This window comes from Trichosurus vulpecula, chromosome 2, assembly GCF_011100635.1.
Source record: "Trichosurus vulpecula isolate mTriVul1 chromosome 2, mTriVul1.pri, whole genome shotgun sequence".
NCBI classification, from domain to species: domain Eukaryota; kingdom Metazoa; phylum Chordata; class Mammalia; order Diprotodontia; family Phalangeridae; genus Trichosurus; species Trichosurus vulpecula.
The window spans coordinates 124150698-124439055 of record NC_050574.1 but is presented as its reverse complement, the minus strand read 5'-3'; the positions used below and the strand labels follow the sequence as shown (position 1 = coordinate 124439055).

The 288358-nt window shown below is 42.2% G+C and overlaps 2 protein-coding genes and 1 pseudogene across 5 annotated transcripts; 1 reads left to right on the top strand and 2 right to left on the bottom strand.

Moving 5' to 3' along the window:
• Window positions 1–5253: 5253 nt before the first annotated feature.
• LOC118836740 lies at window positions 5254–14805 on the bottom strand (annotated as a pseudogene).
• A 13308-nt stretch (window positions 14806–28113) lies between these two features.
• Window positions 28114–51040, top strand: RELT (RELT TNF receptor). The gene is made up of 11 exons (XM_036742965.1): window positions 28114–28184; window positions 30889–31002; window positions 31545–31723; window positions 33036–33115; window positions 36963–37223; window positions 39861–39941; window positions 42310–42391; window positions 43216–43473; window positions 47585–47792; window positions 48365–48414; window positions 48761–51040. The coding sequence occupies exons 1-10, from the start codon at window positions 28137–28139 to the stop codon at window positions 48410–48412; spliced, it is 1359 nt and encodes a 452-aa protein (XP_036598860.1). The 5' UTR covers window positions 28114–28136; the 3' UTR covers window positions 48413–48414; window positions 48761–51040.
• Window positions 51041–65648: 14608 nt separating this feature from the next.
• FAM168A (family with sequence similarity 168 member A) lies at window positions 65649–267006 on the bottom strand. Of its 4 annotated transcripts, none has more exons than XM_036746209.1 (9): window positions 266769–267006; window positions 184945–185032; window positions 115383–115463; window positions 112493–112519; window positions 96377–96502; window positions 72539–72681; window positions 71291–71465; window positions 69271–69402; window positions 65649–67171 (listed from the first exon to the last, which is right to left on the bottom strand). In XM_036746209.1, the coding sequence occupies exons 2-8, from the start codon at window positions 185012–185014 to the stop codon at window positions 69290–69292; spliced, it is 735 nt and encodes a 244-aa protein (XP_036602104.1). In that variant the 5' UTR covers window positions 185015–185032; window positions 266769–267006; the 3' UTR covers window positions 65649–67171; window positions 69271–69289. The 4 variants fall into 4 exon arrangements, with proteins under 4 accessions (XP_036602104.1, XP_036602103.1, XP_036602106.1 ...); XM_036746208.1 differs by lacking the exon at window positions 266769–267006 and adding an exon at window positions 237312–237375; XM_036746211.1 differs by lacking the exon at window positions 112493–112519 and having other exon boundaries at window positions 266769–266999.
• Between the last annotated feature and the right edge of the window lie 21352 nt (window positions 267007–288358).

The window sequence follows — 288358 nt, the reverse complement described above, 5'->3', positions numbered from 1 at the left end:
GCCTGAAGTCATGCCAGGCCTGGGTTCAACTCCCACCTCAGACACTTACCGTCAGTGTGACCTTGAGCAAGTCAGTTGCTTTCTGGGCCCCAGTTTCCTCAAGTATAAAATAGAGGGTTGAACTTGACAGCCTCTAAGGTCACTTTCTGCTCCAAATGTACTGGTCAAAAATCATTTATTCAGCTTCTATACTGTGATCCCGTGATCCTGACTCTTCCATTTATTACCTATATGGCTTTGGACAAGTCACTTCTCCTCCCTTGGTTTTTCCTGTAAATCAAGAAAGGCTGGAGGAGATGACCCCTTCCAGGTCTAAAGTGAATTTCCATCTGTTAAGTGCCACCTCCTCCAGGAAGCCCTCCCTGACCATTCCCACTCATGCTGATCTCTCCAGTTTCTCTTCTCCTTGGAGTGTCCCAGTCTTTGGGTATATAGGTGCCCCTCATAGCCTGGCAATGTAGGTTTATGGACCTGAGATACCCACAGGTTCATAAAACATAGAATTTCCTAGAAGGGATGTTAGAGACCACTGAGTCTAACTAATCCACAGGCATTTATTGAGCATTTACTATGGCCCTGCACTATATACTAAGTGCAAAGGATGATACCAAGAAAATGTTACAAAAGCAATTCCTGCCCTCAAGAAGCTTAAGTCTCCCAAGGAAGGAAACAAAGAAATGCATCGAAGATAGATACAGAGCAGGAGGTAGGTAACCTTAGAGGGCCAAGGAAGGCTTGAGTGGCCGGGGGGAACCAGTAAAGGCTGGCATTTGAGCTGAGAGTAGAAGAAAGTGAAATATCAGGAGGCAGAGAGGGGGAGGGAGAGCATTCCAGGCATGGGGGACAGCCAGTGGAAAAGCACTTCAAGGTGGGAGATAAACGGTCCGGTGTGAGGAGCGGAAAGCAGACTGGTGTGGCTGAAGCATAGAGCGCATGGAGAAAAGTGTGAGAAGATTGGTGGAAGGGACCAGGTCACGAAGAGCCTTAAAGACCAGCCAGAGAACTTTTACATTTGATCCTGAAGGTAATAGAGAGCCATTGTAGTTTATTGACTAGGGGAGGTGACGTGGTCATACCTTCAATTTAGGAAAAAGGCAGCTGTGCTAAAGTAGTAGATGGGCCAGAGTAGGGAGAGACTGGAGGTGGAGAGATCAGTTAGAAGGCTATTAGATTGAGCGATGAGGGTCGGAACTAGGCTGTGGTAGCAGATAGGAGGTTTAGCAAAGTAAGTGAAAGGAGGGGATGTATGTGAGAAGTGTAACAGTAGACATTAGATTTAGGTAAACACAGATTGGGAAACTAAGATCCAGAAGCCCTGAGATAAAGGGCCAAATTAATCTCTTGCCTTTCTCAGAGTCATTTTGCTGTACTGTTGAAATGGAAAGCAAACAGCTCAGCTAATACGAGCCTCACATGCAAGGATGGATGGGTCATATGTGGGGTGTTTTGTGTATATGTGTGTATGGGAGACAGGAGAGGCAGTGAAGAGAGGAAGGATAGGGAGAAGGTAGAAAAGGGGAAAGGAAAGGGGATGAGGAGGGAGAGCATCACGATAGAGCCTAGCCTAGCTCTGGCAGGGGTTGGGGCTGGGGGGCAGTGGCCCGGTTGAAGTTCTGGGGGTCTACACAAGGGGTCAATGGATGATAGATTCCAGGGGACTGTGACCTTGGATAGGGAAAAAAATTACACCTTTGTTTCATGATAGTTTTTTTTAGAATCATATGTATTTTCTTTTATGCATCTAAAAACATGATTTTGAAAAAAGGGTCCATAGGCTTTATCAGGCTGCCAAAGGAATCTCGGTCTCAGGCTTGGAGCTGCTCCTTCCTTCCAAAGACTATAATAGTGTTTCACCTGAATCCATCAAGCGACTGTAGCTAAGGTCATCCTGCCACTGTGTGTATGTGTCTCTGGGGGACCTTGGCTCTGTGTCCCTGATTGGTTCTAGAGTATGTGTGTCTGGGGACCCATCCCCAAGGCCTCCTTTGACACCCTCCCAACTCTGCATTGCAGTGTCTCTGGCTTCTCCCCCTCAACCCCCACTTCCTCCACAGGAGCGATAGGAGGGTGACTGGCTTTTGCCTGAGACCTCTTTCTTCACTGTCTCCTGTCTGTTTGTCTGCCTGTCTGTCTTCCCACCTGTCTCTGTTCCCTTCCTGTGTCTGTTTGTCCCAGGAAAATGGATATGACCAGACAGGACGAGGCTGGGTATGGCTGATCTGGGCACAATGCCTTGGTTTCTGAAGGAAGGGGGACTGGTTCATGTCCCCACAAAAGGGAATCAGGCAGAGGGAGGAATGTGAGGAAGTTTTCAGGCTTCCCTTCCCAGACTATAACTAACTCCATCATTTACCCTGGAGCCAAGAAACCTAGTGGTATATGGACAATCAACCTTGGAAACTAGGTGCTGGGACTCCTGATTCCATCCACAGCTTAGCCTCTGGGACATAGATATCTTCCCTTCTCCCTTAATGGAATTTCAGAATTGGAACCAGAAAATCTGGGTTTGAATCCTGTCTGATTCTTAATACCTCATTGACCTTGAGGAAATTACTTCTTCCCTTTAGGCCTACCTCAGTTTCCCGCCTGTAAAATTAAAGCATTGGGTTAGATCAGGAGTTCTTAACCCTTATTTGTATCAGGGTTGCTTTTAGCAGTCTGGTGGAGATTTGGACCCTCTCTCCGACTCACGTTTAAGTATTTGAAGGAAATGCTAATTTCACCTAGAGGTAAGTGAAAAAACATATGTATATTTTTTCCCATCCAAGTTTAGAGACCCCCTGAAATCTCCCCATGGACCCTTTGGAAGGCCAGGTACCAAGGTTAAGAATCCTTTGGCTAGATGGTCTTACAGTCCCTTCCAGCTCAAAATCCTAGGATTGTCTAAATTCTCAGCTTCCAAGGGGATTGGCTTGTCCAACCAGCTTCAGCCTTCTAAGTAGGACTCTGATCTTTACCTCTCTGTGCCTCAGTTTACTCATCTCCAAAGTAGGATGAACTAGCTGAAATTATTCAAAACACCCCTTCCAGTTCTAATATCCTGTATTCTGAGGTTTCTTTCAGTTATGAGACTTAAAACAAACAAGCAAAACCAGTAACCTTTTCCAGGAAGCCTTCCCAGATTAGCCCTACTCAGCCCCTTGCCCACTCACTCACTACTTCTCTGTAGCTCAGAGACATGGTTGGCTTTCTAAATGGTTGGTTCTTCATGCCTGGAAGGTTCAGACCTTGGTTGAGAAGTTTCACTGGGAGGATATCAGGGAAGGTAGTTCACTCTGTGCATTCTTGTGTTAATATAGATTCTGGTCTTTTACAGAATGAGGGAGCTAAGTAAGGCCCAGAGAGGGGAGAACTTGCCCCAAGGTCACATTGTGGGTCATGCAGAGCTGAGGGGACTTGGAGCCCTGGCTTCCTGACTCCCTGTGCAAGACTCTTTCCATCCCAGCAGCCTGTTTAGCACCTGCCTGGATGTGGCTGGGAACACCATGGCCCAGGAGGGACCATCTGGCCAGCTCCAGGAGTACCGGGTGCCAAGGTTCCCCAGGCTATGGGAGCTGAATACACAAAACCTGCTCCTTAGCAGCTCTGTCCATGAAGGCAAACAGGGCTCACCTTCCTAGCACTGTCCCCTTGGGTGGGGAGAACCAGAGGCCCCAACCGGGCTTACCCAAGGTCACACAGCAGGGAATCACAGACCAGAAGCCAGCCGCTCTGTTTTTTCCTCCTTCTAGCCCACCACCCCAGGCTTTCCTGGGACCTCTATGCCACCTTGTTCCATGTCCTCCCAATGGACAGATTCGCCATGGTCCTCCGCTTCAGAGACTTACCAGTGCTCCAATGCTCCAATTACACACACACACACACACACACACACACACACAGAGCTAAACTTAGAAATAAGGTCAATATTGACTGAGATCCCAGCCCATGGTGCATCTGCCCCTCCTAAGTGTCTGTAAGAAGTTCTGTACTTCATCCCTGAGGCTGGGGAGAAGGGAAAAGGGGGTGTGGAGGATGTGCATTTGCAGATAAGAGCAGATGAAGGGGGACAAAAGTGAGGAAGTCAGCCCCCCCCCATTCATTCATCCTTTGATTTTTCTGTCTACCCATTCGACAAATATTTATTAAAGCCCATACAGGGGCACAGCTCTGTGCTGGGTGTAGACCTGAGCACCTTCCAAGAGAGTCTAGGAGTAGAAAAAAGCCTCCCCTGTCCTTTGCCTTAGGTAAATAACTGCCATGTAAGGCATTCTCTCTCTCTCTCAGTACCTTTCCTTATACCAGGTTCAATTCAGGTCATCAAAACAATAGTAATTATAGCTCCCATTTGCAGAGCCCTTTAAGGTTGCTAAAGCTCCTTTCCTCACAACCATTCAAGAAGCCTTTATTAAATGACTGCCATATGCCAGTGGTGGGCTAGGCATTGGTGATATTAAGATAAAGATATAATAGATCCTGGCCTCCAGGGGTTTATAATCTACTGAGGAGCCTAAAGTGTGGTATGTTCCAATAGAAAGAGCTTTGGAATCAAAGGACCCAGGTTCAAATTTTGCCTTATACTGGCTTTGGTTCTGTGATTCTACCAATCCTGTGAAGTAGGTGCTACAAGTGTTATTATCCCCACTTTAAAGATGAGAAAACTGAGGTTCAGAAAAGTAAAGTGGTTTCTAAAATCCAAGGTCACTCACATAACTAGTTTGTGTCAGTGTTGGGATTTGAACCCATGTGTCCCCACTCCAGGTTTGGTGTTCTTTCTACCACCTCGTGGTTCTAACAGCTCAGCTTTCCATGGCACTTTAAACAGCTCTTCTTTCATAAACACCCACCCTCTGAGGCAGAGAAGTATATCATGTATCACTTGCTTCATTTTACAGATAAGGAGGTTAAGTCCCAGGGTAGGAAGTAGGGCGGGGGGGAGGGAAGTGATTTGCATAATATCAAACAGTGAGTTTTTAAACATACATTTGTATTGTTTTTTGTTTTTTTACATCATTCGAATTTCTCCTAGTATCCCTCCTCTTGTCTGAGAGAGCCTTCCCATGTAACAAAGGATATTTTTTGTATTTTACTTATTTATTTGCACTGAATATGGTAACTTTATGGTATACAACACAGAACCCTGCTTTTCCCCACTACCAAAGGGGAGGCAAGGACTATAGGAGGCATGAGATTTTCAGTATAGGGAAATAGGTGAGGGTCCCCAATGGTGGAACTCCTCTTTTGACTGGGGATAAAGATCCATGACTTACCATTTTATTCCTTGGAGGTTGTGCAGATCATGAGGTCTACTACATGGTTCCTATAACCACACTCCTTGTTGTACCAAGAAATGAGCTTGACAAAAAGGTCATTGAGGGCAATCCAAGTGCCTGCATCGAAGGCGGAAGAGTTAGGCCTCGCTGTGAAAGTGACAGGATACAACCTGATCTTCTGTGTAGCCCAAGTTGTTCCAAGGGGCCCCAAATAAATGTTTGCTTCATCACCCTCTTGATATCCTATTTGGCAGGTTTCTCCGGGTGTCGTATCAGATCCTCGACAGATCACTGAGCCTAGGAACGTTGAAGGTCATGCCTTTGAGCTTCTCATTCGGCTCGGGGATGACCTAACCCATAATCTTAGCAACACCAGTGGAAACAAGGGTGATGCTTTGGGCAGCACCATACCCATCATGCCACAACTTGCCAGACGGGCCATCTACTGTCTCCTGGGTATCAGTAACGGCATGGACCTCCACCATGAGTACTTCCACAATGCTCAAGTTGTCATGGGTGACCTTGGCTAGGGTGGGGCCTAGCAGTACAGGAAGCATTACTGATAATCTTAAGGGAATTATTTCCAACAGTTCACTCCCAACATGAACATATGGGCATCAGCCAAAGGGGCAGAGATAATGACACACACTTGGCTCCACCCTTCAGGTGAGGCCCAGCCTTTTCCATAGTGGCAGAGACACCAGTGGATTCACTACTACATACTCAGCTCTAGCATGACTCCCCATTTAATATTGATGGGGTCATGTTCTTGAAAGATAATAATGGCTTTTCCATTGATCCCCACCTTTCCATTCTCAGCCTTGACAGTGCCTTTGAATATGCCATGGGTGGAATTATAATGAAACATAAAATCCATGTAGTTGAGGTCAAGGAAGGGGTGGTTGGTGGCCGCAACAGCCACTCCACCTGAGGTGAATGCAGCCCTGGTCACCAAGCACCCAATATGGCCATTTCCATTGACTGACCTTTACCACCTTGTCTCAGAGATGCTGATGCAGCATCACTGAGCTTGGGGAAAGAGCTGAGAATTCGAAGTATATTTTTTCAAGAAAAAAAGAGGCAAAGTATCAGCAAAACTAACCAATACCTCAGAAAAAAGTCTGAAAACGTATGCAATGTTTCAAACCCCTGGACCTGCCACCTCTGCAAAGGAGTTGGGGGAGGTGTCATCATATCTCTTCTTTGGAGCCAAGTTTGTTTTGTTTTTGTTTTTTTAATTTTGCAACATTCATTTTTGTTTTTTTTTTCTTCTCATTTTCATTGTTGTAGTCATCATGTATGTGGTTTCTTTGGCTCTGCTTACTTGACTCTGCATCAGTTCATGAAAGTCTTTCCATACTTCTTAGTATCCACCATATTTATCATCTCTTCTAGCAGAGAAATAGTCCATTACATTCAGGGCCCACAGTTTGTTTAGCCATCCCCCAATTGATCGGTATCCCTTTCACACAGAGAAAGTTATTAACAGAAACAAGTCTTCAAACATTCAGACCTAGGGCTGTTTCTCCCACAGTGTTTCCTCTGTACCCAGGCCTAGATGTTATAGGAATGGGAGAGGGAAGGGATACCCCTGCCCTGATCCTTGTCCCCTTCCTAGGTCAGCTGGATGGAGAAGATGAACTGGGGAGGGGAGGGAGCAGCAATAAAAGGTGGTAAAATCGTTTAGTTCATACTTACCATGCTATGGGAGGTCAGAAAAGGCAAAGATGGGATGGATGCAGTAGTTTGTATGGGAAGACTATCTGGAGAATAGTCTCCATTTTGCATCTGCTGGCCTGCCTGGCTTCAACTCCACAGAACAAGATGCCCCTCCCAGGATAAGCTCATCACTTCTAAACTCACCACCATGCTGCTAACTCCCCTGATTAGTGTCACCTCCCTCACCTCCCCTCCAAACTCCTCCCCATGCTCTCCTTTCTAGAGAGCAGAAACCGGACTCAGCTCACTTCATTTGGTATCTACTGCAACTCCATGGAACAAGATGTACCCCCTGGTGTCCCATCTGTAATAATAATTAAGGCGGGACTTTTTGCTTTTCTTCTCTTAAGTGCCTTTAATGATTTTGGCCTTTGTTTGAATGGAGCAGATAAAGCAGGATCTTTTTGTCTTGGAGTATTTCTCAGCACTGAGACAATTGGGAGTCATTGATTTTTATATGATGTGATCCTGGGGATGGAGAACTTTCCCAGACCCAGCCTGGGTGAGGTCAGAGCCCTCAGGGCTCCAAACTGGATATAATTGAGGAGAGCTTGGCATTTGATTTTGGGGGCACACTCATGGAAGGAGTGTTGAGACTCTGGGCAAACTACAAACTGCCCCCCAGCTTTACAACCCAGATGTTGGTTCTTCTCTGGTAACTATGAATTGTGATTTGAATCAGACAAAGTCTGTCTGTTGATATTTGTAATTTCTGTTTGTATTTGCTCTGAAGTTCAGGGTGCTGGCTTTTTCCCTTGAACTAAGTGAATGATGTTTGTGTATTTGATTAAACTGAGATTGTTAACCCCTTAAAGTTACTTTCCTTAGTAAAGCAGATCAAAGAACCTGTATTGGCAGCTTTCCGGGTGCTGGTTGTTGGTGGATCCTATACTCCTACAGCAGCTGCTAGCGAGATTGTTACAACACCATCCTGTCCCCACTTTCTTGCTGCCTTTTGTACATTGTCTCCCCCTTTAGATTATAAGCTCTTTGGGGACAGGGATTGTCTTTCTTTTTATTAATTGTATTCCCAGCAACTTAGCACAGTGCCTGGTGCTTGATAAATGTTCATTGGATTGGAGGAGGCCTTACATTAAAGGCTAGGCTTTGAAGGATGAGTAGCATTTACCCAAGCAGGGAAAAGGGGATCAGGAGAACAAGGAAAATGGAGAGAGCCAGGAGACCTGGCCAGGTCCCAGTCCCAGCTCTGACATTTATTCACTGTTTGATCCAAGGCAAGGCTCTTCCTCTTTCTGGGCTTGTTTCCTCCTCTGTCAAAAATACAGGAATGGGACTGTGTCAGTTCCTTGTAGATTGATGAATGTGTGAAGGACTTAAAGGCATTTGAGGCATGGACCAATATGACTTATGGAGGCTGAGGTCAGGCAGCGGGGGGCTTTGAATGCCAGGCCAAGGAGTCTGGCCTGTCTCTCTGAGGAGATATGTATGGCATGAGTCAACTTCCACTTACTATGTTGTGTGAGCTTGAGTAAATAATTTGCCACTTGACCTTATCTGCCTCTTGAAAATTGAGGGGTTCAACTAGATTAGATAAGTAGAGTGTTTATTATGTACCTTTACTGTATGACAGTCAGGACACCTAGATTGCTCAGTGGATAGAAAACAGGGCCTGGAGTCAAGAAGACTCATGTTCCTAAGTTCAAATCTGGCCTGAGACACACACTAGCTGTGTGACCCTGGGCAAGTCACTTCGCCCTATTTGCCTCAGTTTCCTCATCTGGAAAATGATGTAGAGAATGAAATGGCAAAACACTCCAGTATCTCTGCCAAAAAAAAACCCAAAGGGGTCACAAAGAGTTGGACACAATTGAAAAATGACTGAAAATATGCTAGTCGCTGTACCAAGCACTAGAGATTCAAATATAAGCAAGTCAAATAGTCCATGTCTTGTAGAAATTTAAATTCTAATGATGAAAACAAAGCATAGAGAGCTGCTGGAAAGTGAAACTGGGAGGTATCTTGAGGAAACTGCTGGGAAGTGGGATGGTAGACTGACCCCTTTACAAGATAAGGGAAAATTAGCACCAAGGTCCTTTCCAGCCCTAGATCTTATGACCTTAGGATTTCTGGAAGGGGGCACCTCATGCCAGTCCCTGCCAGGAAGGCCAATATGATGTCCCTAGATCATTGGCTAAAAAATCCGGAGGCAGAAAGGAGCCTAGGAGGTATGGGGGAAGCCTGCCTACTAGCCAAAAACCTGTCGCCCTTATGTCCTTTATGTCTGTCACTTAAAGCTTTCACAGCTTGGCCCCTTCTTACCCTTCTAATGACTGTCCTCAGCCTTCTCTGCCATCCAGCCATATTGGCATATTTGCTATTCCTCACATATAATGGTCCGTCTCTCATCTTACTTCTCACTGGCTGTCATCCATGTTTGGCAGCTGATCCCACCGTGTTCTCTGCCCCCTGGATCCTTGGATTCCTTCAAGACTTCTCATGTACCATCTTCTCCAGGAGGCCTTTCCTGCTCCTTGAAGCTGCTAGTGCCTTCTACTCCAAGATCGTATTTGATCTCTGTTCATCTTGTCTAACCTGTTGTCTCCTTCTTTAGAATCGAAACTCCGAACTGTTTTCACTTTTCCCTTTGTATAGCTACTGCCTAGCACATAGTAGGTGCTTGCTAAATGTTTATTGATTGATTGACTGATTAATTGAGAGCCAGGGCCTGGGGAAGGTGGTCTGGATCAGTCAGTCAGTCCATAAACATTTCTATTAAGTGCCTACTATGTGCCGGGCACTGTGCTAAGCCAGCAGATGTTAAAATGAGGTTCAAAAGCTTCTTTATAAAGACTGATCCCATCCAGAGTCAGAGCTGGTAAAGGCCTCAGAAACAGAACTGAAAGAAGGCCTGGGTTCCAGTCCTAGTTCTGACATTTAATAGATGGATGACCTTGGCCAAATGTGTTCTGACAAAGCCTTCTCAGTTTCCATCTCAGAAAAAGGGAGAAAATAATACTTGTTCTCTCTCCCTACCTCAAAGGACAATTATGAATGGCAGCCTTTTGTAAACCTTAAAGCACTATCCTTCTTTGTAAAAAGCTAGACTGGTGTCCTTTTTACATCATTGTTGTTTAAGGACATACTTCCTATCGTGCCGTTGAGATCTCTCTTTTAACCCGTCCCGCCCCACCAAAACCCAAACCCACAAAACAGTTACGCAAAATTGAATGACATAGTAAATGTCAGACAGTGGTATGCAACATTAAATACCCATAGTTCCCTACCTCTCCTTAACACTTAATAAGGAAAAGAAAGAGCGCATTTCTTCTTCTCTGGGACCAAGGCTGGTTGTCACTATTAACATGACTTGAGGAGCTAGGTGGAGCCATAGTCTACAGAGCACCGGTCCTGGAGTCAGGAAGACTCCTCTGTGTGAGTTCAAATCCAGCCTCAAACACTAGCCGTGTGACCCTGGGCAAGTCACTTAACCCTGTTTGCCTCAGTTTCCTCATATGTAAAATGAGCTGGAAAAAGAAATGGCAAGCTACCCCACAATTTTTGCCAAGAAAACTCCACATGGGGTCATAAAGAGCTGGACATACCTAATCAGCTAAACAAGAACAGATCACATGACTTTGGGCTTCGTGGTTTCTTTTTTTCACTTACATCACTGTAGCCTTTGTATCAGTCTTTCTTCTGGTATTGCTTATTTTACTCTATCAGTTCATACAAGTCATCTCATGCTTCTCTGAATTCCTCATATTCACCATTTCTTATGGTGCAATTTTATTCCATTACTTCCCACAATTGCTTACCACAGTTTGTTCAGCCATTCCACAATCGATGGGTACCCATTTTGTTTCCAGTTATTTGTTACCCCACAAAGTGCTGTTCATGCGTATTTTGATACATTCCTTCCTTTTAAAGGTAGAGAATTTGAAGCCCGGAGAAGGGCTGAAGGTCACACAGCCATTCGGTGTCAAGAGGGTCACAGCTTCTACCCTTGACTCCTGGCTCCCAGCCCAGGGCTCCTTATCCCGTATTGAACTTCTCCTGTTGACAGCATCTTCTCGAGTAGCTGGGCTGTGGCCTGGAAGGGAAGCAGCCAGAGACTCAGGATATCCACTCAGGACTCCACTCCCCCTGCCCAAACCCTTTGCTTAGCATCCCCTAAGGCCTGCCTCCCCAAATCCTGCCAAGTCTCTATAAATAAGCAGGTTTAAGGAAGGTGCCAATTAGTAGGTAGGGTGGGATGGAGGACAGACGGGCTGGGGAGAGATGGTGTCTGACCTGACAGAGCTGGGTGGGCAGAAAATTTGAATAGGGCAAGGAGGCTGGTGCCCTCTGAACCTCTATCTATAGTCCTGGGTCAGCCTCACTGAATGATGTCATCCAAGCTTACGAGTCCTGAAAGGAGAAAAGTCAGCAGGAACAGAGCTAGTTAGTCGTAGAATGTCCGAGTCATGAGGTGCCTTAAGAGATCATTTAGTACGATCCCTTCATTTCATGAAGGGGGGAAACTGAGGCCCAGATAGAGAATGGGACTTAACCAAGGTCACATAGTCTGAAACTAGGACCCAGGCATCTTCTGTCACAGTGAGCTTTTTTTTTGGTCATGCCCCCATGGTCAATATGAAGAGGCTGCAAAAGGAATACAGACAAGGAGAAACAGGCTGCAGGTTACAGTGGTGGTTAGATAAAGATACATAATGCATTTATTAAGTGCTTATTGTGTTTCAGGCACAGTGCTAAGGGCTGGGGATACAAACACAGGCAAGACAGTCTTTGCTGTCAAGGGCAAGGAAATCCTGGGGTAAGGTAGTTCACGAGGCGGGAGTGGGGTGCTAGACAGGGGCAGGGTGGAACATGGGAGGCTACATGGGGCCTCGTTCTTGGCAAGATAAGGCAAAAGCTCATGTATCAGAGCCCCATGCCCCCTGGACTGGTCAAGGCTTCTGGAAGAGGGCCAGAAGGGAGGCCAGATGGTGTGGAGAAGACTCCTGGACTTGGAGCCCAGAAGCCTGGGGTCAAATCCTGGATCTGCAATTTCCTAGGGGTCTCTAGGAGATCACTTACCTTCTCCTAAAAATGAAGGTGAATGAGTAAAGTGGCATATGAATGTAATAGAAGATTAGTGTGTCATGAGAAACATGGAAAGACTTGTAAGGAATGATGTGGAGTGAAGAAAGTAGGACCAGAAGAGTCACATGCACACTGACTGTGCCAAAGAAGGTAAATTAAAACAATCCTCAAAGGCAGCTGAGCTCATGTTAATTGCCATGATCAGTCTCGGTCCTGGAAGCGGGAAAGACTCAGTGAGTGCAAGAAATAGTTAACCAGCCACAAAAACTGGTCTGTCATTAAGGACCAGACTACACTTTGCTGGGATTCAGACAGTCAGGGCTGCAGAAACTCTCAGAAGGGAAAGAAGACACCATCAGTTGCTGGAGTTACCAGAGGGCCTCTGAAAGAGGCAGGCCTCCACCGGGGCCTTGAAGGACAGGTAGGATTTGAAAAAGCCTAGAGGAGGGTGATGGTAACTTTTAACAAAAGACTTGTTCCTCTCCCATTGTAAGCCCACAGGGGTTTGACTTAATTCTAATTCTTAATTCTAGTGCCTACTATCTGTTAATTATTTCCTATTTATCTAGTATATGGCTCGGTTTGTTTACATTTGTTTGCATGTCTTCCTCATTAGATTGTGAGCTTCTTGAGGGCAGGGACTGTGTTTTGCCTCTTTTTGTATCCTCAGCACTTAGTGCTGTGCCTGACACATAGTAGGCACTTAATAAATATTGATTGACTGATTAAAAGGCAAGGTAATGAGGTGCATCTAAGGTGCTGGGAGCCAGGAAGGATCTGGCTTCTTCAAATCCTGCCTCTGACAGTTAGCTGTGTGACCCTGGGCAAGTCATTGTTTTATCTGCTTGGTCCTAGAAGAGCTGAGGTCTGCATTACCTGGAGTTGCCCACACAGGCAAAATTGCAGATCCTGGTTCTGTCTTTTAATAGCGGTGTGGCCCTAGGAGGGTCATTTCCTTTCTCAGCCTCAGTTTCCTCATCTGTAAAATGGAACTAGTTATCCTTATATCATCTCCCTCCAAAGGCTGGTATGAGCAAAGTACTTTGTCAGTGTTTTAATTAAGGCCCTATAGAAATGGAAGCAGTTATGATAAGCCTGGGGTCTTTTTGTTTAAATTTAGCTTATAAAGCCCTCCTGCTCCTTGAGGGCAAGCACTGTCCAAGTCTGGATAGGATTATTAGGGTTATCAGCCAGGGGTGCTCTGTCAATGGAGAGAAATCTCTCTAGTACTTTAAGGTTTATAAAGTACTTTCCCCCATAACTTTTAGGAAGCGGGCAGTATCAGTATTATTGTCACATGAAAACCAAGTCTCACAGGTGGGATTTAAGGGGCGGCTAGGTGGTGCAGTGAGTAGAGCACCAGCCCTGGAGTCAACAGGACCTGAGGTCAAATCCAGCCTCAGACACATGACACACTAGCTGTGTGACTTTGAACAAGTCACTTAACCCCAATTGCCCTGCCTTCCCCCCTCAAAAAAAAGTGAGATTTGAACTCAGGGCTTCCTAACCAAGTCCCAATCTTAGGCTCTGTGGGAGAAGCCAGAGAAGGCCCTCCCACCCCAGTGGATGGGGAAAGCTGGGCCTCAGGAGGCAATGCCCAGGCTGGGCTGGTTGGATGGAACAAAGTTTCAGTTTTTCTTGCTTTCTTGATTCTGAGCTATCCCATCCTCCTTCCCTGACATCCTGGCAGACATCCTGGAGGAAGAGGGCTGGAAGCAATAGCAGAGTCCTCAGCTATTCAGCTCAGCCACACCTTTTTGAGGAGGACTTTGTCTCGTCTTCCATGATCTGAGGCCACTGCTCTCCCTCCTCCCTCTCCCTCCACACCTCCAAGCTCATTATATGCCTTGGCTGGTAGCTTTGTATGTCCACATGTCCTGTCTCCTCTTGGGGTCCTCTCAGATGTGGGGGTGGCTTCCTGAGGACCATGAGGGCTGAGACCTAAGAGCTCCCTTGAGGAGAGGAGGGTGGGTGCCATAGACCCCGGGCACCAATTACAGGGCTCAGCCAGAGAAAGTGCTTTGGTTGGTAGAAGCGTGTGGGTGGGCTGAGATGGGGTGGAGAGGGTTCCTTTATGCATCTCCAGTCTTCTCTCTCTTTAACCTCCAAAGGGCCAATTATCACTTGGCCCTGCCTGCCTCTTTTTCCCGATCCCCACAGACCTTTTCATCTCCAAGACTACCTGAACTGCCTACCTAGGTGTGCCCAGTCTAGAATCCCAGACAGTCTGCTTCCTTAAGACAGAAATGCACCCTGCCTAGAGGCAAGCGGATGGCTGGGATCACTTCAGAAGGCCTCTTCCATCCCGGGGGAAGATGACATCCAGTGTGTCCCCTCACCAGCAGCTGAAATCTAATCCAGCATTAATTGGGTCTAATTTAATCTAATAGGATTTAATTTAATCTAGGATTCAAGTCCTTCCTCGGGAGTTTACGGATATCTGCCTGGCTGCCTTAGAGTATACTGTCTTTGAGGGCAGGAGCTATTTTGACCTTTCCTTGTCTCTCCAGAGCTTAGCACACACACAGTACCTTGCATATAGACAGTGCTCAATCTTACGTCCTCCATTCCCCAGGAGGATTCTGGAGGGGCTTAGGGCCTAGCTAGAAACACTGGGTTACCTGAGTAGGAAGCAGCAAATGGAACCCTCTATGACTCTCGATCCTGGGTCTCCCCTCTGCAGCCCCCTCTCCCACTCACTGATGTCAGTTTTCCGAGGCCACATTGCTTTCTGCTGTGGGATCTTTTTCTCACCAATCTCAAAGATCACCTGCCTTCCTAGGCACCTCATCGCTGCCCCTCTGGGGCAGAGTAAGAACATAATAGAAACAATTTCAACAGCAATAGCCAGCATTTATAATAGCACCTACTATGTGCCAGGCACTGTGCTAAGCACTTTGCAAATATTGTCTCATTTGAGTCTCACAACAATCCTCCAAGATTATTATTATCCCCATCTTACAGCTGAGGAAAATGAGGCAAACAAGTTAAGTGACTTGTCTAGACTCACATGGCTGGTAAGTGTCTGGGGCCAGCTTTGAACTCAGGTCTTTCTGACTCCAGGTCCAGCAGTGTATCCACTGCTCCATCTAGCTGCCTCCAAAAAAAGGTGGGGAGGGCTGTCAGTCCCTCCAAAGTAACCACAGGAAGGTGTCTGAAGGCTTCCCCTCCCCCACATGCCAAGAACCTCTTTTCCCTCCTCAGTTCTCTGCCAGGCTTGTAGACTAGGTGTCTTCCTTAGGAGTGTCTCTGCTTAGGGAGAACATAGAGCCCCTGGACCTCATGGATGTCCTAGAGGGAAGGGAACAGGTGGCCACAGCCTTCAGCCAGCCCTGGTCTGAAACTGGGGGAAGATGCCCATGAGAAACAGACATAAGATCAGAGCATCACAGGCAACCTATAATCAAGGGAGCAGTAATTCCTCCCTAGCTCCCAGTCTGTGTGTGTGTGTGTGTGTGTGTGTGTGTGTGTGTGTGTGTGTGTGTGTGTTTGTGTGTCTGTGTCTGTGTCTGTGTCTGTGCATAAGGCTTTACAAGGCCACAACACGACTTTGAAAAACTCTCTTATCAATGCTTTCAGAAGCAGGCCAACCAGATCTGTCACCCCCACCCCCACCTCCACCCTCCCTTTCCCCTTTAAAAAAATACTAGTCACCATTGCTGATAGGGTCATATGGGCCCCTCTGTTTGCTATAGTGTGGGCTGTGTAAACAGGAAATGGGAAGGGGGTCAGAAGAAGATAAAGGGTGGGAAGTAAGGGAGGGAACCCAGATACTAAAAACTTCTCCTTTGACACAGCAGAATGTGTGTGTGTGTGTGTGTGTGTGTGTGTGTGTGTGAACCCAGATACTAAAAACTTCTCCTTTGACACAGCAGAATGTGTGTGTGTGTGTGTATGTGTGAGACAAGAATGCTCTTGGCAAGGGAGGGGAGGGATACCTGGGTTCTGCATTTAGAGCAGGGGGTCTTAACCTTGTTTGGGTCATGGACCCCTTTGACAACAGCCTAGTGAAGCCTATGAGTTCCTTTTCAGAATAATATCGTTAGACAGCTAAAAGAAAATACACAAGATTAGCAAGGAAACTAATTATATTGAAATAGTTATCATGGTATTAACTAACAAACACACCTTCTCACTCTCTCTCTGTCCTCTTTCTCTCCCCCTCTCTTCTCTTCCATATGCTTCTCTCTCTCTCTCTCTCTCTCTCTCTCTCTCTCTATGTGACCTGGGGAAATCATTTACCTCCCTGGCTCTCAATTCCTCCATATGCTTTGTAAAATAAGGAGGTAGGACCAGAGGGTCCCCTGCTTGCTAGTGGTATAGGAGGAAGGGCACAGACTCTGGAGGGAAATCAGAGGAGTTGGTTCAAATCGTGCCTCTGATACTACCCTTGTGACCTTGGACAAGTCATTTGAAAGTCCTTGGGTCTGCTTCTTCATCTGTAAAATAGGAGGGTTGGATTTGATTGAGGTGGCCTCTTCAATCCTGGAGTCAGGGAGACTTGTCTGTGAGTTCAAATCTGGCCTCAGACACTTCCTAGCTGTGTGACTCTGGGCAAGTCACTTAACCCTGTTTGCCTCAGTTTCCTTAACTGTAAAATGCGCTGGAGAAGGAAATGACAAACCACTTCAGTTTCTTTGCCAGAAAACCCCAAATGGGGTCACAAAGAGTCAGACATGACTGAAAACAACTAAACAACAACAACGAGGTGGTCCCTTCCAGATCTTGAGCTATGATCCTCATTTGCTTTTAGTCTGTAAGCTCTCTTCCAGCTCCAACGTTCCAGTTACCCCAGCTGATGTTCTCAATTCGATGCTCTCAGGTTCTTGCCAGCTCTGACATTTTGTGGTTTGGACACTGAGGGCCTCTGCTTACTGTGCCTGTTGTGGGTTCTATGAGGCACTCTCGTTCCTGTCTCCCACCTGCTGCTCTAGTGGGTTATTCCCCGGTCTCCTCTGGAAGTCCCCCAGTTTCCCGAAGGATGTTAGCTTCCTGGCTCTGAAAACTCCCTAAGGTATTGGGAAGGGGAGGGTGTGTCCTGAAGCCCCAGTGCTCTTAGCAACAGCCCCCACTGACGGTTCTGGGGACCATCCTGTGCCTGGGAGGCTTTCAAGACTGTTTAAAGACTGCTCTGAAGCTGAAGCTGCTCCTTTGGAAACACTCTCAGGTGAAATTTTTACTTCAATGTGAGACCTTAGCAAAGTTCCTTCATTTCGTGCCTTTGTCCAACAAAGGTCTTGGATCAGAGGACCTCCTGGGGGGAGTCTATCTGGGGGGGCTTCTTGGAAGAGGTGAGGTACAAATAATGGGCATTTTATAGGCGCTGTCTCCTTTGACCCTTACCCACCATCCTTGTGAAGTACGTAGCACAGGTGTCAGCACTCTTACAGGTGAGAAAATTGAGGGTCAGAAAGCAGCAGAGGCAGCTCCCATTTCCCAAATGCTTTAAGGTTTACAAAACACAAAACACTCAACGCTCCCATGAGCTAGTTAGGTAGCATGCGGGCTGCCCCCATTCTACAGAAGGAGGAATCGAGGACCAGAGAGGAACTGACTTCCACAGAGTCACACAGCGATTATATGACAAAGCCAGGATGTAAACTTGGGTCTCCCAACTTTTTTGTTTGTTTTTGGAGAAGGGAGGGCAGAGCAATTGGGGTTAAGTGACTTGTCCAAGGTCACACACTACTGTGTCAAGTGTCTAAGGCTGGATTTGAACTTGGGTCCTGCCAACTCCAGGGCCGGTGCTCTACTCACTGCGCCCCCTAGCTGCCCCAGTCTCCCAATTTTTGACAGCAGATTTTGCCCTTCTGATGATGCTGGAGAGTCAGGCTTATTGAAAAGAGCCTGGGTTTCTTGAGACTAAATGAGGAGGCTGAGGAGAGAATTTGAAAAGTAGCCCCCATAACCATCGTGTGATGAGTCTCACTACAGCCGAGGGAGGGTGTGGAGAATGGGGGTGATTTGCCTCTTTTACGGAGGGGGAGACCAAGGCCCAGAAGATAATTCTAGTCCCTATTTGTCTAACACTATAAAGTTGTATGAGAATTACTGTCTCCACTTTAGAGATGGGAAAACAGTTCCACCGAGGTAAAGTGACATCCTAATTTACGGAGAATATGGTGTTGGCTAAGTTAGGAAGAGGCAGAGACATGTAAGAGAGTTGGGCTTAAAAGTCAGAGGTTTCCCCTAGAGGAGCTTCCTGAAGGCTGGGAATATAGAACAAATATTTCCCACCACCCCCCAGCCACCACCAACACTCCTACCACCCTTAGCCACCACCACACCCCCTTGCAGGGAGAAATCTTACATTTCAGGCTCTCACTGTCCACCAGAGAGCTTCCCACAGTAGCCAGGGCCAATTTGTTTCTTTGCCGCCACAAAATTTAGTTAGGAAATATAAACCGTATTAATATAAAAGAATTACCCTTGGGTTCAAAAACTCAGCTACCCAAGATGGCTAAGAGACGTTAGAAGGATGAAAATGGCCTGAGGGGTTTTGGCCAGCCACTGGGCCAACCTGGCTGTCTGAAAGGCTAGTGGGGTATTAGAGAGAAGCGAAGTGTCTAGAACCAGACTGAAGATACAGTCCTGCTGTCCTTTGTCTGGGTCCGGCCACCTCCAGGCTGTGGCATTAAATCTTAGAGCCACATTTTTGGTCGGGTGTTAACAAACTTGGAGAGAGTTCAGTAAAGGGGTGACTAGAATGAGGACAAAAGTGGGAAAATCCACTGAGAGAGGAGGAGAAGGCTGGAGAATAGCTGATTTAGAGAGATAATTGTCTGTGCTCAAATATTTGAGTAACTCTGGAGGAAGTGAGAGACATGACCCCTCTCAAGGGAGCTCTCAGTCTGAAGGGGAGAGCCGCAGTCCTAGCTACCCACAGGGAGCCCTTAGTCTGGGGAGGGAGACACAGAGTTCCCGCTCTCAGGGAGCCCCCAGTGTGAGAGGGGAAGCAGCTGTATGTGCAAGAAGAAACCTTGCTTCTCAAAATGTCTCAATGTGCCCATTCCACGGGGCTCTGGTCAGGAGAGCTTCCCCCCTCTCGTCACCCCCCACTGGCCTAGTTAAGCCTGAGTTGCCAGGAGACGGATTCTTTCTCTCTTTATATTAACCTGAAGTTTTCTATTGCTTGGTTGGTTCTTTCATTTTTTTCCCTCGATTTTCTGTTTGTTGTCCATGGTTCAGAGCAAGAGGTTATTTGCCAACCATCTGTGCCTCTGGCAGCAATTGGATCAGAGTGGTCACTGGGATGGATGCAGATGGGGAAACCAAGGCATGTGGCATGGAGAGACACTGTCCTCAGTTGGAGGGGTGAGGCAGGTACTTTAAGAGACCAGCCTAGCAGTCACATAAGATATCACATAAGTATAGTAGAAAGCATGGATTCTGTGTCCAAGGACCTGAGTTCAAATCCTCATTCTATCACTCACTTATTAGCTAGGTGACTTTGAGCAAATCGCAGTAGTTTCCTGCAGTTTTGTGGCCTCTTCTGCCCTAAATCCTGTGGTCCTCTGTGTTAAGTGATGACCTGAGAGCTCAGAGAGTCGATTATAGAATGACTGAACGTTGGAGCTTGGAGGCACCCTGGAACAGAACGTCAGAGTTGGTTAAGGGTCTTAGCAGCTCATCCAACTCCATCAATTTACGGGGGCAGGAATTGAGACCCAGAAAGAGGGATGGACTTGTCCCAGACCACTCAGCGAAGCTCCTTCCGTTATCATGCCAAAGTGGGAGAAGCGGTTGTGGTGAGCTGTTGTGGAGATACTTCCCCAGAGGACACTGGCCTCGAAGGCCACATTCTAGCATTCACGTAGCTACCCATTCTCTCTCTTTTTTTATCCTCACAACAGCCCTGTGAGGAAAAAGCAAGGACTTATTCTCTCCCATTTTACAGATGGGGAAATTGATAGTCTTAGAGGGGAGGAAAGGGTGCAAGCATTTATTAAGCGCCTACTATGTGCCAGGAACTGCGTAAGTGCTTTACAGATATTATCTCCCAACAAATCTGGTAGGTAGGTGCTATGATTAGCTTCATTTTACAGTTGAGGAAACTGAGACAGACAAAAATTAAGTGAATTGCCCAGGCTCACACAACAGAGCAGGATTTGAACTCAGGTCTTCCAGACTATTCATTCCACTACTTAGCTACTTCGAAAGAGAGAAGAGGGAGAGAAGCAACCTGCCTAAGGTCAACAGCAAGCCATGTCCCTTGACCTCAAAGCCAGGCCTCTTTTTATTTAAACAGAGCTAATGCTGGCACAGAAAGGAAAAATTAGCTCTCTGAGGAGGGGAGAGCCTGCCTAAATACTGGGGGAAGAGGGTTAAAGTCCAAGGGAAGAAGAGGCTGAAAAAGTTGGGGCCCCACTGAGGAGCCTTGAATGCCAGGTTGAGGGATCTAGACTCTCACCTAAGGGCCTTAGGGAGATTCTGAGCAGGTGATGGGCGTGGGGAAATGAGTGCTCCTATGAATAGGAGGGACAAGAAGCAATTTGGATTTCACATAGATTTACAGGGGAATCTCTGACTATGAAGTCAAATGCTCTTCAGTTCCCAGGCAGGGTAAAGGAAGAGGGCACCCCTCTGTCAATGACACCGGGTCAATTCAGGGTGATGGAAAATACAGGAAGTTGAGGAAAGAAGAAGTGGGGTGGAGGGGCTGAATCCTCAAACTGCTTCCTCTTTCTAGACCCGACTCCTACTTCTGGCCTCCTATGTGAACTTGGCCAAGTTCCTTCCCCTTTCCTAGCCTCACTTTCTTTCTTTGCAAAATGATGAGCCTGGACTAGATGTTCTTGCCCTGTTGTATGGAACCAATGCTACAAACCTGTGGACTCCTAGAACCTTAGAACTGGAGGAACCTCTTCTTCCATCCATCTAACTAGCTAGCTAGCTTTGTTTATGTTTATTTATTCCTTCACTCATATTTATTTATAACATTTAAATTTTTTTTGAGTTCTAAATGCCCTCACTTTGGCCCCTTCCCTACCCATTGAGAAAGCAAGCAATTTGATACCCATTATGTATATGAAATCATGCAAAACATTCCCATATTCCCACGTTGCTCCCCAACCCAAAAAAAGAAAAAGAAAGTTTAAAAAAGTATGCTTCAATCTGCCCTCAGAATTCATTAGTTCTGTTTCTGGAGGTGGATAGCATTTTTCATCATGAGACCTTTGGAATGATCTTGGATCATTGTGTTGATCAGTGTAGCCAAGTCTTTCACAGTCGATCATTGTTACAATGCTGCTGTTACTGTGTTCTGCTCACTTTCCTTTGCATCAGTTCATGTAAGTCTTCCCAGGTTTTTCTGAAAGCATCCCTGGAGGGACCTCTTGGACCAGTCATATAGCCTCATTGGGCCTCAGTTCCCCCCTCTGTAAAATGAAGGAGTTGGACTAGAATTACCTCTAGGGTCCCTTCCTGTCCTAGATCTGTGATCCTACGATTCCTCTCATTTCTTAGAGGTTGAAATGGAGGCTAAGCCTCATTTGTTGAAACATTGGAAGATGAAATGTGAGGCTCAATTCAACTCAACAAATATTTATTAATAGCCCTATTAATGGTACTTTGAGCTAGGCAGATACAAAGTTTGAATATGACCTAGTCCCTGCCCTCAAAGGGCTTCCAGTCTTGGAGGGGTTTAAGATGCCAACGCAGAAAACCGAAATCCACAATGATGCATGATAAGTGCATAGCAGAAGTGTTGAGAAAGTGCTATATGAGGTCATAGAATTACAGAACTAGGTTTAGGCCTTAGGATATAGAGCACTGAAAGTCAGAGCTGAGAAAGACCTTAGATATCTCATCCAACCCTCTTATTTAGAGATGAGGAAACTGAGGTCCAGATTCCACACAGGCATATACTAAGTGGTGATAGGAGGATTGAACCTAGGTGCTCTGAATTCAAATCCATTTGTACCACTGGAAGAGCACAGAAGGCATCCTGGAGGAGGTAGCATTCAAGCTGGATTTAAAGGAGAGGTAGGAATTCAGAAGGTCAAAAGGGGGAAAGAGGATATTCCAAGCATCAAGAACAAAATTATGGAAGCAGGAACATACAGGGCAAGCTTGGAGGACCTAGAATGATCTAGTTTAGTGGAACAATAGAATTTCTAGAGGGGAATGGTATGAGAGAAAACTGAAAAGTTAGGGAGGCACTTGATTGTAGAGAACCCTTAATGTCAGACCTCTGTCACCCTTTCTGCTCTTCAAAGGGCCCTTTTATGGGCGACATGCCATATGCCATGTGGTGTTTAGGGGAGAGGAACAGTGATCTAGATAACCCCAAACATTGGGTAATCAGCAGATGACTTCTGGCTTTCTTGCAGAACACTTGTATGTTTGGCAGCTGCTGCACAATGATTAGGGCCTCATCTCTTCCTCCATACAAGTCACTGCTGGGCTCTTCAGGCCCAATGAGGTAGTAGAACCTGGACCCCTGACTGCCTAATCCTTCCTCCCCTTTTCCCCCCTCCGAGGGCTTTCATTTCCTTCCTCCTCCTTTTCTCAGAAGTTTAAAATCCCCACCCAGTTCCTAGAGGAGAAAGCAATCTGGGTTGGGGAGGGAGGGTGCCAAGCTAACTCTGGAAACCTGTGAGCTGCCCTGAGCAGAGGTAAACCATCCCAGAATCTCAGAACTGGAAGCAACCTGAGACACCATCTGGTATCCAAGCTCTCATTTAGGAGGGGAGGAAACAGAACGAGGGACTTGACTAGGGTCACGTAGTCAGTGATAGAGTTGGGATTTAAGCCCAGGTCCTTTTCGGCAGGCCGCAGGAAAGGGGCAGTGGGAAAAGGGTTGGATTCTGAACCAGACAACCTAATTCTGAATCACAGTTCTATCAGTTACTAGTTGTATAATCTTAACTGGCCTGGAATCACCTCTGAGGTCCCTCCTATTCTAGGTCTGTGATATCTATGAGTCCTCCATTTCTTAGAGATAGAAATGAAGGCCAAGAGAGGAAGGGTCTTACCTATGGTCCCAAAGTGAGTCAGTGGCAGACCTGGGACTAAGATCCTGGCTTCCTGATGCCCCTCCACCCCCCAGGTCCAGGGCTCTCCTGCCTCACTTGTTGAAACATTGGAAGATGATAAATGTGGGACTCAATTCAATACGAATGGCCTTATTCACAGTCTAAGCCTCAGTTTCCTCATCTGTAAAATAACAGGGCTTAGACTACGGCCTCATAATTTCCTTCCAGGTCTAGATCTATGATCCTCTGATCTCTATGGAGTGTCCATTAAGCTTTCGCTTGCAGAACTCTAGCTGTGGGGAGCTCACTATCTTATGAGACAGCTCATTTTACTTTTCCACTGGTGAATCCTAGGAAGGTTTTCCATGCACTGGAAACTGCCTCTCTGCGGTTTTCCACCCCCCCACCCCCACCCCAGCCCTGCACTATGATCCTCAACATCTCCAGTTTATCCAAATAATAATCTTCATTAGGCCACGGCTTCTGTTACTTTCTCCATATTGGTCACCCTGGTAACTGGTCTTGCTTTCATTGGTCAGCGATCTTCCTAAAATGTGGATCCTGTGTTCTAGGTATGAGTCTAGGGCAATCCCTGCCCCCTCCCCCAAATGCACTTCAAACAGAAACTGATGCTTGCAGGTGGCATATTAATGTAGAAAACCACAAGTTAATATTACCTGTGTTGTATGTTCATTTACTTATTTTTGTATTTTGTTATGGTATTATATTGTATATTTTTATCTTATTTGTTTTGTTAAACATTTTATCTGGTTCTGGCCGCCCTGAGGAGTTTTGCAGACCCCCAAATTTGACACCTCTGGGGGACTTGGGTTCAAGTTCTTTGCCACTAACTTGCTGTGTGACCCTGAGCCAGCCCCATCTCCTTTGGGGGCCCCTGAATCCTCCTTTGGAAAATGTCAGGATTGACCTAAATGATTCATAAGTCCCCTTTACACTCTAATCCTGGTTTTATCTGTTTCTTTTCTACCAGGACCCCTGTCCGCTCTCACAAAATATATGGCCTTTTCTCGTAGAGAATCTCTAGTCTGAGGGAACGCCATGACCACATCAGTCAATCGATAAGCATTTATTAAGCACCTACTATGTGCCAAGTACTATATTAAGCACTGGGAATACAGAGACAAAATCGAGAAAGTGTCCTTTCCCTTAAGGAACTTCTGTTGGGAGAGGAGGTGTAGGGAAGTAATATATATAAATATGTATTTACAAAATATGTATATACAAAATATATTGTGTGTATATATACATACCCAAATATATATAATATAAAGTTTTGTATATATTTTATACAATATAAAAATATACAATATCTAAACAATATACCATGTAAAAATTTACAGGATGTATTTTTTTGAGGGGTGTAGCCCTAGCGGCTGGAGTGAATCAGGAAAGGCTTCCTGTAGGGGGAAGGGGTTGTTGGAGCAGAGTTGAAAGAAACAAGGCCTTCTCAGAGGCAGAGGTGAGACTTGAGAGGCCTGAGTAGAAGGGGCAGCTGGGGTAACAGCATTTCTCTGGGGAGGGTGGTTTGAAGGGAGGCCAGAAGGGCCTGGCTTGTTTCAAAGGAGAAGGGAGGGCTTTGTGAGGCCTACTCCCCCAAGTGTGTGATCACCAGGATTTCTTTTTTCGATCAGACAGCACCTGAGGCTTCTGAACCAGGGGTCTGTGGAGATTAAGGGCCAAACTGCAAGGAGTTTTGCAAATAGCCAAATCGGCCCTAAGAATGATTCTAGGGTCTATAGTAGCCAAGCTGGCAACCAGTTCCAGGCTCCAGGCTCTGAGAATAGTCCAAGACTCTTCTAGTATTAGCCTTGAGGTCTTGCATAGGGTCAGTAGGTCCTTGGAATAGTTCTAGGCTCTGCAAACAATTCTAGGCTTTGTGAGCCAGCCAGTGGGCTTTAAAGTGTAGGACTCTGCACCAATGGGCACAGACCACCAGGGCATCAGTGTTTGATGTGGACCAAAGCCCCATCCTGGATGGAGGAGTAGAACATGAGGCTTCATTAGACAGGAAGTGTGGGCTGGGATAGTTGGGGTCTATATTAAGTGGGGCAGACTGTGACCATAAACACGTATTTAGAGCCTAATTAAAAACTTCCAGGTGAGCAGGTCTCTGTTTATAGTCTCCGTGGCCTTTGGAGCCATCATTTCTCCCTTAGGAAGTCTTTTCTAGAGTCTAACCTCAGCCCTTCCTGTTGTGTTTGGGGACTGAAGCAGAGGCATCTCCCTCTACCTTTGCCTCCCAGCTTTGGACAGGGAGTAAAGAAGGAAGAATCTGGCTTCAGCCAGCATTAGGAAAACCCCCTTGGGGACTGGGCTGGTCTCCCTCCCCCTTCCGCCACGAGGTGTAACCTGAACTACTGGCTAGGTCCGGGGTGCTTGTGGGGCCTGGCTGGGACAATGAGGGATCAAGTTGCCTCCTGGCTCAGTTTTTCCAGCCCCTAGAGTGAGGTTCCTTCCCTTGGTTTGGGGGGTGGGGAGGTTGGAGGTCACCTGAGGCAGTAAGGAGACCATGGAGGAGCCCAAGCTTTGAAGTTGAGGGTGTGACCCCCATAAGCTCTGGGGCCTGGAAGGGACATCTGGGAGATCTAGTCCAACTCTTGTATTTGAGGCTGGGGTACGAAGGCCCGGAGCAATGAATAGACTTGTTGAAGGTGTCCTGCTGAGAAGCGGTAGGAACACACTTTGAGTCACACAGCAGAACTAGGCCTCTAGCCAAGTCTTCTGACTCCAAATCCAGGCTGCCTCGCCGTCATCATGCTGCCGTCCCCTTCTACCCCTGTCCTGGGAGCTTGAGCTCCAGCTCTGGGCCTGGCTGTCAGACAACTAGGACAGCGTGAACTAATCACAGATAAACGAGGAGACTCTTCTTCCTCATCAGTGAATAAAAGATCCAGAGATGACCAGGGCCAGAGACAGAGAACAGAGCTTGTCAAAGTTGGAAGAGACTTTGGAGCTCATCTAGTCAGGCCATAACTAGGGCAGAGCCACTGGGGCTTTGTCCTAGGGTGCCAAAATTCAGAGAGTGCTGATAGCAGCATTATACTCCTCAGCAGCTTAGGACCTAGTTAGAAAGAATAATTAGTTAAAACTAGATAGTACGTCTCCTCTCTGCTTAATTTCTCTGCTGTACCCCCGGTAAGCTTTCTAACTTGAACCGGCTCAACTCCAGTAGTGGCTTCCCCAGATGACCTCTCCTTATTCTAGCTCAACTCCACCCACTCACCCGAGGCCACCTCAGCAGTGCTCAACCTTGGCATGTCCTCCAGTCTTCTTCTCCTTGCATTTCATGTCTTCTACCGCAAATACAAAAATGTTTAGTTGTAGTTTCTGGCATACAGTAAGTGCTTAATAAATGTTCCATTGATTCTATATCATCTGTCTCTGTCTAGTTATCATAGGATCATAGATTTAGTGCTGGGTGGGATTTTAGAGATCTTTGAGCCCAACCATGTCATTTTGTAGATAAGGAAAGAGAGGTCCCCTGAGAATTAAGTCACTTGTCCAGGGTCACGTAATTATTAATCATCTGAAGTGAGATTCAAACCTAGACCTTCCTAACTCCAAGTCCAACTTCTCTCTACTATACCATGATGCCCTATGGTTCTGTATTTAGCCCCAATTTCCTTGTCTTGCAATGGGGAAGCTGAGACCCAGAGAAGGGGAGTGGTTTGCTCATGATTACATATTGACTCAGCATCGGGCCTGGATCTCAAACATGGCTTTCTTTGAGGCCCCGAGAGCTATTTGGAGGATAGCTAGGGGCTCAGCCAGGATGACGGGTCCATTGGAGTCATCAGTTTGTCTGGTTACTTCCCAGCTTCCTCTGTGTATCTTCCTCTGTATCCCTCTCCCTTCTTGTTACTAAGGTTGTTCACTTTGAAGCCAGACCCCATACCACCATCAATCCTCCCAGTCATTTCCAGGAAAGCAACTGGGTTCACACCCAAAGGAGATCTGGATGGGGAGTCACCCTTCAAAGAAAGAGAGAGAGGTTCTGGGGTGGGGGAGGAATGTGTTCCAAGTCACAGCAAGTTGGGAGGTATAGCAGTGGCACGGGACTGTTATTCAGTCATGTCCAACTCTTCATGACCCCATTTGGGGTTTTCTTGGCAAAGATACTGGACTGGTTTGCCATTTCCTTCCCTAGCTTATTTTACAAATGAGGAAACTGAGGCAGAAAGGGTTAAGTGACTCCCCCAGGGTCACGTAGCTGGCAAGTGAGGCTGGATTGGAACTCCGGTCTTCATGACTCTAGGGCAAGCATTCTATCCACTTTGCCACCTTGCTGTCCAGGATGGTAGCTTGGAGCTCATCAAACAAGATGGCAAACCTTAAAGTGCTGTATGAAGGGCTCTTAATCTAGGGTCTGTAAACTTGTGTTTTTTATAATACTATGTTTATATTTAGTATATTAATATATAATTAACTTAATTAAATATAATCAATATTTTATACATTTTAAATATAACTAATTGTATTTCAATATAATTATTTTCCTTTGTAATCCTACGTATTTTGTTTTATGAATTTAAAAACCTTCCGAGTGGTCCATAGGCTGCCCCAGGCTGCCAAATGGGTCCAGTAATACAAAGGGTTAAGAATTCCTGGGCCATATAAATACTAGTTACTATTGCTGTTATCATCTGTCAAATGAGGGGGTTGGCCCAGCCAGACAGCTTCTGAGCGCTCTTCCAGCTCCGATCCTATGATCTGTTCCAACCCCTTATTTGACAGAAGGGGAGACTAAAGCCCAGAGAGGGGAATGTTCTTGCCCCAGGTAGCACGGCCAGTGAGTGACAAGGCCTAGACTTGAACCAAGACCTCCAGGATCTCCAAGGCCCCTGCCGGCCTCCCCAGCACACCCTGCTGCCTACTCTCAACAGACTTGTTACAGATTTAGAGCTGGAGACCTAAGAAATCATCTGGTGAGAAGCAAAGAGGTCCTGAGGAAGAGACAGACTTTCTCAGGGTCACACAGGTGTTAAATAGTAAAACTTGAGTGTGAACCTTGCTGATTTGGGTGGACAGGTGGGGCTTTTTCTTCCCTGGCTGCTCCTGCCCACCCTGATATCCAGCTTCCTCCCCCCTCTCCTTAGGTCAGCCAGCCCAGCCCCAGAGTATTCTGATGATGAAGTGGCGGAGACTGTGCTGGTCCCTCACCTGCTTCCTCACTGTAAGTTGGGGTGGGTGAAGCTGGGGCCAGGAAAGGGAGTGTCTAGTGGACCTTCTGGTGGTTGAGGGCAGGGTGGGGGTGTATCCTGGGGGATTGAGAGAGATTGCAGGGGCTTTCTGCCCTGGCCTAGGTCACTTAGCCATGCTCAGATCCCGAGATCTGCACGATAGTGCATCTACTCTGAAATTTTCTACATTCCTCCTACTCCTACTGTGCCATAAATAGTAAAGACTTTGAGGGATCACAGATAGATAACATTCTCCTGGGTATGGGTGATGTGGCAACCTCCTGTTTATCCTGCCTCTGTCTGACCTAAGCCAGCTCAGGAATAGGCAGGGACGTGGACAAGATGATACAGACAGGCTTCCTAGGGCTTCCCTCCCTGTTGACTTGGGCCTCCTGTGGGCTGGGCTGGTAAGAAAGAGGAGGAGTCATGGAGTGTAGTCAGCACTGGGAGGGCAAGGAGTGGGTAAAAGGAGCCTGGCCCTGGCATGAGAAAGGTCATTGCTGAGAGTAGATGCCCATCTCTCATCCGGCACTGGGAGCACCATATAGCATTGAATTAGGAGAAGAGAGATGGGATGAGGAGAGAGGAAGGAGAAAGAAACTGAGGAAAGAAGGAAGAGGAGAGAGAAGTATGGATTAGAGCCTTAGACACTCAAGCCTTTAGAGTCTTGGAAATGGAGAGCTTTAGAACCTGTTTTAAATCTTAAAGGTATCTGCTAATTAATGAAGACCAACCTTTCTATTTTATATTAGAGGAAACTGAGGTCCAGAGAGGGGAAGGGGAAGAGGTTGGATGAGAGCTCAGGTCTTCTAACTCCCTGCCCAAGGGTCTTTTCATCATATGGAAAGGAGATGGAGGAAAGGGGAGAAAGAGTGAGGGAGAGAAAGAGAGAGAGAGAGAGAGGAGACAGAAGAGAGAGAAAAAGAGAAAAAGGAAAGAGAGGAGAGAGAAAGAGAAATAAGAGAGAAGAAAGAGAGGAGAGAGAAAGAAGAGAGAAAAAAGAGAAAGAGATGAAAGAGAAAGAAGTGAGAGAGGAGTTAGAAGAGAGAGGGAGAGAGAGAATGGGGGGGAGAGAAAGAGAAAGAGAGCAAGAGTAAGAGAGAGAGAGAGTGCAATGGGGCCCTGAGAAGTCTCTCAGAGCAGATCAGTCTTTCCCAGACTCCCATTCCCACAGTCAAGGATGGGGTTGTCTTGGAACCACAGATGGAGATGGGGTTAGGTCCTCTCCCTGGACCTGGTACCTGGACTTTTGGGTTCTCTTCTTCCCTAGCTTTGACTTCCTCTGTGAGAGTTCTTCTCTGAGATCACATGATCTGAGGAGGGTAAACGAGACTCACACCCAAGAAATAGCCACTTACAACCGAGATAGATGAACAAGTCCAAGTTAATAACAGAGTAAATAGCATCTGCACTGATTGGGGCCATGCAAGGCACAACAGGAATCAGTGAATAGGGTCCTTCTGGGAAGGCTTAGGGTATTAGGGAGAGTATATATGTGTTTATCGGGGGTGGGGTGTGTTAAGTCTGTCACCATGAGTGGAATCCAAGATGCTAAGGTCCAAATCACAATCCCTGTTCTTCTCTCACCTATCCTCGAAATATTACTTGTAAAAGACTGAGAAAGCCCTCTACAAAGGTGGCCCATAAGGCAATGGGATGGGCAGGCATTGGCCAGCCCAGTAGTGGTTCTCAGCTTGGCCTCCCTTTACTGAGGCTGAGTGTGGGCAGTGGGGAGGGAGGGGCAGACTCTGTTGGGACCCATAGTCTCCTGGAATTTCCTTGGGACTTCCTGGTTTGGAGCATCCTGTTGGGGTATAGTCTCAGGTCCCAGATAAATTGAATGGGATCTCTCTTGGGTCTTCATTCCCAGCACTTGGAAGCTCTGTATAGATGAAGAAAGTCCTAGGCTTCTGTCTGGAAGAGGTGGAAGCCTCAATGGGCCAAGGTGATAGGAAAGCAGAGCCCCAGGGTTCATCCATGTCTCTGTTAAAGAGTCATAGACTGACTGCCGGCAGGCCCCTTAGAACATACTGCTAGAACTAAGTGGGCCTTAGAACATAGAATGCCAGATTTACACCAGGTCACATGGACAGTAAATGTTGGAGGTGAGATTTGAAGCTAAGTCCTCTGACTCTGAAGGTGGGGCTCCTCCTGCCTTACTGTTGGTTTGTGTAATGGCAGTAAAACATTCCTCCAGTTTAGGAGGGGATGGTCCATCACTACTTTTCTTGAGTTGTTATTTTGCTGAATGCTTTTGCTTTAAGGTGATAAAAACCCAGAATGTGAGAGCTGGGAGGGGTCTTAGAGCATGGAACAGCAGAGGTGGGAGGGGCCTCATAAGAGAAAGACAGAGCTGGAAGAGGGACTCTTAGAGATCATCTGGTTCAGCCCTCTTGTTTTACAAATTAAGAAACTGAGACCCAGAGAGAGGGACAGACTTGCCCAACTTAAGTTAATGGGTCAGTGGCAGAGCTGAGACTAAGAGCTTGGTTCCTAGCCATCCAGCATTCTGTTTTCTGTACTACGCTCTGAGTCCTTACCCATTCCCCTTCCATCTTAGCACAGAAGGTTCTGTGGGGAGGGCTGAGAAGATTGGTGGCAGCAACGCCTGCTGGGCATAGGCTGGGAATTGGATTGGTGCCTGCTCTCATCTCAGTGTCTGCTGGTGCCAGCCTCCCTTCACCCCTTCTCTCTCAGCTACTCAGCGGGCATCAGTCGTCCTCCCTGTCCTGCCAGGACTCCGAGTACCAGACAGAGGCGGGAGATTGTGCTGTGTGCCCCGAGTGCCCACCGGGAGAGGAGCCCAATCAGGTGAGCCCATGCCTGGCTCCAAGGAACACCTGCCTGAAGGGGAAAACATGCGTGACCCCTGTCCTCAAGGACCCCTCGCTTTGAAGGGGGGAGCTGTAAAGATGGGTGGGTCTGAGAGGGGACGTTTGGCACCTGTCCTCAGAGACCCCTGGCCCTGGTAGACTGGAGAACGGCCAGGACTAATCTAAGATGGCTTCTTGGAGAAGGCGGCCTTTTAGGAGCTGTTGCATAGGGGGAAAGGGATACGGAATAGGGGAGGGGAGCTTTCTGTGGCTGTGGGGTGGCTTTGACTGTCTTTGCCCCTTCTCGGCTCAAGCTCTCTTTCCCATAAAGCTTCCCTTGATTGTCCTCAGCTGCTTAGTGGCCGCCTCCTAAAACTACCTTGTATTTATTTGTATATATGTAAATGTACATCCTGCATCCTACATTCAAATGTTGGTTCCTTGGGCAAAGAATTCTTCCTTTTTTTGGTCTCTGTATTTTTAGTACCTGGCCCACAGTAAGTGCTTAATAAATGCTTGTTGACTGATTTCTCCACATAGGAATGTGGTTCTGGACTGGGACTGGGTACCGTGTGCCGTGCCTGCAGGCCGGGCACCTTTTCGACCAGCCTGGGACGAAGCCCCTGCCTGCCCCACGCTGGCTGTGCCCGGCTGAGGAGGGTCGAGGTGCGGGTGGGGACCACAACCATCGATGCTCAGTGCGGTGGCTGCATTTCAGGGTGAGCATCTTCTCAGCTGTGGAGTTGAGAAGGGTGTTGAGCCTCAGCCCAGGGCCGCTGAGGTAGGGGAGCAAAGGTTCCTTCCCCCAATGGGAGGCGTCATTTGTTGCATTGGAAAGAAAAAAGAATCTTAAATGTGGAGTTGGGACATCTGGGTCTGTGTGACTTTGGGCGAGGCCCTTCCCCACTCCCGGCCTCAGTTTTCTTATCAGTAAAATTAGGATGTTGGACTAGAATCAGTGGTGGGGAACTTGTGTCCTTCTAGGTCCTTGGGTACAGCCTTTTGACTGAGTCCCAAGTTGTACGGAATAAATTCTTTTATTAAGGGGATTTGTTCTGTGAAGTTTGGATTCAGTCAAAGGGCTGCAATTGAGGACCTAGAGGGCCACATGTGGCCTCAAGGTCACAGGTTCCCTGCCCCTGACTAGATGATCTCTAAGGCCCTTTCTGGTTATCCTGGTATCCCGATAGTTCTAAGGTCCCTTCCAGCTCTGATATTCTTGGTTCTCTGTTCTAAGATTTCTTCATGCTTGGACATTCCGTGTTCTATGGGTCACATCTCTCAAACTCATTGGTTTCAGAAGGAAAGAGGAAATCTCAGTGACTTAGGCATTGCTCCATTCAGATCTCTGTTAGGTATTGGGAAAAGAAGAAAAGAAGATTGGGACAAGATGGAGAATTTGGGGCTGTCTTGGAGCCTCGATGACCTGAGGGCTTCTGCTTCTCCCTTAAGGGGGACTCGAGGCCCAGGGAGGATATAGAAGTCTGCCTAGGCCATCCATCCAAACTGGAAACAAGGGCCCACCATGTGCTTCTGAAGAGCGTCTATGCTCCAGGGTGGCCATGTTGGAGGAGTCACTTTTTTGTTGAAAATAATCATGGCTGCCATTTCTAAGGCTGTTTAATTGTTTACAAAGCTCTTTACCCGCATCATCACCACGCCCTCGTTCTTATCCCTGCTTCATAGATGGGGCTAGTAAGATTCAGAGATGGGAAGTGATTTTGCGGCATCCCAGACTTAGAAAGGGACCCCAAAAGGACCCCCAAAATCAACTAGTCCAACCCCTACTAGACAGAAATTCCCCTTTTTATCTTTCTTGGTCTCTAGAAACAGGGAGCTCACTCTATCTGGGCAGCTCATTCCACTTCTGGTCCTGATAAAGCACCCTGGGGTGGGGTTGAGTTCTCTGGGAAGCAAAGGGTGAGAATGGGAGGCCCTAGGGGTGGTTCACGTAAGGGCTAGGTCAGAGGGGACTGCTGGGTTTGAGGTGGGGACGTGGAGCTGACTCTATCCACCTTTGTTCTCCTGCAGGTTTTATGACCCCAGAAGGCACCCAGACACTGAGTGCAGGCCTTGTTCTCGGGCACCAATGGGCACACCTGGCTGTGGGGGTGAGTGTGGGGCTAGCATGGCGGGTATTGGGAGGAGAGTGAATGAGAGAGTAGTGGAGTTGGAACCAGAGAAGCAAAGGGATAAAGAAAAGGAGAAACAGAGGGAGAGAAATAGGGAGAGAGAAAAACTGAGAGACACAGTTTGGTGTTTTATAAATGATTGCTGGTTGACTTGAGTATGAGAGAGGTGAAGACAGAAAGGTGGAGGCAGGAAGAGAGTGAGACAAGAGTAACGAAAACCAGCAAAACCAAGAAGAGGGAAGATGACTCTGTGTGTGTGTGTGTGTGTGTGTGTCTGTCTGTCTGTCTGTCTGTCTGTGTGTGTGTCTGTGTGTGAGAGAGAGATAGACAGACTGATAGACACAGAGAGAAAAGACAGAGACAGAGGCAGACAAACAACGGTTCTGAGATGCCAAGAGAGACTCAGCTGAAGATACCAAAACTGAGTGAGAGACAGAGAAGAGAGAAAAGGAAAACAGTGAAGAAAGCAAGAGACACTTTAGAGAGGGAGGTGTAGAGGGAAAGGCAGGCATGAAGAGAGTCAGAGACACAGAGACAGACAGAGATGGGACACAGAGAGTTTGAGACCGCAAGAGAAAAATGCAGAGAGATAAGACAGAAAGAGACAGATGTGCGGAGAGATGGGGACAGGGAAAGACAGAAAGATGAAGAAAGGCTCGGGATGGACACGGAGGGAGACTGAGAGCTGGAGGTGCAGGGCAGGCAGGCGTGGAGAGGCAAACAAGGTGAGTCAGATGAAGAGAGATTGAGAGAGAATGAAGAAGATAGAGACGGCGATAGGGAAAGAGAAGCAAATCACCAAGCTGGAAGTACGGGGAGATAAAGACAGAGGCTGAAAGAGCGGAAGGAAGAAGGGAGAGCCGGATGGGGGAGAGAGACAAAAGGGAATGGAGACAGAGTGATGGAGAGACCAAGACTGCAGAAGAGATGAGTTAGAAGAGAGAGCAATAGAAAAACTGAGCCCATTGTCCTGAAGGGGCCGTCTCCTCCTCTTTTCCTTCTCCCTCTCCCAAGCTTGAAAGAGAGAGAGCCCTACCCAGGGCCAATGCTGACCCACTTTCAGCTCCTGAATGTGCTGACTCTCCCCACAATCCTTGGGGGGGCAGGAATTAGAAGCCAGCCAGGGCTGAGACAGCAGCTTTCTCTTCCACGACTGAGACATGTCCCTGGGGGAAGAAGGGCCATAAAGGAGCTGGGTACAGAGAGGCAGAATGGGGCTGTGGACGGAACCCTGCGAAGAGAAGCAGGACACTTGAGAGTCCTTGCTCTGCCACTAACTGGCCTGTGACCTTGGGCAAATTTATCCCCCCACCCACCCACCCCATGGACCTCAGTTTCCCTATCTGTAAAATGAGAGTATTTGGATTCAGGTTTCTGATGGCCCCTCCTAGCACGTTACATAGTCCTAGGATAAATTTTTGCCTCTGATGCTGCCTTATTTTGAAGTGTAGAGGGAGACAGTGCCCAAGGTCACACCAGCAGGATGGTACACTGAACTAGAACCCAGGACTTAGAAGGATCACTTCTCCCCTCCATGGGGTCAGGACCTGTCTCTGCAAGTCCCCAAAGTATCACCTCCCCCTTGCAGATAATCTCTGAGATTGTGGAGGAAAGACAGGGACAGTTACCGCCTGTTGAATGTCTGGTCTGTGACTTCCTCCAGCTATGTTGGCCGTCTTTGCTCTGTGTCCAGCTCTGTGTCCCCTGAACTTTATGAAACAAAGTGAGGTCAGGTGGCTATGCTGGTGACAGAGGCCCTACTGGCACATCCCCTCCCCAGGGCTCAGCCCTCACTGTCCTACCCACATGCAAACAGGACACACAGGTCAATGGCAGCCACAGAGCCTCTCACACATGCATACTCATACATGGACAAGCAGCAGCACCACAGATGCACCTGGGCAGCCCAAAGATGCGGGAGAGCAAGAGGGGTCAGAACACTGATCTTGGCATCGAAGGCCCTGGATTTGAATCCTGGCTCGGAGATTTACTTGCTCTGTGGCCTCGGTGAATCATTTTACTAATCTGAGCTCCAGAGAGACGTTGGTGTATATTATTCTCCGAGGTCTCTTACGCAGCTTGAAGATCTATGATCTTGTGACACACTCACTTGCTCACACTCAAACATGCAGGTCTCACACCCTGATGGGGCCATCTGTACACACACACACACACACACACACACACACACACACTCCTTTCTCTCTCCATCTTTCACCTGCTGAGTCACTCTTGGTGGCTGCCACCCTGGATCAGAGCCCAGAGCCTGACGGAGTGGGGAAAATAAGGCCATGTGGGCCCACAGCTCTGAGTGTGTGTGTGTGTGTCTCCCAGGACATGTACCCACTGTTTACAGACAACATTGAAACAGAAACTTACTGTTTCTCGTAACTGATTTGAAGACATTTCTCTGCAGCGAGGGGTGAGGTGGGGAGGGTAGATGTGTTTGTGTGAGAACATTGGGCCAGGGGTTCTAATTCCACCTCTGCTGCTGACTTACTCTGTCTCTTTCCCTTTCTGGAAAAATATATAGCATATATCAAATAAGGGGGTTGGCTAGACAAATCGCTTAGAGTCCCTTGGAGCTTCTAACATTTTGTAACGTTGCCTGTGTCTCTGCGCACAAGGCGACCTATTGAAATCAAGGTTCATTTAGATATTCCAAGGAATACCTCCTGTGCCCTTGCCATGGGACACAGGCCCCTTCTCCATGCCTGGGTGGGCCCCTCTCCTCCAACACAAGGATTACCAGGGAAGAGGCTGACAAACCAAGAGGTGGCTCAGGAAGAGGGTAGGAGGGCAGAAGAGGAGCTTCTGGGAGACACCAAGGGGTGACTGAGAGGGAATTGTGGGGGCAGGGGTGGGGTAGGAGGGTCCCTTCTCCTGGGAGAGCCTGAGGTGGGGTGGTGCCCCCCAAGCAGTCTCTGGGGCTGTTCTGGGCTAGTGTCCCTTCACCCCTTCTCACTAATTTGGGTCTCTTTGTCTTTGACTCTCTATTCCCCATACCTGATCCTCTGCCTCTGTTTCTCTTTCTGTTCTCTCTCTTCTCTTCCTCTGTCACCTCTCTTTTCTCTCTTCTTTCTCTTTCTCCTCTCTTCATTTCTTATCTCTCCTATCTCACCTCTCTTTCTCTTCTTTCTTTCTTCTCTCTCCATTTCTTTTATCTCCTCTCTCACCTCTCTTTTTCTCTCTTCTTTCTCCTCTTTTTTTCTCTCCTATCTCCATCTTTTATCTCCTCTCTCCTGTCTCACCTCTCTTTTTCTCTTTTTCCTCTCTTTTTCTCTTCTCTTCTCTCTCTCTCTCTCTCTCTCTCTCTCTCTCTCTCTCTCTCTCTCCCTCCCTCCCTCCCTTTCCCTCCCTTTCCCTCCCTGTCTCACTCTCCTGGTATGTATTTCTGCCTCTCCCCTTTTATGTCATTCTCCTATCTGGTGTCTCCTTTCAAATGGCCCTCCCTCTGTCTTTGGGTCTCTCTTTCTGCTTACTGTCTCCGTATGTCTCTCCTTTTTCTCTCTGTGTATCTTCTCTGTCTGGCTTTCTCCCTATCCCCCGACCCCCATCATTTTCTTTCTCTTTCTGTGTCTGTCTCTTTGTGCATCTCCTCTCTGTGTGCCTTTGTATGTCTCCTCTCTGTGTGTCTTTGTGTGTCTGCCTCTCTGTGTCTTTCTGTTTCTACATGTCTGTCCCTTTGTCTCGTACTATGACTCTGCCCCGGTTTCTCTCTCCCCCTCTCTTCTTCTGCCTCTGTGTGTCTCTTTCTCTTTCTCTCCTTTCCCTCTGCCCTCTCCACCTGTGTTTCTCCCTGCCATGTCTCTTTCGCTGAGGGCAGAGCCCAGCCTGGGGCGTGGGGGCCGGCAGCGCCGTAATGTGGAGGCCGGCATGGGGCCCGAGGTCCGCCCCTCAGAGAACGGCACCCAAGCAGAGGTTCCTGAGGAAGCCGCAGCCCAGTACGCTGTCATCGCCATCGTCCCCATCTTCTGCCTGATGGGTCTGCTGGGGATTCTGCTCTGCAATCTTCTCAAGAAGAAGGGCTATCACTGCACAGCCCACAAGGACGGCGGGGAAGAGGCTGGGCTTGAGGGCAAGAACGGTGAGAAGAGGGCTCCAGAATCCTGAGTGGGGGAGACACAGTCTTGGGGAGCTGCAAGTCTGAGCCTGGGGAAAAGTGCCCTGCCTTTGGTGTGTGTGGGGAGACTCCCGGTCAGAGGAGGTGGTCCAACTTCTCTCCAGGTGTGCCTGACCAGGGAAGGGGGAGCAGCTGATGGTGAGGATGAGATACTGATGGGAGGACCAGGTGGAGGTGGGCTGGAGACACCAGGATACTCTAGTCTGGAGCCCAGGAGAGGCATCAGGCTTAGACCTAGGAGTCCTCAGCAGAGATGAGCTCGCCCACAGAGAGAATTTAGAGAGAAAAGATTAGGGCCCAGGATGGAGCCACACAATTAGAGGGAAGGAGAAGAAGATGAACTTGTAAAACAGATGGAGGAGGAAAGGGTGGACAGCTAGGAGAACCGAGAGAGGGCAGGATGTCACTGCAAGAGATGGTGTCAGGCAGGAGAAAGATGAACAGCAGCGGCGGTACCAGCTGTAGCCAAGAGGAGGAGAAGGAGGAGGAGAAGGACTGAGAAAAGGCCCCTGGATTTGGCGACAAGGAGGGCCCGGGGGACCTTGGGAAGAGTGGTTTTAGTGGCATGTTTGTGCTTAGAGAGAGTAGGCAGTGAGGAAGTAGATGACTCTTCCAGAAATTAGATGGCTTAAAAAACAAAAAAGGAAATTAGATGATGAAGAGACACCTGGGGGAGAAATGGAGCAACAGCTTACAAACTTCTGAGTCCTGGGCCCTTTTAGTGCTAAGGGATTCCAAGTGCAGAAGTTCCTAGGGGGCCAAAGTTTTAGGGGACTGAAGGTTTTAAAGGCCCTAGGTTCTAAAGTTCTGAAAGTATTAGGTACCAGACTTGGGAGGCAGGAAGACCTGAGTTTGAATCCTGACTCAGATGCTTACTAGTTGTATGGCCCCAGACAAGTCACTTCTCTCTCTCAGCCTCTGTTTCCCCATATGTAAAAATGGGAATGATAATATGAAATTCAAATGAGATAGCAGAATTTTCAAAAAGAGCTTTAATGGTGCATTTTAAAATGTCTTTAAACAGCTTGGGGCGGGAGAGGTGGCAGAATTCTATGAGTCTGACAATCTGAGGCTCTAAATGGTCCCAAGTCAAAAGTTCTGCCTGGCTGACAGCAATTTCCCATGGCGGCTGAGATCAGGAATATGGGGCTCAGAGGAATGGGGACAGTTTTCCCTCTACCTGCCTGAACCCCTTCTGGGGAAGGGGCTGAGGAAGAGGAGGGAGGGTCCTAAATGGATTAGCACAGTCTCCAAGGCAGAGCAAAGGCTCCCAGGACCTGCCCCTCAGAACCACATGGCATAGGGGCCCTAAGGGAGCTGAGCGAACATCTCCTCTGACTTACCCAAAGTCACTCATCCAAGTCAGGGACAGAGCTAGAATGAAAACCCAGGCCTCATGCTTCCTGGCCAGACTCATTTTCCCCCAGCCACCTTTTGGCCTAAATTCATCTGTGGGCCCTAAGGCCCAAGCAGCATCAGCAGATGAGTTGATTGTATGTGTGCTAGCACTTTTGTTCCCAGCCGAATGGCCTGTTTATTTCACTGTAGGCTGCTGTCCTCATCAATGCACATTAACATAATGCAATACTGTTTGACCCAGGCAAAAAGAGAACCATTATATTTGTGTTCTGTTTACAGACAGAATTGGGGTGCTTCCAACCACCTGAGAACCCCTTCTTTCTCGTACTGCCTTTTGATCTGCTAAGAGCCCCTGATGTGGGCCTGAGAGCAGGAACGCCATTACTGGGGCCATCGACTCGTGGCCTCGGCCTTCCTGTACATTAGTTCATCTGTAGAGGGAGACGCAGGGTGACCCATTTAAGGCTGCCTCAGCTGAAGGCCTCTCCTGAGCCGGAAGGCCAGCTATCCTTTGGGTGGGTGGGTGGGTGATATGGAATGTCAGGATTCTCTAAGGGGAATTCTGGGGCCAAGTGTGTCCGAGATTAACTCTACAGCTGTTGAGGAAGATTCCCCAGCTGTCTCCTTCCCTGGAGAACAGCTAATAACACCGCCCCCATCCTCCCACATCTCTGCTGCCTAGGAAGGATTGGCTAGGAGACACAGAGAGGAAAGACCTTCTTTCTCTTCGGGGAGAGGGGGAGTTCATCTTGCCCTTATGGGGGAGGCATCCAGCCATCTATCCCCAAGGCCACATTACTGTGGCAGGGAGAAGTTAGTTCTCTGGGGAATGAGCCTAAGAAAGATTCTAGCCATGGCTCTGCTGCTGATTCACTTGCTGCTTTTGATGAGTCCTGGTGGTTGTTCTGGGTCTCTACGGACCCCTTTCAGGCTCTGCCATTCCGTGAATCTGTGCATCCTGATCCTATGCTCTGGGCAAAGGAACCACTGTAGCTACAGGGGTGCTGCTACCCCATCCCCACCCCAGGGATCCAGACTAATGCCCATGGAGGGAGCCTTAAGTTGGTTGTGTAGGGAAGAGACAGAGGCAGGAGAATGCCAGCTCCGAAGCCTCAGGGACCCCCACATACCGAGTGCTCACTCCAGCCTTGGCATTGAGCAGACTGGTTCCCTGCCCAGGCCTTGAACCCTGTTTCCATCACGTCCCTCCCAGTCTCCTAGACTCTTGTCTTTCTTCCCCAGGGGCCAACCCTGCGTACCGAATGGATGACCCCAACGAGGACACCATTGGGGTCTTAGTCCGGCTGATCACAGAGAAGAAAGGTGAGGCTGGGGAAGGGGCTGAGGTGTCAACTGTCCCCTCCCCCCACCCTTTAAACCTTGGGGGCTCATTAAGGTACTCCACTCTACCAGGACCAGTCACTGTGGGATAAGTGGAAGTGCCCTGGTGGGAACACAAATTAGGGAATTGGGGTCTGTCTTGTTGATTCAGCACCAGTTATTCAGTTAAGGAGAGGAAGCAGTTCCTGCTGTCTTGCTGTGCAGGTATATGAAACCTGGCCCCCTCCTGATTCTGCCAGGGGAGAGGGGGAAGGAGGGGACAAGCATTTATTAAGTTAATGTAAATTAGTTATTTCATCAAATTAATTATTAATAATAGAATTATTAATTTATTAAGCATGTATTAATATTTATTAATACATTAAAGTACTTTGTAAATACTATTGCATTTGATCCTGGAAGGCAGGTGCTATTATTATCTCTATTTTACAGATGAGGAAACTGAGGCAAACAGAGTTAAGTGACTTGCCCAGGGTCACCCAGATAGTAAGTGTCTGAGGTTGGGTTTGAACTCAATTCTTCCTGACCCCAGGCCCAGTGTTCTGTGTGTTGTGCCTAGCTCCTAGCAGTAATGGTGATGGTTAATAGTGGACATTTTGAGGTTTACCAAGGTGTTTTCCTCGCTACAGCCCTGTGAAATAGGTAGTCCTGGTGTTATCATCCCCATTTTCCAGGGCCTGAGGAGACTGAGGCATGGAGAGATTAGATGATTTGCCCAAAGCGATTTCCTAACTCCCAGGCAACGTTTGCCTCAGTTTCCTCACTGTGCCATGCATGCTGTCTGTGTCTGGCATGCCATGGCGAAACCTGGGACCAAGACAGCACCTTCTGAAGATGCTTCCTGTCTCATCAGCTCTTTGTCTGAGAAGGGGCCATTGTGCACAGACCATGTTCTAGCCCCTAGAGTTAGTGCCAAGTTTAGATATCTCCTTGTGTGCCTGGTGGGTACTAAGAGTGTGGTGCTCTGAATGGGAAATCAGGAGGCTTGGGCTCTAACCTGGGCTTGGTCACTGCCTCATTCTGTGACCTTAGCAAAGTCACCGCTCCTGTTGGGCTTCGCTTCCCTCCTCTGGAAGGTGTGGGCACTGAGCTTCTGAGTTCCTTCCAGCCCTGGGATCCTGTGAAAAAGAGCTGGAGACAGAAACACTTCAGTGTGATCAATAGCCAGGGTCTGGGGGTTCCTGATAGTCAGTGTCTGGGGTTCCCAATAACCAGGGTCTTGGTATTCCTGATAGTCAGGTTCTGGGGTTCCCAATAGCCAGGGTCTAGGGTTCCCAATAGGTAGGGTCTGGGGGTTCCTGATAGCCAGGCTCTGGGGTTCCCGATAGCCAGGGCCTAGATAGCTAGGGTCTGGGGGTTCCTGATAGTCAGGGTCTGGGGTTCCCAATAGCTAGGGTCTGGGGGTTCCTGATAGCCAGGGTCTGGGGTTCCCAATAGCCAGGGTCTGGGGTTCCCAATAGCCAGGGTCTGAGGGTTCCCGATTGCCAGGGTCTGGGGTTCCTGCTGGAGCCATACAATCTCTGCCTTCCAGTTTCTGAAATGCTGCCCTAAGGCAGCTGGGTGGCACTCTCTGCAAAGCTTGGAATCAGGAAGAACTGAGTTCAAACTCTGCTTTAGGATTTACTAGCTGGGTGACTGAGTAAGTGGGTTAATCTCTTTCAGTCCATCTCTTCATCTGTGAAATGAAAGGAGTGGGACTTGGTAGCCTCTAAGGTTCTTTTAAGCTCTCCATCTCTGACCCTTTGTCCTGTTGGCCCAAGAGGGGAGCAGGACCAGTTGAGGGTGGAGTCACAAGGGAGGGGGAACATCGTAACAGCTGGAGCTATACCATATGAGAATGGGCTTCTTCCATCAAGTGATCAGAGCCCCATTGCTGTAGGTCTCCAAAAAGGATGCTTCTTCTGTGGGATTAAGCTGGGATGGAATCTTCTCCTAACCTACCTCCCATGAGGGCAGCTAGGTGGCACAGTAGATAGTCTGCCAGCCCTGGAGTCAGGATGACCCAAGTTCAAATCTGACCTCAGACACTTACTGGCTGTGTCACCCTGGGCAAGTCACTTAACCCCATTTGCCTCAGTTTCCTCATCTGTAAAATGAGCTGGAGAAGGAAATGACAAACCACTCCAGTATCTCTGCCAAGAAAACCCCAACTAGGGTCATAAAGAAACCAACCCTGTCTCTGTGACTTTTGTGCCTCTGGGTGAGGAGGTGGGCATCAGTGGCTGGTGCCTGAACAAGGCCATAGATCTCCTGGGTGCTGAGCCAGAGAGCCTCCCGGAGAGGGGCTGGGGGAAAGGGACGCAGCTGGGAAGACCAGGCCCACCCTGACCTGTGGCCCTTTGCTTCCCAGAGAATGCGGCCGCCCTGGAGGAGCTGCTGAAAGAATACCACAGCAAACAGCTTGTGCAGACCAGCTACAAACCTTTGCCCAAGTAAGCCAGAGGCCATCAGCGATGGGGAGGCGAGCCTGCGGGGGAGACGAGAGCTCAGCTCGCCTCCTCCTTTGTTGGCCATGCGTGTTTTTAACCAGCTGCCTTGTTCCTTTGCTTCACTTGGACCTAGTTCCTTTGGCTCTCCTTCCCTCCGGCTTGTTTTTTCTCCCCTCCTGACTTCTCGCCTCTGCTGCCTGACTTGGTTTGCTGCTGGTGCCTGCTTTCTCTTTGTGGTCGTACTGTCCCTTGTGGTTCCTCCTGTCCTCTGCTGCCTGGATTCTTGTAGGCCCAGGCTCCTTGGGGGAGCTGGATGTAGATGGGGCAGAGGGTTTGCTAGTATCGTCCAGTCCTTGCTGTTTTCTGGGGATTCAGGGAAGGACAAGAGCAGTTGTTTTTCCTCAAGGGAACAGGAGTCTCCCTCCCTGTGGCATGGGTTAGAGACAGGGAATGCTTGGCCTCAGGAGTTGGGTAAGGTCATCGAGGCCAGGCTGGTGGGGAAGGGCACTGTGCTGAGGCTGTTTTCAGCTGGAGGGGCTGTTTAAAGGGCCCTCTTCCTTCCTTTTCCTTCTCTTCCTCCTCTTTTCTCCTTTTTCCTCCCCTTCTTTTCCTTCTTTTTTCTCTTCCTCTGCTTCTTCCCTCTATTCTCTCCCTCCCTTTTCTTTTCTCCCTTCCTTCTCTTTCCTCCTCTTAACTCCTCTTCTCCTCATCTTCTTTCTCTTCACTTGGGGTACAGTCATATTGTCTCCAGGTGTCTGTGGGTAGAGGCTCTAGGGGAGAAGCAGGCAAAGCCTGAGGTTACTCTAATCCCTTCGTGTTCTTCCCAGGCTGACACAGGGCCCTCCACCCATACCGCACATCTGCCAGCACCAGCACCACCTGCACACAGTGCAAGGCCTGGCCTCCCACTCCGGGTCCAGCTGCTCACGCTGCAGCCAGAGGAAGTGGCCCGAGGTCCTGCTGTCCCCCGAGGCAGCTGCAGCCTCCGCTCCCACACCCAGTGCATTGCCACCCCGAGGTGGCAGCAGCAAGCCCCCTCCTAAGGGGAGCCGCCCAGGGGAGATCACCATCCTCTCCGTGGGCAGGTAAGTCCAGGGCCCCTTGGGGAACGGAGCAGGGAGAGGAACTGGGATCACTGGTGCCAGGGGAGACTTTGGATACAGAAGAAAGAGTTTTCGCTCTGGAGGCATTCAAAACCTGCCTTTGGAGCTCACTTGTATGACTTAAGGCACTTAAACTCCCTGCGCCTCAGTGTCATCATCTGCAGGATGGGACCAGTAATAGAACCTCCCTGTGAGGGCTGCAGTGAGGCTCCAGTGAGGCTATTATAAAAAGAGGGGGCCAGACTAGCCAGCCTCTGAAGCCCCTTACATCTCAGGGCCTGTGATCCCGTATACTCAGGGTGGGGGCTATAGCTGGCCTGCGCACAGCTGAAGAACAAGGGGACGTGGGGATTGAAGGTGGAGGGCAGAGCCGAGGCTGCTGACTGACAGGTGGGAGTCCAGTGTCTGCTACGTGTATGCCCTTGGGAAAGTCATTTCCCTTGGTGAAATGAGGCGATTGGACTAGACAGTCCATGAGGCCCCTTTCAGCTCTCACAGATTCCATGACTATAGGCAGGGTCAAGATTAAAGAGGAAAGGTCAGTGAGGTGGCGCAGTGGATAGAGCACCAGCCCTGAGTTCAAATCTATCCTCAGACACTTACTAGCTGTGTGACCCTGGGTAAGTCACTTAACCCCAACTGCCTCTGGGGCGGGGGGAAGGAGGGAGAGAGGGGGAGAGAGAGAGAGACTAAAGAGGAAAGAAATCGGGGGGCAGGTCAGCTGGGAGGAGTGAAGGACCTGGGGTCAGATGGAGTGAGGCAGAGTGAGATGTAGAAGGACAGAAGCCCAGGGTCCAAGGCCACCCTTCGTACAGTTTGGATTTAGAGACAGAGCCCATGGAATTCAGCTCTGCTGTTTGGCCAGGAGCTGTCTAGTCCTTCCTCTGTGTCTCAGGCCAATCCATTTCTCTCTGCAGGGCAGACTCTTTACTGCCCTCAGCCTGGGGCTCCCTTGTGACATCTGGGAGAATCCCCCTTGCTCTGCTACTTACCACCTAGTTGTAGTCCTCAGGGAAAACTGCTCTCCCGCTTTGTACCTCAGAGCCCAGGCTCCTCCTCTATCAAAGGAGATTGGACCAGGAGGTGCTAGAGCTTCAGTTAGGCACGCTGGAGAGGGATTGTATAGGACGTACGCTGACAATCTTGTGTGCCTGCATGAGTCTCCTGTGCACCAGATGGGACACATTTGTGGCCGCATGTGTGTGCCTGATTCTCCCAGCTCTCGTACAGCGAGCTTTGATTACTCAAGCGAACAATAACAAAGCACCTCACTCTGCCCCTGCCTTCACTAGCACAGCTTTCTTTCCAAAGCCTGGCTTGGCGAATGGCAACTGCTATGGAGATTTTCTTTCCAGAGGTATCTGAGTTCTTTGGCCAGAATGTACAGTCTAATAGCAATGCTTCCTCTTGGCCTAATCCTCCTAAGTTTGCTTCAAGTCCCAAAGGCCCAGTTTCAGCTGGAGACGAGGGATGGGATGTTGAAGTTTGTCAACCAGGAGAAGGAGAATGGAGACTTTGAGTTTTGGAAGAATGCTTGAGCGCCAAACTGGGGGTGGTTGTTCTTTTTGGTGATGGGTGTTTTTTTTTAATTAGAGCATTATATTTTTTAAAAAATCTACAGAAGGGAGTTTTGTTGATAAGAGTGGGGGTTAGTGAGCTGGAACAAACACTGGACATAGAGGCCAAGAGCTAGAATTCTTTCTAAACTTGGCTCTGCTCCTTACTAGCTGTGTGTCTTTGGAGAGCCCCTTCAACTCAGGAAGCAGCTATGAAGCACCCACTATGTGCTAGGCATAAGGGATACAGAGATAAAAATGAAAGAATTAAAAAAAGTCTGTCCCTTGACGAACCTTCAAGGGAGATAAAATTTCCCCTTCTATTGGGAGGACACAGTATTTTTTTTTTTTTTTGGTTTGGAGAGGCAATCAGGGTTAAGTGACTTGTCCAGGGTCACAAAGCTAATAAGTGTCAAGTGTCTGAGGTCAGATTTGAACTCAGGTCCTCCTGACTTCAGGGCCAGTGTTCTATCCACTATGCCACCTAGCTGCCCTGGGAGATGAGTAAATTTAAGATAATTTTGGGAGGTAGCAATCAGTGAAATCAGGATGACCTCCCTGTAGAAGGTGGTGCCCACACTGAGCCTTGAAGAAAGCTAAAGATTCTAAGGGAAGGTGAGTAGGAAGTCCATTCCAGGGATGAGGAAGCAGCCAGTGTGAATATCCAGAGAGAGAGGGAATGCTGAATCTGGTCAGGATGAGGCCAATCTGGCTAGAACATAAACCACATCAAAGGTAGTAATGCAAAATAAGGCCAGAAAAGTAGGATAAAGTCAACATTGTGAAGTTGGTGAGTTTGTATTTTCTCCTAAGGGAAGCAGAGAATCAGCATAGACTCTGGAACAGAAAAGTAGCAGGTCAGATCTGTACTTCAGGAAGATTTCTTTGGCAGCTGAGTCAGAGGATGGATTGGAGGGGGAAAGACTGAAGGCAGGGACCAGGGGGCTAGCACAATGTCCCACATGAGGCGGCGAGGCCTGAGCTAGAGTGGTGTCTGTGTGAGCAGAGAAAAGGGGACCGAAACAGATGTTGGGGAAGTAGAGATGACAAGATGATAGAGGATGAGGCAGAGGGGGGGAGTGGAGGATGACCTGGGCAAGTGAGGGGCATTTGGGGGGTGGCAGTTTAGGGAAGAAAGTAAAAGTTCCATCTTGGACGTGTTGAGTTTGGGACACCCGTAGGATATCCAGGTGGAGATGTCCGTGATTTAGAACTGGAGCTCATCTGGGTCTGGCCACCTGCATTTTTGAAGAGGACCATGACATCAGAGGGATGATGCCATGACTTGTAAATGAATGAGATTTGAGTGAGGGAGGGCTGTGCAAGGTCACCAGCCTCACTTTCTCCTCCAGAGCCATCTAGATCCAGTGACCAAATATTCATTAGGATGACTGGAGATGGCCCAGGATGCAATGGGAGACTGTGTGTGTGTGTGTGTGTGTGTGTGTGTGTGTGAGAGACAGAGAGAGACAGAGAGAGAGAGAGAGAGAGGGAGAGGGAGAGAGAGAGAGATGCATTGAGATAATAGTTGAACCCAAAGGAACTGTGATTCCAGCCCCCTCATTTTATAGTGAGGAAGCTGAGGAACAGAAAGCATAAGTAACTTCTTTAGAGGGTCTCACAGCCAGAAAGTGGCTGAGGGAGGATTCAAACCTAAGTCTTCCTGGCTCCAAGTCCACTGTTAATGGTGATGCCCATTTCCAGATCCCTCACCTCTTTCTAGCTCTTCCCTCTCTCCTCTTTGCCCTGTGTCCATGCAGTTCTCCAGACTCTTGAGAGTGTATTTGCTTGGGTTTTTCCCAATGGAGGAGAAAATACAGAGATTCAGAAATAACACGCTAGGGGAAGGAAGTATCTCAGCCACATAGGCACATTAATATGTCCTGGACTATTAGGCCCCTAAACTTCTAACCTCACCCTGAACTTCAGAGGCCCGGTCCCAGTGTGCACCAGCTGGATCCTGTTTAGACCAAGGAAGCCATCAGGCTTCTCATCTTGGCCCCAGATGAGACTGGCTAATGAGATAAGGAACTGGCAGAGCAGTCAATGGGGAGTTGGCTCCACTGGCAGCAGTTTGGGATGGGGGAGCAGGGGACAGGCTGTTATCCAGTGCATTTGATTCTGTGGCCGAATCTCCAGTTTCCTGGCCTCTCTCCTCCCCCCATACTGCTTTTATAGGATCATGAATCTAAAGCTGGAAAAGTACCTGAGAGGCCATCTACTCTTAATTCTTTCGATTAAGGCTCAGAGGATAAGAGGGTTGGCCAAGGTCACACAGAAACAGATTGGTCTAGTTGAGCCTTTTTTCTTTGAGACCACAAGGTTTTTGTCTCCCCATGATTCTAACCTAGGAGTGGGGAACCTGTGGTCCTCTAGGACCTCAAGTGCAGCCCTTTGACTGACCTTCCGTGAGGTTTGGGTTCAAAGAGCCACACTTGAGGACCTAGGGGGCCACATGTGGCCTCAAGGCTGCAGGTTCCCCACCCCTGCTGTAACCCTACTACCCCTTTCATGTATCTCCCCTCTCTTTCCTCCAGGTTCCGTGTGGCCCGAATCCCTGAGCAGCGGCCAAGCCCACCACCCCCAGAGGTGAAAACCATCTCAGAAACCAGTGAGGAGGGGGAGGCGGCTGAAGCTCCTCCACCTGGGCTCCCCCCTGAGAACAGGGCCCTTCTGGGCAGTGGTGGAGGGAGACCCAAATGGCTGAAGACCCCAGCATCTGGGGCAACAGAGGGCAAATCAGAGGTGAGCTGGGTGATAAGAGGGCTGGGGCATGGGGTGTGTGTGTGTGTGTGTGAGCTGATGGTGGGGAGGGGGTGGTCCACAGGACCCGGTCCCTGAGAGCAGCCACCCCCAGGCTCAATCAGGGGCCAAGGATGTTGGAAAAGGAGCTTTGGTCCAGCCAAGGCCTCCCAGAGTTCCCAGCTCCCAGTAGCCCCACATGTTTTCTCTGCCTGTGGTGTCCTAGCTTATCCCTTGCTTCCTACTGACTCCCAGGGGAGGTGTGTTTATCTTTCTGTGAATCAGGCCCGGATTGAAGTTAGAAGGGCCATCACTTCCTGTGCTCACACAAAAAACAGTATTAAGTACTTGCTGCATGTGAACTTAGAAGAGGCAGGTTTTAACCAACTTGAGACTCAGTTTCCTCTTCTGTAAAAGGAGGGCATTGGATGACATGAATGATTCCCCTGTGCTAAGCCCCAGGCAACACAAAGTGAAATATGAAACAGCTTCTGCCCTCGAGGAGTTTGCGCAATTTGGGGGCCGGCCTACAACTGCTCCCCCATTTCTGATCTTTGTTACAACTTCTCCCCTAGGAAAATCGATACGTGGTCAGACTGAGTGAGTCCAACTTGGTCATCTGAAGGTAATGTAGCACTGGGAGTCCCTGCACTGAGGGGGAGATAGCCTGCCCTTGGGGAGTCCACCGTCTTAGGAAATAGTGTTTTTAGAAACATAGAAAGAAGCAGGAAAGGCTTCCTGGAAGTGGGGGAGGGAGAGAGAAATGGGCTGAACCTTGAGAGATCCGGGCCAGGGGAAAGCATTGCAGGTGAGAGGTAGAGGGGTGGCAGTGAGTGAGTGAGTGAGTGCTGCTGGCTTCTGAGCCTCTCCCCAGGGCAGGGGTGAGGTAGGGATTCTGTGTCCTAGGTGCTGAGAGCAGCATCACTTAAGAGTCTGTCTCTGTCTCTGTCTCTCTCTTTCTTTTTTTACAGGTGCCCTTATGATCTGCTCAGGCCCAGGGCCCTGTGAGACATTGGAGCCTGGGAGTTGGCAGCAACCAGAGGCCCCGGGGGGCTGTCCTCCAGGCCCCTACACCCTGGGCAGCCCCAGTGAGCTCTGGGAAGTGGGCAGTGGCAGGGGAGAGAGCTCACTTAAGCCTGAGCTACCACAGGCAGCTTATTTTAAAGGAAAAGAGGATCTTGTCCAGGGAAGAGAGGGAAGGAGATGGCCATACTTGATGAGGAGTGGGCTGCCCTGTCTCCTTACCCTGTTCCTGCCCCCCCACCCCCCATCCCAGCATCTTCTCCATGCTAGCAGCAAGTCCCTTCCTGGTCATCTGGTCTTTCCCTTGCTCTGGACAGGACACCCAACCCAGCTTCCTGGGTCCTCAAAGATGACATAATTCACACCCAAGTGGGGATCTCCTGCCCAATGCTTCATAGATGGGACATCTAGCCCCAAGTAAGGGTCCCTTCCCTGGTGACCCATAGATAGGATCTATCTATCCATCCATCCCCATGCAGGGGTTTCCAGGAAAAGCAAAGGGCTCAGCCACATCTTCATCTCCCCTATACTTCATCTTATCACTCCTTGGCCCAGGAAGTGGCAGTCAGGAAATATAGGGGGAAGAATAAATGGTGGGGGTCCACTGTCACAGGATGTTAGAGCTAGGATCATCAAATCCAGTCACTGGGTAAGTGAGAAGATGGGCCCAGAGAGAAGAAATCTTCCAAAGGTCACAGTGAGTTTGGCAGAGCCAGGACCAGAACTTGGGTCTCCTGACTCCCCGGCCAAAGGCCCTTTCCATTGCCCTATAGTCATGGGGAAAGAGGTCCTACCCACCATGCCTCCTCTTCCCTCCCCCATCCCCCCACTCCCCAGCACCTGGTCTTAGTCTTCAAGATGGGGCTTGTCCATGGGAAGAGATTTTGGTGGGGTTTAGATGGGAGATCTGAGGAGAAGGGACTTAGCGTTTGGGCTCACATCCCAAACTCTGATCCTTTACCTCTCTGTTCCTCAGTTTCCCCACCTGTAAAATGAGAGGTTTCTTCCAGTTCTAAGTCTCTGATCCTATGACCACTCCCGGCCATGGGGCTTGTGGTAGAAGTCTAGTTTAGTCCCTGAGGCTGCTGGGAGGGGAGGCAGCCACGGAGCAGAAGGAACTCTCAGGAGACCTGGGTTCTGGGTCCGGTTTTGCCTCCCTTAATTTGTGTGGGCCTGTTTACTCCTGTGAAATGAAGGGCTGGACTTGGTGGTTTTTAAAAAGACCCCTCCAGCTTTGACATTTTGAACCTAACCCGCTGTCTGTCCACATCATACATTTTACCTCTGAGCTCCCATTTGCCAACTCCTGCTCTGCTCACTGAGCCACAAACCCCCACCCATATCTGGAAAGGAAAAAATGTGACTTAGGGTGGCACTTGAGAGGTTTCCCCTGCATTTCCCTTGGAAGGCGACCCCTCATTGTTCCTAGTAGGACCCACAATGCCCACTCTCCCCAGTAGAGCAGGCAGAGGTTTGCTTCTCTCTGCTTGGGGGCAGGGGCAATTTGGGGTCCATACGGTATAGCTCAGCTCCCTCCCCTTCCTCTCCCTCAAGGGGGATCAATAGCTCTATTAGATTCCCCAGCTCGCTGCTCTTCCCCCTACTCCCCACCAACCCAACCCAGGGCCTTGCTTCTGCACGAGGAAGGGGGGTGCCTTAATGCATGTCAAGCAGCCCCCTCCACCCCGCCCCCCAGGGGTGAATGGCTGTTTTTAAATTTAAAAACCAAACTTGTTCTGTGTTGTCAGCTGTAGTTTGGGGGCCCCTGTCCTACCATGGCCCATTTTCTCCTCCCTTCCCCTAAAATAAGTGCTTTAGAATCCCCATGGCTCAAAGCCCTGGCCAGTGCAGTCGTAAGGGAAGATGTGGGCTCTAGGTGCTGACCACCCCAGTTATGACACCCCTGGCTACACCTTGTCAACTTTCCCTGGGCCCCTGACTTGCTTTCTCTCTGTCCAGTTTGATCTGTTGTGTTCTCTGTTTGCTCCCAGGAGAGAAGTATGGGTGATCCAGGCAGCGTCTGGCACCCATCCGTCCCGTCTATTTATGTGGGTGCTGTGCGGGTCACGGCCCCTGCTGTCACCTCCCCTCCCCTGGTGGGGGGTTGGGCCCTGAAGTTTGGTAACTCTTATTTATTGAATTTGAGTCTTTCCTGTCTCCTGTCTACCCCTCTTACGCATCCTCATCCCCAGTTTCTTTAAGTTGGATAATAAAAATATTAGAAAGTGATACTGTGTGGAGAAGTCTTTGTCATACCTGGCGGTCTCTGATAGTCCCCTACACATTCTCTCCGGGTCGAAGTTGCACACACAGGGACTCAGGCTCCTGCTCCCTCCTCCACATGATCCAATGTATGGGGGCGGGGGCCAGGGAAATACCCATGCAAAAATGTGTCCAGGAATCTCCCTTTACAGCCTCTGACAGGAAGTTTGAGAGAAGATTGGGGCCACATGATGATCGGGGGGGGGCTAGGGAAATATTCACACAAACAATGTGTCCAGGAAACCCCTTTACAAGAACAGGACAGGTCAACCAGTCCATATGGATGCTCTTCTTCACCCCATGGGCCCAGATTTGTGCTCAGCCTCATCCTGGGCCTTGGCACGGTGGATAGGGTGCTGGGCCTGAAGTCAAGAAGGTTGATTTTTGTGAGTTCAAATCTGGCCTCAGACACTTACTAGCTATGTGACCCTGAGCAAGTCACTTAACCCTATTTGCCTCAGTTTCCTCGAGAAGGAAATGGCAAACCATTCCAGTATCTTTGCCAAGAAAACCCCAAATGGGACTGCCAAGGCAGACTTGACTGAAACGACTGAACAATAAACAGCAGCTAACTACCACCATAATGAAACAAGGAGTAATCAAAAATCTAGTACACATTCAAATGTGCAACTGTACCTTCAGTATGTAAATATGACCGGGGAACGAAGGGAACCTTTCATATCAAGTTGACTAGAAGCTCAGAAGCTGCTAGAAGGATTCTGGACTTTAGAAAGGCTTCTAAGCAGCTGGTTATCATGTCAATGGTAGTGATGGTTTTGATAACTAACAGAGCAAAAGGGTAGAGCAGGGGGCAGGTAGCAAGATATCTGGGTATATGAATGCAAGGCACCAATATTAAACAAGTTACATGATTGGGAATCACGCAGTACTTTCAAAAAGAGGTATGTGTGCATTGGACCAGATACCTGCCAAGTCTCTCCCAGCTCAGAGAGTGTGAGGTTTTAGGAGAAGTAATAGGGAGGCCTCATTCAGGATATCTAACGAACCCAAGGGACTAAGAACATTTAGCTCGGAGAAAACGGAGAAGGTAACGGTGGAGAAAGGAGCAATGTGGGAAGTTATGGGAGGAGATTTTGACTTCCCTAAGTACACACTTCCCAGCAATGAAAGAGATTCCCTAATGGAGCAAGCTATCTCTAGATATGAACAAGAGGTATTCAAGCAAGAGATTAGATGAAGCCTGTTAGGGAGGATGTCTTGGCTGGAGTTGGGAGGCACTGCCCAAGAAGACCCTTCAGGATCTGAGAGTCTTCTCTTGACCTAGGAAGAAGAGAAGGCTAGGGCTAAAGACCAGGCACTGTGTGCTTGGGTGGGTACACTTCCTTTTAGCCTGAAAACAACCAAGCAGTCTGAGAAGCAGCTTCCTGAAGGTATGCCCACAGAAGAAAGGGCTTCCACAGCTGAGAACTTCCTGAAGGCCGCTAGATCAGGCTGGTGGGTCTCCTCGGTACTTCTTCCCCAGGCCTGCTGTCCCCACCAGTCAGCACCAGGCAGGAAACAAGAAGTCCAGGTGTGTGCTGAGGGGGGTAGGTGTAAGTCCCAAGCTTAAGCTATTCATTGCCAAGTTTCCTGGGGCAGTGAGGATGGGAAGGAGACTACATTTTAGGGAAGGAATGGTGCACATGAGACTAGTTAGCCCTTTTAAGGTTTGCAAAACACCTTTGTGAATGAAATAATCTCTTTTGTTCCTTAACGACAACCTTGGGAGGTAAGAGCTAGAGTTATCTCAGTTTTACAGATGTGAAGCCTGAGGATCAGAGGTGAGATGGCTTCATCGGGTATACATAGCTATTAACCGTCAGAGGCAGGAGTCAACCCCACATGGCTCCAGACTCACGAGTCCAACATTTTCCATTACACCAACCACACTGTATAAAGGCATGACTATCTGAGTCAATGAGTGCGTGTGATTGTGCAAGTAGGTATAGTATTTCAGCCAACCTAGAGGCAGTATAATAGCTGATGGAAGGGCTGTCACATAGAAGAGGGATTTAACTGGTTTCATTAGGAACTAGAAATGAGAAGGATAAGTTACAGATGGAGTGATTCCTGCAAAAACGTCTTACCTTCAAGGTGTCCTTAGAGGTCATCTTGTGCAACACCCTTATTTTACAACAGAAGTTCAGAGAGGTGAGGGTGGTCACACACTGCCTGTAGGACTTGTCCAAAGTCACAGAAGAGCAGAGATTCTAATCTGGGCAACTTAACTCTAAAGTTTTTGGTCAAGTTCCCACAGTGCATCACACCACAGCAGTCTGCCTCTTCATTATCCCCAACCTAAGGACGCTGGGTACATCTGAGTGTGTGTGTGTATGTGTGCAGAGAGAGAGGGAGAGAGAGAGAGAGAGAGAGAGAGAGAGAGAGAGAGAGAGAGAGAGAGAGGAGAAGGAGGAGGAGGGAGAGGAGAAAGAAAAGAAGAGAAAGGAAGGAGAAAGAGAAAGGAGATAGAAGAGAGAGGAGAGAGAGAAAGGAGAGGAGAAGAAAGGTGGGGAGTACAGGAGAGTCTGTTTGTAGGAGCTGCCCCAAGATGAAGCAGGCAACCTAGTGGGTGGATGGATGGAGGTAGTGATTTTCCCATCACCAGGGGTCTTCAGGTAGAAGTTTGGATGACTGCTAGTCAAGGATCCCTGCTCAGATCAGAATTGGACTAGACAGCCTCTAATATTCCTTTAAATGCAGAGATCCTGTGAACCATTTTCTGTGTGCATTACCTCTCATTGTCCAGGTTGGGGCGGGCAGGCAGGCTATTAGCCAGGAAAACCTCACGCTGTGGCCACCAGATGGAGCCTGGAATCCACAATGGGAAGCAACTCTATCAGAGTCAGGCTCAGATATAGGAGTGGGGCTTGCAGGGGGAGTGGTAGAACGAAAAGCAAAGCCGGATAGATGGCCCTACATCCCTACAACAGCCTCCTCTGGCCTCCGAAGGCTGAGCGCTGGTAGTTGGGAGGGACAGGGTTGAAATACATCAGTCAGTGTTTACCTGACACTTCCTCCACCCCGCTGCTGCCACATTCACTCCCCCTTCATACATCCACATCCTCCACAGGGACTCCTACAGTGTCTCCAACAGCCACCTTAGCCTAGGCGCCTGGACCTGAAGGGAGAGGGGCTCTCCCCAAGCTAACACTTCACAGACATGATGGCTGTCTCCAAAGACAACGTGATGTAAGGCAGAGTGATTGATTTGGAGTCAGAGACCTTGGTTCAAATTCTGCTTCTGCCTATGTGACCTTGGGGCGATCACTTAATCTCAGCCGAGTCTCATTTTCTTCTCTGCAAAATGAGCATCTTAGTGGAAGAAGGGGGAAATTTCAGTATTTACAAGGCACAAAGGAGTAGATACAGAAACAAAGTGAAGCGGTCCCTGCCTCAAGGAACTTACACTCTAAAAGGGGATGACAACACACATAGGGGAGGTGTAATTGGTTTGGAAAGTCAAAGGCATGTAAGTGAAGCCAATAGGAGAGTAGATTGGTGCAGCTTTTCCAGTAGCTATGACAATGATAATTTTGGTTTTGGTTCAAAGGTTGGAAAGGGGTTGGGGATGATAAGGGTAGCAACAAGAGTATATGACAAGATGTCCAGGATGTAAAATGAAGCATGCCTAGAACCAGTGTAGACAGGATGGGCCACACCAATCAGGACAATGTGGACCCCATATTGGGAGTTTCAGGGATAAAGATTGAGTCCTAAAGGGTTAGGTCTTTTGACCAAAGGAGTAATTGCTTGGGCTAATGGTCAGGAAAATCTGCCTTGCTCTACTAAGACTGTGGTTGTAGGTGTGCATGATCTCAAAGGTCCCTCTCAGATCTAAAACCTAGATTTGGGGATCACAGGATCCATCCTGGAGCAGAGGAAGCAACTTATTTTGTGGGATCTCAGAATGCTGGACTAGGACTATAGTGTGCATATGTGAAGGGCAGAGAGCTGGCATTAGATTTTAATTTACATACTAGGGACTTGGGAACGGAAAGGATTGTCCTGTAAGTGGAATGCATTGACTCATGAAGGGTTGAGCTCCACATCACTGAAGTGTTGGAGCAGGTGCTAGATGACCACTTGTCAGAAATACTGTCCACAGGATTCCAAAACTGGGAGGGAAGATGGATGTTTCAGAAATGACTAGCATTAGGGGAACGCTAAAAGCTAAACTAGAGACATAAATGACTCTTCTCCATCACCCAGGAGGGTTCTAACTTTGAGAGCATTTCTAGATTGCAAGTAATGGCAGTAGTAGGCGTTGGCTGAAAGAGCTCTGGGGTGGGAACTAGGATACTTGAATTCTGGTTCAAATTACAGAATTGCAGAGGAGAAAGGACCTTGGTAGCTGTCAAGTCCACAATATGATTTAAAAAAACGCAAAGTATTATCTAGTCTTTGCTCGTAGATCTTCAGTGGAGAGCCCAGCGCTTCTAGAGGCAGTCCATTCACTTCTCGCTGCTTTTTCTTGGATCAAGCCTACATTTACCTCTTTGAAGCTTTCATCCATTCAGGAGGCCAGTTTTGCCATTAACACACTGCATGATCTTGGGTAGGCCACTTCCCATGTTTAGTCTTAACTTGCTCCTCTGTGAAATAAAAAGGTCGAACTAAAATGGACTTTAAGGTTCTTTTCAGTCCCAAATTCAACAATCCCATTTTGACTGCTCCTCAAGTGAGCCAGTCTAAAGCAAGAGCAGATCCAGAGATGGACAACTTGAGGATTAGCATTTACCAGAGTCCACATGTTCTGCCCTGACCTAAAGCAAGCCAGGGGAAAAAAGTTACCTAAGGTTGAGAAGGCTTAGGATTGGTATCTGTAAAGTGGTGAAGGGGACCTGTTCACCTGAACCCAGTGCTTAGGAAGCCCTCACATGAAACCTAATGAAGCTGTTGAGGGCGAACTGTACCTTCATCCCTTTGCTCAGTTCCCATGCCTGAAATGCTATCTTTGTTGTTCAGTTGTTTCAGTCATGTCCAACTCTTTGTGATGCCATTGGGATTTTCTTGGCAAAGATAATGGAGTAGTTTACCATTTCCTTCTCCAAATCATTTTACAGATGAGGAAACTGAAACAAAGAGGGTTGAGTGACTCACCCAGGGTCATACAGTAAGTGTCTGAGGCCAAGTTTGAACTCAGGAAGAAGTCTTCCTAATTCCAGGCCTGGCACTCTATCCACTGTGCCACCTGCCTGTAGTGAAACTCATATCCTTCAAAGTTGCCTCAGATGTCACTTCTTCCTAGAAGCCTTCTCTTCTAACGGCCCTAGTCAATGGTGAACCATCTCTCACTAAACACTTATAAGGCAACATAATCTGATCTCTCATGCATTTTTCATATTCAATTTTGCATCATGTAGTTTTGGGCATATATATGCTCTCTACCCACTGACATTACCACTGTTCAGTGCCACTTTTCAACACAAGTCCTCATGTCTTGTATAATACAAGTCTTCCTCCAGTGTTTCATTGTAGAGTGGGGTGAGCCTGGATTCTTATTCTCAGCAGGACAGCAGCCTTGGCAAATTTAACTAAATTGTTAAGACTGAAAGAGTGCAGCCCCCAGGAAGAGCTGCATGGCTGTTTCCTGTTTTATTTAGTGAAATGTGGGGAGGTTCATTACTGGTCACTAAAGCATGATTTTAAAAAAAAAATTATGTGCTACAATTCATGAAATTATCTACTAAGTTAGAGATCTGCACTGGTGAAGGGAGGACCCATACTGAGGAAATCAGAGCCTTTCAGCGGAAGTAGAAATATAGGCATCATTCCTCGGCTAGTGCTGGAACTCTGTAAGGGGAGGAACAGATGCTTACAAGAGTTTTAGCCAGTGTTTGAGGAGTTGAATTACACAATTGGAACGAGTAGTAGGGTGGGAATGGGGATGCATGCATGGTACTCATCGCCCTCAAGATGTGACCCAAGCCAAATGCAGAAAGGCTGTGGGTGGCAAAGCAATCCATTGATTGGTAGAGGAGCTGGGTCCTTCCTCTGTTCCCCTTGATAGCCATTGTCTGCAGCTTCAAAGGGAGTTTAGGAGCAGGGCAGGGGAGAGAGAATAAAGGGGCCTCGTGTTATTTGGAAAGGTCAGAATGGAGTGCTTTACCTCGGGGGATAGCGAGAAGTCGAGAGGACCTGCCTTCTGTTAGAAGAGAGGCACCAAACAGTGACAATGTCGGGATTGGGCTCCAGATGTGGTTTAACTTCCAAGGCATGTGGCATAAAGGCATGAAGAGCCTGGGATGACAGTCGTGTTGGTTTAGCTTTGAGATCATGAGAATCATTTCTCCTTTGAGCCCCAGGTTCCTTCTCTGTAAAAAGGATATTGTTTATTTATGTGCTACTTACCTGACAGGGTTTTAATGAAATCATGTTAGCAGTACAGAAATGAGAGTTAGCACTACCCTTTCCCCTGCTAGTAAACTGTTCTGAAATCCACTTCTGGCTTGGTGTTTGCTGTTTAGGGAAAAGGAGGTGTGGGGGGCGGGGAGGTGACAGGGATATACTATGTAATGGATACTGGGGTTGTATGCTTCTTTCTAAATGGCATAGACTGAAGGCAGTGATAGTGTGGAGGGAAGGCCGCCTTCCCAAAGCTTTAGGGTTCCTCCCAGTGAGTGCTTTTAGGACTACAGAGTTAAGGAAAGGAGCAGTACCAGGAACGGTACCTCACTGGTACCCTGCAACCTGCAACCCACACATTTATTTATGAAACCTACCCTCCTTTATACTCAACCCCTCAAGAAAACTGCTAAACTTGGCCACCTGGGCCAATTTTTTTTGGGAAACATTTTAATAGTTATTGAATGTTCTACATCTTACAGTGAGTATCATACAGTTACAAATTGTTGGCTTAAATCTGTCTGGGAGATCACTATCTGATCTTCAAAACCAAAGAAAACTGAATAACAGAAATTGAAACCCAAAAAACCAAGTCAGATTTACATTTCATACACACAAGCTGGGGCTGCAGGGCTGTCATATTCTTAAAAACTCCAGACTGTGTTTCTAAAATACATCAAAGTCCTTGGATCAAGCTTGGAAGACATTGGTCAAAGTTTGTTTTTTTTTAAATATATTTTTCTTCTTTATGTGTGAGTCCCAATAAAATTTTAAAATTAGGATCCAACCTGTAGATTAAAATTAATTGTAAAAATACAAAATCATATACCCACCCCCAGAAGATTAAATATTATAGGAATGCATATTCCCTGGTATGAGCTACTGGATTGGATACTGATGCAGATGAGTTGGGAGATACAAAGGGTGCTATTGAGAAGCCATGGTTTTTAGATCCATCCTGCTCTCTTCTTAAGCCATGTGAACATTCTATACCAGAATAAGGGCCAGGTAAGATATAGGACTCCAGATGCCACTGGGGAAGAATCGTTGGATCACCATACTAGGTGGGGGGAAATGTTTTTTGGGCCCGACAGGTACATATGACTATGGCAATCCAACTTGGGCATCTTCACATGAACACCTAGTAGGACAGGAAGACACCATTCCTTCATCTTGTGAACACCAGGGGATAGGGAAGGGTTGCTGTCTTTGCCAGGTCACTGGTTATGGCATTCAACCTCTTCAAACACAAGCTATAGCCACTGGTGGGACCTGGAATGGGAAGAACACGAGGGCCTCACCCATGTTAGCTGAGCTCTCCGGCATGGTACTCGCTATAATCTAGAAGGCTGGTACTTCTATGTGAAATTCACTGCCTAACAGTTGTTCCATGACCTGTGCCACTTGCTTGGCCTACCTGCCCTGTCCCCAGCCCAAACACTGGACTCATCTGCCCTCTATCTTCAGTCATTGGGACCCAGTAGCACACAACAGAGAAAGCGCTTAACGAGAGAAACTGAGGGAGGACTACAAGAGCCTAGAGTGCTAGGCTGTGGACCCAAGGGGCATCAACCTACCAAAACAAAAATAATTTAGAGGCCGAGGCAGCAGGGGGCACAATGGAGAGAATCAGGAGATCCCTCCTCAAGTCCTGGCCTGCTACTTATGCAATAGTTTTGAGCAAGTCATTGACCTCTTCTGGACCTCAGTTTTCCTACTCCTTAACATGGGCTTAATAAGACTTGGCTTGACTATCTCCTAGGGATTTTGTTAGGACAACGCTTTGTCAGCTATAGCCGTAGAAATAGGAGCTGCTGATATTTCAAGAGTTTCAGGGATAGGAACTTAAGAAATGGATAAAGCGGACAAAACCACCAGGCAGCTGTGCTTACATTTGGATGTGTGGTGACAGTAAGATGGCTCCCCCCTAACCTGCCCCCCACAATGATTTTTCAATGAGATGGTGCTCGGGAGCCCTCTGCTGGCCTACTCACAGACTTCCCCCACTCCCTACCAGGGGCACTTTCCCAAGATGAGGAGGCCCAGCTTCGTGGTCCCTCCTCAGAGTCAAAATTTGGAGCTCCAAGGTGCCACAGGCCCTGGGGATGTTAGAGACCCTCGCCCGACACTTTCTGTAGAAGTCTTTGTATTAGAGAAACTTCGGAGCCTGCACAGGTTCATAAGAACATAGAATTTAGAGTCAAAAAGGACCTGATGATTCTAGTCAAACTTCTTCATTTTACAGAGGAAGAAACAAACTACTGTTTGGGAGCGAAAGGGTTTTTCCCAAGGTCATAAAGTCTGTGATCTCTGGTTCTGGCTACACCATGATTTGTAAGGTAGAATGAAAAAAAAAAGTCTCCAGACTGGAAAGTTGGAGGCTTAGGCTCCAACCCTGACTTCAACCAGACTTGCTATGGGCTGGTCCTTTCCTCTGTAAAATGGGGTGAGATGGTTGGTGTTGGATATCACAATCTCTACGGTCCCTTCCAGCTCTTAAAAAAAAACCCCTAGGAGTCTAATTTTACACAAAATGTTTAAGTAGGTCAACAAAGCTGTAAATACCAGGGTGGCCAAACACACTGAAAGTTCTAACATGGCCCCGACTACTCTCTAGGTCATTTTGTTCGGTCAACCTAAAGCCTTTGGCATTTCTAGAAACCATGATCTCTGTACCCACATGCCGCCGTAACCCTATCATAAAGAGGATCAAAGGATTGTGGAGCCAGAAAGAACCTCAGATCAGCTACTTCGATACCATGTCCTTGCAGATGACACCACTAGGCAAGGCCCGGGGAAGGGGAATGACTTCCCTAAGGTCACACAGCTAGTGCAGGAACTACAGTGCCCTTATCCTTGGAGTCTTGAACCCCCGCCGTCCTCCAACCTTTTGGAAAATGCTGGTAAGGTTAGGACTAGGCTAATGAAAAGGAAGTTTATGAGGTTGTCTGTTTGGTCATAAAATTCAAGGAAAGATCTTGACTACATGTGGCTCCCTTTCTGGGATCACTATTTGGAATATTGGTTGGAGTCACACTTCCATGGTGATATTTGGTTCAAGGTTTCATGACAGTTTGGGCTTAAGAACAAAGCGGACTTACTCTATGTCAGTGGTATCATCTAATTGAATCAAGGTCATTCTAGGGTTCCATCATCACCTCCTTTTAAGCATTACCCTTCCTTGAAGGGAAAGACCCTTCACGTCTTAGCTAAACTTAGTATCTCTTCCAGCGCCTACCCTGGAGCCCTTACAGTAAATGCTTAGTAAATGTCAGTTGTGTTTTTGTTCTGTATGACCTACTTACTACATGTCAAGGAGCAGGTTCAGGTATGAAAAGATCAGCCCTCTTCTTGATGATAACTCCCATCTCTAGTGTCTAGGTTAACAAAGTGCTTTCCTCACAACTCTGGGAGGCAGGTAGTGCAAGTATTATTATCCCAGCATTACAGACAGGGAAAAACAAAGGCCCTGGGAAGGGGCCTGACTTGCCCACGGTCACACCTGACTCCAAATCTAGTGTTCTCTCCACTACGCCAGGCAGCACGGGGCTGTACAGTTGGGTAAGTTAACAAAGGCTTGGAAAAGGTGTCTAAGATCATTTAGGCCAGCCCTCCTGTTTCACAGAGAAAGAAACAGACATGCGCAGCAGCTTGGCCCAAGTCACGTAGCTCGGATTCAAAACCAAATCTCCTAATGCCACCTGCAGCGCTCTTGCTCAACACAGGAGCTCAAACTTCAACGCAGGTTTCTTTCCACCACCTGCTGCCATCTCCTTCTTTGCATTACCAAAGGACCCCAAAGCTGAGGGTATCTCTGCACCAGGCCCTTTAATCCATTTGGTGTTTTTATGTTCAGCGTCTGAGTCCCAGAGTGGGATCGTGGCCATCGATGATTGTTCTTTGCTATCTGAAGAGAGTTTCAATGCAGTTTTAGAAATACAAAGCTAGAAGGAATTCCAAAGTTGGAATTCCCAAGTTAAAACAGATTTCCAACTTGTACCTGGATAGGAATCCCCTCAACAATACCTCCATCAAATGGTCTTCTAGCCTTTACTAGAAGAATGGACCTTCACGGTGGCCCGTTCCCCTGATTGTAAGGAAGCTTTTCCTTATGCCACACTGAAATCTGTCCCCTATAAAACTAGGTGGGGAGTAGGTGATCTTGAAGGCCCTTCTCAGTTCTGGCATTGTCCTTTTTTCTAAGGTCCCTCCCAGTTCTGACATTCGATACTTTAAATGCTAAGTATACACATTTAACCACCCGGCTTCCACTGTGGGGCCAAACCACAAGGCAATCATTTCCTTTCTGGGTAGGGGTATGTGTGTGTGGGGGGGTGCGTTGGGGTCTCATGGCCTCCTCACAGCAGAGATAACAAGCTGTACTTTGTTGTACTGCACTATGTCAAACAGTTAGCTGCCTACTAGGAGTTGCCCTCTGCCTTATCTCACACTCACTGGCATTTGAGTTGAGTATTTGTGTTTTCCCTATCAAACTGCAAACTTCATGAGGGCAGGGACTGTGTCTTATCTCAGGATCTCCAGCATCTAGCATAGGGCCTTGTCGGTCTTGGGCTATTAATAGTTTTGAATTTAGGTGCTCCCAGGGGGTACAGCCAGCTTCGGCCAGGCCTTCCTGCTCGAGACTGCTCTGGCTCCTCCTGTTACACAGGGCCAACGTGGGGCAGAGAAAGGAGTTCTGTACCAGGAATCAGAAAGCTGGTTTTTAGTTCCAGCTCAGATATCAACTCAGTGTGAACTTGGACAAGTGACTTCCCCCTCTGAGCCTCAATTTCTCCCTCTTAGAATGAGGGAGCTGACTTAGATCATCCCTGAAGTCTCTCTCCCCGGTATAAACACTCTGTTCTGCTCTAAACTGCCTTCTGTCACACTCTAGGCCTGAAGGTCCCTCCCAGCTCTGACATGCGACAGCTCTATTTAAACTCTAAAGTCCTCCACAGAGAGGTTAAAATGTCCCTGTTGTCCTTTCTCTGTCCTCTAATCAAAAGGCCTGCTTCTTGAGGGGTTGGATTATTTGGGGGGTTCTTAACCTGGGGTCCATTAATTTTTTAAAAAAATATTTTGATAACTATATTTGAATATGACTGGTTTCCTTTGTAATTCTATGTATTTTATGGATTTAAAAAAATGGCTCCAAGCAGGGGTGCATATGCTTCACCAGACTGCTCAAGGGGTTCACAACATTTGTTAGAGGGTGTGTGTGTGTGTGTGTGTGTGTGTGTGTGTGTGTGTTGGTCATAGGTTCCAGGTCTGGGAAGGCAAATTGATTTCCCCCCCTCTTGGTCTCAGTTTGCACATCTGTAAAATGGGGACCCTGATACTTACACTACCTGTCTTGTGGAATTGTGAGGATCAAATGACATATCTAAAGCACTATGTAAACACTCATATCCTATGGAAACATGACTTAGCACCACTGTTACCTCCAAGCAAGGGGGCTCCAAAGACACTGTCTTTACCAGTGCTGGTCTCTTGCCAGTGGCAGAGGTACCCTCCCATCCCAACTTCTTGTTCCTGCCAACATAGGCATCAAACTGCTCAGACACACACATTTGCACTCTCTCTCTCCCACCTTTTTCCTCCCCCCCCTCTCTCTTATGTGTTCTCTTTCCTCTCTTGCATGCTCTTTCTCTCATCTCGCTCCCTCCTTTCTCTCTCTCTCCCCATCTCTCTTTCTCTCTCTCTCTGCCCCCCCTCCCTCCCCCGACCGCCAGTGGCCAAGACCTTAATGCAGTGCTAACAAGTGGGGCAATCAGAAACCAGTCTTTTTTTCGCCAACCCTGGGCTATCTTTCCTGTGGCTGTGACATGGCCTTGCACTCCCTTAGTGACTTCTCTGTCCTCAATCAGGCCCAGGGTTTAAGGGTCCAAGGGCAAGGCTACTTCTGGCTAGAGGACAGAATAGTATTTACTAGGCTCCTTTGGTAATGGTGATGAGAAACAGCCATCTCATGACAGATAAACCACCCCGGGTATCCCACCTGAAGCATTCGCCATCATTAACACCCCACTAGACACACCCTGGGGGCCTCTAAAATAACACAGCTTTCAGAGCTACAAGTACAACTATCTTTCTTTTATCATTTATGCTGATGGAAACATGGCCTAGTCTGAACATGAAATTTCTGAAATCTTCACTTTCTCACTTCCCTACTCTGCTCACATGGAGCTCTACTGCATTTCTTTCCTTGGCCTTCAGGAGGGTAAGTTGCCGTATACCTTCAGTGTTATTTCCAAAAGATGCTTCCTCCTCTACCACGTCCTCCTCCCTCTGGCTGTATATCTTTATTGCTTTATGCCCACCTGCTGCCCAGGTTTGGGGAAACTGAGGCAACGTGGAACTCTAGAGACTACAGTATGAGTCCTGGCTCTTCCATAAACTAGCTGTATGACTTTGGACAAGTCCTTTCTCTTCTTTGGGCCTCTTCTTCCTCTGTGAAATGGGGATAATCACTCCTTTCCTGCTTCCTTCTAGATTTTTTGGGAGGGTCAAATGAAATAATGGATTGAGAAAGTACTTTGAAAATTGCATATGATGCTATAAACATGGGAGGCATATTTTTTGTTCTTGACTTCGTGGTACTTTTATAACATGTGTGTGATATCCACTGGTATCCACAAAATATTAAAAGAACAGGAGGAAGCCACTCATTGTGTTGGGTGGAACCACTATAGAAAATTTACAGAAACACACAGTCAAGAATTATATGGGATAAGAAGACATGGAAGGGCTTATCAACACTGATGAGATCATAGATCCATCCAAGAATTATTTAAGGTGAGGTCAGAGATTCATAAATCAGACTTATAAAACCAAAAATTGGGTGGATGTCTTTGCAAAGCCAGGCAGGTTAACACTGCAGAACAGTTATTTCTTAAAAAAAATTGAGGTACAGCCCAAAACACCACTGTGTGTGTGTGTGTGTGTGTGCGCGCACGCGTGTGTTACTTCTGAAGTTTCTTTTTTTCTTCGTATTTTTAAAACTACTTTTGATACATGACCTATTTCCTCCCATGTAGCAAGAGTGAGGGAACACAATGGACAGTCCAAACAAGCTCTATACCAGGACACAAGAAAGATGCAAAGGACCAAAGGAAGCTTCCAGTGTGGCAGGTGGATCCTCTATGGAGATATTAGAGGACAGAGCCAAGAATCCCGGTAGATGGAAAAGTGAAGAAGGGTTATAACCTGCATGCCATGGATATGACTGCATCACTGAAGGACCCAACAATGACTAAAAATCATGACTGTTACCTTTCTCTATCAGGCGTTGGGATGACCTCTTTCATGAGGAGGCTCTAAGAAGAAGGGGACCCAAGCACCCTTCCAGCTTTGAGTCTATTTTTGTTTTGTTCCCATCCTTGAGGAGACTGAGAACAAATCTGAGTTGCTTTAATTTTCTAAGGAAAGCCATTGTTTAAAGCATGGAATAAGATGTGCACCCCTTAAGGATAAGACCTATCTCGTTCATCTTTTCATTCTCGTTTCCCTTCACAACACTGATCGCCAAAGCCCCCCAAAACAGTAGGTACTTAATGTCTGTTGAATTATCACTGAATTCCTGAAGTCCCAGTTTTAAGCAGTAAGATCTCCTTGCAATTCCACTTCATCTAACATCCCAGGGAAACACCAAGATTTTCCCCCTCCCACCCAAAACAACCCAGGGAGGGCAGTAGATAGACTGACCTTTTCCCAAGCTTTGGCCAGCATCTGAGTGGTCCCAACCTGAGGAGCTTTTCAGGAGTTTGTCCTGGGATGGGTCTGGGGACCTCAGGTGGTCATCTCCCTTTCTCAGCATGTCCCCCTCCTCTGAGTACAACCTGCATTGTTTTCTTATCCCAGCTTGAAGGGATGTTTGGTCCCCCAGCCCCCGGAAGATGCCGAAGTCTAGGCCATGCTGAGGTGCTGCAATTCTCTGGCCCCATTGGGAACTCTTCTGCATTCCTTTCCTTGGCCTTCAGGAGGGTGAGCTGCCGTATACCTTCAGTGTTATTTCCAAAAGATGCTTCCTCCTCTACCGTGTCCTCCTCCCTCTGGCTGTATATCTTTATTGCTTTATGCCCACCTGCTGCCCAGCCCTCACACCGTCTGCCCCTTCTCCAGGGAGCTTCACTTGCTGTGTGACCTGGGGCAAGTCAGTTTCCCTCTCTGGGTCTTGGTTTCCCCAACTGTAAAAGGAAGGGGTTGGACAAAACAGCCCCTCCAGCTCCATGAGTTTATGAAATGTTTATTGCTATTGCTCCATGATCCCAATTTCACCCTATTTTCCTCACTGCCCCCACAGTCCTTTCCCTGGAAGCACCTCAAATGTTACTCAATAACTTCTTCAATGAACAAAATAGTGTTAGCAGCATCTGGGACCCGGTGCTGGGCAGCAAGGACTTGCGGTGCTCTGGTCCTAATCTGCTTTGCTGTGCCCGCCCCAACATGCCAGAGTTCGTCCCAACAACAAGTGGCGGTGGTATGGTCTCCATCACAGGATGCCACCACACCCCCCTCAAGAGCGGACCCCATGCCCCACCAGCTCTTGCTCCTCCTCCCCTAGGAAGGTCAGCTCAGGGTGATAGATCTCCTGGGCTCTCTTTGGGTGCTTGGGCCTGGCGACTTCATCTCCCACCTAGGAAATAGCTGGCCTTGGAAAGCAGACATCCTGATGCATGACTTGAGATCCCTGTGTTTCTTTTCTATCCACCTGTGCCATCGGGGGCTGTTACAAGCATCAGTTGACCTCAGAGGAACTGCCTGGTTATGACACAGTGCAATCAGAAGGTCTGACGCCCAGATGGTCCAGTACTTGGAAGGTCTGGTACCCTCAAGGTCTGGTAATCAGAAGATTCAGTACCCAGAAGGTCTGACAGTCCCTCAAGTTCTGGTCACCAAAAGAACCCAGAAGGTCTAATACCTAGAAGGTCCATCAATGAGACCTCTTACAACAAAGTTGCCAATCCTATGCCAGTTTCCAGTTGTAGCCCTCTTTTCTTTCTATCCCTTGGCCTCCAAGACCATTCCCTTCTCCCCCCCCACCACCCTCCCACCCCCATCCCTCTATTAAAAAGCAGTCCGACCTTTCATGAGGAACAAATCCAAAGCCTTCCTATGTCCTAAAACTAACGTGTCCCATTGCTAACGTTCCCACAAGTTCTGGATTACTATCGATGGGCCAGCTTTGGATGATGGATTAGGATTGGTCACGACGGCTCTCTGGAAGACACGAGTTTCATTTGTTTCATGGTATGGAAGAGTCAACAACTGATGTCACTCCCCCCACTCTTCAGAAGAACAAGAGAAGGAAGTCAAACCAGAATGAAGACCACCTGCCATACCACACACCGTTCTCGCTACAACAAACAAACAAACAAGCCCAGTCACTGGCTGAACAACTCAAAACAAAACACCAGCAGGGGCGCGCCACCCCAAAACTGAACGCTTGGGCCTAGAAATAAGAAGACTAAAGAGACTGTGACCACTGGCCAGGGTCAGAGTGAGGGTCGTCATTTGGGGGATGTGGCGGGGAGTGGGCTGGCAGAAAGGGACAAGGGGAAGAAAGAGAAGATCAGAAAATGCAGCTTTTTTCCCCAAAAAAAAGAAAAACCCCAAACACTAAAGGATGCATAAAGTGACCCTGGCACTTTTCAGTGGTTGTTGTTCTTGCAGACGGGCATGGCGCTGGTCTGGAATCATGCCAGCACCGGGTGTAAGACTTGAGTTGTTGCATACCATGTCTGACTCCCAATCTGTGAAGACAAGATAGAAACAAAGGGGAATATTAAGGAACAGGATCATTTATACACGGGGGGTACTGAAGCACATTTGGGGTAAAAAAAAAAAAGAATCCTTCTTACTGGGCACAAGAATGTTGGAAAGTGTCATTACCTGGAATCAAAGAATTTAGAAGTGGGGTGTGGGATAGGGTGGATATCAGCTGGTCAGAGAATTCCAGAATGTCCGTATAGGAAGGGAATTCAGGTCATCTAATTCAACCCTTCCCACCTAATCCGAACCCCCTCATTTTACCGAAGAAAAAACTGAGAGTAATTAGCTTGTCCAGACTCACATAAGTAGTCAGTAGCGGAAGCTACATTTGAACCCAAGTCCTTTGACTCCAAATGCAACCCTTTTGCCAAACACCCCAAAGGTGAAAAGATCTTGGAATATCCAAGTTAAAGCTCTGCTAATGCCATGTCCCATTTGATGACAGTGGGAAGTCCATTTTCCATGCACATGATTCTCTAAGTGAGAAGGGCAAATGAAGTGGGAGGCAGGTGCTGTGGCACTGAGGATGTTTCCCTGACCTGCGTGACCTTGACCTTCCTCTTTCTGGCCCTTCATTTCCTCTTACGCCTGGCTGCCAGGCTGGTGGTGTGTGTATCACCTGGCCCTCTACCTCCCGTGGGTCTCAGCCAGCCCCACGCTCCACATGGGCCTATTTCTTGCACCTGTCCCACCACTGACCATTTGCCCTTTTCCTCCCTCCCCCTCCTTCTCACTCCAGGCCCAGAACTGCAACATTATTGGCACTGCTCCTTTCAGCACCTCTGAGACTCCCCAGACCATTATCCTATATGTTTTGTCTTCCCCCAGTAAGTTCCCGGAGAGCAATGACTTTCTTATTTATCTGTATCCTTAGAGCTTGGCACAGAGTGAACACTTAATGCATGCTTTTTCATTCATTCGTTCAGGGTTTATAAACTGTAAAGCGCTCTAGAAATCTGAGCTGTGATCATAGTTTCTGATTCACACCATTAGCTACTACTAATAACCTTATTGATCAGTGCTACATGATCCTGTTCTGTGCCCTGCCCTTCTCACCCCGTGTGGAACTTTCAGGGAAATACCACACTTCCCAGTCCTGCAACGTTCACTGGACCCTTAAGGGTAAGTCTGGGAAAGTAATTCAGCTGAATGGGAGCTGGGCCACACAAGCTTAGGAGAAGCCACAGGGAGGCAGATATCAGTCCAACATAGAGAACTACTCGGTGGGTAAGAGCTGTTTTACAACAAAATCGGCTCCCTCCACCCCTCAAGGTATCCAAGCAGAGGCTAGCCCCAAGGCCACATGTGGCCCTCTAGATCCTTAAGCACAGGCCTTTGACTGAATTCAAACTTCACAGAACAAATCCCTTAATAAAAGAATTAATTCTGTGAAGTTTGGATTCAGTCAATGGTCACACCTGAGGACTTAAAGGGCCACGGGCTCCCCACCCTGAGCTAGACTATTATTTGTCAGGGAGGGCACTGTCTAGGGGATGCCCATTCAGGTAAGACTGGACTAGATGACCACTGAAGTCTCAAGGATTTGTGATGCTTTAGCTACAAAACATAGAGGAGGCTGCTTTTCCCTTCTCTTAATTCCCATTTGTCCCTGTGAAAGGCAGGAAAAGTCATGGGCTAGGAGTCAGAAAATGTGGATTCCAATTCCAGTTCTGCCATTAAAATGATTGGCCTTTGGCATGTCAGTTCCTTTCTCTGGACCTTCATTTCCTCCTTAGTAAAATAAAGGGCTTGAACTAGATTGGTCTACATTCTTTTCAAGCCCTGACATTCTATTTTCGAGGATCCCTGGCACATAGGAGGTACTTAATAAATATGTGTTGAATTGACCTACATCCTCCATAGCTTTAACACTCTTTGTTCTAACTAACACTTGAGATTCTACGATACTCTAAGAGGGCTCTGGAGGAAGTTACTTAAAGTTTAGGGCAAAGTCCCTATTGTTGCTGCTACCACTCCTACCTCCACCTCCTCATCACCTAACAGAAAAACCACCTGGACAAGGGTCAAGCAGGGAGTACTCAGGCTGCAAGATGGGATAAAGTCTGAGACTGCCACTCACGTGAATTGGCTGCTGAAGTTTACCAGTGTGGAGGTACGTAGCTGTACGTGGGGGTCCCTTGGGCCCGGTACGTTGGCACGGAGACGGGGTGGGCTCCGATTGCAGTGTGTTGTGGTGTAGTTAACAGGGTACCTAGTAAGATGAAGAAAGGAAAACAAATCTCATCACAGTGGCCCAGGTTTGGCCCTTATTAGTTGGATGACCACTTCACCTTTCTAAATCTCAGTTTACTCAACTGTAAACTGGAGATAATAATACTAGTGCTACACAGTTACCAGGAAAAAAGTACTTTGTACCACAAACATCTGCTACAAGACATTGTGCTCAACGCTGAGACCACAAAGACAATAATGAAGCCATCCCTGATCTCAGAGAGCTTACATTCAACCTGAAGGATGCAAAATGCTGACAGTTAAGTACAAGACAAGATAATCTGAAGAGGGAGAGCACGAGGGGTGAGGGGCGACAAGAAAGGAAGGTGTGATGGAGAAGAAGGCCCCTGAGCTGAGCATTAAAGGAAACGATGCTAGAAAGAAGAGGCAACGAGGGAAGGCATTCCAAATATAGAAGACAGCCTATGAAAATGTCAAGAGGTGGGAGATGGAAGGCCAAGTTTTGGCAAGAGGTAGTAGCCCAGTTTTGCTGAAATACACAGTGAGTGAAGGGAGTTGGGGCAATCTGAAGTAAGGCTGTAAAGAAAGATAGCACCGGACTGTGGAGAGCTCTGAATGGTAGGCTGAGGAGTCTGTATTTTATCCCAGAGGGGATTATTTCTGGCAACTGTGTGGAGGATTGATTGGAAAGAAGAGAGACTGGAGGCAGGAAGACCAATTAAGAGGCTATTACAATATGCCAGAAGAGAAGTGACGAAGGCTTGACCTGTGGTGATGGCTGTATAACTAGAGAGAAGGTGGCAGGTGCTAGGAGTGTTGTGGAAGTAGACTCAACAAGACTTAGTAACTAACTAGATATGGGAGAGAGGGAAGCATCAAGGGTGATGCCAAGACTGGGAGACTAGGAGGATCATAAAGTCCTCAACACAAACAGCCAAGTTTGGAGAAAAGGCAGATATAGCAGGAGTGGGAATGGGAGGAGGAAGTGAAAAATTCCATTTCTTCTTTATCATTAGGAAGTACGAAATTTTACATTATATGATTATGTTCCATTCTGGACATGCTGGTTTCGAGTTACCAATGGCACAACCATACAGAGATGTCTACCAGACAACTGGAGATATTGGCCGGGAGTCCAGGAGTTAGTTCAGGATTGTATACATAGAATATGGAAGTCATCTAAGCAGAGGTAACTGAATTCATAGAAGTGGGTCAGATAACAAGAGGAGAGAGTTTAGAGAAAGAGCAGGAGGATTAGGACCAAACCTTACCTTGGAAGTCACTAATATTTAGGAGGTGAAAGATAAATGATGAACCAATTAAGGAGGCTCTGAGGAACTGAGACAGAATAGACAACAGATAAGAGGACAATGAGGAGCAGGTAGCACCATGCAGGCCAAGGGAGGAAGATAGGTGAAGAAAGTTTGCTCAATAGTGTTGACCAAAAGCTGAAGAAAAGTCAAGAAGGATAAGGGCTGAGAAAAGGCCATTAACTTTCGAATTTAAGAAACCAGAGAATAGTTTCATTACCAGCTAATGGGTGGTGAGACAGCTGAGGCACTTCAACTCAATAAGTATGGGGATATAGAGACAAAAATCTCGGCTCTACCGTTTGCTATCTCTGTGATCTGGGGCGAGTCCTTTCTCTTCAATAGCCCCTGATTTAATTAGCTACAAAATGAGGAACTTACACTAGGTGATCTATAAGTTCCCTTCCAATTCTAAATCTTATGACTTAAATGTAACCTCTCTCTGGGGGAATCTGCATTTAAGAAGACTAAGTGGGAGCCAATACCGAATCCTTACTTGGGTTGAAGAGTAACTATTTTCAGGGTACATTTAGCATTAGAAGGAACCTTAAGCACCCCTCTCTCTCCCTAGCCTGGAACAACAAAAACAACACTCACCTGCTGACATGGCCATGGTGGTGCCAGCGACCATGCCCATTGCTACCCCATTGGTCCTGGGAGCAGCCACAGGTGCTGGGTAGATGGCGGATGGAATGCTGTTGGGCTGGACAACGGTGGTGTGGTGGATGACATGGGGCTGGGCGGCATACACAGGCTGCGTATAATAAGCTCCCTGGGGAAATATAAATCAACACGTGACAAAAGAGAGGAAGGGACAGAGGAAAGGAAGCCTGGCTAGACTTACGCCAAGACTAAAGCTGTAAAATGTGAAAGGTGGCATGGTAGATACAGCACTAGACCTAGAACCAGGAGAACCAGAGTTCAAATCCAGCCTCGGACACTAGCTATGTGACTCTGGGTAAGTCATTTATTTTGTTTGACCCAGTTTCCTCATCTATAAAATGGGGGCAGTAGTACCATCTACTTCCCAGGCTTGTGAGGATAAAATGAGACCATATTTGTAAAGCATTTCACAAACCTTAAAGTGCTATCTGATATATATAATTATTATTATGATTACTGTTCAGGAAACCTGCGCTCCAGTCCTGGCTCTGGGACTGCCTCACCTTGTGACTTTGGGCAAGTCACTTTCCTTCTCTGGCCTCCACTTCCTCTAGAAATGAAGGAGCTGAACTAAGGGCTGGGGAAGGTACCGTTCACATTCCAAGTCCTAAAGAGCCTGCAGGTTCTGACACTGGTATTCTAATGTCCCCTTCAATTCTAGTGTTCTGTTAGAAGGTCCCTTTTACTTCTGACATTCTATATTCACGTATTCTATTTGCTAAGGGCCCTTCCACCTTTTACATTTTATGTTCTAAGATCCTGAGAGTCCTTCCAGTTTGAACATTCTGTATGCTAGCTAACACTCAATGTTCCCAGGTCCCTCCCTGATCTTGGATATTCTGTTCTAAGATCTTTCTAATATCCTATTCTAGTCTCTTATTCTAAGATTCTGTGTTCTAACATTCTCTCTCTCTCTCTCTCTCTTTCATACACACTCACACACACACACTCTCTCTCTATGATCTATACGTTTACTGCTCCTTTAAGGACTTATATTTAAAAGTACAGAGTAGGGAAAGCAACCCTTACCCTAAGGGAATAACACTCTAATGCAATTTAAGGGACTCAGTAGGGGAGATATTTCTGGGAAAAACTGGGTCTCCCTGGACCACCTCATATCTCTCCTCCCACCAATATGGAGTTGTCCATGTAGGAGAGAAAGTACACGTGGATCTCCCATACCTGGGCATACAGGTTCTGCTGAGGATAGGCACTTCGAATAGGGTACATAGCCGTTTGGTAAGGGTTAGGTGATGGAGAGTAGGGAGGCGGTGCATTGTTACTCTGGGTGGGAGGGACCTTGTAGGGTGTTCCTGCTGTGTATCCTGTAAGGGCACAAAAAAAAAAAAGATTTCACGTTAGTGGACACAATAGCATTCTCTCTCCTAACAGCAGCTGAACCAAGAACATGCATGGACAAGCAGCTGAAGCCGTGCTAGAAACAGATAAGCAAGATGATATGAGGGAAAGAGTCTTGGATTAGAATGCAAGAGATCTGCTTTTGACTCCCAGTGGTGCCATGAATTTACTCTATCACCTTATGTGGTACAGTGGAAAAAGCACTAGCTTTAGAGTCAGAGGACCCGGGTTCAAATTCTGCCTCTGACAATACTTGTGTGACACCTTAGGCAAGTCACAATGTTCCTGGGACTCAGTTTCTTCATCTGTAAAATTAGGGGTGGGAGGGGATTGGATTGGATGATAGCTGAGGTCCTTTCCAGTTCCATTACCCTAAGAAGTCGTAGCCTCAAGTCTGGGACTCAGTTTTCTCATATATAAAATAGGGACAGTAAACCCAGCTAAAGGGATAGAGTTTGGTGTAGCAGTGAAAGGCTCAGGACAATCCAGGAAGGGCTTGGGGGTGGGGGGCGGCATGTAACAGGTCTGGCCCTCAGATAATGGGGTCAGAATAAACCCACATTATACAAAAAAGCATGGGAAAACATACAGCTGAGGCCAAGTGAAGTAAGCAGAGCCAGATGAACAACATAAACAATTACAACAAAGTAAATAAAAGAACGGGAATTTTTTTCAAACCTGTGAAATTATAATAACCAAGCAAGACCCCAAAGATGAGATATGCCAAGGTACCTCTCCCTACTTCTTTATAGAGGCAGGAGCCATAACCACAGAACAATGCATATAATGTCAGACTTTTTAAATATGTTGCTTAATTTTGTTGAACTGCTTCCCTTCTCTTTGAAAATTATTTTTAAAACTAAAGTACTGCCCTCTGTAAGGGGGATTAGAGAGAAATACAATGGGAAATGTAGGTGATATAAAAATAAAAGATAACAAGAAAATATATTTCTAAGAAATACTTAGGAAAACTTGAGAGTTGAAGTTCACCATGCTCCCTCCCCCACAAACATATATCGGTTGTATGACCACAGGCATGTCAATGCCTCAAGTATTCTAATACTATTAAATTGCAGAGTAGGTGCAGATTTGCATTGGTAGAGGCAGTTTCCTCATCGACTTCCCTATATTAATGGAATCACTGGTCTTGGCCAAAATACATATCAGTTTAGTCTCCCCTCATGGGGCTGGCAAATGCCTTCCTTGTACACAGTAGATGCTCAAAACATATTTGCTGAATGAATGAAGATCAGATGAGAAAATGTGACTGGAAAAGCTCTTTGAAGGAATATAATTATTATGGAGTAGTTCATCCAAACTCGACCTCTCGGTCATTAAGGGAACTAATTATAAATGGACTGCTTTGTTCTATCATAGCTCAGAAATAAAATAGGGGGTATAAAGAACGCTTGCCTCAGAGTCTGAAAATATGAGTTCAAGTCTTGGCTTTGTGACTTCCTAATTGACCTCAAGCATACTCCTGCCCCTTGTTTGACCTCAGCCTCTTTACCAACATAATGAAAAACTTGGCACTAAATTATCTCTAGGATTCCTGCCAATTCTGACAATCTCCAACATGACTTTTCTTTTGTAAACAGCACCCCCTGGCGTGGAGCATAAAACAGGTTCTTTTGAGTTCTCTTTAAAGCCCAGACAGCAAGTGTAAACTTGGCTCTGCTCATTATTGGTATAATCCTGCACAGGATATTCCAGCTTTCTGGACCTCTGTTTTCTCCTCTGTAAAATGGGAAAGTTGGACTAGATGGAACTATAAGGTCCCTTCTAGTTCTGATGATTCTCTAGAATTCTCTAAATGATCTGCAGGAAGACAAATAGGTGTTTATGGATATAGGAAACCCAGAAACGGTTCACTTTTTCTTTAATCTCTCTTGCCTCATCTTCTTTCTGCCCTTTCTCTTCCTCTGCTCTCTGTCTCTCTCCTGTCCTCCTTTCTCTCCCCCCCAACACTTTCCTCTTATTTCTCTTTTCATTCCCACCTGTCCTCCCTCGTGCCTTCTTTGTTCCTTTCATCTTCTTGATTTCTCTCTGGACTTCTTTCACTTTCTCTTCTTTTCCTCCTGTTCTCTCCTTTTGTCCCGCTAGCCAGGCTCCCCTTATAATTAAATGCTTTGCCCTTGTTATAAGAATTTTTTACTTCCTTTTATTGAATTTTATTATGCCATTCTTCCTGAAACATTTGGCTGAATGAAGCCTGTTTTCTCTAAATATTAACCTCATCTACCTAAAACCTGACATATGGAATGAGAGTGTTAAGGAACGGCTTTTAACACTTCTGAGATATGAAATCAAGAGAAGAAGAAGGGTCAGAGTTAGAATAGAATCAACAAAAATTTTTAAACCCTCCAAGTGATTTAGCTAACTCTATTTGTGGAAGAATTTCTCTGACAGTGAACTTTTAGTTACCTTTGTCACATGCAATTCTCTTCTCCTCAATTAGCCCATTGTGACTTCTTTAAAATGTAGCCTTGTAGTTTTTTAAATGTAAGATTTTGCAAAACCATTACTTAAATCTGTAACTTAGTCTGTTTGTTCGTTTGTTCTAACTTCATTTGTTCAATCTTAATTGAAGCATGAAAAAATTTAAGTCATTTAATTTCTAATCACCCACAGCCAATTCTCTGAGACTATAAATTGCCAGATACTTTTTGCGCTTCTTTGGAGAGTGTTTCCTTACATGTTTGCTTACATCCATGTGTGCTTACATGGATGAAATCATAAGTCTGTATGAAAAAAAATTCCCTTATCAAGTAACATTACACATAATAGTTATCTTTGTTGTGATTTATATTTCAACCAGATCGTAAGCCCCTTGAGGGCAAGGGCCTAATATTATCTAAACTGTGTGTAAGGGTAGGGATCTATTGAGGGGGGTCATGAGGTAAGAACTTATCTCACTGGTTTTTATTTGTGCCTGACACTGACTCCCTCTAAGAAAGACGTCCAGGGTTCTTCATACCTCTTTTTGATTGATTCATGTATCCCAACTAAGTAAGGCAAGACTACTCTTACATGTATGTCTCCCTTAGCTCCTAACAATGTTTTGTGCACAGCAGGGGCTGAATAAAACCAGCTTCCTGCCCCGGCAATGGAAGTGACTCTTCTGGTCACATGTGTTTTTAGCCTCTTGCTAAAAGGCATGCAAGACCAGAGGCTCCCTTGGGTTTGGGGCGGAGGGGGGCGCAGTGCAAAGGAGAAAAAGGGGAAAAGGGAAAGAGAAGCTTGGGCCTCCAACTATTCCAAACAAAGGCAGTGCAGAGATTTCTTTTCTTTCTCCTTCTCTCTAGCAGCAACTATTATGGCTACAAACATACAACATGAGGGCAAGTGACTACTTAGCCTGAGACTCTATCTTAAGTCCCTAACTACCTCTTCTGCTTTGTTTTACTCCCCTTGATAGCAATTTTGAGATGGATATTCATACTCTTCAAAAGTCAGGATTCACTAAGAAGTCTGGGTGCTGCCCAGTGGGAGGTGCTGCCTGCAGCTATACCCTACCTGGAAGAGAAGATGAACACAGCCAGGGCATGAGCCATGCATACCTGGATGGCCAGAAGAGATGGACTTCCAATGAATGTTTGGACAGTGAGGACTGAGGCAAAAATTCAGTCTGTTCAGTGGTCCCACAACATGTTTCATGTTCTTAAGAGAAGTGATAGATCACAAGTTGGTTGGGTTTTTTTTTTACTTGTTTGTAGATTCCTGTGAGTCCTCTGTCATGCTACCATTTCATGTTTTAAGTACTTGTTAATGTTCGCTTAGTAATATTTTGCATTTTAAGTATTTCTTTTGTGTTAGTCCATTTCTGATGACACATGTGCCATGCCTCAGTTAAAAGGACAAGTATGGAAGTGATCTGAGCATGGGACCGACCAGAAGGACTAGGATCCTGGTTCAGCTCCACCATCTATTATACTATGATGTTAAGAGTCCCTATAAGATTCCATGATTCTGTGACGTTAATATTCTAGCACTCGGTGACTCTAAGATTCTGTTATTCTATGGTTTTAAAGTTCTAACATTTTAAGTCTTAAGTTTTTATGTTTTCTTTTATGTTCTGAGAATTCCACCCAGAACGGACCTGGCCCTCCCTATAAGGAGGACTGAATTACCGTTTCTGTGCAAGGACAAATATGTTGGGGGGTAGGAAGCACAATAATAACTTGGGGGGAAAAATCAAAAGGCATCAAGTTACTGCAGATGAACTTTGTTTCCACATCTAAGAATAACCTTTTTGATTGTGTTCCTTTTTCTTCTTGTTCTGAAATGAGCAAGGCTCTGAACATATATCAAAAGTCCCACCAAAGAAAAGGATATCTGGGAATCTGAAAACCGAATCTGAATGTCAAGAGGAGAGATCTTAGAGATCACATATCCAAACATTTCATTTTATAGGAGCTCCAGAGAAGGGAAGTGAACTGTTCAAGTACATGAAGAAAACTGAATTGGGACCAGAACCTAAACCAAACATTCCTGAATCTTAATCCAAGGCTCTTAAAAGATCTCCAAGTTGGAAGGTCCCTCAGAAGCCATCTAATCTAAACCATACCTGACAACTTCTATACAACCTACCTGTGATAAATGACCTTTCTCAGTGACAAAAAGCATCAGGGTTAGATGACATTTATGTTTTGTTTTACATAGGAACATACTGTTAATGTTTGAAATCAGGAGGAAAGGAGAGAGAGAAGAAAGATGCCAGTCTCCACTACCTCCAAATCAATCCTTCCAAGTATACAAAATTGACCTTCCCAAAGTACATCCTCCTTGACCAAATTTCCCAACTCAAAATGCTCCAGTGATACTCTTCTGCCTCCAAGAACCCTGTCCCTTCTACACAAACTATCTACTCTAGACAACTGTATTTCCTCCCACAACCTTGGCTGATACCATTCCTGCCACCCACGATGCTCATTTCTCCTCTGATCCAAATCTTACTTTCCACCTCTAACCTGAATGCCATTTCCTTTATGAAGCTATTCAGGATCTCAATCTTTGCATTTCTGTTGGCCAAGTATTCAGCACTTATTTACTGTTTCTGGTTATTTATTCTTGATGTTAAGAGTCCCTATAAGATTCCATGATTCTGTGACGTTAATATTCTAGCACTTGGTGACTCTAAGATTCTGTTATTCTATGGTTTTAAAGTTCTAACATTTTAAGAGTCTTAAGTTTTTATGTTTTCTTTTATGTTCTGAGAATTTCACCCAGAATGGACCTGGCCCTCCCCATACTGTATATTGTGTTCCTTATAGTTAGGGATGTATCTTAATACTTTTATAGTTCCTTGGCCCAAATAACACTCTCCAAATGCCCATAACTGGCACCAAACAACTATTTGATTATTGTGTTGCAAAAGAGATAAGTGTGGGATTGAGTTATGGGAATGATTTCTGCCCTATGTCTCACAAAACTGGGAAAAAGGAATCACAGATTGTAGTTGAAAAAGAAGTTACCCTTAGAAGGATACCAAATCCTTGGAGGCTAGAGAAAAAAGAACAAAACAGTGGAATGCATATGATTACAAACTGAAACTGAAAGGAGTTAGATAAAATAGCTTAGTAGGATCAAACAAGAGCTGATCTCTTCAAGTAGGGGCCTGGATGAGCACTGACTTGGTATGTAGGGATTCCTTTTTTGTATGAGTTGGACTGGTGGCCACTCAGGTACTTTCCAGCTCTCAAATTCTATGATTCTGTCTTGGTCATGCAGTCTTTGCTCAGACTTCTAATGAAGAGGGAACACACTGCCTTCTGAAGCAGTCCATTCCACTTCTGGAGAACTCAAGGTGTTATAAAGTTTTTGGTCAGATTGATTCAAGATGTCCTTCTTGTGACCTTCACACCGCTGTTCTCAACTCTACCTTCTGGGACTAAGAGTAGCCAGTTAATTCCTTTTCTACCAAGCCCTTTAAATATTTGAAGGTGGATTGTCATCTGCCTCTTAATTTGTTGCTTTTCTTGACAAAGCTCCAGTTCCTTTAAATGATTCTGGTATAGCATAACTTCAAGACTTTTTATCATTCTAGTTGCTGTGAAGAGGGCTGACCAGAGAAGAGGACAGCAGGTCTTCATTTGTTTTGGACAATATCTCTCAATCAATATAGCCACTCATGTACAGTGGAAAACGCATCAGCTTGAGTAAGAGGGTCTGAGTTAAAATTTTCCCTGGACTTCCATTTCCTTAATTGTAAAATGAGAGTGTTGGACTAGCAGGCCCCTTCCAGTTTTATATTTATGATTCTAAGATCATATTAATATTTAGCTACCATGTTTTTCATACTTTTGTTTCATATAAATGAGGCTAGTAAGCCCCAATGAGCTTTTCAAAATGAAAACTATATCCTTTGGCCATAGCTCTCCCATCTCGTATTTATAAAGTTGATTTTTTGACCCATACGGGATTTTACGTTTATGACTATTAAATTTCATCTTCCTAGATTCAGTGTAATATTCTAGCCTGCCAAGATCTTTTTGGTTCTTGACTCTATTATCCAATGTGTTAACTATCCCTTCTAGCTTTGTGTCATCTGCAAATTTGATAAACATGCCATCTACTCATTATTCAAATCATCAATCAAAATATTAAGGGACATAGGGCCAAACACAGATCCCTAGAGCACTCTACCAGTGATCTTCTTCCAAGGCCACATTAAACCATTAATGATTAATCGTTGATCCTTCAATTAGCGCCTCACTCACTTAACTGTACTTATTGTGTAGTTACAATCTTTCTGTTTTGTGCACAATGGCACAACAGACTTTTTCAAGTGCTTTGAAAAATTCTAGGTAATATCTCTAGCATTTGGTAAATGGTAATTTGTATCAGTGGAAAGTGTTTCCATATTGACAGTTACCCACACTGACAAAACCATTGGTTCATATTAACCTTTCCTCCTCTTCCCACCCCCCAAAAACGTCATATATTTGTACAGAACTTCAAAATCTAAAAAGCATTTTGTATACTGTATCTCATTTGAACCTCACAACTTCAAAAGTTATACAAGAAGTACCATTAGCACATTTTATAGAAAAGGGACTTGAGGCTCAAGAAGATTAATGATTTGCAGATACTACAAAGGTTAAGAAGTCACCTACTAACACTGCCCTATCAAAAAAAAAAAAAAGAAAAAGAAATGAGATTAGTCTAGCATGACCAGTTCTTGATTAAGCCTTTCTATCCCCTTTTGATTACTTCATCCTTTTCTAGATGTTTAGTAACTATCTCTTTAATAACACATTCTAGAATATTATCAGGAATAGTAAAAACTCATTGGTATATTGATGGCAGGCTCCACCTATTTTCTTCTCTTTTTGGAAACTGGGACATTTGCCCTTCTCCAGTCACATGGTATGTTTCCATACTTTACATCTTTTTAAAGATCATTGAGAGTGGCTTAGCAATAACATCAGCCAGTTCTTTTAGCACCCAGGGATAGAGTTCACTTGGGCCTATTGAGCTGAACTCATCAAAGGCAGCTGCATATTCTCTTCCTATCTCCTTCCTTACCTTGGATTTCATTTCCCCATTAGTCATTTTTGTTTTGTCCTTGCCAATCCAAAGCCCATTCTTGGCAGAGAAAACAGAAGCAAGAAAAGAACTGGGCATCTCTACTTATTCATCATCTTGGACCGTCATCACTTCAATCAACAGTCAGTCAATAAGCATTGATGAAGCACCTACTTTGCCAAGTGCTGGGGATGCAAGTACAAAGAATGAAACAATCCCTATGATTAACTTATAGTCAAAGATGGAGACAAGAAAATATATAAATATGTACAGGATACATATGAAATGGATAAATACAACGTACACAAAGTAATTAAATAAGTCGTTTGGGAATAAGGGAGCTAGCATTGGGAGGTCAAAAAAGGATTTGTGTAGAAGATGGCACTTCAGATGAAAAGTGAGTTTTATCTTAAAGGAAAAAGAAGATTCTATGAGGCAAAGTTGAGGAAGGAATGCATTCTAAGTCCAGGGAACACCCAGAGCAAAGGCATGTAATCAGGAGACAGAACATCATAAGTAAGGAACAGAAAGAAGGCCAGTTTGACTGGACTGCAGAATACAGGAGGGGAAGTATTGTCCAATAAGGCTGGAAAGATAGGTTGAATTCAGGTTGTTAGGGGCCTTCAAAGCTAACCAGAGGACTTTATGTTTAATCCTATAGGCAAGAGGTATACAAAGGGGTTGACTGAATAAAGGAATCACATGGTTAGATCTGTACTTAAAGAAAATGACTTTGGCAGCAGTATTTAGGATGGATTGGAGTGGTGACCAATTAGGGGGCTGTTGAATAATCAAGGCAACAAATAATGAAAGCTTGGATCAGCTGAGATGTTGCTGAGGTAGAAATGGCAATTTGGCAACTTGCAGAATATGCTGGGTGAGGGAGAGTAAGGCATCAGAGATAATGCTGAGTTTGCAGATCTGGAAGGATAGTGGTGCCTTTAACGGAAACAGAGAAGTCTGGAAGATTGTGGGGTTTGGAGGGAAAGAAAATTAGTTCAGTTTTGGAAATGTTGATTTCGAGATATCTCCAGGCATCCAGCTTGAAATATCCAAGAAGCAATTGGTGATGCAGGACTGAAGCTCGAGAGGGAATAGGCTGGATGTACATCTAGGCATCTATCTAGTGATCAACTAATCAACAGGTATACCCATCTATCAGTTGATTGACGGATATGTTATCTATCTTTTAAGCTAGCACTAGCTCTCTCTCTCTCTCTCTCTCTCTCTCTCTCTCTCTCTCTCTCTCTCTCTCTGAATCATCAGCTTAGAGATGATAGTTAAACACATAAGAGCTGGATTTATTTGACAGACAGAATGGTATTGTGGTCTTGGAGTCAGAAAGACCGGGATTCAGATCCTGCCTCAGAAACCTATTAGCTTCTAGGCTGTGGGCAAGTCACTTCATTTCTCTGTTTCCCCATCGGTAAAAAAGATATAATAACAGCACTTACCTTGCAAGGTTACTGGGAGGCTCAAATGCAATAATCTTATATAAAAGTGCTTTACAATCCTTAAAGTGCTATATGCCGATTACTAAAATTTCATTCACCTCAACACCTCCTTTTTCCATAATATAGCCACCATCATCACTGGCCACGTATTCTTAGAAAACTGTGCCAAAAACTGCTACTTGTTCTTGACTACTTACTTTTGCTTCTATCTTCTGCACATCTTCTTAGAATTCAACAAATCTTTAAGTTCCCTGTACATTCACATTAGTCTCTTTAGAAAACTCCCTCTACCCTGTTCTTGTCAGAATTGTTTATGTGTCTGTAGGATTTAGTTTTGGAGAGCTTTCCACTCCATCCTGTGCTGATTTCTCTAGAATTTCTGTCTATGGTATGTTACCGATTCTGCCTCTGTAATCTGATGTTGAGAAAATTCAGAGCTCATGTAAGACTTCGCCTAGCTTCTATCTCTAGCATAAATTCCAAAATGGGATGGTAATTTCCTTCAAGCTTTTCAGCATTTTAACTTTAGCAACCAGTTGATGAGAACCTCACCTTGAGTTTGCAATAAGATTTATAGTTTGGGTAACACCTAAATTTGGTTTATTCTAACTGATTCAAGTTTGGCCTTTTTTAATGTAATAGTCACTGGTCAACCACAGAATTCAATTAAAACACTTAATAACTGAGTTTAAAAACATAACATAAGAATAAAAAGAATATTTGTGATCACTGTCAGGAACTGAAGGCCCCAATAGGCAGTAGCGCTCAGGAAAATATTTCTAACAACCTTCCCCACTCCCAGGCCAATCCTTTTATAATCCAAAGCACCAAATAGGACTGAGCCAAGGGTCTGAGGGTGGAATATGGACTGTGGTCACAACAGCTGCAATAGCCCCAGGAGCCCACCCAAGCTCCCACTAGAGTCCAGAATAGTAATTCTCTTCCAGGAGAACAGTAATTCTCTTACCTTTCTGAAAGCATGACATTTTCATTAAGACAAGCCAAGAAATTATTTGCAGCTCTGCTTTTAGCAGAAAATTCTCCAGAAAATGTCCAGATTGATTATTCCAGCATGGCTCTGGGCCATACTCCTCATTTGTTTCTTCTTTCTGTCTAGGCAGTTTGGGATACACTACAATGTCATTTCTATTTGTGCCTCCACTGATCTTCACCCAAATCCTCTCTGCCGTGTTTCTCCCTCTTTGGTTCCGGGATCCCAGCACGTTTCTCACATTAGTCCCCTTTTCTACTTAGAGCACAAAGACCCTCATTCAGGCCTACATTCTTGAGCTAACCCAATTGGCCTCCCTGGACCCTGTCTCTCCCTTTTCCAACACATCCTCCACACAGCTGCCAAACATATATTCCTAAAGCACAGGTCTGATCATGTATCTTTTTTTTTTTTGGCAGGGCAATTGGGGTTAAGTGACTTGCCCAAGGTCACACAGCTAGTACAAGTGTCAAGTATCTGAGGCCGGATTTGAACTCAGGTCCTCCTGACTCCACGGCCGGTGCTCTACTCACTGCGCCACCTAGCTGCCCCCTGTATCTTTTAAGCTAAAGAAGCTCCACGGTTCCCTTGTGACTCCAGGGATAAGACACGAGGTAATCTACGTAACATTTAAGGTCCTGGATAATCTGGCTCCAGCCTCTCTTTTCAGAATGATCATACAGTACTCCCCTCCCACTATCTACATTCCAGCCAGAATGGCATTAGGTACACATGATTCCCTATACACTATAGTACATCTCTTGCTCAATCAATTATTCAGTAAGCACAGGGCTAACCTCTGAGAATACAAAAAAAAAAGCAAAACACAATGCCTACCCTCAAAATCTAAAGGAGAAGCAACAAAAAAATATGTAAAAACAAGCTATAAAGGAGAAAAATAGAAAATAATTAAGAAAGGGAAGGCACTAAAATTAGGTGGGTTTGGGAAAGGCTTCCTGTAGAAGACAGGCTTTTAGCTGGGCCTTAAAGAAGGCCAGGGAGGCCTTTAGGCAGAGATAAGGAGGAAGAGCATTCCAGGCATGGGAACAGCCAGAGAAAATGCCCAGAACGAGGAGATGGAATATCTTGTTTCTTAAAAAGCAAGAAGGCCAGTGTCAATGGACCAGAGTATGTGGGGAGTAGGATACAAGAAGACTGGAAAGGGAGAGTTATGAAGTTATGAAGGGAGGAGAGTTATAAAGTTATGAAGCCAAACAGAGTCTTTTGTATTTGATCATGCAGGGACTACTAGGGAGCCATTGTAGTTTACTGAATGGGGGAATGACATGGTCAGATCTGTGTTTTAGGACAATCGCTTTGGTGAATGAATAGAGGATGGATTGGAATGAAGAGCGACTTGGGGCAGGCAGTCCCACCAGCAGGCTATTACAATAGATCAGGAAGGAGTTAATGAGGACCTGTACCAGACTGGTGGCAGTGTTAGAGGACAGAAGGGGCATATTTGCAAGACGTGGCAAAGATAAAATAGACAGGTCTTGGCAACGGACTGGACAAGGCAGACAGAAGTAGTAAGGAGTCCAGGATGGCAGCTAGGTTTTGAGCCTCAGAGGCTAGGAGGATGGTGTTGTCCTCTATAGTAAGAGGAAAGAAGGGTGGGGAAGAAAGGGTTTGGGGGAAATGATAATGAGTCCTGTTTTGGACATATTGAGTTTAAGATGTCTACTGGACATCCAGTTTGAAATGTCTGAAAGGCAATGGGAAATGTGAGCCTGTAGGTCACAAGAGAGGTTGGGGTAGGAAAGGTAGATTTGAGAATCATCGGCATAGAGATGGTAATTAAATCCATGGGAGCTGCTGAATACCAAGTGAAATAGTATACAGGGAGAAGAGGGCTCAGGATAGAACCCTGAGGCACACTTATGATGAGAGGGCATGATCTGGATGAGGATCCAGCAAAGGAAACTGAGAAGGAGGAGTGTGATAGGTAGGAGGAGAACCAGGAGAGAGTGATGCCTCAAAAACCTAGAGAGAAGAGAGCATTCAGGGGGAAAGGGTGATCAACAGTATCCAAGGCTGCAGGGATCTTCTATGCATTTTTTCCTATGCTACTACTTCCCTCCCTTAGTTCTAGTTTTGTCCACTCTAGCACAAGTAGGATGTTTCCTCCTTCTGCCCTAAGATAGTCCTTCATGTATTGGAAAAAAGTCACTCCTCACCCCTCTCCCTCATTCTTTTCTTCCTTAGGCTGAATATACCTCTCAATTGCAATTCGACTTTCTACACTGTAGCTTCCCTTTATGATAGCTGCATTGTAGACAATCCTCTCCCTTTCCCTTCACTTTAAAGTTCCTTGGAGATGTGCAAGATTCAGGCAGATATATTCTCATTAGCCCTGGCTAGTAGCATGTTGTGCCTGGTCTTTTCTATCTTTGGAGTCTTTTGAGTTTGTAACTTGGCATCACCCTCAACTCCTCACAATTAGTTACCAAATCTTGAATTTCTACCTTTATAACATCTCTCACATCTGACCCCTTCTCTCCACTCATGCAGCCACCATCAGGGTCCAGGGTCTCATGAACTTCCTAGATTTTTGCAATAGCTTCCTAATTGGTCTCCCTGCCTCAAATCTCTCCCTACACCAGTCCATGTATGAGGTATTTACAGAAGACTAAAACCTCTGGTACAAGGGCTTGTTGATCCACCTGTGGTGTCCACCTTCACCCAACTCTCACCTGTGGCTCCAAGAAGCTGTAGCATGTTCAGCAGCCACACCCTGGTAAAACCACCTCAGTAGAAGGGCTAAACCAGGCCGAATGTAACTGACAGGCCTCAAACCCATTAGATGGATGTCTACCCCAAGCATGTGAAGACATCTCCCAGCAGAATGAGTGGATGAGAACAGTTTGTTCCAACAGCCATGAAGGTGGCTAAAGCAGGCACTCTGGAGCGCTTAGATCTTGGTCAGACATTGAAGACGCCAAGGTCATTCACTCCATCCAGGGCCATCACCAGTCCTTCACAAGCCTTATAAATAAATAGCCTCAAACACTGAAGAAAAAATGCTGTATCTTCTTATAACACATTCACATAGCTTCAAAAAATTTGCATAACCTAAAAATTAAAAAAATAGCTTTTCAGTATCAAAGAGAAAACCTCTCTAAACCATAAATTAAATAAGAAGCCCCTTGTGAAAGTTCTGTCCCTGGCCCAACTAAATGAAGGGAAAACACACGTTTTAGAAAGTTACAATGCACACATAGTTGTTCAGGAAGCAAAAACCTAAAATATGCATATGTGTGTGTATGTGCGTGTGTGTGTATGTATGAGAAGATGCTATTAATTTCATGAAGAAAAACAATTTGATATTGTGAAAAGGGTACTATTTGAATCTCTTTACAAATTTTTCTTAAACGACAATCACCTTTTACCTTTCCTGAAAACAGTTTTCTTCCAAATCCACATACTAATTACATCTAAAAGAAACTAAGCCAGTCTGATTCACGAACCACTTTGAACAGTTTGATTTCAGTCATTATTTGATGGAGAGTTCAGAGGTGAAGTCCAAAGTATCAAGAAAGACTTTTCTACTCAGAAGCATTCTAGATAATGGAAATCACTGGTCTTGTCCATGTACAGTGAATATCAAAGTACAATGATTCAACTGTCATATAAAGCAGAAGTACTACAAATCTGTTGTTCTGAGACACTGCCCACAAGATAAAGGTTATTTGTATTTTTAGTGACCTGTATAACATTCGCTGAAATTCACATTCAGCCTTTTTCACTAACTGGAACACCACTTCCCTCAACCTCTGGGGATGGGGATGACAATACTCCAAGTTCAAAGCATCCTTGTGCTTTAAATTTTTTTAAAAATTTTTCTGACAATAGATTTTGCTTTCTAGTTGACAAGAATGGCTTCTGCCAAACCTTCAAAGCACATTCTTTTTGCAGGCCCCCTTTAGGTTTAAGAACATTCACAGCAAAGCTCATTTTTGCCTTCAAAGTTTCTTCACGTTTTTCTCCTCTCTATTACAATCTCTTTTTGATGAAACAAGGACATACTAAGGATCTTCAGTGTTAAAGCCACCTCTGCTAAAACAATCTTCTGTTTCTGGAAGAAGTCATTTGGAAAATAAATTGTTGGGTCTTATATTTAAAATACAGTTTGCCTCCAATTACCTAAACTGGGGCAGTGAAATAATCACTATGATTCTGAAAATCTTCCTGATCTCCAGGTTGCTGAGGTGAGGGATTATATGAAGAGAGGCATTTAGGCACCTCCAAGCACAGTCCAGGGCTGTGCTCAGAAAGGGGCAGACTGATGACAACCCAGACTGAAGTAGGTGCCTCCTCCCAAGGATGGAGGCACTGGGGTAGCTGCTACACGCTGGGAGGCTTTCCCTCCAGTTCTCCCACTTCTCCCTTTTGCATACTGTGGCCATTCTGCTACCATTCTCTCTGACCTGCTTCTTTTGAACATTTCTCTTGCCAATGATGTCATGACTTTCATCCCACTAAAGGAAAAACCTAGGAGGTCATATTTGGGATAAAATGGTAAATTCAGTTGATTTCGTAAGCTCTGGGCACTGGCATATAAATAACTAAAAGCAAAGACATATTGCCTTGTTATTTCCTCCTGTGAAAAACCAGACACTTCTTCCGCAGATTCTTCTCTCTGTGTAATGCTCGATGTCCTCACTATAGCGTCTGAGTGAACTGTTAGAGCCAAGCATTGTCTATTTAAGCGTTCATCAGATCAACAAGTTTCTCCCATACTTATGAAATATTCTGTTCTTAGTAAGAGCTGACATTGATGAGACAACATTAAATGTGTTTCTATAAAGTTGTAACTCTATTTTTAAATAATAAATAAATCCCTTACATAGCTCACTATTTAAAAGATTTCTATGATAAATTTAAAATCACAGATCATACATTCTCTGAGTTGGAAAGTGCCTCAGATATGATCTAGTCCAATCCATTGGCTCCTTGTATAACAACATTAAAAGAGTTCTAGAGGTTACTGACATATGAGGATATAAGAATAGAAAAGCACAGTATGAGGGGAACTTTCTAATAAACCATCCCTCCTGAATGGAATATTTGTTTTTTGAGATGAAATGAGTTCCTATCATTGGAAGTGGTTAAGTAGAAGTTGGAGGATCACTTCTCATGGATGTTGTACAGACTGGATTAGATCATCTCTGAGGTACTCTCCCCAAACCCTCATTCGTACTGGCAGGCTGGGTCCCCCAAGGAAAGCTGTTTCTCCCCCTCCAGGTTTTAGGCACTAACACTGAGTGGATAAGGAAGCAGGTGTCTCTTTAATACTTTTTGTTCACAAATCCTCACCATTGGGCATCCAACAATGATTATCGGTTGATATGAATTAACAAGTCAGACTTAATTAGCTTTTATTTATCAAAGCAGGAAGAGAAGGATTCCCCTAAAATGATTCTATCTCAGGGGCTTGGCTGGAACTGCACCCTGCAAGGCAGATCTGCTATCAGAAGGTCCAGGTTCCAAGATGGCTTGCTATTTTATACAAATGCTCTTTGAGGCATGACTAAGGCTCTTCAGCCAATCCTGATACAATTCCTATGCAAAGTCATTTCATCCAATGGCTTTCATTTCTTCCACACTGGTTACAGACTTTTCACACCTAGTTTAATACCTTCGGGTTGATTCAAAAGAGGTGTTCTCACATTTAAGTGAGGTGGGGGATTAACTCACCTCACCTTAGTATAAACACCTTATAATATAAATATGCTATGTGATATATGTGTGTGTATGTATACGTATGTATACACACATACAGGGTGTCCATAAAATCTGTGTGCAATTTAAAATAATTGTAACTTTGTAAGTATATGTGATAGAAAGAATCTGTAACAAGGATTAGAAAGCTTGATGTATCTAGTTTATTTTTGTCTTTAGAAATTTTATGTTTATTTTATTTTTATAAATTCAACTTAAAAATTACTTATTTTTCAGGATTACTGTTGACCCATGGCTTCACTAGAAGAGAAAGCAAACTGTGTTCTTTGGTTGGCTGAACTAAAATCTACCACCGCTGTCCAAAGTTTACCATTTTCTTGGCCTCCACGTTTGCCAGATTTGACTCCACTGGATTTCTTTTTATGTGGACATGTGAAAACTCATGTTTATTCAACCAAACCTCGATCTAAAGAAGACTTGCAAGCTAGGATAACTGATGTGATTGCGGGCATTACTGAAAATCAGCTTGAAAATGTTTTCCACAAACTACAGAATTGTATTACCCTTTGTATTAGTAATGATGGTGGACATGTTAAAAATTAACAAGAACAAAAAAAAATTAAGTGTTTCTTCTTTTGCTTTTAACAGATTCTTTCTGTCACATACAGTTACAAAGTTACAACTATTTTAAATTGCACACGGACTTTATGTACACACACACGTTTCAGTTGTGTCCAACTCTTTGTGACCCCATTTGGGGTTTTCTTGGTAAAGATCCTGGAGTGGTTTGCCATTTCCTTCTCTGGGTCATTTTACAGGTGAGGAAATTAAGGCAAACAGGGTTAAGTGACTTGCCCAGGGTCACATGGCTAGTAAGTGTCTGAGGTCAGATTTGAACTCAGGAAGATGAGTCTTCCTGACTTCAGACCCAGCACTCTATCCACTGAGCCACCTAGCTGTCATCTATGTGTGTTCTTGTCTGTGTATACAAACACACACACACACACACACACACACACACAAATACCTTATGATATAAACACCTTATAATAAAATAAGGATATTAGACTAGATGGTACCTAGGGGTCACCAGCTCTCCCAACCTGAGTTATATTTTTCTTCTCTGATAATCTGTATTCTAGAATCTTTTCCAGCCCTGCCATTCTATGTTCTAAAGCCCTCTCTAGTGCTGACATATTTCTGACCTGAAATATGCCTCCCACCCTACAAGCACATGTTAGGCCCTGTACTAAGTGCTTGAGACAGAACAACAATTAAAACTCCCTTGCCCTCAAAGTGCGTTACTTTTCCTCCAAGTTCCCTTCCCACAACTGGCCCTAGTTCTACTCTCTGAGTTCACACACGATGAGTCTCTTCCCTTTGCTCCAATGGACTTCTGATATCTAGAGGCAATAATTGCGTTCACAATGAGTCTTCTCTTCTTCAAGGTTAATATCCTCCATTCCTTCAAACCAACCCATGCATACGCAGCATTTGTCTGGCCGGGTAACTGGGAAGAGATGAGTATGGGAGAAAGAGAAGGATAGCGTTTGTCTTATCTTACCCAGTTGGGGGATACTTTTTTTAAAGTTGAATTTTATTTCGTTTTCAAATGAAGATGTACCTTCGCTCCCTCTTGCCTGCCCCCACTCCTCATTGAGACAGGAAGAAAAACAAAATCTTGGGGGATGTCTTCTAACTGAATTTCCTGCTCAAAGCCCAACTCTTTAAGGACAAAATCATTTTTTTGCAATAAACCTTTCTGATGGGTAGAGTTGCTTAAGGGCATGCAGCTAGTGGCAAAGTCAGCACCAGAAGTCCTTTAAAACTCCCTCAAAGGCCTGCTGTTGTTGGGAAACCTAGGTTTGAACACCAGCTCTGCTACTCAGTAGCTATATGACAACGGACAGACCATCCCCTCTCTGAGCCTTAGTTTCCTGATTTGAAAAATGGATACAATCATCTTTGTATTATATCCCTCAGAAAGCTGGAAGCGGAGTGCTTCATAAATTGTAGAGCGTTGTAAAAAGGTGAGCTCTTATTAGTACTAGTGGTAATGACAAAAGAGTTCTGGTATCTGGACTAGTCTCACTTTTTCTAAAAAGCAAATAAGCATTCCCCCCGCCCAAAAGTTACTTGTGTTACAAAGCCATATTTTCAGATACTAGGTGTGTGTATAGCAAATCTGATCACATGTTAGCGTTCTCCATGACAGAGATGCTGAAAGACAGCTTGTCAGAGAAGATACTGCTGGATTGTGACTGTAAGCCAATTAGAAATAACATCATCACTCATGTTTACAGGTTACAAAGCATTCTCCCATCCATTAACTCATTTTGTTCTTAGAACAACTTTTGTCATAGAGGCTGTGCATAGATTATCTCCATTTTTACTAATAAGAAAACCATAGCTTAGAGAGAAGAAAGGGCTTGCCAAAGTTCACAGAATGAATCACAGGCAGATCCATGACAAGATCCCAAGTCTTCTGATTCCAAGGCCAGAGCTCTGTTATGGTCTGCTGCCTTTGTCCATACCAACATTTATAAAATATGTTTGGAAAACCATTTTCTAATGCCTCATCATGGTGGGCTGATGATCCTGGTTTCTCAAAGACCACATCAGCAGGGAGAAAGCTTTGTCACATCCTACCAAACTGGGAAGGCTTTGAGGATAGGCCCAAGGATGACCTACCATCAAAGCATTAATTCTGCCAAGCTCAGAAAGGATCATCACCAGAGAGATGGTTACAAGTTAATTCTGTGTGTGTGTGTGCGTGTGCGTGTGTAGGCAACAACTCATGAAAACACTAACTGAGGTATGGAGTGGCTACTTTCTCTTTCACTCATGGGAGGGAGGATCCACTTGGGTGAGATTACAGATCTTTGAAGTACTGGCATATCTGTAAATTATATTAGCATGTAGTGAGAATAGATGACTGAAGTCATAGGGGCAGGGAGCAGTGGAAAGGGAAGGAGCCTTTCCCCCTACCCCTTCATAAGCTTGAAGAGGCAATAAGCAAAGAAGATTGAAAAGAACACCAGATTTGGGGTCAGAAATCCTGAGTTCAAGTCCTAATTCTCATTCCCTGCGTGGCCTACAGCAAATCACAGTCTCTCTGGGCCACGATTTCCTTCTCTATAAAAGCAGAGAGTTGGATTAGATCATTTCTAAGGTCCTTCCAGCTCTAATATTCTATGGTCAGATATAAAACAAATGATCTTCTCCTTAGAATTCACCAGTGGATACAGAAAAATTAGTCTGACGGAAAAGGAGAGGAGCTTCACACACAGCCCCAGGGCTCTTTTTTTCTGTAGATATTAATTTGAATACTGCTCAGCACATACAGAATACAGGACTGAGACCACGAGATGAATGGATGGTACTTTTCTCTGCATGGATGACAATGTCAAAAACAATCCTCACCACAGACCCAAGCAGGCCTCAGGCCTCTGGGAGCGAACCACTCCAGGGTTCATGTGTTTCTTGGGGAGTTGAGGTTCTGCTCTTTTGATCACTAAAAAAAAAAAAGATTTTTTTAAACATGTGGGATGAAAATCTTTCTAAAATGGATTTTACATGTCTTTCCTTGCCTCCTTAAATAGAAAAAAAAATGAGTACACTGTAACCTTTCCTAATGGCTCAGGATCACCACTCAAATGGCAAAGGTTGTCTCTTTGCTGAAATGGAGCTAAGGGAGTGAGTGGCTTAAAGGGAGCAAGGAGAAAGAACAAGGGAGCACAAGCCTAGCAAAACGAATCAGCCAGATCAGCTGAAAAGAGTAGTTTAAAAAAAATTCATCTCTTAAAGAGTCTACAGTATTATTATTAACAATAACAACAATTTGTGATGATATCTTCTCATCAATCCCTCTGATGGCCCATCATAACACGGAAGCGACTCATGGTTCCCAAAGCCTATATAACAAAGAGAAACAAAACTATGGCTGTATGGTGAGGAACAGCCTGGCTGACACATGGCACAAGCAGAATTCAAACCTAGGCCTTCAGGCACCAAATTCAGAATGTAGAGTAGAGGAAAGACTGATGGATTTGGAGTCAGAAGCTCTAGATTTAAATTTTGGCTCTACCACTTACTATCTGTGTGACCAAGAGCAAGTTGCTTAACTAAACCTCAGTTTCTTCAACTGTAAAGTGATAGGGTTGGATAAGATGATCTCTAAAATCTCTTCTACTTCTAAATCTATGATCCCATGGCCTAAAGAATGGAGGGATTGTAGTACAGCAGGGGAGGGAGTATTTATAATGATGAAATCACATCCTTAAATTATGGATAATTAATAATAATGATGTTAACAATAATAACTCATATTCATATAGCATTCTGAGGTGTAGGGGACTCTTCCCCCTACAATGTGTGGCTCCAGTCTGCTGGGTTTGGGGAGTTTTTGTATTTTTTAAAATAATTTTTCCTGTCTTCTTTCTTGTTGGGCCACCACATCCCCTGTTATCATTATACCTTCCTATAACAGTCCCTATTCTTTTCCCTTCTAATCTGCTACAGTCTGTAAGACCAAATAGCCAAGCTTATTTGCATAAAGTATAAAACAAGATCAATAAATTGACTTTGAATGAGGGCCTGAGGTACTCCCCTATGAGTGAAGAGTATTGTTTTATTGCATGGGCTTTTTTCTGGGTCAGGTTTTGAAGACCTATGGTTTGAAAAAAGTTTTTTAATTCAGAATCCACAGATTTATAAAATGTTACTGTTAGAAGGGACCTTAAGAAATCACCCAGTTCAACTCTACCATTTTGTAGATGACGAAACAAAGACCCACAGAAGCTGATTGATTTGAACAAGGTCAGGACGTTGAACCCCGGTCTCTCGACTCCTAATCTGGCGCCCTTTCCCACTGTACCACATCATCTTCCAGTTAACTAAAGTCACACAGACTCAGCTCCGTACACAATAAGATAAATGTGGTTCCTCAAATTCTATTATATTGAAACCGTTTCTTAAAAGAATCAGAGGGGGAAAACTGGAAAAATTTTAGTGAGACTGTCACATAAAACCTCCAGCTTAAGCTTTCTGTTTAGCCAGTTCTCTTTGAGGAATAGACCCAGCAGCCTCTGGAAGCCTTGGCTATCTTCTCAAGAGAACAAGGCAATAGATCTGATTTGTCAGCCATAAATAAAATGAGTCTAGTGATTTTTAAATGGTCACTCAGATGTCTGATTCTGACCCATTACAATGGCACCCACCTATCCAAGACAATTCCAAAGGACCCATGATGAAAAATGCTAGCCACTTCCAGAGAAAGAACTGGTGAACTCTGAATGCTACTTGAAGCATATTTTTTTCACTTTCTTTATTTTTCTTGGGGTTTGGGGGGAGGATCTGTTTTATTTTGCAATGTGGCCAATATGGAAATGTTTTGCATGACTTCATATGTATAACTGATATCAAATTGTTTGCCTTCACAAGGAGGGGAGAGGAGGAGGGAAGAAGAAAATCTGGAATTCAAATTTTTAAAAAATGAATGTTAATTTTTTACATGAAATTGGGAAATATTTAACGAGATAAAAATACGTTGGAAAAAGAAAAACAAACAACAGCACCCATCTGCTAAGTTTCTGACAGTAAAAGAACAGCATTATTGTATTACTGCACAGTTGGATTCTGGGGAACTTGGCCCAATTTGTGAACCCAGATCCAGCTATGCCAAAGAAACCTTCAATCACTTAGTTGTTGTCCTGTAGGGCTCATACTCTGGCTCTTGGAGATTGCTCTGAAAGAGGTTAGACATTTCTAAGCAATGACTGCGTCATGGGAATAATAATAGCAACAGCTCCCATGTATAGAGTTCTCAAGGTTTACAAGGCACTCTTCCTAAAACAACTCTGTGAGGTAGAGAGTACAAGTACTATCACCCTTTTACAAGGTCTAGGTCTCCTGAGAAATCCAGTGCTTTTCCCATTACTGGGGCAGGGGGCAGCTCTGAAGATGACATTTATCAGACAGGTAAATTACAGTCACTTCCATGTATGTCAATATACTCAAATATGTATAAGTGTACTGAGGAAGTCTGGGGCAAGAGAAAGAGGGGACTGTGCGTGTACAAAGCACGTTTTGCCACTTCAACAAGTCATCTCCAGCGTTTCCATCCCCAGTTGGCACGTGGTTTCACCTCACGATTTTCTATTTTAGTCAAATGGTCCTTAAATTAAGGTGTCTAAGAAGGACCACTGACAACTTTAAGTTTAGGAATATGGAAATGAAAGGTCAAACCACCATTTCTTGGTGGTTAGCTCTTCTCAACATAAATATTCACATCAGGTGTGACACAAAGTACCAGACTCATAAATTGTGTGACCATAGGTAAATCCCTCCACCATTTAAAGTCTTAGTTTCTGCACTTGTAAACTGGGCAGGATAATAACAACCTACATATGAATGTCATTTTAAAGGTTACAAAGTGCTTTATAAAAAGCAGGGACTATTTTTCATGTTGTGTTTATACTCTCAGAGCCTCACCCAATGCTTTGTACATAACAGATGCTTGATAAATGCTCATTAGATTGGATTTAATGGATTCTCTCAACCTGGTCTCATAACAACCCTATGACGTAGAAACTATCCATGTTCTTGTCCTCATTTTACAGATGAGGAAACTAAGTCAAGAGACGTCAAGTGACTTACACTCACAGAGGTAGAAGATGTCAGAAGCAGGATTCAAACCCAGGTTACCCTGACTCCAAGTTTAGCAGTCTACCTGTTGTGCCACACTTCTTCTAATACGTGTAGTACCCATCTCACACAGATGCTATACGGATCAACTGAGATAATGCGTGTGAAATAATTTTGTAACTGCCAAGCTCTATAAAAATAGGAGTTGTTGTTATTTCTTCATCATGGTATGGAGGTGACTCTTAGGTTTTAGAAAGCTATGCCAGCTTAGTTCAAGGCCCTACGGACCCAGCAACAGACGTCATGTCTGTCGTCTAAGGACCAGCCCGGCAAAAGCTGAAGAGACTTATCATCAAGGGATGGTCAGCAAGTATGAATTGTTTCAGCCACCGTAACACATGAATACCCAGGTTCAAAGGTAGAGAGAAGGCAGCTAGGTGGTACGGTGGATAGAGCGTCAGGCCTGAAATCAGACACTTACTAGCTGTGTGACCCTGAGCAAGTCACTTAACCTTGCTTACTTCAGTTCCTCATCTATAAAATGAGCTGGAGAAGATAGCAAACCACTCCAGAATCTTTGCCAAGAAAACCCCAAATGGGGTCACAAAGACCCAGACATGACTGAAACAACTTGACAGCAACAAAAGGTAGAGAATGGTTGGCTGGGATTTGCATTGGTGCAAAGAAACACAGACAAAAAAACCAATTCTTGAAACACTAATCTAAGTACTACAAGCCACTCTAGTTCTCCAATCCTTCCTTTGTGTAAAGCATTGATCCTGGGTTCTCAAGGCTATACCAGCAGAGCATAAGCTCAGGAAGGTCTTGCATCAAAACTGAAAAGACTTCCAATATAGGCCCAGTATGTTTATCATCTAAGCACCAGACTTGCCAAGTATGGAGAAACTCATCACCAGAGGGACAGCAGAAGATGGCTCTTAGCAACTCTTAAGTGTCATTTACTAAAGCGTGGAAGGGCTACAATCTCTACCACTACAGGAAACATCCTCACCAAGGAGATCCCTGAAGTACGAAAGTATAATTAATAACAAATAATTAGATGATGATGATAGAGATTACTTAAAAGCCAGATTGAGGGTTCTGGAATCACTGTCTTGGTCAATCTGGCTATCTGTTTGGCTAGGTGGGCCCCTTCCTCTCTCATCCTTCCCCATGCATCTCATCCAGAGCTCTCAACTTAACTGAAGACAAGAGGATGGTCTTCTCAGACAAAGAAGCCCATCTGTTAGGATCAAGTATTTGAGTATTTACAAACCAGTCCCTTCCCCATCCCCTTGAAAAGCCCGCATGGTTGGTCCTCTCCGGGGGAGGAAAAGCAAGGAGAAGGAAAGCAGTATTTACTGAAAGCCGCCGACGAAGCTTGGTAAGTTCGGTTCTCGGTCCCAGTGTCCACCGGGAGGTGGAAGGTACCTTCAGTGGCACAGGACGATGAGGTCTGGGGCCAGGCCTGTTTCATCAGCAGCGTGGCTTAAGTGGAGACACAAGAGAGGCATTAGGCAGAAGCCATCACAAATCATACAGCATCCCCAGCTGGAGAATTTAAATACCTACCCCCCTACCTCCACCCTCTGTCAAAAGCATCTTGTCAACTGAGAGTCCTATCAGAATTCCCTAGGACTAGTAGTTTCCTAATTCAACAAAGAAAAGACTGCAATACTGGGACAAAACTTACCAGAATGGGGTGGTAGTATGCATTTAGCTAAGAAGGAAGTACATGGCTCTGGAATATTTTTTAGAACGATTATCTATCACTACCTAGTACATAGAGTCCCAACTAAGCTGGGTAACTTGCTATCTAAATGTACCTTGGACCATCACCACGTCATTCGCTCTTCTCCATACCTTGAACGTCTTCCTCATTAATCCCTGCTGAAGTCCTCCCTCTCCTTGATGACTGAACTCTAATGCTCCCTCCAGGAATCCCCTTCCTTTGATCTTTGGCTCTTAGCCATCCCACCAACTAGAAATTACTTGGCCCACTTTGCCTCCCCTCTTTGTGCTCCTGTGTTCTACTCGGTATTAAAGCTGTCTGCATACACACCATTCATGATAACGATGATGGTCTCATATTTACAGAGGGCTTTAAGGTTACAAAGTATTTTCCTCACCACAACTCTCTGTGAGGCGGACAGTGCAATTACTGTTATCCCCATTCTACAGGTGAGGAAACCGAGGTTTAGAGAAAGAAATTGACTTGTCCAGGGTCATACAGCTTGTGTCTGAGTCAAGCCTCCTTCACTATTTACACTACACCTACTGATCCCAATGAGTCTCCTGAGGTCAGGGATCGTGTCTTATTTCCTGATCATAGATCCCTGTGCAGAGCAGGCACTAGATACATATTTATTGATCTAGAATGGACTGAAGGCAGCAACATGCAGCAGATCCAAGCATCTAAACATGGAAAGAGACTTAGAAAACTCATTCAGTCCAAACCTTCATTTTACAGATAGAGGACCTGAGGCTCAGAGAAGGGAACAGGACTTGCCCAGGGTCACAGCTAATGGGCTGTGATAATAATAGCTAGCATTTATATAGCGTAGAACCCTGGTCTCCTGACTCGTAGTCTGGTGCTCTTTCCACTACATGCCGAGCAATAAGAGAATCGCAGGGTTGTAAGGGGCCTTGGGTCATCTAATCTAATTCGTACTTGAACAAGAATCCCTTCTACTATAATCAATCACTCTCTGAATAAACTGGGCTCCTTCTGGGAGTGCATGGCCTTTTTCAGATTACAAGGATACTTAATAAACAATGCCTAAACCATAGCACTGAAACTAATGACTGGGAAAGTCTTCCATTTCCAGACTCTCCTCCCTTCAAAATGCTTTTAGATGACATACTAAGACCTGAAAAGTACATGAATTGCGTGACATTTGCCATCACAGAGACCTTTTTCTTTAAATTATACCCAGTGAAGAATTCTCTTATGTCACCAGATTTAGTACATTTATACAAATTAGGTCTGTGTTCAGTCATTTCAGCCCCATATACAACTTCTTTGTGACCCTGTATGGGGTTTTCTTGCCAAAGATACTAGAGAGATTGGCCATTTTCCTTCTCCAGCTCATTTTTATAGATGAGGAAGTGAGGCAAACAGGGTTACAGGACTTGCCCATGGTCACCCAGCTAGCAAGCATCTGAGGCCAAGTTTGAACTCAGGTGTTCCTGACTCCAAGGCTGGCACTCTATCTGTCACCACCTAGCTGCCTCCAAATTAGATCTAGTCCACCCATATAAAGATCCGGTCTGCTTACCTCATTACCTCTGTTCCCTACCTCTCTAAATCCAGCCCATTCATCTCCCTCAATGGACTTATCTTACAGGAACACGCCCATTTCATCATCTCCAGTCCCTTCATCTTACCAGGCCAATCTCCTCCCCTTCTAACATGGCAAAGTGGAAAAAGTGCTGGGTTTGCAATCAGATGATCAAGGTTTAATTCCGAAGCTGGCTAATTCATAGTACACAGAGAGTAAGTAGTCTGGATGATCTTGGGCAAATCACAGAAACTCTGCTTAAGGTCAGCTTCCTTATCTAGAAAATGAGGTGGTTGGATCACATGTCTCCCAAGTCTCTCCTAGTTCTAAACTTATGAATGTATTAAGTCACCTGAATATATTTATGCTGCTCACATCACCAGATCAACTCCCAACACCTTCCAGCATTTTACTCCTTGGTAGCATGGCCACCCCCCCCCAGGCTGGTTCAATCCATTTACAGTTAAATAGAGTGGGCTCACCTGGAACCCCCTAATCCCTCACCTTGCTAGGATCCATCCCCTTACCTATAGAGACCTAGTCCCTTTACTTAGGTAGATTCTATCTTCTCTTCCCCATAAACCAGTTTCCTCTACCTAAGTCCAGTCTGCTCACCTAGCAACCTTGAGTTTCCTCACCTTCATGGATAGTCCATTTTGCTATAACTAGTCCTTTCACCTAGCAAGGTCTAGTTCACTGAAATGATTTGATTTAGGTCACTCCCCCAGTTAGATTTCACCCATTTATCTAGGTGGATCTAGTCCGTTTACCTAGCTATCAGTTACCTGAATATACTATAATCCAACACTAAATTCCCTGAGATTCTAACTAGAGTTTTTGGAGGATACCGGGCAGGGCTGCGCAGGCAAAGCAAGGACCAAGGATTTGGGTAAGTCTAAAGGGATCAGGCAACTAGCTATCTGAAATCATAAATCCAAAATATCCAGCAAAGAAAAGAGCTTGCCAAGTTCAAGGTATCAGGTAAGGCTGAAGGAATTAAGCAGGTCTTGAAGGTCCTGGAAGACTAAAGCCCAGAGAACAGCAGGGCCAAGGAGATGGAACTATTGAATAGGAACAGTGAGAATGGAGGATGATGTACATTAGCCATCCCTTGATAGAGATGTTGATACAGAATGAGAAATACATTTTTGGGCATTGCATTGGGGAAATTTGTCTTGCTTGACTATATATATTTTATATATATATATATATATATATATATATATATATATATATATATACACATACATATTTATATATAAGCATGAGGTTTTTTTCTTTTTTTAATGGAGGGGGGAAGGTGGAAGGGAGAGAAAATAAATTATTGAAAAACACCCTTTAAATTTAATCTAAAAACAAAAGAGGTTGCTTAAAAATTAAAAGGTCTATGTGCATAATTATGTTAAGAATCCCAAATCTGTGGGATATATTTAGTGCCTACTTACGAGGTAGCATCCCCTTCCTGCCACTGATTATCACGGAGAAGGGGAGAGGTGAAAGACAAAGCATGGTAGCCATCTCCAAAGACCAACTGGACAAGGGTTCAAAATCCTGTCTATTGGTTGCTCTTCTACCTACCAGTTTAAGCACATTTATAGATGTAAACTGTGTACTACGGCAATATTAGGGAGACCAAGATTACATCACTAATCTTTGATGTATCAAGTGAAGCAATGACTATAATACATCCCCGAGTGATGTCAGAATGCACTGAGGTCCTTTATGGACTAATGGGACTGGTTTGTGAAGTGATTCCAAACCAGCCCTTTGTTGATCATATCACCTTTGTCATAAGGAAAGAGGATTAAGAGAGGAAATCTGAGGAGGGGGGGCAAATACATCTCAGGTAAACAAAAGCCTTCTGTACTAGTCAATGGGACTTGACTCCCATCTCCCCTAGTTCAAGTAAGTAGGAGAACCACCTACAAGGCTATAATTCAGATAGGCTCACCAGGGATGTTGGGGCTATCTGAAACCCCAGAACTAGTTCAGGGCAGGGTTAGGGAATGCACACAATCACCATAAAAAGTTGAAGATTTGAGGAGGAAGTCCGAGACAGACAAATGCTCAGCTCCACAACACTCATTATAGCCACCTAGCCTTCTAATTCAATACTGAAGCCTGAATCTCAGCTCAAAAGAAATAGAATCCCACTTCTATCTTAATCCTTTGGATATTAGCAGTCTGAAGAAAACCTGGTACTAATTCCATTGTGGCTTTTTGGTTTATGCTTAAATGGAACCCCCGCCCATTTTTCCCCAAGAGAACTATCCCTCTTCAATTCCTAGTATTCATTCTTATGCCCAGCATGTTGTCCCTTTCCATAGCAGGATATGGTGGGATCCTGAGGAGGAAGAGGTAAACCAGAGAAATTCATTTCTCCGGGAGAGCACAAATCTAGGTCATTCCCAATGTTGGGGTAATGAGATTTTTTTTTTAGGTGAACCATCCAGAATTAACAGCCTGGCTGAGGTGTTCCTTACAGGCTCTCCTTCATGTCCTTCAAAAGTTAAAACTTGGCCAGGGGGTATGTGAAGAAAACCAAAATTACAATGTTATATGCTGTCAGAGTACCATGATCTCTGGCTCAGGCTTATCTGAGGAGAAAGGAAAGACTTTATTAGATTGTAAGTTCCATGAGGACAGAGGCCATGTCTTATCCATCTGTGTATTTTTCTGCCCAGCATAGTGCTCTTCCCAACAGTAGATGCTTAATAATAGTTAATAGGGAAGGACTCAGAAGATACTGTCAATGATGCAAAATTCTATTCTGCTAATGAAGACGTCTCACCTGTTGTTCCAACACACTCACAAGTTGAGCTCTGTGACACAATGGGTCAGATTAAACACCAGTCCAGAAGCCCTGGATCTCTTTACTTTTACCTGTCTGTAGGAAGTTTTAAAAAAGGAGCAGCAGCTGCTACCTTTCTGTCCTACAGGTCAATTGCCCTGCCTCACTAATTATGTTAATACATGGGTTATGATTAGGCTTAACCCCTCCTCACTGACATTACAATGCTATGTTGAGGCTAAAGTAACTATTTTAGGGTGTTTGACTAGTGCCTGGGATTTTTACTCACTAATTTGAGAGAACATTAACATTTTGAAGCCCTCTATCATAAAGAAAGGAGTTGGGTGAGAGAGGGAGACTGTGGATGCCTTGATAAAGGAAGAATGAGGGTCAGGAGATAACTGCCACGAAGACAGAATAGGTGTGATATATCTGCATGCAGTGAACCTTAAAGGAGGAGTGGCTGCTGAGTAATGGAAGCAAAGCAGGGGTCATAGGAGTAGGAACAGGGAGCAAGGAGCATGCCTACTCCTCCTCCAGGATCAGCGTAAGGCAGCATAGAAGAAGGGGTATCCAGTATGTGATCTTACAAGGGGAGCCAGGTCTCCACAAGTGCCAGAAGATTCAAGGAGAATAACAGGAACATGACTAAGACAGCAAGAAGAGTGTTAACTCAGAGGCCACCAAGTACAGCCTCTTCATTTTACAGATGATGAATTAAGGTTCAGAAAGGTTAAAGATTTGCCAAGGGCCACAGAATTAGTAAGCATCTGAGGTAGAGTTTGAACTCAGGTCTTCCTGACTCTAAGTCCAGCACTATGTGATACCATAAGGGTCTTTCACTTAGGTGGTTGGAGACTGTGTATCACTGGAATTGGAAGAGTAAGAAATGGGAGTTGGTGCTATGGCACCAACCAGTTGGTAGGCCATCTGGAATATCTAGAACATGGGTTTCTTAACCTGGGGTTGGTTTATAGATTTTGGAGGGTTTGTAAACTCAGATGAGAAAAAACTACATCTGTATTTTCGCTAACCTTTGGTTTCCTTATCATCCTATGTATTTTATTTTATGCATTTAAAAGCATGATTCTGAAAAGGGAAAAGGAGGTACAAAAGCTAATTGAAGAGAATAAATTGTTAAAAATTAGAATTGGGCAAGTAGAAGCTAATGACTCTATGAGGCATCAAGAGTCAGTCAAACAAAATTTAAAGAATGAAAAAAATAGAAGAAAATGTAAAATATATCACTGGAAAAACAACTGACCTGGAAAATAGATCCAGAAGAGGTAACCTAAGAATTATTGGTCTACTGGAAAGCCATGATGAAAAAAAAAAAGAGCATGGACGGTAGCTTCCAGGAAATCATCAAGTAAAACTGCCCTGAGGTCCTAGAACCAGAGGGTAAAATAGTCATTGAAAGGATCCACCAATCACTTCTTGAAAGAGATCCCAAATTGAAGACTGACAAAGGGACCCATGACACAAAGAAGGTTAAGAACTCCTGATCTAGGGAGTGATGAACAAAACAGTCCATGATAGACTAGAAACTAAAAAGAGTCATGAAGCTTGAGGCTCAAGGAAAAGTGAGACCATGAAACAAGTGTCAAAGGAAAGTAGTAGCATACACATTTACAAGCAATGCTGGAGAGCCTGGCCAGAGATGTTTCTATGTAGGAGTTGAGGGGTAAATGCTAGTTTCATAGGCTGTAGAACATCCAGCAGTGGGGCTGGGCCTTGCTGATGTTGCTGGGTTTCCCAGAACACCAACTCTTCCTTGAAACTGGTTGAGGAGGCTTTTTCCTTTGGCTCCAGGGCTACCACCATTAACAATTTTAAAAACCTCATTGATCTCTAAAGGATCTACTGATCAGAGAAATGTAAATTAAAACAACTCTGAGGTACCACCTCACACCTATCACAGTGGCTAATATGACAAAAAATAAAAATGTTGGATATGGGGGGGGGGATGTGGGATAACTGGGACACTAATGCACTATTGGTGGAGTTGTGAACTGATCCAACCATTCTGGAGAACAATTTGGAACTATGCCCAAAGGGCTATCAAACTGTGTATACTCGTTGATCCAGCAATACAACTGCTAGGTCTATATCTCAAAGATATCCCCCCAAAAGGGAGAAGCAACTATTTGTACAAAAATATTGACAGCAGCTCTTTTTGTTATGGCTAAGAATTAGAAATCAAAGGGATGCCCATCAATTGGGGAATGGCTAAATAAGTTGTGGTATATGATTGCAATGGAATATTATTGTGCTATAAGAAATGACAAGCGGGATGATCTCGAAAAACCTGGAAAGACTTACATGAAGTGACCCACAGCGAAGTGAACAGAAAGGAGAATGTTGTACACAGGAACAGTGATGAAGAACTGCGAATGACTTAGCCATTCTCAGCAATACAATGATCCAAGACAATCCCAAAAGACTAATAATGAAGCATACAATCCATCTCCAGAGAAAGAACTGATATTGATTGAATACAGATTGAAGCATGCTATTTTTCACTTTCTTTTTTTCTTTTATTCAAGTCTTCTTGTACAAAATGACTAATATGGAAATGTTTTACATAATTGCACATGTATAACCTACATCTGATTGTTTGCTAGGGGAGGAAGGAAGGGTGTGAGAGAATTTGGAAAAAAAAACTTTAAATAAAAATGTTTAAAAATTGGGAAAAAAATTTCCTGACCTTCTTCAGTCCTTTGCTTGCTTGTCTCTCTGGGTTCCTAGAATTGCCATGCACAATCCCTAATCACTTGTCTGTTTTTGCCTAACACTGCTATCACAGCTATATCTACTCCCTCTTTCCCTTTTCTCTTTTGCTTCCACATACTCCAAGCCACAAGAGTGTACTTAAGATTTATTCACAAAGGAAGAGAATATATAAACATATAAATAAATATATAAAACCCCAAGGCAAGTTTGTTAGAAGGGGAGTATTTTTTAAAAAACTTCATAGTCCCAAGCCGAGTGGCACCTAAACTTCACATCTAACCTTTAACTAAAGTTCCCTCAGTCCATGGCCCTCACAGGATCACTGATGTAAAGCCAGGACAATAGAGCATCCCTCATGGTCTCATATGAGAATGACTCTTTCACATTAGAATATTCCCATGCTTCTTTTGTGATTCACCTACCTAGGTAGGTCCCCTGGATTGAACTAACTGGCCATTCTATAATTCTGGGTGCTCTCTCATCCAATTAGGAAATCCCCTTATTGCATGGTGGATTTAGGGGTAAATCTACACATGTCCTTGATCACCTGCTATCTAAGTTCCCCTTCTCCATATGGGAAAATCAAGAAAATACCAACCAATAACAGAGTGGCTGTTTCCATTACCTCAAAAATGGAATCTGGCACCACTCTGAGAGTACACAATTCAATAAAGAGAGAAACTTAGCATTGCTTTGTTTGCTTACAGAGTGGTCAGATGCTTCTTTCACGCTGAGACCTTCCTCCCACTCATGTAGGGTCTTAATAAGCTATCTAGACAAGCCTATGTGAGATGGGTCTGATTTTCTGTCTTTCAGAGAACGCAGATCCCTGGGAGGGACACATTGTTCTATGCACCTGTGGGTGGCGAGGAGTTGAGAGACCGATCTGATCAGGTCATGTTGCTGGGACAGCAGCTACTGATGAGAACTAACTATACTCATGCTGGAAAATGTGGCTCTGAGACTTTGGCTCTCTCTAATAGTGAATAAGAGCTACAAGTCCCCTCACAACTTTGTTCATGAACAGAAAGAACCCAGGAAGCACAAAAGATAACAGGCTTTACCCTCAAGGGCAAAATTCCTGGTTGCAGGGTAAGCTCCCTGGCATGGCAGCATCCTTGGAAGGTTATGCTGAGTACTGCAAGAGGTAAGTACCAATGAATTAAATATCCTGAAGGATTTGAAAATGATCTCTGGCTTGAATACATGAGACAGTTCACCCCAATGCACCTATGTACAAAAAAAGTATTAATTTCTTGCTCTAAATATCAAATCCATGCTTTGATGTAAGAAATGGAATAGAATCATAGAATCTTTGAACTGAAAAAGACTGCCTATGTTCAATGGAATCTAACAGAGTAAATTGGCAATAAAACCACTAAGTCAGAATCTCGTGTGTATGAGGATGGAATTTATCAGCTCCTCCATGTAGTTGTCATGTGGCAGCTTGGATTATGCTTGCTCTCCTTGGTCCCAGAAGGTAGAACTAGGAATAATGGATTTAAGTTGAAGAGAGACAGATTTGAGCTAAAATGAAAAAAAAAAACCTGCCCTACAATGAGAGGCATCCAAAAAGCTGTCCTGGGAAGTAGTGAGTTACCCCTATTAGTGAAGATCTTCAGGTAAAAGCTGGATGACCCCATCTCAGGGATACTGTATGGACTGAATTGGATGACTCCCAACTCTATGACCTGTCCAGTTACTAAAGGGTGCTCAATTCTATGTTGCATTTTCTTTCCTAAAGAGCATACTACATGGTAAGCCACGTTTCTGCTCCAGCTCCAGAGCCTGAGGTTCTCAGTGACTTGTTCAAAGTTACACAGCTGTTAAGTAGTAGAACCACACTCAAAATGATGGTTCCTCTGACTCCAAGCTCCCAAGAAAATGTCCTTATTCATGGGACTATTCCAGAGCAGACGACACAAGTTCGTGGATGTATAAACATGGCCATGCTCTAATTTCAGCAAAATTTGAAAAAGCTCAAGTCCCTCCTAGGGCATAAGGTCTGAGCCTATGGCTACCACATAGCATTGTGCATCTGCATAACCTACCCAAGAGGTAAAGCTATAATATACTAGGAACTTCCCAAAGGCCACAAGTTAGATCAGCCATCACAATAACTATTTGTTTCTTCTTTCTCATGATTCCTTCCATTGATTATAATTCTTCTTTACAACTTGACTACTGTGTAAATAAGTTTAATGTGAAGGTATATGTAGAAGATATATCGGATTCCATGCCGTCTTGGGGGGGGAGGGGGAACAGGAGGGAGGGGAAGAAAATCTGGAACTCAAAAACATGCAGAACTGAGTGTTGTAAACTAAAAATAAAAAATCTTAATTTAAAAAAAATAACCATTTGATTTATTCACAAAACATTTATTATTACATGCAAAATCATGTTGACTATCCCATCTCAAGTGCTCCATCCACTCCTCTACTATCTTTATTTCTCAAAATCCTAGCTGTCTTTCAAGACTTCACTCAAATGATACCTCCTCCAAGACAAGCCTCTCCCTCTTCTGCCCATCAGCCTCTTCCTCCTCTTAACTCTTATGACACTTTGTTTAATTTCCTTTATGGCATGTATCAGAACCCACCTGCTATTATGGTTATTTGTTCATATCAACTCTCTTCCCTTCTACTCCTCTGCTCCATAATAATAAGCTTCCTGTGCACAGGACCTGCATAGGGAGCTACTGATATTTCTATCATCCTCCATTACTACTCGTCACATAGTAGTCAATCAATAGATCAATGGATCCTTGATCTCCTCGATGGAAGTATGCCAATCCAGTGGTGCAGACTATAAGTGGAACACTGAGAAGAATGCTGCGTTTGGAGCTGGAGAACCTACATTTAATACTGGCTCTTTTACCACTTTCTAAACTTTGACCCTCTGTGGGTCTCAATTTAGGAGGAATTGGTTGAGATGACCTCTAATGGCCCTTCAAGCTTTAAATCCATGATCCTATTAAGTATGCCTACTTTCAAACTCCTTAAAGCAAAAGGTGAAAGTCTTAGTAATCCGTGTCTGATTTGCTAATGACAGGTAAATTCCCTGGTGAGACACCTTGGGGACTGGATCAGGATGCAAACAGCTGTCTACCTGGCTAGAGCCACAGTCATCAATCAGCAATCCTTTTATCCCTTGCAACTGAGATGTCTCAAGGAAGTCTAAGTAACAGATAGCCTAGAAGCAGGCTGACTCACAGACTTACCTATATAGTACATCCTCCCCAAAACAGTTAGGCTAGCAACATTTTCACCAGTGTCAGGGAGGGGCTTGATGCTGGCTATCTGATTAGGCTTCTTTCCCAGCTTGCTGACCTACCGTTACAAGTCTTGCCTAGCCAGCTCTCAGGGAAGTGAAAGTCAAGTCACCATGACACCATTTCTCCATCTGCAGAATTCTGGTCAGTTAAAAGTCTTTGCCTGAGTTGGGAGGACAGCAAACAGAGAAGCAAGGTATCTGAAGTTGAAGGGGTACAGACAGGGGCTAATTAAAATAGTAGCTGCCTATGATCATTAGGACAGAGAAGTGGGTTGGCTCACTATCAGGAAAAAATTTCTTAGGAATAAGATCTGTCCAAAAGTGGAATGGGCCCATTTTGGGAGACAGTGAGTTCACCATTACTTAATTTTCAACAAAAGCTTGGTTAACTACTTGTCAGAGATGCTGTAAAGGGTATTCCTGTCTGGCTATAAGTTGGACTAGATATTCTTCAAGGTCTCTTCCAGCTGTGAGACTCTAAGATCATTGAGGCAAATAACATTGAGCATGGAGATTTGAAACAGAAAGTAAGCCTGGGTCATGATCAAAGAAGAAAAGTCAAAGGTAAACCAAGTGGCTGGAGAGGATTTAAGAGGGCATACTGAGAGGTTTGCTAAAGGTGCTTCTTAGAATAAAAGTTATCTTTGACAGCTACACTGCCTGGAATGACACAGACTTAATGGGAAATCAGGTCAGCATCTCCAGGATCTAATACCTCCTATCCCCTATGGCCTGTGTTAACCCTTTCCACCATACAAGGGGGCTTCCCACCTCTTCACTCCACCAAGAAAAAAATCAACAGTCAAAGACCTATTATGACTTTGGAAATTTTAAATAAAAAGCGAATAAGTTAAAGGCATTGGTGGGAGGACCACGATACTGCCCTATACTGCCAAGAGGATAAAATGAACTCTCTTGCTTGGCATTCAAGTGTCTCCATGACCTGATTCCAACCGTTCCATACAATTTCTATTACTCCCTTTCTGCATCTATGCTATGATCCAACCAAACTGGAATAGAGACAACGTGGTGTAGTGGAAATCGCAATGAACCTGGGGTCACACAGCCCAGCATTCAAATCCCAGCTCTACAAATTACTGTGTGACCTGGGGCAAGAGATTCCACTTCTCTGGGCTTCACTTCCCTCCTCTGTAAATAAGAGGGCTAGACTAGCTGAGCACTAGAGTCCCTTGCAGCGCTAGCTCTCGGAACCTAGGAATGCTCATTGTGCCCCGATCTCATCATGCCCATTCCCACCTAGATGCATTTGTACACTATGCCTACAATGCAGTCCTGATCCTCATCTCTACCTGTGGGAGACGTTCTCTTCCTTCAAAGCCCAGCTCAGACTTTTGCCATGAAACTTTTACCTGATCCCGACTGAAAATGGCCTTTCCCTACTCAGAATTTAGGGTAGTACTTTGTCAGGATCTCACCTTTTATGAGATGTGTTACTGCCATCTACCTGGATCCTACTCGTTTATCCCCTGCTGCTCTTCCTTAACTGGACTGTGATTTTCTTGAAGGCAAGAAGTGTGACTGTTTCCAGTGCCAAATACAGATCACAGAGTAGGCACTTAATACATGGCTGTTGTTTTATTCTTATGAATACAGGTAACTTGGCCATGCCAAGCATGCCCGCAGGAAGGTCAATGTCATGGAATGACAGAATCTCAGCCACTGAAGGGACCTCAGAAATCACCTAATCTAGTGCTTCTTAAACTCTGTTTAATAAGTTTAAGAAGCACTAAAGGGGTCACGAGTGGAAAAAGTTTGAGAAGCACTGATCTAATCCAACCCAAATCTTAGCAGGACTCCTTTCCAGATCCTTGGCTAAAGATGATCATCCAAGTTCCATTTAAAAATTCACAGTGATCAGGAAGCCACTATGTGACAAGCTCAAAATGCTGACAAATGTTCCCTTATGTAAAGCTAAAACTGGCTTATCTGTCACCTCTGCCTACTGGAGTCACACAGAACAGATGTAATCCCTCAGAAATGGTCTTTCCAGTACTTGAGGACGATCATGTTCATGGTGGTCTTTTTCTTTGGTTGATGTGACACAGTCCCCAGCTTCCACCCTGGAAACTGGCTGCCCTCTTCTGGAATCTTCCTGCTTGTCAATAACCCTTCTAAAATGCAACACTCAGAACTGTATCCAATACTCTAGATATGGTCTGACCTAGGAAGAGAGGAGTCCGAGCAGATGTATGTCTTTCAAAGCTAAGGATTAACGAGACTTATCTCTCTTTTCTGGAGGCAAAGGCAGCTGTCCCAGGAGTCTCTTTTGGGACTTGCTGGACTAAGTTTGGCCATGGTAAATTCGAAGGACTTGAGAGTTCCATGCCCCTCTTTAACAGGTGCCTTGCAAAGGGGTTTAAACATAATATTTTATTTTTAACCCCAGTCAAAGTTCACACATTTCTCTAAGGGGCAGCCAAATGTTAACCAAAGTTAATCAAATACAGTAACTAGTGAAAGAGCCCTTACTGTGCTGCAGGGCCCTGTGCTAGGCACAGCAGGAGACCACAGAATATAAGACATGATTCCCCACACATAACCAGTTCACAGTCTCAGTGGGGGAGATAAGATGCACAGACATGAAATGATTGGGAAATGAGACAGCTTATTTACTAATAAAAATAATGAAACACCCCACTAATGTTCATATGACTGTTTATAATAGGAAGCAAAGTACAATTAAAGATCGATGGACAAAACACCTGTGTTCAAACTCTAGCTTGGCAATTTACTGGCTGGTGACTTTGGGCAAGCCATTTAACTCTTCTCCGCTTTAGTTTCCTCACCTGCAAAATGGGAATTATATCATGTTCACCATCTACTTCCCAGGGCTGTCGTGAAAAAGGCACTTTGTAAACTGTCCACAAGAGGGATTACGATTACTTGGAAACGGCATCTAAGGGGATGCACTCTTAGTTCAGACAAACAAAAATGGCTGCCACAGACAGGAAGGCAAACTGTGTTCTCTGGCAAAGCAGAAGGGATGTCAGAGAATCAGAGACTGCAGAATGTCAGAGCTGGAGGGAGGCTCAGAGACCATCGCGTCCAATAGCTTCACTTTACAGAGGAGAAAAGAGACTCAGAGAAATGTCTTATCCAAGGGGACAGAGAAGGTGGCGTCAGGAACAGGACTAGAAGCCGCATCTACTGACCTCTGGACCAGGCTTTTTTTGCCTAAAGGCAAGAACCTGGAGCAGAAGGCTTCTTGAGGTCCCCACCAGCTCTAAGATCCATGATTCTATGATTTCCCTGAAGCACTGAGATCACAGGAAGGAAAAAGGACCCAGGGAGGGAGTGCTGACAGTCAAGTCCCAGAGCCAAGCAGAGCAGTGGGAGGAGGATTTAAAGAAGACAATTATATGTGGAATTAGAATATTAGGATTAGGAGGGACCTTAGAAATCATCTTGTCTCACACCCTCATTTGACATCAGAAGAAACGGATAACCAAAGGGGGAAAGTGGCCTATTCAAGGACTGTTCCATTCATTTCCCAACAACCTAAGCTGTTAAAAGCTTTAAACTTTAGCTTAAAAATGTAAGAAGTATTTAAGGACTTCATGAAAACCTTGTTTCAAACATTTCTCCCACTAGCTTTAGGTGGCTGTGGTGGTGGTGATGGGGATGGTCATGACGATGATGCTGGCTTAAACTTATGTAGTGCTTTATGGTTATCATTATCCCATCTGACCTCACAACAGCCTTGGGAGAGAGGCAGAGAAGGGACTGTTGTTTTATAGAGAAGAAAACTGAAGTTTTAAAGGAAAAAAAAGTGACTTGATTAAGGTCACACAGTAAGGTGAGACCTGAACTCTGGTCTCATGGGTTAATCATCTATATACTGTCAAGGAAACTCAGGGTGTGCTGCAAAGTCAGGCAGCTGGCAGTCTCTTGAATGAGGGAAGGGGGATAGGGCCCACTAGATCCTCACCACTAGATCGTCGCCTGGCCTTTGGTTGAGAGGCCCTACAGCTGGACTGGGAGAGGAAGTATAGGAATGTTAAGATCTGCGAAAACAGCTGCTGTGCTTCAATGTTGGGGTAACCTGAGCTCTTGGCTCATTTCCCCCCCCTCTACTCCTGACTAACTTACCTTCTCTGTCACCAAGAATCCCTAACGGAAAACAACTTTCTTAGGGAAGGAGGCCAAGACCTTCCTGTCTGTAGGCCTAGCAAACCACAAGATGTTATAGATGGAAGGAACCTTAGAGGTCAGGAGGTAAAGCTGCTACCAGTGTAACTAGAGCCTAGAAAAATTTAAAGGTCTATTCCTTCACCTAGATAGAACTCATTAATTCATTGATAAAAATAGCATCCTCCCTTTCTACAGCACTTTCCTCACAACCATCCCGTGCAGTAAACAGTACAATCTCATTATCTGTATTTTACAGATGAGGAAACACAGGCTCAGGATGGAAAATAACCTGCGCATGATCACGTAAGTAGAAGTATAAGGGTTAGGGTCTTGAACACTGGTATTCTACATCTCAGACTGGAGCTCCTTCTATTACATTAAACCTCTACTGCCATTCTAGCCAAGTGGTATAATCTCCTTCCCCAGAAAAACAGAGAGGAACCAATGCATGATGAAGAAAAAAAAACCAGCCATTCTGTTGAGAGGCAATGAATGGAGCATGGGTGTCATGAGACTTAAAAGTTTTGTACTTTAAGTCAAAGACCTGGGTCCAAATCCTAGCTCCACAACTTACTTACTGTGTGATCTTAAGCAAAATCACTTAACCTCTCTGGGCCTCAGTTTCCTCATCTGTGAAATGAGTTCATACAGATGATCTCTAAGGTCCCTTCCAATTTTAAAGCTTTTAATTTTAAGTCTTTTAAACTCTCTGAACCCCTTGTTCCTCCACCTACAAAATGAAAATAATAATAATAATATCTCCTAGAGCTGCTGTAAGCATCAAAAGAAACAATGTCTACAAAGCACTTTGGAAATGGCAGTTATTATTTCTGTGTCACTCGGCATTATGACTAAGGACAGGCTGTGGGGTTGGGAAGCTCCTTTTGGTTCCGCAAACCCGTATTCTCACTTGGTAAGATTGTTTTAATATTTCTTTAACCTATGATTCTTCATCATTAGACACATCTGCAGTTAACTCACTACATGCTTCCCTCCACATTTGTTTCCCCCCACCCCGTGAAATAAGGGAGCTAGACGAGATGATCTCTACAGGCCCTTCTAGCCCTAAGGTTCTATGACATCCCAGCACATTTGGGGGCCCTCTGGGGGCCATTTAAGGGATCCCCTTGCCCAGCTCTGTGGCTTCTGGGGGGTGGAATGGGGAGAGGAAAGGCAGAGGGGCTACTGACATAATGAGAAAATACATTCATAAGCTATAATACAGATGAGGAAAAATAGTTTTCCTACCATAAGCTGAATGCAGGAACTGAAACTCTGTTGGACAAAAATGTTAGTTGAAATTACCGCTAAGAATTTGCGCAATGATGTACACATCTCATCTATGTAAATAGACTCTCCTAGAAACAGCAGTTTAGCCCAGTGTGCAATGTCCCCAGAGGGCCCAGGGAGAGGCAACTGTGAAGGCTGAAAAATGATTATCTGAAGCAAGAGACTGAACTGCCAACACCAAGAGCCTAAATTTATCTATTCAAATGTTATATATGTTCAAATCCACAGCTCGGTAAGGAAAGGACCTTTGGTGCAGAGTCACACCATAGTGACCAGCCTGGCCTGTGTCTGGACCATGCCCTGGCTCATACAGTTAGAGAATGTTAGAAAGGAAAGGAACTTTAGAACATGAAATGTTAGACCACACAACACAAACCATCAGAGCTAGAAGGGACCTTAGAATACAGAATGCCACTCCAGAAAGGGTCTTTCACTGAATTCCTTAATTTTACAGATTAGGAAATTGAGGCCCAAAGAGAAGAAGCCACTTGCCAAAGGTCACAAAGCAAATTAAGTTCTCAAACTGGTCTTGCTTTTTTCCACAGTTTCTGTTTGACTTGATACAAAAGGCTTTATTCATGGCCTGCATATTCTATTTGCACTTTTGCTCCCAATTTAGCCTCTAACCCAAAATACCCCACACTACCTCAAGAGGAAGGGCCATATTTTCAGAAGACCAAGGATCTATTCCCAACTTTGCCACTAAGTCATTGTGTGACCTTGGGCACATCAGTTTGCTTCTCTGGGACTCAGTTTCCTCCTCGGTAAAATGAAGGGGTTAGACTAGATGGTCTCTAAGATTGCTTTCAATTCCAATGTTTTATGATTCTGATTATTTTGCCTCCCATTGATCAGAATAAAGAAATGGGAGCAAGCTGAGAAAGCTTCCAGTAACAAGTAGTTTTCAGGTTGAACCAAGGAACATAAAGTTATCTACGCTCTCGGCTAATGACATACTAGTATCTACAACATCTGGCTGAAAACAGCTCTCACTTAAACACATAAACTGATCTTCTGGCAGCATAAGAGGGCAGGATTTCAATCCTAGGACTATTTGCCCCTTGAGGCTCATTTCCCCTTATGCTCTGATTCGAACATTTCACTGCTCCTGGGAAAAGATCTAATGGAGAACTTTAAGGACAATCCTCTCTGGTCCTGGACCACCTTGTTCACGGGTGTCCTACAGCCAGCTGTGTGAGCAGTACACCTCAGAAACAGCAAGTGCTACAAATCAGGACTCAATTTATTGTTTTGTTCATTGTCTAGACTGATGTTATTATTGTCTGATTAAACTTAAAAGTGTGTCATGCATAGCTGAGAGGCTTCCCCTCCTAGCAGACTGTTAAATGCTTAGGGCACACCCTTGATCTCATGCCACCTATAAAGGGGTTGGTCTGTCACTTCTGCACCATGCTCCTAAAGAAGGGAGCTGGGGTGTAGTATAAGGGGCTCTGTAGCAGAAACTCAGAAGATCTGGGTTCAAGTCCCAGCTCTACAAACTCACTGTATGACTTTAAAGAAGTACCTTCTGCTCTCTAAGCCTCAATTTCCTAATTTATAAAAGCAGGGAGAGGTAAAAAGCAGGGGTTGGACTTACATGGCCTCTAAGACCCCTCGCAGCTCTTAACAATCTATGTCCTCAACTGTAACATGGTCTATTTACTTAATGCAATTATTGTGAGGTAAAGCTCTTAAAGTTCTACAGAAATGAGAATGAGGATTATTCTCCCTTCTAAGGCCCCTCCCAGCTCTGATGACATTCAGCGGTCTCAGGCCCAACCCAGCTCTATGTAATGACACTACTACAACTGAAATCATTACGTTTCCTACGGAACTTTAAGGTTAACATGGTGCTTGATGCAGAATAAGCCTGAGAGCTGGATGGTGCAGGTATGATTATTCCCATTTTATGCATGAAGAAATGGAGGCTCTAAAATGCAGGGGAAGTTAAAGGGAATTCAGTGACTTCCCCACTGTTGCAAGACTGGCAAACACACAAGGCAGGCCTCAAGCCCAGGCCGCCTTCCCTCCAGGTTCAGTGGCCTCCGCCCCATACCACTCTCACATTCTGCGTTCTCAAGTCCTTTCCAGCTCTGACCTTGGGCATCCTTAGGTGTAAAATGAAAATAGCAGCACTTGTACTACATGACTCCAAGAGGCGTTGTGTGGAAAGCACTCTGCAAACCTTCTAGTGCTACAGAAACAGAGTTATTCTTCTCTATCCCAAGGCTTCTCCTAGGTTTGACATCTGTCAGTCTATGTTCTCAGGATGCTTGCACCTCTAACATTCAATGACTAATAGAGATAATGAAGAAGAAAATGCTGTGAAAAATAGAAAATGTTGCATACATCTAAGATGTGTGTTCCTCGGTGAGCTGTGCCCCATTTTCAGTCTATCCATTTGGAGTTACAGCACTTCTCTTCATGACTAATAACTGAGTCAAAGCAGTGGTTTGAAAGCTTGATATATTTAGACTCTTTGATGGCAAGTCTCCAAAATATATATACCTGTCAACATGTTCAATGACTATACCTATTTCTCAACTGAGATTTTAAAAGAAAAATATGGCAAAGAACTGGTTTTCTCCTTTGGGTTGAAGGCTAGGGACAGGGTCAGGATTTCTTTGAAAAGTGGGCATCTACACCAAGGAGGGTACACTTTTTCCCATATCTGTCCTTTCTGAATTTCCCCAACTCCTCCCCACCCCAAGGTCTAGCTTACACCCTCTCAGAGACACTCAGTGCTAGGGGCCTAGGTAGGCTGAGCCCTAAGCACCCAAGCATGGATACTGGGGCTTTATACCCCATAGTCCCATCCCCACAAAACAACACTCTGCCTCCTCCTTACCTGGAGCATAGCTTGGGCTATTGGTTGGATACAAGCTGGGGTTGTAGGTTGGGGCAGCTGTTGGGTAACCAGTAGGGTAACCTGAAAAGAGAAGACAGAGATTAACAATGAGATAAGCAGAAAGAGGAAGAGATTTTGTGATGGATCCAACACCAGCCTTCACCATCTGTCAGACACTATGTGAACCTTACACATATACACATTCAAGGCACAGATCCAGGTCTATTACAGTAAAACCAAATTCCAATGAAAATTTCCACGACAAAAAATATCACCAAATCCTAATTTGTATTACTTTTTCCCTGTGAAAACGGAATGAGAGACATCTAATCTGCATATGTGTATGTCAGATTTCAAGCCCCCTCAATTCTGGCAAGCAGCTTGTGAAACCATAAATAAGCCCTCCCCCAAAAAAGAGCATTGGATCACCTTAATAAAGTCCATCCACTTTACTCCAGAGAGGAAAAGTGGTCACAGCTAACAGTAGTGGAGGAGAGAGAAGAATGCAACATGAGAAAGTCTGGGGTCATTTTAGTGCGAGGGCAAAGAACTCTGCCCACAACAGAAGTGTTGGAGGTGAGTAGGTCCAAGTTTCACCCTGATTCACAGAGCAGACAGAAAAGTCAATTATATGTGGATAATAAACATGTCCCTATTTTGAAGAGGAAATCTGCAGGTAATTTACTGGGTGTCATCTAGCAAGATATCCTATTGCCAATATCTGAAGATACTGAGTACATAAGGTCCTGGTTTTGTTGGAGAATTCAAGGGAAAAGATCCAAAGGAGAAGTGTCACATTCCAATAATGCTGCCAGCTGGGACACAGCCTTCGTTGTCTTGAGTATGCCTAGTCCAGCCCCCAAAGTTCAATTATAGTGATGATGGGTAGGAGAAATAAGTGAGAGATACAGAAAAGGGATCAGAATAATAGATGGGCTCTTTTATTAGGATTCAGTCCCTACATGTACAGCATGGGAGGAGAAACACTGGTGAGAAAACATTGGGGCCTTGAACACAGAAGGTGCTTAATAAATGTTTAGTTGCATTGAGCTGCGAAGTTTCAAAAAGATCAGAGGAGCCTCAAGTCATTTGCCAGACAAGTCAAGGAGCCATGGGAGGCATAAGAAGAAAGGAGTGTGTGAGTGTGTGTGTGTGATTGCGTGAGTGAGTGAGTGTGTGTGTGTGTGTGTGTGTGTGTGTGGTGAGGGGTTGGGGGTGGAATAGTGGTAGTGGAGAGAGATGCCTATTTGTCCAAGGACTGCTAGGAACTGACTTGAAGGGAAATGTGGCCAACACACCCTAGCTTTCTGTCAAAATGCAGCTGCAGAAGGTCTCTTTCTCATATCACAGCCCTGTCTACAGTGACCAGCCAGGACTTATAGTCAGAAGACCTGAGTTAAATTTATGGCTCTGGCTCTTACTAGCTATGTGTCCAGGGAAAAGTCACCCTATCCTCCTAGCCTTAGCTTCTCACTTATAAAATAGGAGTAGTAACCTTTGTATAATGTGTCTCACAGATAAAACATCAGGATAAAAGCACTTCAGAAACACTAAAAAAAATAACAAAAACCAAGCAATGGGAGTTATTATTAAAAAGGCAACCCCACCAACCCACCCAACTTCAAACTAGTAGGGTCTATACTGAGTGACTGAGGCTGGGGACTTGTAATCTGATCTAGCTGCTCAACGGTAATGCAGCACAACTCTTGTTAAGAAATGTGGCAGTCACCTCGAGAGGCTTACTATGTTTCTGAAGTGTTAGCAATCTCTCTTCTGTCCAGATAGCAAGTGACGGCTGGCCCTGAATCTCCCGCCTGGTGAGAGCGCACTGTATGAAAGTGCTTTCGACACTGTGCAACCGCGGATTTCAGATCAGGAGAAGAATAAAATGCAATAGATATTGTTGCTGTTCATTTTTTGTTCCCAGAGCACTAATCACATCATGGGGTGACGTCTTGACTCATGCATGAATTGGATTTAAGTGAGGCAGAGTTGCACAAAGTCTTCAGCCTCATTCTCTCTTACAGAATCATCAAAGTCCAGTGGCAAGACAAAAATCAGGACCAGTGATGGCTCAGGATGCAGTGGGTGACTTTGGCATCTTCAATGTCTGACCAAGCTCTAAGTGCTCCACCGTGCCTGCTTCAGTTGCTTTCATGGTAGAATTGCTCTCATCCACCTATTCTGCCTGGGGAAGTCTTCATCTTCTTGGGGTAGACATCCTCCTAGCTCACTGATGAGTTTGGGGCCTACCCTTAATCTGGTTTAACCCATCTGCTGAGATAGTTTTACTGGAGTATGACCACTGAACATGCTACAGCTTGAGTGACAGGTGGACACCAAAGTTGGATGAACAACTCGGAAAAGGGCTCGCCAAGTCCTCACACCAGAGGTGCTAGTCCTCCATAAACACCTCATACACATACTTCAAATTGCCTCAGGAATATTCCATCACCTTTTTGTGCTTTACTGCCTCATTAAAGTGTTCTGCTCTGATAAGAAATCAAGAACAGATGGATTGAACTGGGCCAAGGAAATGGCATCAGCAGGGAAGGTCAAACTAGATGGCTTTGAGGAAAAAGCTGGACATGTTATTTGTGATTGTAAAAAGCTTCCCCTCGAAGGGAAAAAAAAAAAAAAGCTTGCTCTCTAGAGAGCTTCTTCATATATACGTGTACACAGAAAGCCAAAGACATACACATACACACAAGATCATAGAACTATAGGATTTAGAGGCAGAAGGACCTTAAACATCATCTATAAATCAATACCCAGAACAGCTGTCAGGGCCAAATGTGTCTCCTAGGCCCTATATGGGCAAGGCGGACTTTCAACACAGTTAGCCCCCAGCAATCTTTGAGCAAACAAGCATCTTTCACCATTGCTACTATTCCAATGACTCCTCTTCTTCCCTCTTGTATCTCCCATCATTCCCTGATCTTCTCTGGTGAATGACTTGAGATTCCAGGTCTTTTCCCCGTGGACTGTTCTCTAGCCCCTATCTTCCATCATTATTTATTTGTACATGTCATAACCCATTTATTAAACTGTAATCTCCTTGAAAACAGTGACTCTCATGTTTCAATGTCATCTCCCCAATGCTGAGCATGGGCCTTTTATAATAAAAGTACTTAATGCTTGTTGAAATGTTTGTTATGAATGAAGAGATTCCACCAAAAATGTCTCCTTTCTATTGTGAGGAGTCCCCTATCCCAGATTGGAAATTCATTATACATTTAATATTTTCTTTAGGAAGAGAGAGGTCATTACAGATGCTTTCTAAAAACACTGAAATGCCTTCAACTCTGTTTTAACAATCCAGCTAGCAGCTTCTGTGGGGGTATAAGATCCACCCACAGCCAACACCCAGAAAGCTGCCAACAGCACAGGTTCTTTTGATCTGCTTAACTAAGGAAAGCAAGGTGAAGGGGTTGACAAGTTTATTTTACTCCAGCATACAGACAGCATTCACTTAGTTCAGGGGAAAAACCCAGCACCCTCAACTTCAGAACAAAATACAAACAAATTATAAACATCAACAGACAGACCAAATACATATTCATATTTACCAACATCTAGGTTCAGCCCGGGAGCTCAAAACAAGGGCTGGCCCAGAGTCATGCGCACCACTGCTGCTGTGGGTAAGAGAGCTCCAAAGAACAGACAGCCAACCCCCGGTTTTTATATCTTTTTCAGCATCAGGGGTGAGTCACACATGCGACTCACCCACGTGACCTAGAATCGTCACAAAGAGGCGGACTTAAACCCACGTGGTCTAAAAGCCTCTGCTCTCCCAGACATGTAAACTAGGCCCTCTCTGGAGTTAGCCCCACCTTGGGCCCCACCTTAGTTGCCAATCCACACCCACTAAGGTTTTCCACCTAATAGGGGTTTGGGCCTGGGGCTTAGTACCTAGTAAGACTCAATCAAAGATACTGAATTAATCAAAGGAAACAAAGGCCAAACTCTTCAAGGGCACTTGTTGAACTAAGTGCTAAGGAGCCCATTTTGATTACCAAAACAAGCTCCTATTGTCCAATAAGTTCAGACTGCATAGCGTTCCTAGTGCTTCCTAAAAGAAAGTAGTAAAGAGATCCTCTGTTTCTGGGCTGATGATTAATGAGGCAGCTCTTGTTCAAACCAACCTCAGGCTTCCATTCTTGCAATTTATTAATATGTACAACAATTAAAATGAACTAATAAATCATAATCCCTGATTGTGGTGGGCTGAGGAAGGAAAAGAAGGTACAAGGAGAATAGTATGACATTCTTTTAAACAAGGGCTTTATTCTCTATTGTCTAAGGGGAAATAGGCAGCTATGTGGCACAGTGGAGAGAGCACTAGACCTGGAGTCAGAAATCCAGCCTCAGACACTTACTACCTGTGTGACCCTGGGCAAGTCACTTAACCCCAACTCCCTCAGTTTTTTCATCTGTAAGATGAGCATAATATCGCCTACTTCCCAGAGTTGTTAAGAATCAAATGAGGTATTTGCAAATCTTAAAGCACTACGAAAATGTTAGTTACTGTTATTACCTTGTTATTATTATATATAATATCTCCTGATTTCTTCTCAACCTCAAACCTTACCTCCAATGGTAACAACCTTTCTTCTCAGACCTTAACATAGCATTTTCAGGTAAGTGTAGAATCTCAGAGTTGAAATAGAGGCTAATGGCCATCTAAGCCATTCTTGAACAAGAATTCTGTCCTTCAACATACTTGACAAGTGGTCATCCAAGTTTTGCTTGACAAACCCCTAATGATGGGAACCCACTTCCTTTTAAGGTAATCTGTTCTATTTTCAGAGTCCTCTAATCATTAGAAAGTTTCTCTCATATTTTTTGCCTCTCGTGTTTGCATACTCCATTCTTTCCCCCCTCCACCTTGTTTTATTTTTGTTTTTTTTTTTAATTAGAACATTTGGGCCATCCCCAATTTGGTAATACCTCTCCCATTCTTCTATCCTGTCATGGCTCCTAACTCTCTAGTTTCTTCTATCTTCATACCAACACTACTCTCACCTCGAAGATGCTGTGACACCTGTGGCCTCACCTCTGATTGGTGAGTTCCTTCAAAAAACAGTATTCCATGAAGAACCCAGGTCATTCATGCCAACTTCTCACCAAGCTCAGCTCCCAACTTCCCAGACTTTTCCACCTGGCCCAAACTCAAGCACCTCTACCCTCTTATGTGCTGCCTTCCCCCAGCTTATAAGTTTCTTGAAGCTAGGGGCTGTCTTTTTTTGACTTGTATTTGCATTCCTAATACTCAGCATGGTGATTAACATATAGTAATTTCTTAACATTTGCTTTACATATCTAGGTTTCTCTTTTCCAGGATCTTTCCAATGTCATTGTCAATGGTTCAGCAATCACACAGTTCTTCCAGCACCTGAGGATTTAGTTTTTACAGGCTAGGCTCTTTAATTATCTCCTAACTTACTTGAGCCATCAACTTTTTATTAGCCATTTTTGTTTTGTCCTTTCCAATCCAAATATCTTTTGGGATAGCAGAGAAGACAGAAGCAACTTAAGAATTAGGGAGCTCTGTCTCTGGGCACTGCGGTCCCATTCACTCACACATTGACTTTATGTCATCTTTGCTTCTTCTCTTTTCTCCAAAGTGGCTAGACCACAAGCCTCTCTTTTCTTACTTTTGCTCACCAGCCTCCCTTTATAGCAACTACCTTTACAGAACTGGGTCATTCTTTCATATCCCTCCTCAGTTACTTGACCTTGCTTCCACCTGTCTTTTAAAAGGAGAAGCTATTTCATGAGTTCCACATGTATGCACATCAGTCTTTTTAGGAAATCAATCTTTTGTTAATTATTTTTCTTTGTCTCTTCAGAATTTCATTCTAGAGTACTTCACAACTCTACAGAACTTTCTGGGCAGAAAGTCTATAGGATCCTACCTAATCTCTCTCTGAACCCTTTTATACTTGCTGGCCCAAAATCTAGGTGTATTTCAGACTAGGCATAACTTTCTTAAAAAAAAAAAGAAGTTTATTATTTATTTTTTTAACATTCTTTTTTAAAATTCTAAATTTGAGCTCCAAATTTTCTCCCTTCCTTTTACCCCTCCTCAACCCACCAAGAAGGTAAGCAATATGACATCAATTATACACGTGAAATCATGCAAAACATATTTCCATATTAGCCATGCTGCAAAAAGCAAGAAAAATAAAGAAAGTTTGCATTCAGAGTTCATCAGTTCTCTCTCTGGAGTTGGATAGCATTTTTCATCATGAATCCTTTGGAATTGTCTTGGGTCACCGCGCTGGATCACAGTAGCTAAGTTTTTCACAGTCGATCACTGTAACAATATTGCTGCTACTATCCAAGACAATTCCAAAAGACTCACCATAGAAAATGCTATCGATATCCAGAGAAAAAACCGATGGAGTCTGAATGCAGATCAAAGCATGCTATTTTCACTTTTTTTGGTGGCTTTTTCCTTTTGTTCTGTTTCTTCTTTCACAACATGACTAATGTGGAAATGTTTTACATTATTGCACATGTATAACCTATATCAGATTGCTTGCCATCTAGGAGAGGAATGAGGGGAGGGAGAAAAATTTGAAACTCAAAATCTTTTTAAAAAATGAACTGAAAATTGTCTTTACATGTAATTGGAAAAAATAAAATACTATTAAATAAAAAACATATAAAATATAAAAAAAATATATGTCTTCCCAGGTTTTTCTGAAACCATTCTTCTCATAATTTCTTATAGTACAATAGCATTCTGTCACAATTATATCTCACAACTTGTTTAGCCAGTCCCCAATTGATGGGCATTCCCTCAATATCCAATTTTTTAGGCATACCTTTCATAACAAATTTAGTGGTCACTTCCCACTAAGATTCCAGCATGTATATCCTAGTAACCATCTCCTTCCATACTGATTAGAATCAGATCCAGTCCAAAAGAATTTCCCCTTATTAGTTTCTCCACATTTTGAAGGCTGAAACTATAATTAAAACAAGTCAAAATATTAGCTGCTTGGTTTGGGGGATGAAAGTTCTTTCCTACCTCACTCTGCCCCCATTAAGAAAAGAAGAAAAACAAAAGCTTGTTATAAAAAACAAAAAGCAAAAACATACTCCTTTATTGGCCAAGTCTGGAAAAAAATAGACCTCAGTATGCCCTGAGTCCATCACCTCTCTATCAAGAAGTGAACAGCAAGTTTCATCACAAGTCTTCTGGAATTGTGGTGATCACTGCATTAATCAGGGTGCCTAAGTTTTTCTGAGACGTTTGTCTTTGTTATATAAATTGCTCTCTTGGTCCTTCTTGCTTCACTTTGCATCAATTCATACAAATCTTCCTGCGTTTCTCTAAAACCATCCCCTTTATCACTTCCTACATCACAACGATATTCCACCACATTCATATACCATAACTAGTGCAGCCATTCTCCAGTTGATAGGCTCCCTCTTAGTTTCCAATTCTTTTCCAGTGCGAAAAAAGAAAATAAATGCAATAAATGCTTTTATATAAATAAGTCTCTTTCTTTTTTCTTTAATCTCTTTGGAGTATAAACCTGGAAGTGGTATTGCTGGGTCAAAATGTACGGACAGTTTAATAGCTTTTGGGGCATCATTCCAAACTGCTTTTCAGAATAGCTGGACCAGTTTATACTCCATCAACAATGCATTAATGTACCTGTTTCCTCACATGCCCTTGCAGCATGTCATTTTCCTTTTTTTGTCAATTTTTCTAACATGGTGGGTGTGACGTTGGTTCCTGGATTTTCTCAGATGAACACATTTTCTTAACGCACAATGCTATCCCTATTAATTCTCCCATTAATCGTGAATAAGCTATCCTTCCTGGGTTATATTCCAGTCACAGTTTTCATTCTACCATGTTTCAATGATACCTATGAGATTAATTTGTTTCCTTGTGATAGATCTCTAGTTCACTTTGCTTGGCATAATTATACATTGCTTAAACATCTAAAGCCATGGATTTTAGTACTGGCTCTTTATTCTGATTTAGTCTCTTCTAAACTTTCGGCCATCTCAAGCTCTATTCTTCTTTCTACATCTTAGCTTCTACCTATGGTTCCTAGGTTGGTGGCTACATATAGTCAGTTTTGATTAGATTTGCCCAGACACCAGACATCCTTAACGGTCCTTTAAGGTCCAGTACATCCCTGACTAGGTACCTATTATTCCTATATTTTAACACATGGTCCAGAAATCCACATTCCTTTCTCAGGTACCATCTTCTTAACAAGATGTCCAATTCCCAAGTCTGTTTTATCCTCCTGACTCCAAAGGGTAGCAGTGATAAAAAACAAAACAAACCTGTGCTGAACACCTACGTTCTTCTTAATCTTTGGCAATGCCTTATTTTAGACCACTAGTCTAATGAACTTATTAAGTAATATTATGCCTAACAGCCATATGTATTAGTATCCTATTTTAGAGTGTAAGCTGTGAAGACAGGACCATATCTTATATAAATTTTGTATAGCTTCTAATGCTGAATACAGGGCTGTTTCCAGTAGGTGATTAATGTTTGCTGAATGAATAATATGGAGAGGCAGCGTGGTGCAGTGAAAAGAGGGTTGGATTTGGAGTCAAAGGACCTAGGTTTGCAATCAATCAACAGTATTTATTAAGTGCCTACTACATGCCAGGTACTATGCAAGGCACAAAGTACAAAGTAGTCCCTACTAAGCTTGCATTGTAAGAGGGGAGACAAATATATTAAAAAATATATACAGTGGGTAGTCAAGTGAAGCAGGTTGGGACTTTTCTGGGAGAGGCAGTCTCCTCACTGAAGTACGGCAATGAGGTAAATACCAGCTGTCAAGTCCCCCAACAGTTTCATGATTTCCTCTGGTATTCTTGAAAAGTCACTGAACTTTGGTAGCTTTAGATTCTCACTGTGAGACCAACTCCTTGAAAGACCTTGGGGAATGGGAATTCCTATGACTAGAGAAAAGAAGGACTTTCATGAAGTAGTGGAGGATCTATCTCCTTTTGAGTAGTGGAGAATCTATCTAACCCAACTCATCCCTGGACAAGAACTCCTTGTTCACTACTTCCAACAAGCTGTCATCCAGGACAAGTGGCTGAGCCTGAGCAGGCTGCCTGGACTTGAGGTTGACCTCTTCATTCAAACATTCCTACTCCAGCCCACCAGGCAGAAATCCAGGGAGAAACTATAGAAATGAATAAAGACATAATTTCAGAGAATCCCAAGTACCACGGACTGATCCAGAATGAAGTAATCAAAGCCAGGAGAAGAATTTATACCAGGACAACACCTGTAAAGAGGAACAATGTTGAAAAACATAAAACCAGAATGAATAAAACAGAACAACCATGTCTCCAGGGGACCTATGATGTAGCATGTTACCCAACTCCAGATAGAAATCTGATGGACACAAGGTACATATATTTTTAGACAGAACAATGTGTGGATTCCTTCTGCTTGACTATGTTGTTGATAAGGTCACTCCCTACCTGGACATTTTGAAGTGGAGGGGGGGACTGGGAAGTAGGGTTAGCAATAGTGATGGCTTAAAAACAGGGGCCACTATAACATTTTTTTAAAAATGAACAGAAGAGAACAGAAAGTTCAGGCAGAAGCACAGATAAGCTTTGAAATGAAAATCTAAATTTTATTATATATTTTAAAAACAAGCAGTATGACATAGAGATCCATGGCTTCATAAGAATCCATTTTTTGCATTCTGCTATGTGTATGGAAATGCTCTTTATAGAGCCTAAGCTTAGAAATAAATTGTACATATATACAGCATAAATATAAAGTTATACATACGTACATATGTATATATGCATACAAAGTAAAATTCAAGGTAGTTTGGAAGGGAAGGCAATGGGGGGAGGGGTGATGGGGAACAGGGATCAGATAAGGCTTCCTACAGCAGGTAGTGCCTGAGGTGCACATTAAAGAAGAGATGGACTTCATGAGGCAGAGGTAGGAAGGGAGTGCATTTCAGACATGAGGGCTGACCAGTGCAAAGGTATGGAAATGTGAAATGGAGAGCTGTGGGTGAGAAACTAAGAGGTCAGTTTGCTTGAAGCACAGTGTCTGGGAGAGAGAATAACATCCAGTGCAGCTGCAAAGATAGGTTGGGGCCAGATAAACAGAGAGACTTCTATTTGATGCCAGGGTCAATAGAAAGCCACTGGTTGAGTAGGAGAGTCACAGGGTCATACTTGAGCATAAGGAAAATCACTTTGGCATGGTGAGGAGGGTGGACTAAAGTGGGGAAAGACTTGAGACAGGGAGACCAATTATAAGACTACTGCAAAAATCAAGATGAGAAGTAATGAGAACCTGAATTATGATGGTAGCTGTGTGCCCGGAGACAAGAGGTCAAAAGCAAGAAGAGTTGTGAAGCTAGAAAGAGTAAGATGTGGCAACTGATTGGATTTATGTTTGAGGGAGACTGAGGAATAATGAATAATACTGGGATTAGGAACCTGAGACACTGTAAATACAGTAGTATCTTTTACAGAAATAGGGAAATTTGGAAGACAGGAGGGTTTAGGGAAAAGGATACTGAGTTCAGTTTTAGACAAGTTAATGATGTATCTGGGGCATCTAGTTTGAAATGTTCAACAGGCAACTAGTGAACTGGAACTGAAACTCTAGAAAGAGACTAGGGATGGGATATCTAGATCTTGGAGTCATCTTCATGGAGACAATAGTTAAACCCATGGGAATTCAGGAGGAGAAGAGAAGAGGACCCAGGACAGAACCTTGGAGAACATCCACAGTTAGGAAGAATGAAAGCAATGATGAGCCAACAAAGAAGACTGAGAAAGAGTAGTCAGGAGGCCTGCCAGAAAAATGTATTGATGAAAAATCCAGAGAGCAGAGAGAATATCGAGGAAGAGAGGGTCATCATTATCGGTGGTGTCAAATGCAGCAGAAAGCTTAAAAAGAATTAGAACTGAAAGAAGACCATAAGATTAGGCAATTAAGGGATCCCTGGTAATTCAGAAGACAATCATACCAGATGAATGACTGAAGTGAAAGTCAGATTACAAAAGGGTAGAGGAGAGTGAGAGGAAAGGAAATAGAGGAAGAATATATGTATAATGTATTTATTTACTGTTCTACCACTGAAAACCTGTGTGACCTTAGGCAAGTTATTTAACCTCTAAGCCAACTTCCTCATCTGTGAAATGAAGAGACTAAACTGTATGATCTCTAAGGCCCCTTCAAAATCTATGGTCTTGTTACTCTAAAAATCTTATGAATTATAATAGGACCAAAGTAGAACACGTAAGGAAAAACTCCAGACTTATCACAGTGAAATAGGCTGCCTCAGAAGAGAGAATGGTGTCTATCATTGGAGATATTAAAGCAAATGCTGGATGACCCTCTGTCAAGAAGACTGGAGAGGAGATTCATGCACTGGGAAGAAGGCTGAACTAGATACTCTCTGTAAGGTCCATTCCAACTAATAAAACTAGAGCTATAGCAAGATGAGTCTTTGGTTCTAAGAGTCTACGATTTCCTGAGCCAGTTCTCTAAGGTTCATGTACAAACTGATCATAGCAAGAAAAGCATCAATATAGTGCAAAGAGCCCTGAACTAGATTCAGAAGGCTTGGGTCCTAGTCCTGTGCTGCTGTTTGAACTTGGGTTAAAATGATGACGATGATGATGATAAATAATTTTTCAGGTAAGCACCACAACAGCCAGCCCTGTGAAAGCAAGTACTATGAGGAATGTTATCTCCACAGATGAGGAGATAGAATTTTAGAGAGGCTGAGTGATATGTTCATCATGCTTCCTACCAGACCAGTTTTGGGCCATTACAATGCATTCTTGGAAGCCTCACGAATGGGGGGCACCACACACATTTTCCCCTGCATACTGTAGAGCCTACAGTACTCTCTTTTGCCACTAGATGGTATCTCTGCATCAGTAAAGTGAAATTTTGAGGGTACTAGCATGGGGGCTAGGTTTACATAGGCAATGTGGAACTTTCATTTAATAGCATTACTATTTTAACTTCTATCAATATACTCATGTATACACTTTAAATTTCTATAGCATTTTGCAGCTCATAAAACATGTTCATCACAATTCCTGTTGTTCAAGAATGACTTAGCCCCATTTTTATAGATAAAGAAGTATGGTAAGAGAGGTCACACAACACTGTAAGTTGCAGAACTGGGACCTGAAGCCAGGTCTGGCCTTTCCATTTGCCAGGCTTATGTAAACTGACAAATAAGGGACTAAAATTAATGAATGAGGGGGAATGAAAATTAACAATAGTTAAGAAATGATTAGACTGGTCAAAGAAATGCTAGAAGTCCCTGAATAACTATGATGAGCTTGGATATTCCGTAGGTAATGGACACGGAAAGTATTTTATCTAAGATATTTATGTTAGAATAAGCACCGTGTGAAATGTTTCATAGAATGGCAGACATAGTGAATTATTGGCTGATTTTAATCAACTGTTTTTTCTCTTCTTTATTCTTTGTTATAAGGGATGGCTCACGGGATCAAGAAAGGGATATATTTAGAAAAGAATCTGATATAAAGGTAAAAGATACAACTTAAAAAAAAATATTGAACAGCTAGGGTCAGTAACTAGATGGCTGAAAATGAGGAAAACGTCCCACTTCACATTCCAACTTTGGACATGACAGAGGCAGGACACGTTCAGCAACCCTGTTCAATACTCACTGGTATTTTTCATCCAGGACAGCTAGGTGGTGCAGTGGACAGAGTGCTGGGACTGGAGTCAAGAAGAATCATTTTTCCTGAGGTAAAATCTGGTCTCAGACACTGACTAGGTATGTGACCCCAGGCAAGTCACTTAACCTTGTTTGCCTCAGTTCCCTCATCTATAAAATGAGCTAGAGAAGGAAATGGTAAACTACTCCATCGTCTTTGCCAAGAAAACCCCATATGTGGTCACAAAGAGTCTGACACGACTGAACAACAATTTTACAACCAAAAGCCAATTGTAAAAGTCAAAGATTAATTCCCCAAATCCTCAAAAGCTTCTTTGGGATCCTCAAAAGCCCAAATACTGGGGCTTTCACAATATACTTTTTGTTACTATAAATTTCCATAAATTCTTCTGAACTCCAAAGAAATTTAATAAACCCTCAGAGTTTTCTGTGTTACAGGAATGTGAAACTAGAGTTGTGGTCACTTAATCTGTAACAAAGTAACTAGTTTATGTAGAATCCTACTTAACAAATGTGAAGGGGCCTTAGAATGTAGATAAGCAGAGCCAGAAGAGACCTTTAGAATGCAGAGCAGAATGCCAGCACTGGAAGGGACATTTACATCATCAGCTACAAGGATGAGCTGCTCAAGACCCTTGGAGGCAATCGTACACTGCGGGCTAGCTCTAATTGTTACTAGGTCTGTCCTTACCCTGAGGCAAAATGTTCTTTTCTGTGACTGGACCCCATTGCTCCTAGTTCAGTTTTCCTGGACCAAGCAGAGCAAGTCTAATGACCTTTCTACATAACAGCCTTTCAAATCCTTGAATACAGCCTTCACATCCACCCTCTCTAACCTTTGTCTTCCCCAATTATCCTCTTTTTCAGATAAGAATTCCCAGCCTTATTTCCTATTACTTTACCCTATATTCCCTCCTCTCTAGCCAAACATGACTCTTTTTTGCACCCTGGCCACTTTGTAACCTTTTCTGCCTCTCTGCATTTATGCTTCCTTTTAATTCTGCCTGGAATGCTCTTTCCCTGTAGCTATCTCATTGTGATTAAATTTTACTGCAGAGCCTGTAAGAGAAGGGGAGCAGTTTTGTTTCCATAGAGTTGAAAGCATTCCTCTTCCTCCCCTTCCCCCCGCCCCAGCTTTAGCAGAATGTAAGTCAGGTGACTGGTTAGAACTAGTTCTAATCAAAGCCCTGGGGTGAAAGGTTAGAGGCTTGTACGCATGCTTAAACAAGCCATTTGAGGATGGCATGACGTAGGCAGTCAGGGGGTTGTATCTGGCCAATGAAGAACCTGGCTGGAGATTCAAAGGGAAGGTCAATAGAAGGACTGGCATCCATCTGAGTCCTTTGTATCAGAGGATGTGCCCATTTATTCAGACTGAATAAATGTAAAATATAATTAAAGTGCCCCCCCCCACTTGGGTGGCATCCTTTCTCATGAGAAAGCAATAAAATTCCTTTTTGCCTTCTCTCAAGAATGGTCTCTATTTTTAATGTGAGTAGTGGTCTCTAACCCAGTTTTGGGAGCTCGTCCGGGACCTCCCTTATTTGAGGAAGGGTCTCCCAATCAATCTGAGGACAGGAGCCAGCTGGCCATTTGCTAGCAGTCCTGGAGCAACTGGTGAGATTTCCTTTCACTCTTAAGGAACAACCCAAAGAAAGACAGTCTCAGAGAGGCAAAAACAAAAGTGGGATGGAGCTCCTGATTGTGTTAGGGAAGTCCACCCAGAGGAACGGCCTAATTGATAATTGATCTGGTCACATAAGTCGTGCGCATGACCCAGGTAAGCAAGACCCATGAGTCCTCTAGAGGGCAAGACCAGTGAGCTCCTGGGTGACCTGGGGTTGGGGCAAAATTGGTAAGCTTCCTTTTGGGAAAAGGAGAGCAAGACCTTGTGAGCTTCAGCCCGCTCCCCTTGGCAAGATCAGTGAGTCCTCCTTTATAGAAAAGGAAAGCAAGAACTTGTGAGCCATGAGAAGAACTCAGTCTAAGATAGGTCCAGGTAAGATCAGTGAGCTTCCTTTCAGAAAGCAAGAACTTGTGAGCTTCAGTCTAAGATGAGTGGTCTTTCCCACTAAGGACCAAACTAGCTAACCGGGAGTTACCAAAGTATGAAAGGAAAGACAAGAGAAAAAAAAATGCCAGCTATATCTAATTTGTGCAGTGGATTTCTAAGAATCCTTTCTGAGTTTTGAGAACCTCCCTATTGTTTTCTGTCTGTATCTGTTCTGTGTTTCTGTGTGAAGTGAGTGCGTAATCTGGCACCCTGTAAGGTCCACTATCTCTGTCTTTCTCTCCCTCCCTGACTCTCTCTTCGGAGAAGTGGGGGGGGGGGGTGAGGGGATGTGAGAGAGAGAGAGAGAGAGAGAGAGAGAAATACTTTATTGTTGGTTATATGATGGAAAAGGCAAGCTGAAGAGGATAAGGGAAGTGTCAGGTCAGAACTAGCAAGAAATAAGGTATGTGCAGTTTTAAAGTGGCTTTAATCAAAGTCTACCAGAAGGGATAAATAAAAGAAAAAAAGTTTAAGCATGCAGGAGAGAGGAGCACGTGTAGAAAGTTTAAGGAAGGTACAATTTATTTGCACAGTGTGAATAGAGGTTTTGAAAACAAAAAGGTTTGTAAACTCTTGAAAAGTTGTCGGAAAATATTCTCTTCCTCCCTCTCACATTTCAGCTTTGACCAAGTTGGAATACCAGACTAGAAGCTGAATTGTGAAAAGCCAGCAGCTTTTAGAACTGATGAGGAATCAGAGCCAAAACAGCCGAGGGGGAAGGTGAGGGCTGATTGAGGAAGGAATGCTGATGGTTCCTGCGTTAAGGTTTAATAAGATCCTAAAGGTTAAAATCTGTATGTCTGCATTAACTCAATGTATCTGACATCAAGGAAAGTGTTTTAAAACTGCAGAAGTAAAGGGGTCTTCTGTATGATGGTTGGATGATAGCTTTGGGGATTTAGTGGTCTGTTTAGAATGTGATTAAATTCTTAGACATTTAAGTTTTAAGGTAAAAATAAGCTGGAAAAGAAGCTTGGTGAATATAACTTTTTTTTCATTTATTTGAAATATTTGAGGTAGTTTGGGTCAAGATTAGGAGAGAAAGAGACTGAATTTGGAGCGAGAATATTTCAGTAAAAATTGGGAAAGAGAGAGATTGAAATTATTTGAGTGGGGGTGAAACTATAGCTAAGTCCATGTAGCTTTGAGTCCATGGGCTCTTAGCCACCCCTCCCCCATTCCACACTAGAAGACTGTGGGTGGGTGAATCAGGAGCTGGGGCTGAAAGAAACTTGTAGCCTGATTGGAAAATAAGGCTGATTGGTTAGTAATCCAAAGTTTTATAGTAAAGATATTGATTTGTATGATTATAAAATAAGCTTTGCCTGTGTAAGGTATGATTGAATTTTGTGTCCACAGAGATTATATAAAATTATGATTTGAAGCCATATACTAAAGGACCAGCTTTTGTTCTTAGAAGGGCCTCTAGGCCAGGCCCAAAATAATTCACCTAGGGATGAGAGCCTGGACTTCTAGTCCATTAAAAGTATTTTAACTTGGAATAAAGAATTGATGTGTATGAAGATGAGAGGGGTTTAGGGAGGATCTTGAGGAGTCTAAGGAGGATCTTGATGGGACTGGGGTGACTAGAGGCCAAGACTCCAGGAAACAAGAGAATGGGATTTTGATGGGATCAAGGGTGGGAAGCAGCTGGACGACAGAGGGCTAGGCCAGGTAGAGATTTGGGCCTAAATAATCCAAGGTTTATGGCCTCAGGGAAAGGCCAGATCTAGTGGGAAAATTCTAAGAGATTTCAAGGGGGTTCCCAGAAACTGTACTCCATTAGGTTCAAGGGGGTTCCCAGAGACTGTACCCCATCTTCCATTACAAACACCTTTTTGACTAAGGAACTTTATGAAATTTAGGGATTCTGTAATAACTAGGAATTTAGTTTCTTGATAATACTTTCAAATTTGCGTTACTTAGGGACTTTTGCACCAACTCAGTTTTAATGAATTCCAAGGTTTAAAGGTTTATTTTTGCCTTAAGGAAGAAGAAAGAGATTTCTATCATTTTAAAACTTTCCAACTAATTTTCTTCATAAAAGTTTAGTGATTATTCCTCTTAACATCAGGATAAAATTTTAAATTGTTTTTTTTTTTTAAAGAAAGGGAAATACTTCTAGAAATGTTTTGAAAAATCTCGTGTAGGGGGCGGAGCCAAGATGGCTGCTGGTAAGCAGGGAATAGTGTGAGCTCTGTACCGAGACCCTCCAAAAACTTATAAAAAATGGCTCTGAACCAATTCTAGAACGGCAGAACCCACAAAACAGCAGAGGGAGGCAGGGCTCCAGCCCAGGACAGCCTGGATGGTTGCTGGGTGAGGTCTATCCTGCACGGAGCTCGGAGCTGGGAGCTGGGAACGGAGTGGAGCAGAGCCCAGCCTGAGCGGCGTGGACCATCCAGACCAGAAGCCGGGCGGAGGGGGCCCTAGCGCCCTGATTCAGTGAGCTGCGGCAGTTACGAGACTTCTCAACCCACAAACACCAAAGACTGCAGAGAAGGTTAGTGGGAAAAGCTGCGGGAGTGGAAGGAGTTCCCGGTTCAGCTTCCAGCCCCGGGGGCAGCGGAGGTGGGGCAGCTACAGCTGTTGTTACTTCCAACTCCAGGCCCACCTGGTGGGAGGAATTAAGTGGCGGATCAGAGCAGGAGTGCAACAGCCTGCTGAAGATCTAAGCCCAGTCTGGACTGGGGGTTCTTGGGGAAGGAGGAGTGCGGGTCTGACAGAGCTGGCACCTCCCCCCCAAACGTGGAACATAGAACTCGTTAGTCTACAAGCAGTCATACCCCACTGAAAAACTCAAGGGTCAAGTTAGTTGGTTGGGAATATGGCCAGGCAGAGAAAACGCACGGAGATTCAGTCTCAGACTTTGCATTCTTTCTTTGTTGACAAAGAAGACCAAAACATACAGACAGAAGAAATTAATAAAGTCAAAGAGCCTACAACAGACACCTCCAAGAAAAACATGAACTGGTCCCAGGCCATGGAAGAGCTCAAAAAGGAGTTGGAAAAGCAAGTTAGAGAAGTAGAGCAAAAATTGGGAAGAGAAATGAGAAGGATGCGAGAAAACCATGAAAAACAAGTCAATGACTTGCTAAAGGAGACCCAAAAAAATACTGAAAAATACAATGAAGAAAACAACACCTTAAAAAACAGACTAACTCAAATGGCAAAAGAGCTCCAAAAAGCCAATGAGGAGAAGAATGCCTTGAAAGGCAGAATTAGCCAAATGGAAAAGGAGGTCCAAAAGACCACTGAAGAAAATACTACTTTAAAAATTAGATTGGAGCAAGTGGAAGCTAGTGACTTGATGAGAAATCAGGATATTATAAAACAGAACCAAAGGAATGAAAAAATATAAGACAATGTGAAATATCTCCTTGGAAAAACCACTGACCTGGAAAATAGATCCAGGAGAGATAATTTAAAAATTATTGGACTACCTGAAAGCCATGATCAAAAAAAGAGCCTAGATACCATCTTTCAAGAAATTATCAAGGAGAACTGCCCTGATATTCTAGAGCCACAGGGCAAAATAGAAATTGAAAGAATCCATCGATCACCTCCTCAAATAGATCCCAAAAAGAAATCTCCTAGGAATATTGTCATCAAATTCCAGAGCTCCCAGATCAAGGAGAAAATACTGCAAGCAGCCAGAAAGAAACAATTTGAGTATTGTGGAAACCCAATCAGAATAACCCAAGATCTGGCAGCTGCTACATTAAGAGATCGAAGGGCTTGGAATGTGATATTCCGGAGGTCAATGGAGCTAGGATTAAAACCTAGAATCACCTACCCAGCAAAACTGAGTATCATGTTCCAAGGCAAAATATGGACTTTCAATAAAATAGAGGACTTTCAAGCTTTCTCAGTGAAAAGACCAGAGCTGAATAGAAAATTTGACTTTCAAACACAAGAATCAAGAGAAGCATGAAAAGGTAATCAAGAAACAGAAATTGCAAGGGACTTACTAAAGTTGAACTGTTTTGTTTACATTCCTACATGGAAAGATGATGTGTATGATTCATGAGACCTCAGTATTAGGGTAGTTGAAGGGAATATGCATATATATATGTTTATGTGTATATATATATATATATATATATATATATATGAATAAGTGAATGTGTATGTATCTATGTGTATATGTATGCATGTGTATGTATGTATATATATATATGTGTGTTTATATATATATACATATATATATATATATATATATATATATATATATATATATATGTAAAAGAGAGAGAGCAGACACAGGGTGAGTTGAAGATATCTAAAAGAAATAAAATGAAATTAAGGGATGAGAGAGCAACATACTGAGAGAGGGAGATAGGGAGAGATAGAATGGGGTGGATTATCTCGCATAAAGGTGGCAAGAGGAAGCAGTTCTGTGGGAGGAGGGGAGAGGGCAGGTGAGGGGGGAATGAGTGAACCTTGCTCTCATTAGATTTGGCCTGAGGAGGGAATACCATACATACTCAGTTGGGTATCTTACCCCACAGGAAAGAAGAGGGAGGAAGATAAAAAAAAATAAAAGGGGGGGGATGATGGAGGGGAGGGCAGATGGGGGTGGAGGTAATCAAAACAAACACTTTGGAAAGGGGACAGGGTCAAGGGAGAAAATTCAATAAAGCGGGATGGGTTGGGAAGGAGCAAAATGTAGTTAGCCTTTCACAACATGAGTATTGCGGAAGGGTTATACATAATGATACATGCATGGCCTAGGTTGAAGTGCTCGACTTCTTAGGGAGGGTGAGTGGGAAGGGAAGAGGGGAGAGAATTTGGAACTCAAAGTTTTAAAAACAGATGTTCAAAAACAAAAAAAAAAGTTTTTGCATGCAACTAAAAAATAAGATACACAGGCAATGGGGCGTAGAAATTTATCTTGCCCTACAAGAAAGGAAGGGAAAAGGGGATGAGAGGGGAGGGGGGTGATAGAGGGGAGGGCTGACTGGGGAACAGAGCAACCAGAATATATGCCATCTTCGAGTGGGGGGGAGGGTAGAAATGGGGAGAAAATTTATAATTCAAACTGTTGTGAAAATCAATGCTGAAAACGAAATATGTTAAATAAATAAATTTAAATAAAAAAAAAGAAAAAGAAAAATCTCGTGTGATTTTTAGAAGGCCTAGGGTGAATCTGAAGTCATTCCATGGCCTAAGAAAGAGTTACAATTAGTGTTTGAACTTATGATATGTAAAAGATTTAATTCCTGAAGTATCTTATTCTTCTAGACTGAGTATAATTAGAGAAGAATAAATAAGCTTGTGAAACAAGGACATAAATCCATCAATTTGTGGGGTTAGTCATTAACCTCTTTGCTTTGTTAAAGCTGAAATGGGATTCTAGTACGGTAGTTATATTAGTAAAGGGTAATAACTTATGAGCTATCTTGTCTTATGACTGAAATGTAAAGGAAGACCGAATAATGGGTAGTTTCAAGTTTTAAATACATAAAAATGTTTAAGGCATTAAATTTGTATGGTTTAAACATACATTTGTATGGTTTAAGTGTTGTTAAGAATTGTACTATCAGAGAAAAATGGAGAGATTAAAAAGCTGTTATTGAATTATTGTTGAAATTAATTTTTGTCAATCATGTACAATGTTATAATACTTTGGGAATTTATGAACTGCAACTCCCCTTACTATCTAGATGTTGTTAGATGGAGAATTTTACCTAATCCAGAATAGGGGGATTACTATATGCCAGGTACTGTGCTACCTAATCCAGAATTTTACCTAATCCAGAAGGATTTTGGACATAAATTCTTATCAACCCTGCATAAAATCTTGAATTTTATGAGTCTCTGGTTGGGACCAAATGCTAGGGAGATATGCATAAGCTGAATGTGTCCCATAGAGATACCCAGACACGTCTGGGCAATTGTTAATGCCCCCTTTTGTGGAGAGGGGTGGAAACTGATGATCAAAATTTGCCATCTGATGTAAAAGAACCCACCCCCTGGGGGACATGATATGATGCTGCCTTTTTTTATGGCAGCTCTCTGTAATCAAAAATAAGTAGTTAGTGATAAAAGGAAAGTTATCTGTCAGAATCTGTTACCATTGTGAAATGAAGTTGTGATACCTACAGACTTAGAGGGTTTTATGGGAAAAAAAATGGAAAATTTGATTAATGCAAATATGTGAAATCTTGCTGTTTTCAATCAAATGATTGAGTAAATTGGTACTCTTGTATAGTCATGTGAAAGATAACATTCATTCTAAATATTAATGGGAATAATTAGACAAAGGGAAAAGAAGTTTCTGAAATAAAGACACAAATGTAAGGTTGACTCTTAATCCCATAGACTAAGGCTGGGATTTAAAGTTACTTTGTATCTATGTGGAATAAGATCCTTAAATGCCTTAAAGTAATGTAAGAGCAATTGGGTATTAAAATAAACGGACTAATATAAATAAATAATAAATAATAATAAATAAATAAATAATAATATAAATAAATAATAAATAAAAATAATAAACGGACTAAAATAAACGGAATAATAATAAATGGACTGGTTATCCAACCTTTCATGGCTTCTCTCATGTGTAAATAGGGGGATCCCCTATTTTATTCCCTACCAGCTCTAAACCTAGTCTCATGATATCTACTAGAGAGAAAACAGAGGGCTGAGGACTGTGCTTTAGGGGATATGCATTTCAAGGTGGCAGAAAGAAGTGGAGTCAACAAAGGGGTGAAGGAAGAGAAGATAAATGAGGTGGAATAATCAATTGACAAATATTTTTACTATATGCCAGGTACTGTGCTAAGCACTGGGGCAGCAAAGATAAGAGCTAACAGTCCTGGTCCTCAAAGACCTCACATTCTAAAAGGGGAGACAACATATACTTAGACAAGTATATGCAGATATGTACAAAGTGAATACAAGGTAGTTTGGGAAAGGAAGGCACTTAACAGCTGGGGAGATCAGGAAAGGCAAAGCTTGGACTGAGCGTTGAAGGAAACCAGGGATTACAAGAGGTAGAGGTGAGGAGGGAGAGCCCTCCAGAGACTGGGAGACAGCACAAAGACACAGAGATAGGAGAGATGGAGGCATCATGTGTGAGGCACAGCAAGTAAACCAGGATGGCTGGACCCTGGAGTGCACAGAGAGGAGGAATGTCTAACGACACTGGAAAGATAGGGAGGGGCCAGCTTATGAAAAGCTTTAAATTCCACACAAAAAAGTTCGTATTTGACCTAGAGGCATTAGGAAACCACTAGAATTTATTAAAAAGAAGGGTGACAGGGTCAGAACTAGGGCAACATAGTAGCACTGAAACTAAGGGAAGGAAGAATTTCAGGAATATGGCAGTAATTAACAAGGGACTGTCAAATGCAGCAGAGAGGTGTGAGAGAAGGACTAAGAAAAGACTCATCAGGAAGTCACTGGTAATTTTGCGGGAAGTGGTACAGTAGGGAGGACTTAATTCCTAGAAATCACAGGACATTACCTAGGCTGAGTTTGGATGCATGGAGCAAGGCCACACTCTCTCTCCTGGCAGAATGAGAACCAAGTTCACACTTTAGATCTGCTCATTTCCTCCCCTACCCCAGCCTCCTGCTTCTTCTTTCCCATCATTCATCCACCTGGTCCACCCTGCATTAGGCCCTCCCAACACACTCATGCTACATTCCCAGACTGATTATAAAGCTCTGTGTTTGCAGATCAACTTACTGACACTCTGAGTTACAAACACTGACTCCCCATCAATCATCCCCTACATAACAAAAGCCAGTTACATGCGGCTTCTACAATTCACCCTCCCCAATCCCAAGTTCTGGGTAGCACCAAGCTGGCCTACGCAACATCTGTCCTTGGGGGTAATTATGGAGAAATGACCCACCATCTCTTCATGAGTACCATCTTTCTCTCTCCTTTGGGGATATTATTCTTTTCTCTCTGTCTTTCATTATTCACAGTTTAGTTAGTTCCATCTAAGGCATTCTCTTTCTCACATGAATAAAAAGTCCCTCACCCATCCCCTCTCTTCCAACTTGTGCCCAGGTACATCAGGTAAATCTCTTGCTCTCTGTCTTTCCCATTCCCTCTCTTCATTCCATTTGTGAGCCAAAAACACGATCCTAATCACAGCTGAGCAGCATAACAGCATCACCAGAAATAAATTCATGTCATGAGAAAGTAATACATTTTCTCAAGTCTTTCAAAGTGCTCAGAAGTCACCTTATGAAGCTCTACCATCTCATTCTCCTCCAATTACAATCTGATTTTCTGCAAGCATTAGCATTCAAGAGAAATAAAATATTTTTTTAGTTAATTTTACAGGAAAGCAGGATGGTCTAGGCACAGGGGTGAGGAACCTGTGGCCTCAAGGCCACATGTGGCCTTCTAGGTCCTTGGGTGCAGCCTTTACAGAACAAATCCTTTTGTTAAGGGGATTTGTTCTGTGAAGTTTGAATTCAGTCAAAGAGCTGCACTTTAGGTTGCAGGTTCCCCAGCCCTGTGGGGAAAGAGCTCTTATAACAGGATTCAGAAGACATGGTTTCTGAATCTGGTTCTGAATCTTATCAGCTGTGTGAACTTGAGCAACTTTCTGTCCCTTGGAGTAAATGGTATCTAAAGGACCTTCCAACTCTGCCACTCTATGTTTCAAAGGTCTTTCCAGGTCTGGTCTCACAGTCTGTTTACTTCTAACACTTAATAGTCAAAGTCCTAACACTTAGTCTCTTCCACATAAAACATTCCATGTTATATTCTATTACATACATTCCAAGGTCTTTTCTTTTTCTGACATTATTGTTCTATGCTTTTATGTTTATGCTCTAATGTTGCGTGTTCTAAGCATATTGCTGTGTTCCAAAGTAATATCCAATTTTGGCATTCTACATTCTAAGATGCCTTTTGCTCTGACAGTCTTTAAGTCTATATACTGCCACAAAATTGCTTAGTACTGTTTTTCAGCTCATAGGAGTATTTTAGCTAAATTACGTGTTCAAGACAGAAGACCCAGAGAAGTCTTGAAAACTATCTTCCATCCACTGAGCTACATTTAAAGTCTTCTGGAGGTTCTTGGGGCCTACTCTTTACGGTTCTTAAAGGTAATTCATGGAGCTTTGTCAGGCTCTGAGACCTGACTAGACTTTGAAATGTGAAGCTCATAAAGCTTACAGAGCTACAAAGAATTTAAATATTATGAAGATCACCTAGTGTAACTCATTCATTTTGCAAATAGAGAAAGTGAGGTCTGGAGAAGGAAAGTGATGCCCAAGGAACTTGGCAAGTCAGTGGTAGTGTCAATATGAGAGACTCGGTCAAGGGTCATTAACAAGGCTCAGACCACAGGTCCACTTGACAAGATCCTAAACACAGCTCCAAGGGAATATCATATTCCTAAAGAGAAAGACTTTGATGAAGGAAAAACCAAGGACCCTAAAAGAGAGCCACTAGGGATCTGATCAAGGTTACGTTAGGTTAGGTTAGGACTATATTGCTTGAAGGATGTGGTATTACCCACAAACAAAGGCACTGCAGGCTCATAGGGGAAAGAGAATAGTCTTTGATATTAGGAGTTCAGCTCTGTTTCAGTAAATACTGGCCCTGAAGCACAAGAAATTGTCTAAATAGAACAGGGTTCCCTTCAGCTCATAGTGCTACTGGCAGGGAACATGGAATCTCCTGCCATGAATAAGTTGTATGAACAAGGGCAAGTAATTTCTTCTTGCTGTACCTCAGATTTCTTAATTTAAGTTAGGATGATAATGCCAGCATTACTACTTGACTACTTTCTGAGTCCCACATGAAAAACAACAACATAAAGTAAGACTGTATTTGGGTCCATTTGCTGTATTTTTTGGTCTACTTTAAGAAAATTTCATTTTTGCATAACAGGGTTGCATATTGTTAGAACTGGAAGGGAACTGAGAGATCATCTAAGTACAGAGTGGATAGAGTTAAGACCTAGTGTGTAGATTCCTCACTCTGACACTAGCTGTGTGACCACAGTAAAGAGATTTCACCTCTTTGAGTTTCCTGACAAAGCCAAAAATACTTTACTATTAGTCATGAGAAAAGCATTTATAAACCTTAAAGAGCTATGTAAATACAAGCATTATTATTATTAAGTGGCAGCATGATGTAGACGGTAAAGTGTTGGGTTTGGAATCCATCTGACACTTCTATTAAGCTATGTGACCAAGTCATTTAACTTCTATGTGCCTCGGGCAACCAACTCCCTTTGACTTCTCTATTAAGTTAAGGACAGTTTAAAGCTGGACTAAAGGAGAAGTTCCCAGACTGACAAAATTACTGTTCCTTTATGCATGCATACATGCTTTTTTGCATTATTGTTATCTGTTTACGTAATATCCTAACCTTTATGGACAGGGCCTCAGTGATCACATACTTCAACCCTGTATTTTATGCATAAAAAAACTGAGAACTAGAAAGGGGATATAATTTGCCAAAGATCACACACACATTAAGTCTCAGAGCTCGGACTCAAAACTAGGTTTTCTGACTAAATCAAGTGCATAGCACATGTAATATACATTTATAAGATTGAAAACTCCTTAAAAGCAGGTAGCATCTCGTCTCAACTTCACAGCTCTTGAAGTTCTCTGCACAACAGGCACTTAATACATTTTGGGGGAGTGGATTATGCAGAGCATTGCTGGAGCTTTTTATTACATCTTTGTGACAGCTCTTTCTAAAGTAGGCACAGGCCCTGGCCTCAGGGGAACTCTCCATGGTGCTGAATGCAGGTGTTTTATATTCTAAAAGGTCTTGTTCTAATGCTGCATGTTCTAATAGTCTATGTCCTAATTAGTCCTAGAGTACATGGTTCAAAGAAAGACTAATGAGATAAGGAAGGGTATGAAAGGCTTCCTGAAGGAGACAAGACTTGTTCTTGGTTCTTAGGGACAGACAGGCTTTGAAAGGAAAGCAAAGGACAGGGTATTCTAAACTGTAGGGTTGTATAAGCTTTGTAAACAAAGGTATGAAGACAAAAATGACCATACAGTGTGGTGTTCAGGGGATAGTGAAGTCTTACAAAATACCCTTAAGTTAGAAGGGATCAGCTAACAACTAAGACTCAGAAATGGACGGAATCACAGAAACACAGAATGACAGAGTTGGAAAGTACCTTAGAACAAAGAATATGGAATATTAGAACCTGAAGGGACCTTTGAAACCATCTAGTCCAACTCTCAAGAGATGAGGAAACAGAAGTTAAATACCTCACCCAAAGACCACAAAGCAAAGGAATATCTGCACTTTGCCTTCCCTTCCATTTTTTCTAATTAGTCAAGATGTCTGTACGGTACTTTGAATGTTTTATGATGGAATACTTCATGGACTAAAGCACAAAACCAAATGTTGAGCCACAGAACTTGTGTGGCTGCAGAAACAGTAAAACAAGTTCAGGTCATGCTTGGGATAGACCTCCAAAGGTAGTATCATGGATGGCAAATGCTTTTATGTGACGATGCTCAGGGAGTAGGAAACAAGCTACAAATTTAACAGGCATTAATCATAATTAATCATAATCTTTCCAAAGGGGTGGGGGTAAAATTGCAAATTCTTCTCAGCTTTTACACCTGTGAGTCTTCTCTTCTCCAGGTTAAATATCCTGAGTCCTTTCAACTGATCCTTGTAAGGCAGGGTTTCTAGCTCCCTCCCTTTTCTAATCACCTTCCTTTGAAAATATTATAGTTTGTCAAAGTCCTTCCCTATAATATGATTCTAGAGCTGAACACTATTCTCCAAATATGGACTGACTAGGAGAAAAGAAAAGGGGACTGTCAGCTCCTTCATTTTTATTATCAAAGACTAGGATTTCATAAACCTTTTTTGGTAGCCACATCACACCACTGAGCTTGTGGTCAACAGTCAGCCCCCAGGTCCTCTTCAAATGAGCTGTTATAAAGCCAGACATATTCCCCCATTTTTCATTTTACAAACGAGAAACTTCCATAAATTTGTACTCTGATGGGTTCCTGAGGCTTATGAGCAATCCTTGGCTCTTAATGGCCATATTAGCAGAGAAGAGTTCTTGTAGGTTTTACCACACTGGAAAGCTTTGAATGTGATCCCAACAATAGGTCAAGTATTCTTTCCAAGGACCAGCTTAGCTAAGTACAGAGAAGTGTGTCGTTAGCAGGCCAGCAGGCTACTGATTAATTCTTCAGCTACAGCAACCAGTGAAACAAAGAAAATTACAAAATGGCCCTCAAGCCTTTGTGGTCCCCTTTTACAGTGATGTGGTAGAGTGGAAAGATGGGAGGAATGTGCTGTGAATAACAAAATTTTTAGTTTACAAACTTTAACTTGGTTATTGGTACTCTAAATATAGGCTACTTATCTAATGACCAATGAAGAGACATAGTACAAGAGGAAATGAATTCTATCAATCTTGATATTCTCATTATAACTGAAACCAGAAGAAGAAAGCCACATGCAGATGGTAAGGTGATTCACAAGCTCTTCTTGAAGTGAACTGGCTAAGTTGGTTTTATCCTGTGCCCAAAGCAACAAAAAAAATTATTTCATGGGATGTTTAGTCATCTCATATTGTTGTAATGTTCATAATAAGAATTTGAAAATGTTTATTTGTTGTTATTATATAAACTGTTGTCTGGATTCTGTTCACCTTACTTTGTATCAGGTCATAAAGCAGTTTTCCCAAGTTTATCTAAAACTATCTCTTTATTTCTTATAGGGTAATAATCTATTACATTAATTCCATTACATTATTTATTCAGCCAATCCCCAACTGACAATGTAGTCACTTATTTAATCATAGGATGTTGGAGAAGGCAGAGCCATATAGTAAGAAGGGCCCAGCTTGTTCACAGAGCACTTTCATTTATAGTTACTGCAACTGAAACAAATTCTGGTTTATTTTTCATATCCTTGAACGAGTAACTCCAGGTCACTGGAGGTATTCAAAACTTGCTAAAGACAGTAGTAAACACTGGAATCAACAAGACAATCTCTAAAGTCTCCCTTAAGTCTGGGAGCCTAGGAATCAAAAATTCTGTGGTTCTATGACTTGGCCACTCCAAGGTTCTAGGAATATGTCAGTCTAACATTCTACGAACCTATGATTTTAATAATCTATAATTTGAATGTTCTATGACTCAATACAAAGCAGACACCAATCCATTCAATAAGGTCCTAATTATATGTTAATTGTTAAGTCATTACCCATGAATTTAAGTGATATCCTATACAATAACTACAACTTCCATTATATGGTAGACAAATACTAGATTCATGAAATTTGTACATTCCTATAGAAAATTTAAGTGCACATTTAATAAAAAGCACAAGAGTGTGGTTGAGTACACACCAATCCAGCCCACCCCACCCCCCATCTGGAATGCTCATCATTCTCCTCTCTGCCCAACTTCAAATCTCCTCCTCTTCCCTCACTAATTCAACCCAAAGTGATGCACATCCTTCTAAACACCTATAACCTCTTACGTACCACAATTCAGCACTTAAATCCTCTGATTGTTTCATATGTCAGTCTAGTCTCCCCAAACAGATTGTGAACTCTCAGAGAGGAAGAACGCTGTCTGTCCCTGGCTTCTCCACAGCGACTAGTCTAGAAGGGGCACACAGGAAGCACTCAAGTGGGACTCATTATCACTGCAGAATCACAGAACATTAGGGCTGAAAGAGAACCCAGGTATCCTGAATCCAAATTCAAGAATTTTTACACAGTCCTGTGTAACCTCAAAGAAATTGTAAGAATGGACAAGAAGTCAAGAGATATGGGTTATGCTTCCAGCTCTGCCAAGGAAGCACCATGGAACCTTAGGTCAGTCATTACACTCTCTTAATTTCAGTATCTCCATGTACAAAAATGGGATAATGACCATTACCTAGAGAACTTCCCAGAGCTGTTGCTAGGATAAAATTAGAATAGAAAAACATTTTATTCACTGCATATATGAAGGATGATGATTAAGAGGCACAATCACATCATAGTAATAATGATAGCTGCCATTTATATAGTGTTTTAAGGTCTGCAGAGCACTGTAAATACATTACTTTGGTGGAACCTCACAACAACCCTGAAAGGTTGGGATAATGGATATTATCCTCATTTTATGGATGAAGAAACAGAAACTCAGAAGTGACTTGCCCATAATAACACAGCTAGAAAGCATCAGAGATAAATTTGAACCCAGGTACTTCTTGACTTTAAGTTCACTCTGAATAATTCCAATCCAATTTATTTTATCTGTTACTACTTTCACTAATCACTGTATGTTATTCTCTTATTCCTGTTTTCTTCACTCTGAATCACTTCATACACATCCTCTGATAATTCTCTGAATTCCTCACTTTAATAATTTCTCAGGGTACAATAACATTCCATTACATTCAGATATCATAATTCACTCAGCCACTCTGCAATCAACATGCATCCTTTTGTCTCCAATTTTTTGCTACCTCAAACACTGTTGCTACGAGTATTGTACAGGGCCTTTCTTTCTGGCACTGAGAGTTGTACAGTGACTAGGTTAAAAAGTAGGAACAGTTTATTAAATGACTTTGTGATATTAGGCAAGTTACTTCTCTGGGTCTCAGGCTCTTCATCAAACCTTTTATTAGAGAAACTAAACGCAAAGATTTTTCCTCACTTAATTTTTTTCATTCTGACTTTAATTTCATTGACTATGTGCAAAAACTTTTCAATTTTATGTACCAAAGTTGTCCATTTTATCTCCTATGACTCTTATATGGTCATGAACTCCACAGGAGTAAAAGGTATTTTCTTGCTTGTCTTCTAATTTGTTTATGATATTATCTTTTTTATATAGATCACCTATAGAGCCCCTATTTGGGGCTCATTATAGCATATGGTGCAAGTTCTATTTGGTGCTCATTATAGCACATGCAAGTTCTTGGTCTAAACCGAGTATCTGTTAGACTGTTCTCCAGTTTTCTCAACAGTTTTTAATCAAATAGTGGGCCCTTACCATTCAAGGTGCCATCACTGATTTTACTGAATAATAACACAATACTATGTCCATTTGCTTTTGTATGTCATGCATCAAATCTGTTTTATGATGAACCTTTCTATTTTTTTCACCAGTACCCAAGAGTTTTGATGACTATGATTTTGTAGTATTTTAGGACTAGTACTATTCCTTCCCATTTTTTTTCATTATTTCCAATGAGAAATATAACCAATTATTCCTCCAGATGAATTTTGTTACAATTTTTTCTAACTCTCTAGAGTAATCACTTGGTAGTTTGATGTGGCACTGAATAAGCACACTAATTTTGCTAGTATTGTCATTTTTATTATATTGGCATGGCCTAATTATAAGCAATTATTCTCTCTCCACTTACAATCTATCTTGATTTCTGTAAAGATAATTGTATTCCTGTGTGTGTCCTGGTAGGTGAATTAATATTTTATTTCTTCTGTAGTTATTTTGTTACTATATTTTCCAATCAGCAAAAATTTGTCTTTATTCCTTTCTACCTCAAGTGCCCCAAACTGAGAAAGAAAAACAAAATCCCTGCTACAAACATGTATAGTCAAACAAAACTACACTAGCCATGTCCAAAAAGACAAATACACACTATGTACATATACATACACATACACACACATATTTCTCATTCTTTATTCTGAGTGTTTCATCTGTCTGTCAAAGGTGAGTAACATGTTTCACCATTAGTCCTTTGGAATCCTGATCAGAGTTCTGAATTTTTTAAAGTTAACTTTACAATATTTTTGTCATTGTTTAAATTATTCTTGTGGTTATGCTCACTTTACTCTGTATCAGTTCATACAAGTCTTCCTATGTTTCTCTAAAATTATCCCCTTCATCATTTCTATAACACTATACCATTCCATCACGATTTGTATGAAATTCCTTCAAGTCATTCTCCAATTGAAGGATAGCCCCTCAGATTCCCATTCTTTGCCACTTCAAAAAGAGTTACAAATATTTTTTGTACATCCTTGGGTAGTTTGTTTTGCTTAGGATTAACTCTTACTTTAGGCTACTCTCCCTCTAATTCTTCCTTCTTCCTTGTTCTCTTTCCCTCCTCCTTCCCTGTTGAATGAAATATACTTCTGTATGCACGGATGTGTGTATTCTCCCTTCCTTTGACCAATTTAGCTCAAAGTGAAGTTCAAGTGTTAGTCAATCCCCCCTACCCCTCCTCCTCGTTTGTATAAAGTTCTATCTGTGCACCCCAAATATTTGAGATATATTCTCTAATCTTTTTCCCCTTCCCCTCCCAAATGTATTCTTCTCTATTTTTTTAAAGATCATCAAGACATAATATAATCACTCCCAAGTCTTCTCTCTAATTATGCTCTATGATCCCTCATGATAGAATTCAGAAGAGACACATGTATCATCTCCCCACATATGACTGTAAGCAGTTTATCTTCGATAAGCCCCTTATGATTGTTCATTTGTGTTTAATTTTTTATGCTTCTCAACTCCTGCATCTGACATTTCCAGACAGCTCCAGTCTTTCCATGAGGAATGCTTGAAACTCCTTTATTTCATTAAAAATCCATTCCACCACCACCACCACCACCACCCCCAGTAGGATTATATTCATTTTTGTTGGGCTAGTTATTCTTAGCTGTAAGTCTATATCCTTTACCTTCTGAAATATTGTAGTCCAAGTTCTCTACAATATTACAAGGGCAGCTGCTCAACTGTGTGTCATCCTGACTGCAGCTCTTCAGTACTTGAATTCTTTCTTCCTAGCTTGCCACTTGCAGCACTTTTTCTCTGATCTGGAAACTCTAGATTTTGGTTCTAATATTCACAGGAGATTTTTTTTTTGAGGGAGTAGTCTTTAAGGAAGAAAGGTGATTCTTTATATGTCCACTTTGTCTTCTGTTTCTAAGATATCTGAGCAGTTTTCCTATATGATTTCTTGGCCTGGGGTGGGGGGTCATGGCATCCAAGTAGTCTAAAGATTCTTAACTTTTTATCTTCAATATGCTTTTGTTAAGAGATGCATTACATTTTTCTACTTTTAGTCTTTTATCTTTGTTTTAATACTTCTTGTTGCCTCATGGAGTCATTGATTCTATTTAGTCCATTCTAATTTTCAGGGAGTTTGTTGCTTGGGCAAAGTTGTCTATCTCTTGTGCCAAGCTGTTGTTTCCCTTTCCAATTCTCTCCCCCACAGCTCTAATTTCTTTTCTATTTTTTCCTCTAGCATTCTCACTTATATTTTTAAAACTTCAAATTTGTTTAAACTCTTGCTTCACCTCTTCCAGGGATTGTAGGTGAATTTGTGTCCAAGCTGTGTTTTTCTCTGAGGTTTTGTTTATGGATGTTTTAGAGTCGTTCTTTTCTTCTGTGTTAGTATCTTGGCACACTGTGATTTTTTTTTCCCTTGGAATTTTCTCCAAGAAGATTCAATCTGGTTTGTTTTCTGAATCTATATGGAGTTTTTGGGGGAGAAAGGGTGAGGGGAAGATTCTTTCTCCTGTATTTCTTTCTCCAACTCTACCATCCCGGCTCTGCCTCCTTCTATAGTTATTTTGAATGGAATTTCTCTTTCCAACTTCTCCTACTGGGTTTTGTTGGTAATATATAGAAAAGCTAATGATTTGTTTGGGCTTATTTTATATCCTGCTACTTTATTTCAATTAATTTTTTTATTTGATTCTCTAGGATGCTCTGAGTAAACCACAATATCATATATCTGCAAAAGCTGAAAAGTGATTCATCTTTTCCTCTGCTTATTCTCTCAATTTCTTTTTCTTGTCTTACTCATACAGCTAGCATTTCTATAATTATGTTATATAATAATGGTGATAACAGATATCCCTGTTTTGCCTCTGATTTTATTGGAAAGGCCTCTAGTTTATTTCCATTATAATTAATGCTGTCCTTTGGTTTTACATAGGCTCTTTTTAGCATGTTAAGGAAAGATCCATTTATTCTTATGCTTTTTAGTGTTCTTAACAGAAATGTGTCTTGTATTTTGTCAAAAGCATTTTCTACATTTATTGATATAATTAAGTGGTTTTATTATTCTTATTATTAATATAGGCTATTGTGTTTCTAATTGGCCTAATACTGAATCACTCCTGAATTCCTGGTATAAATTCTACCAGGTCACAATGAAACATCTGATTGATATGTTGCTGTAATGTTTTATTTAAAATTCTTATGCCATTAATTCAATGCAAAGTTATACATGACAGTTATATGAGACTTCATGCCGTCTTGGGGAGGGAGGGGGGAGGGAGGGGAGAAAAACTGGAACTCAAGACTATGTAGAACCGTGTGTGGTAAACTAAAAATAAATAAAGAAATTTATAAAAATAAAAAAAAATAAAAATAAAAAAATAAAATTCTTATGCCAATGTTTATTAGGAAAATTGGTCTCCCTGGTTTAGGTATCAATATTTGTATTCACCAAAAGAATTTGGTAAGATTCCTTTTTTTCCTATTTTTGCAAACCATTTCCATAATACTGGAATTAATTATTCTCTGAATGTTTGATAGAATTTTCCATCTAATCTTGGTATTTTTTTCTCTTTGGAAGTTACTTTATGATTTAATTTCTCTTGCTGAAATTGAATTATTTAAATTCTTGGCTTTGTTAATTTGCATATTTTGTATTTTTGTAGATATTTATTTTATTTAAATTGTCAATTTTGTTGTCATTTAATTAGGCAAAAGTTTCTAATAATTTCCTTTATTTTTGTTGTGATTTCTCCTTTTTAATTTTCAGTACTAGAATTTAGGTTATTCTTTTTTTATATATAAATCAGACTTAATACTGGTTAATTGGTTTTTCTTGTTTATCATTGCAATGGGTTTTTGCTTTCAATATTGTTAATCTCTTCTTTGCTTTCTCAGAATATCTATTTTGGTTATTTATTTGCAACTTTTTCAAGTGTTAGTTTTCTGGTTATTTTAGTTGCACATCCAATTCACTAATCTTTTCCTTCAAATTTTGGTTGATAATTGGAGTTTAGAAATGTAAACTTTCCTCTCAGGACTATTCTGGCTACATCTCAAAAGGTTTGACATATTGTCTTATTATTATCATTTTCTTTAGTGAAATTTTCCATTGCTTGTCTGATTTGTTCTTTGACCCAAGAATTCTTTAGGATTAATTTAGTTTTCATCTTTTCTTCAAAGGTCCCTTATTGAAGACATTTTTTCCTGAGTTGTGGTTAGTAAAGGACTTAATTTTTCTGCATTTGTTTGTGAAGTTTTTAACGTCCTAGTATGGAGTCAGTTTTTGTAAGACTGCTATGAATAGCAAAGAAATATATACACAACTTTCTGTTCCATCTAATGAAAGCCAATCATCTATCTTATATAAATTTCCTGAAATTCTATTCAGATCCTTCAGTTTTTTTGTTTTTTACATTTTGGTTAGCTATAATTAGATTTAAGAGTGGTACGCTGAAGTGCCAATCTATTATAATTCTACTATTTCTACCAGCAATTAAATGAACTTTTCCTGTAAGTATTTAGGTACTATGCCATTTGGTCCATATAGAATAAATACTGACATCATCTATGATGCCTTTATACATGATGTAGTTTCCCCATTTATCTAATACAGAGTATTTTTACCATTGCCTTGAGTGACATCATGATCACTATTTCTGCTTTTTCTAGTTCATCTGACACATGATAGATTTTGGTCTAACTCCTATATTTTAACTCTGAATGAATCTTTGCCTTTCAAGTATGTTTCTTATAAACAATAGACTGATAGATTTTGCTTTCTAATCCATTTTGTTACCATTTTCCATTTTGTGAGTAAGTTCATCCCATTCATGTTCATAGTTATGATAGCTAACTGTGTATTTCCCTTAATTCTATTCTCTTATGCTTTTCATCTCTCCTCCCCACCTCACCCCTCCTTAGAAGATAAAGGAGGGCACTGAGCAAGAAGGAGTGTAATAATCATAATCTATATTTGATGTAATGTGGTTCTGTTCTACTCTATACTTCCCTTCCACAAATGCCCAGTATCCAATCACAGGTTCTCAATGTTTCTTTCCTTTTATTTCCCCACTATGATACACCCTCTAGTTCCTCTCACTACTCTACCTTTGGAAGATCAAATTTGGTCTATCTATAACTAATTCTTCCCTGAATTTATCTTCCCTATTAATCCCCAAATCCTCTTCTCCTCCTGATCCCCTACTGAGTTTAACAAATTTTTACCACAAACTCTCTATATGTGTATTAAGCCCTCTTTTGTCTAGTTCAGATTAAAGTCAGATTCATGTGTTGGCTGAAAAATTGAAAGGAAGAGAAGTGTAGAATAGAACAGAATCAGATTACATTATTTAGTTTTCCTCCTAGATTTCTTGACTACTTCTCAGCCTGGCGCTCAATTTTTAAAATATATGCTATATAATGTTGTAGGAGAGCTTGGCTACTCTATTTACTCTAGCTGTGTGGCACAAGTAGATAGAGCAATGGACCTGGAGTCAGGAAAACCTAAATTCCAATCCAGTCTTAGACACTTAGCTGACCCTGCGCAAGTCACTTAACCTGTTTCCTCAACTGAAGAACAATGACACCTACCTCCCAGGATTATGGTGTGGATCAAATGAGATGTACTTATTTCTTTCCCCTTCCTTTTCCTCCACCATCTTGAGGATCAGGTCGCAAATAATTTTACTACTGTACTAGAGCTTTACAAGCTAGTCTGAGGTTTGATAATGCTATGCCCCATTCCTCCTTTATTATTCCACTTCGAATTTCAGCCATTTTGTTACTCCAAATGAATTTTGTTATTTTTCTGCAGTTCAATTAATTGTCTGATGGATATTGAAACAGATCTGTAAACTGATTTAGACAATATAGTTGCTTTATTATATTTGGGTGGCCTCCTAGTCGACGGTAAAATCTCTGTCCAATTATTTGTTTTCCTTCACTTCTATAGAGAATGTTTTGTAGTTGTATTTATATAAGTCTTAAAGGCGTCTTATTATGTTATTTAATGAAAAATCTCAGATATCCTATGAATTTTGTCAAGAGACACAAGAAACCTGGGCTTCAGGACTGAGTCTATTACATTAACTATGTAACTTTTGACAAGTCATAATTTCTCTGAGCATGTTTCTTCATCTATAAAATGGAGATAACAATCCTTTAATACTTCACGTTGCTGTTCTAAGGATCAGATTAAGTTATGTATTTTGTCACTAAAGTGCTACAGAAATGTTGACTAATATTATTATAGAATCTCAGGCAGTTAGATGGCTCAGTAGATATAACATTGGGCTTAAGAGTCATGAATATCTGAGTTCAAATTCACCCTCAGACACTTAGTAGCTGTGTGACTCTGAGCAAGTCACTCAACTTCTGTTTGCCTTAATCCACTGCAGAAGGAAATAGCAAACCACTCTATTATCTTTGTCAAGAAAATCTCATGGACAATATGGTCCACAGGGTCATGAAGAGTCAGGCATGACTGAATGACTAAACAATAATAACAAAGAATCTCGCACCTGGCCAGTTCCTCAGAAGTTGTTGTTGCTCAGTTGCTTCAATCGTATCTGATTCTCCTTGACCCCATTTGGGATTTTCTTGGCAGAGATACTGGTGTAGTTTGCCATTTCCTTCTCAAGCTCATTTTATAGATGAGAAAACTAAGGCAAACAGGGTTAAGTGACTTATCCAGGGTCACATGGCTGAGGCCACATTTGAACTCAAGTTTTCCTGGCTCCAGCCAGGCCCAGCATTCTATTTATCCACTGTGCCACCTAGTAGTATAAATCATACCAAAGTTGAAAAATCCCTTGTATAGCATCCCTGAAAAGTGCCCATCTAGCTTCTACCTGAACATTTCCAGCAATGGGGCACTCTCTCCCGAGAGAGGTCACTACTATTAAGCAGATATTCTCAAAAACTCTACCTCAGATAAGTTTAGTTGCTCAGAAACTCTCTTACATTAACTCACGATCTGCCTGTATGAAACTTCTGCCCATAGCTTTTATTTCTTTCTGCTCTTTAGGGCCAAATAAGTCTAATACTGCTTCTATATGAAAGCCATTAAAACAGAAAATTAAACATTGAGTTCTGATCCTCTGGATAAGTTCTAGTTTGTCAATGGTATCAGCCTACACTGAATACATTTTAAATGTGGCAGAGGACAATGGGTTTATTATTTCCTTCACGCTGGACACTATAATTCTCTTAACACAGCATAAGACTGGGTTTGGTTTTTTTGCCTATAATGTCAATACTTACTAATATAGAGCTTGTGGTCCACTAAGACATTCAAGTCTTCCCCCATATAAACCACTGACCACTCATGCCTTCCTAATGTCTTTGGTATTCTTATTAAACAATCTCAGAAAGTAGATACCACTGAGAGGTATCCAAACCAAAAAAAGTACAAGGGGGAGTCATGAGGGAGACTAGTGCAAAAGGACCCAAACGCCTAGAGGTGGCATTCCAGGAACATAACCCTGGACCACCAACAGCATAATCAAATGGGCCTACAACGAGACTCCTCTATTTATAATTACATCCCCATGGCATAAAATAGTAGTGCCTAAGAGAGAAGAATAACTGTGTCCCCTTCAGGCCTCCCTAGATGATTGCAATAACCCTGATTTACCTGGCAGGGGACTTACAATGTGGTTTACTAGGGGCCTCTCACATGCCAAATTAGGGACAATACCAGGCACTGTGCTTTCATGCCAAGATATCATCAGAACCTACAGAGTCTCTCTCAAGCAGTATATGAGGCAGGGGAGGGGGCCAGAATAACATAATGGAAAGACAGACCTGGTGGTATGAGACTTGTTAAATCCTAACTCTAACATTTAATAGCTGTGTGGCCTTAGGCAAATCACTTACTTAGTTTCTGTGGGCCATCAAATAAGGGAGTTGGTTTAGATGATCTCCAAGGGAAAGGGAAAGGTATAAGCATTTTTTTAAATTTATTTTTAGTTTTCAACTTTCATTTCCACAAGCTTTTGAGTTACAAATTTTCCCTCCACCTCTACCCTCCCCCCAATCCCATGATGGCATGTATTCTGATTGTCCCTTTCCCCAGTCTGCCCTCCCTTCTATCACCCCACTCCCCCCACATTCCCTTTCCCCTTACTTTCTTGTACAGCAAGATAGATTCCTATACCCCATTGCCTGTATATCTTATTTCCCAGTTGCATGTAAAAAACAATTTTTTTTTACATTTGTTTTTAGGACTTTGAATTCCAAATTCTCTCCCTTCTTCCCTCCCCACCCACCCTCCTTGAGAAGGCAAGCAATTCAATATAGGTTATTTATGTATCATTATGCAAAACACTTCCATAATAGTCATGTTGTGAAAGACTAACCATATTTCTCTCCATCCTATCCTGTCCCCCTTTATTCAATTTTCTCCTTTGACCTTGTCCCTTTTCAAAAGTGTTTGCTTTTGACTACCTCCTCCCTCAATCTGCCCTCCCTTCTATCATCCACCCCTCTTATTCCCTTCCCCACTACTTTCCTGTAGGGTGAGAATAAGCATTTATATACCATATACTAAGTGTCACATAATGGGCTAAGTGCTTTACAAATATTATTTCACTTGATCTTCACAATAACCCTGGGAGGTAGAGGTGCTATTATTATCTTTAGTCAATAATCCCCAGTTGAAGAAATTGAGGCAAAGAGAGGTTAAATGACCTGTCCATTTCACACAGCTAGTTAAGTGTCTGAGGCTGAATTTGAATTCAGGTTTTTCCTGACTTTAGACCTAGTGCTCTGTCCACTGTGTCATGTTGTTGCCTCTGTCTTCACTTCCTTTCTTCACTGTATCTTGTTATAAACCCAATGTGGAAGAAACCTAACCCTAAGTTCTAACATCATGGAATAACAGAATCACAAATTAAATTTTAAGAAGCAAAATCTCACAGAATCTTAGAATCACAAATATCTAGAATTATACAATCTCAGAATCATTAGGGATCTCAGATGTAATTGACTGGTACCACTTGTCCCCACATGAAAGGCTCTCTGAAACACATTCTACATGTATGCCTCAGAAAGACTTCCCTATTAGATATCTCAAATTAACACATCCTTGGAACTCTTCATTACAGAATCACCAACCACCATGGTTTCTCTCTTTCCTACTTTTGACCTATTCTGGATGGTTTCTCCTGTGGGGGTTCCTTATCAAGCCTATCCTATAAAAAGCTGCTTCTTCCTTAGAAGAGCTTGGGAATCAGAGGATTTCAGTTCATATCTTGCTTCTGACTCTTACTTTTTGGGCCCACAATTTCACCTGTAAAATGAGGAAGTTAGACAAGATGCCTTAGGAGGTCCCTTCCAGCTCTAGAATTTAATCCTGTGGTCCTCAGGACTAGGTCCATTCTCTCCAGAGTTCCAGACCAACTACAGGGCCCCAGTGGAACACTGGTCCTCTTTTCCTTCCTTTTCCTTCCATTCTCCTGACAACTTAGGAATTCCCTCTGTGCCTATTCAGATTCTTTCTCTTCTGTTTTCTCTTTGAAGCACTTTTTCCTATTCTTCCAGGAAGTCTTTATTCTCCTTGATAAGCTAGAAAGTAGAGGGGTGGTCCTCCAGCCCTTCCCCCAGTAGGAAACAACCTGACTTATTCTCATAGAGCTTTCACTTGACACTGTTAAAAACACAAATCTCTCTCTCTCTCTCTCTCTCTCTCTCTCTCTCTCTCTCTCTCTCTCTCTCTCTCTCCCCCCCCCCTCCATCCATCCATCCCTCCCTCCCCACCTCCCCCACCAAAAAAATTCCCCTTGTCCTCCATTTTTGCTGGAACTGAGCCTCAGTTCCGTCACTTTTGCTGCTAGTTCTTGTGGTGAAACACCACACAAACTACCTGTTTATTTCACATGTTATTTATATTTGAAGCCTGGTTGTTGGGAACGAATGCAAAAAGGAGCTACCCTCAGTTTTCAGACCCATCCTGGATCTTTGTTTCTCTTTTCACCCTTTACCACTAATCAGAATTCACAAACTATTTACCCCTGTCTCATCTCTTTATTCTCTCATTCCCCTCTAGCTCCGTACTTACTATAACAGAATCCTTTAAAGGGACCCTTCAAAGGTAGTCTAACTCAACCTACCATCAAGGGTAAAAGAAGATCATTCAGTCTCCACTTGGATTTGTGATGAGAAATTCTCACCCTTCCAAGACAGCCTGTTGTACTATATAGTCTAGCTCTGATTACTCAGTTATTTTTTACAGGAAACTGAAATCTGCCTTCCTTCTGTAACAACTCTTCTCCCTCTACTTGGTCCAAACACTGGTCTTCAAAACTTGAATCTGAACATATTCTAAGTTATAAAATATGTAACTGGCAAACTCAGATGTCTGGGAGAAAAAAAGCTGGATCCTGTACTCTGATACACTTCTAACGAAAATGGGAAAGTTGAAATGGAAGGAAGAGGGAGAACAATTTGGAAGCTTACTAAAGCAGCAAAGGTGATTAGACTTTGGGGGATTCTTGAAGGCAAATTTTAATTGCTTTTGGAACATCTCCACCCCATAATCTTTTTTCTTTATTGTTACTCAGATTAAGTCTAAAAGTAGGCAAAAAGATGATTTGATTAACATGCAAATCAGAAATGACTTTCAAGAGAAAACTAGAGCTTGATCCTGATATGACTATCTTTGGAGAATCATAAGTATAAAGAGTAATAAAAAATGCCTGGCAGCTCCCTAACTTCTTACAGGAAGGCACCAAGGAAGTGTTCTTAGCTGAGACAGCCACATTTAACTATAGGAAGCCAAATTGAGAGACTCACATTTGAAAACGAAGCTCATTCTTCAGATACACAAGATGGGGGAAGGGCAGCTAGACAGAAGTGCATCCAAAACACACCTGGGGATTTTAGTGACCTGCAAGCTTGATGATCAACAACAGCAATCAAAGAACTAAGATGATCTTCCACTAGAGGAAGAAATTCATCCTCCCTGGTCCTTCTGCCATCAGCTATTTTCTTTGCAGCTTCTACCATCGACTCTCCCTCCTAGCTCTGTTATTTGCAACTTTGATAAGCATGCTATCTATGCCTATAGCCAAGTCATTGATAAAAATTGATGGGTCAGATCCCATTAGAAACTTCCTGCCATGTTCACATTGACCCATTAACATTGGGATACTGGGTTCAATTCTGGGCACCATCTTTTAGGAAGGACATTGACAAAGTGAAAAACAACTTGAGGAGGATGACCAACATCCAAAGATCTTGAGAAAATGACATCTGAGGAGTGCTTGGAGAAGAGAAGACTTAGGGGATCACGATAGCCATCCTCAAGAATGGGCAGGAATGACTGTCACATCGAAGATGGATTAGCACCCCCCCAACCCTTACCTGGTCCCAGAGACAAGAACAAGGCAAAAGCTAAAGAGAGACAGAGTTGTTATTGTGGTTGTTGCTCAGTTTCAGTCATGCCCAGGTCTTTGTGACCCCATTTGGGGTTTACCTGGCAAAGATGCTGCAGTGGTTTGCCACTCCTGCTCCAGTTCATTTTACAGATGAGGAAACTAGGGCAAATGAGTTGCCCAGGGTCACACAGCTAGAAAGTGTCTGAGGTCAGATTTGAACTCATAAAGATTAGTCTTCCTGACTTCAGGTCTGGCACTCTATCTGCTGTGCCACCTAGTTGCCCCATTTCCTTGCTATAAGGAAAATGCTCCTAACAGAGGTATCCTTAGGTGAAATGGGCTGCCTTGGGAGTTAAAGTATCCCTCCTCAGTGAGGCTCTTTAAACGAAGGCTGGATGACCACTGGTTGCCTGTTTTGTAGTTTAATTTCCAGCTTTGGTATGTGTCATATCCTGGTATCAACACTAACTTGGTGCCCTTGTGCTTTTCCTCACTGACTCACTGAACCACAATTTCATTCTTATGAGGGAAGAAGGTGGTACAGTGGGCCTGGAGCCAGGAAAACTTGAGTTAAAATTTGAACTCAGATACTTACTAGCTGTGTGACCCTGGGTGCCTGGATGGCCCAGGTTTATTCAACTGTAAAATGGGGATAATAATAGCACCTACTTCCCAGGGATGTTGTGAAGATCAAATGATTTAATATTTGTTGGGGGGGAGTAAATTATTATTTATTTTTGACATTTTTTAAATTTTGAATTCTAAATTCTCTCCTCCCACTGAGAAGATAAGCAATACAACACCCATTATGCATGTGAAATCATGCAAAACATATTTCCGTATTAGCCAGATCACAAAGAAGGAAGAAAATAAAGTGAGAAAATTATACTTCAATTTGCAGTCAGAGTTCATTAGCTCTCTCTTTGAAGGTGAATAGCAATTTTCATCACGAGTCCTTCCAAACTGTCTTGGATCATTGTATTGCTCGGAGTAGCTAAGCCTTTTCAAAGATGATCATCATTACTATTATTGAATATTTGTAAAGTGCTTAGCACCATGCCTGGCAAATAGTAGGTGCTTAATAAAATGCTTGTTTTCTTCCTTCCTTTTTCAAAACAGGAATATTAATATTGGCACTTACCTTAAAAACACTGAGGAAATATGAGATTATTATTACTGTTAGTTGCTATGGCATCTCTAATGTTCCCAAAGAAGCTGACAAGATAAAATCTTATTTTTATAAAGCTCCTGGGCACTGCTTTCTATCCCAACTCAGTGCTCTTCTCTTCTCACTGGGGAGGGACAGGTGTCCTTGGGACCCACATAGCATATGGACCTCTGATGCAGAGAAAAGTCTTTCAAATTTCTAGATGGATGGAGTAACTTCGTCTGCTAAATGCCAATATGACAGTATTTACATTTTAAATTAATGAAAAGATGAAAAAGCATTTACTTACTTACTCTATGCACAGTACTGTTCTAAGGCGACTTGGGAATACAAACAGAAAAGCAAGGAAAAAATATAATCTAGAAAGGCAGCTCAACCTGGGGAAATTTACCTAAAAAGGGAAAAACCAGCACTGTACTTTCATGTACAGCTCCTTCTCTATCCTTCCCCTTCTACATAGGGTTGAAAGGACAGTAGAGCTCAGTGCTGAGAACCATACTGAGACAAAAAGAGGCCACAGAAAAATAGAGCTGAGAAACTGTTACAAGAAAGTCCAGAGTGGTTTCAGGGCTCTCACCAGGAAGTTCAGAACAAGCACCAGTGAGAAGAAGGTTCCAAGAGCATTTGATACAAAGCTGAACTGAAGTTCTATAGTTGAAATCCCAAAGCCAGGTGGCAAGGGGTCAGAAGCACTGCAAACAGAGCTAGTGATAATATTAGTGTCAGATAAAGTAATGACTGCAAAAATTAAGAATCAGTAAGAAAATAACTCAAGCGCACCTAGGTGTTTCTATTTTTAATAACTTACTCTACAAAATTATCCGCTATATTAAATAGTGACCTTTGAAATGTTATCTTAAGCAAATTTTTGAATATTGTTTTTATAATAAAGGTTTTACAGATAAGGAAAACAGAGTCAGAGAGGTGAAAAACTTGCCCAACATCACAAGCTACTATGTGGCAAAGCCATGGCTCAATTCTAAGTCTCCTGATTGTTTGTCAAGTCAACAAGTATTTATAAAGTCCCTACTATTTGCCACACTTTGTGCTAAACAGTCTTTTCCATGATGCCCCAATGCCTCTTCTATCTTAAAAATATAGTCCTCCAATGAAAGAAAAGCAGACATTGAGATTCCAATCAGGACAGACACATCTTTGGCTTTCTCCTAATAGGCTACAACTTAGGAATCCTATGGTTTAATTGCTACAAAATTAAATGCTGTAGTAACCATGGGGTTGAATTTCTTTAGTCATCTGGGATGTTAAAAAAAAGGCATCCAGAAGGAATGCTTGATTGAGATTCATTCCTCTTATCTTTGTCTTGATGAACACTAGTTAATTAGGAAACTAATCCATTGACTTTCTAAGCTGAAGATACTAAAAAAGGAATTAGCATTTGTTAAAAGGCCTTTTTTCAATGTGGAGAAACCATTTCACATCATCTTACACAAAATAATTAAAAACTGATTTACTCATTACTCATTTGCCACCAAAACCTACATCTCCCTACAATGTCTCAAATTCTGTTGACGGCACCCACCCAGGGACACAAAATGACATAAAACAACATTGTTGATCACCTTCTCTCTTCTCTCTGGGTTTTTTGGGACACTACTTTCTCCTGGTTCTCTTCCTTCTTAGTCTCCTTTGATGAATCCTCATCCAAATCACACCCTCTAACCATAGGTGGTGTTCTGCCCTAAGGCCTCTTTTCTTCTCCCTCCATACTATTCATGTACTCCGTATTACTTAATGATGTCAACAGCCCCCATAGATTTAATTACTATCTCTATGCTGATGATCCTCAGCTACCTATCTTGCCCCAACCTCTCTGCTGACCTTCAATCTCACTTCTCTAATTGCCTTTCAGACAGCTTAAACTCAACACATCCAAAACTTAACTCATTATCTTTTTTATCTTATTACCCCTGAACCTCCCTCCCCTCTTAACTTCTCTATTTCTGTCACAGAACACCATGCTACTGGTCCCCCAGACTTACAACCTAATTGTCATCCTCAACTCCCCACATATTATCCAATCTGTTGCTAAGGCCCATCAATTTCACCTTTGCAACATCTCCTAACATCTCTCCTCTGACGCTGCCACCACTCTGGTGTAGGCCATCTTCCCTTCACTCCTAGACTATTACAACAGCCTGCTTGTGGGTCTGCCTGCTTCAAGTCTCTCTGCCACTGTAGTCAATCCTTCACTCAGCCACCAAAATGATTTTCCTAAAGCATGGGTTCAACCATGTCACTCCCCTACTCAATAAATTCCAGGGGCTCCTCTCCAGGATCAAAGACAAAATCTTCTGGCATTAAGAGCCCTTTATAACCTAGTAGCGTTCAAAGCTCTTCATAACCTAGACCCCTCCTACCTTTCTAATCTTACACCTTACTCTCCACCACATACTCTTTGATCCAGTGACACTAGCCTCCTGGCTATTTAACAAACAAGACACTCCATCTCTGGGCATTCTCTCTGGCTCTCCCCCTTGTGTGGAACACTCTCCCTCCTCCATTCAGACTACTGACCTCCTGGGCTTCCTTTAAATCTCAACCGAAGTCCCATCTTCTACAAGGAAGCCTCTCCCAACCCTTCTTAATTTCTAGTTCTTTCTTTTAATTATTTCCTAATTATACTCAACATAGCTTGTTTGGGTATATTCATTTGCTTAATGTCTCTCATTAGATAGTGAGCCCTTTGAGGGTAGGGACGATCTTTGTCCTCTTTTTGTATCCCAGGGCTTAGCACAGTGCCTGGCATGTAGTAGGTGTTCAATAAATGTTTATTCAACTGACTGATAACTACCCTTGAATCTCTCTCACCCAACCCACCTCTCATCCAAGTTGTGTTGATTCTACGGCTATAATGTATCTTCCAGCTATTCCTCTATATCCTACTCTTTCACAGCTATCACCCTATAGTTGAAGCTATCACCTATTGCCTGGACAACTGTAATATAGCCTTCTAACTGGAGAACAAACTTGCCCCTCTCCAATCTAGTCTTCACATGGCTGCCAATATTATTTTTCTAATTTACCATATTTCCTTTCTCAAAGTTCATCAGCGGTTGTACATTTTACCAGACAACTAAGAGATATAAAGAATAAAAAATCAGTGTTCCAACTGTTTGTAGATTACACTCACACACACACACACACACACACACACACACACACACACAGAGTCTTTGATTATGTAGAGCAAAGCAGCCCTAAAGGCCCTCCTCCAACAAGATGTTTTCCAAAGATATCTTAAGATTAAACCAGGAACCTTGATGGACACACCTACTATGATCTTTCAATATCAAGTGAGGCCTAGAACAAGGAGAAGGCTCATCAATGGAGATCAAGATAATCTTGGAAGGTAACCAGATGGAAGTGAAAATAGAGATTCTGTATAGATCCTACAAATGCCCTTATTTGCAGATGACAATGCTGACTGCATCAAGCCTAGAAATACTATAAGCCCTCCTCAGTAAGATTCACAGCCATTATAGGGGATCTTTTCCCCTATAATTCATCCTATTCCTCACCTTAAACTGTTCCTATGTCTACCCTATGGAGGGAGGCAATATAAACCTAACATCTCTTTTCCTGACAACAGCCCAACAGAAATTGAAAGGGAATTATCACGGCCCCCCTGAAAGTCATCTCTTCTCCAGACTTCACTGACTTCCATATGATGTTCCTCTCACCAGTATGGTGGACTTCCTATAGAAATGCTCTAGCATGTCAATATTCTCCCCAAAATACGGCACCTACAACACACTACCAACCAGATCTTTGGGTTTCAATGCCACTCCATCGAGGCGTTATATCTCTATTTGTGCATCCTAAGATCTTATACTGACCCGGTGCCAACTGAAATCTCCAAGTCTTCTATGCACAATCTGTCTTCTAGCCACCTCTCTCCATCCTGTACTTTTATGGCAGATTTTTTTAAAATCAAAGTGCGTAACTTGTCTTTTTCATTTATTGTGCAGCTAGGTTGCACAATTAATAAAGCACTGGATCTGGAGTCAATTTGAACTCATTCACAAACTCTTATTAGCGATGTGACTCTGGACAAATCACTTAACCTATATCTGCCTCAGTTTCCTCATATATTAAATGTACCTACTTCCCAAAGATATTGTGAAAATCAAATGAGATGATATTTGTAGTTTGTGAACCTTAAAGCACTACATAAATGCTAAAAATTATTATCCATAATGATGTCTCATTCTGTTAGATTTGGCCTATGATCCTGGAAAATCTTTTTCAATCTTGATTTGCTCTAGCTATTACTTCTAGTTTCACGCCAAAACTTTTAAGCATATCTATGTTTTCCCACTCAAGTCGTTAATAAAAACAAGACAGCGTGGTACAGACGATAGAGAACCAACTCTGAGGTCAAGAAAAGTGTGGTTTAAGTTGTGCCTCTGACACACATTGTGGCAGCTAGGTAGCATTATGGAGAAAACGTTGGACTTAAAGAAAGGGGATGAGTTCAAACTCAAACAGTGCTTGTGTGACCCTGGCCAAGTCACTACACTGCTTTCAGTCTCAGTTTGCTCATCTATAAAATGGGGATGGGGCAGCTAGGTGGCACAATGCATACAGCACTGGGCCTGGAGTCAGGAAGACCTGATTCAAACCTTCGAAGCTTCATACATTTACTGTGCAATCCTGGGCAAGTCACTTATCCCTGTCTGCCTATTTCCTCACCTGTACAATGAGCCGGAGAAGGAAATGGCACACCACTCCAGTCTCTTTGCCAAGAAAATCCCAAATGGGGACATAAAAAAATGGACGTGGCTGAAATGACTGAACAACAACACCAAGATGGGGAGAAGCACCTGAATCCCAGGGTTGCTTTGATGATCAAATAAAATAATACATGTAAATAAAGTATCATATATGTGCTAGATATTATAATTATTATACTGGCTTATGAACCTAGGCAAATCTTAACCTGTCAGCACTCCAGGAAACTTTATATGACCACAAGTTTCAAGGGAGTTGATGATTTAATCAGTAGAATTTCCCCACATCTATGAAATTATAGGTATGAACCATCAAACAAGACAGATGAGGGAGAAAAAATCCTGTAGCTGCCACTAGAAACATCACTTCAAGTTGTCATTGATCCATTAATCATCGATCCTTGGACCATACCATTAAACAAGTTCCAAAACCATCTTACTGCACTATCATCTCATAGCCCATGTCTCTCCACTTGGCCCATGCCATCAGGATAAGGTGACATCTGTCAAACATCTTGTTGAAATGATGATACTTTAGGTCTACAGTATTACTTTGATCTATAATAACCCTGAAAAGGAAATAAGTTTATTTCAGGACTTTTCTTCATGAAGCCATATTAGCTACTATGATGACACAGTCCATTCTGGAATTTTGTCATTCATCCCAGCTCTCATGCATGGGTTTGCCATCCACATCTTCACCTAAGCTGTTGATAAATTACCAACACATAGAGGCCCCAAGCCACAATAGGCTGAGTGACTTGTACCAGATAACATTACCAGCAGGTGGTAGACTTGGAAGCTGAAGAGCCAGTATTGCATATTGAAATCCACAGTAGACACACAGAGGAGTCACTTGGAATATTAATATTTACTCATTTGAAATTCTACCCTGCCACATTTGCCAAACACATGGTTTTTCATTTTCTTTGAAGCCAGCAATCTTTTGCTGTAAAATCTCATAGACAGACTGAGGGGACTTTCTCTTCTTCCTGTCTTTGATTTGTTCAGTGAAGGTGTGAAAAACACTATGATGGTAGCTTCATGATTCAGCATCTTGAACACATCAGTGGCACGAATCACTGAAAATAGGATAGGGCTTTGTCCCTGAATCACTAATTCGACAAGATTAGTCTACATTTCATAGTTTTTCTCAGATATTTTGCCAAAGTGCAAAGTGTTTTAGCTTTTTAAAAAAAAAATAGCACAAGATAGGTTCCCCAATGCCATGTATCCAGAGACAGAGAGGGTACAAATACACAATGAAACAATTCCCTCTCCCTTCCCTACCCCCCATTCCTAATGCAGAAGGACCAGAATCAAAATCACTATATACACAGCCCAAGTCAGGTGATTTCAGCTTCCTCATAAAAATAAAAATTCTTTTTTCCTAAAACACACATCTGACCATATCACTCCCCAACTCAAAAACCTTCAGTGGCTTCCCACTGCTGTCTGTAAGATAAAATACAAATTCACCCCGGCATTTAAGGACTATTGTCACCTACCTGCAACCTCCCTTTCCAGTTTTCTTCTCCATTCCTTCTGTTCACACACTCCATACTGTAGTTATATGAGACTGTTAGATATTTTGGACCTCAGCCTGACCTGTCATGCAGGTTCCTTAACCTCTTTGAGTTTCAGGTTCTTATTCTATAGTATCAAAGGACTGGACTAGATGAACTCTAAGGTCCCTTCTAGCTCTGGATTCCATGATTCTTTGATCCTAGGTGGGAAGAAAGCACCTCTGTCTGGAAGGATCTTTGGGCTATATGTGACACCAGTTATCTGGAAACTAACTATATAAATATCCCCTTAGGGCATAGTAACAAGCATCTATAAAGCATTTATATGTGCCAGGTATGTGCTAAGCACTGGAGACACAAATATAGCAATAAGAAAGACAGTCCCCTGCCTTCAAGGAACTTGCATTTCAATGGGAGAAGACAAAATACAAAGGGGATCTGAAAAGGGGAGTAAGAGGGGAAAGGGACCATATCTAAGTCTGGAAAATCGAAGGAGAATCAGGAGGGGAATAAAAATAGGCTGGCCTGGGCCCCTCCCCAAATCACTAATAGGGGAAGGGAACAGCATGGTGGAGGAACGTTCCAGGGTGAAGAAATCCCAGGCACTAGGGCGAGATGGCAGCAGAGGCATGGTGGCAAAGACTGAAATGTCAGAAGCAAAGCTGGGAAGGGAATTAAAGCTGGCTATCCTAGGCCTCCTAATTTACCAATATCCATTTTTTTAAATTTATTTTTTACTTTTAGTTTACAACACTCAGTTCCACAAATTTTTGAGTTCCAAATTTTCTCCCCCTCCCTCCCCTCCCCCTGAAACAGCATGGAATCCAATATAGGTTCTACATATACTTTCACATTAAACTTATTTACACAATAGTCAAGTTGTAAAGAAAAATTATAACCAATGGAATGAACCATGAGAAAGAAGAAACAAAACCAAAAAAGAAGGAAAAAAAAAAGAAAGAGCAAATAGTTTGCATTCAGACTCCTTAATTCTTTCTCTGGGGATTAATAGTTTTTTCCAACATGAGTCTTTTGAAGCTGTCTTTGAACCTTGTATTGCGGAGAAGAGCCAAGTCTATCAAAGTTAGTCATCACAGATAACTGTGTGTCTGTAATCGTGTATAATGTTCTCCTGGTTCTGCTCCCCTCACTCAGCATCAGATCGTGTAAGTCTTTCCAGGTTATAATGAAGTCTGTCTGCTCCTCATTTCTTATAGCACAATAGTATTCCATTATCTTCATATACCACAACTTGTTTAGCCATTCCCTAATTAATGGGCATCTCCCTGATTTCCAATTCTTTGCCACCACAAAAAGAGCTGCCATAGATATTTTTGTACATACAGGTCCATTTCCCACTTGTGTGATCTCTTTGGGCTACAGCCCCAGAAGTGGTATTGCTGGGTCAAAGGGTATGCACATCTTTATAGCCCTTTGGGCATAGTTCCAAATTGCTTTCCAGAATGGCTGGATCAGTTCACAACTCCACCAACAATGTAACAGCATTCCTGTTTTCCCACATCTTCTCCGGCATTTATGAGATGTGGTACCGAAGAGTTGTTTTGATTTGCATTTCTCCTCTAATCAACAGTGATTTAGAGCATTTTTTCATATGCCTATACATTTAATTTCTTCCTCTGAAAACTGCTTATTCGTATCCTTTGACCATTTCTCAATTGGGAAATGACTTGTATTCTTATAAATCTGACTCAATTCCCTGTATGTTTTAGAGATGAGGCTTTTATCAGAGACACTGGTTATAAAAATTATTTCCCAATTTTCTGCTTCCCTCCTAATCTTTGTTGCATTGGTTTTGTTTGTACAAAAGCTTTTCAATTTAATGTAACTGAAATTATCCATTTTGCATTTCATAATGTTCTCTCTCTTGTTTGGTCATAAATTCTTCCCTTCTCCATAAATCTAAGAGGTAAACTATTCCTTGCTCTCCCAAATTGCTTATAGTATCAGCCTTTATATTTAAATCATGAAGCCATTTTGACTTTATTTTGGTATACAGAGTAAGATACTGGTCTATGCCCAGTTTCTGCCATATAATTTTCCAGTTTTCCCAGCAATTTCTGCAAAACAGTGAATTTTTAATCCAGAAGCTAGACTCTTTGGGTTTATCAAAGGGTAGATTGATATGGTCATTGACTAATATGTCTTGTGTACCTAACCTATTCCATTGATCCACCACTCTATTTCTTAGCCAGTACCAAGTAGCTTTAATGATTGCTATTTGATGATACAGTTTAATATCGGGTATGGCTAGGCCACCTTCCCTAGCATTTCTTTTCATTAATTCCCTTAATATTCTGGACCTTTTCTTCTTCCAGATGAATTTTGTTATTATTTTATCCAGCTCTATAAAATGATTTTTGGTAGTTCGATTGGTATGGCACTGAATAAGTAAATTAATTTAGGTAAAACTGTCATTTTTATAATATCCCTTTTCAAATGCTTTGAACTACAGGTTTATCATACAAGTAGGCAATTCATAAACTCATCAATCAGGAAGGGCTGGAATAAAAACAAAAGCCTCACAGCATCATATAAGCAGATTTGGAACTTTTGGCTTTCCTCCATTTTTTTTTCCTCTGAACACTAACCAATACACAGGGATCTTGGTTTTCTATCCTTTGGATTTAATTAGAAGTTGAAGTGAAGTATTAGCTCAAAAGTCTCATCCAAAGTGCTGAATAATTAAACCAATCTGATATTTCATGTATAGTACACATCTTATTATGGCCTAAAATCAATTAGAACTACAAGCATCTAGGCAATAACAGGTTTTCTCTGCTCTCAGCTCTTATTTGACAATTTTACAAGGTCTGGGTCCAACAGTTTCATGTTTATACATCTTGTAAACTAGGAAAAGTATTTTTTGAAAAATATAGTTCATAGAATGACAGAATCATAGAGTCTCAGAATCAAAAGCTTTAAAAATAATATGGTATAATGCCCCTAAAAGTGGTTCATTCAGCTTTCGTTTGAACATTATCTATAACAGGTAACTGGCTACTTTTAACAGAAGTCCATTCTATAATGTGGCTAGTCTAATTGTTCAGAAGTTTGCTTCTGTGAGCTGAAATCTATTTCCACTGGTCCTAATTCAACCTTCTTGGGCAACATGAAACTATCTACTACCAGATCTGACAACCCTATTCCCCCTCCTCCCCAATTCATTAAAATTGTTTCACCACTCTTATGGAAAATGTCATACACAAACCTTTTCAGTTCCCAAAACCTATACTTTTATTCTGCCTCACTACACAGGATGGTCACATGTTTGATCTCACTTTTTCACCCACAAGTGTTCTATTCCTTAACCAAAAACTCTGCAACTTCCTTTATGTGACCATAACCTCCTTTCTTCTCTCTCCTCTCTCCTTCCCTCCATCCTTCAGTCTCTCTCCCCTTCCTTCCCTTCCTCCGCTCTTCCTCACCCTTACCATGATCTCTACTCTGTCTATCCCTCAATGCTTTCTCGAGGCTATTACCCTCACTCTGACTTTAATGTCTTTCTAATCTTGACTGTGTCGTTAACCAGTTCAATGACAGTCCTCTTCGCCTCTTTGTCCCCTACCACTCGTACCCTGGATTATAAGACTCTCCCATCTGCATTTTTTTTTTGCTCTTATTCATATGCCACTGAACAGTGCTGGAAGAATTCACATAAACATGTTAACTGGGTCCATTACAAATTGGTGTTATTTAATCTCAACAAGGCCCTCATTACCACAAGGCGACCCTTTTACTCTCCATCACACTTCCCTCGAGCAGCTGTTCTAAACCTTATCTTCTCTTCCCCACCTCCCATACCACCCCCTCCCTCTCTGAAGACCACTCCTCTCATACCTTACTGAGAAAATAAGTCATTCACAATTAGCGCCCTTTTCTCTCCTATTTAACACCTTAAAATACCTTGGCATCATTCTCTCCTTGCTCCAGTTTCTGATGACTAGGTATTCTCTCCCCTCATCAAATCTAACTCATCTATAAACGTGCCTTTGATCCCATCCCCTAATGTCTCCCCTGGCAGCTTGACCCCCAAATCATTCCTGTCCTCTTATTTTCAATCTCTTCCTATCTCCATCTTGGCTGCCTACATGCCCAAGTCTCTACCATCCTCAGAAGTGTTTGATTTGACCCTAACCCTCAAAGTATCATCCTATACCTCTCCGCTCTTTTACAGACAAACTCCTAGGGGAGAAAAATTATACTCAAATATACTCATTGCTTCCACTTCCTCTACTGTCATTCACTTTTCAACTCCTTGCGAGCTGGCCTCCTTCCCTCCTTCAACAGGGATTGGCTTTCCCTAAAAGGAGACAAAGCTGTCCTGGGACCTGACTGGCCCAGGCTTCACCCACATGGCTTCCTGGCCACCCAAAGGCATAAAAAGCCCCAGCCATGTGAGTCCAGGCATTTCCCACTAGGTATATTTCTGAAAACCTTATAAAAGTAACCATGTGCTTCATCATATCTTGCCCCAATGACCAGACACATTTCCTCCTTTTGTTATCTATTCAATGACTCCAGAGTGCCTCATTTCATCCCAACATCAAACTTGAACTGAGAGAGTGCTAGTGTTAGAACTTCCTCAGTAAGAAGCTCAGCAACTGTAAAATGAGGATAACACAATTTCTCTGCTGTGAGGCTCAAATGAAATACTGTGGTATAAAGCAATTACCTTCATGATGCTATATAGTGGTGAATTATCGATGCTATATAGTGGTGAATTATCTCAGAAGATTCAAAATGAAAGCTTCCATAATGGAAAGGTGGCTGGGGAATATCAAAATGATAATGTGAAGGTACACAAATTTCAAATGACCTCAGAATTCTGACCAGAGCAGTGTCCAATCATGATTTCCAAAGACTGATAATAAAACATACCTCCTACCCTTTAGCAACGAATAAGGCACAGAATGAGACAAGCATTCTGACAACAGAGGACTTCCACTTGTGGTGGGAGAAGGGAGGGAACAGGGGACACTGGTGGGTAATGACAGATATGGGGAAAAAAGCATTAAAAACATTTTAAACTGAATAGAAGGAAATAAAATAGTACAGAAAGGGACACAGAGCAATTCTGTTACTAACACTCAAACTTGATATATGTCAAAATATACATAAAGCTTCAGAGTTTGTAACATGTGTTCATCATTCAGATTTTTCTTTGTATACTGAAGTATTTGTGTTCATTGGTGATACATAAGGTCACAATAAAAAAGAAAAAACGTGAAAGAAAAATTAATGCAATACTCTCTAAAATAAACCATGCTAAGTATAAATAAGCTACAGTATATTACCAAAGATGACTTGCCCATGAAAACTGATATTAAAAAAAAAAAGACAGCATCCAGGATATGCCTAACAAGCGGAGATAGGCTGATCATACAGTGAGAGTCAGTCATAGAAATGAGATCTAGAAGGAACTTTAACCTTGTATTGTCCACTCCAATCTTCTCATCTTACAGATAATGTAACTGAGGCTGAGGGAAGGGAAGTCACTCGCTCAAGGTTACAGAGGTAAGAGCGATAACAAATGCACAGTCCAGGCAAAGGATGCAGGAAATACTAAAAGAGCCAAAGGAAGCCCTCCAGCACACCGGGCAGATCCTCTATGGTAGATCATGGAATGACACTGACATAAAACATACAGGATGGAAAAAGCATGGGTGGGTTTCAATATCACAGAGTACCCACAGTGAAGAAATTATAAATCCATCCAAGTATCAAGTAAAATGCAAGTAGCTGGGGATTTTCGGGCTTGGAGTCCAGGTTTACTTTAGAGATTTCCTGAAGGTCACTTCTAGTCTTTCAAATGTTTATAGGCTTCAAAATGGATTATGTAATAAAAAGACAGGATTTGAAATGCGTGGCCCAAGGCAGCGCAGAATTAAGTCACTTACATTGGCTCTGTTACACTGCCAACTACAGCTGCAGAAGCCAGCCTTTCCCTGGAATGCTAATGATGCCCCAGTTCCCAGGGACAAGGCACCGAAGTGACAAGGACAATGCGCTTTTTGCCTTTCTTAAAACACAGAAACTAGCAGGGCATACAAGCAGCGAGATAGAACTCCTGCTGAAACAATTCCAAAGGAGAACTCAATCAGGCATCAACTCCTGTCAAGTTTATTTTTGAAATTTTCCTACCTTCTCCCCCTTGTCTTTCCTCTTGCGGCCATCATACTCATCCTACAGCTCCCAGTCCTATACTTGACAGCCCCACATGCATCTCAAACATAATACATATCACACTGAACATACCATCTGTCCCCTTAAACCTACTTTCCCTTCCTTCCCTTCTCTCAGGTCTGGATTCTCCAGGGTTATCTCTGACCCAGGAGTCTCCCACACCTGCCATATCTGATCATTTGCAAGTCCAACCCTTTTTCCCAACTATCCCCTCCACATCAGCTGCTTGGCCCCTAGCCAGGAAGTTAGATGGCAGTGAATATAGGGTGCTGGGCCTGAAGTCAGAAAGACCAGAGTTCAAATCCAGCTTTGGACACTTACTAGCTATGTGAACTTGAGGAAGTCATTCAATGATACAAACTCAACTAGAAACAGGGGCCATTAAACCCTGTAGGCCACATAATGACTTAGAAAACCACACATGAACATTATGTTTTATTGTATTTTTATTTATTTTGTTAAACATTTTCCAATTACATTTTAATTCGATTCAGTGGCACTCTGGTGTGTTGAGGGCCACATGCAGGGGCATGTGTAACACCTCTAACAAACTGTCTGTCTCAATTTGACAGAATTAGTAAAATTTGAAAAAGACATGGGGAAGAAAGGTAATGAGTTTATGTCTCCAGGTCATCCCAAGCAGTTGGTAATATGGGACTGATGCTCAGAGAAGAGAATGTAGATCTGTACAGTAGTCATCTGCATAAAGATGTTAATAAACCTATGGGAGCTGATAAGGTTACCAAAAGAGTGAGTATAAGAGGAGCAGAGATCCCAGGACAGAACATCCACAATTAGGGGGCATGATGTGGCTGATGCACTAGTCAAGGATACAAGAAGGAGTTATCTAACAAGTAGAAGGTGAGCTAGGAGAGAGCTGTGTCACAAAAACCCAAAATGAGGATGAAGGAACTCTTGCTCTACTTCTGTCCTCAGAAGGTTGTTGTGAAGAAAGTACTTTGTAAACCAAAAGGAATATACGATGTGAGATGTCATCCTAACATTCCTAAGTCACAGATTGTCAGACTTGCAAGGGATCTCCAAAAGCTGCTAGTTGAACCTAGTTTTGTGCAGGAATTCCCTCAACATCATCTCTGATAAACAGTCATTCGTGCTCTGCTCAAGACCTCTCTAGGAAGTGGCAACCCACTACTTTCCAAAAACAGCCCCTTATATCTTTAGACAGCTCTAAATTTTGGGAAATTTATCCTTATGTTAGTCTAAAATCTGCCTAAAAATTCTTCCCACCATCCCTAGCTTTATTTTCTGGAGCCAGACAAAACAAGCCTAATTCCTCCTCCCCATGCCAGTCCTTCATATATCTGAAGATGATGATAATGTCCCACACTAATGTCTTCTTTTCTCCAGGCTATATATTCTCAGTTTCTTCAACCAATTTATATGTGTATGTGTATGTATGTGTGAGTGTGTGCGTGTGTGTGTGTATACATACATATATATGTGTATACACACATATGTATGTATATGTATACACACATTCATTCATTCATTTGGCAGTATTTCTACTTCTCCCAAATCTTGGCCAACTCTCTCTTAATGTGTTCCAATTTGTCAAACAACCTTCCTAGAACGTGGAAGTTGTCTTAATCTCTATACTCATCCATTAATAAGGGGGGGAGACAATAGCCATCCTACCTCCTCATCAAGACTGCAACTTTCTTACAAAGCTTAGTCACCCTGCTCTTGACCTCCTGCAACTACCCCTAGATCCCAGTACGAAACATACAGGAGGCAATGCTCATTGGCAAAGCCAAAATACAAGTTTCTCCTCAGAATCTGAGGAGTTTTGCTTATCTATGCTTATTTGTTACCAGAGTTTTCTTCTTTTTCTTTTTTTTCCAGAGAGGAAGGAGAAAGAAGGAAAGAAGGAAAATGTTAATTTTTTTTTAATTAAGCTAAAACAAATAAATACATTTCTCCCCAGCTGACTGGGGGACAAAGCGCAGATCTCAGAGAAAAGAAAAAAAAGTGTAACCTTGTGGATTCAATAGCACTAAGAGCTATAGATCTTCAGCTTTCTATTCAGGTGAGAAGATCTATAAAGAAAACCCGACTTGAACACTTAAATTCAAGTACTTTCCCCCAGCCAAGCAATTTTCAAGTAATCACATCTTAGAACTCAAACAAGAGAGACCATTTGAAGTATGCTACTTTTGCCAGCCATTTGAGTTTTCCCAAAATGAGTGAATACTGACGTCTGAAGTACGACATCAAGGTTTCTAGAGGAGCAGTAAGGCCTAAATGCCCTCATCCTGTTGCCTAACATCAGTTTCTTATGTAAAATTGGCAGAGACGAAGAGCAAAAGAAGGCTGTGTCAAGCATCTCCTATCACTAGATATCACTAGTTGGCAGAGCGGCAGAATAACCAACTGTAACCACAGCTATATACAAAAAATTAACTCAACCAGTTACTGACACTGGTGATCTCCCCACCACCACCATTTTTGGAACCCTCATAATGATTTCTATGGCCTTATAAACACAAACCCCCAAGCTGAACACTGCCACATATTAAAATCTGCAAACAAATAAAGAAAAAAAGGGGAAAAATCAACATGGAGTTAATTTTAAACACCTGAATAGGAGAACAGAAAGGAATCAGTATATAAAGGAAGCTGGCTGCCAGTACTTAATCAATTTAATTCAACAAATACTTAATAAGCTTCAGCACACAATGTGCATGGCATTAGGGACTCAAAGACAAAAAATAAACCAGCAATAAGTCATATTGCTAAAATGATTTAAGGTTTGTTAAATGCTTTCTTCACAAGAGCCCTATGAGATAGACACTAAAGTAATAGCACCCTCATTTTATAGAGGCAGATCCTCAAGGTGAGAGATGTTTGGTGACTTGGCCAGGATCACAAAGCTCTTGAGGGTCAGAGTCAGGGTCACAAGGTCAGAGATGCTGTGTCTCTTTTTGTTAGTGACTACAACTTCAGAAAGACTCAAACAGTAGAGATCAGAAAAGACAAAGCTGAGATATCTGAGGGATGAACGCAAAATGACTCATGGGAAGAAATCAAAGGAGTGAAATTATGTACAGATTCACCAAAGGATGGTTAAGGCCGGTCAAAGGGTGAGGGATGTGGATGGAAGCTATATTTCTGGAGATGGAAGATTGTAGATAATGAAACTGGTGTTCTTCAAGAGTATGAAAGTCTTTAAGGCTCAGTTTAAATATGCTTCTTCCAGAAAAGCTTCAGTAAACTGTCCTTCCTAAAAGTGATTTATACATAGTTCTGGCCAAATTACTCCTTTGCTCAAAAAATTCAATGGATTTATGTTTAGATATTATTTCTCCTTACTGGTCTGAGTTTCTGGAGTGTAAGGGCTGAATTCATCTTCATGTCTCCATGTAGCACTGAGCAAAGAATTGTTCACTGAATAAGTGAATAAAGTGATGATAATAATCTATCATAAGAGTATGCGACTTAACAGTTCTCAAAATATTTTCACAACAGTGATCTCACTGGTGCCTCATACCAACCCTATCTAGAGAAAGACAGAAAAAAAGAAAGAAGAAAAGGCAAGAATTATTAGTCCAATTTTACATATGGGAAAATTGAGACTGAGTAGTGGAAAGCAACTTGTCAAAGATCACAGGAGGAGGAAGAATCCAGTACACTTCGTTCCTAGTTAACAAAATGGCACTAAATTCTTGTCTAAAAGAAAGACTTACCTAACAACACCACATGCCAATGGCTTCATGATCTCTTCAAAGTAGGTATTTCCTAAATCACTATATACTGAAATCTCTCATCTGTCAAACTGAGATAATAATACTTGCACTATATGCCTCACAGGGATTTTGTGAGAAAAACAGTTTTTAAACCATAAAGCATTACAAATTTTTACTATAAACTTGGTAACTATAAACAAAAACAAACAGAAATGAAAAAAGAGAATCTTCAAAAAACTCAGCAGTTAAAGTAGAACAAAACAGTAGATTATCGTGGATGATGCCTCTGGTTCTCCATTAAAGAACACCTCTTTAAGTTGACATTAACGACTGATGACTCCCTGGGTCCATTAATCCAAACCAGTTCTAATGTAAAATCTGCCTGCCTCTTTTGGCACATAGATCCATAAGCATTTTATTAGCACCTGCTATGTACCAGGCACTGTGCTAAATTCTGGACACACAAAGGAAAGCAAAAATAATCCCTGAACCTCAAGGAGCTTCTAACTGGGGAAGCAAATCAATAACTAGATACATACCATACGCACATATGTGTGTATACGTATATGTGTGTATGTATGTGTATACACACACACACACACACACACACACACATATATATGTTGTTCAGTCTTTTTAAGTCATGTCTGACTCTTCATGACCCCATTTGGGGTTGTTTTTTTTTTTTGGCAAAAAATACGGGAATGATTTGCCATTTCCTTCTTCTGGCTCATTTTAAAGATGAAGAACTGAGGCAAACAGGGTTAAGTGACTTGCCCAAAGTCACACAAGTACTAAGTGTTTGAGGCCAGATTTGAACTCATGAAGATGCATCTCCCTGATTTAGTGATCTATCCAATGCACTACCTAGATGTTATATTCGTACACACACACACATATAACACATACGTATATACATTTTATATATTTATTTATATATTTATATATATATTTTTATATATATATATATATATATATATATTTATATATTTATTTATCTACAAAGAGCAGACCACCAGCTTGTTCAGTCAACAAATACTGATTTAGCACTTAGAATGTGGCCAGAACTTAGAAAGACAAAGAAATATACAACAGTCTCTACTCCCAAGGAGTTTGCAGTCTAATGGTAGTTCCTTCCCCCTGTTGAACGCCTCCAATTTATTCTGTATGTATCTTGTTTGTACATATTTGTCTGCAGGTTATATCCCCAATTAGACTTTGACTGGGTTCCTTGAGAGCAGGTACTGTCATTCTTTATACGCCCAGGGTTTGGCATGATGCCTGGCACATAGTAAGTGCTTAATAAATGTTATTTGAATGACTTACTAGAGAAAACATACATATGTAGTCTATATATTATATATATTTAAATATATGTGTATATTTTATATATTATATATTTGAATATATATTATACATATACAGACGTGTGTGTGAGTGTGTGTGTATGTGTGTGTAAGTAATGCATAGAAAGAGATAAATGTAACTTGTGGTGGGGGAAGGCACTAGCAGTCTAGATCAGAAAAAGGCTCATGCTGCAGGTAGAACTTGAAATGAGCCTTGCAAGATTAAACTCTTGTTGAGTCTTGTAAGAAAGCAGGAAGAAGGTGTGTGTTCTAGGCTGAGAGACTTCAATTATTTCTCAGAATGTTGTGTTTGTCCTTCACTTTCAAAGAGGACCACGGCACCAGGGAAATGATGACATGACTTGCAGTTGACTTTGATTTGAGTTGAGGGAGGGTTGTGCAAGGTCACCAGCCTCACTTTCTCCTCCAGAGCCAGATATTCATGACGGATGGAAGAAAGGAAGGAAGGAAAGAATATAGCCAGTAAACCCCAAGTTAAGTGGGCAGCAATTCTGGTCATCAAAATTTGCCTTTCTTTGGAGAGGAGAAGGAGAGGGAGAAGACGAGTTGAGTTACCCAACTAGCTGGGTCCCCATTCGGGCAGCTCAGTCTACTCGCAGGTTGTATTTATCCTTCATTTCGAAGAGGACCATGGCATCAGAATGTATGACCCAAAGCAAGCCACTTAACCTAAGTCTCAACTGTCTCATTCATAAAATGGGGATAAGAATAGTACCTACTGCTGTGCGAATCAAATGAGATAATTTACATAAAGCACTAATATGCTATATAAATATGAACTCTTATTAACAGTATGTTAATCACATTCTCTCTACCAGGCTAATTTCACTGTCAAAAAAGAAACAAAGTTAGCTTGACTCCTTAAGATTGGCAAGCTGGTGGGTGACCAAGACAGGGAAAGGAGGGCCTCAGGATGCCACAGAAGACCACATTCAAGACTCATAAGGCAAGCCTCAGTGGCCACTTCTCAGGAGGTTGTAGAATGTATTCTCATTTACACATTCGTTGAACCACAAGGCCAGTCCCTTCTAATTCTTGGATTCTGCCTTTCAATGAGAACAGTTCTTCCCTTCTAAAGGCTTATACATTATCCTTTTATTGTTGTGGCCTAGAATTTTACCCCAGTCTCTTGACTTCAAGTCTAACACTTGTTTTCATATATTTCCATTTTGTTTTCTCTCTCCAGGACATTCCTAGGGAGTATACCATCTCCCTGACAAGGGTGTCATTCCACTTCTGCTTAAACATATTCTCCAATGACATTAACCTGTGGGTCAGCTCGGAATGTTAGGAGACTCCTTCTAACCCAGGGCTAGGACTCACCTGCTATGTAAAAAGTAGTCCTTTCGCATGTGCCTGGACGGTGATACCTTCAGGACCATTTCTAACGAGAGAGAAATTTTCCTCTATTTCTTCATACTTTTTCTTGTATCGTGTTAACAAGCCCCTCTACAGGACAGTGTAGGCTCCCTCTCAAAACTCAATATTCAAGAGATTGAGTGATCTCATTGATTCTGGAGCTTCTTTCCACAAGACATACTCTGCCACAACTCATCCATTCCCACCTATCATGTGTGACTCTTGTTGTTGTCCTTTCAAAAATTTCCCAGAGAGGGTCAGCCCAGTGTGCTGGAAGCCTTCCTTACTGTCTCTTGACACGGCAAGGGTACCAGTGGAGCACTCTGGCTGTCCACCTATCATCCCTCCATGACATCCTTTACTCCTGTGCTTCGGAGCTGTCTGAGGGTGACAAGCTGCTGTCTGCTTACACCCACCATGTGCATCTCCAGACTCTGTGTGTGTGTGATGCTCATTTTTAGCTCTTCTGAGGCAGCTGTACTAAAGCATGTTAGTCTTAAAAAGATAAGCCTTTTTGCAAAGCTCTTTTACTAACTGCTAACTTTTCATGAAAGTAAAGGCCCAGCTTTTCCTCTCAGCAGTAGAGTGAAATGCACACAGTTACTTAAAATATCTAAATCTCTTCAAGGTCATGAACTGAGGAAAAGCTACTGCTAACTAGCCCCAGTGCCAGCCCACGGGTCAAATTAATAGATAGTCCTAAACAATCTTGCTAAAGGTCTTTTAGGATAATATTTGGTTCTGGAACCCCTGTGGACAGCTGTTGTAAAAGTTTGAGGCATTATTTCTATTAATTCTGACAGAGCCTAGATGACCAGGGGAGGAATTAGCAGTGACCATCTGATGCATCTGATGCTTCTTCTCCTTCCTCTCCCAGATTCCCTATGGCCTTTGTATTTTGTTACATCTCTCATGTCTAACTTAATTCTTCATAGAGTTCCACCACCACTGCCACCAACCTTTTTTGGCACTGGGGTCAGTCAGCAGGAATCTCTTCTGAGCTTACTTAGACACTGTGAAAATTACGGTAGTTTTCCAAAGCTTTGTTATTTTTCTCAGGGCTAAAATTTGTCTAGTAGGTCCACTGTCTTCTCAAAAAAGTCTAAATGTATATGTTTAGGACAACAGCTCCCATTTCCATATGGCTTTAAAGTTCACCAAACCTTACAGGGATCGTGACTCCCATCTTACACAAGGGGAAACTGAGGCTTAGAAAGGGGAAGTGGCCTGACCACAGGCACAGATGTTAAGTGCTGGGGCCATCGTTCAAACCCAAATTTCCTGCTCTCCAAGTCTGTGAGTCCGTAACACCATGATTCTCTTTCCTCTCTTCTCCCCAAAGAATATGCAGAGGAACGTAATCAGGATGGTCAAGAACCTCAAGACCATGAGACACAAGCACTGTGTGAAGGACCTAGCTCTGTTTAGCAGAAGAAAACATGGTAGTGACTTGAGAGCTGTCTTTTTTTTAATCTGAATGTGCTGAGTTTACATTAAAGGATTTTTTAGCTATACTAGTGATTAAAGCTGCTTATAAGATAAGATAGCTGTCTTCAAATATTTCAAGAGCTGTAATGTGGAAGAAAGGTGAGATTTAATCTGTCTGGTTCCAAAGGGCAGAACTTGGTGCAGTGGAGAAAGTGACAGTGAGGTGAATGAGGCTCAATGGGAGGGAAAACTTCATAACAAGTCAGTTTATATCAAAATGAATGAGCTACCACAGGAGGCAGTAAGTACTTGAGGTCTTCAGATGGAGGGAGGCTGGACCACTTATCAAGACGCTGCAGAGCAGATTCTAAATCAAGTATGAGATGGACTAGATGATCTCTGAGGCCTCGTGAAAGTTTAAGATTCTAGAACCTCTACAACAGAGACTGGAGATGTGGATATTGGACGTCAGTCAGTCAGTCAGTAAACATTTATTAAGCACCTACAATGTGCCAGGCACTCTGCTAAGTTCTGGTGATACACAGAAAGGCAAAAAACAGTCCCTTTTCTCAAGGAGCTCACAGTCTAAAAGGGAAGACAACATGCAAACAACTGTACAAACAAGCTAAATACAGGATAAACAGGAAATAATCAATAGAGGGAAGGCTTCCTGTAGAGGGTGGGATTTTAGCTAGGACTTGAAGGAAGCCAGAGAGGCCAGGAAGCAGAGTTGGGGAGGAAGCAAATTCCAGGAATGGATAGCAGCCAGTCAAAGAGACAGAGCATGATGTAGGTTAAACAGCCGAGGACTTCAAGGTGGAAGACAGGGGTTCAAGTCTCAGTCACTTTACTTCTCTGATCAGGACTGGACTGGGACTCCAGAGATAAACAGTCTAGCCTAAGTTCTGCCACTATGTTGCCATTTGCTGGGCATCAATTTTCTCATCTACAAAATAAGGATTTGGACTAGATCATCATCTCTTTGTAGCTCTAGGTCTATGAGTCTATAAAAGGAGGATGACAAGAGTTAATCCTTTACATTTGTTTAGTACCTCAGTTTCTAAAGTATACACACAACAAGCCAAGGAGAATGGTATTATTCCTGCTTTACAGATGCGGAAATTGAGCCTCAAAGAAGTGCAGGGATTTGGCCAGTTAGTAATACTTGCATATCCGTGTACTTGACTACCTGTCTCAAATTTGCTGTAAAGATTAAATGAGACAAGAAATATGAAAGCACTCTTGAAACAAAAGCCTGTAAAATGATAGCTACTACTGGTAGTAATTTATGCCGGAGCCTTGTTGCAGCTGCTTTGGGGGGCTTAGAGGTTTCCACAGAAGATAAAAAGTGTCTAGCAAATGCTAAAAATAATAGGCCTTTCACTTGGTAGGGTTAAAGTAACAAAAAGGCAGGCATAACATGGCCTAACTTGCAGGGGCCTGAGGAGGGAGGGCAAGGATATATCTGAGTTAGTTACTAGAGGGTCAAGGATACATTTGCTATTCAGTCAGCAAAGGGCACTTGAGGTAAAATGATCCTAAGGCTATGGCCTTAAAGTGAAGGAGGGATTGATGATGTACCAGTAGGTGAACCTCCTAACCTGGCACCCAGGTAATGCCAGGCTTTCACTATTCATTCTAATTCAGTGAGGGGACACCTGGGTTGTCCCTCTAGGGCTGTTTCCTAATGGTAATGAAGGTAGGTGTTTTACAGAAAGGGGCAGTGTCTCTAGTATGTCTCACTGATTGGTTTCCCACTTCTAATGTTATTGGCAGGGAGATGCCAACTGGCAAGATTAACTAGAGCATGGAAGAGTCTAGTATGGAAGGGTCCAAGCATAGAAAATTCCTTAAAGGGCAGGAAGTACAGGCAAGAGGAGGCACAAAGAAAGCCTGACAATGTATGACCTAGAAAACCAGACGTTCTTTTAAACTAGCACAGTAATTCTCAACAAATCTCCTTTGAAAGTGAGGAGACACCAAAGTGCTAACGTTCTATGTCCTTAAGGCCTATCAAGAACTGGTACTCTATAGTCTAAGGTCCTTTCTAGAGCTAACACTGAACATCTATCTCTATGATGCCTACCTTAAAACTCAGAGTCATCTAGAAGAGTAGAACTGTTTTAACATGGGTTCATTTCTTCTAATGGCTGCTGAGCCCTCACACTAGCATAGAGACAATGGTTATTTTGACTGACACATTATAATTTGGAGATCAATCAGAAGTCATTCCACTAATCCAAGAGGATCAATGACCAAAGATTCCAACTTTTAGCTGTTTGCTCATGCTGAAGCTAAGCATCCTAACCTGAAATGTCCCTTCCACTCCAACTTCTACCTCTTAATATACCCTGGCCATTTTTCTTTTAAGATTTCTTGAAATATGGCATCTGGGCTCTCTTATTTTGGTCATGGCTTTCAAATAGTACAATGATTCCTAAATTTTTTCTCCTTGATCTGTTTTTCAGGTCAGTTGTTTATCCTATGAGATGCTATACATGTTCTATTTTTTTTCAACCTTTTGAATGAAGAAAACTGCCCAGATCTCTTAGAACCAGAAGGCAAAGTGGAAACAGAATCCACTGGTCACCTCCTGAAACCCCAAATGAAAACTCATAATTTTTGTATCACAGCCAAAAGCCAGAGCTTTCAGGTCAAGGAAAAAATATCACAAGCAGCCAGAATGAAAGAATTCAAGTATTGAGGAGCCATGATCATGATCACACATGATTCAGCAGTCACCACTATATAGGAGCACAGAGCTTGGAATACATCACGGGGTAGGGAAACTGGGGCCTCGGGGCACAAGTGGCCTTCTAGGTCCTTGGGTGCAGCCTTTTGACTGAGTCCAAGTTTTACAAAACAAATCCTTTTATTAAGGGGATTTGTTCTGTGAAGTTTGGATTCGGTCAAAGAGCTGCACTTGAGGACCAAGAGGGCCACATGTGGCTTTGAGGCCGCAGGTTCCCCACCCTAGATACCCCATACCCTAGATAGGATATTCCAAAAGGCAAAGGATACGAGCTTACAGCCAAGAATAACTTACCTAGCAAAACTCAGTATAATACTGCAGGGGGAAAAAATTCGTCAATGTATCCAGCCCTTACACTATGCAGAGTATGCCTAATAAATCCTCTCCTGAACTGAAGTGAATCCCCATCCACCACTTTAGGTTATGACAAGGCAAATAGAGGATTTGGGTTGGTCTGCCATAAATCTCAGGAATCTAAGAAAATCTAGAACAAAACCACCCTAGAATGTAACTTGAATTTGGTAAAAGGACTAGGTAGAGAAGAAGAAATAAAAAATCTCTGCTACCCTAGACCACCCTAGTCCATCACTGATGGTTCACATTGATGACCACAGACTCAGAAAAGTGTTTTTTTCCCTGCCAAGCCAAAGATTTGTCTTTTTGTTTGGAACATAAAATGTCAGACCTAGAAAGGTCCCTAGAAAATATAACACATGATGTTAAAACATTACACAAACTATCAGAGCTAGAGGGAGAAAGTTATAGCCAGAATGGGAAAAAGAATTCTTCAAGGCCACACAGGAAAGCAGGGGGAAAACCTCTGGGAGGAGACAGGACATCCCAATGACTTACTGGTGTTACTACTAGTAGCTCCCATGAGCACTCAGTTCAAACTATTTTTCACTACTAAGCTCTGCTGAACAATGAAATTTGCTGTCTCAGGAAGTAGTGAGTTTCCTATTTCTTGAAATGTCTAAGCAGAAGCTAAACGACCCCCCTGTGGGGAAGGCTATAAAAGAGTTTCTTATACTGGGAAGGAAGTTGAACTATCCACTCTCTGAGGGCCCTTCTAGCCCTACAATTCTATTGACTGCTCTGTACATTTTTAACCAACCAACAAGCATTTATTACTATTTGTCTGGAACTAAGGATATAAAGACCAAAAAAAAAAAGGACAAGAAATAATCCCTACCTGCAAGGAGCTTACATCATATTAAGGAAGACATTATGTACATATAAATACATTAAAAAAAATACAAGTTAATTTGGGGGAGGAGCCCTACAGGTTGGGGAAGTAAGGAGAGATTTCATGTAGAAGGCATCACTTAAGCAGAATTTTGAAGAAAACAAGGTATGCTAAGAGGCAAAGGTGAGGAGGGAGGACATGCCAGGAATGGAGGCTGGCCAGTGCAAAGACAGAACAATGGATGATGGACTATCTTATGTGGTTAAAAGCAAATAAGCTAGTATAGTTAGACCATAGCACCCATGGAGGAGAATAAAGTAAGGAGATTAGAAAGGCAAGAAGGCATCGAGTCATGAAAAGCTTTGAATGCCAAAAAGATTTTATATTTGATCCAGAAAGTAAAGAGGAGCCACTGGAATTTATTTGGGGGTTAGGGGTATGACATGATCAGACCCATATTTTAGGAAAATCACTTAGGTAGCTGGGTGAAGGAAGGACTGGAGTGGGAAGAGGGAGAATGATTAAGGACTGAAGAGGTTGTTTGCAGAAAGCATGGAAATTTTATACTGACCTGAAGAACATTCAAAATTATTTTTCTGCCATGGCTAAATAATTATTACCTATACTCAAAATATAAACCAGTCTAGGAAAGAAGGTAAAAAGAGCATAACAGAAGGGCTTCAATGCAAACACAAAAAAAAAAAGACCTAAAGAGTCAGAGGGGAATCATGATCTATGTCAAGGATTTGAAGAATGGAAGGACCACGGAAGAAGAAAAAATAGGAAAAAGGGTCACTCAACGGAGAAGGAAGATACACCCTGTGAAGAGAAAGCAGCTGACTTCCAAGGAAGGATGATGTGGATCATCATCCATGAGGTGAGAGATCGCCCAATAAGGAAAAGAAGAAAATAAATAGGTAGGGTGGGTAGCAACTCCTGATTATGGTACTGAGCCAAGAAATTATTAACAGCACTGCTCTGGGAGGGGAAAGAGCTCCAACAGAAGTGAAGATGGACAACCTGAAAAACAAAGTCCTGGCCTCCAGATGTTTCAGGGATGTTGCTACAAAGGAAACAGACTGAAATACATTGAAATGCAGCTGTTGTCCCACAGAGGCCCTAGGGAATTCAACTCCAGGCAGGAGGGACCAAAGTCTTTGTGGCCAGCAGTAAAAGATGTCTTTTGCAGCATGGCAGAGCAGACAGAGTGCTGGGACTGATCTCAGGAAGACTTGGTTTTAAATCCTGGCTTTGATGCTTTATTGGTTGTGGGACCATGATTACTTAATCTCATTGAGCCCTAATTTCCTACCTATAAAATAAGGGTAATACCTATAATACCTACCTGACAAGGTTGTTGTGAGGCTCAAAGGAGATAATACATGTAAAGTATTGTGGAAACTTTAAAGTGCTATGTAAATGTCAGTTATGATTACTTTAATAAATCTGAAGCATCACCATTCCTAAATGAGAAGACTGACCTTCCTGAACTATAACTGAAAGACGGGGCTTAGCCCCTGTATGGACATCAGTGGCCACAGTTCCCAGATGGCTCCCAACAGATTCTAATACTAAATTATTAGTAAAACGGGAGTCAGAAAATAGATAAGATACACTTTAGGCCAAATAATAACAATATCATTTTGCTAAGTGAACAACATAGTGTTTTCCACAAAGCTCAGAACAAAAACCGGCCTTCACAGTTCATCCATGTCCTTCTAGGGTTTGGCTCCATGAAGGGTCCAGAAGGGTAAGGGCTAAGAACTGTGACTGCGGCAACCTCAAGAGACAAAAGGAGAGAGTGAAAGAAAGACATCATGGCTGTACTTTGAAAAACAAGAAAAATTTTCATCACAGAAAGGTAGGAACTTTTTTACAGGGTTACATCCACAGGACCAGACAGAGGAACCAAAAGAAGAGATCAGGTCCTAGATATACTAAATTAAGGGACAGGTGGGAAGGACAGGAGGGAAGTCAGTCGGTCAATAAACATTTATTAAGTGCTTACTTCTACTCTGCACTAATTGCTGGGGATACAAAAACAGACTAAAGGCAGTCCTTGCCCTCGAGGAGCTCACAGTCCGGGGTGGGGGGGGGGGGCCGTTACAATAAGCACATAAATATGTACAAACCATACATAGGATAAATAAATAATTAACAGAAGGAAGGCACTAGAATTCTGAGGGATTAGGAAAAGCTTCCTGTAGAAGATATAATTTTAGATGGAACTTGAAGGAAGCCAGGAAAACCTGGAGGAACAAATGAAGAGAAAGAACATTAAAGGCATAGGGGACAGCCAAAGAAAATGCCCAAAGTCTAGAGATGGAGTGTCTTCTTCATGGAAGAGCCAGGAGGCCAATGTCACCGAACCTAAGAGTATATGGCAGGTAGTAAGGTAGGAGGGAGAAAGGTTATGAAGGACTTAGAATGCCAAACAGAGCATTTTGCATTTGACTCTGGAGGCAATAGGTAGTCAATGGAGTTTACTGAGTAGGGGGATAATATGGTAGGGCCTTCAATTTAGGAAAATCATTTAGGTGGCTGAATGGAGGATGGACTGGAGTGGAGAGAGATCTGAGGCAGGCAGATCTACCAGCAGGCTATTGCAATAGCAGAAGTGTGAGGGGACAAAGGATGATGGCAGCATCAGAGGAAAGAAGAGGGCAAATTTGAGAGATGTTGTAAAGGAAAAATCGACAGACTTTTGTAACAGTTTGGATCGGGGTAGGGTGAGAATAGTGAGAAGTCAAGAATGACAGCTAGGTAGGAGGCCTTGGAGGATGGTGGTACCCTCAATAGTAATAGGGAAGGGGAGAAGAGTATGGGGGAAATACAACGAGTTTGGTTTTGAACATGTTGAGTTTAAGATGTCTGCTGGACATCCAGCATGAGATGTCTGGAAGGTAGTTGGACTTGCAGGATTAGAGGGAGGGGAGAAGAGATGGAGAGAGTCCTTGAGCTCATTACACATACTCAGAAGTCATTTCCTTGCATGAAGGTCATCCCTAAGAACACTCACCTGTGTAGGCCATGGTCTTGGGGTTGCCATAGGGAGCCCCAGGTTGGACGGGGCTGTAAACAGGGTTCATTGTGGAAGACTGAAGACCCTAGAGAGAAAAGAAAGAAACCAGGTTGGGTATTTCAATCAAGTGTCATAAAAACAATCACTATATTATCTATGAGCACTGGCTACATGGTTTACAAAACCTCTTCATATTCACTCTCTTATTAGAGCAATGTCAACAACCCATGTTTTAATACTTTTTTAAACCTTATAGATGCTTTCTTCCCAACAAATCTGTAACATAGGTAGTAGTGTGAGACAAATATTTTACTTAAAGATGAAGAAAAGTAGAAATACATTATTTGTCCAAAGTCATACAACTTGGGTCAGAACTCCAGACTCAAAGCCATGTCTTTTAACAGCAAATGATAAAGGCTGTCCCAAAAGACTTAATGATAGCTTAAAAATTCACTAAGATTTTTGTGGTATCCTATATTTCTAGAGCATTTAAAGTTTACAAAGTATTCTCCTCATAACAACCCTGTGAGGTAGGATCTGTTAAATAGGATCGTAAGACTTAGAACAGAATGGGGCCCAAGAAATTATCTAATATAGTTCATTTTACAGATGAGAGAGGTGAGACCCAGAAAGTCTCATCCGAAGACAGAAAGACAGTAACCAACAAAGCCAGGATCTCAACCCAGGTCCTCTGACTTCAAACCCACTCAGGTCTTTTTTCAGTAAACCATGCCACCTATTTTCTGACACGGTAGCTCCCTTTGTAAGGTCTTACCTTAACACTTGATGATATAACTGCACTACACCCTGTTATTTATTATTCAAGACAAAAAGAACTGCAAAACACAGTATTTATAACCTGACATGAAAATCTGATCACATGGATTATCATCCAAGTTTCAGAACCTTTAAGAGATCCATGACTAAGCCTCTGTAAAAGAGCCAGGGTAAGGACTGTAAACCCCCAAGGAATGACAATGACATCAATAAAACATTCATTAAGTCCTTACTATGAAGATCATCAGCCTTGAAGTCAGAGACATGGGTTTGAATCCTGACTCCAATACATAGGAAGCTCCTTCCCTACCAGAATCTCAGTTTTCACCGTAGATAGTTTCACTGTGGTGAAACAATTTGTATTAGCCTACCTCATGTATTTGTTCTGGGGAAAGTGAGTGGTAAACTTCCAAGAACTAAAGAAATGAAGAATTAGGGCACAGAGAAGGGAAAGGATATGCCAAATCAGACAACAAATTTATTCTACCTCGCAGCTCTGGGCTCTGCCCACCCCATCATGTTGCCCATCCTTTCATATTAGGGCTTCTCTCTAAGATCTGACTTTATACCTGATAATGAATCATGGCCACTATTTATTATTCAAGATAAAAAGCACTACTAGGGAGAGTATTTTTAACTCGACATGACAATTTGATCCCACACCTATTCATCTAAGTTCAATAATTCTTTGGTTAATTTTTCTGCAGTCTACATTACCGCTAAGTTCTCCAACAAATCTACTGAGTAATTAAACCAGGCATGCTCCCTGTTTCCTTCTTATCCATCTCCATGGCTCCCACCCAAGTTCAGATCTCAAAAATTTTTAACAACTTCCCATCTTTTCTCTGCCAGTCTTCCTGTACATGGGGTTGGAATTATCTCCTTAAAGCTCAGTTTGAACAATGTCTCTCCTCTTCTCAAGAATCTGTCATGGCTCCCCATGGTCCACATAGAAAAAGACAGACTACTCATGCCAGAAGAATTTGAGGCTTTCCATGGTCTGGTCCAGTTTTCCTCTTTCCAGTCTCATCTCTTCCACATCATCCTCTATATCATCTAAATGGCCTGGCATTTCTCAACTCTTTGCTCATATTAATCTCTCTGCCTAGAATGTTATACGCTCATCCCCAACACTTCATTCATTCAATGAACTTTGAATAAAGGCCTACACTGTGCTGTTCAGTCAACAAGTATTTATTAAATGTTTATACATATGTATTGTATATTTATTAAGCACTTATCATATAAACGAAACAGAATAAATATAAATAAATATGAAGTAGTTGAATACAAAGTACAGTGAACACTAGGGCCGAATCAGGAAAAGCTTCATATGTAGAGAAGAGAGGGATTCTGGGAGCCCAAGATGAAGAAGGAATGCATTCCAGGCACAGAGGCTGGCCAGGGCAAATATATAGAAATGTGAAGAGTGTCACAGGTTAGAAACAGAGAGAAAGTCAGTTTGGTTGCATTGCAATGGGTATGTGCAGGAAGGGTTGCAGTGCAAAGATAAGACTGAGCCAGGTTATGAAGGTCTTTTAAAAATTAGACAGAGATGAATGTAATGGAATACTATTGTGTTATAAGAAATGATGAACAGGTGGACTTCAGAAAAACCTGGAAAGCCTTATATGAACTGATGCTGAGTGAAGTGAGCAGAACCAGGAGAACATCATACACAGTATCAGCCACAGTGTGCAATGATCAGCTATGATAGACTTAGCTTTTCTGAGCAATGCAAGGACCTAAAACAATTCCAAAAGACTCATGATGGAAAATGCCATCGACATGCAGAAAAAGAAATATGGAGTCTGAATGCAGATTGAAATAGACTATTTTCTTGTTTTGTTTTATGTTTTTCTTTCTCATGGTTACTCCCATTCATTCTAATTCCTCTATACAACATGACTAATGTGAAAATATGTTTAATAGGAATGTATATGTAGAGCCGATATCAGATTGCATGCTGTCTTGGGGGGGAGGAGAGGGAAGGGGAGCAAATTTAAAACTTATAGAAGTGAATACTGAAAACTAAAAATAAATAAACTTATTTTAAAAAATTAAACAGAAATTTATATTCGATCCTAGAGGTAACAGGGAGACCTCAGAGCTGATTTAGTAGGAGAGCGGCATGATCAAGAAACAGTACCTGATAACAGCGTGGAGAATGGACTGGAGTAGGGAGAGACTTGAGAAAAAGAGACAAGTGAGGAGTCTGTTGCAATAATATAGACAAGAGGTAAGGAGAGTCTGACTAAGGTAGAAGCCATGTGAATAGAAAGGAGTTGGATGCAAGAGATATAGAGGGAGAAACAGCAAGATTTAGCATCTGATTGATGTACGGGATGAGAAAGAGTGAGGAGTCAATGATAATGATGAGATTATGAGACGTAGGAGACTTGATGGTGGTGCCTTTGACAGAAACAAGGAAGTTTGGAGGAGATGAGGGGGAAAAGTAATGAGTTTCATTTTGGCTATGCACAGTTTGAGATGTCTCATGGACATTCAATTGAAAGTGTCCAACAGGCAACTAGTGACGTAGGACTGAAACCCAAGGGAGAGATTGGGGCTGGATATATAGGAATGTTCTGTATAGAGATAATTACATCAACAGAAACTGATGAGGTTATCAAGAGAGATTGCAGGGATTGTAGGGAGGAGCCTTAGAAAACATCCAAGGTTAAGAAACATGGCATGAATGATGAGCCTGCAAAGGAGATAGAGAAAGCACTTTGCTGGGCACGGTGGATACACAGAAAAAAATTACACAGTTCCTGCCCTTCCAAGAAGCTTACATAATATTGGGAAGAAGAAACACTATATACCCAGGAAGTTATATACAAAATATATACAAATTAAAGATAATGTGATTTCTATGGGAGGATATTAACACCTGGCAGGAAAAGGATGAGCATCTTCTAGGAAACAATCTTTAAAATGAACTTTGAATAAAGCTAAGGATTCTACAAGGCAAAGGCAAGGAGCAAATAGATCCCAAGCATGAAAGGCAGCCCCTACAAAAGCACATAAAGGGGAGATTGAACATCTTACGCAGGGATCAGCAGGCCGGTAAATTTGGCTAAAAAGGAGTGCCACTACATAAGGGTCCCCTCTTTGGCTAGCAACATCTTACCCATCGTTCAAAGACAACTAAGGTGCTATTTCTTCAAGGGACCTATCCCTGATCTTCCTAGACAGATGTAATCTCTCTACCTCTGACCCCCCCAACACTCCCAACAGGACTTTATGTGTGCTTCTCCTATACACTTACTATATTCCATTTTATCTCAGCTCTTGGTATTCATATTTTAGCATTCTTACTACACTCATCTCCCAAAAGCAGGGACTATGGCGTGATATAACTCCAAATTCTATAGCTCTTTAAGGTTTACAAAACATTTTTCTCACAACATTGTGAAGATGGCCATTCAGATGTTATTATTTCCTTTTTGAGGATTGGAAACTGAGACTCAGTGAAGCCACATAACTTAACCATGTAGCTAGTAAGAATCACAGCTAAAGTGTGAACCCAAGCGTCCTGACTCTTTCCATCCCATATCATCTTCCCCTTGTCAAGAGGCAACTTACATGAAACTTACGTGAAAATTAGGTTTATTACAAGAGAAATGAACATGGATGTGGAACCCAAAGCATTCACAATTCATACAGAAGTTTGCATACTTATGACAGCAGGACAAAGGAAGGAGGCAGAAACATATAACGTGCAGCATGGGAGGGGGAAAGGTGTAGTAAAGCTGGAAAAAGGACAAAACCCCTCCCAGACGGGAGCGGCAAAGCAGGGCAAAAGCCTCATTCCTTTCCTTGGGAACTACTACACTATGAAGATAGTATGGTTTGTATATCTACAGTAGCCCCAAATGCACAAGCAAATTTCTGAGCCTGGAAACTGGCTGATGCCTGTCTTGACTCCCAAGGACACACAACAGTAGGCACTAAGGAAATGTTTATTCCAAAGGTACAAATCTGTAGAGAGTTGCTAGAGAGAAGAAAACCTGGGATCCTGTTTCTTTTAAGAAAAACAAAACACAAATTACAGAACAAAGCAATATGGTCTAGTACAAAGTGCACTAGACCAGGAGTCAGGAGATGTGGTAAATACTGTGGCAATGGGCAAGTTGCTTCCCCTTCTTTGGGCCTTCATTTCCTCCTCCATAAAATGAAGAAACCGGAGTAGATAATACCCAAGGTCCAGTCTAATGCTGACATTCTTTGTCCTCAGATCCCTTCTAGCTAGGACATTCTGTACTCTCCAGGCCCTACAATCTCTAACCCGAGTTCTAAGGGCTCTTCCAGCACTCAACTACTCTAAGCAACTACCTCTATGAAGAAGAACATTCAGTTGTACCCACCAGGGGCAGTAAAAGAGTTGAGCATCTAAGCTTCACCTGTAGACCATTAACAAAGGTCCTTAGATTTCCACCTGATAATCAGACCCTCTAGTTCACAGCCAAAGGCCCTTCCTGAGGGGACTGATTCTCTGGGTGGACCATTTACCGGCAAATGATTAAGTGCAGCCAAAGCCTCTTCTTCGGTTCCTTAGAGGGAACACAGGAAATGTTTTGAATCGGTTTGGTAACTCTCAAAGAGACAAGTACTCCTTTAATTGTCTTCATGAAGCTCATTTTCAATCTATATACATGAAAAAACTGGTATTTGTTAGAAAAGCCATTTGGCCAAAAACCCACAGTATCCAGGAATGCGCACACACATACTTTGAAAGAGGATGACTGTGGATTCTGGAGGTAGAAGAGGCCTTAAAAATCTATTACAACCTCTCTCATTTTACCAAAGGGAAAACTAAGGGTGAAAAAGAGAATTAGAGATTATCTGAATCCTAGATCAGGTCCTCTGACCCCAAATCCAGTTCTATTTCCACTATACTATGATGCTTTCTTATAAATATGTACTATTATTATTCTCACCTGATACAGTGGATAGAACACTAGACTTTGGATCAGAAAAGACTGGAGTCACAAAGTCCTGGGTTCAAATCCTACCTCAGACACTTACTAGGTGTTCATCAATTTCTAGCGGGGAGGTGGGGGGGCAGGGGGGAAGGCAAGCAGAACAGCACCTATCTTCACAGTGTTTTGAGACTCAAAAGAGATACTGTCAAGTACCTGACAAAAGCTTTAAGCACTATGTAAATACAAGTTATTATTATCAAATATTATTATCACCTCTAAGCCATCTAGAAAAACTAGGGAAATAATTTTCCTCCTCCTTGCCAGAATGGTGGTACAACCACCAGAAAGTGCAATGCATTTCCCATTGGAAGATCTGGAGCTTTGCGGGCTCCCCTTCCCTTCTCTGGACAAAAATTCTCCTCAATTAACTGATGGGCCTAGATCAGTGGTTCCCAAAGTATGGCCTGTGGAACTCTGGCGATCTCTGAGACATTTTCAGGGAAATCTTCAAGGTCAAAAATATTTTCATAATAATACTAAGGTGTTACAAATTAAAACACTCTTCTCTTGTCCAACTACATCTGTGTAAAAAGGCTGGATTTTCTTCGTAAACTTCAGCCAAAACAACATGGCACAACAGAATGAATGCAGATGTAGAAATGAGAATCCAGCTGTCTTCAATCAAGCCAGACATTAAAGAGATGTGCAAAAATATGTAAAATAATGACATTTCTCACTAAATATCTTTTGCTTTAGAAAACAGTTGTTTTCACACGCAAAAAAAGTTATGTTAACACTGTAATGGGTTTACTATTATTATTTTGAAATGAATTAACAAATGTTTTTAAAATTTATTAGTTTTAATATCTAATCCACTAAATATAAATAGCTACAGTCCCAACCAACAAAAGTTCTTTGGGGTCCTCAATCATTTTTAAGAGTGTAAAGGGATCCTGAATCTAAAATGTTTGAGAACCAGTGGCCTCTGTCACAGGATTTAGAGATATAAGGGAACCTCAAAGATCATCTAGATTCAGCCTCTCATTTTACAGAGGAGAGAATGAGGCCAAGAAAAGGAAAGTGACTTTCCCAAGGTTTTACAGCTAGTAATTGTCAGATACAAGAACTAAACCCTGGTCCCCTGACTCTAAATTAAATGTTCTTCCCAATGCACCATTTTGTTGTTGTTGTTCAGTTATTTCATTAGCATCTGACTCTTTGTAGTCCCTTTTGGGGTTTTCTTGACAAAGATACTGGGTTAAGTGACTTGCCCAGAGTCACACAGCTAGTAAGTGTCTGAGACTGGATTTGAAGTCAGGAAGAGGAGTCTTCCTGACTGCAGGGCAGGCCCTCTATCCCCTAAACTAAACCCCTGCTAGCTTTAAAATTTTATGAAGATAAAACACAGACCTAGAAAAGGAGATCTGAAAGTCTGAGGAAAGATGATGGGTAGGTCTAGAAATAAAGACAGCTGGTGACAAACCCAAAATGGGCTTTCTACAAAGGAAGGTTAACAGGTGAGTCCTGGGGCATCTAAGCTGAGCAATGCAGGCCCACATAAAAGCTAAAGCTAAAGTCATGGTTCCTATGCCCACTGCCCTCCACTTCACATGAGGAAAAGGGCAGACAGTCAAAACTTAAAGCAAGCTGCTAACTGGAAGAGGATGGAGACAAAGATGGATAATAATGAAGAAAGTCACATTTCCAGTATTAATTGTTTTTAAGATTTCATTTCCCTCTCGGAGTCATAAAATGTCAGAGGGTGCATGAAATACAAAACATAAGAAGTCAGGGCTAGAAGGAAATTTAGACCATAGAATGTTAAGTTGAAAGGGACCTTAGAACATATTCCTTGAAGACTCAGCTCAAGGGCCAGGTTGTAGAAGCCTTTGAATGCCAGACAGAGGAGTCTGAAATTTCTTCAACAGGCAAAAAGAAGCCTTTCCTGATCCCCACTCCCTTACTAGTGCCTTTCCATTCATAACCACTTTGTATTCATTTTGAATATACTACGCATACCTGCTGTCTTTCTCATTAGAATGTAAGCTCCTTGATGGTAGGAATTTCTGTGTTTGCACCCTCAGCACTTAGCACAGTAGGTAGCACATAGTAAGGTCTTAATGGATGCTTGTTGGCTGACTCTAGAACACTAAGGCCCAGAAAGTAGAAATCTAGTCATGGAATTAAGATAGAGCCCAAACTGGGGCTTCTTAACTACTATGGCAATAAATATATTGTCCTTTGAGCCCTTGATCTGTACAGAATATTGGGGGGATGCAGTGCAAAGGGAATGCTAGAGCGCTTTTCCTTACAGAGACAACTTTCAGGTACTCAAAATGTCACCACCTCCTTTGTCCCTGGGGAGAAGGAGTTGGCCAAATCTGGCAGAGCTTTCTTGTTTGATGGGTAGGCTGGAGGATACTTTATGCCAGGAGCTTGGGCACTGATCCAAGAAGGACTTTATTGTGATGAAACTGAAGAGAAAAAAAAGCAGAGGGAGAAAAGGGGGGGAGGGAGGGCAGGGAGCAAGTAAGATCTGTGCCTGGTAGGCACAATAATTGAGAAGGCTATCTAAATGCATTGGAATAGAAAGAGGAAAAGGGAATTTCAGGAGAAGGCTCAGGATCCCTCAGGAACTGTACAATATGAAGCTTAGTGGCACAGACAGCTGGAAATCAAAGCAGGGGGATGGGAATGGATGCTGGAATGACCTTCCCTTCCTCTACCTCCCTCTCCTGTGGCTGAAGTCTATGCTTTCAGCTGTTACGGGAGAAATCTCACCAAGTGCAAACTGAAGAACACAGGTTCCCACCTGCACCCTCAAAATCTTCAACTCAGAAGCTAAACAAGAAAATACTTGGGAATGTTAATCCATTTTATCACTGACATAATGAAAGAAGGGAGGTGAGCCCCAAGGAGCTCTTGCTAACAGCGCCAAGTGCTCAACTCAGTGTGACCTTCTGCCTCTGACTTCAAACAGCATTTTATTTGCTAATGTAATGCTCTAATGTATTTATTGTGTGATATTATATAGGACAATGGAAAGGAAAGCCGGTTAGTCAAATACAGAGTCAAGAGATACAAAGCCTAAGAGCTACACTGATAGCTCCTAATTTTTTTTAACCCAAGCCTCCATTCACTGGGTAGGTCCTCTACAAAGGATTAATGGAAGGACAGGATTTGAACAGGGTTAAGAATGGTGTAGATTAGAGCTGCACATTTAGAGGGAGTACTCACAATGACTGCATCACAAACACATAGAATAGAAAATTAGCCATCTGTGTTGGTGTCTTTTTAAAGCCCACTGGACTGTAAGCTAAAGGAGGGGCCCTGTCTTATCTAAACTTTATATATTCTCTCGCACCCAATAGGGGATGTTATACAATGCAGGACCTTAATAAATATGTAATGGATGAATGAAGGCAGCCTCTTCTCTGGATTCCCCAGCTCCAGTGTCTTCCTCTCCATCGTTTCTGTACACAGAGTCAAATTCACCTTCCTATAGCAGTCTCTAAATACATTACTCTCTCGCTCACAAACCTGCTCTTGCTCCCCAGAACATGGGGAAGAAAATTCAGTCTCCTCAGGATGGCATGTGAGGCCCTCCATGGCCAGTCCTCAACCCCTTCTCTTGGTCATTGAGCAAGAAGTATGGTGCAGCTAAATGGGTGCTAAATTTGACTCAGAAAAGAAGTGGGTTTTAATTCCACTTCTTACAAGCTGTACGACTACAGGCAAGTCTCTTGACTTCTCTGATACTCAGTTTCTTAATCTATAAAACAAGGATTCCACCTGTAGTACTGGTTCAGGAAAGAGATGAGATGACATTCTATATACAAAAGTAACATTCATATAACAAAGCCCTAACCAAATAACTCCTCTATTCATTTTCTTGAGATTTGCTCCTGTCGTTGAAAGCCCTCCACCAGGGGTGGGGAACCTGCCTACAATCTGCTTCCCCCGGACATTTCCGTTCTTATTTCACATTACTGCCCTTCACACATTTTCCATTCCAACCAAACTGGACTACTAGCCCATTCCCCATTCACAACCTTCCATCTCTCACCTCTACAATTTGGGGAGTACTACAATATATGAACTCCTCATGTCTGGCATTTAGAAGCGCCAACTTTTTCAAAGCACAGTTCAGATGCCATCTCTTATGTGGCTTTTTCTGATCCCCACACCCATCCCTTTCAAGTTGCTCATGTTTTCAATCTTCTAAAATTACTTTATATGTACTTTGTGTTTATTTATACATACTGTATCCTCCTGATAGAACGTAAGCTCCTTGGGGGCAGGGGCTAGATTGCTTTTGTTTCTATATTCCCAGAATCTTGTAGCTAAGCATTTAATAAATGTTTGCTGAACTGAATTACATGTCCTGGAGAACAGAGGCCTACTGTGGGGTGTACTGGTCTGGTACAGGCTTCTGGAGGTTGAGGTTCTGTAGAAACTAGGCCTGTGTTAACTGAACCACCAGCAAATGTATGGCCAAGCATGAAAACTGGGTGCTGGACCCTCTGAGATATATCTTTACCCACCAGCAGAGGAAGTAGTGTACCTGGGCAGAGAAAGAGACATCTGCCTATGGAATCTGCAGGCCATGTACTGAGAGCAGGCATTTATCAATACAAACAAGGCAGAAACACCAGGAAGAAATGCATTATACATCAAAAAGAAGTAAATTATACATCAAAAAATAGAGGCACAATCTCCAGCCACGCTTTTGTGTTTTACACGCCATGGGATGCTGCTAGCAACAGTGAAGCAAAACCTACAGAATCAAGCTCCACATGGCTCCCTTTTCTGTCTGTGTCTTCTCACAGGCTGGCTATTGCCCATGCCTTAAATGGACTCGCTGGCTCCTGCCAACCTGAAGGATCACTGCCTTCCTTCAGGGCTCAGCTCAGCAATCACCTCTTGGGAGAACCTTTTACTCTTTCTCCCAACTGTTCATTCTCTCTGTTTCCTCACTGTATCTGCTTGTCTGTGGATATGCTGTATCCTCTCTGTTTTCCCCTACCTACCCGGCTCCCCATATAATTTCCTTGAGGACGAGAGCTATTTTATATGTGGCTCTACATGTCCAGTACCTAGAGTAGTGCCTGGTATACATAAGGTACTTAATAAATGAGAATTGGATTTTGAGCCTTCTTTCCCATTTAATCCCAGCTACTGTCAAGGGGCAAGTGTTTCTCAGTACTACTCACTGCCTAGCATGGCTAGTGAGTGTGAATTGCTTGACAAATGTTTAGTTTGACAAATGTTCCTTAAGAACAGGGACAGGGTCTTATTTTTTTTAATCCTCTTAGCCCAGAGCATAAGGTGGAAGACACGTATGATACTCAAGTATAAATCCTGAATTATCTTTAAGTTATATATAGTACTCTGTTCTCACAGTACCCAGAGCCCTAGACCTCTCCAAGCAGGAAGGGGCCTTGGAACACAGCCTAAATTTGCTGCAAGGTAAGGAGAAATGGGCTGTATTATAATATGACAAGGCAGATTTAGAACTGGTTAAATGGTCAGACCCAGAATTGTTCGTGGTGGTTTAGTGGTTTAATGTCAATTTGGAAGGAGGTCTCTGGAGGAATGCCCTAAGGATCTGTTAACCATATACTATTTAACATTCTTACCAACAACCTAGATAAAGGCATAAGGGATATGGTTATTAAATTTGCAGGTAACAAAGAATTCAGAGTGATAAATATGATGTGGGATTATAGTTAGTGTCCAAAAAGATCTCAACATACTAAAACATTAGAAGGAATCTGCAATTAAATTTAAGAAGGAGAAAGATAGAGTCTTTTATTTGAATTCGAAATATCTACCTCCAAGATACAAAGGTGGGCAGAGTACAGCAAGAAGGCAGTTTGTCTGGGAAAGAACTGGAGTGGGGACAGGGGGGAGGTATTAGCGGGCCACAAGCTCAGCATGAGTCAGTAGTGTGACGTGACAGACAAGAAGGCTCCCACAGTCAGAGGTAGCATTGTAAGAAGTGCAGTCTCTAGAAGCAGCTAGGTGGCACAGTGAGTAGAGCACCAGCCCTGGAGTCAGCAGGACCTGAGTTCAAATCCGGCCTCAGATACTTGATGCATTTACTATCTGTGTGACCTTGGGAAAGTCACTTAACCCCAAATGCCCTGCCTTCCCACTTCCAAAAAAAAAAGTGCAGTGTCTAGACGTAAGGAAGTGATCTGGAATATTAGAAGGGTTCTCATAAGAGGGGGTTCTTGGTCAAACCACATGTAAAATACCCTGTTTAGTTCTCAATGCCACCTTTGAGGAAGGACATTAATAAGCTGAAGATTGTCCAAAGGAGGGCAACCAGGGAGATGAGTAGCCTTAAGTTCAAGCTCTATGAGCATCTGTGGAAGGAACTCGGGCTACATTAACAAAGAGGGGATTTAGGAGGGACTCGATAACTGTCTCCAGGTATTTGAAGAGCTATCTCATGTTAGAAAAATTAAGTATATTCTGGATGACTCAAGAAGGCTGAACTAGGAACAATGAATGGAAGTTGTTCAGAGATATAGTCTCACTTAATACAAGGAAAACTCCCTGACAATTAGATCATTTTGCAGTCTCATCTTCCCAGTCTGACATCAAGAAGTGGGGGGAGAAAAAGGGAGAGACAGACAGAGAGAGAAGCAGAGACAGAGAAGTCCCAAAGCCCAGACAATGGATCTAGAGGCCAGACTACCTTGAAAGCCTTCTTTGTTGCTGATGTAAATGTTTATCATTCTGTGATTCTTCCCAGCAACAAATAATGTTCCATGAGCATTAAGTCTGAAAGTAACTAAGCTAGATAGATACAAAAGTGGAATGTCAGGTCTCAGAAAGTAGTGCCACCACCCCACCCCAACCCCCACCACCACCACTAAAGGTCTTCAAGCCTAGGTGACAAGTCTAGGTACACTGCATAGGACACCAATATTCATGTATGGGTTGAATTACTTCTGAGATCCTCTCCAACTCTGAGACTGTGTATCTCTGGAAGGGACTTTGGAACACGGAATACAAAATATCAGAACTAGAAGGAACCTCAAAACACAAAATGTCAAAACTGGATGGTCCCTGGGAAAACAGAACATAAAAGATTAAAACTGGAAGGAACTTCTGTCCTCTACCCTCTTCCCTCTATATTGTCTTATGGACAGAATAAAGGACTTAAAGATCTAGCTTCAAATCCTGCCTCTGACACTTCTAACTTTGTACGACCATGGATCAGCCAAAATCTCTCTGAGCCTATCTCCTTATCTAAAAAATGGAAGTGGTAATGCCTGTAGTACTTGCATCACTGCATCACTGGGAGCCTTAAATGAAATATGTATGTATGTTCCTACATATGCACATACAAAGTGCTTTGTAAACTTTAAAGCAGCATGTATTAGCTTTTATCTTTATCATCATTTTTATCTAATTCACTCCCAAGGTTTCAATCTAAGCAGGTGACTTCCAACTTCTTCCCTCTGACTGCATCTCTAACTGCTTGCCGGACACCTACCCTTTAATGTCCCCCTAGCACCACAAACAACATATCCCAGCTGAATGAACTCACTCTCTTCCTCCAAACAGCCCATTTCTACTGACAACACCACTGTCCTCCAACTCCCCCAGGTCTGAAATCCTGGAATCATCTTTATTCTCTTCCCTTCTCTAACCCTACACATTCCATCAGATGCCAATTCCTTTTGATTCGACATGAGTAATACCATTTGTGCCTGACACCTCTCCATCTGGAGAGCCACCAGGCTTTCCTTATCTCTAGCCTAGATGACTGTAATAGTCTCCTAACTCACCTCCTGACCACCAAGCCTTCCCTCCTCCAAAGCATCCTTCGAATATCTGGCAATTTGATCTTCCTAACTGACAGGTCTGAATCTCTCACTCCCCTGCTCCAAAACCTTCAGCGTCTCCCTACTGCATAAAGGAGGAAATACAAAGTCCTTAGAGCCTGTTATTCAAAACCTTCAAGAATGTGGCTCAGACCAACCTCCACACATTTATTTCTCATCACTCCTTCAGGCTATACTCCAGCAAAACTCTACTACATCACTCCCCAAAGTCGACACTCCCTTCTCAAACTTTCCTACAGTGCTGTGTCTAAACCTCGCCTCTTCCTTGCTCTTGTCACCTCCTTTATCACGCTTATTAATGTACATGTCATAAAACCCATATTGAACTGAAAGCTCCTTGAGGACAGAGACTATGGTGTTTTCCATCTCTGTATTCCCTGCACCGAGCAAACGTTCATGATATAATAAATGTTTGTTTAATAAATGTTTCATAATAAATCTTTGTTTAAGAGAATGTTAACACAATGTTCAGGCTGGACGGAACTTTAGAGGCATCTAGCTTGCCCAACACCAGCGGCAATGCAGGAACCCTCTATAAACAGCTTCTCTGAGAGCCAGGTGGTATCTTAGGTAAAGCACCAGACATAGACACAGGAAGACTTGAGTTCAAATCAGCTGTGTGACTATGCACAAGTTACTTGTTTGCCTCAATTTCCTAATCTGCAAAATTCGAATAATAATAGCATCCTAGAGTTGTTATTAGGATAAAAATGAGATATTTATAAAACACTTTATAAACTTTAAAGTGCTATATAAAACTAGCTTTCGTTATTATTATTATTATTAAAAGTTCACGCCATCTTGAGACAATCAATACCACTGAGGGTTAGCTCTGATTGTTAGGAATCTCTTCTTTATGTTCAGCTAAACTCTGTCTTTCTATGACTTTCCCTTACCTCCCCTAGTTCAATGGCCAAGCAGAATACAACTAATCCCTTTTCCATATGACAATCTTTCAGAAACATAAACACAGCTATCATGTCTCTGCTAAGTTTTCTTTTGTCCAGGCCAACCCCATCCCATTCCTTCAATAGCTCCTCACAGAGTGGGGTCTGTAGACCTTTCATCATGCTGGTTGCTCCCCTCTTGACGAATCCCAGCTTGTCAACATCTCTCCTAAGTAAGCAAACCCTGTGGTGCCTCCAGTGAACTGTGCAAAGGCTGTATTTAGAGAGGGCTGCTCTGAATGCCTCTTTGCCCATACAATTCCAAGGAGCTCTATCTTTTCCTGCTGCTGGCCTCCTGCCAAACATCTTTAATACAGGTGGGGAAGCAGCTGGCAGCTCTCAATAGCAGGAAGGCATTCTTTCCACCTCCTCCTGCCAGAGTTGTGAGCCCCACGTCTTGCTGCCCTGCAGGGATGTCTTCTTCCAACAGCTGCTATCCATAGAAATGGCCATTTCTGTCCCACCAGGAAGGCAGTTTTCTTCTGGAGCAGCTAGCTGGTTTGGAGTTTGTTCATTCTACCTCTAAGTTTGTTTGCCTACTTGGCAGGAGAGAAGGAGGAAAGAGAAGAATGTGAACACTGGGAAGGACAGAGGAAAGAAAGACACAGGATTATACCACAGTACCAAAAGGGGAAAAAACATGGCAATGAGCAGGAACTACTTCAAGCAGGTTCTAGTCCCACTTCAGTCACTTCTTGCCTATTAAGACAAATTCTTTCACTCTTCCATTGTAAAATGAGGTTTTATATGGTCTGTAAGATCATTTCTAACTTTCTTTTTTTCTATTTTGTAACTCTCATCTATTATTCCTAGTTCTGTTCTCTGAGCCCAAGCACAAAAAAATCTAATCCATCCTCCACATAAGTCCCTGAAATATCAGAAAGCAGCCATCATATCCTCACTCCTTTTTTGGCCAATTTAAGCATCCCTACTTCCTTGAAATAACCCTCATATGGAATGAAGCAGAGGGTCTTCACCACCTTGGTTGTTCCATCCTTAAAATGCTACCAAGTTCATGCCTGTCCTCCTCAAATGTTGCACCCAGAACACCCTGCATGTGGTCCAATCAAGGCAGGGTACAGCAAAACTAGCACTACTTTCATTATGGGAAATATATTATGGGAATTCAAGATCTCATTAATTATTTTATCAACGACTTACTTGAAGACATAGATGGCAACCTTATCAAATTTTCAGGCTGCACAAAGCTTGCATGGATGGCTAACACAGGTTAAAATGTGGAATCAAAAATATCTTAGCAAACTGGAACACTGGGCTGAATCTAATAGGATGAAAGCCAATATGAATAAATATAAAGTCTTACACTTGGGTGAAAAAATTGACTTCACAAGTACAAGATGGAAAAGACATATTTATTCAGTAGTTTATCTGGGAAAAAAAAAAGATCTGAGAGGTTTGTGGAACTCTAAGCTTAATGAGTCAACAGTAGGCTATGGAGGCCATGGAAGTGTTTACCAAGTGCAAAGTTCTGTGCTTTAAGATTAAGAAAGAGATAGTTTTCTCTAAATAAAGAATAAAGAGATGGTGACAGTAGCACTCCACTCTCCCTGGTTAGACCATGTCCGGAATATTATGTTTAGTTGTGGCACTACACTTCACCAAGGACACCAGGATGATGCCTAAAGTTCATATTATGTGAGGATCTATTTGAAGAGGCTGGAAATATTTAACTTAGAGAAGAAAAGACTCAGGGAAGGAGGGCATGATTTTGTTGTTCAGTTGCATCTGACTCTCTGTGACCCCATTTGGGGTCTTCTTTGCAAAGACACTGGAGTGGTTTGCCACTTCCTTCTCCAGCTCATTTTACAAATGAAGAAATGGAGGCAAACAGGGCTAAGTGATTTGCCCAGGATCACCCAAATTTGAGGCCAAATTTGAACTCAGGAAGATAAGTCTTCCTGACTTCAGTCCCAGAGCTCCATCCACTGCACTCCCTAGCTACGCCTTTGGAGAACATGATAGCTGTGTTCAAATATCTGTCATGTGGAAGAGGGACAGACTTGTTCTGTTTGGGTCCAGGGAGCAGAAGCAACATACCAGGCAAATTTAGGCTTAACATCAGGAGAAAAACTTCATAAAAATTAGAGTTGTCCATAATCACCTCAGACAGTAATGAGCTCTCCCTCCTGGGAAAGTCTTCAAGCAGTGGGTGGATGGCCACATCTCAAGTATGATGTACTATGTATTTTTAGTTATGGCTTGGACTACATAGCCACTGAAGTCCATACAAACTAAAAAATTCTGTGGTTTTCTGACCTTGTACTAATGAAACTGATTTTTTTTTAATTTCAGTCTAAGATTTTATATTTAAAGCTAAGTGGTACAGTAGAGAGCCAGGCCTGAAATCAAAACTCACCTTCCTGAGTTCAAATCTGGCCTCAGATACTTACTAGCTGGGTGACCCTGGGCAAATCACTTAGCCCTGTTTGCCTCCATTTCCTCATCTGTAAAATGAGCTGGCAAAGGAAATGGAAAACCACTCCAGTATCTGCCAAGAAAACCCCAAATGCGGTCACAAAGAATTGGACATGACTGAAACGACTGAATACCAACAATGAAATTTTATGTTACTAGGATTTATCTTATTAGATATTCTAGTTTCTTATAATCTTTTTTGATCCTCATTCTGTCATCTAAACAATAGTCACTTGGGAAAGTCACTGAGCCTTTCTTGGTCTCCATTTCCTCTTCTATAACAAAAGAAGGTTGGACTAGATCAAGGGTCTTTAACCTTTTTGGTGTCACGGTCTCCCCTTTGGCAGTCAATCTGATGAAGCCTATAGAGCCCTTCTCAGAATAATATTTAAATGCATAAAACAGAATTATAAAAGGAATCAATTATACTGAAATAAAGGTATAACTTTTCCCCATCCAAGTTTAGGGATCCTTGAAATGTACCCATAGATCCCTTGGCACCCCAAGTTAAGAACCCCAGAACTAGATGATCCCTTCTAGTTCTAAATCCATGATCCTAAGGCCACCTGCAAATCTGACAAGCACGCCACCTATGGATCAAATGAGGTCTTATCTTCACAGTGCTCAGCACAGTGGCTAGCACATAAGGGAAGATTAATAGATGCTTATTCCCTTCTCTCCCTTCCCTTCTCTATGTCTTCATACAAATTGTTGATCAAAATATTTAAACAGCACAAAGTCAAGCAGAACCCCCAGACAGTCCCTTGGATACCACCTTCCAAGTCAACATTGAACCATGAATGACTAACTACTCTTTGGGTTTCACTATTCAATCAGCTCGAAATCTACCTGACTGTACTTGGCTCACATCTGCCTGTTCATAAGAAGAGCACAGGACACTGACAAAGGCTTTACTAAAATCAACACTCCCCGGATCGACCGGTCTGATAACTGTCAAAAAAATGAAATGAGGTTAGTCTGACACGACCTGTTTTCCCTGACGTCATGCTTGTCCTCTGGGATTACCACTCCCTTTTCCAGAAGTTCACTAAGGAGGGTTCTTACTCTTTTTTTGTGTCATGGACCTCACAGGCAGCCTGGCAAGAGTGTTTTAAATGTATAAAATACAAAGAATTGCAAAGGAAATCAATTATATTCAAATGCTATTAACAAAATATTTAAAAACAAGTCCACATATCCTAGGTGCTAGAATATTATCTTCTACAGAATTCTATCTTCTTCTGTCAGCAAAAATTTAAGTCAAACTTTGTAGCCTGTAGTTTGTAGATTTCAATCACTTAAAAACCAGGATATTTTGCCCATTCCCAGTCCTGCAGTAGCTCTCTCATCCTCCACAATCTTCTGAACATCACATCTGCCACTTCTTTCAGAACCCAGGTGTAAGAGATGGGTAAAAGTTAGGGAAAATTAGGTTTCCACAGAAGAGTTAATTAAGTTCCACAGAATAATTAATTGTCAGCTTGGACAAAGAAGGAGTAAAGAGTAACCAGGATGAGAGTCCTCAACCAATCTGAATCAACCTTGTGGTTTTGGTAGATGCCTCAGACACAGGATGTAGGGGAACTGGTCTAAACTGGCCAGATAACGGTCAGGGTTGAAGAGAGAACTGGGTCAAATGGCTACCACGCATGCTTAATTGGCTAATTGAATATTACTTTACCCACAGGGAGGAGTTTTCCACCATTTTTGAACATGAGATGTATGTTGAGGAGGGGGGAACATGCCAAGGAGTTGCATGTTGGGGGCATATAGGAAAGATTGTGACCTAGAAGGAAGCAGACCAATATGTTCTCTGAAGGGAGGTACTGAGCTGATGGTGCATCAATCTATGTCAGTCTAACAGAATAAAGTTAGTCTCACACCTGTACTCCCCACTCCCTCTTCCTAAAGAAGGGTGGAGTCCGCTCCTAGCCAGGAACGTTTACCAATTCCTTTGAATTCCTCAATAATAATAAATTGCCCTTGATACCTGAATTTCAGTGTCAAGCATATTTCTAACACAGGAATGTATAGTTCATCCAGGCCTGAAGACTTCAATTTGTCAAGGGCAGCATGATGTTCTCTTAGAATGTTCTCCCTATTTATCTTAGCTGTCAATTCTTTATTAGCTGTTTTCATTCTGCACTTTCTAATCCAAAAAAAGAATGCTCCTTGACAGCGGAATAAGAAAAAATAAGAAACTCCACTTTCTCTCCATTGTCTGTAACTGTCATCTCATCCAGCTAGAGCACAATCCTATCCTTTCCCTGGTCCTTCTCTTTTCTACCACACAGCTTTAAAAAGCCATTTCTTGTTGTTGCTTCTAGATTTCCTCATCAAGCCCAATAAATTCAGAGCTTTTAGCACTCCTAATGCTATTATCCCAGGGTCATGCCACAACTCTGTATTTATCTTTTGTTATCTCTGTTACTCGACTTTTATCCCCTCCCCATTAGTCATTTTTTAGTCATCTGACTATTTGTGACCCCATTTGGGGTTTTCCTGGCAAAGATCCTGCAGTAGTTTGCCATTTCCGTCTCCAGCTCATTTATAGATGAGGAAACTGAGGCAAACAGGGTTAAGTGACTTATCTAGGATCACAATATTAGTAAGCATCTGAAGCCAGATCTGAACTTAGGGAGATGAGTCTTCCTGACTCAGGTCCAGCCCTCTACTGCACCACCTAGCTGCCCTCTGTCTTTTATATACCTTTAAAATTTTAATTAAGTTCCCTGTGCATCTACATCAGTCTCTTTATATGATCCTCCACTTTTTTTCCTCATTGGAATTGTTGCCTTGTTTTTATAATTTCATTTTTGATAGCTCTTAAATTTTAGGCCATAAATTCCCAGCTACCCTTTCTCCAAACACTTTAAAATCTACTTTCTTTTTTTTTAAATTTTATTTAAATTTATTAAATTGGGAGAGGGTCACAGAGAAGGGGAGAAGTCTAAATGCCCTTGTGAAACATAGGTGTCACAGGGAAGAGTATTCAATTCCCCAAGCATCTTATATTCTTTTTTGGGGGAGGGGGGAGGGCAGGGCAATTGGGGTTAAGTGACTTGCCCAAGGTCGCACAGCCGCATTTGAACTCAGGTCCTCCTGACTCCAGGGCTGGTGCTCTACTCACTGTGCCACCTAGCTGCCCCTAAAATCTACTTTCTTAAAGTCTAAGTGGCATGAATTCAGACTATACCTGCCTTTCTTCTTCTAAAGAAAGCTGGTGGTGCATGAGACAGAGCACTGGACCTGGAGTTAAATCCAGCCTAAGACACTTATCTAGCCTCAGATACTTACTAGCTGTGTGACCTTGGGCAAGTCACTTAATTGCTGTTTGCCTCAGTTTCCTCAACTGTAAAATTAGGATAATAATAGCACCTACCTCACAGATTTGTTGTCAGGATTAAATGAGATATTTGTAAAAACAAAATTGCTTAACACAGTCCCTGGTACATAGTAGATGCAATACAAACGGATGATATAACATTGGTCTATTCTCCCTTTTCTTTTCCTCTCTTCTGTCTCACAAACTCTAAGATGGAGTGATCATTTCTGCCAAGGTTAGCAATTTCCATCCAAAAAACCTCTTTTTTGAACAGAATCAGTTCCAGAAGTCTCTTTTGGTGATTACTCCAATTTTTAAAGGCTGAAATTATCACAGGAGCATGTTAACAGAAGGTTGGCCTCAGTTCTATATTCATCCCCTGGCAACGGATTTCCAGCTCTTCCCTTATTTGCTCATTCAGCAGTTTCATGACATGCTAGAGCTGGAATCATGTCCCTTGTTGGTCAATCTGCTGAAAATAAACTTCTCTGTAGTCTTCGATGAGTCCTCAGACAACAAATCCATGGTCCGACATCTGGACCATGTTGTTGAATTTTAAAAAATATATATCAGTTAATAAGCATTTACTAAACACCTACTATGTCCCAGACACTCTGCTAAGCAGTGGGGATAGAAAGAGAAGCATAAGGCAGTTCCTCCCCTCCAAGAGCTCACAATCTAAGGGAGGAAACCACAAACAAATATGTACAAACAAGATATACATACAGTATAAATGGGAAGTAATTAACAGAGGCAAGGCACTAGAAAGGATTATTGACACAGATGAGTAATCTCATTTTACAGAGATACAAACTGAGGTCCCTTGAGGTAAAAAGACTTGCCCAAGGTCATGTATTGAGTGAGCCAGGACTAGTAAAGTACCACCTCTGGGCTATTGCAGAATGAAAAGGAGGTCCACCATTCACACAAATACTACAAGATTAGACATTCAAAACACTCTGAAGAATAAGAAGTAAAATAACAAAAAGACATTGTATTTGATCCTCCTAGCAACATGATAATGAATGGAAAGAGGACTTAACATGGAACTGAAGGGGCCTGGTAACCCCAGCACTACTACTTATGATTTGTGAATCTTGAGCTTGCTAGACCAATGTTATATCATCTGTAAAATAAAGGGATGGTTGAAATAGATGGCTTCTAAAATCTTCCAACTCCAGCTGCATGATCTTCCCATCCCTGGGACATAGGTAAGACAGATGCAGAAAACTGAGAGTCAGGAGTTTAAATCCTAGGTCTGTGTTCTATCCCTTGCCAACAGATGTTCTTTCCTTAAATGATCAGTGGAAAATTCTTGGCTTTGTAAGTAATTTCTCAATTCAGTCTCAGGTAGGTACCATCATTCCAATTTAGCAGTAGCATAAACAAATTTATTCACCCAGCAGATACATTAAGCAAATACAGGAATACTTCCAAGACAAAGGAACATGTGGTTTTCAGGCCTTCCTACTAATTAATCTCTTAAGAATCTCTGGGCTTGGAAAGCACAACAGCCATTCACCTATCTCATTAAAGGTTTGTTTAAGAGATGAGATCATTCAGAAGTGTTTCCTTGCCTTCCCAAACTATCTCAAAATATTTTTCTGAAGCCTTGGTAATTAAACATGGGGAGTGAGCCCATCTGTAAAACAGGCAACTGAGTCCAAGCAAATAAAATATCTTTTTATCGATCTAGAAAAGTTAATATGACTACTCGCCCACACTGACAACTTTTCATCCCATACTTTAAGTCAGGGCTGTCCAACTTAGGTTTTTATTGAAACAACAGACAATATATTTTGATTTGCCATTTTAGTGAGAGCTCTGCAGTAGCTCAGCTTTGTTTACTAAAGCATTTATATAAATTTCAATGCTTGTAGGCGGGCCGCATAAATCGCACCTTGGGCAAATTGGCATTGTAGGCTGCATGTGGCCAGCAGGCCACATTTTGGACAGCCCTGCTCTAAGTAATAAATGTTATTTCATGCTGAAACAGAAATAGAACTGGTAAAGGGTAATTCACAAGGATTTAGGCCTATTAAGAGTTTTTCCAATGATAAGAACTATCTAAAAGTGAAAGGGGCTGGTTCAATAGGCAAAGGAGGGATTTAAAAAGACATTGAATGAACAAACATTTAAGGTCAGAGGCTATACTAGCATTTACATAGCACTTTAAGGTTTGTGAAGCACTTTACAAATATTATCTCATTTTACCCTCGAAACAACCCTAAGAGATGTGTGCTTTTCTTGACTCCATTTTACAGATGAGGAATCTGAGGCAGACAGAGGTTAACTGACTTATTCAGGGATACAGTATCTGACAGGGATAAGTATCTGAGTCTGGATTGGAACTCAGGTCTTCCTGACTCCAGGTCCAGTGTTCTACCTAGGGTACTACCTAAATGTTATAGAGGGCATCCCTGTACCAGAAGGAAATCTGGAAGAGATGCTAAGGTTGCCTTCCAACTGCAAGATTCTAGAATTCTCAAAGTCTAAAGATTCCATGACTCAAGAGTTTATTGTTTTAAAAGTCTTTTAGGAAGCCGTATGATGGTGAAAACCAGCAATTGGACTTAAGGTCAGAAGGTCAGCACGAGGCTGAGTCCCATCTCTGACACATTTTAACTATGTGAATCTAGACAAGTAACTTCCTCATTTGTAAAATGGGAATATTAAGCCTTGCAGTTCCTACCCTAAAGGGTTGTCATTAAGAAGTTTGCAAAATATGTTGTCACTACAGGTCTAATATTTTGAAGCTCAGTACTTAGCAATCCAAGATTTCCAGAAATATTACTCCAATGAATACCCGAAATTCTCTAATGACTTGTTCCTTTCTCTTAAACATTGCCCTCTCTCCAACAGTCTTCTCATGGGAAGCAAATATATTGATGAGAAGTTCTTTTTTTATGACAAAAATAATTTTATTAAGAGAGTCCTGCTGGGGACCTAAGGTAACTACTTTGGTTCAGTTAATGTGATTTCATTGGTGTTGGTGTGAGAGTTCCCTCCACCAACGTAGCTAACCATCTTCCATACCTTAATAGAGAATCTTTTGTCAGTTGCTACAATTAAAAAAAAGAAAGAGGGAAAAAAAGAAAAGAAAAAATAAAAGGTTATCTCCCGCTGACCAACATTCTGGAAATAAGCTTCTTACAAAGTTAGCTAGCCTAGGCTCAGCCTCAAGATAAATAGACATCCATCACCACACCTGTACAAACCTTTTCTATGATTCTGTGATCCCATAATTCTAAGATTCTGTGACAAGATAATCTCTAATGTAGGTTCCAACTCTAGGTACTCATTCAAATGTGAAGAGTAGGAGAGAACTAAGAAAGAGTTCACTATTTAGGGGTTTAAAAAAAACAACCACCTTTGGACAAAGAAGCAGTCACCGATGCAAATGACATTTGGAAGCCCTTAACCAGAACTGATAAATAACTCCCTGGATTTACAGAGAAATGTCAATATTGGTGCATTGAACCTTGACGATAGCAGGACATTAAAGTAAGCGCACTTTGGCCAAGGCTAATAAATCTATAATCAGAACACCTCATGCCCCAAAGTTTTCCTAAATATCATCTCATCTGGCATCAACCATCCCTCTGAGCTAAGTAAAGTCAACATTATAACTCCTATTTTTCCAAACCAAGGACTGGGGTCCCACAGCAAGTCGGTGGTGGACCCAGACCTATCAACAAGGTTTTCTGACCCAGAGTCCATACATTAGACTGACATGACCCATATCAATATGCACCCAAAAGGTAGCATGGTTGCTTGAAAAGCACTGGATCTGTAGTCAGGGGCAACTCTGGGATTTCCCCAGCAGTGTCAGTAAGGCCAAGTCACCTAACTCCTTTGGCCCTCAGCTTCCTCATCTATAAAACTAAGATCACAAAGTTCACCACGCCTCTCTCACAGGGTTATTGGGAAGAGCAAATGAGGTAATAGTGTAAATCTCAAAGGAGTTAAATAAACACCAGAAATTTCTCTTTTCTTTCTCTACCAACACATATGAACTGGAGTATTGGTGCATACTGACTTTGAAGTCAAGAGTCTTGGGCTTCAGATTTGGCTTTGGTATTTACCAGCTGGGCAACCCAGGGAAAACCACTTCCCTTCTCCAGGCTTCAGCCTCCTTATCTTATAAGACGAAGAAACTGAACTAGATGATGTCTGAGGTCACTTCCAACTCTAGCTCCTATGATCCATCCACTACAGATCCAGACTGAGCCACTTTAAAAAGGTCACTCTCTCTCTAATGTGAGGGCCACTCACTCCCACAAGGCAATCATCCTGCCTTAAAGGCCTATAATATTTTTCATATGCACCAAACATTTAGAATAGCTTTTAGAATCACAGGGTCCCAGACCCATAAAGCTTGATGAGACCTTAGAGGGTATTTATATTTAGTTCAACCTTTGGCCCAATATGGAAATTCCCTTTACAGCCTCCCTGACAGGTGGTCATTCAGCCTCTATACTGGGGCTTCCCAGTGACAGGGATCTAATTACCTTATCAAGGCAGCCCATTCCACTATGGGTCAGACTGTTGTTAGGTTCCTGCTTGGACAGGGTGGCAGGTTCAGTTCAATGACATCCCACTTGTCTTACCTATCTCTGAGGCTACCCAAAACAAGTCATAGAGGAGTTAGGGCTAGAAAGGACCTCCAACATCAAATTAACTCTCTGGTTTTGCAAATGAAGAAACTTGGGCCCAGAGAGAAGACACGATTAGGTCAAGGTCTAAAAGTGGCAAGCAGGAGACCCTGGCTTTGAATCCCAGTCTTCTCATTCAAATCCACTCCTGTTACCATTAACTGCATTGTACCGCCTACTTTAGCTCCCTCGGGCCTAAGACAGCCCTTCGGATTAGCATGTTCCCTTTAAAACACTATGATTAAGAGAAGTCTATTCCAAGGTATCTCTGTGCTATTTTACTGTTTTAAAAAGTAAATAAAGGGCCCTAGAAGACCCAAGTTGTTGGCATTTTTTTCCAGTTTATAAAAATAGCCAAGGACATTCTATCCAGTTGAATTATTACCACCATGGAGTTCTGTCAGGGATTCTAAGGCATAAAACAAAAAATGTTTACAAATTTTATTTGTAATGGGAAACAGCCAAGCCAGGAAGAGTTTATACTACAACCAAGTGGAGCAAAGGAATGCCACAAAGGGTAAAGAATTAAGGGGAAAGACAGGTTAAGGCTCCCTGGCCTTAAATTTAATATAATTCCGTATATGACAGAAATAAGTCCCTTCCAACCTTCCAGGCCTCAGTTTTCTCTTTAATAAAAGAGTCAGACTTGAGAACTTCCAAGGGCAAGGGTAATACCATCCATTCACTCCAAAGTTTATGCTCTATTTCCTAAGGCATCTCCCTTACTGACATTCTATGTCTTAAGATCCTTTCCAGCTCTGAAATTCTAGAATTGTAAATACACACACACACACACACACAATTTTACATCATGCCTACGTTGACAAATACCTAAGGATGCATAGGGTTAAAGTGGGAGCCAGAGGAAGGGGAATGACATCCATAGAGACCCAACCATTCAAATTTCTAAACCCCATTTTCCCATTTCATAGAATTTTAGAGCTGAAAGGGAATATTTATAAGAGCAAACTGAGGTTCTAAGATGTGAAGTAACATCCTGGATGTTACAAAGCACACCGTTGGCAGATACGAGCTTGGACCCCAGGTTACCTGACTATGAGTCCCAATGCTCTGGCCACCATGTCCTGATGCCAGTCTCTGAATGAGATAAGATTGTAACTTCTTTGAACAATGGATGATGTAACTTCACTCATCCCACACCCTAAAATGCCTTAACTCAGTCTAGAGGGAAGAGATGTTTCTTCTTTATCTCTGACTCTCAGTTTCCCTAGCTCCCTTCAAGTATCAGCTAAAGTTTAACTTTCTTTCAAGAAGTCTTTCCTCAAAAGCAGCAGGATCAAAGGAGTAACAGCACCTTCAGACAGTAAAGTATATTATAAAGTAATTATGTGTGTATACATATATCATATATACATACAACAAACAGCCATTCTCCAATAGGTAAGTGGTCAAAGAATATGAACAAACAGTTCTCAAAAGAATTGCAAAACATTAACAACCATATGAAAGAATGTTCCAAATAGCAAATAATAAGAGAAATGCACATTAAAACATTCCTGAGGCTTAACATCACATCCTACAAACTGGCAATAGTCAACGTGAGAGAAGTTGTAGGAAGATAGACAAACTGGTACATTATTGGTGGAGCTGTGAATGGTACAACCATTTTGGAAAGCAATTTAGAATTACGCAAGTAACTAAAATGTCCATACCTTTTGACCCAGAGATTCCATTACTGGACTTATACCTCAAGGAGGCAAATGATAAGAGGTCTCCATGTACAATGAAATATTTTCAACAGCACTGTTCATGCTGCAAAAAAAAACTGGAAACAAAGTAGATGCCTATTGACGAGAGAATGACAAAACAAACTGTGATACACAACTGTGATGTGGAAGGGAAGGGAAGGGAATAAGCATTTATAAATAGTTCTATTATGTGCCAAGCACTGTGCTAAGTGCTTTACAAATATTACCTCTTTTGATCTTCACAAAAACCCTGAAAGGTACATGCCATCACCATCTTCATTTTACAGGGGTTAAATGACTTGAATCTACTAAGTGTCTGCAGCTGAACTCAGGTCTTGCTGACTACTGAACCAGTGCTCTATCCAACAGACTACATCATGTAACAGCCTGTAATGGAATATTATTGTGCTTTAAGAAATGATGTATGTTGACTAATGCGAAAATATGTTTAACATAAATGTATTGTGTACAGCCGATAGCAGATTGAAAGCCACCTTGGGGAAGTAAGAGGGGAAGGAGGGGGAGAAAATTTAGAACACAAAATCTTATGGAAGTCAATGTTAAAACTAAAAATAAATATATTTTTTAAAAAAAAGATGTGTGTAATGAACACAGAGAAGCATGGAAAGATCCACATGAACTGATGCAGAGTAGTCAGGAAAGCCAAGAAAACGATATTCAAAGTAACTACAACAACGTAAATGTAAAATAAAAATTACCAAAAAAAAAAACCCCAAAAGTGAATGTTACAAAATTACAAAGAACAAGTATGGCTTAAAAGAAGAGCTATAAGAGACACTCCCAAGCCACCCCTTAGGGAGGTCAAAAGGCCCAAAAAGGTCTTCCACTTTGCACATGTTTCTGGACTTTTTCAATGTGTTCATCAATCATGCTAATTTTTTTTCCTTTTTTGTCTTTAAAAAAAATACTATTTGTTATATGGGAGGGTTCTCTAGGGAAAAGATAATAGAAGAAACTGATGATGTAAAAAACAAAACACATTAACAAAAACTTTTAAAAAAAAAAAGCCTTCCCCAGTCCTCCTTCCATCTGCAACTTGCCCGGTATCCACCTGGTTTGTATGTAGTTTTGGTGTGTTGTCTCCCCCATCAGACTTCAAGCTCCTAGAGAGCAAGGACTGGTTTTTGCCTTTCTTTGCATCCCCATCACTTAGCACCACGCTTGCCACATTGGAGTTGCTTAATAAACACTAGCTGACTGACGGCTATCAAGATGAAAATCAGAATTTTCGAAGAAAGGTTGGTACGCATTTTGGAAAATAAGAGCTCACGCTATCATTCTGGGTGTCTCACAGACGCCTGGAATTACAGAATGCTGAAGCAGCAAAAAGGACCTTCAGCCCTAGATATTCTTCCACATGAGGACTTACAGACAGAGACGCCGATAAGCAGCAGTGGTCCACAGTGTTTGCGGCACAAGCTGATGATGCAAGCAAGACTAGATACTAAGCCCCTACCTTCCAGCTTCACTGTGGAAGCCTTTATTACTGAAAGCTGTCTCAGAGGAATCTGTGAACAGAAGTAGCAAATATTATTTGCTGGGTCCTTATACAGCATGCTGGCCTTTGCAGTGATTTATTCCATTCCCTTTATTTCTCTGGTATTTGGAACAGGCACAGCTTCTCATCCTGCTTTTGCAGCATATGTGGTGCATGTTTTTCCACTGAAATTTCATTGTTTAAACAAAAAAGAAATATTCTCCCTTTGCGGGTAAAGAGCATGGTTTGGTTTTTTCATATCACATTTGACAGATTCCTCACCACATCTTCGGACCCAAACGATCTGATCAGGAGTTGCATTCCCTCAGAAGTGAGGACAATTCTCTGCCTACAAGACTGTTCCAGATGCGTCAGCAGGGACAGATTACTGAAAACCTGAACTGAACCAAGAAGAAATGACCCTAAACACAGGGGTTCCAGTATAACGTCTTTGCCCAAGAGGAAAAATGGTCCTCCACGGAGAGAAAACTTTAGCTCTGATCTATGTATCAGGAACCATATTGTGAAAAGAAGATCAACTGGGACCAAGTCTAAGCTCTATTACTGCCCTACTGTGTGACAACTCCTTTTCCCCCTTGTTGTCATTCCGTGTTCTCAACTGTAAAAAGAAGAGATTGTAAGAAAAGATCTTTGCCGGGCCTCCCGGCTCACACATTCAATGTCCTATGTCCATTAGTTCTAACATTCTACAGCCTAAGATCCCTTTCCATCTCTGACATTCTAATCCTAGATTCCTTATTTAGTATACCTGTGTGATTATGGGTAAGTCAGCTGACTTCTCTTAGTCTTAGTTTCCCTATGAGGCAGCCAGGTAACACAGTGGATAGAGCACCAGGCCAGGAGTCATGAAAGACCTGAATTCAAATCCTACCTCAGACACATACTACCCTGGACAAGAAGATCTTGGTTTGCCTCAGTTTCCTCAACTATAAAATGGGGATAATAATAGCACCTACCTCCCAGGACTGCTGTGAGGCTCAAAAAAGAAAATATTTGTAAAGAGCTTATTAGCACAGTGTCTGGTATATAGTAGGCACTATTTAATGCTAGCTATTATTACGATCATTACTATCTATAACATGAGCAATTTGGTCTAGATAAGGGGCTCTTAAGGGGATTTGCGAATTTTTTAAATATTTTGATGACTACATTTCAATATACTTGGTTGCCTTTACCATTCTATGTGTTTTATACACCTCCTCATTTCCCATCCTGGCTACATTCCAACAACTCTTCCAGCTGATATTTTATGATTCTATCATTCAAACTTGGGTTTAATAAAGATTTTTCCTCAGTGTTTTCAAGCCTGAACAACTGAAGAAAGAAAAATGGAGTAAATTCAGATCACTAACTACTTTTTAGAATGTCTCAAACTTCTTATACATCTCAAAGAAAAGGAGCTGTATATAATCACATACAAAAGGTTGACAATATTCTAACTATGTTCTGGGCTAAAGGAGTAAAAGCTTGAGTCATTCAGTGCTCACATCAGTCAAGTTAAGAAACATTTATTAAGTGCCTACTATTTATCAGGTATTGCAATAAACACTGACCAAAAAAGAAAGGCAAAAAAACAAAAACAAAAGTCCCTACTCTCAAGGAGCTCACAGTCGAATGGAAGAAACAACATTCCAACAATTATGTACAAAAAAGATACAGACAAAAATTAGATAACTTGGAAATCATCGATAGAGGGAAGGCATTACAATTAAGAGGACTGGGAATAGCTTATTGCAGACTTTAGCTGAGACCTGAAGGAAACCAGGACGCAAGGTGAGGAGAGACATCATTCCATGCATGGGGGACAGCCAGTGAAAATGCCCAGACTCAGCAGATGGAGTATCATAGTGGAGAAACAGAAAGGAGGCCAGCCAGCATCACAGAGTACATGGGGGGGTGGGGGGGGAGTAAACTGTATGAAGACTATAAAAGGTAGGAAGAGGCCAGAAAAAGCAACCAAAAGGGAAAACAAAAAGAACATGCCAACAAAGGACATGGGCGCCCAAAAGGCTCAAGGAACAAGCAGCCCTAAAAGGGTCACTTTTCAGAACCCAGGGAGATGCCAGAGGCAGGCTAAAGTGGCCCAAGACTACGACAGTGACAGTCCTCCCCTGCCAGGCTCAGCTCAGGAATAAGAAGAGACCTGGAAAGAACCAGAAAGAACTGGAGTGGAGTTCTGGCACTACACCTTACTTAACTGGGTGATTGTGGGCAAAGCACTTCATCCTCTCGGGCTTTCCTCATATATAAATTTGTACTGCTGCTTTCACAAGTTATTAATGAGCATAACAGAAGCACTGAAAGCTATGTACCACATACCATACTAAGCACGACAGACACAAAGAGGCAAAAACAGGGTTCCTACCCTCAAGAAGTTCACATTCTAATGGAGAAGACCGTATACAAAGAATCATGTATACACAAGGCTGTGCAGTCCCAATGAGAGTTAATCTCAGAAAGTATATTAGAAGAAACGAGCTTTATAAACTGTAATGTACACAGGAAATGTGAGCTACAGTTATTATTATTATTGTTAGGCATGTAGCGCCACAAAAGTTCTTTTCTGATGCCATACTGGCATAGATACAGATAATACTAACTCACATCTCTATTGTGTTTTTCTGGACAATTCAAGGCTATGAAATAGACCACAAATTCTGAACTAGCCGATGAAGTTGGAAAGGCTTTAAATAGAGGCAAGCAACTGGGTATCTATCATCTGAGGACCAGCCTAGGTGCAGAAAGGCTCATCACCAGAAGATCAGACAACAGGTGATGATTTAGTATTTTTGGCCATAGCCAACACACAGACAAGAATGTGATCTCTGTTTGCAGGAGTACCCATGCAAACGAAATCACAGATCTAGAAGCATAAAGGCTTCCTACACCCACCAGAAATGAAGTTCCTGTTAATACTGCAAATGTCTAAGACATAGTGTAATTTAATTCTTCTCCCTTTGTCACTCTCTCCAAAATGCAAGCAGCTGGAGAAACTTCGATTCTCTACTTCAACAACAATTTTAGCTATAATAATGGTAACAACAACAGCTAAGAGATAGCACCTACTATGTGCCAGGTACTATGCTAAGGAATTTAAAATTATATTTTGTTTGATCCTCACAACAACCCTGGGAAGTGGGTACTACTACTATCCCCATTTTATAGATGAAGAGATTGAGGCAAATAGAGGTTAAGTGACTTGACACAGCTAGTAAGTGTCTGAGACTGAATTTTAATTCTGATCTTCCTACCTCCAGGCCCAGAGTTTTATCCACTGTGCCCACCTAGCTGCCATTTATACAGCAACTTACAATTAGAGAGCATTTTGATATTCACTACTGGATATCATTTACTTCTAATCTTCATTATAATAGCCCAGTGAGTTAGGGCAGATTAACTATCCCATTTTACATAAAAGGAAACTGCAGCCTAGAGGAAGGAAATGACTAGCCCAAGTTCACAAGACAGTTAAGTGACAGAGCTAGGAATGGAAGGGATAGATATTAAGAACCTTAATAATCCAAAGTTCACATTTCCTGGAGAAAACGGGGTTTCAATAAGTAAAGCAACTCTACAAAGGTCACAGAATGCCGTCTACAGCTCTGGTTGCTCCACCCTGGTCTGGGGCTCCCTCCAGGGCACTGGCTTGCTTCTCCTCACCTGATGGTTTCTCTGCCTGGCTTCCTTCCTGCTGTCCTCTGATATCCCACACTCGGACGGTCTCAAGCCAACAGCCCAAACCCTCCTTTCATTCTACAGCTGGTCCCCTATGTGGGACTTCATCACACTGGAAGCTGATGCCGAATTACATTCATGGAAGGGTTATCTGGAGATGAATTAATCATGGGAATTGCACTAAGTTGGGAGTGCAAAGACAGCATCTGTGTGTCGGGAAACAGATGGCATTCAGAGGACGCCAGCTTCAGCTCGTGTCTCATTTTCCTAAGGCAAGCAGGTTTAGGTCAGCAGGTAGGCTGGCCTGGAGCGCCTGCAAATATTTGGCAGTCAGCCAGGGAGAGGAAGAAGGGAATGCAGACACTGTGCATTCTGATAACAAATGAATACTTTAGCAACAGCTGCAATTACCTGCTTCCCAAGCCCTTAATTTTTCACCAACTCATCAACTTTTGTATTTTTTTGTTCTTTGCAAAGATACATTTTTCAGCACAAACCTGGAGCTCTCTAAGCCCAATGCCTGGCACTCAATAAGTGATTCAGTACATACATTCCTGGAATCACACCGTTAAGAAAGCTAAAAGGATTCAGATCCAACTCCAGCTAGCAGTTGTGTGACAACGTTTCCCATCTCAAGTTTCAGTTTTTTTATCTATAAAATTGGGACAGTAATACTTTTAGCTACTTCACAGGGTTATGTTGAGGATAAGATATATCCTTGACAGGTGGTCATTCAGCCCCTGCTTAAATATCTCTAGTACCTGGGAGCTCCTAACTTATCCAAGGTACCTGCTTTTTTGGAAGAGAGCTCTGACTCTTGGGAAATTCTTTCAACTGAACTGAAATGTGTCTCTCTCTATTTCTACTCACTGTTCTCTGTTCTGCCTTCTAGGGTCACACAGAGTAGAGTCTTTTATTTGGGATAAAAGTAGAAAGAAAAGAGCTCTGAAAAAAAAATTCAGAAAACCTAGCTAGATGAGAGTCTCAGTAATGCTACTGATGAGATGTATGACCTTAGACAAGTCATTTCCCCCATCTGAAAAAAAATGATCAGATAGAACTAGATCAGGGTTCATGGATTTTTTTCTTAATATTTTGATAACTGTAAGTCATTATGACTTACAGTTTTTTATTTTATGCACCTAAAAACATTATTCTGAGGAAGGGTCCATCAGCTTCAGATCACCCTTCATGACTGGATAGTCTATGTCCTAAGACTCCTTACCAGCTTTGAGAGTGGATGGTTTATATTGAAAGGCTGAATTTGCTAGCCATAAACAGACACAGTCATTGTAAAACATTTCCACACCTGCTACTGAGTTCGGTTATCATCCTCGTTACGCAGATGTAGAAAAACTAAGGCTCAGAGAACTTAAGTGACTTCCTCAAGATCAGTTATCTAATAAGTGGGTACAAGAAGAACTGAACCCCAGATCTTAGATACTACAAAGATGGCTTCTTTCTGCTGTACCACATGCCTCTACACAATCTGCAGACAGATTAGAGTTTAAACTACTTACATTATGTTACTTCCTAATAAATTCCTACTGACTCAGGCAAAGAGACACACAATTTTGTCAGGTATATGAAGTTGAAATATGGCTTTACCCCAGGGTCTGCAATGAGCTTGCCTGTGATAAGTCATTTAGCCTCTCAGGTCTTCGATTTCTTTACCTCTTAAATGGGGACGATAATATCTGTCATGCCTCACAGAGCTGTTTTGAAGATCAAATGAGATTGATAAGAGCTGATATTTCCATCACACTTTACAATAAGGTAAGTTCTGTCTAGTATTATTAACTGACTCTATGGAAAGAAGGAAAGAAGGGGAGGGATCTCACATGGACACACAACTAGCAAGTGTCGGGATGGGGACTTTAGATACATATTTTCCAACAATGAGTCCTGTGCTCTTTCCATGACATCATTCGGTCTCTCAATCAATCTACTTTGAAAAGTAGAAGGAATTGTACAAATGTAAGGTGCTGGTAATGTCAATGTGTTCTAGGAGAAGGAGCATGGGTCAGGAAATCTTGATTTCTATTCATAAATTTATCCTGCCCCTTAACTAGCTGTGTTACCTTGAATAAGTGTATTCTTCACGCTGGACCTCATTTCCTTCATCTACCTAACTCCCCAGATTGTTGAATCAAATGAAACCATATATGTACAGCACTTTGCAAACGTAAACTCGATATAAATCTGAAGTACTCCTGTTTATTAACAAAATGAGTGTCAGAGAAGATTATCTCCAACTTCCCTTCCCCCTCTTATATGATAAGGTCTTGCCCAGCTCTAACAGTCTGTTTTGTGTTCTGACATTCTTGGTCTGGAGATGTCAATTCTCAATTTTCTGATGTCTTCCTATGTCAAATTCTAAAAAACATGACAACTTGAAAACCTAACATTCTCTTTTCACTTTGTTGTAATTATTATGGCCCATCCAACAGGATTCTAGTACTCCTGGAGCTTACATTAGTATGATCCCACTTTGATGTTTGTACCACGAGCTTGCTCAACAATAATCAACAATGAATTCGTCAAGTTCCTCCATGAAAGGCTATTATTTCTGCTCCAGGACTTGACCATGGTCTCCTGTCTCTGTGGCTGCTTCACCCCTTAGTCATTAAATGCAAATGAAGGCCATCAATTAGGTTATGACAGAACAAATTCTAGAACATGAATAGAGTGAAATGCTATTTTGTCATAAGAAATTATGAAAAAGTTCCAGAGAAACCTGGAAAGCCTTGAATGAACTGTTGCAGGGTAAAGTGAGAAGAACCAGAACAATTTATGCAATAACAACAACATTGCAAAGACAACCAACCTTGAAAGACTTAAGAACTCCAATCAATGCAAGGACCAATGTCAATTCCAGAGAGTTCATGATGAAACATGTTACCCCACCAGACCTGATGGCTGTGATAGATTCAAGATGCAGAATATGATACATAACTTTGAACACTAGAATTTCTTTTTGCTTGACTATGTATTTTTGTTACAAGGATTTTCTTTTTTTTTCCCAATGGAAGATATGATTCCTTTATGGATGCTTGTTGGCTGAAAAATAATATTTTTAAAATGCCAATGAAAAATTGAAAGATGCCATAATAGGATCTATTAACACACTATAGAAAGAAATACAAAAAAATTACAATATCCTAACTGGTTTGTATAGGGAACTGCTTAGCAGTCCAGGAAAGAAAACAGGTCACTTCAAATAGCAAGGAAAGGTAAGATCTACTTGGAATGAGATACCAACAGGAAGCTACTGGCCAAGTCACATCAACCAGGTATGTCTGTCTTCCCAACAATGGGATCAGTGCCAAGAAAAGACAAAGGATAGTTAGTCTTTCACAACATGAGCATTGTGGAAGGGTTATACATAATGATACACATGTGGTCTATGTTGAATTGCTTGACTTCTTGGGGAGGGTGGGTGGGAAGGGAGGAGGAGGGAGAATTTGGAACTCAAAGTTTTTAAAAACAGACGTTCAAGAACAAAAAAAAAAAGTTTTTTGCATGCAACTAGAAAATAAGATACACAGGCAATGGGGAGTAGAAATTTAGCTTGCCCTACAAGAGGGGAAGTGAAAAGGGGATGGGAGGGGAGTGGGGTGACAGAAGGGAGGGCTGACTGGGGAACAGGGCAACCAGAATATACGCCATCTTGGAGTTGGGGGGGGGAGGGTAGAAATGGGAAGAAAATTTGTAATTCAAACTCTTGTGGAAACCAATGCTGAAAACTAAATATGTTAAATAAATAAATTAAATTAAAAAAAAAAGAAAAGACAAAGGATACAGTTGGAAGAATACTCATTTTGGACCTAGGACCTGGGTTCAAATCTTAGCTCTGCTATTTATTTCTGATCATCACCTTGGCCAAATAATTAAACCTCTATGGGCCTATTTCCTCATCAGTTAAATAAGGGGGCTGGACTATCATAGAATTTCAGTTGGTAGCACAGTCCTCATGGGTTTTCTAAAGAACAATTCTTTGGTCTACAACATGCCCAACAAGTGACCATTCAAGCCTTTACTTAGAGAACTCAAGGCAAAGGAAATTCAGTGTCTCTCAGAGGCAGCACATTCTGCACTTCTGGCCAGCTCTAATTAGGAGAGACATCATCCTCATCTCAAGCCTACATTTGGTTTTTTTGGCCAATTCCACCCACCCCTTCTAGTTCTGTCCTCTGGAGCCCAAAATGAACAAATCAAATCCCTCTTCCACTAAATGCTTGAAGGCTGTAGACAGCTATCTCGTCTCCCTTCAGTTTTCTGTATTCTAGGCACTTGGCATCAAGAAAAATACCCACTCCTTTCAATGCCTGCTCATATGGCATGAACTTGAAGGCTTTCACAGGATGGTAATGATGATTAAAGATGACCAGTTTCTCCTCTGAGCTCCCCAAATCATAGATCTGTCTTTCCCCACGATCCTGATCACATTTTGCCTTTTATACTCACCAGTGTCTTATTTTGGTGCCAATGTATATCTGCCCCCAGTGCTCAGTCTTAGGCAAAGCAGGGGCTTAACAAAAGTAGGCTCAACTCAGTAAACACTGATTAAGCCCTTTCTACCTCAGAGGGTCCTGTAAGTGGGCATACAAAGCCCCCCCAAAAAAGTCCCCAAGGGGTTTATAATCTTTCAGGACAGATAAGACATATACACACATAAATGGGATACAAAATAGAATACAAGGGGCCAAAGGAGAGGCTAAGGTAACTTCATCTAAGAAAATGTGAGCAGAAAGAAGAATCACTTTGGAGGAGGAGGGAAAGACCAGAGAAAATTTCATAAAGGTGGAAAGAGCAGAACTGGGTTTTGAAGAAGAGGATTTCCAAAGGTGGAGTTAGGATGTGGAAAAAGTTCATTCAATGCATGTTCCAGTTTGGCTGGGACAAACTATACAGAAAGAGACCATTAAGGTTAGTCTAACAGTCCAGGTGAGAAATAATAAGAAGTAATAATAGTGAATGAACACATTTGTACAGTATTTTAAAGTTTGCTAAGTGCTTTATATGCCATTTGATCCTTACAACAGGCTTGTGAAACAGATTCTATTATCCCCACTTTAAAGATGAGGAAACTGAGCCTGGGAAGGGTTAAGTGACTTGCTGAGAATCCCACAGCTAGTAGGTATTTGAGCCAGGATTTCAACTCAAGGCTTCATGGCTCCAAATCCAGCATTTTAGCCAATGTACCTCTTAGCTACCTCACAAGTAAAGACAAGAGGAAGGATGTGAAAGATACTGTTAAGGTAAAAGAAATAGGACTCGGAAACTTACAGGACATGAGGGAGTGGGAAGAATCAGAGATGGCAGATTTCAAATATGAGTAAAATCCCACCTCCTACGGGAAGCCTTCCTCAACTCTTCTTAATTCCAATGACTTCCTTCTGTTAATTATTTCCTATTTATTCTGTATATAGCTTGCTTTGTATATATTTTTTTGAATACTGTCTCCCCCTTTAGATTGTGAGCTCCTTGAGGGCAAGGATTGTCTTTTGCCTTTTTTTGTATCCCCAGCACTTAGCATAATGCCTGGTACACAGTAGGCACTTATTAAATATTTATTGATTCTCTCTCTTTCCTGTCTCTCACCTTCCCTCCTTCTTGTTCCCCCTCTCTTTTCCTATCTCTTTCTTCCTCGCTTTCTTTCTCCCTCATTCTCTCCCTATCACCTTCTCTTTCTCTCTCTCCTCCACCTCCTCCCCCCCCCACTCTGACCTCTTACCTACACACTTGGAATATTCAAATTTATTCTATATTTGCTTTTGCATTCATCTTCCTCTACTTCATTTGTAGGTCCATGTCTTGCTTCATCTTTGGATTCCCCAGAATGCAGCAAAAGATCTTGCACAAAATAAGCCCTTAAAATTTTTTAAATTGAATTCAACATGATGCTTCATCCAACCTAGTCTAGGTTTTCCACTTGGCTTTCCAGAAGTTTTCTCTACAGATAGGCTGCCATACAGAGTTTGTCACCAGAATTTATTTTCATAGATCTCAATCTCAAGTGGCTTTTCTCCCTCCACCAATGTTTTTCTCCATTCATACCACCACAATCCTAATTCAGGCCCTCATCCCCTCTCCTAGACTATAGCCACAGCCTTCTAGCTGCTCTTTCTGCTTCAAGTCTCTTCCCCCTTCAATCTACCCTCCTCTCAGATGCCAAAGTGACCTTCCTAAAGCACAGATCTGACTACTCCTCCTGCCTTGTTAAATGAGTTCCAGTGCATCTCTATTTTTTCTAGAATCAAATATAGTGTCATTTAAGGCTCCCTTACAACCTGGGCCCTTCCTGCCTTTCCCACCTTCCCATGCTTTATTACACCTCCATGCACTCTATGATCTAGCTATATTTGCTGCTCCTGACACATGGCACTCCATGCACTGGCTATCCCCACTCCTGGAATGTTCTACCTCCTCACCTCTGCCTCTTGGTTTCTCTGGCTTCCTTTAATAAGCTCAAAACTCACTTTCAATAATAGGCTTTTCTCAATCCTCCCCTCCCCCAAGCTATCTGTTGATCCCTTCCCTTTCTGTATGTAACTTTTATGCACCTAGTAATACACATGACAGCCAGCACTGGTTTTTGTCTTTCTGTGCAACTCTAGCACTTAGCACATTGCCTGACAGATAGTAAGCCCTTAATAAATGTAGCTGGCTAACATTCCACGTGATTTCTGTTCAAGCCACTCCATAACTTTTCCTTATCCAATTCTTTAAACAGCATAAGTTACCACAGAATTTAGAGCTAGAAGGAACCTTAGAGATCATTTAATCCATCCCATCATTTTACAAATGAGGAAAATGTAGCCCAGAGATTTTCAGTGACTTGCTCAAAGTAACACAGGAACAGAAGCAGAATCCCAACTCAGGCCCTCTGTCTCGAAACTCCGTTGTTGTTACACTATAACAAACAGCACAGTACCTGAAGGGAAAAAAAGAGAAGTTTTCCAGACCTGAATGTGAAACAAAGATGATACTTCCTAGCTGGGAGACTGTATCCAAGTAAGTCACTTAATATTTTCCATATCTTTAAAAAAAAAAAAACAATTAAAGATACACTGGACTACCTCATAGGGTTGTTGTGGAGGAAGCTCTGAAAACCACAAGAAGACACTATAGAAATGCAAGTTATTTTGTAAAGGACGTAATCTACCATAGAGTCTGCTCCCATGATGGAGAGAAGCAGGGGTCAGAAATAGTTATCCCTGTACTTGGCTACTCTATAGTTTAATAGGGAAAGCACACAAGTGCTTGGAGTCAGAAGACTTGGGCTTAGATTCCCATTCCCATACTTACTACCTAAGTGACATCAGGCAAGTCCCTTCCTAATCCTGAGATTCCTCATCTGTAAAAGGGCTATGTTGGACAAAAGATCTTGAAAGTCTTCCTTCCCCCCCCCCCCCCAACTCTGACCTTCTACGTCCTGAGTCCTTTCTCGGGGTCATTCCAGATATAATATTTGAGTTCCAGCAAATGAAAGGAAACAATACTACCTCACTTGTGCTACTGAACAAGTCCACAGCTATGTCTAGAGAATTAGTCTCACTCGAGGAAAGTATGCTTGTGTACAGGTACCAGTTGGTGAGAACCAAGAGAAAGGAGAAGCTAAAGAGGAAACTAAAAACATGGAAGGAAGTTTTAAATAGCATTACAAAGGCTTGAACATGAAGGCACACTTAAAACAGCTTAAAAAAGCAGCTGGCACAAACAGACCAAGCCTCACAGACTGATTAATAAGCATCAGGATCATTGCTAGTGACACATTCAAAATAATATGCTCAAGAAAAGAAAATACAGAGAGAAGGGTCAGTGGTCTGAGATCTAAAGAAATGGAGGAGTCCAATCAACATTTATTAGGTGCCAACTGTCAAACTCATCAAACAAAATTTAGGAAAAATAAATGGATTTGATCATATTATATTTTATTTACCATGGGATATGTGTGTGTGTCTGTGTGTAATGCAAGAACAGGTTTGTAAAAAGGCAAGCTGGGCGAAAGACTTGAGGCCCTCCAAGTAGAACTTCACCTCCCAGGACAGCAGTGCTGGGTTGGGAAACTTGATCACTGAAGAAGAAACAAATCCTGGAGGAAGAGGAAAGAGCCCAAGAGGAAGCCATATGGAGAAAAGAACAGGACACAATATCTGGGGAGTCCTGTGTTGGGGGCAATGTGAGGCCGAGCCAGAGTGGAAACAGGGCTTGCCTGTGGGTGGGCAGGCTGCTGGCTAGGAGGAGCTGAGGCACCAGAAGCACAGAGCCTCCCAGAGCAGCAGCCAAGGCAGAGAGAGAGCCAAAAGCTGACTACGTACCAGGGCTCAGGAAGGCCAAGATGGTGCACTGTTCCCCTCCAGGGAGGAATCTAGTTATAAAAGGGAATTCCTCTCCAGATTTTGATGGGGAAAAGGAGAAGAGGAATGCATTCATTTAGGAGATGTTTGCTGAGAATGTTTCTATAACATTTATTTCATTTACTTTATTGCTCCAGTTTAAAGCGTTGACTGAATCTTTCTGCACTTCACCTAGGTTTTTGGTTAACATGATATGAAGATCTAAACCCAAGGGGACTGTAGAAAGTCCCTGTTTCACACTGGGGGCTTGGGCCTCGATTAAGGCATACTTATTTATAAAATACTTTACAATGGACTTGGTAATCAAAAGGAACTCCAGAGAAGAGTGGAATTTTGACTTTGCATACCCCATATGTTTTCCATACCAATTCTGTAACATTTCTTGGCTCTCCAGCCTTAGCAAAGGGCCTCAACATCACCCAACTAAACTACTGAAATGTCTTCCTAACAGTTACTGAACCCCTATTCCCTCATCTTCTCCAAGCCACCTTTCATATGCTGCCACAAGAAACTTCATCATGCCCAGATCTAAAGGTTTCACAGAGCCTCACTACTACTGAGTAAAAATCACACTTATTAGCCTGTCATTCAAGGCCCTCCACAACCTTATAAGAGCCTTCCTTTCCACTCCTGTGGAGTAGAAGTGCTGCCTTCCACACCTGTATTTAATTCAAGCTGGGCAGCATAACCTAAGGTCTAGATGATTGGATTTGGAGTCAAAAGGCCTAGGTTCAAATCCTGCCTCAGACAGCCTGTGTGACCTGGGCCTGAGCTTCCTCATTCATGAAATGATTTCAGAGGTCCAGCTCTCAATCTTATACCATGATTCCGAGTCATGCCCAGCCCTTTCTCCAGCTCCCTGCATTCACTTATTCCCTATGCATGGAATGTCTTCTCTAGCCATCTACTCAATTCACACCCTTCACATAGAGTGCATCTCAAACATCATCTGATCCATGAAAATTCCCTGTCCTTCTTTCTAGCAAAGACATGTGACCTCATACAGAACTTGATATATACCTCTCTGCTATACATATCATGCAAGATTGTATATGAATTATTAACTTATCTCCCTATGAGAATGTAGGCTTAAGTGGGCAGGAACCATGGTTTCATTAAGCCTTGCACCTCTCCAGTGTCCAGCCTAGTGGTGCTCACACAGACAGTGCTCAGCAAATGTGTCAGCAGCGCCAAATTCAAACAGAAACAGGGCCACTAAGCTGTACATGAAGAACACTGCTAGCCACATACTGACTTAGAAAACTAGATATTAACATTATCTATGTTCTACTGTATTTTACTTATTTTTAAAGACATTTCTCAATTACACTTTAATCTGGTCTCAAAGGAACTGGAAGTGTTGCCTCGTGTTTGACACCTCTGGATTAGATGACCTCTAGGGTCCTTTCCAACACTATTTTCTGGTCTTCCTTGCTGATCTTCCATAGGTCTCTGAAAACACAAGTAACTATACATGAAATGGCAACCATGTTAAACAGAAAGTGGGTTAGATGAGCAGGAAATGCACTCACCTTTCAACAAAGGACAATAAAACCAGCCCAAGAGGAAAGCTGAGCAGGCCTACACAGAGCCACAAGGCTCAATCAGCATCACTAACTCTGAGAGTGAGTATGCAATTAAGAGAATTCCACTGTTTCACCAGGTTCCTGAGGCCTGCAATGAAGCAAAAGCATGAGGGAGGAGCTCTTAATTATAGAAGAAACCTCCTCCAAGCCAGTGACAGGTGCATAGGGCTCCAGCTGAGTGCCAGAGAGTCGACAGCAACATTTAATTCCTTTTGGTTTTTTCCAAAAACACTTAAGTTTGCATGCAATTAACTCAGAAGTGAGCTAGGAAGATTGGTGGCCGTATTTCAAGGTTTATTACCTCTTTTCCCTGGAAGATCCACCAACTGGGTTTTGAAGGATTAACAGAAAAACCAGATGGTTTAAGCTCCCAGTAAGCAAGTTACAGTGATCAGAAATTACAATAGCTAGGACCAATTTACAGTTTTTACTGAGCTAGTTTTCACTCTGCCTGGATTACTGACATATCCCTTTCTCACCTTAATATGTTTTTTAAATAAGATTCTTTTAAGGATGCCATTCTCATTAAGGAATGAATTTCCCTCAATTTCCCTTGCCACCGGGTGTTTGCAAAGAGTTTCTGTTTTTTAATCAATGAAACATAATTAAAGTGAGATAGACATTTATTTATTTCCTGAGTTATAAATGATGGTAGATACATTAACACCCAGGTAACCTAATAGGCCAATTATAAAACATTTTTCAAAATCTCTTTGAAATATTCCTTCTCAAGTGGTAGCTTCTTTTCTGTTCAGAGTCTGACCTAAAAGGATGAAACTTTCTGGTAGGCTATTGTGAGAAAAGCACTCTGTAAACTAGGGCTACAGATGAGATCAATTAATATTAGGCTCTTAAACCACAGGATTTGAATTCTAAATGCTTCACAGTTGGAACAGTGGAAGGAATGCTAGTTTTAGAGAAAGAAGAATGGAACTTTGGTCCTGGCTCTGAGACTCAGTTTCCTCATCTGTAAAATGGAAATAATCATTATATAATTTCTGACACACCCTGGCTATGCGATCCTGAAGGCAAGTTACTTAACTTCTCAATGCCCTAGACAACTTGATAAAAGTAGATTTTGCAGAGAAGCTGCTGACCTGCATCTGGGGAGGAAGTTTTCCCATTGAAAATTCTCTGCATTCACGAAATAAAAAGAATCTAGACCAAAAAACAAAAACTGTGTACTACTGACCTTACTCAGTTGTTGTGAAGTGCTTTTTTTAAAAATATTTTTTTTATCTTAAGTTTCAAATTCCCTCCCTCCAGCCCCTTCCTACACCCATTGAGAAGCCAAGCAATATGATATCCATTATATATGTGTATATATATATATATATATATATATAAATATATACAAAGTCATGCAAAACACTTCCATATTAGCCATGCTGAGAATAAGAAAAGAAAAAAAGTGAAAAAATTATACTGCAATCTGCATTCAAAGTCCATCAGTTCTGTGGATAGCATTTTTCATCATGAGTACTTTGGAATTGTCTTGAAACACTATGTTGATCAGAGAAGCTAAGTCCTTCATAACTGATCATCATACAATATTGCTGTTACTTTGTACAATGTTCTTCTGGTTCTGCTCTACTTCATTTTGCATCAGTTCATGTAAGTCTTCACAGATTTTTCTGAAACCATCCCCCTCATCATTTCTTATAGCACAATAATATTCCATCACAATCATATATACTGCAACCTGTTCAGCCATTCCCCAACTGATGGGCATCTCCTCCATTTCCTATTCTTTACCACCAAAAAAAATCTGTTATAAATATATATGTCCTTTTCCTTTTTCTTTGATCCCTTTGAGATACAGACATAGTAGTGGTATTGCTGAATCAAAGAGTATGCACAATTTTATAGCACTTTGGGAATAGTTCCAAATTGTTCTCCAGACTTGTTGGACCAGTTCACAACTCCACTAACAGTGCATTCATGTCCCTATTTTTCCACATCCCTTCTAGCATTCATTATTTTCCTTTTCTGTCATGTTAACCAATCTGACAAGTATGAGGTGATACCTCACAGCTGTTTAATTTGCATTTGTCTAATTATTAGTGATTTAGAGCATTTTTCATATGATTATTGACAGCTTTGGTTTCTTCTGTAAACTGTCTGTTTCTATCCTTTGACCATTTAGCAATTGGAGAATGGCTGTTATTTTTATAAATTTGGCTCAGTTACTTACATTTGAGAAATGAGGCCTTTACCAGAGAAACTTGCTGTAAAAATGTTTTCCCCATTTTCTTGAGGAAGGTGCTTTTTAAATCCCTAAGTGCTAAAGGAGTGGGATTTGTTATTAATAATAGCTAACATGTGTATAGCACTTACTATGTGTCAGGCACCTAGCTAAGCACTTTTATAATTATTATCTCATGTGATACTCACAACAACCCTGAGAAATAGGTGTTATTATCATCCCCACTTTACAAGTGAGGAAATTGAGACAGACAACAGTTAAATGATTTGCCCACAGTCACAAAGCCAGTAAGTGTCTGAGGCAAGATCTGAAGTCAAGTCTTCCTGACTCTAGGCCCAGTGCTCTATCCATGGTGCCACCATGCTGCCTTAAGCCACTACAGAAAGTAGTCCATTTATTCTAATTCACCACCAGAGAAAGGAACAGAGGAAAAGTATCCCTCGGGGTTTGACAAAGACTATACTGCACTTTTCTAAATGGCTGCCTGGTGGCGAAGGATACAAATAATAACAATATACACTTCCATATACAGAAGACTTTATGGGCTTAAAATGTAATACACATACTATTTTGAGTAATTACCTCTTCTTCCTCAAAGTTCTCACAGAACTCTGCCTAGGTCACCTGTTTGCACCTATCTCATTTTCCCATGTCACAGTTATTCATGTTCTGTATTTGGCACCTATTAGAACGGAAGATTCTTGAAAGCAGGGTCAGTATCATCCCTATCTCAGTGCCCCCAACATCTCTCTGGCACAGGGGAACAGTGACTTAATTTTCTTTTCAAGGTAATCAGGGTTAAGTGACTTGCCCAGGGTCATACAGCTACTAATGTCTGAGGCCACATTTGAACTCAGGTTCTCCTGACTCCAGGGCCAGTGCTCTATCCATTGGACCACCTAGTTGCCCCCCTTTTTTACATTAAAGCTTGACCGAATTGCTGCATTTTGTGTTGTCATAATAACCACCATTAACACTTAAAACACTTTACATTTACTAATCACAAAATAAAGGACAATAACAAATACGAAATAACAAAAAGAGCAATAACAAATGACAGGCACAGTGGTCATGGAGCCAGAACTCTGGGCTTTTAGTCAGGAAGATCTGAGTCTGAATCCCACATCAGATACTTCCTAACTGCGTGACCATAGGTGAGTTATATAACCTCTCTTTACCAATAAGAAGGCACTTCTCTAATTATTACTGGTTTGAGGACTTTTTTATTTGACTATTTATAGCTCTCATTTCTTCCTTTGAAAACTGCCTGTACATATCCTTTGACCGTTGATTGATTTGAATTTGAATTAGGTCCTTATATGTTTAGGAAATTAGACTTTTATCAGAAAAACTTCCTGCAAGATTTTTTCCTCAGTTAACTTTTTCCTTTCTCATTTTAACTATATGGGTTTTATTTGTACAAAAACTTAAATTTTATGTAATCAAAATTGTCCATTTTATCTTCTATTACCCTCTCCAGTAATGAACTTTTTCTCCAATTCATAGACTTGAACAGGAATTTCACCCTTGCTCCTCTAATTTATGATATGTCCTTTTATATCAAAGACATATATGCATTTGAAGTTCATCACAGTATATGGTTAGAGATGCTGGTCTATACCTAAATTCTGCCAGACTGCTCTCTACATTTCCTGACAGTTTTTGTCAAATAATGAGTGCTTACCCAGTCGCTGGGTCTGTATCAAACACTAGGCTACAATGTTCATTTCTTCTGTGTGTTGTGTACCAAATCTATTCCTCTGACCAAACTCTCTAACTAGTATGAAATAATTTTTCCAACCCCCTCATTTTATTTTTCCTCCTTCAATTCCATTTTGTGCCCAGTTCACTTTCTATCTGCAATATCTGTGCAAGAAACAAGTATTAATAGACTGTCTCTAAGGATTTTATCCAACCACTTATTCATTCACTTGATTTTTCCTACGTAGATAGTCAACCTGAATAATATACAATCCCCTTTTCTCTGGTGAAAAGGTATCATACTTGTTCTTATTAAGAGGAAAATACTGTGTAGCTTTCCCCTACATTCCTTCAGAAATAATGAAGTGAATGAAATGGATGACTAGCTCTGTTAACAACCTAGTTACTGTGTAACTGAAACAGATGTCAGCTTTGGTCCATTTAGAGTCTTGGTCAATCATATCTAAACTTTTTTGTTACATTCCCCTGAAAAGCAAAAAAAAAAAAAAATTAAGCATGTAGCCCATTATTTGTAATTTACTTATCTATAAATCACATATGTGTCATTCATGTTCATTCATTACTAAGTGAATATAGTAATATAGTTCATATTTATTCATTACTATATAAATGGTTATGTGCATTATGAGGCAACACAAAACAATTAAAAAGGATGAGATGATGAAATATTTGATCCTACAGCCAACTGGGAGTCACTGAAGTTTACTGAGTAAGACAGTGACATGATCTGACCTGTGCTTTAGGAGAATTCTTGGGTAGCTGCGTGGAAGACAGAAAGGAGAAAGGAGAGACTTGAAGAAGACGACCAAGTAGGAGGCTATTGAAGTGGTCTAGGTGAGAGAAAACTGGGACTAGAACTAAGAGGGGGGAACTATGTGAGTAAAAAAAAAAAGATACTGTGAAGAGAGAAATGACATGACTTGAAAACTGACTGGATATGTGGAGTGAGGGAATTGAAAAATCCAGAATGAGATTGAGAACCTTTGGCTAGAAGGATAGTGGTTCCCTTAAGAGTAATAAGATTGTCAAAGCCAATGCAACCAAGATTAGAAGGGAAGCAGAAAATGGGGAACAATTTTTACAGACAGCGTTCCTGATAAAGGACTCATTTTTCAAATATATAGAGAACTGAGTCAAATTTATAAGAATACAAGTCATTCCCCAATTGACAAATGGTCAAAGGATATGAACAGGCAGTTTTTAGATAAAGAAATTAAAGCTATCCATAGTCATGTGAAAAAATGTTCTAAATCATAATTGATTAGAGAAATGCAAATTAAAGCAACTCTGAGGAACCACCTCACACCTATCAGATTGGCTAATATGACAGAAAAGGAAAATGACAAATATTGGAGAAGATATGGGGAAACTGGAACACTAATGCATTTTTGGTGGAGCTGTGAACTGATCCAACCATTCTGGACAGCAATTTGGAACTATGCCCAAAAGGCAATCAAACTGTACATACCTTTTGACCCTGCAATACCACTACTAGGTATGTTTCCCAAAAAGATCATCAAAAAGGGAAAAGGACACATGTGCACAAAAATATTTTTAGTAGCTCTTTTTGTTGTGGCAAAGAACTGGAAATTGAGGGAATGCCCATCAACTGGGGAATGGCTGAACAAGTTGTGGGATATCAATGTAATGGAATACTATTATGCTTTAAGAAATGATGAGCAGGCAGATTTCAGAAAAACCTTGAAAGATTTACATGCACTGATGCTGAGTGAAGTGAGTAGAACCAGGAGAACACTGTACACAATAACAGCAACAGTGTATGATGACCAACTTTGATAGACTTAGCTCTTCTCAGCGATACAATGATCTAAGACAATTCCAAAAGACTCATGATGGAAAATGCTATCCACATGTAGGGAAAGAACTATGGAGCCTGAATGCACATCGAAGCATACTATTTCCTCTTTTTGTTGTTGTTTTTTTCTTTCTCCTGCTTTTTCCCTTTTGTTCTGATTCTTCTTTCACAACATGACTAATGTGAAAATATGTTTAATATGATTGTACATGTATAGTCTATATCAGATTGCATGCTGTCTTGGGGAGGTGGGGGGAGAAGAGGGAGGGAGAAAAAAGTTTGGAACTCAAATCTTATAAAAGTGAATGTTGAAGACTAAAAAAGTAAATAAACTGACACAAATAGGTAAAAAAATACTAATGGGTTGAAAAAAAAGTAACAAATTTAGAAGAAAATGTAGTGATTTTTTAGAAAATAATACATCATCCATTTTTGTTCATCTCATTCTGGCCTACTTAAAACAAAAAGAGGGGCAGGGGTCTTCTTCACCAGTGACTGACCACAGGTCTGAGCCCATCTGCCTCTGAGGAGCACCTGCCACAGCCATGATGGCAGGGGCCTATCTAGAATGCTGGGTAGATGAACCTGCCCAATGGCCTCTGCACAGCTACTACTGGAGTGAAGTTATAACTGCCCCAAGGATGACATTCAACTCAGAAGTGGAGAGAGAAGAGAGCTGGGGGCTTACACAGAATAGGGAGGGGGGTGAGGAGAATGCCAGGGGACAAGAGTAGCTAGGGTTGGGTTGAAGACAACCCCCACAATTGACTATCATGGGAAGTGCAGAATATCTATACAGACAAATGTTGCTTCCTAGGTCACCTGTTTGCACCTATCTCATTTTCCCATGTCACAGTTATTCATGTTCTGTGCTAGGATACTGGGACTACAAAGATTTATGGGATCTGTACTAGATTCTGGGAATACAAAGAAACAAAATATAGAAAAAGCCCCTAGCCTGAAGGCTCTCCAGGAGCAGAGGTCAGTTTCCCGGACTCCCCCTGCTCTTTCCACTACATTGAACTTCCCTACCTCGGGAAACATTTTTAGGCCTTCCCCAGAAGCAGACATAAAAAAAGAGATACAAAATTTGTTTGTGTTCTTCCCATATAGTGTACCATAGATCCAAACTGGACTTATGAAAATCAGTCTCCTCATTTTAGAAACACACCTCTCTATCAAAGTGTCACACATACTTTAGAGTAAAATTAACATCCAATTGAATTACAACTTGTTTTCAGTACACACATTCCTAGAAAGTGTGAATTCAAGATTTCAACATTAACATCCTACGAGTAGTTTATCCCATTCCCACTAGACCGCCAGATGAGTGACCCTCAAAACACTTGCTTAAAGGAAGGTGTTCTACTGCTCTAACAATCAAATAAAATATATGTGTTTAAATTCTTTTCTACAGTAACTATTCCACTCAAAGCCAGAAAGGAAAGAGAAAGGCCAGACACAGCAGTAATTTCTAGCACTAAAAAATAAATGGTCATTATCTTTCCAAAGGAATTAGCCAAATCAGGACAATGCCAAAATCCTGTGCCAGAGATTTTTTCAAATGCATAAAACCCTAAAACAAATTCACTGCAACATTCAGAGGCATCAATAATTGACTGAGCTGGAAATTTCAACTGATCTTCCATTTAGAAAATACACCATCTGTATGACTGAGATGCTGTAAATAGAACCAATTACAAAGGAAAGAAAAAACTTGCTGAAGACTACCTACAATGAAGTCCTCAAGTGTGCCTGCAGAAGTCTTCCTTCTAGCATGGTATTAGTAGAAATCATGGCACACCTAAGAGACCAGAAAAGAGGCCTCAGTGCAACATGGTGCAGTGGGAAGATCTGGAATCAGAAAAACTGGTCCAACCTTCCCATTTTACAGAGCAGAAAATTGAGGCACAGAGAAGGGATGGAACTTGCCCAAGTCATACAATGACACTGAGCCAAGATTTAAACCCAGGCACTGTGACTCTGAATCCAATACATACCGAATCCCTCCTTTTTACCACCCTGTCTAAACACCTAAGCCTCATGACTCACACTGAACCTCACGGTTCATACCTGAAGTCAGATTGTTTACTATTCAGTCAGTCCCTGAAGGTCTCTTCTACGAAATCTTTGGTGCTGCCAACTTTGGAGAATCACACAAAAGCAATCAGCATTGGAAGAAACCTTCGAATATAAGGTACAGTAATAAAGAATAGTCTTAAAATCAAAGGGCCTGGATTGGAGTCTTAGCTCTGACACTTAAAAATTAGACCCTGAGGAAATCACTTTAGTCTCTGGAGCTTCAGTTTCTTCTTCTATAAAATGGGATAATATTTATATTAACTTTCAGAAATGTTTGAGATGTGTTCTTAGTAAACCTTACAGCACTATAGAAACAGGAGTTATTATTATAATACATTAGTGTTGAAAAGAGCTTTAAAATGTGCAGTGTCAGATTTGAAAGAGACTTTGGGTTGTAAATTATACATTGTTAGGGCTGGGAAAGAACTGAATATTGAGAAGAACAGGCAAGCCAACCTAGCTGAAGCAGCAGGGCACTCTGTGGGAGAGACAAAGAGCAGCATGTGCCAGGCAAGTCAAACCACCACCACCACCATCCTGACCACCATCTCCCCTCAAATCCCAATAGGGAACTCAAGTCCTGGGAATAGCAGTGCCCCTCCCCAAGCCACCAGAACTGCCCCCACAGCCATCCCCACAGGGGAGAAATCATTGTGGAGAACAGGTCCACCTTCCTCATCACCATAAACAACAGCTGCTGCCCAACTGCTACCAACAATGCAGATGCCTAACATTGGCAGCACCCCCCAGACCACTGCGGGTCCTAAATCTAGCCTAACCCTCACGGCCATCATCTGAGAAAGCAATCGTTGTGGCAAAGGAGCCAACCAACCCAACGAACCACTCCCCTCAAAGGATAAGCAATCGGCCTAGCTGAAGCACCAAGGCATCCAGAGAAAAAGACAAGAGGCACCATGTGTCAGGCAAGTCAAACCATGCCCACCACCTTGACCATCACTTCCCCTCATAATCTCATGGAGACAGCCCAGGATCCTGAAACCAAGAACCTTGAGACTAGCAATGATTCTAGGCAAGTGCCCTCAGCCATCATTCTAAGAAGTAACTCATCAAGAGACACAGCCTAGCAACTGTTCCTGCATATGCTACAGCCTCATCTTTTGAAGACCTAGAAAAGAAAGTTCTTTCCACCAATATCTATGGCACTGTCAAATGACTCAACAGCAGAAACTGACAGGACCTAACAGCATTAAGGAGGAGGCATTATTATCTGCTTTGCCACTACACCCTACAGTGGGGAACTTTCCATCCAGCTTGCAGCTGAAATCTCCTACATGAGCTGTCTTCTCCTTTAGAATGGGAGATTCTTGGGAGCAGGGACTGTCCTACCTTTCTATATGTATCCCCAGCACTTAACACAGGGCTTTACACACAGTAAGCACTTAATAAATGCTTTATTCATTCAATATGTAATGTTAGTGCTTATGGGGACATAGATGATCATTTAATTGAACCCCTTCATCTTCAGCAGTGAGGAAACATGACCAAGGAGATGAAATGTTTACTTTAAGGTCAAACAGGAAATTCAGTAGCAGCATGAGGCTTTGAATTGAAGACTGAAGATACTATCCCAGAGCTCATTGCTCCTTAGAGAGTCAGCTCCTACTGGGAAGGGATTCCAACTTGGTGTATAAACTAGCATAAAGACAAGTGGAGGGGGGCAGCTAGATGGCACAGTGAATAGACTCTGCCTCAGTTTCCTCAACTGTAAAATGGGGATCACAGCACCTAGGGTTGTTGTGACGATCAAATGAGTTAGTATTTGTAAAGCATACAGCACAGTCCCTAGCACAGAGGAGGTGCTCTATAAAAGCTTATTCCCTTCCTTGTCCCCCTTCTCTGAGCCTTCTCCTTTAGCTTCCTCCTTTTAACACTGAATATCATGGGCTTCAACTACTTCACTGCGGTGCTGTAAGTGTCCCATGTAACCTTAAGGGGGTCTATAAATGTAAATCATTATGCAAATTATCCTCATAAATGAGCTTGTATACTAAACTGGTGTTGTCCTTGGGTGCATATCTCAAAACCTAGCAAGAAGATCAAGGGCTCACTTGCTGTTGCTTTTTTGATCTCATGACGGTTAATACCTGGAAGAAATGTGGGAGTCAATGTCTTATTTTGTCCATCTCCAGCTGTTCTTATCTTCAGTCGGGAGGCCCCCACTTTTTGGGGAGACTAGCACTATTATTATTATCCTCATTTTACAGATGAGGAAACAACTTCAAAAAGGTTCAAATGAATCACCCAAGGTCATACAGACAGAAAGTGGTAAGCTATCACATAGTTACTAGCTGATGTTGTCAAAGATTTTACCGTGTCTTTTTTTTTGGAGGGGGAAAGGCAAGGCAATTGGGGTTAAGTGACTTGCCCAAGGTCACACAGCTAAGTAAGTGTGTCAAGTGTCTGAGGCTGGATTTGAACTCAAGTCCTCCTGACTCCAGGGCCAGTGCTCTACTCACTGTACCACCTAGCTGCCCCGCTGTTGTCAAAGATTTTAATTGTGTAAATCAAGTCATTGAAAAGTTTATGGTGGGCATGTCATCTATCTTGGGTAAAAGGTTACAAAGCTATCTTAGTGCTTAGCTGAAAAGATAAGGTGGGTCAGGAAAGAATAGTTGGATATGCATGGCTGGGCTAAACATGAAGCAAACTGTGCCAACAATTTACAGAGAGATGATGATGGGGTGGAATAGCAGAGCCTGTCATTGGAGGGACCCAAACCTGGGCTGGATTCTCACCTTTACCATTTACAAGACACATGACCACTGGCAGTCCTTTCCTCTTCTAAACCAGTTTCCTCATCTGTAAAATAAGGAAAATAAAGAGTATCTTCTCTGCCTAAAAGGTTTGCTGTAAGGAAAGTACCTTCTAAGACCAAAGACCTCTATACATCTGAACTACTGTTCTTATCACTTTAGTACTTCAGGGGTCAATGATTTCACCAGTGACTGAGGCTAGAATCCCTCTACTACTTAGTAAAGGAGCCTCTGAGTGCTGATCTGGCCCAAAAAAATCATGACCTTGTAGCAAATCTAGTGGCAAACTTCACCTAATTGAGCTAGATTGCTTACTTCCTGGGTGCCATGCTTTGATAATAATACCCAACATTTATACAATTCTTTAAAGCAAAGTGTTCTACAGATTTAATATAGGCATACCTTGGAGATATTGCAGGTTCAGTTCCAGGCCACAGCAATAATGCAAGTATCACAATAAAGCAAGGTCACATAAATTTTTTTGTTTCCCAGTGCATAGAAAAGTTATGTTTACATTATACTTTAGTCTATTAAGTATGCAATAGTATGTCTAAAAAAAGTACATACCTTAATTAAAAAATACTTCCTTGCTAAAAAAAAAAATGCTCACCATCATCTGAACCTTTAGCAAGTTATAATCTTTTTGCTGTTGGAGGGTCTCAATGCTGATGCCTGCTGACTGATCAGAGGGGTGGCTGCTGAAGGGTGGGGTGGCTATGACAATTTCTTAAAATAAGACAATAATGAAGTTTGCTGCATCGAGTCTTCCTTTCACTTGAATATTTAGAGACCATTGTACAGTTATTAATTAGCCTAATTTCAATATGGTTGTGTCTCAGGGAATAGGGAGGCCCCAGGAGAGGAAGAGAGATGGGGAACTGCAGGTTGGTGGAGCAGTCAGAACACACAAAGCATTTTATCAATTAAGTTTGCTATCTTATATGGGCACGGTTCATGGAGCCCCACCCCAAACAATTACAAGAGGAGCATCGAAGATCAGTGACCAGAGATCAAGATGTATTAACAATGAAGAAACCTGAAATATTGTAAGAATTACCCAAATGTGACACAGAGACACAAAGTGAGCGCATGCTGTTGGAAAAATGGCACCAATCTTGTTGAGACATTTTTCAATTGTGTCTGACTCTTCATGACCATTTGGGGTTTTCTTGGCAGATACTGTAGTGTTTGCCATTTCCTTCTCCCACTCATTTTACAGATGAGGCAAACAAGGTTAAGTGAGTTGCCCAGAGTTCCACAGTTTCTGAGGCTATATTTGAACTCAGAAAGATAGGTCTTCCTGACTCCAGAGCCAGCACAGTTGCCACAAACCTTCAATTTGTAAAAGAAAAATAGGGGAAAAAAAACCCACAATATCTTTAAAGAACAATAAAGTAAAGGCTCAATAAAGCGAAGTATACTGGTATCTCACTTAATCTCACTCAAAAAAAAATAACCCATGCTATCATTATTTTCATTTTACAGATGGAGAAACAGAGGCTGACAGAGGTTAAATGACTTGCTCAGGGTCACAGTGTCTGTGGCAGAGTACGAACCCAAGTCTTCCTGACTTCCAAGCCCAGTACACCACCTCACTGTATAGTTGCTCACTCACCCACTGGGCCCTAAACAATTGGGCACAATAGAAAGAGTCAGAGGACCTGGTCTCAAATCCCTCTGCCCCTTTCTATATGTGTGAAATCTGGACATGTCACTTTTATCTCTCTAGGCCTCATTTCTTCTGTCTGTAAAATGAGGAGGCTGGCCTCTGTGGCAACTTCTAACTCTAAAACTATGATGCTCAGACCCTTTCCAACTGGGTTCTGCTACCTTGGAGAAGTCAGGGTCATCCTCAAACCAAGATGAGACATGAGAGACTTTAGTGGAGATATGGAATGTCTTGTATGACACCTGAAAACCTAGCATTCTAGCTACACCTAATATGCAGCAACATATTTGGATGAAAAATTAACATTTCTAATATACAAATGTAAGCAAAGTTCGAAGTATTTGAATTTACAGAAATCAAACATCAGAATGACTGACAATTTTTCCTATTCCTAAAGTAATACTATCTCCCTATGAGACAGGAAGTGTAAGTATTACTACCACCATTCTAAAGGACAGAAAAATGAGGTCCAGAGATATTAAATGACTTGCCCCATGGTCACACCGCTAAGAACTATTAGAGCCAAAATTCAAAGTCTTCTAACTCTAAATCTAGTCTTCTCTCCACAATGTTATCCTGTTTTGGAAAGAGTATTTCCCCTACCTCTATCCCAACAACCCCAAATCAAACTCTGCCAATCAACACCCTCCCAGTGTTAAAGGACCAGATCTCAACCAGCACTTTATTTGTACCTACTTCTAGCCATTCATATTATTTGTACTTCTGTCCACTTATATACTCATCAGTATTCTAACTATCTGTGTATTTATCTTCTCCCCACAGGGCAATGAGCTCCTCAGGGACGGCATCGGGTCCTGTTAGAGCTTAGCACAATGCCTCAAGCACTTAGCACAGTCCCTGGCACATAGTAATAAGTGCATAATAAGTGCTTGCTGACTTGACTTATTAACGTCTCCCTCAAAGCCAAAAGATTAAGTCCTACACAAAGCAGGAATAGCAGTCCTACACAAAACAAATAATACATATTTGTTTTATTCACAGAATACCAGATTTGTAAGGGAGCTCAGAAAACATACCTGGTGCATTGATCTGATCTACCAAACACAGAGCGACCTCTCAGTGTTCACTGGAAGGCCCCTGTAAGAGGGAGTTCCCTACCCTTAAAGAATCCACTCCATTTGTAGAATTGAATGGAATGTTTTTATATCATGTAGACATGATATAAATCAATAGATTAAAAAGACTTTCCAAATGGCAACGAAACTGAAATCAAGCTATTCATCCTCGAATTTCATAGCAGTCATCATCAGAAGCAGGATTTTCTCTCCAGAAGATCCACTAGTTACCTAGAAACCGCCTGCCAGCCCCAAACTACAGAAAATTGGCTCTGCACCCGGCTAATTACCCAGCTATTCCAAGCAGTTTACACCAGCACAAGCTGGGAGAAAAAAGGCTGTCAGCCAGAATGTGAAAGAAATTAAACACACCAGGAGAGCCCAGGCTCCAAATACCACTGGGCATCTATTTCAATGAGAATAACAGCACAATTTAGGAGGCCCAGCAAAATATACCATTATTAAAACAACCATCCCATTGAAGCCATCTGTAAATAGCTGCATTGTCTCCACTGTCACTGGTCTCATCCCCACTGCAAGAAGGTCTGGGGAAAAGGAGCATTTCTAAGAAAATAGAGTTCAGATTTCCATCATATAGTACTCTTTGTCCTGCATTTGGGGTAGGTGGGTGAGGAGAGGGAGAAAAGAGGGTACAAATTGGAAGGGGATCCACTGTCCAAAGAGGCAAAAATCACTGTTACAACTTTCTACTCTGTTTCTAATTCTCCTCCTAAACTTTGAGCCTCCTAAATTTTGAGGGCAGGGATTTTTGTTGGTCCTTTCAGTTGTGACCAACTCTTGGTGATCCCATTTGGGGCTTTCTTGGCAAAATACTGGAGTGATTTGTCATTTCCTTCTCCGATTCATTTTACAGATGAGGAACTGAAGTAAACAGGGTTAATTAAGTGGCTTGCTCAGGGTCACACAGCTAGTAAATGTCTGAAGCTGAATTTGAACTCATGAAGATGAGTCTTCCTGACTCCAGACTTATCACTCTATCCACTGCGCCACACAGCTGCCCTAGGGCAGGGATTGTGTCATACCCAAACTCTATATCTCACCCAGTATTCAGTACAGTACTCTGCAGTCAGTAGGCACTTTGCTGAATTGAATTAGTCACAGAATTTTAGAGCTAGAAGGGATCTTAAAACCCATCTTATCTAATCCCCACACTGTACAGACAAAGGAAAATGAAATCTAGTGAATGGACCTCAAACACAGGCTCAATATTCTATCTATTCTCACTCATTTTAGATTATCTGTCAATACAGTTTGGGTAACCCTAGGCAAGTGGTTTATAAACTGCAGAGCAGTTACAGATCTACATTGGCAGGCAGGGCCCCCTATACCAATGAAATCACAAGTGTGTACCAAAAAATAAAAGTTATCCCAAAATAAGCGTTTGTTAAGCGAATGAAACTTCCTAACCTCTAAGCTCCACAAAGGCAGGGGTCATGTCTTATCAAAACTTTTATCTCCCCCCTCAAACCTAGCAAGGAAGGAAGGAAGCATCTAATAGGCACCTACTATGTTATGTGCCAAGAACTGTACTAAGCACTTTATAATTTGTTATTGCTGGTCAGTCATTTCAGTCATGTCCAATTCTTCGTGACCCCACTTGGGGCTTTCTTGGCAAAGATACTGGAGTGGTTTGCCATTTCCTTCTCCAGCTCATTTTACAGATGAGAAAACTGAGGCAAAGAGGGTTAAGTGATTTGTCCAGGGTTACACAGCTAGTAAGTAAGTGTCTGAGGAAGTACTTGAACTCAGAAAGATAAGTCTTCCTGATTCCAGGCCCAATGCTCTATCCACTGCACCACCTAGCTGCCCACTTTATAATTACTACCTCATTTAATCCTCACAACAACCTTGTGAGGTAAGTGCTGTTATTATCCTCATTTTACAGTTGAGGAAACTGAGGCAGAGGTGAAGTGACCTGTCCAGGGTCACCCTGCTAGGAAATGTCTGAGGTTGCATCTGAACTCAGGTCTTCCTGACTCCAGTCCCAGCACTCTGTCCACTGCTTTACCCAGCTGAAAAGAGCTGTATAGATAAATAAGTCAATCACTGATTGATGGTGGCAGACCAATGGTCTAAAACTGGCACTAGGTAGGAAAGACAACTGGTGGTCATCCCCTCTCTTACTAAGGGGGTTCTTGGTTAGCAAAATTTCTGGAAAAGTGTAAAACAGTCTAGCAGAAATTAGATTTGGCCAACATTTCTTATCACATATTAAAATAAACTCCAAATAGACGAACAACCTGAATATAAAAGGTCACACCATAAGCAAATTAGAGGAGTAACACAAGAGATGCCTTCCAAAACTAAGGATAAGGGAGAGTTCTTGATGAAACAAGGGCCACAGATGATCATCAAGAACACAGAAGATAAAGTCTATTACATAAAGACTGAAAAGGAACTAGCACCTACTAAATACGTCATGCACTGCGTTAAGTGTTTAAAAATATTATTTCATTTGATCACAACACTGATACACTGTTTATAGACAAAATCAATGCAGTTAGAATTAGAAAGGTAACAATAAACTGGGGGGAAATCTTTGTAGCAAATTGTTATGGGAATTTTTTATTTCCTATATTCCTCCTTTTGGTTAATATTAACCTCACCTGATCAAAACCTGCCCCATGAGGTATAAAAATTTATTCAAAGCATTAAACATTCCTTAGGAAAGAGGGCTGGGCCTGAAGTCAGGAAGACTCATCTTTCTAAATTCAAATCTGGCCTCAGACACTTACCAGCTGTGTGACTCTGAGCAAGTCACTTAACCTTGTCTGCCTCAGTTTCTTCACTTGTAAAATGAGCTGAAGAAGGAAATGGTAAACTACTCTAGTATCTTTGCCAAGAAAACCCCAAATTGGTTCACAAAGAGTCAGATATGACTGAACAACAACAAAAAGATAAGAAACCAGGCGAAGAATCTCAACTGTCCCTGACTCCTTGGTGACATGTAAATCTTCCTCCTCAACCAGCCTATTTGTGAACCTTCCAAACGTAGCTTAATCTGTAACCTGACTTAGTTTACCTATGGAGTTTGTTTGATGAAGTTTGTTTCCTTAGGCGAGATATAAGATTATAACTCTGCTTAAGTTTGTCCAACTTTTATGACACTGAAGGACACATCGGATTATAAATTTATCTTCTCTTTAACTTTTATAGCCTAAAAGGAATGTACAAGACTGCAATAGGTAAAAGAATTATTTCTCTGTCACTCTGATGGAATTTTTCCTATAAGAAGCCTTGTCAGACTATTCATGATTGTTCAGGTTTTCTCTGAAGCCTGAACCTACACTTGAGCATAATAATAAAACTTAGGCTTTTATCCCTCCCATAACACAAAATTTATCAGATAAAGGTCAGATTTCTAAGATCTATAAGGAGTTGATTCAAATTTATCAGAACAAGAGCCACTGCCCAATTGACATAAATGGTCAAAGGATATGAAGAAGCAGTTCTCAAAAGAAAAAAGGCAAGCTATCAACAACCACATGGAAAAAACCCTCCAAAACCACTAATAATTATAGAAATGCAAATTAAAGCAATTTTGAGGTTACACATCAGAGCCATCAAAGAGAATAAAAAAGGAAAATGACAATTGTTGGAAAGGCTACAGTACAGCAGGTACATAAATAACATACTGTTGATAGAGCTATAAATTGTTCAAATTATTCTGGAAAGCAATTTAGAACTATACCCAAAAAGTCATGTCCATACATTTTGAATCAGAAATACTACTAAGTTATAGCTCTAAAAAGATCAATCAAAGAATGGGTTGGTATGTACAAAAATATTTATAGCAGCTCTTTTTGTGGTGACAAACAACTGGAAATTAAAGGGGTGCCCATGGATTGGGGAATGGCTGAACAAATTATGGTATACAAATACAATGGCTACAAGAATTCAGAGAAACCTGAAAGAACTTGTATGAACTGAACAAAACCAGGAAAACAATTTAAAAGAAAACAACTGTGAAAGATTTAAAAATCACGATCAATGCAATGACCGAACCTGACTCTGGATGTCTGATGATGAATCATGCCTCTTTCCTCTTGGCCAAGAAATGATATGGACCAGAGGTATGGAATGATACATACCTTTCAGACTTGGCCCATGTGTTCATTTGTTTTATATTAAACTATACTTATTTGTCACAAGGGTGGGCTTTTATGTTGGGGGTAAGATTTCAGGGAATCAGAAGTAAGAGTGTTAGTAAAAAGGAAGAAAAGAAAGAAAAGAGTAGCAATGGGTCATTAAAGTAAATAGCAGAGCAGAAGAAAGTTCAGAAGGGGACACAAACAAGCAGGACAGGGCTGAGCTACCATGTTAAATTTTAAATACACAAAAAATAAAATACCCAAATTGTACATGGTGAAATTCAAAGCTTCACATGTAGTCTTCTTTTTCTGTTCCTCTTCGTATCAGAAAATGTTAAAGTTTGTTTACGTTAGGTTCACAGTAATAAGAAAATTTAGAAATAAAATAAGGAATTGAACTGGATGATCTCTAAGGTGTCTTCTAGTTCAAATAATCTATGAATCTATAAAATATCTGTTAGTTTTCATAGCATTTGGAGCCCCCTACTAGGTAATGGGATCTCCCCAAAGTGAATACTCGTTCTGAGCATCTAATGCAGAAGAGGAAGACAGCTTAGTGGAAGAAGGCTGGAGAGTCTAAGAAACAGGAAAACTCCTGATCAAACATGGCCTCTGAAAGGACTAGATGACCCTGAGTGAGTGACTTCACCTTCCAGTATCCCAGGCAGCTAACTCTCTAAGACTTGAAAGTGCAGAACAGGTGTTGATGTGCATTGATAGAATTTGGGAGCTCCCAAAGCCAGTAAAACTGAGGTTCAGTCCCACTCTCCTCCAAAAACACAGGTCAGGAGTAACAACGTCAAGAGAGAGTGGATGAAAGAAGATTACAAGATCATGCCACAAAGCATGGGAAGAGGTGAACAAGGAGAAGGAATCTAACCTTCCTTGCCACAAAACAGTTGAAGCCCATGGGGATGCTGAGTCCCTTTCCTCCTTAGTTTTCTAGAGCTCAGAGCTGCTGTCAAAGGGTTAGCACAGTCTAGTCTGTAAATTACTTAGCACCAGCTATAAAGTTTTAGATACAGTAATTTTCTAAGCAAGTATGGAACTTCACAAGTGAGTCGTAAAGGGACCTGGTTCATGTCTGCCCATCCAGGATGTTTCCCAAGAAACATTCAGTCCTCTAATTCAGTATCTATGGCACATTCAACTAAATGTATCATAGTCATCCCTTTCTTCCTAGAGTATGTAGATTAATAGTATAAACCCATCAGAAGAAGAAAGTTTAAGATACTTCTGAAAATAAACCGTTTTCAAACACCCTCAAGCACTTCAGAGGCGCCAATTTATATACAATTGATATGATAATTACAAATCTTTACCAGCCCCTGCATTAAAACAAATTCCCTAAAGCCTTCTATGAAGTAATACTTTGTTAGGTCTCAATCCAATTTATAAAACATTTATTACGTGCCTACTCTTCAAGGGCCTCAGTATGTATCTAAAATACAACTGAACTTCTGTATAAATATTCTATAGTTCAAACTGGCCAAATTTCTTATTAGGAAAAACTGAGATTATTACTTAATTTCATAGGATTTAGAACATAGAGCTAGAAGAACCCTTAGAACAGGAATTCTTAACTTGGGGTCCATGAATTGATTTCAATATTGATGAATGCATTTTAATGTAACTGATTTCCTTTGCAATCCTGTGTATTTTATTTTATGCATTTAAAAATGTTATTCTGAGAAGTGGCCCATAAACTTCACCGAACTGCCTCCAAAGGAGTCCATAACACACACAACAAAAAAAGGTTACAAACCCCTGCCTCAGAGAGAAACAAACTAGTAACAATTCCTCATTTTACACTTGTAAGGCATATGGAGGTTATGAAAGAAAGTGTAGAAATCTACCTTTCTAGGAGTTTACATTCCAGAGAGAAAGCAATACATCCAAGAAAACATTAATTTGTCTAAAGGGGAAAAACAACAAAAAACAAAAACAAAAAAAAAACCTCAGCTTCATGAAACTTCTGGGAAGGGGAAGCCCTGAAAAGCCAAGTTTCCTTGCTAACTGGAGCTTTAATTCCTTAGGCAACAAAAGGTTTTGTTGTTGTTTTAATAACTTTGGATATAAATCTCCCTCAAATATTGTATCTATTCCTGTTTAAATAGAGTCTATTGAACATCAGCCTTAGATTTCTCATCTATAAAATGAAAATTATCCCTCTGCCTACATACAGCAAGGGCTCTTAACTATTTGTGTATCATGGGGACCCACTCTGGCAGTCTAGCGAAGCCAGTGGACCCCTTCTCAGGATCCTGTCTGTTGCCTACATTCATCACTTATCGATTAAAGGTTAGGGAAATTAAAGATGTAATTTTTTCGCATCCAAAGTCACAGAACACCTAAAGTAAAAGTATCCATGAAACCCAGGTTAAGAAATCCTGGCCTCAGAGTTGCAAGAAACAAAAGCAGTAACGTCAAGAGTTTTGTAACCCCTAAAGTGCTCTAAACTATAAGGCATATATTGTAAATTAAGAACATCATCATTAACAAGAGTAATTTTAAAAGTGGAGTAATAATAAAGTACATAAACTTTAGTACAGGGCCCCTGGACCTCTCCCTTGGCCGCCCAGTGGAATTTGGGTGCTTTCTTCATAGGTATAAGCTATGGTAGGGGTGGGGAACCTGCAGCCTGGAGGCCCTCTGGGGGGCCTCAAGGGCTGCCCTTTGACTGAATCCAAACTTCACAGAACAAATCCTTTTATTAAGGGGTTATGGGAAGTTGCCAGACAGCATGGGGTAATGAGAAACATGCGGAATTTGGAGTAAGGAGATCTCCATTCCAGACCTGTGGCTCATACTTACTAAATGTGTTACAATGGGCAAGTGTCTCAACCTCATATAGCCTCGGTTTCCTCATGTCTAAAATGAGGGTAATACCTCACAGGGCTGTTTGAAGCAAGGCATCTAATTTGCTTTTTAAAAATAAGGTTACTAAGCTGTTAGAAGGGGGAATTCTATGGATCTAGTTTACCTAGATTTTACATTTGACAAAGACGCTAATACTCATCTTGTAGAAAACACAGGCAGATGTGGGCTAAACAATAATACAGTTATTATGGATTCAGAAGTGGTTAAATGGCTAGAACAAAGATTAGTCATTAATGGCTCAATATCAACTTGGAAGTTCTCCAGGCAAGAGTCCCGGGATCTACTGCCGCTTGGTTCTATGTTGTTTCATATTTTTATCAATGACTTCGATAAAAGCACAGATTCCCCACTTATCCAATTTGTAAATGACACAGAGTTAGAAGAATGAGTTACCAGACAGAAAGGAAGGCTTCAAAAAGACCCCAACCGGCTAGAATAGTGGGATGAATTTAACACAACGACTTTGGCTTTTTAACTTTATACTTTATTGAGGGAAAGGACTACTGCAGTTTTTATCTTTGCATCCCAAATCCTTGGCATGGAGCCTGGCACATGATGGGTGCCTAGTAAATGCTTTTTGGAAAACAAGTAAAATGTTCACATTTTTTGACTCAGAGATTCTACTACTAGGCATACAAGGAGGTTAATGATAACAAGTAAGTCCCCATATTACACCAAAATATTTATAACAGCCCTTTTTGTGGTAGGAAAGCACTGGAAACAAAGCAGATGCCCATTGACTGGGGAATGGCTAAACAAACTGTGGTATATGAACATAATGAAAAGTACTGTGCTACTGTAAGAAGCAATGAATATGATAAAGAGAGAGAAGCATGGAAAGATCTGCAAGAACTGATGCAAAGTGAAGTAAGGTCAACAAAACAACATACATAATAACTACAATGGAAAGAACCACCACCACAAAAAATAATCAAAGGTGACTATTTCAAAATTACAAAGAGCAAACATGGCCTCCAAAAAGAGATATAAGAAGACACCCCTCACCATTCCTTTACAAAGGTGGGAGGTCCATAAGCATGGAACTTTGCATAAAGTGTAAGATTTTTTCAATGTACTGATTGAATCTAATTGTTTTTTCACTTTTAATTTTTTCTTTTAAAAATATATTCTTTGTTATATGGGATGGCTCTCTGGGAGGAGGATGGATACCGGGGAAAATTCAGGCACTGTAAAAACAAGAGATAGTAATATTTTTTTAAGTACATGGCCATTTAACTGAATTAAGAAGATGAAATTTAATAAGGATAAAGGCAAAGTGCTGGACTTGGATTAAGAAAAACCATTTTCACAAGTATAAGATGAAAGTCACATACATGACTAAAACATAGTTCACTAAAAAAGATCTGTAGGATCTTAGTAGTCAGCAAGTGCACCGTGAGACAGATGTGAGAAATAGTGGCCAAGAAAGTTAACACAATCCTAGGCTGCGTGCATCGATGCACACTTTTCAAGAATAAGGGGGTGACATTCTCTGCCCCGGTCAAACCACACCTGGATTTCTGTGATCAGTTGGGGGTGCCATATTTTAGATAGGATGGCGAAAAGTCTATGAGTTCATGCCATATGAAGCCTTGATGAAGGAGCTAGGAATGATTTGCCTGAAGAAGTGAAGACACAGAGGGGACATGATAGCTAGCTTCAATTACTGGATGAGCTGAAACATGAAAAAGGAATTAGGTACTGTTCAGGTTCAAAAGGAAAGACTAGAAGAAATACACAGAAGACAAAGAGGTACATTTAGGCATAATATCAGCAAAAAACTTAACCAAAAGTTAGGGCTATGCAGAAGCAGAACAGGCTGTCTCAGGAGGTAGTGGGTTCCTTCTCATTATGAGTTCTTCCAGCAAAGTCTATTTGTGTCATAGAGGGAATTTTAACCACCAAGATCCTTTCTAGCTCTGAAATTCTCTGATTCTGACAGAAATAACAAGTTACCGATATTATACATCTTATTCCCCCCCCATACACTGTAGTTCCCACAGCACCTACAACACAGTAGACACTCAAATATTTGCTAAATGAATAAATCAACACATAATAGAAGGCTCTAAGAAAAAGGATCTGAAAGGCCAAGCCAGGAGAGTGACACAATTTGACTGAAGTTAATAACTATCTACACACTATGGATGAAATGTGCTGTCAACTCAACTGAGTTGTGCTGAAACCTCACAAGTAATCCTAAATGTGCTTTGGAAAGATGGCATCAATACAATTAAAGTGCTTCCCTAAATGTCAGTAGGAAAAAGCCAACCTAAAATGTAATTAGCATAAAATAACCTATAAACTTAGACCGTTTGCCTTATGCTGACTTGTGTAGACTAAACTGCATACCATGATCCCCAGAACAAAAGTCATTTTCACAAGACATCTTCAGAGACAGCAGACACCAATTGAATTCAACAAGCAATTTATTAAACATCTATTCCATGTGATACTGTACTGCAGGTAGGATTAGAGATAAAAGGCTTAGATAATTGACAGAGCCTGTACCTTTACTAACAGTCTAGTATCAGGAGTACTGACATACACGATTAACATCGTAAGACAAAGATAAGGCAAAGGGCTCCTTGAAGTTCAAGTACAGATCAGTCATTACTGACAAGGGTCAAGGAAGACGCCATTTAAGAGGTACCATATGAGTTAGGTTTTAAAGGAAGGATAAGAATTCAATACATGTGGAAGGATAGAATACATTTCAAACTTAGGGGACAATGTAACCAAAAGGAGGAAAGGAGAAATATGGGACACGTACAGGTTAGGTAAGTAGCTCAATTTAGGTGTAATGCAGAGTACATGGAAGGAAACAGTACAAAATAAGATAGTCAAGGCAGGGTTTCACAAGACTGTAGAGGACCTCCAGTGAATGTCAAGAAGTTTACTTGGTAAAGAATCTGAACTCTATTTGGTAAACAATCAGAAAATCACTACAGAATTTTAAGCAATAGATTAACATCATCAGATACATACATAAGGAAAATAGATCTGGCGGTATACATAGGCTGGATTGAAAGAAAGAAATGGGATGACCCGATGGAAGGCTACTGCAATGATCTGCCTGCACTGACACAAAATGAGACATACATACTTGCCAGTTCCTACATACAAAAGAAATGTTGGCCCCTCCACTATAGCATTCACTACTGGCACAGCAAATCTCCCTTGGGCAGTGAAGGACTTTCTGTTAATAGGCATGTTTTAATTTTAGTGGAATTAGCAAACCCAGAGATCTGAACAACACATTTCAATCAGATTCTGAAATTGGAAATGATAAAGAGTGTTTTTGTCCTGATCCGTGCAGACCAAACAAAAAGCAAACTATTTTATATATGTGTGTGTATATATACATATATGTGTATATATTGTGTCTGTGGGCACGTATGCATACACACATCTGTTTTTTGTCCCAGAAAATATGCTCTGAAGCTATAAACTGTTAAAATTACAGGATGTCAGCATGGAAAAGAGCCTCAGAAATCTTCTAATCCAATTCCCTCATTTTACAGATGGGTAAACGGAAGCCAAGAAAAGGAATAGACTTGGCCAAGAAGGCAAAGCTAGATCTGGGAGAACCAGGACCTGAACCTAGCTCTTCTGATTTGAAGTTTAACCCTCTCTCCATTTTCTATATTGGATGGTCAGAGTAACAAATCCCATTTCACCGAGTCATTATGAGTAAGTTTGTACACAATTCAAGGGGAAGTCAGTCAATAAGCATTTATTAAGCATCTCCTATGTATCAGGCACTGTGTTACGCAGTGGAGATACAGAGAAAGATAAAAGGTTGTCCCTGCTCCCAAGGAGGTCAAAGTCTAATGGGAAAGACAACATGTAAACAACTAGGTAGACAATATTTAATGAGAATTGTGATGGGGTGGTAGATACGGATGGAGTGAACCTCAAAGGAGCAGAGGTTACTAAGTGATGGTGGTAGAGCATGAGTTCAGAAGTGGCCAGTATTCCAACTCCCCCACATCGACCAGTGAGTCAACAGTTACGAGTACAAACAGTGTTGGAAAGGACAGACAGAGAAACTGTGTCAGAAGGGTGGCAGAAATATCCATAACACTTGGTCTTGGATTTCTGCCCCTTGTATGGCATTTGGAGGTGCCCACAAAGGCCTGTGCCAGAGCTTACACATAGCACATACCAGAGCTGGGAAGCAAAATATGAGAAATCGATGGTCAGGTCCAGCCTAAATTGTACCAGCTGGGCAGACTTCTAGCTTGCCATCCCTATAGAAGGGGATCAGCAATGACATACCTAACACCTCTAATAAACTGTCAGTTCTCCAAGATTAGTATTGACATCTTTCCCAAAGCTGAACACATTGCTTTGCATGTACTAGGCCCATAATAAATGTTTGCTGAATAAATGGACTGAATTAATAGCACGGTTATATAAGTAGTACTTTACGTAGAGCTATTTGGTGTGGTTATATTACAGCTTTTAAAGCCCAGAACTGTTCAGAGCATACAACCCCTAAAAAGTCTTGAAACCATGATTACAATAATTTCACTTGTAAGCATTAATCCCAATATACAATATTAATTACTAAAGCATGTAATAAAGTACTAAAATCCTTAGACTATTTCTCAACATAAATGAAAGCCTCCATGTGCTCTCATTAAACTTAGAGGAAAAAAAAAGACCTGATTAAGTTACAATCCTTAATCTACCGTTTATTAGCTGTGTGATCGTGGACAAATCGTTTGACCTCACTGAGTTTCAGTTTCTTCATCGGTACACTGAAGATACACTAACTATTACATAAATATTTAAGCACCTGTGCAGAAAGGACACTGTGCTGAGCACTAGGGAAAAATAAAAATGAACAAGACAGAATCCTTATTCTGAAGGAGCTTACAAATTAATATGGGGATAAGACACATACATAACTATAATACCAAAAAAAAAAAAAACAACACTGAGCCAACATACAGAAGTGTGATGGAAGAAGTGTGACGTGAAATTCAAAATAGGAAAGAATATTTCTGACTCCAGCCAAGGTCTTAACCTGGAGGCAGTGAGCTTGGTTTTTTTTTTTTAATATTTTGATAATTGTTTCAATATAATCAGTTTCCTTGGCAAGCCAGCGTCTTTCATTAATTTTAGGCATTTTAAAAACACTCTTGTGAGAAAGAATTCATAAGATTCACTAGACTGACTGTCAAAGGAGTTCAGAACACACAAAAAGGTTAGGAACCCCTGGACCATGGAAAGGTTTCATAGAACCAGTAGACCCTGAAGGATGGGTGGGATTTCAGCAAGTAAGATGAAGTGGGAGGAGGAAACACCAGGCTTGGAGAATAGTGCAAGCAAAAGGAAGAAAGTGGGAAAATATAAGACATGTAAAGGGAGACAAAAAGTAGCTCACTTTTGCTAAAGTTTAGCCTACATGAGAAGAAAGTGGCAAGATATCACCCATAAAAAACTGTTCTCCTTCTACTTGGTGTAATACTCTTAAAAGTTTGAAAGGCAAAACCTTAGGAAATGATTATAGAATGAGTAAATAACTTTTAAATCTAGAATTTCTGAACAAGTCATTTAGATCAGCCATCTTGCTCTTAAAGAAAACAAAGTGCCAAAAGGCTAAATAATTGGAATATGATGAATAACATAAATTACACATTAAACATTACTTTATAATTGCTGAGCCAGTATTATTAAAACAGGATGGAAAGGAGTAAAATCTTAAGTAGGGAATGAATATGCAATGTCTCAAATTTTGTCACAAAAGCCTAAATATTTTGCTTAAAAATCACTGCTTTCAGAAACGCCAATTTTAAAATATTGTATATTTCATAGTTTGCATGATAAGAGCTATTACTTTATGACTAATTCAAAAGAATAATTTTTATTTTAATCCTAAGTGCATTTCATAGAATGTGAATTATGAATTTGAAAACAGAATCACACTACCAGCAATAGATAGTATTGTTGAATATACAAATAAAGAACAATCCTCTGTTCCAGGAACAACTTTTAAACCCTAAACTAAAATTACTGGTACAGTAGTAATCACAAACTTGGATTTTTTTAAACACTTTTTTTAATCTTGTAAAGAATGTTTTTATAAACATCCCTTTTATTAATAGTTAATCATAACATGGAAAAATGTGTAGCTGCTGTATCCAAAAAGTATTCCATACTCTACACCCACAGATCATGAAAAATTTTTATAGAATTTTGTATTAAGTATACATGTTGGGTTAAAGAAATTGCATAGAAGTGATGGAGTGCCATGAAATCAATACTTGCAATCCACATTGCTGTAGTTTACACTTTTCTGAATGTTTCAAACCAGGTGTGTACCATTTGTGCTGAGCATACCACAGAATGAGAATTATCCAAAGTCCATTAATTTTAATATGTATTGGTTTGTAAACAAATTTATTAGTAATTTCTTGCATATTTTTGGAAAATAATTGTATAAGAACTTACATATCTGCTTCTAGAAACAATGTGTAAATAAAAATTTCATTTACCAAAAAAAAAAAAAAAAGACATTACCCAAGCCTAGGACCTACTGCTCCTGCACTTCAGCTATCAAAACGCTACTTTCAAGGTCCAGCAAATGTGCCACCTTCTACAAGAAGATTTCCTGATCTCTAACCCCTCCCCAACAAGCAATTTCTTCCTCCTGAAATTTTCTTGGAGCACACTGTCTGGATTTCTCCTCTACCCTTATCACATCCTACCACGTGTCATACACATTTGGTTCTAAGTCCAATTTTCCCCTACTTAAAAGAAATCACAAACTACCTTAAATCGGGGATGACAACGTTTTTATTTTTGTATCCCCTGTCCCAGCATAAGTCTTTGTATACAGCGTTTGACTAATAGTTGTTGAATTGAAAGGAAAGCTAACCTATAGCAAGAAGATATTAAAAAAGAAGAAATTAAGAATCAATACAGGCAAAGAGCAGACAAGAACTATCACTTCTTGTAGATGGTATGACAGTTACTAAGAGAACAATATTTAGCCAAAAGTTAATTGAAACAATAACTTCAGGAAAGTAGCAGGCTATAAAATAAACCCACAAAAATCAAGACTTCACAAGATAAATGATAAACCATTCTTCCCACCCCTTAGCAGAGAGGCGATGGTCTAGGGCAATGGTGTCAAGCTCAAATAGAGATGGGGGTCACTGATCTACACTTGGGGAGTCCCTGGGTACCACATACTGACTTAGCTTGAAAATGGAATATTAAAAAAGAGAAAAGTAAGCTACAGTTATACTCAAAATATAGGTGCATTTGGGATACCCCAAAGACCAAGGATTAAGACACTGTATTTGTGAAAGTACGCTGTAAAAACAGTAAGGTAGTTATTAATACGTAAAATACAAGCAGTTTAGCAATCACCATTGCTAAGTTGAATGTGCAGAGCAAACTTATTCCGGAAGCTCTTCTGTGTCTTTTCCCACTCTCTTCTCCTTCCCTCTAGACTCAAAGGAAGAAGGTCCCCCACTCCTTGCCTAGGATATGGCCTCCACCTGTGCCCCTTTGAATCCAGCCTTTACTACCCACTTCCCTAAAGCTTTGCTCTAGCAGTCATTCCCATCTCTCCCGTATGCCCATAAATACGTTCAGTCTCCTCAATCCTAAAAAATCAGGATAATAATGATAACGATCTTCTTTTGAGCCTTCTTATGCCATCCAGCCACTACTTCAGCCTTCTCCCTTTCAAGGCCAACCTTCTTAAAAACTTGAACAGTAGTGGGAAAAGGAGACATTTCACAGCTTGTTACCGGCACCACCAGCCAGTCTCTCATGTTGGAAAAGTTGGTGTTAGCTTTCACTCTTCCTCTTCCCCTTCACCTCCCACATCCATCAACTGCAAAGTGCTGTCGAAACAACCTCCACATTGTATCTCCTCTCTGGTCCCTCTCTGTCTATGCCCATTTCGACCACCACATCTTTCTTGCGTAATTATAATTATAGTCTGTAGGACAAAAATAACTCATGTTTATACACTGTCTTAACATTTACAAAATACTTCTCTCACAAAAACCTCATGAGTTGGTAGCAAGTGCAAATAATACCCTCTCCATTTTACAGAGAAATAAACTGAGGCAAACATCCAGAGAAAGAACTCTGGAGTCTGGATGCAGATTGAAGTATACTATCTTTTCTTTTTGGTTGTTGTTTTTTGCTTTTTCTTTCTCAAGGTTTTTCCCTTTTGTTCTGATTCTTCTTTCACAGCATGAGTAATGTGGAAATATGTTTAACATGATTGTACATGTATAACCTATATCTGATTGTTTGCTGTCTTGGGGAGTGGGGAGAGAAGAGAAAGAAGAAGAAAAATTTGGAGCTCAAAATCTTACAAAAATGAATGCTGAAAACTATCTTTACATGTAATTGGAAAAGAAATAAAATATTATTAAGTTAAAGAAAAAGAAACTCAAGACCAAAAAAAGAGAAAGAAAATTGAGGCAAAGAAACATTTCATGATTTGCCCATGGTCACATAGTTAGTAACAGTAAGAGAAGGAATTTGAACCAAGGTCCCCCCAATAACTATACACAGTATGCACTTAACTGATGTTTATCCAAAGAATATTGGATGAACCAAGGGGAAGGAGAGAAGACTGTGTGTGACCTTGGCCAAGTCAAAAAGCAGATTTACCAGAACAATGGTATTCCACACCAAGCTCTGACACAAAGCGTTCAAAAGAACTTGGCATAGCCTAACCAGTCAGTCACTTTCCCCTCTTGGAGTTGATGTTAGACCTTTCTGGGCTTTAGTTTCCTCCGATATAAAATGAAGGGTTTGAACTAGACAGTTTCCAATGTCTCCACTGGCTCTAAAATTCTGGGATTCTATGGCTCTATGAGAAGGGAAGTGATGGAGGCAACTTAATGGAAGAACCATCAGTAAATCCCAATTTACTTGTTGGGGGCTCTAGCGCAAAACAAGTCAAGTTTAGCACCATGGGTTGTGTTTGCCTTGCCAGCAGACTCTTCTTTTTCATCAGCACATGGAAAGATCAGACCTATGCAGAGGCATTATAAAACCAAGAAATAGGACAAAGTCCCCTAGCTCTAGAAACCATCTTCATTTACACTTTCCTCCTTGCTGAGGTCCTCTATTCATGGCTGAGAGGGTTGCTACGCTCCAAAAACATCTTGACCTACTGTCACAGTTCTCAAGAAGGCATTTCCAATCAGTATCCCTCAGGTAGGACCTGAGGATGGTTATTTATCTAACAGAGACAAAAGTTACAGGCTTCTCATCTCACAAGTGCTCTGACTCTCCAAATGCAACAGAAAAACATGCCTGTGCTCAATTTCAGAAGCCTGTCCTCAGTGAACCAAATCACCCTTCTCTCAGCAGAAAAGGAGAACATAGTCTCCTCATATCCTACTACTCGTATCCCTGCAACAATGTCTTAAATCCCTAGTAGGCCTGGGTTTCTTGAGGACAATACAAGGCCCCTACCTTACACTTTTTTTCTCCTGCTGGGTTGAGGGACTGGCTCTGCAACTTGTGTGACCTTGTACAAGTCATTTAGCTTTTCTGAGCTTCGGTTTCCTGATCTGGAATAAAGGGATAATAAGACCTGCTCTACCTGTCTCACGGGATTCATACACACTACAGTGTTTTGTAAATGTCAGGTGTAAATGTTCTTGGTAGAATTACACTAAGTGTTCAGTCAACACTAGCTATCTACAAAAAAGCAGCAAGCAAGGAGGAGAGAGGAAGAACACCAATTACCCAGAAGACTCTGCCACTCATTAGCAGAGTGTCCTCACAAGGTCACAGATCATCCGTGCACAGGACAGGGGACCTCAGCAGTGGTCCTGTCTAACCTTCCTCATTTTGCTGAGGAAGTTGCCAGACCAATGTCAAATAGGAAGGTAGAAAGCAACATTGCTGCGATTTGAAACTAGGTCTTAGGTTTACAAATCCAGCATTCTTTCCACTAAATACTCTCCCAGGCTGAAGCTGAATCTGAACTCAGGTCCTCTGAACCCAGAGCTGGTACTCTATCCACTGTGCCATTTAGCTGCCCCCCAGGCTCATTTTCTAAACTCCAATCTCAAATCACCAACTGCCCTTTGCACATGTAGAATTGCATATCCCTTAAGTATCTCAAAGCCAAAACAGAACTCATTATCTTTCCCCTCTTCCCAGCATTCCTATGCTAGGGAACCACCAGCCTCACAACCTCCATGTCATCCTCAGCTTCTCTTTCACATTTACCCCACACATCGACTCCACTGTCAAGTCTTGTCATTTCTACACCTTCCCAACATCTTTCCTATATGTCCCTTCTCTCTCCTCACAACCACCCCACTGGTGCAGACCCTTAACACCTCATGCCTGGTTACTGGTCTCCTTGCCTCCAGTCTCTTCCATTCCTGTCCATTTTCCACTCAGCTGCCAGAATGATCTTCCTAAAGCCCAGGTAAGACCATGTCACTCCCCCAGCAACATACACACACCACCCAATTCCCTACTCAATAAACTCCAGTGTCTCCCTATTATGTCTAGGATCAAATATGAAAACCTCTCTGTAGTTTTTCAAGCCCTTCATAACCTGGCCCTTTCTACCTTTCCAGATTTCTTCAACTTAACTCCCCTCCACATTCTCCATGATCTAGTGATCTCCAGCACTTCTTAAACTGTGGGTCAAGACCCCATTGGGGTGCTGAATGAATGACGTGGCTGGGGGAGAATTATAAGACAGTTTCAAATCATAGTAATGTTGCTTTCTGCCCATTTGACATTGGGCTGGTGACTTCCTTTGCAAAATGAGGAGGGTTAGACAGGACCACTGCTGAAGTCCGCTGTCCTGTGCACGGATGATCTGTGACCTGAGTGAGGACACTCTGCTAACGAGTGGCAGAGCCTTCTGGGTAATTGGTGGTGTTCTCCTCTCCTCCTTGATGCTTTTTTACAGCAAGTGAAGAAGCGCTGAAGGAGCCTGCAGTGGAAAAAGTTTGAGAAGCCCTGATCTAAACTGTCTCTGAGCCTCAGTTTCCTCCCAGCCTTCTTTGCTGTTCCACACACAAAACAATCAAGCTTCCAACTGTTCATTGGCTCTGCCCCATGCTCCTTCTCACCCTGGCCACCTGGCTTCCTTCAAATCTCAGCTCCAATCCCATCTTCTGGAAGCAGCCTTTCCACCCCTCCCCCATGCCTCCCCTCAGATTACCGTGCATTGTTCTCTCTGGATCTTGGATGTATATTGTTATTTCTGTATTCTTGTCCTCATTAGAACATGAGCACCTTGAGGGGAGACCTTGTTTTTGGCCTTTTGTGCCCTTAGCACTTAGCACAGTAACTGACACATGATAAGGCCTTAATGATTGCTAACTGTTGACTATTAATGGAGATTATAATTTCCCCCCCACCCAGTCACTCATTCATTCATTCAACAAGCATTTATTAAGTGCTAGTAAATGGCAAGTATTTCCACCAAGCTATGATGCCTTAATATATGTGAAACACTGGGCTATATATACTAAGAATTAAAGGATATATATGCTCATACTCCATAATTTGGGGAGAATATGCTTGTGATTCATTGAGCTAGGGAACTCCAGTGATGACTCCCTCTACTACTGCAGATCCCTACTTTGTCTGCAATTTATAGTCTTGGTGAATTACCTGGGGTACTGAGAGGCTATGACTTGCCCAATGTGACACAGCTAATATGTGTCAGAAGCCAGACTCGAACCCAGGTCTTTCTTACTTAAAGGTAGGCTCTCTATCCATTATGCCACACTACCTTTCAACAGCATTTTGTAATGTCATTAATACTGAATACAGAACACACTCTCAAAATAAGATCTCTCTGAAATGCTGTCATACACTAACTACAAGTAGTAAGTTTGATCTAGGCCATATGTGGGGGAAAATATGAACTAAATTCAAACCTGAAAGTACAATGTAATCAAGCCCCAATGTATGCTCAAAAACCCTACTGTAATACCATTAGGTCAAATGTCCCATAGACCACTGTAATAGCAATTTAGATTTGAAGGTCTTTCCCACCCATAAATAGGCCATGTGACCTGCTTACATCACAGGAAGCCTAAGTCACATGCAGTGGGAGGAACTTGCTGAGAGGAAAAGGAAAGTGTGTCACAGGAAATGCTGAGAGCCAGAGTTACTACAGTTAGAGCTGAGGGTGAGAGCAGATGTGCTGTGGCAGCTGTGAGTGTGTTTGTGGGGAGGCCCCAGCAGGGGGCGGATGGTTTTGGGATGGAGTGGTTCTCAGTTGTGCTACTGTGTATTGAGTTCTTTGCTGCTGTGATGGATTGGGCGTACCGGTTATGGGAGCTAGTCCTCTGGTGTCTGAATAAATGCTTTACTTCTTCTACCTTCTACATGGAGAGTCTCGTATATTTTGCGATACAGAACCACACAGGCACTTTGACAATTATCATCTATATTGTGATTACTGCCTTGCTGATACAACCTACATTCCTATGAAATTAATCCTAGCTCTGCTACTTACTTTGTGTGTAACTCTGGATGTGTACTTGGGTGAGGAACTAAATCTTTCTGTGCCTCTGTTTCCTCATGTACAGAATCAGATTACAAGACTATTGCTAAGATGCCTTCTAGTTCTAAATTCCGCGATCCTAAGACCAGTAGCAGACCCTGTTAACAATATTAGGCAGGGTAGGAAAGTTACTTTGAAAAGAGCAAACACTATAGGAAGGTCAATTCTAGTCGTGGACCGATTATATTTGGCTCCATTTTGGGGCCCTGCGCCCTCAGTTATAACCCATGGCACTACCAAGGGAAAGAAACTGAAAAGTGTTCGGCATGTTCAGAAGAGCAACAAAGAAGAAAAGGCTCTGAAAGAACCGTATGCCTGAGCAGAAATAAGGGAGCCTGAAAGGCAAGATGAAGAGACAAATGAAGATCATCATTGAGGCTGTCAGTGAAGAATTGAGGAGCAGAAAACACAGAGCCCAGGCTGGCCCTTTAAAACGTCTACAGCAGAAAAAAAGGCAGCCCAGGAAAACCCAACAATACGTACACAAGAAAGGGACCCAGACACCTTCCCAAGGTGGATGCAAATGAGTTCTGCAAAGGGAAAAATAAATGGGACAACTGCAGGAGGCTTTCCATTCAAAGTACTTCATTAATTGCTATCATCTGTAAACAGAGTAAAAAAGACATAGGAAGGTTAAATGACTCGTCATAAAGGTAGAATACAACAGCACCAAGATTGCAATCCAGGTTCTCAGACTCTAAACCCAGATCTCCACTGCCTAATGAATAAAAATCAAAACCCTGATCCTGGCACTCAAGGCCCCCACAACATGGTTCCAACCACTGCTCCCATGTCTGTGCACCACACTCTAGCCACAGCAGACCTGTGGTTAGTTCTCTGTCCTGTGTTCCTACTCTGTCCTCTCCTGTCCTCAGGCCTTTACTTACACTAGCGCCCATGGCTGGAATGGCCTTCTGCCCTCTCATTCCTATCTGTAGAAGTCCCTCCCTTCTTTCAAGGCCCATCCTGGTGCTACCACCTCCAAGAAGTTTTAGGTAGTGGGGCAATGGGAAAAAAAGGTACAGTAAAATGTGTAAATTTTCAATTCCTTCACTGTGATTCTATTCCAAGTTGTATTGATACTGAAAGATTGTTTGCTAATATTTATGTTATGAAGAAAAGTATTAAAAATGTACCAAAGAAGTGAAAGTCCAGGGGGTTAAAAAAAAAATTAAAACTCGGGGAAAGGGATCTCCAAGCCCAAACAAGGACTTTTTTAAAGGGACTCCCAAGTTTTGTCATCTAGCCTGCCACTGTCCCTTATTAAGGCCCACCCGGGCTCCATCTTGTCCTAAAGTATATGTGTCATGAGCCTTCTGTTCTAATTATAGAATGTGAGCTCCTTGAAATCAGGGACCATCTTGATTTTCTATTTGTATCACCAGAGTTTAGGACAGTACTATGCGCATAGGAAGCATTTAATAAATCCATTCCACTTTATGTTCATGAAAAATCAAAGAAAGTAATGTTCTTCCTTCCTCTTTTTTCCTTGGACTTCTCATATCTAAAAACATCAAAATGTAGTTATTTATGAACAAACCAAGTTATACCAAATATCTGTAATATAAAGTGATTTTACATCTGCAGGAACACTGTATGGTGGAAAAATGGTCCCTGAACTAGAATCCCAGCTCTGGATTTTCTTCCTACCTGGGTGAGTAATCTCTCTAGGTCTCAGTTTCCTCCGCTGAAGAACAGAGATTGCTCTAAAGCCTAGGAGCCCACATTCCTATGGAATGGGAATTATAATTAAGTACTACAAATAGTTCAGTTCATCCAAAGATGTTTGGTTTGGGGATTTATCTTCCTTTTAATTAAAAAAAAATTTATGACTCCAGAATTGCAGGAAACACTACTCTTATAAGCCATTATGTTCATCATCATTAAATATATGCAGGGAGATGGGGTACATAGCAGAACAAGCTCTGTGCAGGGAATCAAAACTGTCCAGTCACAGCCTCCCTCTTTACGAGTTCCTGACCCTCTCCCTTCCCCTGGGGTAAATAGCTGGGTAGATAGAGCACTGGGTCTAGAGTCAGGAAAACTGAGTTCAAATCCGGCCGCAGACACTTACCAGCTGTGCACGACCCTAGGCAAGCCACTTAACCACTGTCTGCCTCAGTTTCCTCATCTGTAAAATGGGGATAATAATAGCACCTATTTTTCAGGGTTATGGTAAGGTTCAAATGTAACACCATTTGTAAAGTACTCAGCACAGTGCTTGGCACTCAGAAGACACTTAATAAATGCTTGCCTGCTTGCTTCCTTCCTTCCCTCCCTGGGCCTTAGCTTCCTCTGTGAAAAGAAGGGTTTGCCCTCATCTGATTCTCTACAGACCCTTCCAGCTCAAATGTTCCAGGATGCTACTTAGCTTTGGAATGTGCTATAAGTCTATTCCAATAAATTTGCCTTCTTAAATGTTAGGCTTATTGGTCGGATGGATGTGGAAAGCAGTAATGGAGGGTGCTGGGTAACAATAGGGAAACAAAAAAAAAACTCAAGAGAATAAACCGGCCCCAAACTATTCACAAAGCAGGTGTAAAACGGGCTATATTTGCCAACACAAGCTCTCACCAGAATGTACACACTTTGAGGACAAGGACTCCTTTCTCATTTGGTGATTTTATCCCCACGAGCACCTAGTCCTTGGACACAGCAGGTCCATACTAATAACTGCTGGATTTGACTGGAAAGGACATTAGAAGCTAGCATGTCAGTGATGAAACAGAAAAAGATCGTTTGGTCCAAGGCCTTCATTTTTAAAGAGGGAAACTAACCCCCAGAGAAGGGAAATGACATGCCTAAGAACACAGAGTCAGTGACAAAGCCCTGAGTACTAGACCTGAGGTGGCAGAGGGGTTTTGAGACAAGTACATTGTAAACTTTAAAGTCCTAAACAAATGGGACTGGTTAGTATCATTTTCAGAAGTACATACAATGTTTTGCTGTTAGATGTCTCATCTATATGGCACTGTATGACCTGCATATCCCAGAAGTTACCCACTTTGGAAAAATACATAAGTCTTAACCTGCAGGTGTCTGCAACTACAAGAGCCACTAAATCTCTCTGGTGAGATTATTATTTTGGACTCTAAAAACTAGAGATTCAAATAATGCATCATCCCACCACTAGATGGGAGAAAAAAAAATAAAACAAGAAATAATTTCTGGACCCTAAAACAAAATCATGTCCAGAATTTCTTGTACTGGTCATACGCTCACTGAATTAAAGGAATTGTTTAAACTCAATTTATTATTACAGTAGGGAAGGCTTGAGCATAACAACAAATACATAACTGGTCCTCTCTGCCTCCAGTCTCTCCCTGTCCAATTTATCTAGCTCAGAGCTGCAAGATGAAATCTTCCTTATGCATAGGTTGGATCACATGTTTCCACTATTCCAAACTCATTGGCTCCCTCATGGCTACCAAATAAAGCCCAAATAAATCAGCCTGGCACTGAGGGGCCTCAAAATGTGACAGTATCCTGCCTTTCCAGATTTATTTCTTCATTGCTTCCCCGGCACAATGCCCTACACTCAGCCCTGTCTCTGGTACATAGCACACAATTTCCCACTTCCACACCTTTGTTCACACTATTACCAATAAATACCTAAGACATTCCCAGCTAGCCCTGTCTGCCTGCTGACATCCTTCAGGAAGAACTAAGTTCAAATCCTACCTCTGACATGCACTAGTATATTATGTCACCTCTCTCAGCTTCAGTCTCCTTCACTATTTAATGGGAATATTAAGAGGACCTACCTACTCTGCTGAGAAAATCAAACAAAATAATACCTGTAAAGCACTTTGCAAACCTTGTAAATATTATGCAAAACTATGTAAATATTAGCTATTAGTATTCAAATAAGTAACTTAAAACCATCTCCTCCATGAAGCCTTCCTGGATCTCTCCAGTAGGAGATAATCTTTTCTTCCTTAGCCTAGTACAGTGCAAAAAAAGGTAGGCTCTGGAGGCAAATGTTCTGAGTTACCTCTAATGCTTACTACCTGTATGACCTTGGAAAAGTCATGTAATCTCTCAGGCCTTAGTTTCCTCATCTGTAAAATGAGATTGTTGCATTAGATGGCCTCTGAGGTCTCTTCCAGCTCTAGGACTATGATGCTCATAATATGTATTATACTTTGAACTCCTCTTATTCTATTCTTTATTAATTATATAGTTAAGGTACATTCATTTCCTTGACTTATTCCCTCTACTAGACTAAAAATTTGAGGACCAGGAATATGGTTCTATGGAAAAAAACAAAGGTTTTTACATCAGAAGACCAGGGTCAAGTCTGCTTCCAACACTTAAAAGCTCTGCAACCATAAGCAAGTCACTCAACCTTGATGAGCCTCAACTCTATAGACTTGATAGCCATATATATGACATATATATATATACATATATATATATATATACATGTGCATATATAGATATATAGATACAGATATATAACTACATCGTGAGGACAATGATTGTGGCAACCACATATTTCTCAGGGCTGGTATGAAGCAAACATTTCATAAATATTAAAGTACAATGGAAAAGGGAGTTATCATTCCATCTCCCAAACATCAAGCAAGCTGTTTAATAAATGACTGTTAAACCAACGAGCACATTTTGATTCAAATGGCAAGACCTTCTGTCACTTGGTTCATTTCTGAACATATACAATAAAAATGCAAACCTTCACAATATTGCTTATTTTGACATTCTTAACTGTAAATGTGAAGTCAAATGGTTTGATAGCTACACTCCAGAGCTGAACACTTGAGCAAGAATAAAAACGATTTTGATTCCAGGGTGCTTATTTCCTTTTCTTTACATCCCTCACCATTCTTCCCTCCATTTGAGCTCTAATCAACAACCACTTCACATTTAACATTTCACGAAATAAAGCAATTCAAACAATCAAGTCCAGAGCAATGTTTTCCCCCACATGCCTCTTCCTTCATTCACATGCTTCCAATAGCCTGTCCTTTCCTCCATCACTGCTTCTCAGTCAGGAGGAACCTGCCACTGAGCTTCAAATCCCATCCTAGACTGAAATAGAAATGAAGCCTCCATTCCTTAGGCTTGTTATGTGACTGAGCCCCAAAATATCTATCAATCAGCTTGTTTGTCCACATCTGACAGAATCCCAGGCATCTGAATTCTTTTAGGAAAAAATTCAATCTATAGAAATATAGAACCATTATCTTACAGCTTATCAAGCAAAGGAGAAAAAGGGGAATCAAATAAAAAAAATGCATCAGTAGGATAGCCTCTCTTTGATGAATATTTATCACATTTCCATATTTCACATCGCCTCTCTGTTTACATAAAGCAGTCAGGCTGGAGCTCATCTCTGTATTAGCCTGAGATATAATGATGGACTTAATTGCCCTGAAAACTGAGACACCAATAAATGGAGTCTTCAAGCAATCAATTTTAAGAAGAAGAAAAAAAGGCCTAAGCCTATTATGCAGACAAGCAAGGTTCCTGTACTCAGAAATAAAGCCAACTTCAGATTTTTCAGCCTTCTTCATCAGTTATCAAGCAATGAAGGTTCATGTTGACAACCTCAATATCATCAAATCTGTCCATTAAAATTTTAAGTTCCAAGGCTAGTTTTGTTAAGAGGGGCAAAGAGGAAGAGGTAGACATCACACAGAAAGAAGTCCATCACATTTACACTCCATCTCCATTTTTTCCCACTACCCTTAGTAGCACTGGCTTTGTTAAACTTTCCCATTCCAATCTGAAGGTATCTCAGAAGAGAACCCCTAATTTCACCCCCTCTGAGGTCCCTCCAGAGTATGTATCAAGGTACAGAGACTCAATTACCAAATGTGAATGGAATCAAAAGAAATGATGGAAACCTAATACTAAATAGCTTAACTTCTGAGAAACTAAGTCTTCTGAAAGTATCTTTTTCTGACCCACTACAAGGTCCTCAGTAAATGCCCTTGGACAACACAAGCCCTCTCAAGTACTCCAAACCCTAGCCTGCTCTGTATGACTGGCAGGAATCGCAATATTTCCTCTCCACAACCTGGGGGGGAGGGAGGGAGGTAGGAGGAGGAGCTCTTGCCCACATTCCTTCTAGCCTTCTTTCTGGATTCCCCATTACCACCACATAACATCAGTACCCTAATACCTTAGATCTACCCTATCTACCCCGATGGTCCTAATCCCCACTTGCTCATATAGAAATCTCAGGAGCTTCTTGCCACTTCTGCAACATCCACTAAGCAATCTGCCTCATCTCTCAATGCTCGCGTGGAGCCACTTCTGGGCTATGTTCTCCCTCTGTGATACCCTTCCTCCCAGTTGTTACTGCACTGAAAGCTATTTCCTGACTGTGCTTACTGTCTACCTGGCCTTCCAGGTGCCTTCTCCTCTAGCCAGCTCCTGGCCAAATTTCTCATCTTCCCTCACATCCCTGCTGGATCTCCCCACTCTCTCCCCGAGATGATCTCAACTATTTTTCCCGTACGGCTCACCCCGTCCTCTTACAGTCCTTCATTCCTCTCTGCTCCCCCCAGCCCCTTCTTCCCCTGGCTGACTTTCCCTGCCCTCTCCCTTCTCATTCCCCGTTTCTGGCTGGCTCACACACCCCCCTTTCTGGCTCCAACTTCCCCATCCCCTTCGGCAGATGCCCCCTCCCTCGAATTCCCCAGTCCCTTCTCCTCTCTCACTGTCTCCCCATCTCTGCCTTTCTCAGCCACCCCACCTTCTTTCCTCCAGTTTTCCACCATTCTTCATCCCCCCCCATCTCCGCCTAGCTCGTGGCTCCCCCTCCCCAAACCATCTCCCCGCTCTCGGCATTTCCTTCATCCCTCATCCCCGTGGCGGGTCCCCAGACCCGCTCTCCTATTCAGCTTCTCCCCATCCCCTCCGCCTGTCTGGCTCCTCTTCACCTCCTCCCGCTAACTCTTCATTCTCTGCCCAGCTCCATCACTACGTCCTCCTCTCCGCAACCACCCCCCCGCCCCAGCTCCTCCATCCCAGAGCTCGGGGGCGGTGGCACCCTCCCCCCAGCACCTCCCGCTGGGGCGGGGGAGGGGGGCTGCGGCCCCGGGAGGGAGGGGCGGGGAGGCGGGCGCGGGGGCGCGCGGGGGCTTTCGGATGGCGCAGGCCGGGCCGGGATGGCGGAGAGAGGCTCGTCCTCACCAGAGGGTAGCAGCGGGAGAAGGCGGAGGCTGCGGCGGCGGCGGCGGCGGCGATGCCCTGGTCTCCCCAGACGGTGGCGGCGGCGGCGGCGTGCCCGGTCCCTCGGCCGGTGTCCGTGGCGGCTGCGCCCTGCGGGGCCTGGGCGCGGGGCTCGGGCTCGGGCTCTCACACACCAGACCGTCCGCAGCGGCAGCACCAGCGGCAGCGGCAGCGGCAGCACCAGCGGAGTCCGACGGGTGGGGGGAGGGGACACACGGGGGAGGGGAAGAGGCGGGGGCGGGGGCGGGGGAGGACCCGGCGCGCCGCCGCCAACACGTCCCTCCTCTCGGTTCCTGATTGGGGCGGGGGGAGGGGGGGGTTGAAAAGGAGGAACTCCAATGCCCAGCATGCCCCACGGCCGCTACGGAGCCTACAATTCCCAGTGTGCATCGGGCTCAGAGCCTCGGCGCTTCGCCTTTTCTGTCTTCTGTCTTCTCTCTACTCCAAAGGTGTGAGTCGCGCGCCACCTCTAGACCCGCCACTGCCACCACCGTCCCAGACCCCGAGAGACTACGCTTCTGAGGCTGCGAGTGCCACCTTTCTTTTCCTTGCTCACGCTACCTAAACTATAGATCGGGGGTGGGGGGGAGGGAGAAGGATGAAGTGTCCAGCCTCAGTGCACGCTGGGAATTGTAGTCCAACATCTCAGGCGCGGTTATGCCTCCATGTTGAAAAAAAATTAAAATTCAGAGTGAAAAAAAAAAGGAGAAAGAAAGGAAAAATGCCGCAGTCTCCCCCCATTGATTGCATTTTATATTAGCTGAGCAGCAGATAGTATGCGCAGCGACAGAGACTAGGCATGAGGAAATGAAGCCCATACACACTGCCCTCGGACCAATCCATGCACTCATCCCTCCTCATCTCCGTGACCTAGCCCCAAGGTCATTGCCGTGGCCGGGAGAACAAGATGTCCTGGCTGACAAGGTCCTCCCCTGGGGACCCAGAACAGCTTAAAAATAAACAAATCCTTGGATGGTTGCCATGAAAACCCTTCCGAGGGTTGGCATTTCAACCCCACTGGGATCCTTGAAGTTGCTTTTCTCATGCCCTCAGAATTAATAAAGCCTTATTCCAGCCTCCCTCCCAGTGCAGGGATGAAATCAACTCAGGATAGATGTACATTTCAAACATTCCACTATCTAAATGTAGTATGGTTCAATGCTTCCTGTGAAACAGATCTGGAGGTCGTGATGGATTGTAAACTCAATATTGGTCAAGTTGGAAGGAACAGCTGAAAAAACTGAGACCCTAGCCTGCACGTTGAAACAGGACTGGGGAGGTCATAGTCTCCCTTTCAGATGCACTGTCCCGACCACAACTGGGTAACCAGTAAGAGGAGAGGACTGGAAGCTGTGCACAATGAATTTAATTTTAAATTGAAAGAACTTGGGCTTTTGCCCTAAAGAAAAGACCTGTCCTAAGGGAGACTTGCTAGTTCTGTGATCTATGAGTTGATTAAAGCATCAGCCTTCAAACTTATTCTAGATAACTGGGGAAATGTTTTTTAAGCAACATTCAGGGCTTTGAGGGGGGACATCATGTTCTCCAGGCCATGGCAATGACTTTGGAGCCAGGTCATGGAGAATCCCTCTCTACTTCAAATCACAGCTTAAGCTTTTCCTGATTCCCTTCTTGTTGTCTCCATTTCAAACAACACTGTATTTAACTACCATGTATTTATTCCTCTTATGTTTAGATAATCTCTTCAGTCCAGTGACACTGGCTCCTGGCTGTGCCATGAACAAGACACTCCATCTCTTGGTTTCAGGCATTTCCTCTGGCTGTCCCTCCTGCCTGGAATGTTCTCCTTCCTCATGTCTGCCTATTTTGCCTTCGCTGGCTTCCTTTGAGCCCCAAATAAAATCACATCTGCAAAAAGTCTTTGTCCAAATCCTCTTAATTCTAGTGCCTTCCCCCTGTTAACTATTTCCTATTTGGCCTATATATAGCTTGTTTGTACATATCTGTTTGTTGCCTCCCCAATTAAACTGTGAGCAACTTGAGGTCCGGATTCTCTTTTTGCCTTTCTTTGTGTCCTCAGATGCTTACCATAGTGCCTGGCACACAGTGGGTATTTAATAAATGCATATTGATTGACTGATCCTCTCTGTGTCTAACTTTCACCCTTTAGAATGTAAATTCCTTGAGAATAGGGACTGTTTGCTATGTATTTGTATTGTCAGAGCTTGCCACAGTACCTGGCACATCATAGGTATTTAATAAATAATTATTAATTGAGTGATTGACTTACTATCCTCACATATCTGAAGAGTTGTCACATGAAAAAGGGATTAGTTTGGCTTGTGAGCAGAGCACAGAACTAGGAGACAGAGATCTGTTTGCTTCCAGGGAGAACTTTGTAACAATGAGAGCTGTCCAAAAGTGTGATGGGTGGCCTCCCGAGGTAGAATAGGTTTCTAACTGGAAGCTGAATGACATTTAGCTATTTTGTAGAAGCTATTGGTGAATAGCTATAAATAGTGAATAGGCTATAAATCCTTCCCTCCTAGCTATGTCCTCAAAGTAGTTGGTGCTGGATTTGTTGTTGTTCAGTCATCTTTCAGTCATGTCAGACCTTCGTGACCCCATTTGGGGTTTTCTTGTCAAACATACTAGAGTGGTTTGCCATTTCCTTCTCCAGCTCATTTTATAGATGAGGAAACTGAGACAAACAGGGTTAAGTGACTTGCCCAGGGTCACACAGCTAGTAAGTGTTCGAGACCAGATTTGAACTCAGGAATTGGAGACTTCCTGACTCCAGGACCCATATTTCTGTCCACTGTGCCACCTAGCTGCCCCTGGTTGGTGCCAGATCCTTTCCCCTAAATGTCTGAGGAAACAATCCCAGTAAATCTGAATGTGCATGCGCGCGCGCACACACACACACACACACGCCACTTCTGGTAATTACAAGAGATAGAGAGGTAGTTAAGGAGATTGTGGTGGGGTTTTCCCAAGTCTCTCAAACCATCGGAAGCTCAGTGGAGACTATACATCCCAGGTGCTGGGGGAGATATGTCAAACTGATATGTCCCTAGAGCAACTGAGGAGAAAAATTCATAAGGTATACAGGAAAGTGCTTCTTCTTGACCACTTGAAGAAGACTTGTAAAAGTGGATGTCCATCAACTGGGGAATGGTGGAACCAATTATTGTACATAGATGTAATTGAATATTACTGAACCATAAAAAATGGTGTACAGAAAGAATTAAGAAAAAAACCTGGAAGATATATGAACTGATACAGAGAGAAAGAAGCAGAACAAGGAAAATAATTTACACAGTAGCAGCAATGATGTAAAGGAAAACTGTGAAAGACTTCAAAATTGAGCAATCATAACTTCAGAAAACTGATAATAAAGTGTCAGCCTCCTCTTGGCAGGAAGTTGATGGAACAGAGATGCAGAATGTAAGATATGTTTTCAGATATGTCATTGTGTTGATTTGTTTTGTTTGACTATATATTTGGAACAAGGGAGGACTTCTGCTGGTGAGGAGAATGATTGCATTAGTGGGAAGTGATAGAGGTTCCAGAAAAAGGGTACCAATTAAAAAAATATGCAGAAAAAAAGTTCAGAAAGGGACGCAAACAGGACAATTTTGTTAATATCTCATTTAAACTTGCATATTAGCCAACAAGCTGTACATAACAGATGCCCACCATTTCATATACAATCCTCATTTGTACTGTCTATATACTGGAATGTTTAAGTTAGTTGATGATTAGTAAGTTTATAACAGGGAATAGGGGATACAGACTGGCCCTGTGATTTCAGTGTTACAGGGAATTCCTGGACGAAAAAATTCCTTTACCCATGCAGGTACCTTCTCTGTAACTTTTGTTTTGGTTTTTGTTGTTGTTTGATTTTTATTTTAATTCTGAATTTAACAAACATCAAATAAAATGGGCATTTTCAAATTCATAATACAACAAAAGAACAGGGTTGCATATGAAACTGTAGATCTCTTATCTACAACTTGCTTTTCTTTATAATGCAGTATAATAATAAATTCAACATATTAACTATCAAAGTTGTCCTATTTGTCTATGATTCTGGCCTTCTTTCCATTCTCTTTTGTTTATCTTTTTAAGATGCTACAATGATCCTCAATTGATATATGGTCAAAGGAAATGAAAAGACAATTTTCAGAGATGAAATCCAAGCTATCAATAGCCATATGGGAAAAATGTTCTAAATTACAAATAATTGAAGAATGCTAATAAAAACAATTCTAAAATGCCAACTCACACCCATTAGATTGGCAAAGTTGAGAAAAAAGGAAAATGATAAATGCTGGAGAAGATGTGGGAAAACATGTACTTTAGTGAATCGTTGGTGGAGCTGTGAAGTAATCCAACCATTCTGGAAAGTAATTTAGAATTACACCCCAAAAGGTATCAAATTGTGTATACCCTTTGATCCATCAATACTTCTACTAAATCTATACGCCAATGAGATCTTAAAAAAAAAAAAGGAAAAAGTACCACATGTACAAAAACATAGTAGCTTTTCCTATGGTAGCAAAGAAATGGAAACTTAGGGCTTGCTTATCAATTGGGGAATGTTTGAACAAGTTATGGTGAATACTATCATGCTATAAGAAATGATGAAGGGGATTGTTTCAGAAAAGCATGGGAAGACTTGAGTGAACTGATGCAAAATGAAATAAGCAGAACCAAGAGTACAATGTATACAATAACAACCATAATATACAGATAATCAACACAATGACCATCCAAAATTCCAATTCATGATAAAACATGCTATTCACCTCCAAATAGAGAGCTGATGGATTCAGAAAGCAAATTAAAGCAAATTTTCTTTTCTTCCTTCCTTTCTTTCCTTCTTTTTTTGGGGGGGGAGGGGCTAAGGGAGATATGATTAATGGGGGAATTTGTTTTGCGTGACCTTACATATTTTTAACGGGCTTAGTTTTTCTTCCGTTCTCAGATTTCCTTTTGCAAACTGCACCAGCAGACAGTAGCCATAACTAGTGAGGAGAGCCCAGCCACTGTAGAAACTATAATCATCATGGGAACAAGAATGTCATTGCATGGGTATGGATGATCCATGGGTCATACCTTCAGTGTAGGCATAGGTACACCCCAAGGAGACAAGGTTTTGGGTTCCTGCCCGAGGAACGACAGGGTTCTAGGTAATTATCCTTTGGGAATATAGCAATTGAGATCATGTTACACAGAAGGCTAGAGGCAGGGGCCACAAGCACGGTGGGCACAAGGCCCTCCTTCTCAGGGTGCAGTCTAAGCTGTGTGAGCAGGCAGCATCTGGCTTTAAGGCAATTATATTGCATAGGTCCCTACTAAAGGTGATTCCAGAGACCAAAAGCCATAGGATCAGGTATTCCATTCTTCAGCATCTTTAGGGTAACCTGCTGGAGAATGTTTGTTTGAATGCATCCACACCATGTGGAATGGAGGGAGACAGTTGCATAAAATGCAGCAAAACAGCTGCTAGAGCTGGCAGGTGGTGAGCCCCTTATAATAATTCTTTACAGTGGTTGATTCTTCTTCTGTTTGCTCATATTTTCAGCCTTAGTTGCTGTGTCAAGATGAGTCTGTCTTCTGATGTTCTTTTGGATGGAGTGGTCAGCCCTACTTGGCATCGACCTGGGTTTCTGTGCTGACCTTGACCTCCCAGGGTATGTCTAAACTAAGAGCATTGGTAGGTTTTAGGCCTCCTTGGATCTTTGAGATTCAGGGAACTGGATTTTTTAGGTTCTTTATGGCATCTTAGGACAGAGTGCTAGGGATTTCAGTGAAACCTGAGGTCTGCCATGCCCATACTATTTACTGTTGCTCCTAGCTCATGAGATCCAGGCTATGGGTTTCCAACCTCAGAACTTTTTCATGGGAGCCCCCTGCTCCCCCTGCCTCTTGATACAGAGCCTTTTGGCTATAGATATTTCTGGTCACACTAAGAGACATTTGCCTGCATTAGTGCTGACTTCCTGGTGTGCCACCTTTCCTGTTGGGCAGGTTTCTGACTGACTTGTGCCATTCCGAGATGAATAAAGTAGTTTCTCATTGGATTTCTTGATCATTATTTCATCATTAGTTCATGCTAATTTTTAGGCTTTTGCTGGAGTAGGTGTATGGAAACTGAGCTGCCTACCTTTATTCAAGCATCCATCTTGGTCAGAACTTTTCACCTCTGCTTTTCTTAAGCCTTTGTAGCAAGTGTGCTCTGGTTTACTATCCCAGAGCCAGGTTGTTATATCTCCTCCTTAGGATTCTAGGAGTACTCTGAGAGGTCAGGAGCATCTCTACTGCTCTTTTGGCCTTTTGAACCTCACAAGGTCAGAGTCTCCAATCCTTTCAGCTAAAATGGGAAAGGAAAATGCAACGCCTGTTCATGTGGTCACATGTTAACCTCAGTGGAGAGGGCCCAAGGTCTGTCTCCTTACAGCACTGTGTCCCACCAGATGCAATTAGCAAAGAAGTCAAACCAGAAACCCTAGGAGAGAGCAGTCCAGGAAAATATCTGAAACTCTGGAAAGATGTCCTTTGAAGGTATCACCAGTTCTGGCCATGTAGACAATCAAAAAGCCTTCTCCTAATGACATAGTTAGCAAAGCAGAACCAATTACAGAATGTCTACATATGTTCCAGAGTCTCTTCAAGGCAATTCCATTATACATCATCAAAACTATCCGGGAAGCAGACTCCCCAACTTCTTCCATTAGATTGTAAGCTTCTTAGGGGTAGCTCTTATAGTGTCTGGCACATAGTAGGTGCTTAATAAAGCTACCTGATTGATTGAAAGAGTATCGCCATGGAAAATACTATCCACATTCAGAGAAAGAACTATGGAGTCTGAAGGCAGGTTGAAGCATGCTATTTTCATCTTTTTTATTATTGCTTTTTCTTTCTCTTGTTTTTTCTCTTTTGTTCTTTCTTTCGCAACATGACTAATGTGGAAATGTGTTTAATAATATATGTGTAACATATTATATATTATAACAATATACATGTGTAACCTATATCATATTGCATGCTGTCTTGGGGAGGGGAGAGAGGCGGGAGAGAGAGAGGAAGAAAAAAGTTTGGAACTCAAAATCTTATAAAAGCAAATGTTGAAAACTTTCTTTACATGTAATTGGAAAAAAAAATACTATTAAAAAAAAAGAAAGAGTACCATCAGAAGAAATCTGCACATATGCCAGTCCTCCTTATTAGATTTTCTTTTATACTTTGTCACCACAGTCCATGGTCTCAATTCTGAGAAATCTCTCAGAGGTTATAGGGACCTTTTCTTCTTTCATCTAAACTAGCAAATCTGTCTTTAACTCACTGTAGTGACTCATTACCATTTGCCTCTTTTCTCTCCCTGAATTTGGTACCCTATAAAAGGAGGCACTGTGCTCTATGAGCAAAAGCAGAATTTCAGTAGCTCAAAAGAAACATGAGATGCACAGATTTAGAGATATTTCTAACCCAAATGTTAATATGAACTATTTGTGCCCGACCTATGGTAGATCCTTCTGAGCTCATATTGGTCTGATCAGCCACAGTTAGACACAATGTACATTGACCCCCAATGTCATCATGTCATTTTGGTCCTCTTCCAATGTGAAGGACAACAACAGTTACCTCCAACGCAAATCAACATTTTCTACTGGGTTCAGAGATTTGGAGTGAAACCTTCACTTTCTCCCTCACTCTTTCCACCCTCCCTACTTCCCCCAGGGTAGCTAGACAAAAGTATTATTCAAATTACCTTGGGTTGTTTCCCAAAATTGCTAGAATGGAGGGTGAGGTACCACCAGTCCCTCTCCACACACTGGGAAGGGAGAGAATTGTCCCTGCTGCACAATTATAGAATGAGAAGAATTACAGAATCCTAGAATCTCAGAACTGGAAGGGATACCAGGCAACCCCTACACGGTGCTCTGAATTCTCTCTGCAGTGTTGCTAACAAGCAGTCACCCAGCCTCCCCTTGAACACCTCCAATAACAGGAAGTTGAGTCCTTCTGGAGGCAAATCCATTCCACCTGGGGAGAACTCTCATTGTTGGGAAGTTCTCACCCTCTGGGATTTCATTTCTTTTATCTCTCTCTACCTCTTGTGGTTGTGCAAAACAAGTCTCATCACTCTTCTATGAGACAATTCTCTGAATATGTGAAGACAAAAATCATGTCCCCCCCCTTGGCCTTCTCTTTTCCAGGTTAAACATTCCTATCTGATTACCCTATGACATGGCCCACCATCCTTGGTAATTTGATTGAGACAGGCTCCAGATTCTCACTGTCAATGTCATTCCTTAAATATAGCACTCATAATATTTGCTCACATTTCTATGGTGCTTAGGACTTTACAAAGAACTTTCCTTACAAGAACCCAAGTGCCATTATCCCTATTTTGCAGAAGAAGAAACTGAGGCACAAGGAGGTCAAGTGATTTGCTCAGGATTACACAGCTTGTAAGTAAAATGGGAAGGCTGGTCTCATGGAAGCTTATGGTCCCTTCTAAAACTCTAAATCCATTTTCTTATGTGTCAGAACTAGGACTCATTTCCAATTTATCCTCTATGAATACATCTTGTTTGTATATAGCTGTTTGCATGTTGTCTCCCCTCCCTCCCCCCATTATATCCCTGTGAAAGCAAGAACTAGTTAGTTTGGGGAGGGGGGGAGATTTTGCTGTTTTGTTTTATTTTTTGCCTTTCTTTGTAACCCCAGTTCTTAGAACAGATCCCTGAACATAACAGGTGCTTAATAAAAGCTTGTGGACTTGACCTGACTTGGCCCAATGTCTCCTGACTCCAGATCCACCATACTGCCTCGATATTCCCTGTCCCAGAGCTATTCACATCTACAACTATGGAATGAAAATCTTTGTGGCATTAAAAGGAGTCAATGTGGCGTAATGTAGTGGAAAGCACTTGACTTAAAAAGATCTGAGTTTGAGTCCCAGACTATTAACTCAGTCCATGAACATAGGCAAGTGACAACATAACATATCTGAGTCAAAGTTTCTTTTGAGGTTCCATCAATGAACAGATATTAAATGAAGGGTTTTGTGATGACTAGCTTGACTTCCTGCCCCTCGATCCTCCCAACTGTGTGTGGCGGGGTGGTGGTGTATGTGTGTGTGTGTTAGCTATCACTTAGTTTGACAATCTTCATTTTACACAGGAAGAAACTGAAGCTGAGAAAGGGAAAAGAGGTTTCCCAAGCCACCTAGCAAGTCAGTGGCAAGAACTTGAACCCAAGACTCCAGAAAGTGCCACCCTTCCCTGACCACAACTTCTCTTCCAGCAAAAATCAAGTTCCCAACTAGGGAGCCACCATGAGTTTTGGGGGATGTTGGAGAACACTGAACCAAGGATAGTCATTAAATTTGGATTACCCAAATATTTGTCAAATGCCTAGTAAGGGCAGGAGGACACCATCCTTAGTACTGGGGATATAGAAATGAAAAACAACAGTTTATGCCTTCAAAGGAGTTTTCACTCTGGGTAAGAAGGGATGGGGTAGGGGGAGTGGTAGCAGGTAATTCAGTGAGTTCACAGGCTAGAAAGCTACAATGTGATATAGAAAAGGAGAGATCTAGGAAGAATGCTCTAAAAAAATTGAGGAGGTAGAGAAAATTTGAAATGGAGGGCATGAATAAGAGAAAGGCAGGTAGGGTCAGATCTCAATCTGGATCTGGTTTTTTAAAAAATGATTCAGTCTAAGGCTGGGGTCAGGACTCATTAGGGAACCATGTTCAGAATTTTTTAGTCTTGTCTCTGGGTTCAGTCTGGATTCCCAGTTCAGAGGGGGTCTGGTTTTCAGAGCTAAGTCTGAGACTAGGGTCAGGATTCAGTTGGAGGTCAGGGCTTGGGGTCTGCATCTGGTATAAAGGCTGCCTCTGAAGTTAGAGTTCGGTTTGTTGATGAGGTTAGGGTTCAAAGCTGAGATCAAGGCTTAATATGGGGTCAGGGTTGCTATTTAGGTTAGAGTCAAAATCAGGTTTCAGTCTATAGATTGGGGAAGGGAATCAGACAGGTGTCAGGGGTCTATATATCATCTGCTAGAATTAAATGGAACCAAGGCATGAGTATGAACCAGTTTCCCATGGGCTTTGGTTTTCATTTTTAAAAACTCTGCTGGGATACCACTTCTAGGGTTGTATCCCAAAGAAATCACACAAGTGGGAAAAGGACCCATATGTACAAGGATATTTATAGCAGCTCTTTTTGTGATAGCCAAGAAATGGAAATCAAAGAGATGCCCATCAATTGGGGAATGGCTGAACAAGCTGTGGTATATGAAAGTAATGGAATACTATTGTGCCATAAGAAATGGGGATGATACGGACTTCGTAACAATCTGGAAAAACCTACACGATATAATGCTGAGTGAGCGGAGCAGAGCCAGGAGAACATTGTACACAACCACAGATATATGGATTCTGTGAGGACCAACCCTGACATACTTCGCTCTTCTCAGCAACGTAAGGTGCAAGGACAACTCCAGGGGACTCACGATGGAGAATGCTATCTTCATCCAGAGAAAGAACTGTGAAGTTTGAATGCAGATTGAGGCACACTTCATGCTCGCCTTTTTTCTTCTCTTTTGTTTTTGTTTTTGGGGTTTTTTTTTTGGTTCTGTCTCTTCTTTCTCATGATTCACCCCATTGGTCATAATTCTTTTCCACAACTTGACTAGTGTATAAATTAATTCAATGCGAAGTTATACATGGTAGTTATATGAGATTCCATGCCGTCTTGGGGAGGGAGGGGGGAGGGAGGGGAGAAAATCTGGATCTCGAAATTACGTAGAACCGTGTGTTGTAAACTAAAAATAAAAAAAAATTAATATAAAAAAAAAAGAAAGAAGAGCCCAAAACAAAAAAAAAAACAAACAAACTCTGCTGGGGGTACGACCCACAGGCAGGACTCAAGAACAGAAATGAGGCTCACTACTCGACATAAAAAAACAAAACTCAACTCTCCATGGAGGCAGGTGCTGTTTGTTCCCTAAGAAATGATGATGGAAATATGCAGGTAATGTCAGATGAGATGTCATCCAGTAGAGATCAGAGGAAGAAGAAATGAGTAATCACTGCTGATGACTCCCTGATGTACCATTGTACACAGACAGTTAGCCGTTGACCTGATAAAAGTAAAGAATTCTGCTGAATTCCCAGAGCATGTATCTAGGATGGGACAGAGAATGGCCCAATACTTGCCAAATGATATCACAATTATTTACTCTAACGGATTGTCATGGACAAAAGCAATATTGCTCTTGTAGAGGAGGAGATTGTGAATTTGGGGAAAACATCTTTTCCTCCAGAAAAAATAACCTTGTAAATAAAAAAAAAAACAGAGGTACAGGTTTGTGTAGAGACCTTCAAGCTGGCAAGGACAGGATGAGCCTTACTAATTTCTATCTTAAAGGAGGCCTCCACTATCTTAGAGATCTCTTGCCCCACCAGGATATTCTGATGAAATTAACTACAGAGAAAAAAAAATCCGCACTGGAACAAACCTGATCCTTGGCAACTCCAGAGACCCTAAGGTTAACACATTCTCCTTCAAAATCACCTGACATCTCTTCCCTATTACTCATCCTCCCAAACAAGGAAAGTGACGGAGCAGTCTCACCTGATATAGGGTTCCTTTTACTGCCTTTCATGTCACCCTAAGGCCATGTAAAACCCTGTATCTCCCCATTTCTGTATTCACAACCTATCTCACACCTGACCCTTCTTTCCGCTTACACAGATATCACCTTAACGTAGTCCTTCATCACTTCTTGCCTGAATTACGGCAATGACCTCCGAATTGGTCTCACTGTCTCAAATCTCTCTCTCTCACCCTATGACATCCTCTACGCTTCAGTCAAAAGAATTTTCTCTAGGTGTAGATCTAATCTTGTTACTCCTTTCATCAATCAACTCTAGTGACTTTCTATTATCACCAAGATCAAACATAAATTCCTCTGTTTAACTTGGCCTCAACCTATCTTTCTATTTCTACCCTCATTAGACAATACTCCCCCCCTCACTCTATGATCCAACCAAACTGGCTCACTCTCTCTCTCTCTCTCTCTCTCTCTCTCTCTCTCTCTCTCTCTCCCTGTCTCTCTGTCTCTCTCTTGAGTTCCAGACTCTCTCTCTTTCTCTTTCTTTCTCCCTCTCCCTCTCCCTTCCTTTCCCTCTCCCTCCCTCTCCCCCCCCTCTCCTTTTCTCTCTCTCTTCCCCTCTCTCCTCGTATATGACACTCCATCTCCTGTTTCTGACTCTTTGTTCAGTCTATCCTCCATCCTTGGAGTGTACTCCCTCTTTACCTCAGCCTCATAGAGTTTTCCTTTTCCTTTAAGATGCAGTTCAAGCATCATCTCCTACATGAAAGTGTTCCTCCAACTGCTGTTGCCCTCCCTCCCAAACTACCTTGCATTTAACTACTTTGTATTTATTCTCTTTGCATTTTTTTCTTCATATGCTTCTATATGTAACTGTTGCATATGGTGAAGTAACCTTACTCCTTACCAAGACTAACCCCTCCACTTGCTGAAGCAATCCCATTCCATTGTGATTCCTCCAACAGATGGCCCTCTCTGTCATCCCCACTCTTTCACTTATTTTCAGTCTCTCCCTCTCTACTGGCTCCTTTCCTACTACCTACAAACGTGTCCATGTCCTTCCTAGCATGAAAAAAAACCTTCACTTGATTCTTCCATCCCTGGTTACTATAGTCCTATATCTCTTCTGCTTTTGTAGCTAAACACTTCAAAAAGCCCATCAATGATAGGTGCCTTCACTTTCTCTCTTCCCACTCTCCTCTTAACCTCTTACAATCTGGTTTCTGACCTTTGCATTCCACTATAACTGCTTTCTCCAAAGTTACTAATGGTCTCTCCGGGGCCGTCTCCAGTCATCCTGATCTATATCTCGCTGCTGGACCCAGATGGCTCCGGAGGAGAAAATGAGACTGGTGACTTTGCACAGCCCTCCCTCACTTAAATCCAATTCACTTGCAAGTCATGACATCACCTTCTTGGTCTTGGTCCTCTTTGAGAACGAAGAACAAAAAACAGCAACACCAATGCTCTCTTAGTTGCCCAATCCAATGACATCTTCTCAGTCCTCATTCTCCTTGACAGCTCTGTTGACTTTGATGCTATTGACCACTCTTGATCCTCTCTTCTCTCTAGGCTTTCAAGACGCCACTCTCTCATGGTTTTCCTCCTTCCTGTCTGACCACAAGTGGTATCCCAGTATCTTTGCTGACCTTCAATTTCACAACCCTATCTGCCTTTCAGACATCTTAAAGTGGATAGCTGATAGATATCTTAATCTCAATATGTCCAAAACAGAACTCATTATCTTCCTCCTTAAACTCTCTCCCATCCTATGTTCCCTGTTACCATAGAGGGCAAGACCATCCTCCCAGTCCCTCAGGCTTACACCATCCATACGCAAGCTGTTGCCAACGCCTGCCAATGTCACCTTTGCAGCATCTCTTGAATATGTCCCCTTCTCTCCTTTGACACTGCCACCACTCTAATGCAGGTCCTTATTACCTCATGCTTTGACTACTGAGACAGACAGCCAGTGGATTAGCCTGCCTCAAGTCTTTTCCTGCTCCAATCCATTTTTCCATTTAGTCCCTAAAGTGATTTTCCTGAAACACAGGTCCGACCATGTCAACTCCGCTACTCAATAAATTCCAGAAGTTCCTATTGCCTCCAGGAGCAAATACAAAATGCTCTGGCATTTATATATAACCTAGCCCCCTCCTGCCTTACCAGTCTTCTTACACCTTACTCCCCAACACATACTCTTTGATCCAGTGACACTGGCCACCTGTCTGTTCCATGACCAAGTCACTCCATCTCTTGGCTCTGGGCATTTTCTCTGCCTATCTCCCATGCCTGGAACACTCTCTCTCCTCTTCTCTGACTACTGACTTTCTTTATGTCCCAACTAAAATCCCACCTTCTATAAGAAGCCTCCTCTAAAGCCTTTTGATTCCAGTGCTTTCCCTCTTTAAATTATTTCCTGTTTTTCCTATATATAGCTTCTTTGTGTATATTTGTTTGCATGTTGCCTCCCCCCATTAGATTGTAAGCTCTTTAAGGGCGGAGATTATCTTTTACCTCTTTTTTTGTATCCCCTACACTTAGCACAATGTGTGGCACATAATCTGCACTTAAAAGATGTTGATTAATTGATTCTTGACTTCCCCAATTATAACTTAAAGTCTCTTCATTTTATTCTTTGTATTTGCATCTCTGTATTTTTTAAAATATTGAGCTGTTTTATTGGTGTAAAAATCACACAATTGCTAGATCTGATTCTGCTGAGATACAACCATGCAGTTTAAAATCTATGATGGCACAGCTGGAATAAGCCATTAAATAGATTATCTGCTGTTAGTCAGCAATTAAAGCAAATTTATGTAAGATAAAAAGGTATGTATCATACAATATACAACAAATCCTAATAAAGTACATCAATCTGAATAGTAGGATACAGTCATGGAACTCTGTTGATGCTTAAAGTTTGTCTATATGCCCAAAGAATAAGACTAGTGACAAGGTGACAGACAGCAACCAGAAATCTTAAGTACTCTTTGCTGGAATTAAATTAATTAATAAGAGCTATTGACACACAATATTTGTATTTGTATTGTACAATATTTGTATTTGTATCTCCTAGGACAGTGCCTGACACACATTGGGTGCTTAATAAATAGTTATTGATTGATCTATATTGTACAATGTTTGTATTTGTGTCTCCTAGGACAGTGCCTGACACATGATAGGTGCTTAATAAATAGTTATTGATTGATTCATCTGTATTGTACAATACTTGTATTTGTATCTCCTAGGACAGTGTCTGACACATGATAGGTGCTTAATAAATAGTTATTGGTTGATTGATTACCTCTAATCAAAGGCAAGGGTTTCAGAGATGAAAGGTGGCTTTGGGAAATAAAGAGCCAGTGAATGAGTCAATCAGTCAATGAATGAGCGAGATCTACTTTTTGTCAGCACCGTGCTAGGTGCCTGGGAACACAGTCCCCACTCTCAAGGAAATTATAAGATGGTATCTGAGAATAGTATCTGGAGAGCTGGACCGTGAATTAAAATACACGAATAACAGGCCCCTGCTCAGAACAGAACGCACTTAGCAAAGGCAGATAAGAATAAATTTTTGTGGAGTCTAGCATATCTCAACAAAAAGACTTTACCTTGAAAAAGAAAAGGAAGGGAAAAAGCTGCTTCTATATACAGAGTGGCCCAAAAGTCTTAGTATAGTTTTAAACTGTTAAAACTATTAAAGCTTAAGTTGCATTAAGACTCTGAGGCCACCCTGTCTATCCACCAACTCAGATACCGTTGAAAGCAAGAATTTAAGAAGATTAGCAGTAGAAAGGTCTAGAAGTACACAGGGCTCCAAATTCAAGAAGGGGGCCAGCTACAGAATCTATAGCCTCAGTAATCTGTACATAAACGCTCAAGGGGAGGATGATGAGTAAGGTGAACTAGAGCTCCTAATGCAAGCAGACAAATTTGACCTATTAGGTACCACCGAGACTTGGTGGGGTGGCAGGCATGATTGGAGTATGGCTCTGTAAGGATATATACAAAAGTGTCGTTCTTGTTCTTCAGTCGTGTCTGATTCTCTGTGACCCCATTTGGGAGTTTTCTTGGCAGAGATACTAGAATCGTTTGTCATTTCCTTCTCCGGCTCGTTTTACAGATGAGGAAACTGAGGCAACAGGGTTAAGTGATTTGCCCAGGGTCACACAGCCAGTAAGTGTCTGAGGCTGGATTTGAACTCAGGTCTTCCTGACTCCAGACTGGCTCTTTATCTACTGCCCCACCTAGCTGCCCTATACAAAAGTAATATTATGTAAAAGTGGCAGGGACCTTGTGAGAGGAGGGTAGGGAACAAATGAGAGGTATTGTAGAGGTAGAATCAATAAGACTTGGAAACTGACTAGATATGTGGGATGAGGGATAATGAAGAGATGACACTGAGAGTATGACTTTAATAACTGGAAAGATGGTGCTGCCTTCATCAGAAGTAAATGTAATGGAGGTTACCCCTGCCACGGAGCATGTGTGAGAATGGGCCTGGAGGCCAACCCATGTGAGCTTCAGCTGCCATGTTCTCATGGCAGCCACGTGGCCAGGATGGAGGAAAGGACAATAGCTCCCTCCCTTGCTCCTCCAAGCAGAGGTTTGAATAGTTTTGATAAAATCTGTAGATGGGAAGAGAAAGAGGAACTATGAGCAAGGTCATTGCTTTATAAGGGTTCACTGGGTCAGTGACTCCTCTTATGCAGTGACCCATATCTCAAAGTGCCAAACTCTTTTAGCACTGAGCCACACACAAGGCCCAGGGGTCCCTGGAGTGCTCAGAAGGTTCCATAGCAGCTTTGCCACATGGTCCATGGAATGACCCCTATTGGCCCATAGTATGTACAGATTGCAACCCATCCATACCTGTCCATCCTGCGCTATTTTGTCCCATCCAAAATAAAAAAAGGAGAGGCTGCCACAGGTCACTGCCAGAAGCAAAGAGCCTATGCTCTTAGGGGCACCTGCTGAAGCCATAAAGGCATCTAAGGGGTGGAGAGGAAGAGAGACTTTTCCCAATCGTATTTAGCAGAGTAGTAATTCAGTTTTAACTGCCCTGAGAGGCCAACACCTGGGGCAGAAGCCAGAGGCTGGAAGCTTGCATAGGAAAGAAAGGATAGGATGGAGTATCATTGGAGGATAAGATTAAGGGTGCTTGTGGTGGAGACGAGCCCCAGGTTGGGTCTGTCAGACAGGGTAAGATGTGGGCCCTCTTCCCAGCCACCAAGTGGTTGATCACATACCCCATTACAGTCATGCCATGGGCCACTAATGTTCCATTTGGAGACCACTGAGATAGACCACCAAAAAGAAGAAGTAGATGAAGAGTTTGGAAAACAGATCACAAGCCTAACATAGAGGTATGATATATTGGATGTGGAGGGGGAAGTCAGTTGTCCAGACATCTTTTGGATCTCTGTCTCTACCAAAAGCAGGGTAGCCAATAAATTTTTTACTTGGATTTATGATTATTTTATTCTTCAAAAAAAGGTTGAGGAATCTACAAGAGCAAGTGATTCCTACCAACAAGGTGATTTGTCTGCGAGGGTGCAAATGATGGGAAACTTGAATGAGAATGATGGGAATGTGACTATATGCTTCTTAGAATGTTTGATATGGAAGGAAAAGAAAGCAAGATATAGGCCATGTACCTTAAATTTTGGCCAAGTAGATTTTAAAAGATATAGAGAAGGGACAATAGGATCCCAAAGACTAAATTTCTAAAAGGGAAGTCAGGTCAGAAGGAATACAAAGCCCTCTAGAGCAGTAGTTGTTGGTCACTCATTTTTTCAGTTATACCTGACTCTTCATGACCCCATTTGGGGTTTTCTTGGCAGAGATACTGGAGTGGTTTGCTACTTACTTTTCCAGATCATTTTACAGATGAGGAAACTGAGGTAAACTTGGTTAAGTCACTTGCCCAGGGTCACATAGCTAATAAGTACCTGAGGCCAGACTGGAACCCAGGAAGATGACTCAAGGCCCTGAACTCTATCTACTGCTCTACCTTGCTGCCCCTCTAGAATAGTAGGTGCTTAATAAATGTGTTAATTGATTGTTTGAAAAAAATCTGAAGACACAAAGAGAAAGAATTCCAAAGACACAGAAAAGGGGACTTATCTAAACAGACCAACATCTATTACACTTGGAACTCATTATACAACTTTTTAAAGACATGCACAGAAGATGGAAGCAAAGGAAGATAATCATAGACAGCTTTTTCAATTTTTTTCCAATATTTCTTCAATTTTTTCAGTATTTTCAAAAATGGGACAATGGGATCCAAAAGCGAGGCCCCACCCTCTATGAATAATAAAGCTGAGACTAGGGGCAGCTAGGTGGCTCAGTGAATAGAGCACCGGCCCTGGAGTCAGGAGGACCTGATTTCAAATCCAACCTCAGACACTTGACACACCAGCTGTGTGACCTTGGGCAAGTCACTTAACCCCAATTGCCCTGCCTCCCCCCCCGCCCGCCCCAAAAGAAAATAAAAAAATAAAGCTGACACTTAGCAACAGCTGGTAAAGAAGCTAAGGACAACAGAAGCATTTTGAGTTATATTGAGAAAGAGATCAAAGAAGGAGAGGACCTCTTGTCAGGGTGATGACAACCAATAATGCAGAAAGGACAACTTTCACTTGGGGAGGAGATTGATCTTCGAACTGGAAAGGACAGAACAAAATGGTTAATGAAGAATTAATGCCCAAGATAGGTAAGGAGATAGAAAGAAAGGAGAACACCAAACTGGCTTTGATCAGTTTAGGTCACCAGGTCCAGATGATCTACAACCGAGGTTACTGAGAACTGGAGAATGTGATTGCTGAGCCCCTCGTGGGAATCTCTGAAAGATCTTAAAGAGGAGAAATGTTGCAGTATAGAAGAATGGAAGGGAAGAGAACAAACATTTATTAAGTGCCTAACGTGTGTTGGGCGCTGTGCTAAGTGATTTACAAATATCTCATTTGATGCTCACAATAATCTGGGAGATAAAGGACTATTATGATCCCCATTTTACAGGTGAGGAAATTGAGGCAAGCAGTGATTAAGTGACTTGGAATAGCTACTAAGTGTCTGAAGCTAGATTTGAACTCAGGTCTTCCTGACTCCAGGCCCAGCTCCCTAGCCACTGCTAGAGCTGCCTCAGAAAGGCAAACATTTTTCCTATTTTCTGAAAAGGGACAATAGGATCGCAGGATCATAGGTCTGGAGCTAGAAGGAACCTTAAAAGCCTTCTAATAAATGTACAGATTTTTTAAAAGGGAAGAGAATGAAATCTGCAAACTACAGGTGAGGGATTTTTCCCTCAATACCTGGCAAAATCCTAAGATGCATTATTAAAAGGCTGGCTGAAATTTAAAACTTATGGAAGTGAATGTTGAAAACTAAAAATAAATTAATTAATATTTAAACAAAAGCCTGGCTAGTAAACATCTAGAAAAGGAAACAGAGAGTCAGCAATAATAGGTCATGCCAGACTAATCTAATTTCCTTTTTTGACAATGTCGGTTACTGACCTAAGAGATCTTGGCAGTGCTACTCATCTAGTTGACTGAGATTTTAGTAAGGTATTTGATGATGTCTTTCATTCTTTTTTGGTGAGCAAGATATGGGTTACAGTTAGGCAGATTCAGAACTGGCTGGACCCAAAAAGTAGTCATTAATGGTTCAATGTCCAAAAAGCAGGTCTCCAGTGGGGTGCCTCAAGGATCTGTGCTTGGCCCTAAGCAGTTCCACAATTTTTTTTCGATAACTTAATAAAGCCATAAATGGCATGCCCATGAAATTTGCAGATGACACAAAGTAGGAAGGGATCATTAAGATGTTTAGCCATAGTCAGGATCTGAGAAGATCCTATATCTTGACAAATGCTCTTTGAATGCAAATTAATGGAATGTTAACAACCTGGAACACAGGACCAATCCAATAAGATTAAATTGAATATACAATGTACAATGAATTTAATTTATAAATGTAAAATCTTATGCCTAAGTCCAAAAAAAAAAGACCAAAGTGGAAGAAATGGAGTTAAATAGGTCTTTGTCTGAAAAAGATCTGGGTGTTTTCATGAATTGCAAACTTGATATAAGTCGACAATGTATACTGGCAGCTAATGAAATCTCAGGCTGCTTTAAGAGAGGCACCCTACCTAAGACTAAGGAAGTGATGATTTTTCTGTACTCTACCCTGTCCAGACCACATCGGGAATATGGTGTTTGGTTCTGGATGCCATATTTTAGGAAGTACTTTGAAAAACTGGGGAGAGTCCAAAGTAGAGCTTTCAGGACCATGAAGGACCTCTGGATCATTACATATGTTAGCCACATCCCAAAGCCCATTGATATTGGACTCTGTCCTTGTTGGCAGAGATCAGTTTCCCAGGCCTGCCTATGGGGAGAGGTGGAGGTGGTAAGAACAGGTCTGGACTATATTCTCCTATGTGTTCTGTCTCTGATTTCTCTTTTTTCTGTCAACTTGGATAAATGGGTTTGTTTGTTAATTGCTTATGTGTATGTTGTAGAACCGGTATTTGGTGGGAATGGAGTCAAATCTTTAATATAAAGTTTGGGGTCCTGCTTCCCTATTAATGAATAGTGATCAGAAGTTTTTATTTGTTTGGCAAGGCAATGAGGGGTTAAGTGACTTGCCCAGGGTCACACAGCTAGTAAGTGTCCACTGTCTGAGACTGGATTTGAACTCAGATCCTCCTGATTCCGGTCTGGTGCTCTAATCCACTGTGCCACCTAGCTGCCCTGAGAAGTTTAACCTGAATCTAAAAACCACATCCCACAGACTAATAATATTTAAGGGAGTAGATAGATGTAAGTCTAGCTTGGTGTTCCCTCTCTCTCAAGGGAACAGAGTGGCCAATCTTTTGGTCCCAGCCTCTCTCTTTCCCTCCTGACAGGAATTAAAGCCTCCTTTAGAGAATGGTGGAGTGAGAAGGGGCTGGAGATGTCCATCCTACCTTCCTTCGAGCCACGCGATGACCTTCCTGTGATACATGTGAGGGGCCAGGCTTTCTGCATATGTAAAGGTAGACCGAATGAACTGAGGGTGTTTAGTCTGGAGAAGAGAAGACCTAAGGGTGATAGCAATCGTGTGAGAGAGGACTTCAGGTCATTCTGTTTGGCCCATTGGCCAAAACTAGGAGCCATGGTTGGAAGCTGTCGAGAGTCATATTTAGGCTTGGTGTAAGGAACAACTGCTATAACAAGAATGTTGCTAGCAGCTGCTGTGGAGGTGTAAGACCAACAACACCAGCACACAGGAAGGCTAGTAGCACAGGTTCTTTGATCTGCTTTCCTAAAGAAAGCAACTTTAAGGGGTTATAATCTCACTTTAATTAAACATACATATATCATTCACTTAGTTCAGGGAAAAAGTCAGCACCCTGAACTTCAGAGCAAATACAAACAGAAATTACAAGCAGAAAATATATAAACAGAGCAAAATAACACAAATCAACAGACAGGCTTCTAGCCATCCAATCAATACATTATATACATAGTTACCAGAGAGAGAAGCACCAACATCTGGGTTTTTCAAAGTGAGAGGGTAGCGGTGGGGGCTCTTTAACAGCTACCTAGAGTCTCCACACCAACACTCTTCCAATGAGTGAGCCCTCAAACAAAATGCTAACATCAGAGTATTTACACAGTTCTTCAGGGTCAGAGTGAGTCACACCTCTTGAGGGCTTCATGCCTCTTGAGGGTTTCATACCTCTTGTGACCTAACTAGCAAAAGCGTGTGGGCCTTCCTACAAATAAAGGCAAGACTCAATCAAAGGTACTTGATTGCCTTTGTGCCGAGAAGCACTCCAAAACAAAAGACAACAAAAAGTCCCACTTTGCTGGCCATTACAACTGCCTAACAGTTAGCACTATTCCAAAGTGGCGTGGACTCCCCCCAAACAGAGACAGCTAAGTAGTAAAGTTCTGGGAGTGCTG

Excerpts from the sequence above, each read along its gene's own strand:
- FAM168A (XM_036746208.1), bottom strand. Across the intron at positions 112,520-115,382 it reads TAGCCCAAGCTATGCTCCAG|AGTTTCAGTTCCTGCATTCA; the intron begins GTAAGGAGGAGG and ends TTTGTCCAACAG. Across the intron at positions 72,682-96,376 it reads AGCTTCGTCGGCGGCTTTCA|GATACACAGCAGGAACACCC; the intron begins GTAAATACTGCT and ends GTGCCCTTACAG.
- RELT (XM_036742965.1), top strand. The coding sequence starts at position 28,137 with ATGATGAAGTGGCGGAGACTGTGCTGGTCCCTCACCTGCTTCCTCACT. Across the intron at positions 33,116-36,962 it reads GGGCACACCTGGCTGTGGGG|AGCCCAGCCTGGGGCGTGGG; the intron begins GTGAGTGTGGGG and ends CGCTGAGGGCAG. Across the intron at positions 37,224-39,860 it reads TGGGCTTGAGGGCAAGAACG|GGGCCAACCCTGCGTACCGA; the intron begins GTGAGAAGAGGG and ends TTTCTTCCCCAG.